General features: G+C 40.9%; 2 protein-coding genes across 19 annotated transcripts; one reads left to right on the top strand and one right to left on the bottom strand.

The window, feature by feature from the left end:
• Positions 1-47,742: 47,742 nt before the first annotated feature.
• PRIMA1 (proline rich membrane anchor 1) lies at positions 47,743-99,323 on the top strand. Of its 4 annotated transcripts, none has more exons than XM_054068505.1 (5): positions 47,743-47,932; positions 48,138-48,342; positions 54,432-54,582; positions 76,021-76,150; positions 82,854-83,175. In XM_054068505.1, exons 1-5 carry the CDS (start codon positions 47,796-47,798, stop codon positions 82,855-82,857), a joined length of 627 nt encoding a protein of 208 aa, XP_053924480.1. In that variant the 5' UTR covers positions 47,743-47,795; the 3' UTR covers positions 82,858-83,175. The 4 variants fall into 4 exon arrangements, with proteins under 4 accessions (XP_053924480.1, XP_053924478.1, XP_053924476.1 ...); XM_054068503.1 differs by lacking the exon at positions 82,854-83,175 and adding an exon at positions 91,816-91,989 and having other exon boundaries at positions 47,744-47,932; XM_054068501.1 differs by lacking the exon at positions 82,854-83,175 and adding an exon at positions 94,895-99,323 and having other exon boundaries at positions 47,752-47,932.
• A 31,751-nt stretch (positions 99,324-131,074) lies between these two features.
• Positions 131,075-246,302, bottom strand: UNC79 (unc-79 homolog, NALCN channel complex subunit). Of its 15 annotated transcripts, none has more exons than XM_054067118.1 (52): positions 246,205-246,302; positions 241,205-241,325; positions 234,446-234,750; positions 231,099-231,269; positions 228,060-228,152; positions 226,732-226,787; positions 225,956-226,085; positions 224,332-224,396; positions 222,446-222,534; positions 221,246-221,286; positions 219,976-220,004; positions 218,690-218,919; positions 218,196-218,367; positions 216,717-216,947; positions 214,635-214,825; positions 213,599-213,722; positions 212,265-212,405; positions 210,679-210,900; positions 209,849-210,076; positions 208,347-208,488; positions 207,858-207,937; positions 207,625-207,773; positions 206,303-206,460; positions 205,781-205,962; positions 204,288-204,489; positions 202,458-202,637; positions 201,360-201,425; positions 196,268-196,554; positions 193,524-193,706; positions 191,629-191,791; positions 188,612-188,764; positions 185,966-187,189; positions 183,545-183,652; positions 180,102-180,218; positions 178,107-178,190; positions 175,708-175,810; positions 173,806-173,946; positions 169,815-169,853; positions 168,819-168,931; positions 168,649-168,734; positions 167,565-167,738; positions 163,808-163,876; positions 163,086-163,196; positions 157,444-157,548; positions 152,179-152,256; positions 149,644-149,733; positions 144,605-144,780; positions 142,796-142,982; positions 141,191-141,388; positions 138,996-139,073; positions 133,254-133,295; positions 131,076-132,549 (listed from the first exon to the last, which is right to left on the bottom strand). In XM_054067118.1, exons 1-52 carry the CDS (start codon positions 246,224-246,226, stop codon positions 132,349-132,351), a joined length of 8,130 nt encoding a protein of 2,709 aa, XP_053923093.1. In that variant the 5' UTR covers positions 246,227-246,302; the 3' UTR covers positions 131,076-132,348. The 15 variants fall into 15 exon arrangements, with proteins under 15 accessions (XP_053923096.1, XP_053923093.1, XP_053923099.1 ...); XM_054067124.1 differs by having other exon boundaries at positions 185,966-187,063; XM_054067119.1 differs by having other exon boundaries at positions 188,612-188,761.
• Between the last annotated feature and the right edge of the window lie 11,036 nt (positions 246,303-257,338).

The following is a 257,338-nucleotide window of genomic DNA, read 5'->3' as shown; positions in this document are numbered from 1 at the left end:
ACAGGATTTCTCCCCAGACTCATAGTGACCAGTCATCCCCTTTGCTCTCCCTCCGCATCTCCTTGTTGCAGCCAACACCTCTGCTCCCAGGAGAAGAGCAACCTGACACTCTCACCAGATGAAGCTTTGACTCTACTCCCACACCCTTTTTTTTTTTTTTTCCCTCTTGACAATCTGCTTGGACCTGAGTGACATCCTCTCTTTGCTTTCAGTTCACGATTTTCTGCATTTGGGGACAGACTTTGAGCAGGCAGTAAGTTCTGAGGCCACATAGAGGCAGTGAGGGGGGGCTTCTGCCGCTCCACAGCCTGCCATTCAGGCAGATGGTGGAGAGGACTGATATGAATAGCTCCTGTCAGTCTCATAGAGTGAACTTTACAACTGTGCTATGTGTTGGACTGCACGTGACTAATGCCATTCTTCTGCAGGCTGCAGGCAGGACACAGCTGTTTCTTTAAGGGAAATTTTGTTTTTCTGGGCAGAAAAGAACACCCATGGCAATATTGTATCCATGAATCCAATATTACACTCCATAATGAGGCATAATCAAAGCCCATCCTGCCTTTCACTGCCTCTCTTTCTGGTAAATTAGATAATGCTTAAAAATGAGCCTGGCTTTGGTTTGGTCCTCCTGGAGGTTTAAATCCTGCCTTCGCGCACAGCAGGTATGTGCTGAGAAGCAGCAGCAAAGCCAAATATAGGTTTTTACATAATACTGGAGTAACTAATTATTTCAAGACCAGTGATGAGTTCAGTGCCAGAAGCTAAATAGAGCTTCTGTTGACAAGAAATAGTACTTATATTCAGACATGAATATAAGCATGTGAAAAGGCAAAGACATTCTCTTAAAAGCTGCAAAAAAAGAAACACACAGTGAGCTCTGGACAAGGGATGAGTCTGGATCTTGAGCCTACAGTACAGAAGAGCCATGCCAGATCAGAAGGAGAGTGCTCCTCCTGTCTGTGTTTTGGCCAGGCTCACAGGCCTTTCCCATGGTCTACTCTCTTGGACTCAGCTTCTTCACACGGGTGTTTCTGCTGTGAAATCAGTGCCCCGCTCTCCAGCTCTGGTGCAACCAAAAACACCCCTGTCACTCCTGCAGCTGCATTTCCTTAGCAGGGGACATGTTCCTGCCACGCAGGGCATCAGGACAGCCCCCAGGGCAGCTGCAGCCAGGCAGCCCTTGGTGGTGGGACAAGGTGCAGGCAGCCCCAGGCTGCGACGCCTTGAGCTGGCCCCCTGAGCCATGAGCATGCATGCAGGCAGCTATCTGGCAAGGCACTGATACATGATTGTCCCCCTAACATGTTCTTCTGTCTGCCTCTTTTGCTGCATTTCCAGACACAAATCTGCCCACCAGTGCTGCTGAAACACCTCACAGTGTGGAGCAGGGCAAGAGCTTTTTTTTGATTGCTGGATGAGCATCACCTGCAGACCTGTGGGTCTATTGACTCAGCAGTGGGAGTTCGGAAAGGTTGAGCTTTGCTTAAATTGCCTTTGCCTTCCACTCTGAGGGTGAGCAAGGTAGTATCTGAATAAGAAGTGTGATCTCCGTTCTTTCCATGTATTAATAGGCTACAGAGGCTGTAACGTACTGTGTGTCTGTGGCATTGCAGTCCTAGCTCAGACTGTGTTTGTGCAGAACAAATTGCCCTCAAACCCACACTTGTTTGAGGTGCTTCATACATAACATCGTTATAGAGATTAAAAACTCACACTAACTCATATCGTAATTTCTTTCTTTTGAGAAACAATGCGTCATTATTATCAAATCAAAACAAACAAAAAAAATCCCTTCTAACTTATAATGACAGCCAGAAATAACTGATGAAATACATCTCTCTTCTTGGACCAAATCTTCAAACCCTCCTGGTGGCCTGCAATATGGGAAGTATCAAGGAGCTCTTCCAGCCCCAGGTGTCCCTTCTGGAGGGAGGCTTGAAGGAAGGCTCAGTGTCCAGACTAGCTGGGCTGAATTATCGATGAAGAAAACCTAGTAAAAAAAAATAGAGAGGCCTCTAAATCTTCTGTATGCTGTCTTTTATCTTGACTTATATCTTTAGCAGTGTTCATAGTTGGGGGAATTCAGCCACCTTTGTTGTAGGCAGCAGTTGCTTGAGCAAGTAGCAGCAGCCTGTACCAAATTCAGTGTCATCCCTCCACATCAGTTTTGGAAATGTCCTTCCTAAAGTTGACCTTGTGCCTCAAAAGTGTGTGGAAAGGTGATGAGGTCTGCAGGTGCTGATGAGGTTCACCCCAGGAACCCCTAGAAGGGTCCCCAGGAGGCGAGTGCGAAAGGCATGCTGCACCTGCCAAGCCACCTGGGGACAGGAGCCTTGCAGGACCTACTTTTCTACAGATGGATAGATAGAGAAACTCCGCCAGGAGAGGCAGTAGTAATCATGCAGAGGTGAGAAACAGGTACATCTCTGCAGTGCTGGCTGCTGCCATCCTCGTTGCACCGACGGTGCCCAAACGTGCACCACCCTTGAGCTGAGCACCTCGGGGCTGACCTGGTGTGCCAGGGTCTGCTTCTCCACGTGACCCAGTTGATTCACAGACTGCACTAACACAGCTACACGGCCATCAGCCGGGGAAAACGCCTGTCCACTGCGTGCCTCCGCTCTGGATGTCCAAGCGCCCTTTCCAAGGGTGCACTCGATGGCATTTGTACTGGGAAGCCGCAGAGCAGGAGGAAGCATTCCTCGAGTGCTGACGAACCAACTCCAGGCGAAGGCAGCATTACGGCTTTTCAGGAAGGGAGACGCCGACTCCCAGGCTGGTTTCACAGCCAGACCCGCACGCTGCGCTCCCGAGCCCCGCGGCCGGCGGAGCTGCGGGCGAGGCGCAGCGGTGCCGCTAGAGGGCACTGCGGGACCCCGGCTCCCGCCTGGACTTCGCTCTGTGTTCTGTGCGGTGATCCCCGCAGCGCTGCGCCCTGCCCGAGCGGCAGCAGCCAGAGAAACACCATGACTGCGGGCAGAATAGCTAACGTCAGGATTTTCATTGTTATTTATGAAAAAAATCTAAAATTCCCTTACCCTCTCCTCTCCCTTTGCAGCATTTAGGAGTTGGTCTGACACAATACTTCTTAAATGATGCTCTGTGGGAAAGGCCATTACAGGCAAGTAAATGAGGCTCCTGTGCTCAGGAGAACCTTGCGCAAGCAAAAGCCTCAACAGCCTCATAGCTCCATCAGTTCAACAGTGCCTGAAGTGATCTTTAAGGTCCCTTCCAATCCAAACTATTCTATGAATCTATGATTCTAAGTGTACTCCTCATCTTCCAGGTGGTCAAGTTCAGCACTTTGGTACCAATCCTGCTTTCAGACAGTACCAGAGTTTCAGAGGAAAATGGGATCTGCAGCGGGGAAACTGAACAAACCACAGAGCCGACATTAAGTGAAGCTGCTGAGGGAACTGCGGTTGTTTAGCCTTGAGAAGAGGAGGCTGAGGAGAGACCTTATTACTCTCTACAACTACCTGAAAGGAGGTTATAGAGAGATGGGTGATGGCCTCTTCTCCCAAGTGACAGGGGACAGGACAAGCGGGAATGGCCTCAAGCTGCACCAGGGGAGGTTCAGGCTGGACATTAGGAAAAAAAATTTCACAGAAAGGGTCATTGGGCACTGGCAGAGGCTGCCCAGGGATGTGGTGGAGTCACCCTGGAGGTGTTTAAAAGACAGGTAGACAAGGTGCTCAGGGACATGGTTAGTGACAGAGAGGAATGGTTGGACTCGATGGTCCAAGATGTCTTTTCCAACCTGGTGATTCTATGATCAGTGATCAGAATCAGTCTCTGCTGGAGCTCAGGTGCTTGCTACAGCAGTTCCAGGCTCTTGATCTGGACATGGATTTCTATAGGCAGAAAATTAGGTTCCCACATGAGTTTTCCATTGAAAGCACAAGAGCTGGGTACTTGGAGCACTCTGCTTGTCTGAGATATTGAAGTATTTATGTCCACTGGGATCCTATACATAGGTGTTGATGGGAGGCAGAAGGCTTTGACGTGTGTTCCTGCAGAACGTAAAGGACTTAGAACATGCTAGCAACATGCTGAAATAAAAAAAAAAAAGAAAAAAAAAGAAAATAAGAAAGAAAGGTGTTTATTGGCTCTAGAATAGTCTCTTCAACCATCTTTTGCGAAGAGAATGCTAATAAAGAAACAAAATGAATATTTAATTTGTTTATGATAATTAACAATAAGAATGTATTGTCTAAGTTGGGGGGCCTTATCCATATTCGCAAGTTTGATGCAAAGTCTATAATTTGCTTTTTTTTTTTTTTTTTCCTGCTCTAGTGTATCTGGTCCACAGGAAAGTCTGTCATAAGGTAAATCTGTGCATCAAGCTGCCAGGCATGTGCAGAGCTCCAGCTAAGAGGCAATGGTGCAATGGTGTTGGGGAGACTGGTCTGGTCCATCATGGGGGCCATGAAAATTAATCTGGATAGATGATGCTTTAAAGCAGCGCTTCACACACAAAATTCTATAATCAGTACCTCATGGTGAATGAGAAGTATTTATAGCTCTTTCTAATAGTATCTTAAATGCCTATTACTTACAGTGTGATTTGAACCTTAGCAACAAAATGTAATAAGCTTTTACATCTGATGAGGCTTTTATATCTGATGAGGCTTTTATATCTCAGGAGGATTTTGTACCTAAAATACTTAGTCAGAATTTGTATTATTTTCTTGATGAAGTATATTGTGAAGCTGGGCTACAAGAACAACAGAGAGTGGTACAAGCAGTACTTTGACTCAGCTTTGGCAACCCTCAACTTAGGGGTTGCTGTTTGTTCTAGCACGGTGTGATGACACAAGGTGGAACACCTTTGGGCAAAGAGAAGCACATACAACCTCTGGAAAGCAGATACTTAGATAAATTGACCTGAATCAAACCACAAGGAGGAGATGTCATTCAACTAAAAGTGGTCTAAATATTAAATTCCTGAGCTACCAGGAATTGCAGAGTAGCAGCCTCCATCCCCAAGATGCAAAGGTGAGTAATGTGATAGGTAGTTGTATGAATAGCAAGATAAATAAAGCAACGTTTCCTCTGGACTGGAGGCAGATTTACCAGGGAGTGCCCTGAGGGCTTACGCTGGGATAGGTGCTGTTCACCACCTCTGTATGTGGCATGCCAAAGTAGGTGAATGCTGGCAAAGTTTGCAGATGATACAAAATTATTCCTAATAATCAAAGCTAAAGCTGACTGTTGCAGAAGAAGCTTATAATACCAAGTGACAGTGAAGTACCACATGAAATGCAGTATTGACAAGTGCAAAGTAAGGCACTTGGCGAGAAAATAACTCTACTCATACATCTGCAGTGATGGGCTCTATATAGCAATACTCAAGAAAGAACTTGGGTAACTGAAATTAAGGTATGAGGTTTCTGCAAACATCATTTATTGCCCTGCAACAGCCAAAAGGCAATCTGGATAGTAGGAACCGGTGAACGAGAGAAAAAAGAAATTAGAACAGGAAACAGTATTACAGCACACTTATTACAGCACAGAGATAATAACTTTAGAAAAGGTATAGAACAGGTGGCAAGGATGGTCAGAGTTTTGGAACAGTTCCTTTCTGAGGAAAGACTAAATTAAACCTTTTGAGCTTGGAAAGAAAGCTACCTGACAGTATTTGGTATAAATGTGTAAAATCACTAATGGCATGGAGAAGATAAAGAGGACAAAGCTAATTTGTGTTTCTCTAATGAAAGAATTAGGGGTAACAAATTGAATTACCATATAATAGGTCTAATCCATAAGGAAGGAATTTTCCATGGGATGCATTAAACCATGGGACTTGGTATCAAACTATACATGAGCTTAAAAAAGACTTAGACAAAGTCATGCACGACTGGACCATTATTAGCTCAAAAATACACCTTCAACCTGTAGCTCAGGAACTCACAGAATCCCAGAATGGTCAAGGTTGGAAGGGTCCTCTGGAGATCATCCAGTCCTACTCTCCTGCTAAAGCAGGGTCACCTACAGCAGGTTGCACAGGAATGCATCCATGTGGGTTTTGAATATCTCCAGAGAGAGCCTCCACAACCTCTCCGGGCAGCCTGTTCCAGTGCTGCATCACTCTCACAGTAAAGAAGATTTTCCTCCTGTTCAGGTGGAACTTCCTGTGCTCCAGGAAGTTGTACCCGTTGCCCCTTGTCCTGTCACTGGGCACTGCTGAGAAGAGTCTGGCCTCATCATCTTGACACCTGTCCCTTAGATATTTATAAGCATTGATTAGATCCCCTCTCAGTCTTCTCCAGGCTAAAAAGACCCAGGTCTCTCATCCTTTCCTCATAAGAGAGATGCTCCAGTCCCCTAATAGTATTTGTGGCCCTGAAACACATGATTGTCAAAACGCAGAAGAGGATATCAGGTGCACTGTGTATTGTCTTTGTGTCCTTCCTTAAATGTCCACATCGTCATCTGAGGTGGGACACTGGACTAGAGACTAGAGAGACCTTTCATCTCATTCACTGGAGCATTTGTTATTGGAAGTTATGGGAAAATGCATCCTGGGCATGATTGTGCAGTGCAAGGCAAGGGAAGAGTCTGCTGGAATCATGTGGAAAACAAAGCCCTATTTCTTTCCTACAGGTTCATCTGGGCCTATTTGATATTCATAGCGATTTTATTTTGATAATCATAAAAGGAATCTTTCTGCAACTCAGAAAGATTTACTTATGATGCTTTTCTAGAAGAAAGACGAGGTTTGTCTAAGGGGAGCTAACATAATTCAAAGTGTAATCCATTATGAAAAAAATAGATTATTATTTCAAGAAGATTTTGTTTTCATTGCTGTTGTATTAAAGTCTGAGTCACAGCATCTTTTTTATACCACAATATACAGTACTGAGCCCATCAAGACAAAAGCCCCAGTCCAGTTCTGAAAATAGCCACACACCTGCTTATCTCTGAAGCCTCTCTCCAGTGTGGCAGGGAGTTGGAATGGCCATTCATTTTGGTACATCTGAGTGTGTACATGTTTGCAGGTTTGGGGCCCAGGAGAAAATAAAAGCCAGAGAGAGATATATAAAATTATATTCTTTCTTGTTTGCTCATTTGTAGACCCCATCAAGGGTTCAGATGCACCAGTTCAGTGGCACAGTGAGCACAACAGGGCTGATTATGGTATCTAAGGCACAAAGAATGTAGGCAGTTGTTGAGGGCAGTGCACAGCTGGCAGCAGCCAGATGTGGACCCAACGGCAGGAGTAGCCAGGCTCCATATTCGTGGGGCAGCACAAATTCAGTGTTGCCCAACTTGCTGCTGAGTTTCAAGCTGCTCTGCCTGCTTTGCACACAGGGGAGGCACGTTCCCCCTGGAACTAAGAAACATTGAAATGGAGCCATTTCTGCTGTTAAGACCAAATTTGAGGACATATTTGATATATAGACAAAAGCCAAAGATTTTGAAGTTTCCCAGGAGCACGACAAATATCCATCCTCATCCCCATGAGAATTCAGATACTGCAATGAAGAGTTTAGTAGAAAAATTTTCCTTCTTTCTGCTCCAAACAGCTCAGCTTTGATAAATACAGCAGGATTGATCTGTGCTCTGCGTCCCTTAACCGAGTTACAATGTATAATCCTCCCTGGAACAGAACATTTACATTCCACTGACCTAGTTGAAAAAATGTATTAATTTTAATTTATGTAAAATTCTCCCAATAGAAGAGTGAGAAGAGATGTCTTATTTGCAGTCCTTGCTTGCTTGGAGCTAGAAGCAAAGTCCAACTTTTTAATCAGGATTTTTTTAAATCCTGAAGCATATCGATGGGTGGCTTGTTCATGTAAATCCGATGCAGCTTTATTACCTCCCATTTTAGCTCATGGGATCATGAATAAAAAAATGTGCCTTCAGCTTGTCTTCTCTCCACTGATGGGTGCCTCTCCTGTTGTGAGGTCCCCAGGGCACTGGGCCACCAAGGGCAGTTTCACACAAGAGGGAAAGCAAAGACTTCACCCAGATACCTCATTTCAACTCCCCCTGTTGCACGTATCTGTGAAGGCTGATCCCATAGCAGGGGGTTGGGGAACTTTGCTGTTGGGGGACGTTGTTGTTAGGGAAGGAGGTTAATGTTGCATCGTCTTGCACTGGCTGACCTGAAGAGCCCATTAAGCATCCTTAGACCACGGCCCAGCCCCAGTGCTGCAGTACCTCCAAAGGAAAAAGGCCCAGTAATGTTTGTGAGAGTTGTCTCTACAGCCCAAAGTTTGGCTGTAGTGTCACCTCAGTGTGTCAAATATCACAGGCACATTTACAAAGGTGCAGAAGGTGCTTTTGTATTAATTCAGAATTGAAAAACTGATGGAAAGATGTCTCATCTTAGAATTCCCTTTAGAAAGAATTACTTGTGGGATCTCGACTCAGTTATGCTGTCCCTACTCCAGCCAGTCAGCCATTTCCACACGGGAGGTTGTCAGAGCAAAGAAGTAGTAAGAGGCATCATTATTTGCTCAGCAGGCTCTTTGGCTGCTACCAATGCTACTGTAGCCAGTGGGAAATAAAGACAGTTCAGGAGCTTTTCATAAGGAAATGGCTTAGGATCAGTGAAGCACGATGATGTCCAAGTCATTTTACTTACTTTTTTAACTCCTGCATAAAGAGTAAATTTTGGGCAAGTGAGTATGATGTCCTTTCTCCATCCCTGGATGCTCAAACCTAGCCTGCCTTGCTCACACTGGTAGCCCAACTGTGGCTGAGGAGACCACTCTTTCCTTGCCCAAAGCAGGAGCTCCACTAGCCTAAGCAATGCCATAACTGTCCACTGGAGCCTGTATGTGATCTGAGGGAACAGTTCAGAAACCTACTGATTCTGGGAGATGTTTGGATCCAGATTCTGCCATGAGTCCTGGTCATATAGCAGAAAAATCAAATGCACCCTATGCTCACACAGTGTTGCTGCACAGCGTGTTGTCTCATGCAGTCCTTGGCAAAAGTTGTCATGTAAAACAGGACCCAGAACTTAAGCAAGCAAGAATAATAAAAAACAAAAATAAAAGTATCTGCATATGGCAATGGTGTAATTCTTACTTGTCCATATCACGTAGTACCTGTCCTGTTTTGTCTTACACCTCTTTCTGGTTCAAAATCATATCTATTATAACTCTGTGCTGGTTTTGGCTGGGATAGAGTTAATTTTCTTCACAGTAGCTAGTACAGGGCTATGTTTTGTATTCATGCTGGAAACAGTATTCACGACACAGAAATGTTTTAATTACTGCTGAGCAGTGCTCACACAGAGTCAAGGGCTTTCCTGCTTCTCACCCCACCAGCAAGTAGGCTGGGGGAACACAAGAAGCTGTGAGGGGACACAGCTGGAACAGATGACCCAAACTAACCAAAGGGCTATTCCACATCATATGACATCATGCTTAATACATAAAGTTGAGGAAAGAAGAAGGAAAAGGAAAACATTGTAAGTGACGGTATATATTCTCAAGTAACCACTAGGTATGATGAAGCCCTGCTTTCCTGGAGATGGCTGAACACTTGCCTGCCAATGGGAAGTAGTGAATTATTTCCTTGGTTTGTTTTGCTTGTGTGTGTGGTTTTTGCTTTACCTGTTAATCTGTCCTTACCTCAACCCACGAGTTTTTTCACTTTTACTCTTCTGATGCTTTCCCCCATCCCACTGGTGAGAGTGAGCAAGCAGCTGTGTTGCTTAGGTGAATTAAAACTTGATGAGCTCCATGAATGAGAAAAAGTCTGCTTGTAGGTGCAAGTATCTGTGTCTAATGGAGATATCCCAGGGATTAATTTGATAGCTAATGTATAAGGCAAGAGCCACCATGCTTTCAGGTGCCAACCTCACATGATATTTTTTCTTGGTTGCTGTTATGTTTAGCTTACAGTAAAGCTCATTTCAGATGGAAAGTACTGTAGATGATTTGCTCATTACCAATGGAAATGTGGTGTGTTCTCAGTAAGGCTCTGAATGTACTTATCTCCAGCTGTTTAAGGAAACATTCATTTTGCTGAAGAAGGGCAATCCCTACACCAAACTGCATCTGCTCAGAGAGATATAGTATCATAAAATGCAGACACTGATTTGTGACAATAGAGAAATTTTTCTTTTTTTCCCAGTCAAAAAGCAGTCACTCTGTACTCTACCTTATGCAGCTTGGAAAGCTATTATGGAAAGTAACCTTTCCCTCTTTTCTAATAAATGGATACCAGGAATGTCAGGGGTACAATATCAGACAGTTATAAATAATGAAAGGCAAGGAAGGCAGGAGGAATATTGTCCACAAAAAGAAGTACCCTGTCAGCTCTCATAACATTTTTGAAGATTTATTTGGTAATGAAACAAGCAATATTAATTTCAAACACTAGAACCCAATTGTCAGCTTTTCAAGCCTAGATAACTCACAGACTGTCAGATCTCCTTCTGAACACACGTACATCCTCAGAAACTTGTCTTCTTTTCTGCATCTAGACTTTGACAGAGTCTTAAAACAAATGTTTCAAGAGAGAGAAATGGCTATGCAATGATACAGCTTTTGCTAGAAAGGCAGAAAAGAGAATTAAGTCAGTCATATTAATGAAACAATGTGCATCTCGCTACAATTTAAGATCTGGAAGATGCTGGCAGAACAGAGAGAATTTTATGAACCATTGGAACAACCATGGAAGTATTGAGAAGGGACTGGATCTCTAGCATGAGTAGCCAAGGCTTGGGAGAAGCAGTCTGCAGGTGAAAATATTCTTTCAGAAGAACCTTTATTTTCCATGGAATTTCTTGTGACCTTCTGGAATTTGATTTACTCATAGTTTGTAGGGATTTGCTACTATTAACCTAGTTTGTTTTCAGAATCAATGACATATTAAAGACTGTCATTCTGCAATGTTACTCTAAGGGCAAAGCTGATAAAAGGATTTCTGACAGAGAAGATTGTTCTGAGATTTTGAACACACCTAGTGTTTTGTGCAATCTAGTGGCCATCACAATCAAATACTTGCTAAGAAAAGCAGCACAGTTACGTGAGTCTTCCACCTCTGTCACCAGATTGGATTGCTTCAAATAGGGGTGGTCCACTGTGTCATACCCTAGACCAGACCCCATTCTCTGTGCAGGGTCTCTACCAGCACAAGCAACTTAGGGGACCAAACGAGACATGCTGCTAAATCTGTTTCCAGGGAAGGAGTGACCTCTATAAAGAGCCTGGCAAGGCTTATTAAATCAGCTGATTTGGCCTGGTGTGATTCCAGAACATCTAGGAATAAAACTGTCCCTGAACAATTTTTGTTGTTTAACTTTTGTCCGCGACCGTTAGGACAGGTTTGGCTGAATGCTACCAAGGGTTTCAGGCACAGTAGCCTCACTGGCTTGGTGCAGATGCATTAGTCTCTTCCTTCTCTTTTTGCTGTTACTTTAGTTCATACTTATGCAAGCACACTGGTCAGAAACTCCTGGAGACTGAAATAAAGCTCCTTTTCTGTTTTAAGAATTAGTCATTAATTATTGAGTTGTGAATTCCTGGACCATTTAGGTAACCCAACCTCCAGCTAACTGGTTATTTGGTTTTATGTCAGTTCAGCGCTGTCACATTGTGTCATTTTTGTTTCTTGATTGGGTGAATGAAGGCCTTAAAATGGGATGTAGCAAGTAATGAATACCCTGTTCATACAGTAGAGTGATTCTTGGTTTTGTTTGTGACTGACTACGCAAACAAGATTACATCCAGGCCAGCGCAGGCAGCCACCACAGGGTGAATGCAGCATGGCAGCTGTACAGCGGAGTTTGAAATTGTCATTGCTGGTCTGGTCCAAATGCTCTGAATGAAACATCCTCCTTTTACAAAGCTTCTGTAAGAAAATAAATTAATCAGCCCTACAAAATGATCAGCACTACTATCTGTTTGAGGTTCTTTTATTTATTTAACAGTGACTTTTTAAAACCTTTTAACACCTATCGTCACCACTGGACTGAGTCTAATAGTGTTGTCTGAATGCATTTCCCAGGAATAGCTGATAACAAAAAATCAGTAACAATAAAGAAAAGCACAGTAAAACAATTTTAAATTGAATAAATTAAAATTGAACAAACTCAGATTTTTTTTTATAAAAATCACTTCTGTATTTTAATGCACAAGTGTGCCCAACAACAACAACTCAGCATTATTTTTGCAACTGTAGTACACAGAAGCCTTAACATATCAGAACCTCATTGTCCTTTGCTTTAGTCTTCTGTACAGGCTGAGTTTAAATCATGAAAACTTTTTCTCTGACAGTTATAAAGGAGAGGGTTGGAATTTTCTAGAAATATTTGAAAAAAAAGTAACTAGCATATAGATTAGGAACATGGATGAATCCAGCAGTGGTTGGGGGCTTTCACAAATATTTACAAATGCTGTTTGCAGTGTGCAGGCAGCCCTAATCACCAGCACAAAAGCCGTATCAACCTGATGTTTAACAACTGTGGTGAGCATTAAGAGTCTGAATGCTTGTTGGCTCTGGAGAGATTGCTTGGTAGTGGGAATATTGATTTGCAGGCAGAAAATTTAGATAATCTATTTCCAGGAAGGCTTGTAGAAAAAATATGTTCTGATTGCTGTGTATTTGACACAGAAAAAAAGATTCTGCTTTGTTTAGTTGCATCTGAATTTTGCATATCAGAAGCTGAATAGCTTTCCTTTAAAAACTGCCCTTTGCCAGACCTGACACTGTTCTGCTTCATGTAGTTGAGTGCAAGGCAAAGTGGTGTAGAAATTCATCAGTGCAACCGATGTAATTGGCAACAGCAGGTAAGCTCTTGAACACATGGGTAATTCTTGAGGTCTGGAACAGGGATCAAGCTTTCGATGAGTTTTATTTAGTTATGATAATTGATTAAAAAAGGGTGCTCACTGATTATGTGCAAATGTTAGTTGTAACCCATGGAGCAGGTGAATGGAGCAAGAAGAGACATGATGAAGTCCTGCAGCTCAAAAAGAAGCAGCTAAGCCCAGAGCAGCTTTGAGAGGGAAAGACGGGAGATACTACAAAACTGATGTCTGAGTTTGCAATACCTAGTCTCCAGCAGAGCTGTGATATTTTTCAGGTAGGTAGGTTAGCTAACCTCCTGCGTACACACTATCTGCCCGTGACAAGGAAAAAGGAACAGATCCTTCACAGTGTTATATCAGGCAGATTATATTAAGTGCATCTGGTCAATGAAAGACATCCCAGCTGTCTGGCATGTCTCTCAAATGCTGAGATATTTATTCAAAACAAGATTGTAGGGCAGAATAAAAGACCAGTGGGAATATACGTGGCTAATAGTCATTCAGCTAGGAGCTTGCTATAAACACAATAAACTCCCAGTGAGTTCAGCTGTCTGCCTCCATGTCCCAGGCCCTTCGGTGCTTCTGTCCGTTAATGAGTCTCTTCTAGCTTGAGGTGAGTTGCTAGAAAGGCTTGAACTGCTCTGGATCAGGGTTCCAGGACCCTCTTCCTGAACCTGCTCTTCTCTCTTATGCCAGGACTGCTTTCTCTATGGATATTTCTTCTCTTTGTATTTTCCTGTCATAGATTGATATTATTTCTATTATCATTTTGCTACCAGCTTTTATTTAGAAGTAGGGGAAAGTAGGATCTCTCATCCCTATTTTTTTCTTGCTAATGGAAATTATCTCAATAGAGAATGAGCATAAGCAACACTCATTTACCATGAAAAAAGCAAGCTGGAAAGTGTCAGAGAGATGCAATGAATGAACTCCTCTTGCTAATGGCTGACTGGCTGTGTTATTAATATAGATATAATGATGTTAAGCTTGTCTATTAAGTCAGCAGATCGGGGCTATTGGTTACACTTCATTTCTAAGAAACAGGCTCATTTTTCAATTACATTGTAATTCACAAAAAATTCAGTACAGAAAGACCCCATTCTCTAGCTTGTGGATCGCTTCTTCTCTGTTCCCAGATGAAGGGGAGAAAGTGATTTCACCCATGCAGATTGGGAACCAAAGTTCATAATAGATAAAACTGAAAGTAAGTGAAGATCATCCTGTGGATATGACTAGAGTTGTCTGCTTAAAACTCTCTGCCAGAGCCTTCCAAACACCGAGTTACATGGGTGTGTTCAGCAGTCACATACAGGTGGGCAGCTGCAATTCTGGAGTGCCTGCTGGGCTGTGGTGAAAGGTGTTAGAGTTTCTCTTTCTCTTCCTCGTGCCTCTGTGCCCACAAGCAGTGTGTTCATTTTCAGTCTTTACCTATTGCTGGGGCATAGAGCCTCTAGAGTCCATCCTGGGGCTGCTGGCCACCCGGGCGAGCAGGGCAGCAGCAACCTCACGTCCCTCAATTTTCTGGGTGTGCTGGGAAATAGTACCCCAAGGATGCCTTTAGGCAGTGATGAAAGCAAAATGCAGACCATGCTGTTTGCATCTGGATCACTACACATGCACACCACACATATCTGAGCAACCAGCCTTGCCCAATTCTCAGCAGTCCATATTGCCTTCCCTTGCCGCGCACACAGCTACAGTGGACTGGCTTTCAGGTACAACCTGTCTCATAAGTTCTGTGCAGGACGACAGTATAGCGTCCTTCCCTCTTGCTGTTGTTTTCATCTGTTCAAATTAATGGTGTTTTCACATCTAAGAGCTGGGAGTCCCAGGGGATGCTGTATTCCTTTGGTAGGAAAACCTTGTGCAGAGGAGATGGTTAATGGTTCCCCGGGAGGGTGAAGCATGACAGCGGAGGGAACAGTTGGCTTCAACTTGAGCGGTAGAGACAAATGTAATGGTGGTTGGCAGGAGGAGAGCATTTCCCTTGCCAGCACCCTCCCTTCACCATTGCTTGGGGGCACCAGACCACACATGAGGCTTTGCTGGGCCTCCTCAGACCTCTTGGATACGCTTATTAATGGAGTGTTAAGGGATGCCCTCCTCTCACTGTTGCTGGCAGAAGAGCCTGGCCCAGATCCTCACAGCTATGCCTTACTCTCATTCAACTTCAGTAGCAGTAGGGTCTCATGTATGTTTCCTCTTTTCTCTCAGCTGAAACTTGGGCCACACTAAACTGCTGCAGACTCTTTATGTCCCTTTTGGGACTCAGCATTTAGGACAACCCTCAGAAAAGACTTCAGCCTTTCCTGGCCCTTGTGATACCAGATAGTTCCCATCCTGCTAGCCTTTGGCTACTTTGGGGACATATATCTGGCAGAGCTAAAGCACTTGTAAAGGTGCCCTGGTCATGAGCTGTCATATTCTTGAACAGGAGATCTCTGCTACTGTCTGGTTATCCTGGGTTATCTGGTTCAAGACAGCCTAAGATAAAACACAAACAAAACAATTTATTCACAGCCTCAAAATACACGACAAATTTACAATATCTGCAGAAGTTGTAGGAGAAGAAGATAATTTCCTACCTAATTTAGTTATGCTAATATTAAGTCAAGATGGTAATTTTCTCTAGTATCCCTCTAGAGATATCAACAAATCTCTAATACCAATCATCCTGGCATGGTGTTCTTAAGAGACAATACCCCCTCAACTGCCTCCTGGCTGAGCCTGAGCCCTTTCTCACATGCTGCAGCTGTTTGGCCGAGGATAGATGGGAACTGATACATCAGAGAGCAGACAGCGACCAAATGGATAGCAAGAGCAACTGCTCCACAGCCCAGACAGGAACATTTTAAGGGTAACTCACAGCTTTCCGCCATCTACTTTTCAACACCTAGGGCTCGTAGAAATATTGCAGGTCAACCATGGTAGCTTGAAGTGACAGAAAATGGACATAAGCAGGAAAGATTATTAAGGAATATGATCCGTGGCCTAAATCAGGGAAGGGCAGGGCAGCATACACACCTCTATCGTGGCTTGCACCACCACTGCAGTTTGGCTTCAGTCGAATGTGAAAGCAGTTTGTGGCTGCCAGTGACCTCTCCCCAGTCTCAGTTTGGGGTTGAGGAGGCTCAGACGTGGAGCCTTGGGTGCTTTAGGTCAGGAGAGCTAATGATAGCCAGCCTCTCTCTACTACATATACTGCATTTGGATTTCTCATTTGGAATTCATTAGGATTGCACAACTTCAGGCAGCAGCATTGGAGCAGTACAAACTCTCAGGTGGACATGGGCTGCAAGTGGGTCCAAAACTAGACCCCAGACCTGGCTGCCATGGACCCTGCCCAGCTCCCAGCCCATGGCTTGGCAGCCTGCTAGGCTTGGTGTGGGAAAAAGTGAGCAGGACAAAGAAACTGCCCACACTTTACTCATGGGAAGCAACTGTGTGAGATCAGTTCATCTGCATGAAATTCAGATCCCCATAATGCTGCCAAGGTCAGTGAGACCTACTTGGCTGCCTTCGGCTGAGCAAGGCATGGTCAAACAAAAGAATGCTGCCTCTGGGCACAGTTGAGTGCTGCACCCATCCTTTGCAAAGATATAAAGCAATACTAATAATACCACTATTGATATATGAGGTGACAATTTGTACTTTCTCTTGCTGAGGAAAAAATCTGGTTTTCTTCTTGTGAGGTCTCCTGCACATGTCTGTACACTGCCTGCTCCTCCAAGACACACAATAGTCCCTGACAGGGAAGAAGTTTCTTTTCCTCCCCGTTGGGAAACAGCAAAGACCTATTCCCTAGTTCCCACTGGGATAAATCATCTTCCAAGGACCTACTGGAGGTGCTGAGCAATAGGAAATAAGCTCCCTTGGAAACATGGTGGTAGGGAAAGTGAACTCCTGTGGCTGAGTCAAGTTTCTCTGTGGAAGGCCCCAGCACTCAGAGTCTGAGGAGCAGAAAACACCTTTTCTCTAATTCCCTTCTTCTGAGTCTCCTGAGTCCCACCCCAGTTGCACAAGTTGGCTTTATCTTTATACTTCTCTCTATTTTTGCAAGACAGCCAAGTCATTTCTAGAGCTCAATTTCTCCCCTGAAATGCAGAAAGAAGAGACTGAACTTTGAAAAACTATTGAACAAGCAGTGAGATTAAACCTAAAGCTGATGCAGTTGCACAACATGTCCATTAAGTACTTATTCTTTGCAAACATACACTGCAAGTAGAAAAATGAAACATTTGCTCTATAATATTTGGGAGACTCAAGTCATGGTGTTTCATCAACCCTTGGCTGCTGGTCAAACATAGTTCAGTTTCTCTCTGACTCTTTCTTGCTTGCTTTGCATCGCTTCAGAGAGACAGCCCAGCTCCTGACAGCCCGCCAGCAGTGATTTACTGTTCTCATTGTGGGTAGGGACAGGGCCTGAAGTATGTCATTTATTCCCTCATCTCTTGGTCTTTCACCTCCAGTGACTTTCACTGCACTGCAGATATAAGCACGTCTTTGCCTGATGTCCAGCTCAGTGGGACTTGTGGTAAGACATCTGGTCCTAGGTGGTGGGGCTGTTGGTCAGTCAGTGATCCCCTTTCATTTGGGGGTGTGGAGGTGCCTATGATAATATTGAGCACCTCTGACACTCTCAGAGTAAAATACCGACTGCAGAGAAAGCAAGCGACATTTTACCTCCCTGATGAGGAAGAACAGCCTTTTGAATTTAAGAGTGACTGAAATTCGTGACCTTTTCCTCTTAGAAGGAAAGAATTATCTTTAGAACACGCTCCACCTGCATCTGGGGATGTGCAGCAAGCTGAGCTGCTCTTGAAAATAGGACTTGAAAGGACTTCAGTCCTCAAGGTCTTGGTTTGGGATCAAGAATTTACCCTGCAAAGGGAGGGGAGTTGGGATTAACTCAGTCAGGGTCTGAAATAACACGTGAGTGATCATAGGTAGAAAGTTACACTTTCTATCTTACCTGGCTGTGCTGAATGCCAGGGAACCCTACAGCACAGGCTGGTGACAGCAGGAGGGATGGATGGCTGGCGGAGACCTGCCACAGCCCCAGTGCAGGTCCCACCATAGGACCACAGGGCAGGACCTGCACTGGTGCCAGCCAGGTGGTGACAGCACGTAGCTTGTTGCCCTTTCAGTGTGCCTTGTGCTGGCATTTTGTGGCAGAAACTGTTTCACCCACCAGGAGGTTTTGAGAGATAGTACCGCTGCCAGTTTGTCTCAGTTATCAACTGAAACCACCATAGCTGCCATGAGCGTTTGGAAAGCTGAAACCACATTTTGCAGATCCACCAAACTGCTGCAGTCTGCAACCAAAAGGAGGAACCTATGTGTCTAGTGCGGGAGTTGAAAATGCTTCCTTAGCGTAGATGAAAAATTAGATGAGAGATGAGTTAGCTTCGTGCACAAACTTATAAAGACACGTGTCACAGCAGAGCAGGGGGTTGGGGAGGTTTTAATCACAGCTATAGGGATCTTTCTTAGGTTCTTACATACCTGTAGGTAAACAAATATCTGACAAACTGGGGTCTGATATCGGTTCCTTGGAGGACATAGCAATGCCAGGATTGTTGCCTGCAGCCTTATCAAAATGACAGCAAGATAAAATTCTGTATTATTAAAGAAAAAACAACCCCAAAAAAATTAGGAGTCAGAGAAGATGATCACAGTAATCTTACAATCTTTACATCTTCAAAATTATGATGTGATAGAAAGGTTATTAATTTCTACACAAAATAGAAATGCCTGCTTACTGCATTACTATAACCACTATCACTGTTAATGCCTAAACCAGGGCACTTTGTTTCTTGACTACGTAGTAGAGGGAAAGTCCTGAAAATTGCAGACCCACAGCTGAAAATTAACTTAGGCTGAAGATATTTTTACAGCTTTTGGCTTCTTTGAGTGTACTTCTTTTTGTGTGGCTGCTTTTTTCAAGCTGGAGCTCTGCAGCTGTAAGTAGGCAGTGGGAAAAATCCAAGGAAACTTTCTCAAATACATGCATTAGCAGCTAGTCCTGAGGCTCATCTGAGGCTGTTGTACCTACTTAGGCAGTGTTTGAAGAGCTTTCAGAGAGTAATGAATTAATGCACCCTACCTCATTTACATACGTGGAGACAACGTTTTTCAGTGCATAATCCTAAACTCTTCTATTTCATTTTGCCCATCAAACAGAATTATATTCAGGATCAGTCTGACCCTGTTCACACTGCCATTGTGAGGGAGTAAAAACTCCTACTTCTATGAACTCACACTGGAGTGACACCTCAGGATAGATTGTTTGGTGCAGTGAGCAGCACTTAAGGCATTAATCCAGGGACCCTGATGCCCACCCAGGCTAAGGGGCAGCACAGCAGAGAGGCAGCACGTGGCTCTGCCTGCAAGCCCCTCAGCCCAGCCTGTGTTGCAGCTCCCCAAGGGTTCTAGGGGGGGCTCAGGGGCTTTCTGAGCTGTCTCTCTCACTCCCTTCGTTCATCCATCCACCAGCATTATGCAAACACAGGAAGAGATGACAGATTGTCTAGTGCAGATAATAGAGATAAGATAAGGGCTCTTCCAAAGATGGGTGGGGAGGAAGGACTTTTGCAAGCATGGAGGAGGGTGGGTTTATTGATAAACACACATCAGTTGCTGAAACTCACAGCAAATAATGGCTCTTACTTCCAACTCTGACTACTTTTTAATATAAAGCCTTTCAGCTCCATCACTTCCTTCACCTGGTGTTGAACCTCAGCGTTCCTCCATACAGCTTTTGAGCACACGCTGCTCTATAGCTTACATGGCAAGAAAACCCCCTGCCTGTGCAGAGAAGCCTTACATGAAGGCAGAAAGTTACACACTATATACATATTCTGTGCTTACTTATAACTAAAACTAAACTTTTTATCTCCCCTTTATTAATACAAGGGCACCTCCACAGGCATGGGGTGATTCACGCTTCTGGCTTGCAGCAGATGGCTCTCTGCAATATAAAGCTCGCCAACTTCAGGGCAGCTTATGAAAGTGCATGAAGTTTTCTGTAGTGTCAGGGAGTTGGTTTGGCACAAAAAGCTCTGACCACTAGTTATTTGACCCCAGACCTCTTCCCTCCTCCCTTTACATCTGAACCTGGCCCAATCCAGACCTCTCCCCAGCTGGGAAAATAATAAATAAATAAATTAATTAATTAAAAAAAAATGAAAGAAATGCAGAAAGAAGAGACACCTGGTCTAGAGGAGTTACAGATGGCCATGGTGTATAGCAGAGAACTGTCTGCAGATGTAGAATGAGCCCTGAACTGGCCTAACACTGCTGCCATCAATGGCAGGGAGTGGTGGGGGTTGATGTTACCTAGTCCACTTTTGTTTCTGGGTGCCATGCTCCCTACCTCCAAAATGTTTTCAATGCTTTAAGTGCCCCTCACCAGACCTTACTGCTGTGACAAATGCAAGCACTTCAGACCCACTGTTGCCTTTCACATCTTTCCTGGCTGCTCCACTATACCAGTGCACCCCAGCCCACAGCTACTCCTCTTCAGAACCCTCTCTGCAGCATGCTAGCCCTGTTCCTGCCTCAGCCAGGCTTGCCAGTAGCCAGTCTAGGGTCACAATCTCCATTCTGGGGTGCTTCAGAAAAGGGAAAAGAGGGAAAGTCTGCTGCAGGCTGTGCCAGAGGTACCTGAACAGGTCTAGGAGGCACCTCACTGGATTTTTGTAGCCCTCTGTACCACAGATAATCCACAATTCACGCAACTGTTGTGGGTGATGAAGAGCTGACAGTACTGCCCTCTCCTGTGCCAGGGGGATCATGGATGGTGAACTAGCTGGAAAAGGTGGCTCTAGAGAAGCTGTAGCAGGGCCCATGCACACTGCTGTCAGCAAGACCACGCCTGATCACGTACAGCCTGTGGCTGTTTTGCAAGAGTAAGCACAATGGATGCAGCCTGGCGCATGAATCACGGAATATGCTTTCCTGTGTAATTTTATCAGCCGTAAAAGATGACTCACAATCAGGTGTGCCAAGTATTGAGTTCTGTGTGAGCCCACAGATGGCATCCACACCTGGAAGACACAGGCTTTGGAGCATTTTAAACACAGTCTCTAAGCCACATTGTCCATAGCTTGGTCTTTTACCCTTGACAACCTGCTTGAAGAGGTCATCTCAAGCAGAGCAGATCTCCCTCCCTACACATGCTCTATTGCTCTTCTTCTGATCTATCAGCATCTAAGCCTTCCTAGTGTCTTTCAACACCCTTTTTTTCCCATCACTAGGATGAAGGATGTGAAGAAGGGCAGACTAAAGTCATTGTTCACTTCAGGTGCCACTGTCCATCTCACAGGCAGATAGATCCAGGTGAAGCCTCACCCATGCAATTGAGGCTGACACCTACCCTGTGACATAAAGAGGGAATAAAGCCAGGAGATCCCCTGTAACAGTGGTACCAGGAAATGGCAAAGCAGCAGCAAAACTGGCTTGCACAGAGGTCCGTGTGGTAACTAGCTTACCCCAGCAAGCTGGTTAAAGCCACCTTGGGTACCCCTACACTACAGGGAAGGCATGCCAGGATCCTTCAATGTAGAGGCCTCCACTTGCCCCTCAGTCCATGCTTTCGTTGCCTCCTATCTAAAGAGGAAAGTCCTTTCACAATCCCCACTCCCTTCTCTGCCACTGTCCCTTCCCTATAATTAAATAATAATGAACTAATGGAATATGGCATGATGGTAAGTGCTTAAAAGATTTATCTTTGTGTCTTCATTTAAGACATTTTAGTATCAGCCAGCAGTTTCCAGCTATCACGGTAATTTACTTAAATTATTTATGAGGAAAAACAAGACATTCCATAATACCTCTAAGACAGCTCCTGGAGCGTAACTGTTGCTGGCTAACACTGCCTCTGGGAGCAGAGGTACTCAGTTACACCTTGTACTTCACATCTCCACAGGGAGGTGATTACCCCTGACAGCAACACGCCTTGTCAGGGATTTTAAGCATTTCTACTTGAACAAATATGAAGTTGCATGTAATAATTTTAAAAGCACAGTGCACAGGAACAACATGGGAAAGAATTATTTCAGCGGTGCTCAACACTGCAAAATGAAATGACAAGAAAAGAATCCCAGAAAGAGGTCTCCCCAAGGTAAAACCTGAACATATTTAGGGACTTTTGAACAAAAACTAGGAGGAGAGGGGACTTGATTAATCCATGGGAATAGTCAGACACTAGACAACACTCTATTAAAGCTTTCAGAAGCACCAACAGAGCGCAGCTGCAGAAAGTACATTTTTGTTCCATAAAACAGTGGCAAGCCAGTCTACAAAAACAAACAACCAACTTAAAGGACTGCCATTGCCTCTAGAACTGCCTGGTTCATCCATTTGCAGAGAAATATCGCCAGTTAAGCAAGACTGCAATGTACAAGAGGCTGGTTTATTCCATTTTTTAAGCCCTTCTGTGAGAAGTTCAACCCATTCCTCCCTGGAATGTTACATCAGTTTTCAACCTGGGAGTCCCTATCACTTTTGGCTTTACCACACATGCCTTCCCAATACAATTGACATGATATATGCAGCCATATGACATTCTTTTCTACATGCATGGGGCTAAGGGGACTTTGAGACCCATCCTCGTGCCAAGTATGAGTTGCTCAGATGGAGTCAAAGCAGTGTTCAGCAATTTCTGCCTTGTAGAGATGGGTTGCATGAGCACAGTGCAATGGGTTCGCTCACTTGGATCTATGTAGGGAGGGAGGCCCATTTCTCCATCTCTGAGAAATTTCAACAGCATCAGCAGCAGTAACCTTGTTAGGTAGTACCTGTCTCCCAAGGCCACTGCTGATGTGAAGAAAGTTAAACAGCTTTCCTTCTGGCTGGGGACCCTGTCTCTGAAAATACTCAAGGTTAGGACATTTATTCTTATTACACTCAGTAAAATATTCTACCAGTGTAGGCTTTCTCAAAAGCATTAAGTTTTCATCAGACTTCTTAGCTTTGATGAAGCCATGGGTTTTGATAAATAATAAAAAACCCAACTCAGAAATAGTTATTAATTATTCACTGGGACAGCAACTACCTCAGCCACTTCATGTCCCAAACCAATACCCCAGTCAAGGGGGAGGACAGGATGGAGGAACAAAATAGAACAAAATAAGACAAACAAACCCCCGAAGTCTACTTTGTTTTACTCTTTGCTCTACAGTTTGCTGAACCTGTGGGCTCGAGATACTGCTTCAGCTTACTGGGAACAGTGCTATATTGTTTACCTCTGTTACATCCCAAGGAAGTGACCATGCTGTTACCAGGTAAATTATGTTAGCTGACAACAGGACAAACCAGTGCAGGTCCCTGGCGATTAAAGAAACCATGTGAAGTTACAACAGATGCAGTCCAGCCTGCATCTAATATCTGCTAGTATCACTCATATTGGCTCTTACAAGAAAGAAAAGCTCTGAACAAGCTCTAAATTCCCTTGCAGGGACTCTGGGACTGCAGTCAAGCTGCAGTGTTACTTGAGACAAGTAGGCAACGGACCATCAAAAACACAAAAGATAAAGCACTACGATAGCAGAGGGACCTGACATTTCAGGAGCATTCTCTCCATAATATCTCAGTGTGCACCATCGCCATGAACGAGCAAGAAACCCCACACCCTGTGTCTAGTTAAGCTCATGCCCATTAAAGAAGTCAGGTTTTTCCTGTAATTTATCAAACCATGGCAGTGACAGGCAATACCTGCCCCTATGCATTGATGTTTTTCTTAATGATCTCTTATGCATGAGAGGTCTTAGTCTAGAAATAAGGAGGATGAGCACTATAAGGTGAAGTGATTTGCACAAATTATTTCAGCTATTATGGAAAGAAATGACAAACGAAAACATACCACTTGATTCCCAGGTTCAGTGTGCCCATGAGTATTTGCTCTCTGTTACCATCATTTCTTATAAGCATAGGAAAAGGAAAGATAGTTGAGGTAGAAAGACCAACCTACCCTTTTTTCAAAAGTTTCTTCTAATAAGAAGGGTGTTTTATCCTGGAAAGCTAACTCTATCCCTGAGTATTGTTAAGAAAAAAAAAAAGAAATTGCAAGGGTATATATTTGTTTTAAGAAGCATTGTGTTGCTTACTAGTGCATGGAGAAGACTGGGCGTGGGGGAGGAAAAGATGTTTCTCTTTGCGTATGAGGCTTCCCTGCAAGCTACAGGGAAAGCCTCCTAATGCAGAGACAGCAGATAAAACTGTAGCCAGGCTCCTGTGGCGTGGTTGCTGCAGAGGCAGCTGGCCAGCCACAGCAGCACCTCTGGTCTCCCCCAGATTCCTCCTACCCTCAATATTGTATATGGAGACATTTTCATTATTTGCTTTAGAAAGACGTTTGTACTGACTTTCAAGTCTTCATATCGTTCCTCTTGAGATTAGGAAAGGGCTTCTGTCTCTGATTTAGGGTTTTGTACTTAAAGGTTTTTATAAGCCAGTACTAGGAATATTAAGAAAAAGTATATTTTTAGCACATAGGACCAAAATGTAGAGTTATATGGTTGAAAGCCAATAATAAAAGAAACCATAGAATGTAAACAAATACTTGTTGGGGGGAGGGGAGGGAAAGAAAAAAAGGAAAGGAAAAAAAAAGATAAAGAAGCCCGCACATCAATGCCTCTACTTTCCTACCTCCTCCAAGGAAATTCACAAATCCACTCAGTGGCCTCTCTTTCTTTCTCTCTGGAGTCCAATTTTCCTCTCATTTACACAGCTGTAAATCCAGAGTAATTCCCTTGAAGTCAGTGGAGTTTGAGGAGTTCGAAACACGTGACATAGGAGAATAACTGGTCTCTTTTATAGGTGGAGGATCCCCAGCTGGCCGGGTCCTTATCCTATAGATTCAGTAGATGTTTCCCATTGAGTTTAACAAGAGCAAGAGGAGTCATTACACTAAATAATTCTTGCAACCATATCTTCTACTGACTGTAGGCTCAGCTCAATGGAAGTTACAGTGGTTTCCAGTGCCAGAAAACTAGGGGGTTGATTTTGTGTGTGCTGGCATAATTCAGCAATAACCTGAATAAGCAGGTGAAGTCCAAGTTAGGTCCATTGTTTGAGACAATAAATATCTGTGCAATTTGTCATCAAAGCACTGATCGCTGATTTATAGCTTGAATTGGGCAAATAGCTAGCAATAAAATATTTTTAGGCCTCCAGGTGAAAGTTTGATAGCTGACGGGCAGTTTGGAATATTAATTGGTGCAATTAAAAGGTAAAGAATACTTTGAAGAGATATCCCATCCTAAGGACTACTCTGGCCAGGCACCAGAATGAAGTCAATAAAAAGGTATCAAATGGGTACTAAGCAGAAAAGCAATGGGCCTTGCTATTAGCAGAATACCTTGATTCAGATGCAGTAATCAAATTATACTGTCAAGAGGCTGGATAAAAATCTGGAGTTCTGAAAAATAATACCTTAGGTATCAGAAGGGCTCATTGATTCCTGTATCATATTCATCTGTAAAAGCGATCATCTTTACACTGCTATTTTTTTTAAGAAACACAAATGCTCTTTCCAAACAGAATTAATCTTTCATCTTTAAGGACTAATAGCTGGTGGAAAACCCAGTGATGTCTTGGAATATGGGCTGCAGAGGAGGTGCTAAATTTGAAACCAAAACCATGACATATAGAGCTGAAAGTGCTAAGTACTGTTCTTCTGTCTGCAAGTATGGCAGTAACTGACTTTATCTTCTTTTAACACACTACAACCTATAAGAAGCGGCACCTTCCTATCACCATGCTGCCTCCTGAGCACAGATAATACCGGAAATGATGGCTTTTAAAAACTATGGACAGGGCCTAAATGCTGTGGCATATTGCGTTTCCTTTGACCAAAACAGGCAAGAAGTGAAAAATGAAGCCAGCCTGAATGTCCAGCTGAGATGGAGTGTTCCTAGTGATGAAGTCTGGACTGACACAACCACTGAAGGGAAGCCAAACTAGGAGGCCTTTAGTAAACTTGTACTCACAAAAACATTACAAAATAACACCAGCACTACCACATTGTTCAGTCTAGAAGGAAATCATATAACCACAGATTTGATTGAGCTTCTGTGGGGAAATCGACATAATCATCACCTTCAAAAACCAGTCTGTCTTTGGTAACATGGAGATACATTACTTATGATAGCTTTGATCAGTTCAATTATTCTTACCTATAACAAGACTGAGAAGAAATTTCTCAGTGCTTTTAATTGCTTTCCTTCCTTTTGTAGCCCTAGAGAGGGTGCTTGACTTAGCAGGTCCTTTGACTCTCTGAGCTGAGGAAGTTACCCTTCCCAAACAGCTGGGTCTAGGACTTGTTTTATCCCATGTTGCTCTACAGGGACCTTTGGGAGCTGGCTACAGGCAAACCGATGTGAGTAAAAGGTGGCAGAGATCTGCGAGATGTCATTGGCTTCAGTTATTTTATCAGTACATGTTACACAGAACAGAACTTGCTCTTAATATTCTTTTGTTGTTCTCACATCAAAGGTTGAATTATGCCCCTTAATATATGTTAAGAGGCTTTTCAGTTATCTTTCTGATGCAAATTATATCATTTTGCATTATCCACTAATTATCTTCAGTTTGAAAAGTACAACAGAAGTTATGCAAAGCCTCTATGTCAGTTCTCTCCTCCTCTGAGAACAACATCCAAGTAAGCAAAATTGAAACAACCCTGTGGTGAATTCAAGTTTAGCTGTAGCTCAAGGGTAGAATCAGTCTGGGCTTTAGAAACGTTGTCAGGAATATGGTGAAACTGGGACTAAAGGTCTGGGTGTGCCCAACTGAACACCTGGACTTATAATCAGTCATCTCCAGCACATACATCCTCTCCCCTTGCTAGATGTCTGTATTTAGGACAGAACATATTATATTTGACAGACGCTTCAAGTCCATTAGACAACAGCCCAGTGTGAAATCTGCCCTCAGCTCTCATTGCACAACACGGAATAAGTTGCATTTGATTGTGGCAACATGCCGACAATGCCAAGGTTAGTGAATTAAAGATGTAAAACAAAGAAAGCTTAATGAAGTCAAATTTTGAATGGTTGTTTTACAAGGTGGCATTTAGTATTAAGAATAATTATTACAAAGTAAATTCCCTACCCACCTCTGGCTGGGCTCTTGTAGAGGTGCATAGCATTTCAAAACACGGTTGAGTGGAGACAAAATAAATACTCAAAAGGTCTGCAAAGCAACATCAGACAAATGTGGTACTACTGTTCTTCAAGAGTAGCGAAAGGAATGTATGGGTGCAAAGAAGGAACAACATTATGACTCTTTGCTTTGTAAATTTTACTGTCATCCTGTGGGTAGACCATCTTTCTGGGTTTGCCTGTGTTGAATTTCAGCAAACTGGCTGAGAACCAAGCTTGCAAATGTCTATACCATACCCTGAGACTGTAGTCTACAATTATTAATTTAATGGTGGTTCTGGACCGTATCTTATTATCCAGTCAGATATATTAAATTATGACAGAAGACCTCTCCAGAAGATCACTGAGGGCACTCCCCCACAATAAGAACGCTGCCAAATGGTCAAATATCCAAGATGGGAAGGAGTGAGAGGAGCTTTTTCACGCAGTCCTATCTATTCCTCTGAAAGTCTGAATTTTTGTTAAACTTGTCCAGTCTTTTAACTTGTGGAAGTTAGGGAAGATGTAGCTCTGTAGGACTCTCCCCTTCTTCCTCCTATGCTGAACAACCTACAAGGTTGTAATGGGACCACAGCATGCCTAAAGCAGGCCTCGACCGCACGTTGAAGGGCAGAGTGTGAAAGTCTGCTGCCAGAGCTGGAAGAATCAATGTCAGTTCTTTCTCTTTGCCAAAAAGACTATTGATTCTCTATACTTGCTCCTGTAACTTGGCTGACAGGTTCATAGGACAGCAAGAATCTCAGCTAACAACGCTGCTGCTTCAGCCAGTTGTTCTTAATAACCCTGCTGAAGAAAGAAGATTTATGGACAGGAGCTGAACAAGGCCAGATGATACAGATAGAGATAGATATATATAATTTTTTTTTTTTTATGTAAGCACATATCTCAGGACAGTTTGCTTGTGTGCAATTGTCTCGTTATTTTCCACAAAACTGCAAGAATACAGTCTCTGGTGTGTCTGATGGGTAAGAGATGATACACAAAGCTGGGGTGAAAGGTTATACATAAAGCTGATTGATCTGTGCTCCTTTACATGGGAGCAACTGTACAAGAGCACAGGTTCTTAGGTAGACTGAGGACTATCCCATCCTCTCTTGAAGTTAATTAGAAAACTCTTGCTGATCTATATGGACATTAGGTGTTCACCACAGTCAAGGTTTGGCCCTCAGTATGTCTCACCCTAAGGATATCAGCTTGTTTGGCTTAGTGCCCTGTGCACAGATTCTTCTTCAAAATTAATAACCAAGTTCTCCCACATGACCTCTCTGCTTTGTCAGACGTCTATACCATGACCTTCTCTTTCAGAAACACTACAAAATCTGGCTCAACGCACTGGCAAATAAAGGCAATACAATAAAGATGGGAATGAAGATGATTGGTTGGATGTTTACTGCTGCAGTAGAACATATATCAAAAGAAGGAATAAGCCATGCTGAATATAGGATAGCTTTGATTTACTATACTTTCAAACTATACCTTAAATATACATTCTGTAAGTTTTTTTCCTCTCATCTTAATGCATTCCCCTCTACCCCTTATCTTTATGTACCTTCTGTCCTTCAGAGAGTATCTCGGTGGAGATACCAACCAGCACAAAGCATCTTACAGGGGGCAATTTGGGCTTTACGAAGCTTTTATGGTAACTATAAAGAAGACACACAGCAAAAATATGTTGATAACTGAGATAGCGTCTGTTCATGCTTGATACCTGACTTTGACTGTGATGATGCCACAGGACAGAAACAGACATTTGCCAAGATTTGCCCTTTGAAAAGAAGCAGAAAGAAGCACAAGCTTCTTTCATTCTGTTTTCTGTTTTGGAAATCACCTTTCAGTAAAACACGAGTGAAAGTCATGTTTCTTTTGAAGTTCAAGTCTTATCTATTTGTTGGGAAAAATCAGGCAGTTTAAGTTTAGAAGACTTTTGAGGACTTAAACCCTCTCTCTTTAGCCTTCTACAGCATAAATTCAATACTGGAGTAAAAAGCCAGCATCCTAGACAACAACACATCACAATCTTCTAAAAAACTTCACCCCTCTTGGATGCCGGCAGTGTACTGCACAGGGAATGAGCTTTGAACTCTGAGAATACAAGGGTGTACCTTAGTAGTTTTAGTGCCAGGGTGAGGAAGTCCCCTGAGATCAAGTATTGCAGGAGAAAAATTCAATCACTAAGGTGTTTCTAGGCTGGATTGGACTGAAATACATTCACAGAATGTGCTGACAGGTTTCCTCCAAACAGGAACCAATTATAAAAGAAAGGCCATTTGTTTCTATAAGTGCAAATCTAATTTCTGTTTCTTCTCCTAGATATACAATATAGAAATTATCCTACTTTAACAGATAGGGATGGATCATAAATTGTTCCCGAGTCTTCCAGTAATAAACAATTATATCTCCCTTTTCTCAACCAAAAGCCTTAGGCCAGTGTATTAAAACTAACAATATTATTCTAAAAGATTTGACTGTCAACTTGCCAGACAGTGGTTTCTGGCTAATAGGACACAGCTCACACTCAACCTTAAAAGGCCTGTGGTAGAAAGTATTAAATACCCCAATTAGGAATGAGATGTAGCAGTCCCCCAGGGACCTTTGCTCTCTGGTGTTCTCACTGCCACTAGAAGAATAAATAAATGCAAAGCCTGTCATCCCAGCTAATAACTCCCAGAGACAGAGGTTACAATTACGCAATGGGAGTTAGCCTGTGTTTCAATGAAGTTTTGCTATTAAATCTCTCCTGTTGAAAGGCTTTTTATGACTGTGAGGAAAAAAAAGAGGTGGCAGACTCAAAGCATATGACCCAGCAGTTTGAATTTCATGAGCGACAGCACTAACCAAGCAAAGGCGGCATTCTTTCATTATATTTTTTTTTTGTTTGTTTAGGATGTATCAGTACCTTTCCTTTGGAGGGCAATATGAATCAGAATTGACCGTCTACAAGGGATACAGATGTTCACCATCCAGGCAACATCGCGGACTTCAAGGGACTCTCCAGGGAGGCATCAGGTCTCTTGTAACTATGGCAAGTGGAAACAAGGGGAAGGAGGAGGATTCAGCAATGCGGTGCCTCGTGGCAGCAGACGTTTCAGGGGGCATTTGAACCTGTTCTCCTTTCACTAGGATATTCTTCATGCTGCAATCTTGTCCTGCTACAATTTTGATCACTGCTTTATGAACAGTCAGATTAATGTCTGACCTCTCATGATAGAAAAAAATAAATCCTTTTTCTGCATGCTCCTAGCCTCATATTTTAATAAATGGGAACAAAATCCTATGTTTTTTAAGTGGAACTAAAATTGATATACATTACCAGAAGATGACTTGTGCAGCAAATTGGCTTGAGAGATACAAAAAAAATCTAAGGTAGAAATTTTGCTGATGGGAAAGTCGAGAAAGGAAATTATAGCTGGAAACTCCACAGCTGGGATGGGTGAGGTTAAAAAAGTTTAATGTTTCTGAGGGTTGTCTGTACATGCATGAATAAAAGTCAGCAAAGAAAGCAGTGTTAAAATTATTAGTCCAAATTACTAGTTAAAGGATTTAAGAAACAGCAATGGAATAGAATGATTTAGGGCTTTTATAGTGCAACCCAGATGAGTGAGTCGAAGCACTAGTTATAGCACCCAGTATGATGGACACACTGGAAGACTTGTTTAGGCAAGAATGGAGAAACTCCGGTTTTCTTACAAAGCTTTTAATCCTTTACCTCCATCATATGTCTTCATTAACTTTCAAGTTAAAAAAAAAAAAAGTAGCTGAATATTTCTGTATGGACAAACTGCAGTAGAAATAAGTAGGAAGGCAGCTTCACAGCGTGTGGGAATTCCTGCTGGCTGTGCTATGAGGCCAGATTTACAAACTCTTTGCAAAACAGGAGCAACCCAAAAAGGCCAAATCTGAGGATTTGACCCCTGCTTAAAAAAAAAAATTAGAAATAAGTGAACACTTCTCTTGCACTTTTTCCATTTGCAGCCCTCAAAGTGTTCTACAAACATTAACTCAGCGCAGACTCCAGAAGAGCTTCTTTGCTTTTCTCCTGCTCTCTATTTTGGAGTTGAAAAGCCAATGCAGAGGTGAAATGTCACGCACCTGCCTTATAACCATCAACTTCTACACTGCTGCTCATACTACTAGTCTCACCGACAAGTTAGCATGATAGTTCCCAGCTTGAAATGGACTCCTGGGAATGAAATGTGTAACCCGTTAAATATCCAGCTTGCTTTCATTTGCTTACTTTTAAAGTGCACCTTTAAATAATACATTTTCAGTGAGCAATTTGAATAGTTCTTAATTTATAACATTAAATCATAGAAAGGTGTCTTTTTAAGTCAAATCTAGTGAAATGACTGTTGACTTCAAATAAGCAGTTGAGCCTGTGATTCATCAAAGGGTTTATCTCTGTTCCCAAACTTACGGTGAACAATACCATTTTTAGGACAATATTTAGAATAACCTTTCTTTTTGCACTAAAATGTATTTTTCTCTGCAACCTGTATCTTTAATCTCTGATATTTTCCCCTTCGCAAACCATAGTTTTCCATTTTATTTCTGTGTTTTAGAGATCACTGAGAAATATTATACTTTCTTTTTCTTTTCATCAATGAGAGATTACCTTTGAAACCACTTTAAGTGCAAGGCATTAAATACTTCTTCATAAGTTTACACACCTCTTCCAAAAGCAATGGAAATGCTAGGCCAGCGCATTCAGATGGTTTGGGTTTGGGGTTATTTTCATATTTAGGTGTCTGATATGGGATATCTGAAAAAAAAGCCTGATTCAAAGGGTGGATTTTTAGCTTGACTTTTGTTCCAGAAGATCATGTATATTTATATACGCAGTATATGTTCCTATGCATTGAGCTCTCTGAGCAGGTGACTGGTTTCTGCTATATATGTCCCCAACATCGCTGAATGGGATAAAAATCCTGAATTCCAAACCCTGTACTTCATTGGGGTGGGGTGGGGGTCATTTCATCTTGTCTGGCCACCACAGTGCTGAGCAGTGCTGGGTCACCTCCTCGGCCACATCTTGTCCCATTCAGAGGAAACAGCATCATCCACGTAAGCATTCTCCATCAAAGCTAAGATTTTTCTTTTGCTGCAAATTATTCCCAGTCCTATTTCTCCTAACTGTTCATCTCAAGCCTTCAGATTTTTCTCACTCTTGGATCTATTTTAAAACCTTTTTTTCTATAACATATAATCAGCACTCACCTGACAGAGGGGTGTACTCAAGACCTATGAAAAAAACGTTTTACGACCACGTGATAACAAATTTGCCTTAATCCCAAATGTAGAGGAGATACAAAGTAGGGCCCACAACAAGTTTTATAGAGGGCATTACTGTCAACAGTTGAAAAAGAATTAAAAGGAAAAATAACATTCCATCCCTGAGGGAAAATCCAAGTAGCACATATGACTAAAAGGAACATTTCTTTAGGGAATTTCTTATGAAAGAAATTTTTAGTTCAAAATAAGGAAAGCACTAGGCACTGCAGAAGGATTATATTGATCAAAAATAGTCTTCTGAAACATCAGAATCCAAAGAAGACCTGAAATAAAAGCCACGAATGAAAGGCAAGTAAAAAAAGCTCAAATGCAGGAGAAACTCCATCTTTCATTTGCAGCAAAGGTTGTTTGTGATCAGACTCCCAAGTAAGACAGATGCTAAATGTGGTTCAGAGCAGTCAAAAACTGACTTATAGCAACGATCCATAACAGTCCTAGATTTATTGACCACCTGCAGTGAAAACAGACCTTTTTTGTTGGCAGCAAAACCTCAGCTGGCCATTTGCGAAGTATCTCCTGTGTCATTTTCACAATTTCCTAGAAGATGTGATTAACCAAGATGCCAGCGCTGCTCCATTCCTGCCTGCTCACCAATCAGTGCAGTATTAATAAGATGCCAGGTGAGACCGCTGAACCTCCTGTGGAGCTATTGAAAGGAAAGTGAGCATGCTAAAAATATTTAGAGAGATTTATTTGATTTCTCCACATGAAGTCTTCTATAATTTATCACTTCAGCTTATACTTGTTCTGTTTTCTGCTTTGTTTTATTTTAGAAAGGGGCCTTCCTCTCCTGGCTTTTACTACAAGCATATCAGAGATTTGGATCTAACATTGAATCACAGAATATTTTGAGTTGGAAGGGACATGGAGTCCAGCTCTCTGCTCCTCACAGGACTACCTAAAACTAAGCCATATGACTGAGACCACCATCAGTGCACTTCAGTCCCTGAAGCTATTTGTCCAATATGGTAAACTAACGGACTTCTCCAGCTGTTCTGCTGAGCACAGAGAGGCTGAAATTATACATCCCAAATGTGTGAATTATAAGCAGTAAAGTTACAGTATTCTCTTCTTTGCAAGTATGTATGTTACCCATAAACACTCAGAGATATGAATGAGCACAGCACTGGGGCAAGCAGGGGATTGATTCCTATTCTTCTGAGCTGCAGAAGCAGCCTGCTCTGCTTCAGTAAATCACAATGAAATAACCCCCTCATCTAATGGTTATTTAATTTAATTCAACAGGTCCCCTTGGAACAGGCAGGTTTTCTGTGAGCAGCTGAAAGCAAAATCAAACATGACATTTTGGGATATTCATCAAAAGCAGCTGAATGAATGGAAGTCTGAAAATAAACAGCATTCTCCAATATTTCAATACCCAGGATTGGAGACATGACAAATTTTAGAAATAAAAAAAATCATCAGGTTTCCGTTGTAAATTGCTGACAAATAGAAATAATCTGTTAAGCTTCTTTGAAAACTGTTGTTTACTTGGCATGTTAATGGAAAGTCTTATAAGCACAGCAACAGCCTTGTGGAGCTGTTGAATGCCCCGTATGCAGCAATAGCAACCATTTTTTGCATGAAAGTATGTCACAATCAGTACAGACTGCAAAGTGCTAAAGCAAAATACACAAATTTTGAACATACAGCTAGCAGATGAAGTTGCCATCCTGGTTGATTCAGAACTAAGTCTCTTAAAACATTTACTGAGCAAGGTAACAAGACACATTTGTTTCTGACACTTCTAAATTGACACCAAAACTACGGCACAAGCACAGGGAATAGACTGGTTGATAACAGAGAACTAAAAATAAGTTTTTGCTATAAAGCAAGTCCAAAATGACCAATCCTAGCCAGATTGAGACATCAATGTATATCTTGCTACAAGTGATATTAAACTACAGAAATAGGTAGATTCATATGTACTTGGGTGGAAAACTATCTGAAAATGTAAACAGCCAGATTGGTACTGATCTGATGTAATACAGAAGCCATAAAAGATATTCACAAAAATGTTTTGGTGAATGGGCTCATGAGTGTTTAGAGATATATCTCAAAAATCTCAATGAAGTTTATGTTTTAGGCTGAGCACACAAAGATGCTGTTCAACATCATTACCTGTCTTTGGAAATCTTGATCCTTCTATGTGGAGAGCCAGTTGCAGGTGGGTGGGATTTTTAAAACAAATACATTGATATACAGATATGTAAGTAAATATATAAATAAATGAATTTATATCATTCAAGGGAGGGCTGTCGGTATGTCCTATTTGTCTCCACTGAGCATAGAAATGAGAGTTAAAAGGTTGTGAGAAGAAGTATGGGATGAGTAGCCCTGAAAGGGGGAAGCAGCATGAACACGATTCCTGTGCTCTTGCCTGTCCTGTGCATTGCTTACTGTATTTTTCCTGCTCAGTTCCAGTTTCACAGGACTTAACCACAGGCAGAGATTAAATGGGAAATTTTTTAAGAGTTTAGACAAACTTAATGAGCCCATTGCATGCAACAGGATGTTTTATTTCAAAGGTGATTTATCTCCTCTGTGTGGCTAGGGCAATGAATACTCTGAAAAAGAACTCCATGCTCGCTCATAAAATAAAATCCACATTAATCTCAACTATAAGAGACAACAATAAATTGAATGAAGATGAAACAGTGTAAAAAGGGTTTGGAAACAACAGCTCCATCACCAGCAACTCAGAACCAGGCAGATATCACGGCAATGCTGGCTGCATTCAGCCTTCAAGAGGCTGCAGAGAACTGACTTTTGGGTCACCATCGACAAGGTTGAACATGAAACTTCAAGTCTCTTTGAGCCCCATGCAGATCCTGGAGACCGCTGAAGAGGATAAATATCTCTGCCCCAGGAAGGAGATCAGTAGGAAAGATGATTTTTTTCGTGGCAGGAGGGCACAGGAGCCAGTCCTTGGAGAGCAGGAAGCGGGACATGGACAACACAGCAGAGGCACTATCAGTCCTCATAGATCAACAAGACTGAGCAATTTCACATTGTCCAGTTGATAGGTATGAGTCATAGTTGTGTGTATGCTCTGAGTGAGTTATCCTAGCTCTGTCTTTCAGGAGCCAGCCTTCTGGGATAATCACATTATTCAAGTTTTCTATAAAAAAAGTAGTTCTAAATTGTCCCACCTTGGGTTAAAGTTGAATACTGTTTTTTAAAGGTAGCTCTGAAGAACAACCCATGTAACTAAATATACAGGATTCCCTACAAGCAGTGCCTCCAATTGATGCCAATGGGACAGCATGGAGGGAATAGTATCATTCCAGATTCGAAAGGTAAAGGTAAGGAGGACAGAGAAGAATAAATTGCTGTTTCAGAATTTTGGGGCAGCTATTGTTACTGGATTATGAAATGTGGTGAAATTCCTATAGTTTTCTCAGCCTGAATAAATGTATTAATCAGGACACCTTCTCATCAAAGAATACTGTATGCAGATATCTGTAGGTACATGGCCTCCTACATTCTATAGATAATACATAGATTGAGTGTTAGATATAAACTTATATAGCCTCCTGAATTGCCATCTAAACAAGCATAATTTGCTGTCAGATTTGCCACACTTAGATATTCTGTGCTCCAAACCAGTCCCAGGTGAATTCCATTTCTGCAGCTCACCCATTTTTCTATTACAGCTAATCCAATTACCTCAGACTCTTATCTTCCTATCAGTCATCCTAAGTCATCTTCCTCATGCAAGTCATCCTACAGCAAGCTTAATGACCATATTTTTGTGAGAGAAGGTATGGACCAAAGTGTTTATAGGTAAAGGAGTTTATTATCTTTGTGGTAAGCAAGGCAACATATTGATGGACAAGATGGATGAGTGTAATTTAAGCAAATGAAAAGGAAGCATGAATGAGCATCTGAAAAAGGCTAAACCTCACTCCCAGTTCAGATTGAAATTACCACAGAGAGAAATTTTCTTGAAATCAGATGGTTGACACTGGAGAAAGCTTTTGGACAAAAAGCCTTTTCCAAAAGGAAACTATGCGGAGTGCCTGTTGATGATGGAGTTTCACACCCTGTAAGATCCAGTGGGCTCTGACAGTCCTCACCAGAACTCTCTATTTGAATCAAGCCAAAGCTAAAGCTTGCCTGAAACCTGGTTCTAGCTAAAACTGGTTCTGAAGAGATAACAATCAGTCTTATCTTGCACTTGAGCTAGTTACAGAATTAGTTTGAATTGTGAGACAGATGATATTAGCAGAGCTGAAGGTGCCTAAAAGCCTCTGTACACAGGCGGTGCACTGCACGCTGGTTATCCCACTGAAACCAGCACGTGAAAACGCACCTGGAAAGTTTGTCAGCTTACCCCAAATAACTCTAACCAAAATTATTCTGGTGAGATTATTCTCTTTCTGCAGCTGTGTGGTGGTTTATTTTCCAATCCGGCAATGACAAATTCAGCTTCTAGATTCAAGCAGTGAAATGGTATCCAATAACTGCTCATCCGCTGGGAAAAAGCTGATGACTGTGTTACATTTGAAAAGATAAGGAAGGTGAGACCTGTACTAGCTGAGAGCTAATTATGCTTCAGCACCATAAATCTGGACTAATGCATGCTCAAGACAGTGATGCCAAAACCGAACAGAAAGAGTGCAAGGGGCAGGGCAGGTATAAATGCCCTGGGACTCAGGCTTTGCATTCCAGCAAGTACCTCTACACCACTGTGATCAGTAGGGTTGGGGATAGGGGGAGGCTGGCATCAGGTTCACTGAAAGGATGAAGGAGGAAGGAAAAAGGGGGAAGAGAATCATCCTGCTTTCTCTGGAACCCGAATCAGTTCTTAGCTGCTCTAAATAGCTCTGTGTGGGATTGTCAGAGTAGCATTATGAGAATACACACTAGTGCAGGAGAAGGATGGGGCAAACCAGCACCTGGCAAAATAGCTTTGTTGTAAGGCAGTTCTTTTACTCTAGAGTAAACATTTTTCCCCCAGGCAAGAAGGCATCCCAGCTAAAATCTGCCATAATGAAAGAAGCCATTGGATGTACCATCTTCAGGAGCCTAATTCCTCTCCCACTGGGACAACACATTACAAGGACCTTCAAAAGGACAGTGGGGAGTTATTACGAAAAGCAGTACAGCAGGTCCAGGCCTTCTCCTGAACAGGAAGATCCTAACTCTGGTCAAGTCCCTCTCCAAAGGCAACAAAGACAATGGTCTCCTGCCTCCAATATCTAGTATACAATAGCAGAGTTTTGTTCCTGTACATCCAGGACAAGCGTGTAGAGCTAGACTCTGGACTTCCAGTTGACTGGACAGTGCTCTACAGGCATGGGTACACACAGGATGCTGCAGGCATTTCAGCTCCTCTCCTACAGCTGGAACTCTGCAAGACTGTTGCTGTTACCTGGACGATACATTTAGGGGAAGCCAGAAAATGGCAGCTAAGGAACTCATTAGATAAATAGCATAATGTTTCCAAGTAAAATTAAGGTGTTCTTTGCAAACAAAGATGCTTCAGAGCCAGATAATTGCTTATTACTTTCCATCAATGCTTGTATTTTACACCTTCTCACAAAGTGCCCGTTCTGCTCTTTAAAACGTAAGTGCACCAGGGTATCACAGATTTCTCAGTATTTGACTAAGGCCTTATTAAGCGAAACCCCAATATTAGATTATCCCTTGGCACTGCAGCAATTAGCACAAGGTAATAATATTTATATTAGACAGCCACTATAGCTTCGGACACAAAGAATGCAAAATGGATGCACTTGTTCATAAAGAGAGGAATGTTTCATCTCATTATGGGTTTCCTCCAAGCTCATTCCAAATAGTTGTCCACTATTCCTACGTATAGGTATATCAAGATTACTCATCACCAAGTCAACAGCAAGGCAATCCACAGTTACTTCTGCAATTCAGGTTTAAAGTTATTACAGCAGTCAGAAGGATTAAATGAGAAGAAGAGTATGCTGACTACGGGAAAATACGATATGCAAATCACGATTATTCATGACTGAGTCACAAAAAATATGTATCCAAAATCTGTCATGATTTAAAGTTTTAACAATATGATGCTTTGCATTTATGTAATGACTTTCAGTGGAGGATCTCAAAATGCTTCAGAGGCACTGAGATGAATGCAAAATAATGTCAGTCTCACAGTGGAGCTTTGTGTGCATTTCTTTTCAAATTAGCAGCTAGTGAGAGCTGATGCACTTGGGATTTGGAGTGAGGAATAAGATAGAGGAAGAAAGAAGCATGAGCAGAAGCCTAACAGTCAGCAAACCAAGACTGGACCTTCAAACATAGGGACAGATGAAACCATGTGAGGGGCGGTCAGCAATGAGACATACCACATATTAGCATGTTATCTCACCAGGAATGAGTGTCCCCAGACAACTCTTCTGGGCATGTGCGTCTCTGTGTTCTTAGGAGGACGCTGTGCCATGGTAAGCTGAAGTGTGTCATCATTATCTCTTCATAACACCTTGCACACCAGTTATGTCCCACCACTGCATTAGAGAAATGTATGGGTAGTTTCCTTAAAACAGTGGCTCCCAGGGGTTTTCAAGAAATCAGAATGTGAAAACAAAAATTCCATACTTAAATAAAAAAAAAAAGCACACAGACTACTCTGCATCTCCTGCACAAACAAGTGCAACTAACAAGCAAAAAAAATATGGGAAAAGTGAAAACATGAACATTCAAAACCTAGCCCACTTTGAAATGAAAACCGCTGTGAAAACATGACACAGGGTGATACTTGATGATCTGCAGAGCAAAAAGGGTTGACAGAGATGGATCTGATCCATCCTCAAGTCCCCAAAAAGGTTTGGCCTCTGTCGATCTGATAAATGCCTGCTGATACTGCTGGCCTTAGTAAGAGGACATCCTAGTACCCACATATTTTGCATAAGATTCTGCCAGTGAAGCAATTTGGAGTTACAGTGACAACATGTGACGTAAAAGAAGCTACAAGCAGTGTAATTTGTGTTTGATTTAATGAAAACATCCATATCAGGAGCTCAAGGTAAAAGTATTTCAGAACGTAAACTTTTGTTTTCTTAGAACTGTAATTTTCTAAACATATTTATGTCTTTTCTTTGTGTCTAGCTGAGAAAATTCTTTGCAATGTGTATGCCACCAGGCCTGCCCCTGCTACCAGCAGTATCTTTGTGATAGTCTGCCACTAGCTATGACTAATAACCGATCAATAGCTCTTGTTATGAGACAGATGGGCCCAATATAATCTGACCTGTTTGGCATCTGACTCTTAACCTTGGCTAATATAAAACATTCACCAAAATTCTGTATTAGACATTGGCACAACCTCATATTTCTTTCCCTGCCATTAACAAATGTCACACATTTATCAGTGGCACAAATTATCATAACCCCCTCACCAGAATGGATGCAACATTTCTTGAATGTATTGTTAAAGAAACAGTAGAATGGCACTTTATCAAAAGTGTGGAGCTTAAGGCCAAGCAAAGAAAAACAAATGTAACTTGGAGTGTGTTTCTACCAGCGTCTTCTTACAATAATTAATAACACCATTATTTCCTCTGGAAACCGAGGTCATGGACAACGTCATGAATTTTGGCAGAATTTAGCCATGTTTCACTAAATGGGAAAGGGTACCCACTTTTCCTGCCTGAAGAAGTGTAGATTTGCATGTTTGCTGCAGCCTGGAGTGCCCTTGAGAAAGGATGTCTGCAGAGGAGGCTACAAGCCCAACCCCCAGGGACACAAGGTGGTGCTGTAAGTGATGGGAAGGTTGGGGACACTCACTGTTGCAGGAGTTCTCCAGGGCATGCAGTTCATGTGCACATTCAAACCACAGTGGTACATGTACCACAGTGGCACAAACCTAAAACTCCTTTTACTTCAGCTGTCCATGTAAGGACACCAGCTCTTCCCTGGGTAGAGGCTACACCTCACTTCAATATCCAAGCATCTTTGAGTCTTCCCAATGGGGTTGTAGGGCAGGTGGGGTGGGGAATAGTGAATGCACTGTTTTATTGCACCTCCTCTGAGGACTTTGTACTGCAGTCCTCATCCTCTCACTTGAGGCTCAATTTGAAGCACCTCACAGCATGGAACCCAGATATGAATTCAGATGGTCTGTGCATTTGCAGCCAAAAAGACAAGTCAGACAACCTGCACCCAGGATCTGCAGACAAACAGCTTTCTAAAATTCAGTGCCTAATTTTTCAGACCGGGGTTCAAGTCAATTAGAAATAGAGATAAGAAGTGAAAGAGGGAGGGCAGAAAGAGAGAGCACTGTTCTGTGAAATGTACAGTTTGTCAAGCATTTTTGATGAAACATGGTCCAATATACAGACCTACAGACAATGGTTTTATTCACCAATTCAATCATATTTTTGCTGGGCATAGAAATTCTTGGACTGGTAGCTTTGGGGAAGATTCTGATGCTTGGGATTCACTACAGAGACAATAAAAATCAGACTTCAGCTTTCTTTCAATTAGATCAGTCAGATCAAACAATTAGGTAAAAACACGTACAGGATTCTGCTTGCAAGGAAGTTGAAAAAAGAAGCTACACTGATAGCTTTTTCTTAGAAATAGTGATTCTCTATTCTTGCCTTTCAGGTGACACTACTTGCACTCCTGTATGTTTACTCAGCCTCATCCTTGTCATCTATTCATTTCCACAATGTCCTGGACATTGTGGTTCTGGTCTTATTTCATCCTCCGTCTGTAACAACCTCTTGTGGAGATGAGCCTGGGGCTCCTAGGGTGGTAGAAGCCAGCAAGGAAACTTCCACAAAACACCTTAAGGGAAACAATGGTGCAGCCCAGTTGAAGTGCCTCTATATGAATGCAAGCAGTTTGGGCAATAAATAGGAGGAGCTGGAAGCTACCATGCTGCTAGAAAGCTATGATTTGATTGCCATCACTGAAACTTGGTGGGATGAATCCCATGACTGGAGTGTGGCTCTTGATGGCTACAGGCTGTTCAGAAAGGACAGTCTGGGAAGGAGGGGTGGAGTTGCCCTCTATATCAGAAAATGCATAGAATGTAAAGAGCTGTCTTTGACAAGTAGACACAAACAGATGGAAAGCTTATGGGTGAGAATAAAAGACCAAGGCAATGAAAGGAACCCTGTGGTTGGTGTATACTATAGGGTCTCTGATCAACAGCCTACCGATAAAGCCTTCTTCCTCCAGCTACAGCAGGCTTCATAATCACAAGCTCTCATCCTGCAGAAGGACTTCAACCACCCTGACATATGTTGGGAAAGTAGCATGGCAAACTGTAGGCAATCCAGAGGACTCCTGGAGTGCATTGAAGATGATTTTTTAACCCAGGTAATAGGAAACCCTACTCAAGGAGATGCAATACTGGACCTGATGATCGCCAATGCAAGTGACATCAAGATCAGAGGCAACTTGGGCTGCAGTGATCACACACTGGTGGAGTTCAAGGTCCTGAGGGATATGAGGCAAGTGAGGAATATAGTCAGGACTCTAAACTTCAGGAAAGCAAACTTCCAGCTCTCTAGGGAGTTAGTCAGTAGGACCCCCTGGGATATGGTCCTCAGGGACAAGGGAGCAGAACAGAGCTGGCAAATAGTTAAGGATGTTTTCCATGAAGCACAAGAGCACTCAGTCCCCAGATATAGGAAATCAGGCAGGGAAGGGAGGAGACCAACATGGCTAAGTCAAACTGAAGAGCAAGAAGGAACTGCACAGGCAGTGCAAGCAGGGACAGGGAAACTGGAAAGAGTATAGGGACACTGCCCAGTTGTGTAGGCGTGAGGTCAGGAAGGCCAAGGTGCAGCTGGAGCTGAACTTGGCAAAGGAAGTGAAGACTAACAAGAAGGGCTTCTACAGGTATGTCAATCACAAAAGGAAGGTTAAAGAAAGTGTACTCCCACTGATGAATGAAAATGGTGACCTTGTATGAATACACGAGGAGAAGACTGAGGTACTCAACACATTTATTGCCTCCGTCTTCACTGTCAATTTCTCTCCATACCCCTCCTGGGTCAGTGGACAACAAGAAGGGGACTAGGGGGCTATAGTCCTTCCCACTGTAGGGGAAGATCAGTTTCGTGACCACCAGAGGAACTGGAACATATCTGAGTCTATGGGACTTGATGAGATGCATTCCAGGATTTAGACTAGATATTAAGAAGAAATTCTTCATAATGAGAGTGGTAAGGCACTAGCACAGACTGCCCAGGGAAGCTGTGGATGCCCTCTCCTTGGAAGTGTTCAAGGCCAGGTTGGATGGGGCCTTGGGCAGCCTGGTTTAGTGGGATGTCCCTGCTCATCGCAGGGTGGTTGGAACTGGGTGATCTTTAAGGTCCATTCCAACACAAACCATTCTATGATTCTATGATTCCATGACAGAAGAGAAACACATAATAATAATAATAATAATAATAATAATAATAATATATACAGAATAAAATATACATATAGTTCTTAATAGCAGTATGAAATAAACAGTGAGGTATCTTTCTAGGGCTTACTAAGGTGTGATGAGCTCTTATCCCCTGATCAGACATTTTCCAGTGGAGCAGCTACAGACTGTAATATATTGGGCAATTGTACCAGATTTTCACAGTAAAGTTGAGGAGGAATTCCTCCTGGAAAGGTGTAATCAGCCCTGCCTTTTACATCAGATCCTCAACAGAGCCAAACAAGAGTCCAAGAGTAAATGTGAAGGCAAAGTTTTCATATCATCTTTTCTACATTCCAATAATGACTATTTAAGCTTCTGTAAAGGCAGATGAAACCAAGCAGCAATGAATACTGAGTGTAGAATTATTTAAGTGACTCTGCAACCTGCAGTTCACTCAGGTTGTAGGGACTTCAATTTAATAGCCACAGGGGACCGAGAATGTACCTTGACATTTATAAGCAAAGAATAGTGATGCTATTGAGTAAATCCATTTGCTGAACAAATTGTGAGAAACCAGAGAAAGTAAGCAGGAGGCCTGTTTATCTTCGAATGCAGTATTTCAGAGCTAGAAAACTGAAAAGGTAAGAACAGTCTTATGTGATGTCTAGCCATAGCTTTTCTGTTCATGAATACAAATCCGTGGTGTCCTCTAACATCAGGTGCTGAGGGATAACCCAAAGATTACGTGATGCATCTTTCCACGTTGGTCCTGTTCACTCTTCACCTAAAGTGGCATGGATCCATAGGTTTTGGTGAAAGTATTCCTGATTTACACCAATGGAAAGTAGATACCCTGCCTTTGTTTTCCAGATGCACTGCTATATCCCATATTTATCTGGGAAAAAACCTGAAAAGCACTTCCTGAAATTCTGACACTTTTAAAACTTAAAACCCACTTCCAGTATTTGACTATTAATTCAAGATAATGAAAATTAAAGTATCATTTGTCTTGACAATTTATTCTACATGTGCTTGAAGGTGGGAATCTTTTCCCACAAGCTGGAATTATTGAACAATTGAACTGTCAAGTCTGCCAAAAATCAAATCTGTTCTTTCCATGTGTAAATCCTATTAAGGGTCCTAGTGTTTTTCTATATTCTTTAAAATAATTGGAAACATTAAGAAGAACTCCTGACTCTCCCTCAGAATTCATGGTGTTGTTTGGAGAACTGTGAATTCTTCCACTGTTTTTGCTGCTGTCACCTTTATTAATTTGTAATCTCATAAAACCTTCCTAATAAGGTATAGATTCCCGGGTAGATTCTTTAAATACAAAAACAATGAATTTGCTTTCCACATGTTGAAAGCACTGCATTAGATACATGGAGCAATAATATATTTTAAAAAATGGTGACAAGAACATTTCCTGTGCAAGCCAACATTGAAACAATGCTGTACATTTACCAGCCTATTGTGGTATTTTAGACTCAAGTGCAAAGCCTGAGAGAGACAGTGATTTTGGACTGCAGGAGGCTATGAAATCCCAGTCCTAAATGTTTTGGCTAGTGTTTCACCAGGTTGGACACTTGAGTTCATTGACTCGCATCCAGAAATGTCATTAGCAAAATACAGCTTAGGTAGATTCTTTCTAGCCCTGACTGACCACAAAGCTTGACAAGTGGTCAAGCTGCTGGCTCCAGCTGAAAGCCTGTTCCCACGTATCAGAAGATATAGGAACAAAATCTTCCTAAAATCAGATTGGTGAATATCTATGGATTTTAATGAAGTTTTGGAAGAGAATTTTTTCCCATGCCTTTTGAATGCTTGAATACATATTGTAAATCCAATCTATACTGACAAAATAAATAGCCTCTTAGAGTCCATTATAACTATTATAGCTACTTAGACTAAAGGAGTATGATAATATTTGTTTGTACAGCTAATCAGTGTTTTAGTCCTTACTAATGTTTCCTAAGTAGTTGATGTAGTGGAGTGTTAATCATGGTTGTTCTGATTATCAGCAATTGTTGAAAAAAAAATCACAAAGCAAACAAGATAAATACTCTCAAACCAAAGATGAAAGGGGAAAAGGGTTAACAACATTCTGCGGAGTGTTAATATAAATCTTAAATTTTTGAAAGATGGCTTGGATGATACTGTTCATGTGCTTATCTTGTAGAAAAAAACAACAAAAAATTCTTTTTAGATAATTGAAGTTTTTATTTTGAGCTATGATACTTACTTAAAAGGCACTTTTCATCTCCAGAGCACTGAGCCAGACTATGGACCTGTGCTGATTACATCAGCAAAGAATCTGGAATTGCTCCTGATTTCTGTGATGTGCTAAATACATCTTGAAAGACAGGATCTCATTACTGCCTTCACCATCAAACACACTGCTGCCTTCAGGTAGCTGGATTTGGATGTGTCATTTTGACAGGCAGAGAACCTGGTGCCGATGATTTTAAAAACGCGTAAAAGACTGAAGAGGAAGTCACAACTAGCATTAGGACTACAACCCAGGAAATCCTGGTTCTGGGATCAGAGCCCTAGCCAGTATCCGTCTCAACGCTTCAGGAGTGAGACTGCTGCAGATAAATCCTCCTATTCTTCCTCATGCGAGTCCTTGTGCTACAAAACACTGTATTATTAAAACATATTTCATGAGTTTCAACAGGGCCAAGTGCATGCTCCTACAACTGGGTTGGGGCAATGCGTAGTTTCAATGCAGGATGGGGGATGGCGTGGCCAGCAGAGGTGGTTCTCCCCTACTGATCTGCTCTTGTGAGACCCCACCTGGACTGTTGTGTCCAGTTCTGGAATCCCCAACATAAGAAGGATATGGAACTGTTGGAATGGGTCCAGAGGAGGGCTGCAAAGATGATCAGAGGATGGAGTGCCTCTGCTATGAGGACAGGCTGAGTGAGTTGGGGTCATTCAGCCTGGAGAAGAGAAAGCTCCAAAGAGACCTTATAGGGGCCTTCCAGTACCTGAAGGGGACCTACAAGAAAGCTGCAGAAAACTTTTTACAAGCACATAGTGATAGGATGAGGAGGAATGGCTTTAAACTAGAGGGGGGAAGATTTAGACTAGACATTTGGAAGAAATTCTTCACAATGAGGTTGGTGAGGCACTGGCACAGGTTGCACAGGGATGCCCCATCCCTGGAGGTGTTCAAGGCCAGGTTGGATGGGGCCTTGGGCAGCCTAATCTAGTGGGAGGTGTCCCTGCCCATGGCAGCGGGGTTGGAATTAGGTGATCTTTAAGGTTCCTTCCTAACCCAAACCATTCTATATTTCAAGTCCGTCATTGATTCAGGGCCTGCAATCTTACATGCACTATACCATTGATCTTCCTTATAAGTGGGAAAAATTACTGGACTCTATTTTCTCTTTACAGAAACTACAGAATTGAAGCCAATGCAATTAAAAAAAAAGCACTGGTATCATGTGGACAAGAATAGGGCCCATATTCAGCCTTTTCTCCAGCCATTCAGTCTAATGGGGGCTATGTCTGTGTGTGGACCGTGTGACTGGGGCCAAAGACTGGATTTAATATATCTGTAGCCCAGTCATTTCCCCAAGGGAACCATCAATTACCAGTGCGAAACAGAAAAGATGCTGATTACCTGGGCCAAACTCTGTTCTTGTTTATGTCAGAACAATATCCCTGATTGCACTTGCTTCCGTGCGACTGCGGGTCGAGTTTGGCCCTGTGTCCTCAGTTCCCTGGGTTGTCTTTGAACCAGAGAACAACGCTTTGAGATGGCTACTTGGAGAATCGCTAATGGCAGGAAAACCCACAGTTCTTCTGACATTAAGGCATTGTAAATACTGAAAGAAAAGAAATCTGTGTTGTATTTTTTTGGCGTACAATGCCTAAAGCCTTATCTCTCATTCTGTCAGGAACCAAGAACTATGTATACAGGCGGTGCAATTTATTATGTTCTGTACTGTGACCAAGTGCTGAAATACCTTCAGGAAATCACCAGAAAGCTTGAAAAGCTTTGCTGTCTCTTGTGACTCCAGCTCACTAAAACTATAATTGAATGAGCACAATATATTAAGCACTGCATGTTACACAGCAGACTCACAGAAAAGAACACCATCTTTTTCAGCGTCATTACATAAAAAATATTTGCTGTACAATTCCTGCCTGTACCCAAGGTCATAATGCCTCTGTTTCTCTGTATTCTGCCCTTACAAACCCACAAGATGGAGACTTACAAATAAATGACTAGGCTCAATGGGTCTATCTTGACTCAGGTGTAACTCCATTGAATTCCACTATGCTGTTCCCATTTATTACATGTTGCTGGGCCAGATAGTCCTGACATTTAGACCAGTGTCTGTCGGGGCTGAATTGAATGGAGGTTGGTGTAACGGTGATATGGAAAGAGAATGTTAGCCCTGTATCAGCCGAGAAGTTAAAGTATCTGTATTCCTGCTTCACAGAGCACATTTTAATGAAACAGTTTATTTAACTTGGCTTAGTAGGTGCCAGAAATAATTAAAAAAAAAAAACAAAAACAACAAAAAACCCAACCCTAAAATCAATGTCCTCAAATTCATTCATCTCTGCATACGAAACATAAACCCAGGGCCCAATATTTTGTTTGAAGTCATTTTCTCCAGTCATTCAAGACAGTGACCCGGACCCCAGTGCCACCGACCCACCACCACACGCGTACGGGCATCCTGATGCGCTTGCAGAGCTGCTGTCTGGCTCATCAACAGCTTCGTCGTAAGCAAAACCACCTTCATCTCCAATTTCCTCTTCTCAAAGAAGTGTCTTGATATTAGGGGATCCTCCACCCACTCCCCCACAACACTGTTAAATATTTCCGCGCGCTTTGTTATCACACAGAAACGCGAACGCCACGAAGTGTCCTCCTCACTACATCCCCGAGACGCCGGGTCGGGCACAGCGACACGACAGCTCGTGTCCCACACAGGACAAACCCTCGCATCACCCCGGGGGCAAAGGGCCCCCCTAAACACCTCAACCCCCCCATCCCAAACGCCAGGCTGCGTTTGGGATGAGGCTCCTCCGGGACTCGGGGTGCGGGCTGACCCCGGGGCCGAACGGAGCGCAGCCGCCGCCGGGAGGAGCCCGGCCGGGGAAGGAGAGCCGAGGGGACCCGGGCGTGCGAGGGAACTGCCTCGATGGGCTTGAAAAATCACTGCAGCACCGCCGGCGGGCAGGGGGCAGATGCAGCGCTGCCGCGCCGCCCTCTCCGCCTCTCCGGCAGCGCCCCCAGGCAGCGCCCCAACCCTTTATTCCCGCTCGCGGTCCCAAAGTTTTTTTTCTCCCCCCGCCCGGGGTGCGAGGGAGCCCCGGACCGAGCGGTGAGCGGCGGAGCACCCCGGGAGGGGGAGCGGGCGGCGAGGGCTGCGGGCAGGGCGGGGTGGGGGCGCGTCTGCCAGAGCCGCGACTCGCAGGGCGCTGGGTTTTCCCGACCACCCTTTTCCCTCCTCACCCGCCCATCTCCCTGCCTCCTTCCCCCCCTCCCTTTTCCTTCCCTCCCTCCTTCCCTCCCTCCCTCCCCTCTAGAATTAAAGTTGGGACAGCCGCGCTCCGGGGATGGGTACGAGCCACCGCCTCTGCTGCCGGCTCGCTCTGCTCCCTCCCCAGGTCGCCCGGAGCGCTCGCCCGCCCAGGAGGGATGCTGCTCCGGGAGCTGCTGGGGCTGCTCCGCCGCTGCTGGCCCTCCCTCCTGCTGCACTGTGCCCTCCACCCGCTCTGGGGCTCCGTCCAGGTAGGGCTGCCCGCAGCCTGGGCTCGGGCTGGGGGATACCGGCGGCTGCGGGACGGTGTGTGGGAGGGCTGCGCCCCCGGCGCCGCCGAACTCGGGGGGGGGTCTCTCCGGGCAAGGTGGAGTTGACTTTGTTGGGCGTGCCGGCAGCCAGAGGGTTGGAAAGCGCGTTTTACTGCGAGCGATGGGGTGCGCGGAGAGAAGCGGTGGACGGAGAGAAGCTCCGGAGGTCTGGTTTTGGTGATATTTTGCCGTAGGGTTTCGGTGTTGATCGGAAATTGAGGATTCTCTGGGTGAAGGGCTGAATCAGCTTTTGCGAACTCCGGCGCTGTGGTGTTGTGTGACCTTGGCTGAAGTGTGGGGGGACCGGAAAAATGAACTGGGAGAAAATAGTGGATGGTGGTGGAGCGACCATCCGGTTCAGATAATCAGAACGGCAGCAAAGCTCAACTCAAAATGCGTCACTTTGATATTATAAAGTTTATTTATAAAATAGATCTTCTGAGGAGTGATCGATGAGCCAAATGCTGTTCAAGAACAGAACAGTTACAGTTTCTTTCTTGGAGAAAACACAGTGGAGACTCCACGTCTTTTACTCCCTGTTCTAAACTTAGTGACTCCCAAGAGATTAAACAGATGATGTTTGTTTTAGCATCTTGTCTCTTGTCGTGAATGACAAAGAGGATTTGTGCTCCTTACAGCTTAAAATGAACAGAAATACAATAAGAACAACCTCATTTAAACTAATTCCCCCATCATAGAAATCTCTGCCAGCACTACCTTTGAGCTGTCCTGCTCAGGTATTCAGGTAGCTAACTGCAAGTTAAAACTGTAAGTGCATTTTTAAGGGAAAGAGTTGTGTAAAAAGAGATACCTTCTGAAACCCGTTTCCTGTCATCAGCCAGTCAATCAAGCAGACAAAAAAAAAAAAAAACAAAAACTTGTATAAACATCTTTCTGGCAAACTACTCCGGTGATCTGTGCAGATCTTTCAAAAATAACTACGTTTATATGAATTGAAACAGGCTCTGAGAAATGCAAAAGCCAAGGGGCCCAGACTTTCCTTGCAATAATTTGTAAGTTTTATTGGCCCATTTTTAACCTATACTTGTGCTGTTGCCTGCTGTTCCATGGAAGGGCAATCAGTATATTTGCTCATACTCAAGCTTTTTTCCAGCTCTCCCATGATTAGGATGTATCTAATGCTTCCATCAGCAGGTACCAATGGCAGATGTGGAGCACTCACTGGCAGGCCAGCCTATCTATGACTGGAATTCCCTCATCTTTGAAAACCCTTACATGACTCCCTTCCCCATGTTGAGTCATAATCCTTGCTCTTTTCTTTGAAGTCACACAAACCCCACTATCCTCAACTTATCCAGTAATGTCCCATCATGTTGTTACTCTGCCCCTGCTCCATCTATAGCAGCCATCCTGTTTTCTCCTGTCTCCTTGCCCAGCCCCTCTTCACCCCTTCCTTCCTGCAATCACTTATGTGTGGCATGGCCTTCCCTCCCACATCTTTGCATTATTTCCTCAGGCTCTGCCTTGAGGTACTCAAGAGAATCAGTCGGATGCTAATCAGAGGAGAAGCATTTATCTTATTAAAAAAAACCAAACAAACCCAAACCAAAACCCACAATCTTTTCTTATTAGCGTCATAGCCAGCACTGTGACAAGAAGGAAGGGATGACTCTGTCTGAGGCTTTTGACATAATTTTAAAAAAGAGCAGTAAGTGTCATGACAAATAGCAGGGTCACATTTTTTCTGGTTTCATAAATGTGGATCTGGATTAAGTCTGATGTGAATTATGCAGAGCTGTCCTGGGATTTACACAGCGGTGTTGAGATCTCATCTCCTTAGACTGCTTCCGAGAGACAAAGCTCTTGCCACATCAGCAGGCTTTTAGAGGTCTCTCTGCCTTTTCAGTCAACTGCACTTTTCTTTTCAAGCTTTCCTCCTTTTACCTGATTCAAAAAGTCGCAAGAGGGCCACCCTCCCAGGGCTGTATTAATCCTTTTTTCCCATCCCACTCTGTAGAGCATGATCAAGAGCTGCTGCAACCCCATGGGACTCTACTGAAATACTAAACAGCTCTGGCCACATGCAGATTTGTTCTTCCACTCTATGTAAAGCAAGACTAGGACCACTGTTTGGGAAGAAAATCTTGAATTAAAAAGAAATGCGTCACAGGCACGAACTTCAGCAGAGAGGCTACAAAAGGAAACCACCAGTTACTGCTTTCTGTTTGCTTTTCCCTGGGCATTTTTGGATCAGATTTTAATTGCAATGAATATTTAAAAGCATTTGTCCTTTTTTGCAAAGCATGTTCATATAAAATGCACAAATCCATAAAGTCAAGTCTTTATGTCTTTTCAGAGCAGGGAGAAAAAATGCATCAGCTTGAAGTCCAGACAACATAAATATCCATACTGGCCAACTGTTGGGTGTGCTAGGGAAGCCTCATGTCAAACAAGCAACCAAGTTTTAGACAGGCCAAGGAGACTCACATTCATGCCACTTCCAGCACCTGGAGGAATGGCTGGAAGGTGCAGAAGTAACAACAAGGGAACAAGCCCTCTGTGGTCCTTTTCCAGAGATGACCCCTTGCCAAGGCAACCTCTGTGCTATGAACTGCCTGGTAACCTGGCACCTGTCTGGTTAGTCATTGTCTGCAAAGTGCTTCCAAAGCCATTCCGGGGCCATGGTAGTATCCGGCAGAACAAAAAAGCAGTAAAGTTTGAGGCTGGACTGGACTTAGCAGACCTGGCCAGAGAAAGATCAGGATCTTTGAACGTGCCTTTTTTTCTCCAGCCATCTCCTGTAAAGGCAGCTTACCTTGAATGGCAGACAGTACAGAAGGAACATGGAGTAATTTATTTCATCATCCTCTGCTAGAGCAAGATTGTTCCCTAAAGCATATTTTCTAGTGATTTGTTCTGCTTGTCTTTAGAAGACAAAAGTAATAGCTTTCATCCCTTTCATAAGTAGGCTAATAGACATAAACAGTGAGATTTTTTTTTTCTTAAAAAGTAATCGAATGTCTTTTCATTTTTTCTTAATTCTATTGTGCTACTGTTAGTTAATAGTCTTGCAGCAGTCCTTGGCTATTTTTCTGTTCCTCAAGGCCCTCAACCTTGATTTAAGTCTTTCCTTTTCCTGTCAGATTTCAGCCAAATTGCAATATATTTGTTATTTTAAACTAGCTCTTTAAGACAACTTCCCTGACAAGGTAATATCTGTGTTCCTACAGGTCTCTTCTAACAACCAGGCATTTTACTGAGTGGCAAGAGAAGGGAAACAAATCAGTGATAAAGCGTGTGCTTTTAAACGTCAGTTCTTTCCCAACCATTTAAAAATGATCATGAGGATTTTTGATAAATGTTCAGACTAAGATGCTGAGAGACAAAGCAACTTTTTTTTTCTTGAGAAATAATGTTCTTAAAGCACACAGGAGAAGAGGGTGGCTGGATATGTATAGGGCTAATCTTGTCTGCCAAGTAATTGGGAAAAATATTCGCTGGTTTCTGAGGACACTCTATTACTAGCCTAAGACAAGAGAGCCTCCAGGGATTTAAAAAAAGTCAATAGTTCTAAAAAAAGACACAACAAGCCTTTGGTTCTGGTTGGTATTAAGTTAGAACAATAAGTCAATGTAGGTTTTCTACACCATCATCGTCTTCAGACTTATATAGACAAGGCTGTTCCTGGTCTGCAAATGAAGCTGGCTCCAAGTCTACTCAATGTTATTTTGCCCTGTCTCTATCCTCCCCCGTTGCACTGCCCCCCACGAGACTGTAGCCAGTAACAGGAGAACTAGGTAGAGGATGGTAATTGTAGTTTGGAGTTAATAATTGCTTTCTAATCAGCTGCCAAGGGCACTGGAGAGGTATTGCAATACCTCCTCTGTTACACAGTAAATGTTGTCACACCAACACAGCTGGGAGGTATCCCAAGTGTGCCAGGACCACCGCATGGAGTGGGTGCTGTTCCTTTGGAGCTTCTCTGAGGGGAGTCCCTAACACCCCAGCCCAGCGTGTGAACAGCACTGGGAGAGCTGAAGCAGTATGGAGGGTATGCTGCTGCTTGTGATCACTTACTTTAAAAATAAATAAGCCTGCTTAGCAGACAGATTTATCACCAGCTGTGAGGGATTATGAAGCCGAGTCATTTTGATTCACTAGAGCATTCAGAGAGTTTGTATAAGTTCCTGGAAGCTGCCTGGGATGATCTTTAACTATCCTCATACTGTTACCTGATGGTGAAGGGGAAAGTTGGAAAACACTTGTGCTGAATTTGTTTTTCCCTGTGTTTGGTAATAGATTTTGACAAGCTATTTAAAGAACTGAGCCTTCTGATTTGTGCTGTGCCTAGCCGTCCTTCCAACTCAGCTATGCATAACCTCTTCTATTCTTTCCTCCCTCTCTATAATATTTAATCAACAAAGCCCTACCTCCATCTCCCTGAGGCCAGAGTAATGAATCTTTCTGCATTTAGAAACCTCCTACACATATGAATGTGTCCTTTGTGCAGCGATGTTGTCTTAATTAGCCACATCTCTCTTTTTGGCCAGAAATACACGAGATGACTGTGTGCAGCTTTCCTGCAGCCAAGAGACAGCACAGCACCTTTGGTGCACAGCTGTGGGTGGTGGGAGAAGGTCTCTGTCCGTGCTGGACACTGGGGGCAAGAGCTGAAAGGGGAGAGGAGACAGACTGTGTGCCCAAAACTGGCAGGGAAAGGGAGGAAAAGTTTGGACAGGAGAGAGGAGTGGGGAGAAAGCAATCCTGGGTGACCCTGGGGTTAGGCAGGGAGGTAGAAGAGGGCTGCCTAAAACAGGTCAGAAAGCATGGCATGAGACATTCACTTTGTAGTTACCAACATGTTATGGAAAAGAGCTAGTTTAAGAGGATGATGTTAGGCCAAATCTATTAGGACAATAACCCACCCAAGATCAAACTGTACAAGGCAACAGTTGAATGCTAGCATAATTATCCTTAGCTTTAGCAAGACCCAAGCCTGTCCCAGGTGGTTTTGTAATCCTACGTTCAAAGTCCTTGTTAGATAACATGCTTATTCATCTTTTAGGGTTTGTCTCCTTAAAATTGTATGCAGTATTTTCCATCTGGAGTATTACTCCGTTCAAAAAGAGCTGATTTAGAGGCCTCTGGAGTTAACGCCTCTCAGAAGCTCCTGTGATGTTCAGCAAATTTCCTTTTCATTGGGAACTTACTCCATTTCATAGTGTTAGATTAGGGGTTTTAGTGAATATTCCTTAAATCTGTAGTCATGCAGATATTACTGATGGTAAGAGAAATTAGCTCTTAACAAATGCTCCTTGACATAACTAGATCAAGCTGTTGAATATATTGTATACCAACACTGGCTAAATTGTTGTCCATGGCCAAGCGATACCTAAGCTCAGGTTCTACAATGCCTCATCTTCAGCTTTATCACTAGCTGACACTGCATGTCATGGAGGCTGCAAGTCACAGTTCGTGACATTTCCGTTTTGACCGTGTCGTTATTGCGATCCACAGATGAGTAAAATGTGGGGTGTCTCTCCTCTTTGTGGGAAGTACAACACTCTGTGAAATGCTCTCTGAACATCAAAAGGAGGATGGCAAAGCAGAGGACAGATCTCCTCTGGCTTTCGGTTCTGCCATAAGGAAAATGAACATAATCCTGACCCTAACTGCCTGATAATTTTTATTAGCTGTCTTCAGCTTGCGGCAACCAGCCTGTGAATAATGCATGCTGCTAGATGGCTTTCCTAAGGAAAGTAGGCTTATGCAATCATATTGTCTGCCCCTACCCGCCTTCTCCTTACCCCATAATAACTCAGAATCCAGCTGTCCAATTTCAGCCAAATTTCACAGAGAGTACAAGGCCTTCAAAATATTGTTTTAAGTAAAAAAATAAAACCTGGAGACCATATAGGGTCACTTGTAGTTGCCTTAGTGAGGAACATGAGCTCAGTTGTCATTACAGGTCTGAGGTGCTGCTTGGATACTGAAGTCCAAGAAATGTATTCGTGGAAAATCAGTTTTCACTGTTTCAGCTTCTCATGCAGTGACTTGTTTCTTCGCAGATCACTCAGGGTGAGCCCCAGAAGTCATGCTCCAAGCCTGTAGCCGACAAAGTCACAGAAAGCTGCGAGCAAATTTGCCAGTGCAGGCCACCTCCACCGTTACCACCGCCTCCTCCACCTCCACCACCCCCGAGGTTGCTAGTGGTGCCGAGTAAGTAGCTGCTGGTACAGTTGTGGTGTGCTGAGGAGAGTGAAGTGATGCGGCTGCCTGGACAGACATAAGGAGAAAGGATGTGGGAGAGGGCACAGCTAACTCGTTTGTCATTTTCCACTTAGAAAATGGAGGGAAAAATGTTCTCAGTAGAGATGGAGATCTGTTTTCTGATCAATGAATAAAGCTTAGTTTTTGGAGGACAGCCAGAGAAATTCCCTCCTTTCATTGTATTATATATGATTCCCTATGTTTAAATGATTTCCTAATGCCATAGCCCTGGGAAATGCTTTCCTACACGAACATAACACTGTGCTTTCCCTTGAGCTATATGACCTCCTATTTCATAAGGTGTGCAGCTTGGAGGTCTGGATGCTCCAAGCCAAATTAATTTATAAGCAGGCAAAAATTTGAACACTCTGCCTAGACCATCTTGCAGGTTTGACCGTCTGAAGACACCAGAGCTCTTTTGGTTTACCATAACAGTAAATCAGGCTCACTGGTTTTGAATTGCTTACAGCTGTAGCAAAAGTCAGAGACATGTCAGGAGTCAATGGCAAATGAGCAGTCTTCCAGGTAATGCACATACTGGCTAAGATTCATCTGTTTCTCTTCACGCAAAGCAGTGCTCCCAAGCCTTAGCCTGCCCATCTGAGCTCCTCCTAATTTCCAGCCGTGCATCCCCACATCCAGCACACCTTGTGCCTGCAGTTCCTGCTGGCAGCTCTTCCAGCTTCCTTCCACAGCAGTATTCTGTGATCCGTGACACACAGATCTTTTCTGGAGGTCGATAGCTGTGCCAGTGGTCCCCAGAGAGGCAGTCCCTCCACAGTGGGACGGAGCTCACCAGTGCTACCTGTGCTGGCTAGGTGCAGGGGCATGAGCTGGGCGTTTCTAGGTCCCAGGTATTTGGTATCCCCACAAATCTCCTTAACTCTTCTGTATTTTTGCAAATTCGTCTCTTCCTAAAAGGTTGCCTATTAATTCTTCTCCTTGCTTAGATAAACTACTCTGGAAACAGTGTTTCAAAGTAGATCTATTATCCTTCTCAGTGCTTCTCCCAAGGGAAAAGAAATCATGAGGCAGCATCATTTGTCTTCACCAGCACGATCCCCAGATGTACGGAAGACAAGAAGAAGGCTTTTAGCTGTGCAGAGAATATGCAGAATTTTGCAATGTGTTTTCTGCCAGGAGTGTGCTTCATATTTGTACCACACTGCAGAAGTTTAAGGCAAAGGCAGAAATAAAAAACCAGTGAAACACTTGGGGAAGGAAGAACAAAGACAACTTGGAAAGCAGAGATGAGGGTTTTTAATAGCAGGAAAAGTCCCTTTTGATGTTCAGGAAAATGTCGTGGACGGTCAGTAATATTGAAAATTCCCTTGATCTTTGTCTCCCAGTCAGAAAATAAGTTACTTTGCAACTCTGTTTTCTTGCACCCGCGGTACCCCGTTGCTCTGAGGGAGCTGCCCTTACCGACACGAGATATGGCAAAGCACTGCCAACACCGGTTCTTGGCATGGGGAGCAGCCCTGCTGCTCAGCTGTGGTGGGAGGATGGCACTGCTGCCAGGCACTTCTTCCCCTCCCTGGGCTGCCATCAGGCAGCTGGTCGGAGTGCGTGGATTAGTCTCATGTGAAGTGGGAAGGAAATCATACCAGAAAAAAAAATAAAAATCTGTCACACGCTGTAAAAAGAGGAAAGAGAAATCAAATGGGCTGGCAACTGGGATAGCCTGATGCTTACTCAGGGCTGGATTGCCAGGTGCTAACCCAGTTCTAAAAATGAACTGTATAAATCCAGATGACTAATATTTAAGCGAGCTGTTTCATTTCAAATGCAATAAAAAAATATGTTACACATTCCTTTCACCAGTAGGCTCTAGAGTAGCAATCAAGTGCCTCATCTTGAAAGATGCTTTCATTATTATCAGCTGTCTAGGCACTGTGATTTAGCCCACATGTAGAGCAATCCCCATCCTTGTGAGAATGAGCAAGCCCTGTGGTTAAATATTGATGTTATAGATACTGCTTTTAAACAGCATTCAGAGGAGAGGGAAGTAAAGGGACAAGACAAGCTACTATTAAGTGGTTGATGCTGGACTTGCACTTTGCACTTTTTAAGTGATTAAAGTTAGAGTACTGGAAAGACCTCTGCCAAAAGGAGCAGCCCGGGAGCTGTAAGGTTTTTACCTTTAGGTGGTATAGTGTCTGCACTACGGCACTCCATAAAGATGCTAACACTGCTTTCAGAGTTTTGTGAGCCACAAAAGGCTGCAGCCTGCTAGACACTGGCCTTAGAAGCTCTTTTTGCAATCAAACTGAAAGTTGCTGGAGGTTTAGATTATCTCTGCATCCTTCTGAAACAGCTGTTGTGGCATCGGGCCTGATGGTGGAAGCAAATACATAAAAAATTCCTGTTCATCCAGTTACTACAGACACTTGGCAGCTCAATTATTAGCTAAATTAAGCTTTCTAGTATTCTTTGACATATCCTGTCTGCTCTCCAGCTGCTGCTGTGGAAAAGCAGAGGACTCTCTTTGTGTCCTCTCCATCAATCCCACCTGAATGTTTTGCAGACCATACTCGAATGTCTGAGATGGCACTGGTTAACCGTAAGCAGCTGAATCACTCCCTGAAAGATTTGGGTTTTGTGCTTGAGGACAACTGAGAACTTTCAGGAATGGTTACAGTGCATTAAGCATCTCTTTAGACAATTTGATATTGACAGGTTGATCCAGCGACAAATATTTAGCCCTGCTTCCTGCAGATAAATTTATATAAAATCTGTAAAATGCTGAGAATTCCAGAATTCACATATAAGTACTGGCAAATGTTATGTTGACACTGAGGGAGGATAAGCTAATTCCCTCCACAGAAAATACGTAGAATCACACACAACTTAGCAGTCAGTCTAACTACATGAGCAACAGTAGAAACACCATCTTTCCAGGCTTTAGCAGACCCCTCTCTCTTATAGCCATGTATTTACGAAATCAGGAAGGTGTGAGGTGTGTTTCATTGCACCCCGAGGAGCCATTTCATTTGTTCAACACTATGGAAATGGAAAATTAATTTAGATTATGTGGCCCATATATTTCAAAACATGGACAACAAAATTGTGAACTGGCCTCTGCCACCCATACTCCAGGCCCCAGGGAGGAAAGCAGAGACTGCTTTTGTCCTTCTTCAGCTGTGACCCCAGGCCTCCTTTTCCCACGTTTCTAATTCCTTCACACATACCACTTGTGTTTCCGATGTCCCTTCCAACCCTTATTCACTGCATCTGCTCTGCAGTTCTCATGGGGCAGCTCTCATGGCAGCAAATCCACATGCCTCCTCCTTGCTGAGGAGGTCTCCAGTGAATCCATCTACTTCATGGTATCTAAATGAAGACTAGGATATGCCATGCTGGTCCCTGGGGTTGCTGGTTCTCTCATTATTGCTAGTTCAGCCTTATCTTTCTGTTAACTGGGACACCTAGATCTTTAGCTGAAGCATTTAAGTTTTGAGTTTTCTGAGCTTTGTTCCAGGTGCAGTTTCTTGAGATCCCACTGAGATACTGCTGCTTTTTTCAATATAGACATGAACCTTACTGAGGGTCTTCAAGGAGAGGGGATCCATCCCATGTTAGAAGTAACTAGGATGGTGGGGTTTGTCAGAAAATGTGGTCGCTGAGCCAATTGCAGTTTCTCCAGATGCCCTGGCATATTGATGTTTCTGCAGTAACGCCTTATACAAGCAGCAGCCTGCTCTTTTAATTTGTGCCTAGAAAACTTCTGGTTGATGAAGTGAAGGAAGAGCTCATGAGGATCTGAGGGGCCTAAGGCCAACTAAGCTTAGATGCTGACAGCAAAGAAAGTAGGAACTTGAAATTGAATGTGTCCCCTAGATGTGGCTGTAATGACCTGAAAGAGCTAGAGATGCTCAGAAACTGGCCTTTCACTAACTATTTCTTTTTTTACCCCATTTGCTTTCCTCCTTGTCTCTGGATTTCAGCCAGGACGAAGACAAAGTGGATTAAATACTTGTTTAGGCAACGCTTCTAACCCAGCTTCACAGACTCACGAGATTAAGCTAGTTCAAATTATGCTGACCCTTCAAAATCTAATATACTGCTGTTGTCAACCCTTAAACAATTTGTGAGCACACAGGTTTTTCTGGGAGCATTACAAAGAAGAAAAGACTTTGTTTGGAAGTAGAAGCTAGGCTTTCAAAACAGGAGAAGTTTTAAGTTAGACATCCAAGTAGAGACAAATACTGCAGTCGGTGTCAAATTCAACCTGTATGAAGTTTGAGGAAAAGGCATTTCAGAAGAGATTTCCTCAAAATGGTACAAGAAAGAGAAAGGATGTTCAGTATGAACTCCTTGTTTGCTGGTTGGCAACATTTGCTGTCTCTGCTCTACCAGTCACCTGTATTGGGTAAGGACTCCGTGGTGCTGCCATCCCCTCAATGAATGATGGATGTGTCCAATCAAACAGTTCTTCAGTTGAAATTCAGAGGAAGAAAAATAAAAGTGTTTTTCTGAGATCATTGCAAGCTGTGCTAACCTTTGACTCAGACGCTTGCACGTATGCACACAGTGAGGTCTTTACAGCTGCTGACCTCAGTGACAGTTTGCCCTGAGCTATCAGTTGAGATGAAGCACAATCAAGTCAGTGTGAAGTCAAAGTGAATGACATCACTGCAGATGACTAATCTCCAGGCTGTAATTGTCTGATTTGTTTTTTCAAGGTGAAATCTTTTCCTTTATCTTTGGAGATAGTGCATCTAATTAACTAATTATTTGGGCTGGTGAGAATGCCAGAACAAAAATGACCAACCGCAGAATGGACCCAATTTTTTGGCAACTGTAGGAGCACAGATGTATAGCTTAATTTCAAAAAGTGTGCAGGGTCCCTTCAGTGCAAGTAGGAAAGCTGAAGACAGTTGGACCTTTTGGACAGATGGTCGCAATGTTGTATATAGGCAGGAGTCTGAAGTACAGGAACATTCTGGAACGTCTTAAAATTTTGAGTAGGTTTTAAGACAACTAAAATTTGCAGATTTGTCTTGCTGACTGTTGACAACACAGACTTTCACAACAGACTTGTTATAGAAATAAAAACCATATGGCTCTGGGACATAAAATAATAAGAAATGTTTTTTTCCTCAGGCACGTCTACAGCCTAAATCCTGGTGGTAGAATGGACAGGGTGACCCAGTGTGGATCCAGAAAATGAGTTAGCCTCATGCTGAATATTGTCTCCACATGGTCATTCAAGCAGAGAGCAGAGCATGGTCCTGATGTTCACTATATTGCTTCTTGTGCTACGTGGGTACAGATGTTGACGTGCTTACCTACACATTGCCAAAAGGACCTTTGTGCTTGGCAGAGATATATGATTATCCCCCAGAAGTTGAGGGGGGTCGTGATTGCAAATCGAATTGAAATTCCCCTCAAGGCCACTACATGTTTTAAAACAAGAGGTGCCAAAGAATTTGCTGTGGTCAATCTGGTGTAGCTCCTGTAATGTGAGTTGAGCAACTTGGAGAGCTCTGACTCTAAGTTTTCCTTTGTGTAGGCCTTTTGTATTGTGAGTGCTTTGTACCTTCAAATGTAATTCTGACTGAAGGGCTCAGATGGCAGAACCAGTTTTTACCTACTGCCCTTCAGCCAGAAGGACCGATTCTAAGTAGTTTTGAAGTATTTGGATGCACTTGAGGAGTGTTGGATTAACTTTTTCCATGTGATGATGCCCAGAGGAATTGTTAGCAAACAGGTGGAGGTGGTTTTGTTTTATAACACAAGGAAGAAGTTTTCCTCCATACTTCATATGACATAGCAACTACCAAAACTAAGCAGTAATGGAGCAGAACTAGGGTAGCACCAAAACGGCAGGGGGCACATCACTTCCTACAGCAAGACATTTATGATAGTGACAGCTACTATGAGAGAATATTGTTTTACCACAAGTCTGGTCTAGACAGTGATGTTTTTAAATGCAAGCAGGATGCTGAAACAGGGAAGCCCTTTCAGTTTTGGTAACACAGCTGTCATAGTGTGAATTACAGTCTTGTGTGAAAGCATTGTTTATAATTTACAAAGCAAAACCAAAATTCAGTGCTTGTCTTCTCCCACGTATGCTATTATTTTGCTGAAGTGCTGTAACTCTAAGAACTAGTAATAGGGTTTTGAGGCTTTCATATCGAAATTGAAATCCAGCTCTGCAGTCTGGTGTCATGGATGATGGGACATGCAGAGCCTAGTCCAGGTTACTGTCACTTTTTTTTTCACATCACAGGCACTACCTGCTGTTACCATAGCGAACCAAATCATTAAGCATCCAAAATGAGATTTAGGTAGAATTCACCCACCTAAATCAGGAATGCAATTATTAGATTCCCTGCCTCAAACCGCTGATACCTGTGATTCTATCCTGGTATTTTTTGCATTTAGCACAGTTATTTCTGGTATATTGAATAGAAGTTACAAGTCCTCACCTCCCCATCAAAATGAGAGAATTATTTAGGGTGAGGAGTTTTCTTAAGTAGCAGTCAAATATGGTTTGATATAGTTTGGACATCTAGGATGTTAAATTGAGTCTGAAGAGTGGGAAAGCAGGTAAGACTGGAAAGGCTTATGCTAATAGTTTCATGATAGGTTTCTGCTATCACTTGTGCACCTAACGTCTTCTTATATTGGGCTGTAGTAAAGTCCGTCTGTCTTTGTAAAATACTGGTTAGATCAGGATGTCAGTAACAGCTTACATTGCTTTTTTCAATTCAGAGTTTATCACCACAATAAATACTGAAATGTTTTGTCAAGTCTCATTTTTTTTTAGGCAGGTGATGAATCGTCCCCCTGCTCTGGGACCTTGCAGATTTGTTTTGAATTTTTCATGCAGTAATAAGGCCATATTATGGAAAAATCCACTCTCTTGAAGTGCACTTGCTCATACATTTTGAAGTATTTAAAAGTAGAAGCCCCAGGCCAGAATTTGCAGTGCAGGAAACAGTGGGAGTTCTGTTGGCTATAGATAAAAGGTATTGTCTAATTTTGAAAAAAGCAGCATTAGATATTGAACTGATTCTGTGGTAGAACAGTCCTTTCTACTCCGAGACACATAAGGCACATACTCGGACAGCCTGATTTATTTTTTTTTAAGCAAAAGGACTTGGCTAAGCTGAAGACAGTAACTCCATATGTGGACGCCAGTCCATTTGTACGGGCTTACCATTTCACTGATTAAGAAGGTAACAAATCTTCAGTGAAGTTACTGATGAGTCAGAGGCTGCTAATTTACGAGTAATTGTAGGTTCCTCTGCCCGTGGCAGAAGGAGCTGTGCCTGATCTCAACAAGTCAGAAGTAAACTCCTAATAGGCAGAAGTTATTCCAGCAGGGAAGGCTAAGCAGCTAACCTTGCTAAAGCAAACCCACAGAAATATATGTTCTTGTAATGGTTTATTCGTTGTCTTTGTTGTAAGCATGATACAAAGGTCTTGCACTGCCTGTGTAATTGCAACTTATGGGTAATTTTTAAGTTGATATAGCAGATATAGTAGCAAAATGCAAATTCTTAATTGTTATTAAAATTAATAATTTTATAATTTTGAAGTGTCTTTTGAATTGAGCTATTGTTTCATCAGTTCATTGCTAAGAAATATTTTACATAAAAGTCTGTTTCAGTACCAGTGGAGCAGATTCTATTGAATCATCCTTGGACACTTTATTTTCCGTTTGGAAGCAGTGCATAATCTTGTCTCATACCCACCATCAAAGGAAATGACTATCAGTGGAGCAAAGGGAGTGTTTAGTTTAACTCTCAGTTTGATTTGTCAAGCTGCAGGTGTCCTACCTCAGCCTTATGGGGCATCATTCTGCAGTGCTGGCTCCCTGCTACTGTAGGCTCTGGTAGGGAGTGATGGCAAGCAGCATCTCTGCAAAAGCTTCTCTACCTGTGGCAGCCCACACATCTGTGTAAAGCCTGAAGAAAGTACAGCTAGCAGCCAGTAACCAATTTGCTTACTTTTGTGACTGTAAGACAGCCCGTGGCTTGTCTTTTAGCTTTCAGAGAGTTCCAAATGTACTCTGAGTAGTGACTGAGGACTTCATGTTGAACATTTGGCATGGTGAAATGACTTGATCTGTTAATGTGATGCAATTGCAATTTTATGGACTCTGCGTGAAAACTTATCAGTCTTCCACAACCTGTGTTAGGAAATTTCATCTACAGTTGGCTGAAGCTGGTTTTGTGTCTGCCTTCTCTGAAGGCACTGATATTGAGAAAGTTTCAGCTCCAGGCTGTGAGGCTTGTCCAGTCTTTGCTATTATCTGAAGGTTCCTGAGCTCTTTAAAAAGCCACTAAGGATCTAGAGATATCTTAATCATACCAGTAGCACTGAATTTTGCTCACTTTTCATAGCCTATGACTTTGATGGCACCACTCGTGAATATTGTTCAGCCTGAAGAAATTGTGCAGATCTGAGCCTTGATTCGATCTACATATGGAACACTATACCAAGAAAATCTGTCATCTTTCTCTGGGATTGAATCTGCCAGACCTGAGATATCTCATTAATCATTTGCTGGTGAAAGATTGGTCATCAATGTAGGAGCTTAGACTTCCAAAATCATATTTCACCTGTTTGAATTTCAACCTGTGTCGTCCTTCCTTTGAATGCCCGTTCACAGCAAGAGATGAAAGATGGATCAGCTTTCAGAAGATTTGATGGTGACCTACTACGACTCCAGCAAAGGAATTGTCTTGTCCACCCCGGGGGAACAGTGAAAGGAGTCCAAGGTGCTGTTTTTCCCTGTGCCACTAACCTGCTGGGAGATCCCTAGAGAGTCATTGATGCTGTCAGCCATTCAAACTTATCATATCTGAAAAAGAGATATTTTTTCACATCTGTAAAGTTTGGATTCGAGACTAGTATATGTCAAGCACTAAAGATTATTATTTTTAGGCTCAAAAGTGAACAGTAATTGCTATGGAATTCATCAGCTATGTCCTTTCCTACCACCCACGGAAGAGGAGGCTGTGCCACCAGACAGCAAGAACGGTAAGGCGTTCACTGTGCCATGATCCAGAGGCTAAGCCTATGGCCATCCTGTCACCACCCCGTAATGAAAGAAAGGAGGCAGCGTGAGGTGCTGGACAAGAGCCCATGGTGGAAAACATTGCTACATCTTGTTCCCTCTGTCAGTGATGACAGCTTCAACAAACCCCTGGCAAAGGAGCGAGTACCAGCAGATATGGGAATCAACAGCAGTTAAAGTGTCTGTATGGCTGCCACATGCTAGTATCTTAACAGGCTCAGCTGTACCTGCCTTCACAGGGTCTGCTGGGACATGGTTTTCATCCAAGGGTGCCTGAGGCTCAGTAAAATTGAAGACCAGCTTTTTAAGGGCTCTTATCACCTTAAAATGCAGATAGGTGTTGAATGATCTCTCCAAACTACTGAACTCTCAGCAAGTGTCCTAAGCCTCCACACCTCGAATACTGTGTTCATTTTTGGCCCCCTCACTACAAGAAAGACATTGAGGTCCTGGAGCATGTCCAGGGAAGGGCAACGAAGCTGGTGAAGGAGCTGGAGAACAAGTCTTATGCGGAGCAGCTGAAGGAACTGGGGTTGTTTAGCCTAGCGAAGAGGAGGCTGAGGGGAGACCTTATCACTGTCAACAACAACCTGAAAGGAGGTTGTAGAGAGGTGGGTATTGGTCTCTTCTCCCAAGTGATAGGTGAGAGGACGAGAGGAACTGGCCTCAAGCTGTGCCAGAGCAGGTTCAGATTAGACATTAGGAAAAAAACTTTCACTGAAAGGGTTATCAAGCACTGGCAGAGGCTGCCCAGGGAGGTGATCGAGTCACCATCCCTGGAGGTATTTAAAAGGTGGGTAGGTGCTTAGGGATATGATTTAGTAGCAGATAGGTATGGTTGAACTTGATGATCTCAAAGGTCCTTTCCAACCTAGGGATTCTATGATTCTGTAAGCCATGGCCCACACCATGTTTGTTGGAAGACGATATGTAGAAGCATGCAGGAACTTGTCTCTCCCTGAAATATTTCGTAGCTGGTGATGAGCCCATCTTCTGCCCCCAAAGGAGGCTTTGAAACAGCCTGAAAGAAAGGCAGTTTGATTAGGGGAGACAACTGTCCAGGAAACTCATTTCTTTTCATATCTGGCTTACTGCAGTGGATCTATGAGGTGATGTTGGCTATGTGATGGAGGAGGAAAGATTTGTGGGAAAATGCATCTCCCGTCCCCAGTGATTTGGATGGGATGCTTTACTGCTTTCGCTGGTCCTTACCACTGTCGCCTACCCTGGAACCTGGTACCACAAGCCCACAAAGAATGGTAGCCCTTTCCCAGGAAGCTTGGAAAAGTCTCCACATTGGATTCATAGCAGTGAACCTGCTCTTGCCCATATTGAAGCTGCTCACATGTGTACTGAGCTCAGCAGGCAAGGGCCCCACCACAGCAAACGCCAAAAGAGAAGTTTCTGGTTTTTTTCAACCTTGTTACAAGACACAGTAAGGAAACCAGAGTCTGGTACAGCAGGACAGCCAACCAGCTCCTCACAGAAGCAGTGGAAGGACAGGGGTACCTAGGACATGCTGGCAAGGGACAGGCTGCAATACCTGCTTGGTCTGCAAGGCTGATGGTTTGGCACCTGCTACAGGTGTTAAGTTCATCCTTAAAAAGTGGTGGGACTTCACTCACCTGTGTATCATAACTGCTTTTAGATCTTCTCTAGGCAATCTGTGCCAGCCAAGGCAGAATGGGGGAGAAACGTGTAGATAGCTGTGTGTTTGTATGTGTACATGTGTGTGTGCTTGTTGAATACTGATGGAATTATGCTGCTATGCTTCCAGGTATCAGAGAACTGAAATGGCGAAGGAAGATTTATCACAGGATTTTCAGACCTCTTTTCCCCGGGATGCTTTTTTTTCTTACTGCTGTAATGTGATGAGGTCCCACAATTTGCTGGTGCAAGCAGATGATCCTGGGCACTGATTTTCCCTGGTGAAGAATAGCCAGTGCGTTCTGTGTGTGTCACTCGCCACTGGAGAGCCAGACTGTGTGTTTGTGCAATGAAGTGGATGGTACTGTGCTGGCGCATCTCTGTGCCTCTCAGTGGTGCCTCTGTTCAAAAGAACTGAGAGTTACTGTCCTCAGGTCAGTGCTGTGCTGCAGTTATTCTGCTGTAGACCACAGCCTTGCCACTGTGTTTTCTTAAATACGTAGTTATCAGGAAGATCAGTCCTGAGAGGTTAAAGTCTGTATCATAAAACTCTGAAGATTAAACTTAAGCTTGTATTATCTACGTTCAAGCATCGAAGTTAAAGCATCTTGGCTCTCTGAGTGCTCAGAATCTCTGGAAATCAGGTCACCTTCTAAAATAAATTCGTGGGTACTAATTGAACAGCAAATTTTCACTCAGTTGTGACCTGTTTCTTAGAGGCACCAGATATCTGATCTACAAATCCTGTATTTCAGCAAGCAGACCACCAGGTACAGTAGGGTTCACCTTAGCCATGGCGCTCATGGGGAGGCAGTGCTTAGGACTTTCTGAGAGCGTCACCAGGACTATCTCGGTGCTGCCCAGTCTGGCACTGATCCAGGTTGCAGAGAGCAGGGAAATGTCACAGTGCCCAAGAGGCTGTCCAGAATGACTATGTTGCTGCGAGGAGAAGGGTGCCTTGCAAGGCACAGGCTTCAGTTCTCATTTGCTTGGGACAGAAACCGAGAGTGCTTGATTTAATCAGGGTAAAAACAATTCCATCCTTTTAGCTGAGAGAGAATCAGATGACAAGGGAGAAACCATTTCTCATTGGGAGACTACTGGTTAGAAAAACACGTGACAAAGACAGATCAGAGGGCAGTGGCTGACGTGAGTGTCCATTGTAAAGATAAATGCCAGAGCCCAGTGTTAGCGCAGAAACTAGCTATGATGTAATCTCCTTAAAAGCCTTTTTTCCACAAGGTCTGTAAATGCTGCTGCTTCCCAAGATCATGCTTTAGAGAACAGATTCTCCCTCTGTGCTCACTAACTCCACTCTCCTCCAAAAGACCTTGGCAGCTGAAACCATGTTTTGCTCCTGTTTGTGGGGTTGTATCTCAGTTCTGGTGGGTCCTATTAGCTTCACCAACAACCTAATAGGATTAAGGCTGCCAGATCTGGCCCTCAGCCTGTCAGTCATTTGGAGCACAGACTTTCCCTACCAACATTTTTTGATAGCCCTTTGCTCTGCTGTCTGCACAGCATCCTTCCATAAGCACTTGGGACCCTGAGCTGAGATACTAATCTCCCTCTGCAGTAGTGCCAAAAAAAAATACAAGCTATCCTACAAGCTTAGCAGCTTCTTTCTGGGCACCTTATGGAATCCCATCTCTTGTTTTGTCCGTAGGCCTTAGTCACAGAGAGTTCCCAGGCACAGGGTCAGCCTGCCAGCTTGGGGCAGAGATCTGGCACCTCCCTAGGAAGTCAATAAGGGAATTTGCTGCTGCTACCCCTGTAATGTAGTTAAGGCCAAATCCATTGTTTGCGTCTTCTCCCAAGGAGGAGGCAACATGATCCAGAGAGCAAGACTGGCCAGGAGTCAAAAGACATTTTGTTTCCTGGCTTTTTCACTGAGCTGTTGTGGCTTTGCATAAGCGACTTCCCCACAGCGTGCTGCACTTATGTCTGGGTGACCGATGATACTTTCATTTGCTATCATTTTTATTTTGGTCCTAATGATATGTTCGTTTTCTAAAGGACTCTCAAATCTGCCAAGGAAAAGCAGCTGCATGAGACCTACCAAGGCAGCACAGCGACGTAGGGCTTTAGTGAAATCCACTGCAAAATCCAAACCTAAATGCGTACAGGTTCAATATCTTCTAAAGCATAGATCATAAGCACCACACTTAAACCTCCCCCACTCAGCTCCTCTCTTTTTCACTGGCTGTATCCTGGCTCAGATTTTTTTCACTGGTGGTTGCAGTCCTATTTCCTCCACCTCCTGCAAACTCCACTCTCCAAAACTAAACACAAAATTGAGCATGTTTCATGTTTCAGAGGGAAGTATTTTTAGAAAGGGGAAGAAGACTAAGGTGATGGGAGAACTGAGAGTGTAGAAAAACAGTGTCTACAGTGTAAGAGCTGTAGGGGAGGGAATTTCTCCAGCATCATCCCACATGTTTTTATTATAGAAGAAGTTCCCTCTGCATAGTGATTGCAATATCCCCCTTAAAAGTGTAGTAGGAACATATGCACAGAGCAGTCTGAATGATATAAACTTGTCTGCGACATAATGTGATAACAGAAGTATCATCTGCTACAGGAATAGCGGATTTCCATCAGTATTATTTAGCTAAGCTGTTCCAAAGAAGCAGTAAATCAGGACAGACTTTCTGCTGAGCACACCTCTATTGCCTGGTAGTGGTTGTTTACCTGAGTAGTTCAAGGTTGTCTGGAAATAGCCTTCGGTTTACAAGCAACAGGAAGGGCACAGATATATATGGGTAAGTAAAAAAAAAGAAAAAATTATTTCACAAAATTAGCTCCACATTTAGGCAGTTCTTATTTTCTTTAAGCCAGTATATTGCACATCATGTACAGTTGCAGCCATGGTCCAGAGGTAAGGGTGGTAGGATAAGATATTGCTGGTTGTTGTAGTTTAGCCCTTAGCTGGCAGCTAAATAGTACACAGCCACTTTCTCATGCTTCCCCACCTGGTGGGATGGGGAGGAGAATCAGAAGAGAATATGGGAACTCATGGGTTGAGATAAAGAAAACAGAAAAATAAAAATATAATAATATATGTAGAAGAACATGTTAAAATATAACTGCTCACTGCCCAATGATTAGACCATGCAGAGCAGCAATTTCAGTGAGTGCAGCAATAGCAACAAGCACAGAGATAGCAGTGAGCATGGAACCCCAAATGCGGAATCTGGATCACCTGCCACCCACCGCCTGGCTTAGTTGCCATTTTTATACTAAGCATAACGTTATGGTATGAAATATTCTGTTGGCCAATTTGGGTTAGCTGTCCTGGGTCTGCACCTCTACACTAGCAAAACGTGGAAGACTGAAAAATCTTTGATTTCTTAGCAACAACTGAAAACACTGATGTATTATCAACACTCTTATACTAAATCTAAAAAAAAACAGCAACTGCTGGGAAGAAAATTAGCGGTATCCCAGACTAAACTAGGATGCTGGTCTAAAGGAGTTCTTTGGTCTTTCCTCACTGGATAGCATCTTCCTCTTGTATCTGTTCTCTGTGGCAGGATCTCAGGGAAAGGGTCCTGGAGAACAGCTTTCTGGGTCAGTGCTCTCTAGGGACTGTTAGATTCCAAATCCTTTCCATCATGTTTGGATTTACTGGAGCTGAACTTGCCCCGAGTGGGCTTGATCGTTTATTGAAGCTGTCATCCATTCCTGCTTTACATTCCAGCTGCCTTGGCTTCGTCCCTCAAATTAATGATGGCTGTTAATAGATCTGTCTTTCTGTGCTGCGCATCCTGCACCTTTTTCCCCCCCATTCTCCAAGTAGGTAACAATGTGTCTATGACGTTGAGCAGCATAGCCTTGAGAAGCCACAGTGCCTTGGAAATCTCATATTTTATTATATTTGCTGGATTTAATCCAGTTGGCCCTGCTTTAGTGTTCGGAGCTCTTCTCTGGAGCTAGCTTTGTTTCTGCTTCTCAGGGGGAAGCAACGGTGAAGCAGCAGCAGGACTGCAGGGCTTCTTCGCAATGAGGTGGCGCTGGCACAGGTTGCCCAGGGAGGTTGTTGCTGCCCCATCCCTGGAGGTGTTCAAGGCCAGGTTGGATGGGGCTTTGGGCAGCCTGGTCTAGTGGGAGGTGTCCCTGCCCATGGCAGGGGGGTTGGGACTGGGCAATCTTTAATGTCCCTTCCAAACCAAACTGTTCTATGATTCTGTGATTGCATGATACATTGCAGCTCCTATATTGTCAAAATGAATCATTACAGACACATAAAGAGATGCCCCCAATCATTTTTGTTTCCTTTACGTGTTCAGCTGATGTGAGAAATCACAAGTGCAGGGAAGAGGGAGAAGGAAAAAAGGAGTTGGTAAAGTTTCTCACATGTTCTGTCACAAACATTTACTAATTAATCCTGAGGAACCACTCAGAATCAAAATATGTAACAAAACTATTGCCAGCAATTTTTTTGTGTATACTTACATATATATATATATATATATATATATAGAGAGAGAGAGAGAGAGAGAGTGTGTATACACAAACACTAGGAACACACAGAAACCTGACATGGTTAAACAAGCCTCTTCTTCATCTGTCGGTGGAAAATGGCAATTCTTCCTTCCGTGAGCTCATCTTTGTACACAACCGCCAGCCTGAGCATTGCCTTCTGCGTGCAGCTGTGGTTGCAATATGGATATGAGCTCAGGTTTCTCTGGTGACACGCAAGTCCCAGGGCCTGTGCACTGGGGACAGATGTGAGGAAGAAGACCCAAACCACAACAGATTCAAAGTCCCTCGTGACATGTAGAGTGTCCTGGAAGTCTTTTCATATACCTTCTTATCTCAAATCACATCTGAACCTCTCTGCATTTTCTGGGATTATTCCTGCTTCCCAGTGTGCTAATACCTGTAGAAACTAGTGGCTCCTCCTGGTCTTGCAAATGGAGATGCTAACATGCAAATTATATGACTATATCAAATTAATAAAGCAAGTAAGAGTGAAGATGAGACTAGAACCCCAAACTCTGCCTTGGCCAACAGATCAACAGGTCTTAAAATATGTGACGTGTACAGAGGCTGCTAGAAATACATTGTCTACGTCTCCAACTCCAACTTTTAAGTTCCAGCTAAGACTGATAAAACACTTGAAGGCCGTTGGAATATGAGCCTGCCTTCAAAATAAAATCCAGTCTCCCTTCCTAGCATGCTAATTAAAAGTGCATAGCTGATCGAGGCAGCCCTACAATAAATAGCAAGAGGAGTGCAGCAGGCATAGAGATGGCAGGGTTTCGCCTGTTGTGAGTATACAACATTAAAAACAGGCAGATGCCTCATAAAGATGATTACACCAGCACTCTTGACCTTTCTGGAAAAACAGTAATAAAAGCAGGAGAAAAAATGATAATCAGTTTTGATTTATCTTGGGAACATTCTTCCTTTTATAGGCATGAAGTTACTGTTGTTATAGAGAGATGAGGGAGGTCACTGTCATCCTACCACATCACATCAGTGCACGCTCACCAGCTGCTTGGAACTGAGCCTGTAAGCAGATTGACACACTCAGACCAGAGACACCTCCCCAGGGTGTGCACATGGGAGCACGGGTCACTGCCTCCCTTAGCTATTTTCCAGCTCAACCCTGTATTTAGTTTGGTTTTGGTTTGCTTTGCTTTTTTGCTTTGTTTTGCTTTGCTTTGCTGTGCTAGCTGATGGGCAAGGAGCGTTTGAAAGAGATGCCCTAATGCACACTGTCTGCCTGGTGCACGTTGCGGAGGGTTGTGCAGAGGGACCAGCTCAGCCCAGTACAACCCGTGTGTTGGAGCACTGACTCTCTCCTGACAGTCTTGGTGGTGCTACTTTCCAGTGTCCCAGCACTGCCATGTGAAGAGCAATTAGCCTACAACCTATACTGCAATGGAAAATAATAACCCTAATCAAAATAAATTACAGGAGTGTGTATTTCCAAAGTCTGACCTTTATAAAGCTGTGACCAGTAGAGATAACCTGGATTCCAAGTCCTGTTTCTATATTCTGTTGCAGGCAGGATAAGTATGTGTAGCTTTTTAAACACACACACAAAAGCATTTAGTGCTTAATCCAGAAGATTAAAACAGCTTCATCACTGTATTTTGGTTTTAGTAGCTCAGGGCAATTTTGAGAGTGACCCATTCTGAGATTTCCTAAAAAGAATTCAGAGGCTTCTTTGTGATTTTATGGAAACTTCCTTTCCAGTGACACAACTTCTATTTTTGTGCCCAGTCATTGAGGGAAACCCTCTGTAGCTGAGCTAATCTTTCTTGGTATGCACATTTCTGGCTAGGATGTGTGTCAACAGATACCTGCTAACATTAGAACTGGAGCTATGTCTTTATGCTGAGCCTTCAAAATAAATGTAGTCAAAGAAAGCAAGTGTGTGAGGGGTTTTTTTTGTGGTGCTGAAATAGTTTCCAGGATGCCTTTGTTCTAAAAGTACTTTTAAATTCATTTGTTTTCAAAAATTGGGCCCAGCCACCCACTGCAGGCCTGAAATGGTTCTGTTTATTCATTACATTTGTTTAGGCGTGGTGGTGTTGGGAATAGTTGAAAGTTTTGGCCTTCTAAGCGTAAACCTAACCAACACATGGGCTTCCAGAGAAAAAGCATTTTCTTTGCTTAATTCTTATATAGTCCTGTCTTATTCTCTGCTTGTAATGGAGTACATTCCTGAGTAATTTACAAATTCTACCAGTAACTATCACCCTGTTTTTTTATAAAAAGCACATTCTCTCAGCAGTGACTTTATATTTATAGTTAGATTTTGAGCCATACCGGTTCTCTGGCTTTTAACTCAATTAATGTGTGTCACATTTACTGTAGCTTTATAGTTTCATAACCCAAACATCATGTGGAATTAAGTTGAATGTCATGCCAAAGTCTGAAGTTGTCACACCAGCACTAATACATCTATTTACCAAAACAGTAATCTCCTCAGAACATATCCAGTTAGTCTGACAAGATGTATTTTCCTGAACCTATGCTTTTTGGCATCAATTGTGTATTTTAATACTTTATTAATTGAATGAGATATTCATTATTCTGGCAGGATTTCTGTCAGGGTGACAGGCTGTGATTGCTTAGCTCACCCTGCTTATCTTCTTTAAAACATCATCACTTCCCTACCACTTTCCACGTAACTGTGTGTTTAGTGTGCAGAACGACACTTCGGGGCTTAGGAGAGAAAGTAAATTTTCCTTGAGTTATTTTGCACTGTGGAAATCACTTTCTCCATTCAGCTGATTTTGAGAACAGTGAAGAGCAGCCAGTAAAGAGTCAAACCAAGAGGCAATCACACTCTGAGTAGCTGAAGTGGCTCGTGTGCGATTGGCGCTGATTGCCAAGGGAGCAAACACCGTGACTGGGCTAGCCAGCCCTCAGCTCTCGGTAGTCCCGTAGTGATGACGAAGGGACTCCCTGCGCCCAGGTGTGTCCTCCACTCCCCAAACGCACTGCTGCGAATGACAGCAGTACATGCCCTGTTATTTCTTTACATGACAAGGGAAATGACACAATTTTGTTCTCAATCCATAAACCTTTTGGGGGTTTATAATGGATATGAAAGAGGTGGTGCAAAGGAGGCAACCATGAGAACTGAAGTGTTTTCCTGCATTTCATTTGAGGTTTTGTAAGACAATGAAACAATTGAACATTGTCATTGTTACAGGTAGTATGGGACATCTGCTCAGTGTTTTTTGTAAAACTTTCAGTATCTCCTTAGAGGAAGGTTTGGCATCCACATCTTAGCTCTGCAAGAGACTGCCCAAGAAATGCATTGCTATTCCATACAAAGTGTCACAGCTGCAAGAGGGTGCTGCAGGTGTCCTTATCCCAGGATAATTTCTGATCACTGAGGGCATGATACATGGGGGCTAAGCCTCTCCCAGGTGCAATCTGTTTTTTCTGTGCTCTGTGTGATGAGATGGGGTCTGGAATCCAGGCACAGGATGGAGAGCCTTCCCAGCCCTGGGCTGCTCTGGGGAGCAGAGCTGCGAGCCCCATCCCAAGAGGGTGGAGACATCAACACCTCCCTAACATCAAGAGCTCAGTGTGGCGCTCACCAAGAGACACCTCTCTGAGGACATGGCACTTCCCAGGTACCTTGCTGGCTCTTTAGGAAGTTCCCTCTCGGCTGACTTTCCCAGCTGCACACAAAGGCATCCATGCAGGCTAGGCATCAGCTTAAGGGGATTAAAAGCAGTTCTGCTCTTCCTCAGAGGATAATTGTGAGGAGAAATGCATTAAGGACATAGAAATGCTATGGTAATGAGGACCGTGTGAATGCACACTGAGAAAGGCAGAGAAGAGCACACAACTATGAGTTTATTGGAAAAAGAGTGGCCATTTCTCAGGAAAATTAGATTACATAACACTGCAAAAATAAGGGGTAGAAAGAAAAAAGGATTTTTAAAGCTGTATAAGCCCACCAGCCACGAAGAAACAGAAGTTGATAGCTTTCAGTGTGCTTTCTCATGCTTCACCTCCACTTCAGTAATCCCTATTTTCCTGTCATTATTAACTACATATAGGCTGTCAGGAGGCATATTCACTCTTCAGCGAGTGTTTCAGTGTTTATTCTCCATGTAAAAGTATTGTGATAACTGATCAAGTGGTGCACAGGTATGTGACAAGCCTTGTTTATACCCTGCCTCTGCCATTTGTCAGTCTCTTTTGTGGTGCCAAGGAGAAACCCAGTCTCACCATCTCATTTTGCTTTACAACTGGTTTGGTTGACCCTCCCTTTGAAGAAGAAGGACTAGATAAGGATAGCTGTACTTGCCCCATTTTTACAATCTGCTATAATTTTACATGGCATCTGCTGATGGACATGCTTCCTTTGATTTCACTACAACCTTTTGCATTTGTCAGGGCAATACCAGGAGGGTAACGTTGGCCCTGATACTGCCTGTTTGTTCATGCAAATGTTTTGTCATCTTTGAAAGGCCAGTTGTTATAGAATCTTAGAAAATAACAATATTAAAAATTTTCAGAGAATATTAAAAACATTAGCTTTATCACAACACAGTAAATAGTTCCATCACCCACTGAAAATTGACTTCTGCAGCTGTCATAGTAATAAAGTAGAAACTCAGTTGCTGAGGTAGTCTGTGAGTGGACAGTGTCAAAAGAGGAGCGAGGAACCAATAGCTCTGAACATCACTTAGTTTTTCAGGTTTACTCTTCTCTCCCATAGCAAAAAAAAAACTCACACAAAAAAAACCTCTGCTCATACAGTCAATATATGTACAATATTTGCTAGACAAGTATGATCATAGTGATAGCATGTGTTGAAGACTGATGCGTGTGAGAAAGATAGAACCTCTTATGTGGCACCAAATGCTGAACTGTCTATAAATTATCAGGGTGCTGGTTTTGTTATTTTGATTGCTTCTTAGCAATCTAAGATGCTCATGCAGATTTCTTAGGGGGTGTGTTGCCAATTCTTCTCATGCAACTGAAAAAAAACCCCCACTTTTCTCTGTAATTTTGTACTTCAGGATTTAACCTAATGAGTGTTAACCTCAGAGTATGCGTGTGTCTTTTCCCAATCAAATACAGGAGGTACGTGGGATGTCAGATCACAGTAAATAATGCAAGTGTGGTCACAAATTTAACTTGAGCAGCTATTTGTGGTGGGTAACAGGCAGTCCAGAATATATAACATATCGGATCAAATAATTAGACTTAAAGAAAAAAAAAAAAGCCTTTTGCTATATTTAATTATCTTTCCTAATTAACTGAACATGTAGATTTAGTCAGGCCCATGGAATTACTCATTATTAAACTTCCTTTAAGATGACCCAGATTCTCATGGAGTTTATGTGATTGCACACACTGCATGAGGAGCCTCTTCCACCCTCTGCAATACACCGGTGCTGCTCATCACATTGTCTGTTGCTCACCATCCTTCAGAAATGTGTCCCCTCAAAGCATAGGAAGAGGAATGTGGCTCTGAAGGAAAATGTTTTAACTAAATGCCACCGCCGTTCCTTCTGATGCAAAATACTGCTTGACTGGTAGTTGCATAGACAGTTATAGCCCTAAATCGAATAAAACAAATTTAGTAATAATTATTTACATTTTAAGAAGTTAACATTTCTTAATGTTAACATTTCTTAACTATTGGACTTAAAATTCAAAGACATTGCAATGGGAAAGAAGCTTGTCAACTATAGTCTTCTAAAAGCAATTAATAAATGTAATAAAACTCCTGTTCTTTTATAAGAAATTCCCCTTCCTCACTCCAAGGTTACGATGATAGTAGCTGCAATACTAGTTGGTAGGCACTGCTGCAGCTTCCCAGTAAACCTCTCCTAGTGGGGTTTGAAAGCCTACCCCTATCAGCGTAACATCTCTCACTAAAACTGATCTGATGCATCGGAAGATGGTAAATACAAAGGGAGAAGAAGTGTCCCGTAGGTAACAGAGCTGAGCTTTCTTCTTCACTCTGAGTACCAGTTTGTGAACAATACTGACTCAGAGAACTTTGTCATCTGGGGACTATCACAAGAATACCTAATACTAAACAGAGAAGTTGATTGTTTGGAAAAAAAACCTGTCCCCTAAATGTGAAATAACCTCTTTCTATGTGTCTGTGGCCCTGGCACAGTGCTATTGCATGGGTGACTGAAGTGTATCTGCTTATACACTGTTAATTTTGGAGAACTCATATATTTTTTTCCACACTCTTTTTACAGCTCCCAAGTCTACCTTTTGTCCCACTGAAGAGACCTGGTGGCCAGGCCTGGTTATTATCATTGCAGTATGCTGTGCCACACTAGTGTTCCTCTTCGTAGTTGTCATCATTTGCTATAAAGCAATAAAAAGGTAAGACTCCAGATGCTTTTACTGTGCTTAGGTCAATGCAAACCCCACAGAGGTTGACCCAAGACTTGGCTGACACCTTTTTTTGTTTAAAGGCATCCTAAAGGCAAAATGCATCCCATTGTCAATGTGTGTTTTCACTGGAAAGTCACTTTATGTACTGTTTCCTACCTGTGTAAAGGGTGCAGTTCAATGCACAGTCACATGAGTAGGGGAAAAACTGGAAACTGGACAGAGCCACAATGTTGAGATTAGTAAAAACTTTCTCGAAGTCAAATGGCTGCAGGTTGCTGTAGAATATAGATAGCTTTGGCTTGGGCGAGTGTTGAGGTAGGAAACACCATCCTATCCACTTCTGCTAGTATTCAGATTTTACATGTGAGATGTCAGAGTTTTGGCCCAGGCTCATTACTAATTGTAGCATTTCAAATTTATGCAGACTCTTTTAACTCAAACTCTAGGGCAATATGTGTAGTTTTGCATTTGGAGACTCTACTTCTAATTTATTCTTGCTTCAAAATTATCATCCTCAGAATCAAATTCAAAACTTGTCTCTTTTTAATATGAAAGCCTATGTGAAGCCGATGTACAATATGATGTGTAACACCCATTTCAGCTCAGTCTACAGGCTTCTGGTAGTTAAAAAGTATTGACTTCAGTTACATAGGAAAATGGGAGTGGGAATAATTTCTTCACCTAAATAATATTTCATATTTCTGGTGGGAAAAGTTGAAACTTGAACATTTCTGCATGAAGACTCTGAAAGTCCAAAATACTGCTTTAGAGAACAAAGTTACTTGTGGGAATTGTAGCCTAAATGGGCAGGTCGAGGGAGGTGAATATCCCGCTCTACTCTATCCTAGTGAGACCTCACCTGGAGTACTGTATTCAGTCCTGGAGTCCTCAGCACAGGAAGGACATTCATCTGTTAGAGTGAGTCCACAGGAGGCCACGAGGATGATCAGAGGGCTGGAGCACCTCCTGTATGAGGAAAGGCTGAGAAAGTTGGGCTTGTTTAGCTTAGGGAAGACTCTAGTGAGAACTTACAGCAGCCCTCCAGAGAGCTAGGGAGTGTAGTGATAGGACAAGGAGTAACGGTTTTAAGCTAGAAGAGGGAAGATGTAGATTAGATATCAGGAAGAAATTTTTTAGTGTGACTTTGGTGAGGCACTTGAACAAGTTGTTCAGAGAAATCATGGATGTCCGATCCCTGGAGGTGCTTAAGGCCATGTTGGATGAGGATTTGAGCAACCTGATCTAGTGAAAGGTGTCCCTGCCCATGGCAGGTGGATTGGAACTGGATAATCTTTAAGGTCCCTTCCAACCCAAACCATGGGAGTTGGATTCTATGTTTCAATGGGTGGAGTTTCTTTTCTCCTCTGTTGGTTTCAGTACAGCCTTGACAACAATCCCAAGTCCTGGCTTAGTGGTGTCACTGTGGGAGTCTTTGGCAGGAGCTGTTAGTATAGCCAGGTGACCCAGCCTGCGCTAGAGAATGCAATATGCAATCCTTAATTCTCATGAGATACTGCAGTGACGTCTGAATTGCAGCTTGGATTAAGTGATGTTATTTTCAACTTCATGATTTGTGAATGACATTTTTGGGGGAGATGGAGAGGGGAAAAGAAAAGAAATTAAAATACCTTTCATGAAAAATGTTATCTGCGTGCGAAGCAATTGGAATATTTTTGATGAGCCTCAGCAGGGATATCACAATAGTGGAACATTGCACATTTTTTGTGGTTGTCTGGAGCATCAAAGAGGGAGAATTCAAGCAAGAAGGCAGAAGTCTGTGTCTAATTTCTTAACAAATTTACAGAAGTGTGTTTGCTATTCTCGTTTAGCTAAAATGAATGCTTATTAGTTTTGAGGAACTGGAAAGCTTTCACTCTAGTGACTGCGCTTTCAAAAAATCGTCTATGGAGGACCAAAATAGGAGTCCAATCAGACTGGTATCACAGTGCAAAACCTCTTACTTGTAGTTCCTAATGTGCCATTGGCTGTTCATAAGGGATTCATCCAATTCCATATGAAAAGTTGTGTTAGTTTCAAAAACAGCTGTTGTGTTTGTCTGCCCAGTGCTAAATTGTGAATGCTTTCTGCCAACGCTGTAAAACACACCTACAGGAGCAGTAGCTCTCCAGGGCGACTTGTGCTTTGCAAAGAATTGCTCTTCAAATCTGTTCTGATGTTGGTAGGTGGGAGGAAACAGAAAATGAATTTAAACAGGCAAATTTAGAGCTACCTTGAAAAGGCTTTGGGAGTTCACATAACAGTCTCACGCTTGTGTCAATGAAGAATAGTACTGATACTTGATGAAGATGTGCATTATTTGTCAACAGTGTGAATATCAACGTAGAAGTCATCTGCTTGAACAGGCATTAGGCTCAGAGAAAAGTGAAATTTCCTCTTAGATCTTCATATTGTTGATATTCACACTGCTGATAAATGCTAAGCTGAAAACTGCTTAGAAGTGAGATGGACAGCTATTAAAAAAAATCTTATTAATTATACTTTTACTCAGTAACTAGAGCATTTCTTTTCATCAATGAGTCCTTCCTAAAACAGCTCTGCTGAAAGAATTCCCTAAAGTTCCTGGCAGCATTCCACAGTAGTTTAGGTCCCTTGATCCACTGTAAAAGTTATCTATTGATTAACGTTGGGAAATAAGATGAGATGCTTCACAAGAGAGACATTTCTGCCTTCAACACAGAGTATTATCTTGTATTGTTGAGCTGAATTGGCTTAGCTAGTTTGAGAAATCCTTCATTCTATGTTTTGCTGGGAGGTAGAGGTGGCTAGAGAAAGGGGATTAATCTGGGTGATGCTGAAGCCAAGAGTCCTTCCAGTGTGTTCCCAGTCTCCAGCCCCATAGCCATGCTCTGCCCTGTCCTTTCTTGTGTCCCCATCCCACCAGCTCTCCTCTGCAGTCCTCCTCCCAGGCCCTCCTTCCTGCACATCGCCTGTAATTGGGACCTCTGTCATTGCAGCATCTCTGACAAATCTGTCACCTACATCCACTGAAGAGATGCGGAAGAGTGAAATAACAGCAGTCATCTGGTTGTGGGGTGTAGCAAGAGTTAAAAGTTTTAGTAGAAAAGTACAGGCAGAGATTTATTTGCACAGATCTTGGATCTGTTGTATTAATCCCACACTTTCATAAGAATCAAATTTTAAGTAGAAAGAAAAAGAAAAATCCTATTGTACTTCAGTTAAAATCTCATTTACTGGTTTCAAGGGGCAGACCCAAACAAATTCTCTCATGTCTGCTTTTCTGTAGCAGGAAGAGAGGGAGTGACTGTCCTCAAGGTATCATAACACACCTGCATTTTTATTCAGTGTGTTTAAAAACTGTTACTCCCAGGATGGTTTGTTTTCTCTTGTAAAAGTTAAAACTTCATCATATCACCAATTTTAGGCACTAAGGCTTTTTGTGATAAAGTACAAACTAGTGGATTGGCGCTTCTTTGTACAAGTACCAGAACTGGGCAAGCATGCTGCTACCTCTGTCCCTACATCTCCCGTGGAAACACTCAGGTTCTCCGAATATGGAATGATCATAAGAAATGCTGAAATCCATTCCAGTGGATGGATTTGACCTCTGTGGCCCATGAGGAGACAAATACCAAAATGTGTCAACCACCTTTAATACTCAGAGAACTGCTGCACAGGCTAAACTCTTAGGAAGATACGTATGGGGCAATTCTTTGAAGGTTCTTAGAGCAGCTTCTAAATTTCCTGTATGTGATGCTAGTGTCTGCAGCGCTGGGCACTGCATGACCAGCACACCAGGTACAAATCTGTGCTGCTGCATAGATCAAGCACCAGAGGAGATCACGTGATACTGTGGTGTGGTGCAGCACAGTTACACACATGGTGATAGTACCCTTGGTTTAGAGGTGGAGGAACAGCTGTTTTCACTGGTCTTCATGACAGGGGGTATTTTGTCTTTTGAAAATATGAATTTTCTCTTAAGAAACTTTTCCATGGCACATGAGAAAAATAAAGGATAGGCACTTAGTGCTAGCAGTAATCACTGTCTTTGATTTGCATGCTTCTGGGACAAGCTTAATCACTCACTGGCAAGGTCTCAGATCAGCTGTAAGCAGTGGGGCTTTTCTGCTCATTTCGTGGATAAGGAAACTGATCTTACAACCAGAGATTTCTCTAACACATAGCAAATCTGAATGAGCAGATGAATAACTGGTTCAAAATCTGCAATACCTCCAGGTATTTCTTTATCATCTCTCTGTCTGTAAAAACCTGTCATTCTTTCCCTGGAAGACTCTCACCAAGAAGTAAAAGCAGGAGGTCCAAGGATAATTCATAAACTATCACAGGCTGCAGGAAGCTGGATCATTTCGGTATTACACGATTTGTGGGCTACACTAGGACAAGTGCACTGTGAATGCCAGCAGCTCTAACAAATCTTCATCTGGTGTGAATCCATGTGGATTCAAAAACAATCAGGGGAGATCAGTTCATTTTAATCATCTCTGGAGGTGGTTGTCTCTTAAGGTTTTTTTTAACATCTCCAGGCACCTGAATAATAGTAAGACATTAAGACTGGAGGAAAGTGGGAAGTAAACACAGTAAAAAGGATTAATGGGAATTGTTTGGTAAATAAGCAACTGAGATGGGAGAGAGAGGGACCAGCAGTATGTAATCCTTTTTTCTGCAGCTCACTGGTGTATCGGTGTCCGTGGAGGGAATGAGGTATTTACATAAAAGGGAAAAACAAATCCCTGGCTCCCAGTATAAAATTAGGATACTGGAGCCATCTCTCAAACCTCAAAGGGGAAAGCAAGGCTGAGCATACAAGTCTGTATGCCAGCTGATGCACCAGCTATGCAGCCTGGCAGGGGGTGTTTTGAATGGTTTACGAACATGTGAAAAAACTGTATGTGGTATCTCCAGAACATCCATAAGGTCTGAGATGATCCATGAGCAGCCTGTTGTGCCTAGGTGATTCCTTGGCTCCGCTGGATTTTAGGCTCTCAGGTATACCACAGGGTTTGCTGCCAAAGAGCCCTCTTTCTAAGTCAGCAGAGAAAGCAGACTATGATAGCAATGTTTTATATGATGTATCTTTTACTCACTATTCGAACTTAGTCAAGCCACTGTTTTGTAGGTGTTTTGTGAGAGAAAGCTACCATATATGCCTACATATGCACTTCTTCAAATAGGTGCTGAGTTCACATTCAGATAATAATTAAATGGAAGAAAACATTGTACTAAAATAAAATGGCAGGTTATATTTAAACTGTCTTAAAATTCATTGCTCAGATATTTTCTATGTATTCAGCATTAGTGTATGATTTATGGACCCTGCATACTGCAAGGTCTGGTTTCAGTAGCAGGTTTAGAAAGTTGATCTTGTTTGACAAAATGAGGCAGGTGCTTGCTGGGGAAAAACACAGAGGCTCGTATAAGGAGGGTAGAAAGTGGGATGTGGTGCTGTGGTGAGCCAGTATGTGTGGAAGAGTGTCCCAAGGTGCAGAGTTTTCTCTCCTGCTCGGTAGGCCATGGCCCCTACCCCTCTTGTCCATCCCGTTTTGTACTACTCACTGCCCCAAATTGCAAGGACTGTGTAGTCCTCCACATGGCCATCTCCTATGAGAAGCACTAAGGCTGAACAAAATCTAGTCCAAAATCAGTATGAACTGCAACAAAACAGTGCTTTTTCATTTGGGGAAAGAAGGCAGAAGAGTGTCTTAAACTTAATTGCTTTGAAGTGGCTGGTGGCAGACAGGTCAAGGTGCATCGAGATTGTTAATCTCTTCTATTCTGCCTGACACATTAGAAGGATTTGTACTGAAATAGTGCCTTAATTCTCAGCAGAGGGCTGGAAAAACAGTAGTTACTTAGGAGGTAAAGTGACATAGTTGGTGTAGAAGCTGGGTTTAAATTACTGTTTGTGCGGAGACTGTGGGGGCAGAATCTGTGTGGCTTTGATGCAGTTCTCTGATGTCAAACCAGTTCAGCGCTGTAAAAGTGGTCAGCCCCCTCATTCAGAAGGGAATGTGATCTTCATCAGGAAGACCTGGGAATATCACTGAGGACAGATGAAAGAAAGACAAACTTCAATATTTTGGAAGAACAAGGGAAAGACAGTCACACTGTAGCCTGATTATCTTTTCTGTTGGCTGAACATTGATGTTTATCAACAACAGGATAGGCATAAAGTGGATAAAATAAGCTTACATTTGGAGAGATGGCTGAGCCATGCTGCATGGGCAGTGCTGTGCAGGAAAGCTTGCCTTGCTGTTGCCTGTGCAGTATATGTTGGTCGGATGAGTGGGAGGATCTGCTTTTCAGTGTTGTTGGTCTGGGATTTTTGTAAGTACATCATGTTTTCATAGCTATTATAGGGCAGGATTTCTCTGTCTCTTTTGAGTTATACCAAAGTCACATTCTACTAGGGAGAAAGTTTGCTGTCATAAATAGAAAGAATGCCCCACTGTTTCCCATAACACGGAACACTAGAAGCCTTCAGGAGGCTTTAGACTTTAGAATAAAACAAGTGGTCCGAGTCTTCCACAGAATGCTCTCCTACAGATCATTTTTCACTCGTACACTCTTAATTTGTCATGTATAGACAAAGACGCTAACAGAAACCTGTAAAACATTATGTTCTATCCTGTAATCAGTTACATTTTTACATGACCAGAAACAAACTTGCTGTTTTTCTGTTTTTCTACTGCAGATGAAGGTACCACATCAGACCAGAAGTCTTTCAAAAGATTAAAGTATTGTACCATTACTGCCTCAGTGGAACTCTGTAATAGCCATAGGGGGACTTCACAGGCTCCTGCCGGAATATAATACTTATGCCAGTCTAATTGTATTGGTTAAAATATTCCTGCTTTACACCAGCACAATTAGAAGATATGTGTGTACTTATAGTTTTGAAACATATAGGAGAGTTGCCAGGTTTATCATGAGTTTTCTGTTAAATTTTTTCCCTCAAGACGTAACTTCTGAAGTAATCTGAATAAATATGAGATCACAGATCTTTTCACGTACTAGTCTAAAAACTGACTTTAAGCTCAAGATGCTGACATATTCAAAATTCTACAAGGTAAAGAAATAAAGTTTTCTTACAAGTTAATTTAATTTTTAAGCCAATCATATTTTTCATAAGCTGACAGGCTGACCTTGCTGGAAAAATACCCAGTTGTGGCTTAGATGGACCCCGCACAGTATGCAGGTACAGTTGAAGAAAGTTTTTGGCCTGATTATCTGGGATATCTGAGCTTCAGACTGTTTCGTAGAGCCTGCAAGAACCCATCAATAGCACCTTGAAGAGCTTGGACAATCTTTTTTTATGACTCAAGAGTAAATTGTACCCATGGGAGTGATGTGGGGGTGTAGACCTGTTACTCCAGGTCTGTATCACCCAGAAATTCCTTCTACACAATGAGAATCCCGTAGGAACCTGTTGGGTGTCTTTATTTCCCCCTTTTCCTTTTCACGAAGTATTTGCAGTGCATCTGGAGTAAAAGCAGCAAAGCTCAATTTCTCCAGTGGCTGAACAACTGCAGCTCCTGGTGGGTTCAGCAGACACAGTGGATTACAGGACCTCTAAAACCCCAGAAGTTTAGAACAAGAAAGCCAAAAAGTGTGGAAATGCCCCAACAGTTCACACATGTGCCCCATGCTGCCCCAGGCAGGCGCTGCTCAGACTCACTCTGCTGTGCCTCGGGATAACAAGAAGCCAGACCTGTCCACAGAGCAGCTAAGCACTAGCTGATCCCCTACCCATCACACACACATGAATACCTTCAAGATGCTCAGGACTGTTCAGCGCACGTCTCAGTCCTGTGTCCATGCCCTGTTTCCCTCCAGTCTCTTCCCTTTTTATTTGCCACAGAGCTTTGGTTCCCGCATCACCCTTGCGTTGCCCCAGCTCTGACCACACAGAAGATACCCCCCTTGCTGCCTGACCTTTCAGCACACTTCTGGCTAGCGGCCTTGGTTTGAGGCTACTCTTGGCTCTTCTAATTCATGGCTTCTGCTGACTTTGGTTTTGATGCCTGTCTCTAACCTAGACTTCTGTGTTCAGAAACCCTGTGGGAAAGTAGAGCTCAGGGAATGGCAGGAGCTGCGCTTGGATGCACTTCCTTCTGTGCAGGGAATCTCAGCCAGAGGTAATGAGGCATCTGACCACAGAAGCATTGTTTCACACTGTACTTTATGCGCATTAGTTTCACACTTTTGTCTAATTAGTCACAACTTGGTGTTCAAACAACATCTCAGCTTTTCCATGCCCCAGATGAGAGCAGATATTGAGAAAGGAAGGTTCAGGGGTGCTTGTCCCCACCAGCTGGTTTCAGGTGTCCCCTCTACTCTGAAAGGGGTCACATCATACACACTCCTCCCTTACTCTGCTCTTTGCTGCCATGCAGCCACACTGCCTGAGGTGAAAGGGTGCAGACAGGGTCCTCTGTGCAGAACTGTAATGCTTCTCAGGTGCACATTGGTTGTCTGCAGCCAATCTCAAGCCGCTTGCAGCTGTGCTGCCACCACTTTTGTGGCTGCAAGGTCTGATTTCTGCTACTCTGTCCTTCTTTCTTTGCACCTCTCATACTTACTGCTAAGTATTTATAATGCTCCCAGGTTGCTAAGCAGCGCATAGCTCCCCGCTCAGGATAGCCTTGCTGTGAAGGTGAGACATGCAGTGGATCAGTGTGGGCAGAGCTTAACGTGGGAGAAGATGGCATCTTCTGGAGTGGTCTTGCTCTGCCGCTTCCCTCTGACCCCTGTGTCCCCTCCATCAGAAGGCATGTGGCTACCTTCTCCAGCATGTCTGGGCTGGAGAACAGTGCTTCTGGTTTGTCCATCTGAAACAGTTTCCTAAGTAGCAATGACTGGGGGCATTTCCTCAGTCATTTTGTCCCCAGTTAAAATTGTTCAAAGCCACTTCGCTCCCAAACTGCACAAAACCAAATCTTTGTGTAGATGTCAAGGTGTGCAGGACTTGCTAGTTGCTGTGCCTCTCTAGGGACTTGCCCTGTTGAACATCTAGAGTAAGGGAAGGCTGGGACAACCCTGTGCAATCTGCTTATGGTGGGTTTGCATTTATCCTGCAAAGAGCATGGTCTGGCTCTCTTCTTTGTATGTGGAGAAAGTCAAAAGCAGCTGCTTGGAAATCAGTGGTCTTACTGTAGTTGATGGCAGAGTCAGATTACCTCAAAAGCAAAGTGATCTAGATACTTGCAAAAGTCAGTTGCAAATGTCAGTTCAGTTTGCAAGTTTTAGATTTCTTCTCAGCTCTTTGCATTTGTTTGTGTTGCACACAGTCTTCAATTAAAGGCATTTCTATAATGGTATTGATCAGGATTAGTACAATTGGGCACTTGAAAAGCATGTTTCTACAGATTCCCTAATTAATGTTAAGTGCTTTGAGATAGAAACCATTGAGTCATGATAGGTGTTGTTCAATCTGTTCCAGAAAGAATGGAGACAGCTAAAAGACTAAGAGAAAGATCTCAGTTTGGGCATCCACTAGTGGATTTGTATTACTGAGTGGAAGATAAGCAGAGAAGGGTTTGTTGCCTTCGTGCCTGGCAGAGAAGGACCTGAGGGTGCTGGTTAACAGCTGGATGAATATGAGACAGCAGTGTGCCCAAGTGGCCAAGAAGGCCACTGGCGTCCTGGCTTGTATCAAAAATAGTGTGGCCAGCAGGACCAGGAAAATGATTCTGCCCCCGTACTTGGCATCGTTGAAGCTGTACCTCAAATACTGTGTTCAGTTGTGGGCCCCTCACTACAAGAAAGACGTTGAGGTCCTGGGGTGTGTCCAGGGAAGGGCATGAAGCTGCTTGAAGGGGCTGGAGAACAAGTCTTACGAAAAGCAGCTGAGGGAGATGGGGTCGTTTAGCCTGGAGGAAAGGAGGCTGAGGGGAGACCTCATCACTGTCTACAACTGCCTGAAAGGAGTTTGTAGAGAGGTGGGCATTCTTCTAGCCATTAACTAGTGATAGGATGAGAAGAAATGTCCTCAAGTTGCACCAGGGAAGGTTCAGATTAGATATCAGAAAAAATGTCTTCTCTGAAAGAGTTATCAGGCACTGGCAGAGGCTGCCCAGGGAGGTGGTTGAGTCACTATCCCTGGAGGTATTTAAAAGATGGATAGACGAGGTGCTCAGGGACATGGTTTCATGGATCATGTTTTCATGGCTGGGAATAGCTAACCGCTGGATAATGGAGGCAGCACACTACCCTACCTTGCTTTTTTTTTTTGAAAAGGCCTTTGAGATCATCAAGTCCCTCCATACCTGTTCACTGATGATCTCAAAGGCCTTTTCCAAAAAAAAAAAAAGCAAGATAGGGTAGTGTGCTGCCTCCATTATCCAGCGGTTAGCTATTCCCAGCCATCACCCAAGTTTGGGATCCCCAGTAAGGCAACATACCCCATGTCCAGCTCTGACTATCGGTATTGCCTTGATCACTGAGAATCAAGGGAAAATCTGGTGGCACCTGAAGTTCAATGAAATGATTTCTCCTGTAACATTGATTGTTTCAGTTCCTTGAAGCAGTCAGTATTCCTTCTTTGATTCTTCAAAGTGGCAGCTTAGACATCTTAGTAATACAGGACTCAAACAAGAACCTTGAGTCACCCTGTCTGTCCCCAGTATCGTGGGCATTTAATCCTTTTCATAAACATATTAGTTGTCTTCTTGCAGCTGTGCAGTTTTCCCTCTCTCCATTTCACCTCCTCCAGCAGTCCCAATTCAAACTGTTATTCTTCTGAGAACTTTGTTTGCATCTCTAGTCTAAATTTATCCATGTTTGCTTCCCATTTCTTCCATTCAAATGCTCTTCCTTTCCTGGTGTTCCTGGAGACCAATCCCATTCCCTCTTTTCATTACACTAGATTTTTCAAGCTCGTTTGTTGTCTTCCAGAAGAAATTATGATAGAAATTTGAGCTGGCTTCTTTCTTTAAATTATGGGCTTGTTAAGACAAATACTGGCTAATGCAATAGAGCTACTTATAATCCCATATGTCTGAGAGCTACATATTAATTGGCAATCCCAGGCTGTTTCTGCATTGCTTGGCAGAGCATGGTACACCATGAACTGAGCTTCATGAATGTACCTTACCTGCCTGCACAGCTCTGTGGCAGGACAGGACTTTGAGGAACAGGAGTGCACCCAGCTCATCCCAAAAGGTCACTGCCAGCATGTAGCACACTGCCAGGCATGGCCATGGTCATCCTCCAGGCATGTTTTGACTTTGTTAGAAGCAGGGATGCCTTCATTACGTGCATTTAATATCTTAGTCTCCTTTCTTTTTTTCTTTTTTTTTTTTTTTTCATTTAGTGGCTTTTTGCCAGGCTGAAAGGCTGGCAATGTGAGCTCAATTTTTCACGCAAGGCACATTCATTTTTTTCCTTTTGTCATCAAAACATATCGATGAAGTATTCTGCACTATGAACACCCAATTGATAACATCAGCTGTAATATCCCTCCAGTCAATAAAATATTTTAAAGAACATTATAGGGAATGCAAAGAATGGCTTGTAATGTGAGGGGTCAGTGGAAGTACTTTTGTCAGTTACGTAATTTAATAGCTCAGTATCCTTATAATGGAGCTGCTTCTCTTCCTTAAGATTGGTTTTGTGTAGGGGTAGTAATTCTGAAGCTAGCTTAATTGAAGACCTAGTAAGAAATGTGATTGCCTCACCTTAGTCTCCAGGGACAGATCTTCCTCTGTAACATCAGAACAAATCCTCTTCAAGTCCACCAAAGTCTGTAGAATTACTCTGACTTTGCACTGCTGAAAATAAATGAAGACTGAACTCCACTTCTTAAATTTCACGTGTGGCTCAGCAATCTATTGCAATTACTCGCAATCTGAACAGACCAAATCGTCCCTTCGGATATGCCCAGAGCGACTTCAGCGGGCTGGGATAGATGCACTTCTGCAGAAAGACATCTGCGCACCACATTTTGCAGCCCATGTGCATCAACGCAGGAAACCTCTAAGTGCTGATGAATGGCTGCAGAGCAGCTCTGTATGGAATTATTTTCTCTGAGAGAAGTGCTCAGCAAAGGCTGGATCTTCAATCCATGCACAGATTGGACTATCACAGGGAAGTGTGGAACACCCCAAAACAGAAATAGCCCACACGGCTGCAGATCTTGCTTAAATGTACTCCAGAAACTGATCAGCTGAAAATGACTGTGAGGGAGAGTTCGATTAGCCATAAATTGCAGGTTTGAAAAGGCTCACGTGAACAGCCAGAAAAGAAGAAAGTCTTCTTAGGAGATGGAGTCTTGGGGCTAGGTCAAAGCTCATTGATACGACATAACTTGCAGTGCTATGAAAAGATTTTCCCATTTTGCATAATTGTCCTAGCACTGTGCCCTTGTCCAGATCCTCTCCCCTTCTCTCTGAGAGAAACAGAAAAGATCTGAAGATGTTCAAAATTGTATGCCTACTTTCTCATGAAAATCTTATTTATCAGCTGACCACTAGTTGTTTGGCTAAGAGTTAAGTACTCAAAAGTCTCTAGGGAAAGAACAGAACAGCCTTCTGATTCACAAAAGGCATCTCTTTTCTTTTTTTTTTTTTTTCCCCTGAGGGAGGAGACCTCCATCAAATGTCCAGAACTGGAAGTCACCAATGTACGTAGTCCCTCCAAACAGTGCAGGTGATGTCATCCAGGTTACCTGGACTTTCTAGTTTGGAAGAGTAAGTCAAAAACATCACCTATTGAAGTAATAAGTAATAAACACTGGGGCAAAACTGTTTATTTGTCCTTTAGATGCTGGACTGGCTAACTTACCAGACCAAAAATGGACATACAGGGAATGCATGTAAAAAGCGTTGGGAGATTGAAAGTATTGAACATTGGTCCTTGACAAACACTGAACAGTAGTGAGTGCATTGCTGAAAGCTGTCCAGATGGAGCTGCTTTTTATTATAACTGTAAAACATTTGCTTTATACGTGGGAGGTAGTTGAGCCAGTAACCTCTTTCTATGAGGCATGAATAGTGTGCTGCTTGTTTTCTGGATAGATAGATGGTCCACATATGGCTGTTAACTAATTTAATAGATTAAAACTAAGATTTCTGAGAATTTTCATTATTAGGTTTTCTTCTTTTATTTCTGTCTTTATATTGTCAAATAAAAAATAGCCAGATTGAATTTTTCTGGTCCCTCTGAGACAGTCAAAGGAGAAGCCAGAGTGTGGTTCTCTTTCCATTACTCTGAAAACTATCTTGAGAGAAATGTCCTTCTTTAACATGAGCCCCGTATGTCTGGGCTGTAGTACAAGGCTGGTCAGCCCAGGTTAGTCTTTAGGCAAAGCTCATGGTGGGCAGCTGCACACAAATTTGATGGCTGTGTCCCGAAAAGCAGCTATTATCAGTGCACTGAGCCCCTCTAGCAGGGATCATGTTCACAAACCAGTCTTAGAAAGCAGGTTCATTTCTTCCCACCAGCTGGTGTCACGGAAACTGATTCACCTCTGATGGCTGATGGCCAGCATGAATCAAATGGCTGTTTGATGAATGCCCCCAGTACTGAGATGTAAACAGCCCCTATTCATGTTCTTTATGATCTTATAAGCATTAAGGTTACTGGGAGAGGTGGTCTAGTAATTAAATGACATTACAAAACTTATTCATCCATTCCTATCCTGTATCTGCTAAATAAGGATGATTTTGAAGTGTGACTGTAGCCCACACATCATCTTGTCTGGGCTTCCAGCAGTGAAATCTAGCGAAGAGCTCTAAACATAGCTACCACGTGTACTGCTAGCATCCTAGCCCAGGAGATGAAGCTGAGTGAAAATATACCCACCAGGTATTTACCCTGTTTCTTGGCCAACTTTTGTAATCCAGGAAGATGCTGCTGCCGTTGGATCTTTACTGGTATATAGATAGCTTTGATATTTTTGCTGTGCACTGGGGGCACATGAGGGTAGACCAGTCCTGTGAAGCAAATGGGTGTGTCATGTGAGACCCAGTTTTATTGGAAATCATTAATTTTTATGTGTTGATAGCTAATGAAATATTTATGGGTCTGGAGAAGAGCTTTGAAGTCGTTGCACATATAAGCAATACATCTTCAGCTTTCTGATTTGCCTCTTCCCTTCTGCTGCTTTGCCCCAGGGATCGGTGGGTGCAGACATGACCCTGGCGCCAGCCACTACCAACACAGGAGGGGTGGGCAAGCTGCGGTGACGCTTGCCAGCAGACCAGCTCGCTGGCTGCTTTTCTTTCCTCATAGCACAGCCCCATGCTGTGACATGCAGAGGTGGGGCTGCCCACAAAGCTTGGTAGCAGCTTTGTTCAAGTTAGGAGCTGCTTTGTAATCAAACTACTTTGAGAGGAGAGACAAGTTCTTTGTGTTTTACTACAAGCACCTTCATGAGAAGAATTGAAAACACGAAACAGTTTTTGGCACGGGTACCTTGTGCATTGGAACAGGTACAGCTGTGCAAGGCAGTACAGAGAAACCTCACTGCTGATAAAATTTTTTATCAGTTGATACTGATACCCATTCCATGAAATCTTTTATATTTATATAATTTTGCGGGTGCCTTTTAACTACAATTTACAATTTTGTACCAATGCTCGGGAAAGAATGGAGTTGCACCGTATTCTTCCGAGCCCTGGACATCTTCTCCAGCACATAGCGTGGAGGGAAAAGCAGCTTTCCCTCCTCTAGTTGCATTTTAGAAGAAGCATGACACACTATTTGTGTTTTCTAAGACATGGGATAGGTGTTTCCCTCAGAGGATAATGCAGGGTTGCAAATACCACACGGAGGCAGGCATCTCCTGGCAGTGCTGATTCCAGTATGGGAGCCCCAAAAGGAAGAGAATTTAAGATCTGTTAATTTCTCTGTTGCCAGCCAAGGTCACCCCCTCATAGCTTGGCTGGGTTTTTCCAGGGCCCAGCCTTCCCAGGTGCTGGCCGGGGAGCACTGGCACTCAGCAGAAACATCACTATGGAGGTAGGCTCACAATGCTCAGGCTTCTCTTATGAAATCAAGTTTTATTCTTAACTCTCATTCTTTCAAGCACAAAGTACCTTGAAGAGTATAAGCATAGAGACTGAGTTGTGCCTTTTAAAATCTGTTGCCTTTTACTTTTCTGGACAAAACTTCTATTCCCGTTTCTAGGTGGTCTTATTTTCCTCAAAGCTTCAAAAAGCCTAAAAGTAATGAGGCATAACGAAGTCCTGATTAAATTAATAGTCTGCTCAGCTTTTGCTTTATTTTGTCTGAAAAGTCATATAGAGAGATTTTTCTTAAGTGTATACAAATGAGATATGAGGTGAAACCCTGCCCTAGTACTCTACCACACAACTGCCTTACAGAGAGTAGTTATATGCCAAATTTACACTCAGCAGCCAAAGCTGACAGGGAGGGTTTTGTCAAATTTGCCAACTGAATTTCATGACTAGACATGATCAAGGGCCAAAATCTGTGTCTCTTCTAAGAAATAGTTTCTAAGGACAAAAAATATAATTTATGTTTGACTGTGCATCGTTACATTGACCTTTACACAGGACTCTGCAGAGAACTGGTACAAGCCAATATGAATATCATTGATAAATAAGATCTATAATGTCATCAGAACATCATCTGAAATTGAAGCTTGCTATGTGAAATACACTATTAAATGGCTGATGCTTTCTTGATTTTAGGACACGTGCAAATTAATGCGTGCATGGTGGAGAGGTCATTATGGACCCTGATGCATCATTTCAGGCGTGTACTAAGCTGTACAGAGTTGCATGTACCTTTCATTCACAGATGTTTGGCATGAAGACTGCACCAATTTGTTTGCTAAACATCAAAGCACAATGATTTGTAAATCATACTGTAAAGCAATGCAAACCGCTTGTTAGCAAACAGCCTGTTTCACCTGCCACCAAGTGAGTATGTCACAGATATGAGCAGTTCCCTACTCATTCCCTCACTAATTTGAAACATCGCTTTCACTAGTGAAGAGCAACCCTGGAATGGAAATGCATAACTGCAGGGTCATAGCACTTCAGCAGAAAGGGGTCTTGGAGTATTACATGTAGGAAAATCAGGCATAACCTAGCTTATCGGGCAGAAAATAGCATAAAAGGGCTCCCCTTGGTGTGTAAGAGGAAAACTTGCATGCTTGGGTCTCAACACTGGGTGAAATTTGAGGTAAAAAAAGCACTAGTGACACAGGGAGCTAATGGCACAAAAAGACCTGGTGCCCTAGTGCTAAAAGGCAGTTGAAAAATCAAAAGAAGGCCAAAAGGATTTTGCATATCTAAATATATAGGTCGATTTTAATCTCTGTGACAAGAGCATACAGGTCTGTCTAGCCAGGCATTTAAATGGCGTAACCGAGGCAAGTTTAATTCCAAATCCATGCCGGACATGCTTTTGGAAACAAATTGAGTGAAGGAGGTGAAGGAGTTAAACAGACCATTCTCCGAGCCTGAACTTTTGTGTCTGCCATGAACAAATAAATACATAAATTGCTCCAATAGCCATTTCACTGAGACCCAAGAAAACAGTTGCTCTGTTTTGCTAACAGTAGCTCTGAGCAGTCCATAAGGCAGAAGCAGAACCCTGATAAAGTCTCTGTTCCATTATTTGCAGGCTATCAAAAAATATGCTTCCAATGCATGGTAGTGCTAGTGGGGTAATATCACTGGCAGCCTCTCCAACAGTGTCTCCAGAGAGGTCTCGACATCAGAGGAGAGCCTCCAAACCTCCTGGGTCTGCACAGGGAGACCAGACTGGGAGGGGAAAGAGCAAATGACTGCTCATGGGAAGAGAAACTGAAGCAAAAAAAGGGGCAGGAAAGGAAAAAGAGTTTCAGGAGGACTGAAGAAGTTGGTCTTGAAATCGCTTCTAGAAAAAAGAAAAACATAGATAAAAATGAGAGGAAGACTTTTTTTAACATGAAAGAACAGGAAAGCCAGACAGGGAAAGAAAATGGAACTGGAGAGGTGCAGAAGCGCATAGGAGACCAAAACAAAAAAAGAGGGGGGAAAACAGGAAGCAAACAGGTAGCAAATAGAAGTGGGCAAAATGTCTTCATTTTTTTGACTTTTAATAGAGCTGACTCAGGGTTGGAACTAGGAGCTGGGGCAATATTTTTTGAAAGCAGCAGAGATGTTTAAAGACAGCCACACAATTTTTCCTGCCCAAGAAAAAATAAGAGAAGTATTGCCATCAGATTCTTCATTCTTCTTGTCAGGGATGTGGCTGGGTGGATGAATGCTTTAGAATGTCACGAAAGACAGAGCCGTGCCAGATGCAGACAGGCACAGCATGTTAATGGCTGAAAAAGGGTTCAGCCAAGCTCTTAGTTTCCCCTTCCCTTCCATTTCCATTCTTTATACAGCTAGAATTCTGGCTAATACTAACAAGCCTTAACTCCTACAAGCTAAAGAGCCGCATAAGGTAGCACAGTCAAAAGTATTTTCTTTGAGATTACAAGCAAAACACACTCATCTTCCTGTAATCATTCTCCATAAATCTTTCACTAATACTTTGCTGAAATTCAGTGTCATTATCTGTTTTTTTATTAATTGTCATTTGTTTTATTAAATTGTGTCAAGAACAATAGTGCACAAACTGTTGTATTACATTTGTTTATCTGATCCTCTTTTTGCACTTAGAAGCAACTTAAAGTGAAAGCACTAATGTCTGAAATACCTGTGTGGCAAGCATGAAGCTTTTTCCTCCTCCTACTTGTACAGCTTCAGCTTTAAATAAAGGTCACACCACTTTTGAGGAAAGAACTTGTGAAGGAAACACATGATGTAACATGTTCTGTTACAGGACTTCTTATGCTCAGTTCTGCCTTTGCACAGTCACTTTAATATTACAAATAAGATTATTATGTTCCTTGATGTGCAGGTGTTTGTTAGATTTCTGCACTTGCTGGGTTTTTCCTGAATTGCCTCACAGTTAGCATCGGTGGTCCTGGCCAGTGTTACCAAATGGTGCCGATGGCCACCAAACAGAATGAAAAGGGCATGCTTCGGTGGTTGGTGCGTGGGCCTTGGTAGATCAGCAGGCACTAAATCAGGTGTTTCAGTCACTAACTCAGACATCTGGAACATGGACATCTGTGTCTGAACTAGTAAACTAGCCTTCCTGCGCAGACAATGCAGAGAAACACAAATGCCTTGGGCACAAAGCATCTGACATATTTGGAGTATTCACTTTAAGCTGTACTGAACTGTGTTTTAAAAGTACCTGTTTCTCTCCATTGACTGTGGAGGTAGTCAGGGGTAGTCACTGCAGGTGTACATATCTACACTGGTCAGATGAGTCCTCTCCTAGGGACCAAACATGGTGTTGCTATGATGACTGGTGAGTGAGTTGGATCCTCAGTGGACATGTCATCATGCCAGTTGGAATGATGTTGCACTTTGAGGAGAGAAGCCCAGGACTGCATTAAGGCAGAGCCTGACCTAGCACTCAAGTGTTCATTCCAGGGATGAAGGTGATGGTGGAGGGCACTCCTTCTATATACGGACTAGCACAGAGGAGACCAACAGGCCTTAGGACCAGATCCCTCATCTTCCAAGTGTATCATGAGGCTTGACAAAATTTAATTGCTGGTCTGACCTGTGTTCAGAAAGCAAAAATAGAAAGGAAAAGTTCAGTGTTATGATGCACATTACATGTCCTTGCTTTCAACCTTTCGAAAAAGATGTTTATCTCTTTCCTTTCTTCTCCCCCCACCCTGCCTGTACATCACCAAACCTGGGATCACCCAAGGAAACCAATGAGAAAAGAAGAGAACGGAACCAGTCGAGCTGAATATGCAATGACCTCCTCCCAAAACAACAAAACAGTTGATAACAATGCGGTTGTATAATCCCCGAAACCCTGCTGAGGCACAGGAGGTGGTAAACTTTCAAAGCACACACATGGAGCATGCAAGGTGGGTGAAATAAGGCAACGAAAGGAGCGCTGTGTCCAAGGACTTCATTTCAGAAATAGTGCACGCATCAGTGATTCAGAAGAGAAAAGCAGGCTGCTCTTCAGGCTTGCTGCTTCTCCAAGGGAGGATAAACTTGCCCACCCGGGCTGACCGGAGAAAAGGTCTCACAAAGGCATAAGCATTGCATGCTGCAACTTGTGAAAGCAATGTCATGATGCCTCCCGCTTCTTCTTCCTCCTTTCTTCCCCTCTACTTCTCAGTTTGAATTGAGTGTCTGCAAAAAAAGCTGCTTAAATGGGATCTTTCAAGGAGAAAGTGATATACCAGAGTGGCAGCAGCTTATTAGAAATGGGTCTGAGGGTCACAGGTGGAGCTGTCAGCTATGTGCTTCTCCAGCCTGTGCAGGTTTTTTTACACTTATACTTCATTCTTATCATTCTTATTATTTCATTATTAAAAAGGGAAAAAAGGTTTCTGTTAAGCCATCAAGCAACCAAAAATTGCATGAACTTGTGACTTAACCTAGGAAATTCATCTGTGGTCTAGTGACTATGCAATTTCCATGGCTAAGGACTTTTCAGGCAAAAGAAATCAAAATGTCAGATTTCAGCAATTAGTATTGCTGTTGAAAGAGAGATATTATTAAGAGGTGCTTTAAACATTATTACTTCATAATCAGCCTATTTTTTTTGCATCACACTTTTATTTTTTTAAAAGTTCTTCTTTTGTGAAATTGTTTATATTTGCATCATGCTGATTCCCCAGGGAAACCCCTACAGGAAAGATGTTGGTTTACATCTTGTTGTGAGTATTTGGACAAGATTGTGTTGAAAGGACTAGAAGCCCTTTGAAGTCCTCTTCATTCACTGATTAGTGCTGCTTCCTGTAAGTGTCACGTTTCCTGACTGATCCACCAAGGACGTTGTAGGTCTGGCTTGGAGGACCCACTTTTGAGGGTCTGGTAAGCTGGTTGTGCCCACGTTAACTCAATCTCTGCTTCTCCTGGGCAGAGACTACCAATCGTGCCAAATTCAGCATAACAGTTTAGTGTCGTACTTTCTGTGATGTGGATTGCAGACTACATAAAGCAAAGCTGTATCCACCCAAATTCATTTCACATAAGATCTCAGGTTAGACTCAGTAAGTAACCCTTAGGATAAAGGTGATGAGAGTAGCTGAGGCGTTGGTCTTTCCCCACTTTCCTGAAAACTTCCCTTCATATCACACCTCCACGTGTATGTCTCCATTTACCTCTGTGCTGAAAGTAGTGATGTAGTGCAAGACAAATTTCAGCCCTTGGCTGGACATCAAGCTTCAGAACCACTTGGTCTCCATGTCTGTGAGTAACTCCCAGGCACCGACCCAGTCTCGCTCCGGGATGTGGCTGCGCCCCAGGTGTCATGTCCCTCTGTACTGGAACACACCAATGCTTTGTTTTGTGTAAAGATGTGCCTGAACCGCAGAAGTCAAGACTTTGATTTTGAACACATTCCTGTCTGTGGTTGGTCTGTCACCGGGATGTAGAGTTTGGGCTGATGGTAGATGAAGATGATGTTCTGCAGGCCTTCCCAAAGAAGTTCTGGGATGTTCACATCAGCAGTTCCAGCTCAGGCCCATCTCTAGTTTTCTATTACCTTTAGAACAATGGGGTGTATGTAAATATAAGTATCTTTTCAATGGTAAAATGAAATGCTGCTATATACTGCTGTTGAGGAATTTATAGAGTTACTCATTTAGCTGTTTAGCCTGTCATCACTATGTAGAAGTTTAGGTACATAAAATTATTTTTAAAGGGTAGAATTATTGAGCAGTGAATGCAATTACAAAAGTGAAAGGGAATAAGTAAGCCTTTGCCCAAGAGTACAATAATTTCCTGCCATATTCATGTTGTGTGCTTGCACAAGACACAGTGATATGTTCTTAGATCCAAAGTGGGATTAAAATGACAGAATTTACACTTTGAGTCTAGTATCCCAAATGTTGATTGCCTAAAACGCTTAGCCTCTAAATGCTATAATAAAAATATTGCAAGTATATTTCTAGACTATTTTTTAAGCTATAACTTTTATTTTGGTGTAGTTACCTATGTTTGCCTTTTTTTTTACTCCAGTTGTTTCTGCCTAAATGTGCCATAGTTTGAGACTGATTGCATGTTTAGCTGAGAGTGTAAAATATGAATACAGATGAGTTTAGCATGATATGGGCTCAGGATTAGCACTTTCTCCTAAAGGGTGTTGATTTTATTTATATTCTCATACAGCTTTAAAGGCACGTTCTGTTAGACCAAAATCACGAAAGGGATTTGCAGCTCATTATTTCCATCCAAATGTGTCTGATTTTGCAAGAAGAGATCTAAAAAAATGGTCACCAGACACTGTCTGATTTTCAGTGATGTCAATGGTAAAATGTCTCACTGAGAGATAACTCTGTTACATGACATAACCCACAAGCAAACCAACCCTAGGCCCCTGAGGTCTCTTCAGTGGAACATAAGCATTAAAAACTACATGGAGAGTTGGAGAGACAGGACATTTCAAGGAGCAGCATGCAAGGACTGGGATATACTTTCAACTCTGCCGCTGATCCGCTGTTTACTAGAAAGTAATTTTGCCTCTCTGTGCCTCAATTTACGCATCTATATAATCAAGACAAAAATACTTACCAGCTCTGTGGCAGTATTTTCAAAGATATAGATGTATCCTATTTGCATAAGCAGATAGACATTATCATTATCTCCAACATGCTAATATTAAATAAATGTATTTGGATGCATCACCATGATTATTCCAGAATCAAACATTCCCCAGTGTGCTTTTTTAATCCATTGGCCACAGAAGAGGGGCAGCAGCAGACAGGCTGAGAGCTGCTTCTCTGCTTGTCCAGAGTCTTTGCTCACAGCTCTTGCACAGCTACACGGCAGAGAGAGGTGGGAAAATCTGCACAGGGTAGTGTTGCCTTTAGATTCCTGTCTAAGTACAGTTGACTACAAATTTAAGTTGATCTTCAGAAAGGTACTTGGAGAAGTATACTGGAAGCAGATTTAGGTCTTTAGAAAAGAGAGGCTAGAAAGATGGTGCCATTGAGGAATGATTTCTGATGTTTGCTGGTGTGGTTTAAGGTTGCATTTAGTATCTACAGACTACTTGCAAAGCTTTTATGAAAGAGGCTTCCTTATTATAATATAATTAAATGCAAAGGGAAAGAAATAGGCTTGATGGATAAGGGCTGCACTAAGCAGTGACCCTGGATCTGGGGAACTGATAATCCAAAGTACAGTTTTACAAGCATTTTGAGTTTGGTTTTAGCCACCAAAATGTCAGATGTGGAAAGGCCATGCATAGCTCTGTTCACAAAATAGCCAGACCCCCCCGCAGCTTAAAAGGTGGCCAATTTCTACGCAGAAGTTAACTGCTCTGCTCTGACCTCTCCACCACCACCAGACAGACTCAGAAAACTGCTGTGTTCAGTCTGCGGGACAGCATCAACTCAAAATTTCTTCCCTAGGATCACGACTAGCAGACGCAAGCAGGCAATGCACTTTAAGAGCCTGAGCTGCAAAGTGTTGAGCTTCCTCAGTCCTCAGCAGTGCCAAGAAGGTGGAGCTGAAGTCCCAGCTCTGCCATCCTTCCTGGCTCTGACCTGACACAGTGGTATGACCAGGAAGGCATCTCTACCTTGGATAGATGCTGCAAAAACAGTGACAGAAGGAAAGAGGAGAGTTCTACTAAGTATAAGATTATAAATATATTGATATATATCTATACAGAGACCTAATTGTCCAGTCTTGCATGCCATATGGTCACAGCATGTCAAGCGAGTGTGGGCCTCCTACTCCAACCAGGTCATGACCATAGATGCTGCCAAGCAATGGAGAATCAGGCCTATGGTAGATATGTATTTACCATACTCCCTGCACCTGTACAAACAAAAATGAATTATTTTAAACTGCAAAATAGTGTGTTTAAATCAATGCATGAATGTAAATATTCTAAGATCTGCCTTCTTGACTGTGTACCACATCTACAGATGAAAACGAATATTGTTTATAGGAAATCTGTATCAGTGGTTAAATCACTAAAGAGAAAAAATATCAGAATTAATGTTGTCATGTTTCTCAAACAAGCCATTAATGTATATTTAGTATTTAAGGATATTGCTCAATAAATATGTTCCGTACCAAAAACTGTGTTGCATATACAGATTGTGCAGTACCCTATTTTAAAAAGGCACCATAACTAATTTTTATTTTAAATAAAAATGTACTTGTAAAAAGTTCCCTGTGTCCTGTCGGTTATGTAGTTGAGAGCATAGTCTACCAGTTGAAGAGAAATGCTGAACGGAGGAATGGCTGCAGTGCCATGGCTGCACTTCTCTTACTTCTCAAATTAACCCTGCGTACCTGCACATTCTTCGGTCCAGTTGTGGGGAAGCTCAAGGTTGCTGCTTATGCCTGTGTCCAGCTGCATCCTTTCTGTCTCTCCTAACCCTGCAGTTTTAGTCCCAAATATGTGCGCTGCTGGTGCTTCATAAACAAAGGAATTACACTTGTACATTCCTGCAGCCCCGCCAAAGCTCAAGAAACCCTTTTTCTTTATGCCAAAGGAGCTGTAAGTTTCCCTAACAAGATACTCTAGTTTTAGAGTGATTTCTTTATCTTTCACACAATACTCCATGCCTTTGCTTATTTTTTGTGCAAGAGATAATGATGTGCACCATTTAATGTTTTTAACTCCCTGTGTCAACCACACCTGCCCTGTTCCATGAAAGAACAAAAGCAAAATATGAACCAGTCCTTCAGCAGACCAACACTGACTTGCAGTAACTAAACCTGGATCCTTTGGCTGGGATTCACCCCCCAGTTTTAAGCCTTTAATAAATTGGGGTGAAGAGCACAGTCAGTGTGAGGTCCTCTGAAGCCAAGGGGGCGTCACAAGCTGAGCCCTCCTTTACAGCAGGGCTTTTTCTTCCTCAGCCACAGGAGGAGCCTAAACTAACTCCTCAGTGACTGACAGGTGACTTAATGATGCCACCTGCATACCAGCAAGGGGGTAGGAGAATTCTGTTTTAAATGTAGTGGCACCTTGGTTGCCTTTAATTCCCAAGACAGCATTCCGTAACAGTTTTTGTTGGTCCAGTTTTTGTTGGGAATGATTTCATATCCCAGTTTAAAGAAGCCCTTAAATGGGACAGACCAACACTAATGCAAAGTGATCAGTGGCAGTTTAGTGCATCACAGCAATAACCATTATAGCATATACTATGATGTTCAGCAGACATAAAATACCAGACGTTTTGCAAAATAAAACTTCCACATTAAAATCTCCCTGTAACAACCGAGAAAGAAAATGCTTCCTGAAGGCCTTGGCCCCTGCTTCAGATATCAAAGCTGTTGGGTCAACATCTGTACCTGCAGTCTGCAGCAGAGGAAGAAGGATGTCACTTTGAAGAGGAGACTGCCACAACTGTGAAGAGACCACTGGGAGTCCTACTAACAGTAAAACTATCAACCCAGACTTCACTGCCATTTGGCTGAGCTCTCATGCTTTAGTCATGGTGAGATGGTCATAGGAACTAACGCATGAGCATGTCAAAAACTACTCAAGTACCAATGCTCTTTAGCAAACAATGAGAGTATTGGGTGCTAGTCTGATGAGACTAGAGCACAGCAGGAGAGCTCCAAACCTAAAATCACAGTTATGTCTTCAATTTAGCTGAAAACATTGCTAAATAATATGAGAGACAGAAACTTGCCATGCCGAAGAACTTGGTGTTGCCTGGTGCACACATCCTCCACTGTTCCATCACTGGAAACCAGCATTAAGATACCAAGAGAGAAATTAGATTACTGAGGTTTAATATTATTTGGAGAGGGAGCAAGAGATTTGTAATGAGAGAGATGCAGTGTCTTATGTGATTTGGATAATATGCAATCATTATCAAGTGCATTTCACTGGTTTCATCTGGACACATGCATTGCCAAGGTCTACATCATTTTAATAGATGTCCAGTATAATTAGTTTCAAATTACAGCTTTCTCCATTTCTGAAAGATGCTCTGATGTGAGGATGCTTGATTCATGCGGGTGTAATTTTTGCCCCCCAAACAATCAGATGTTTAAAAAAACGCTGCAACTGATGTTTTAGTATGTATGTCTTCAGTTACTGAATTGTTAATGTTCCTAATAGATATTGCTTTTCTGTCAAAAATATCCCTTCAGAGCTGATCTTCCAATTAATAAAGATTTTATCTAAGCCATTTCCTTAAGGTTCTTTCATCACTATTATGTCTTCAACCATTTTAATAGCACAGAAACAATTGTCTAATTGAAAGCTAGCAGAGAATTTGCCCTTGAAAGTGGCCTGAATCTAATTAATTTTATTAATATTCAGGAAAAAATAATGGAAATATTCATACCTATATTCCTGGAATGTTTTGAACTTGCTTTATTTTTGGTTCTACTTAAAACAAAAGCTCACTGCCAAATTCAAACAGTTGTTCTGCTGCTCCTGCCTTGCACCATGACACGGTTTGGTGTATCCATGATTAGCATTCAGCATCTGACCAGTGCTGTGCCATGTTGGTGTCCTCCTGACCCAGCCTGTCCTGATGTGAGCATCCATACTGTGCTGCAAATACTGACGAGGGATTCTTACCCGACCACCTAACGTATAGCACATAGGAGGCCCTGGCAGCCACAGCGGAAGGCAGCAATGCCTGGGTGAAGTGCATGGTCCCTGGAGGGGAACTTTCTGGGGAGAGAGAGGGATGGAGTACCTGCTGGGTGCCGTATGGAACCCCAACACCCCTTTTGTTCCCCTGGTACAGTCACTGAACAATTTAAGGTATAGCAAAAAAACAATTAAGGATGAGGGTGTCTGCTCAAACTCCCTTTATTGTATATTATAAAATGACATAAAGATATACTTCTGAAAGAAGCATTACTGCACTGACCAAAGTTTCTGGTCAACCTCCAGCGCTGCTGGAGAGGAAGCTGGACAGGGCAAATGTGGTGCATGGAGACCCACCTCTGCCTACCTTAACAACTTAGAAAAGAAAATCCTACGTAATTTTTACCTCATTGTGTAAGTAGTAAGGCTTTAACAAGCTGATTTTATAATGAGTGCTGGCTAGATACACCAAATCTTTCTGGCTTGTTGGTTTCCTTAATCTGTGAGCTCTCATTTAAAAAAAAAAAAAAAAAAAAAAAAAAAAAATCCCAGTTAAATAGTATTTATATATATAACTGCCTAAAAGTATTTCATGTTATATATCACTGTGGCTGAAGGAGAAAGGAAGTTTCTTAGTAAATAGCAGCTGGCTGTTTTGCTTTCCTATGCATCTATATAAATTTCACAGACTCATTTTCATGTAGCACAAAAAGAACACAGAGCTGGAATGTGAATAAAGCTCTCTTTAGGTTCGGCATTGCTTCCCTCTGCACATGAAAACAGAAATGCTTTCAGTATTTAAAGTTTCATTTAACACAGTCGTAGTCGGAAGCAAATAAGAAAATAAAAGGAAAAGCAGGGGTATGGCACACACATCCCAGTGAATGAGCCTGTGAGCCAGAGACAGCCTTTCCTATTTTGATTTGTAATTTGAGGATAATTCAACTAGACATTTCAAGCAATTTAGACATTCATGCATTGTCCAGCACCAAAGCATGAACTGTTCAGCAGCAAACTAGACCTGACAGCCTTAGCAGGCTGAGTAAAAATCCCAATGTTTAAAATGAAAAGCCCTCACCTAATTGATGCCTACTGGAAAATTAAAAAAAAAAAAAAAAAAAAAAAAGGGTGCAAGGGGGGACAAGGGGAGTGAGAGAAGTACAAACGGCAGAATGAGGCATATATCCTGGCTGGAGGCTTGACACCTCATTTGCAGGCATTTGCTTAACAGAATGTTTCAAAGCCTGTATGTTCCTTTTAGAGAGAGATTGAAATACAAATGCACCTGATCACCCATCTGCTCCACCTCTCCGGTGGCAGCTGAAAGGCAGGCAGGCATTGAGGAGCAAAATGGAAGGGAGCTGCAGCTGCTTATGAAAGTCAGATCCCTCTGGCCAGCACTCAATAGCACTGAGGCACTGGAAGGCATCACCTGATGCCAAGGTTCCAGCATTGCACCCGTGCAGCAAGAGAAAATCCTGCCCAGACCAGCTCACGGCCCACTCAGAATCCACAGGGAGACGTTGGAGAGCGGGGAACACCACCACCATGCCCATCTCACACACAACAAGGGATTGCACAGCCCCTGGCCTGGCATCATGTGTGGAACTTGCAAGGGGTCAGGGGCTGAGCCCAGCGCTCGCTGCCTTGCTCTTCCCAGCTGGCTGCCAGCAGCCAAGTCCCTTCCGGCGGGAACCACGGGGTGCATGGCTTTGTGCCCACAGGAGCGATAGGCTAGTGACGTTAAAACACTGTGTGTAATAATAATGCCAGAATTTCAGTGGGAATTTAAAACAAGAATACTTCAGAGCCTTGTCTGCTTTAAATAAGTTGTCCCTCGTGAGCTTTGAATTCGGGGGAAGGAAAGCTTCCCCAACAAGCTGCCCTGGAAGCAGAAGGTCATGCTAACCTATTAGACTGGCTGGCTGGCAGACAAGACTGCTTTGATGGACACAGATTTGGGCTACTCAAAGTCACTCTTTTGGTAACAATATTTAGAGGCAGGAGATGAAAGCATCATGAATCATCATGTAAAACATTACTGGCAGGCTACGTGCCTTTGGTGTCCCTTCGACGCTTCCTCAAAGAATCTGTGGACTAGAAATTCACATGCAAAATTTTTCAGGAATATATCACATCTCTCCCCTCTTCATTTCAGGCATTATGCAGGATCAGTTTTGGATGGTGAAAACCAAAAAAGTACATATGGTATTATGCAGGTGCTGAATACTGTGGTAATTTCCCTTGAGCCTTTCTGTTTGAACACCAATGTGCTTATAACCTATCCAAGTGTGAACAGTTTGTGTTGGAATTTTCCACGTTGACTGACTGTTGCAAGCTGACCTTTGTATTTGTCTAAGAGTTGCAGAAGAATAATTCGGTTGCTTCCAAGAATTATATTTGTGGAAAAGATATTAAAAAAAATCCCAACAGTAATTTCTGGTTGTTGAATTAAGAATCTCTAATTCTTCTAGTCTTTGGAGAAAGGATTAAATTTAGCAGTACATAGCTGCTTTTATTGCCTGTTACAAACCTCTGGAAACTCAGGGTTCTCCTTCTTTACAGACCACTTGAATTGCACATGTAAATTCTCTAAAAAGTCTGCCTGCTGTATAGTTACTCCATCTCCGACTGAAATGAAGACACTGGACATCAGTCAGTTCTTGTCCGAGATATTTTCAGTTCAATATCTGTGACTAAAGTCAAGGGTAGAACTGAATAAAAGCAATTCAACTCATTTGTTTTAGAAGCTATAGTTTTGAAAGATCAAAACTATTTGGAAATTCAGTTCAAAATTAGCCGTGAATTTTACTCATAAAATATTTGCAATAGTTAGAAATGGAATGGAAAAGAGGGTACCTTGAAATGGCATAACATTTATTTGCGGCATTAAAATATGTCACACACTCAGACACAGCAAAACAGTTGAATATTCCAACTCCAAAATGTTCGAGACTGGCACAAAGCACAATCTTTTGATTTTGCCAGAAACAGCACCACATTTTCTTCTGGCTCTACCTGAACACATTTCCTGCTGTGTTTTTTCCCCCTAATCCTACTAACAAGCTAAAAACTCAGTACTTGCCCAGCTCTACCAGAGCATTGCATATTTATCTCATTACCAAAGCAGAGGTTTGATGTGTTCTCCTCATTGTCTCCTCTCTGTCTAAAACAATGAGTGAATGCCCAACATCTAGAGGAGGATGCTCTCATTTTCAAATATTTAGGTAAAAAGAGCTCTTAGAAGAATATTGAAACCACTTAGCAGAGATAAGCATAGTCTCACCAAAGGAGAACTTTTCTGCTCATTGTGTTAGTGGGAATGAAGGATATTTTCAACATCTCCGTGTTGAAACAGAGGATGCTGATCATACATGCAGGTAGAAACAAACTCTCGGCGTGCTTAAACAAAGCCACAATTCAACAGCTACTCAAACACAACTCCTGGGTGTACGCACACTGGCACACACATGCAGATACGTGCATACACACAGTGGCTGTCCAGAAGCCGGCAGCAACTATTTGCAGCTTTCCATGACAATGCAGCATAAACTGTTTCAGGGCATCTATTGAAGAAAGCTTTCCACCCTGCCCCGGTCATTAAGGCAAAAACGTTATAATCTGATTCTCCTTTGAAAAAATGGCAGTGGTAAAATGGAGTGGGACTTATCTCTGGATTTATCCTTTTCATAACTTTTTAAAGGTTTTTTTAAGTTTTTTTTAAGTACTGATGGTGCACATCTGAATTATTGAGGCTTTAGGGGGATGGAGGAAACATCTGATTGCAAAAATTACAGATTCAGCAGCTGTTATTTTTTAACTCGTGCCTTATCGCCTGAAATATGAATTCAGGTCTCCAAACTGTGGGTTTCGGATGCATTTGAGCAACTCATCATTTTCAGATTATGATCTTTCTGACCCGCAGCTGTATTCAGAGAAGTTGTGGAGGAAAACAAAAATTCAAATTTAGTAGGCAATTCCCCAGCTGAGGCAACAGACTGTATGGCACCAACAGGGTCACTGCCACCTTCATTGGCCCTACTAAAAGCAGTAGAAATACTCAATAGCAATACACATGGAAAAAAGCACCAGAAGTTTATTTTAGTAATTATAGTTTAATGTAGGAATTGTGTTCTTAAGATATCAGAGAATATGTAGCCAAGCACTTTGTAGAATTAAAATTTACCATTTTTGAGAAAAAAAAGTCTTCTTCAAAATGCTGTTTACAGTAAAAACAGGAAACTTATCCATCATAAGTTTGAGGGATGCTCTTAATTCAACATTCCTTTTAAAAGAATTTTAAATTATGAAAATGAGTCTTGTGATGAAATCTACATTGTGATAGCTGCTGTATAAACACAGTGAGAGACATTCTCTTCGTAGCACAGAGTATTCTGAACAGGCTTCACTTTTGCTGTCAGTGCCTTGAGGGATATCAATAATATTGCAGTTTCATTTGTTATATGGGATAACAGGGTTATTCTCAATACCTGTGATTATGAAGCAAAGCCACTGAATACCTGAGGCAGGATTCCTTTCAACTAATTTTAATCAAACTAAAAATTTGGTGTTTAATATATATAAATTATCAAGAATCTTGTCATCAAAGGAGAAATACAGCACCTCCAGATGGCAACCCATCTTACGCTAAAATAAGTATTTACGCCTTGGGGGGCTGGACAGCCTCAGCCTGTTTGATTGCACAGGGACAACTGCTGTAACACGGGATGTGGCTCCCAGGGTCTGAATCTATTGATGGTGAGAGGGCAGATGCTGCTGCATGCAGGCATTTCAGCAGAGGTTTATCATCCAGACTGATCATGTCAGACACTCATCCTAGTGGGAAAATGCAAAATTGAGTAATAAAAATAAGCAAAAATCAGCGTAGGAGCAATCCATCCAAAACTGTACATATTGGCTTGTATCAGAAATGGGGTCACCAGCAGGTCCAGGGAGGTTATTCTCCCTCTGTACTCGGCACTGGTGAGACCGCACCTCGAATACTGTGTTCAGTTCTGGGCCCCCCACCACAAGAAGGATGTTGAGGCTCTGGAGCGTGTCCAGAGAAGAGCAACAAAGCTGGTGAGGGGGCTGGAGAACAAGTCTTACGAGGAGCGGCTGAGAGAGCTGGGGTTGTTTAACCTGGAGAAGAGGAGGCTGAGGGGAGACCTTATTACTCTCTACAACTACCTGAAAGGAGGTTGTGGAGAGGAGGGAGCTGGCCTCTTCTCCCAAGTGACAGGGGACAGGACAAGAGGGAATGGCCTGAAGCTCCGTCAGGGGAGGTTCAGATTGGATATCAGAAAAAAATTCTTCACAGTAAGAGTCATTGGCTACTGGAACAGGCTGCCCAGGGAGGTGGTCGAGTCGCCTTCCCTGGAGGTGTTTAAGGAACGGGTGGATGAAGTACTTAGGGACATGGTTTAGGGAGTGTTAGGAACGGTTGGACTCGATGATCCAATGGGTCCTTTCCAACCTTGTGATTCTGTGATTCTGTATGAACTTCTACTGAAAATCCAACCTCATTCTGGAAAACACAGTAGATTAGTTCATACAGAATAAGACTTCAGAAAATTTGAAGAAAAGCACCGTATATGTGTGTGTGTGTGTACACGTGTGCAGATTAGTCCAGCCTGAGTAGAAGAGCGTTATCTTGTAAATAAAATTTCTTGGGCAGACAATACGTTGCGGTGACTTGCACAATCTGGACAGGGATTCACTGAATATGACAACTGAAAAGCCTGCAGCACATCCTACTCATTCCCAGTTAGCACTAGCATGCTGGTACAGGCTTCCACAGTGACTGTGGGGTCACAGCCACTTGATGGCTCATCTTCCCTCCCTGGAGGTAGAAACCCAAACTGAGACCTCATTAGTGTCTAGAGACCACCTGGGAGAGGACTCCAGAGTCCTAGCCCAGCTCCCTGGCAAGGCCACCTCTCCAGGATTGAAGTGAACATGGAAATGCAAGTTACAAATATCAAAACATGAAGCCACCCCTTCCCTCAACCCCTTTTCTTTTTCAGTTTAAGAAAAACTGCAGCAGCCATAGGACAACTCCTTCAAGACTGTTTTTTATCTTGGGGTTTTTTTTGAGCAGTTTCTCACATCAGGGAAAACTACTCAGACATGTAAGTGAGGATGCAAACGTCTTTGAGCTGACTTGCCTCTAGGGCAAGGGGCTGCATTCTGTCCAAGCTGGCTGGTCACACCCCGTCGACAAGAATGACTGGAGGTGCCCAAAAAGCCAGCTCATCCCATCCGATGGCTGCAGTCTGTCACCATCACCTGAATTCATCATGCATTGCACAGATGTGACCTTTCTCCAAGGGAAGCAAGCAGCTGAAAGCAACATGACAATCCATCAGCTTAGGAAAGCTTAAAAGCAATCAGCACCGAGTTTGCATCTATGAGTTTTCAAGGGTTTTCTGCCTTGACTTACATTTAAAGCAGAAATGAGAAAAAATATTCTAAAAAAGAAAATCTAAAGTCCATAAGCTACCAGCCCATATTTCCCAAACATTTCCAGCTGTCAAGCCACATTTACTCCAGCAATACATACCTTTATTCCAGGAAAGTTCCTGTTTATGGTATTTGTAGTATGAACAGAACTTTTTTAAAAACTGTTTTTAAGAACTGTTAAAAACAGTTGTTTTTCATACCTGCTCACTGCCCCTGCTTACTCAAACAACTTATCTGCACAAGGGGAGACCTTCTTCAGAACAATTTCTCTCAGTCAGGTTGTATGTCAGTACCTTTATAGTTTGCCTGGGAAACAATTGTGATTGTTTTCTTGCTTTGATCTGTATTAATTTTGAAGTGTACCTGAATTAAGCCTGTAAATAATGTGTATGAACAAGACAGATCATCAGCTGAGGCTGCAAACCCTTGAGGGACTGGAGAAGATTGGGGAAGGGGATCCCAGCTATCAAAGGCAGTGCAGGGAGTATGATGTCCAGCAGATGATCTCGACTATCAGTGATTAAGGATCTGCTGATGCTGCAAGATTTAAAGAACTGAGGAGTGAAAGCAGAGTTATTGGGTAATGTTTTTTATAGGGTGGTGCACTACATGTACTCATTTCAGTGGCTGGGCTCCCACGGACATGACTGGTGTAGGAGCTGGCTGATGCCAAGTTCATGTTCAGGCTTTCGAAATGAAAGAGAGTGCAGTTACATGTCATGCAAAGTTTGGGGGTTTAAGTAAATTAGGATTTTTGTTGGAATTAAAGTAACAAAGGTTTGTCTGAAATATTCTTTTGCATAAAAGGGCGGAGTTTAAAATTACACTGAAAATTAAAATATGTTATTCCATATTACGTTCTGCACATTTTATTCCATACTTAATATGCCAGGAGACAAACTAATCAGATGCACAAGTGAAGAGATTGTTGTTTGCGGGGAGGGAGGAGAACCTTCAGTAATGAAGACAGAATTCACTCACATATCATATGATAGTTATAACCAAACTAATATAAATTAGACATGACAGTTGGATGCTAAAGAATAACCTACATTTTGCATTTGTTGTGACGATTCACAGCAATGAACTTGACCCAAAAAATGCTACGAAAGTGCTCAGTGGTATTAAAAATAATCATTATCAGGGAATTCCCACGTGGACTAATTCTACTTCCTTTCTGCAACAACTCCAATTCCTTTTATTCCACGTGTTCATTTTACTCCCTTCTAATTAAATGTGACTTTCTCAGCAGATGCCTTTATTTTTTCATTCAAATATTTGACTCAGCAGAGCTGAGCAATGGGCATTCCATCCCGTTCACCCAGTTGGCACTCTGGCTCTGCCTCAAAACCCCATGCACTGTATGCAGCCATCCGCAGAAAAAGTCAGGCCTCTGGAAATCTACTGAAGGGAAGAGCTGTCACATTTTGATGAGGCTCACAGTGCAGATCGTGTCCTCCTCTCCAGACTGATGTCAAATGACAATCACAAGGCCAGGCTGTGCATTCTTGATACAAATTTTAGGAATCAGTCTTACCAGTATGATAAATGACGCGGGCTACTGGATCCTTGAAAACACAATTTGGAACTATTCTAGAAAAGAAAGGTGTTGGGTTTTTCCTGGTTCTTCATCTTCATGATTCAAAATAATTCAACAGAAACATTTTTAGCAAAGAGTCACATTTTCATTCCAAATTTAAAATTCCCCCATATGCTTCTATAAACATAACTGTGCCCCAATATCCCCCACTTACACCCACAAACCAGCTGTGGAGATTGCCCAGCAGCTCAAAGCAAATCACCAGCTGTATGGAAAGGGAATTTACAAAATTAGGGACCGTGGCAGGATTTTTTCTGCACAACCTCTGGCAGACTGGTGGACACTGTGCAAGGCTGTAGAGATGCACTCTCTTGTATTTACCTCATGGTACAAGGGCCTGTGGATTATGTCAGGCTTTGATGCAGTCACCTGGATGCCCATCTCCAGATACAGCACTGCAGGTCATGTAAGCATTTGTTTATTCTTTGCTTGTTGCCTACCTGGATCTTGTCTCATTGAGAGTTGGTTTGTTTGTGTATTTTAAGGATAAATGTTTTCTGGTGGAGCTTCAGGCCATTCCCCCTTGTCCTGTCCCCTGTCACTCGGGAGAAGAGGCCAGCTCCCTCCTCTCCAGAACCTCCTTTCAGGTAGTTGTAGAGAGCAATATGGTCTCCCCTCAGCCTCCTCCAGGCTAAACAACCGCAGCTCTCTCAGCTGCTCCTCATAAGACTTGTTCTCCAGCCCCCTCACCAGCTTCAAAGCTGAGGTAAACTGAGGCAACTAATTTTGAGACATAACATCAGGCCCTGCAAAAAGCTTTAGTTGAGGCAGGGAGAATTTTTTTCCAGTGCCTTAGGGACCCAGGGGTAATTATTTCCATATGCATCATCAGCTCCCTGAAGGCAAATGTGTCTCCTCAAACAGAGCCCCTTCAATTCCCCACCAGGACATATATCCTATGTTTACCAGTAGCAGATGATGCAGAAAAAGATAAACTAGACAAAAAGTCATTTGTCTGATCCCACTTCCCAGTCAGTAACTTCAAATGATGGAGGTAATGGAACTGACACCAGTCTTCAAAAGTTTGTTCTGTTTTGTTTTCTCTTTTCTCTTTTCTCTCTTTTGTTCAATATTTTAATTATTTAGTGGTTGATCTTGTTTTCATGAGTGGCTTTTATTTTCCCCATTACATTTTTTTCCCTAGCCTTCTGGATGTGACCATGATTTATAGCATTTTTTTTCTTCACAAAAAAAGCAAGGTACTGAAAGAAAGAACTGTTGTACAGGTCACATCAATTTCTGATAATGAGTCAACGAAGAACAGAGGAAATACATAGTCTTGCCCCACTAATGACTGCATGCTGCAATTTGTCCTTCCCATAGAATTACACTATTTCATGCAAACTAGAGCAGCTGCCATGAACGTGCTCCGTTCATTGAAATAGGCTGAGATCTTCCATTAATTAAAGGGGAGCTGCAGGAAAGATGGGCAGGGGCTCTTTATCAGGAAGTGCAGGGATAGGACGAAGGGTAACATTTTTAAGCTGAAAGAGTGGAGATTCAGATTAGATATCAGGAAGAAATTTTTTACTGTGAGGGTGATGAAACATTGGAACAGGTTGCTCACAGGAGTCGTGGATGCCCCATCCCTGGAGGTGCTCAAGGCCAGGTTGGAACTAGATGATCTTTAAAGTCCCTTCCAACCATTCTATGATTCACCTTGTAAATAGTCATGTAGTCCCACTGGAGTCAAGGAAATTCAGTTCTATCAAAAGCAAAGATCCATGCCATTTGCTCCCTTCACTAAGATGCTAGCAAAAATAGCAGTCTTATTGTGTGCTAATATGTGCCTTATTCCCTCCTCCATCCATTTTGACTGTGGTTGGTCCTGCACAGTGCTGTGCCCTCTGCCTGAAGCTCAAGGATGGCTTCCAGCCTCCAAGATCTTTTCATTACCTTATCTCCATTATTTAGACAAATGCAGAACACTTCTCCAGACAGGTTGTGGGGCGCCAGTTTATCTGCATTAATATAATAATAAGCCTTTATCCACAGTATCCAGCTTCTCTTATAAAGTCACTCACTGCCTGATTAATGTTCTGTAAATAGGGGGATCTCCATGCAACAGTACTAGATGTACTGCCCTTATTTGATCCTTCTCGGTTGTGTTTCACTGCTTTGCTTCTTGTTTTGCTCTTCTGATGTCATCTGGTCACTTGCCATCTTAATGTTTTTTGTTAAATAAATGGTACCAGTTTGAACAACAATCATGATCTGATTCATGTGACCTGTGTCATACATTCAAAGAAGTTCAGCTTTAACACATTTACCTTGCTTGTCATGGGCCAAGGTAGCCAACATTTCCTGAAATGATCAATGTTATCTTTGTGCGTGCTGCCCATGAAATCTTGCCATAGTCAGGATGCCTCGGGGCCAAGTGTGATATCATGTAATTACTTGCAAAGCGGAAGCCCTTAACATTTATTTTATGCTGGGATTTATATGAAGCTATACTGTAGCAAACCAGAGAAGCGACACAGAGCTTTTCGGTTAACACTTCACATAGGATTTTGAGGATTGTTCATTTCTTTTAAATGCTAGATTATAAAAATGCTATCAGAGAAAGACAAAGTTGTGTATTTTCCTTATGCTCTGTCTTCCTATAATTTTATAAATTACAGGAGATATTCTCAGAAACATAATCCTATAAATGTAGCCTTATCACAGAATCACAGAATCACCAGGTTGGAAAGGACCCATTGGATCATTGAGTCCAACCATTCCTAACACTCCCTAAACCATGTCCCTAAGCACTTCATCCACCCGTTCCTTAAACACCTCCAGGGAAGGTGACTCGACCACCTCCCTGGGCAGCCTGTTCCAGTGCCCAATGACTCTTACTGTGAAGAATTTTTTTCTGATATCCAACCTGAACCTCCCCTGACGGATCTTCAGGCCATTCCCCCTTGTCCTGTCCCCTGTCACTTGGGAGAAGAGGCCAGCTCCCTCCTCTCCACAACCTCCTTTCAGGTATTTGTAGAGAGCAATAAGGTCTCCCCTCAGCCTCCTCTTCTCCAGGCTAAACAACCCCAGCTCTCTCAGCCGCTCCTCATAAGTCTTGTTCTCCAGCCCCCTCACCAGCTTCGTTGCTCTTCTCTGGACACGCTCCAGAGCCTCAACATCCTTCTTGTGGTGAGGGGTCCAGAATAGCATTTCAAATGCCTTCTTCTAGGGGCTCTAGCTGTGCTACTTAGGACAATATACTTTTTATACTATCTACAAATCCTGGGAAGAAGTGGAAAACTATGTTGTCTTTAAAAATGTGGCAGGTCACCATGCTCACTTGAAAGATAAGATACACAAATCTAATAGAGTTAGTGAAATAAGATGGAAGGTGGCTTCTTTTTGAGCAAAAGAAAGGAAAAAGGAGCTGTAAAAGTCAGTCCCAATTTTATGATTCATCTATTGGAAAAGAAGTTTCAGAAGGAAAGAAGAAATCGCAGAAGGATAGTTAGGAATTGATAGGATAAGTCCAGTTATTCTGGGCACTGTGTGTACATAGAACAAGAGATATTCTGTCTCCAAAGAACTGAAGAGATAGCAAAAGCTAGGAGAAATTTTACTGCTTTTAGAAAACTGGAACTTTTTAGGACAGAGTGACCTGCACAAAAAAAAAAAAAGGAAGTTCACAAGGAATAACCCAAAAGTCCACACTTCTATGGATGCCCATAGCATGTGCTGAATCGGGGGGGTCTCTGCAAAAGTCTGCACAACTGCCTCTGTGTGTGAAGTCTAACCAAGTCAGCGTGGCCCTAAACCCCCAGGAACCACCTTTGGAGACAGCTACACTCTGAGCCACAAAAAACATATTCTGTCACTGTTTGCGGTACAAATTAGTGCCTTTTGATGCTGCTTTTTCCTTGGCATTTTTCCCATTGGAAGAAATTTATTTTCTTTCAGTGGAGAAAGCAGTTCAAAGGCAGAGTATCTTTCCCTAACTTTCCTAAAGAGGAATAGGAAGTCATAGATGCTGGCATTTTCTTGTAACCACTGTAAATGTCTGCAGACCCTCATGGTTTGATTGCCCAAATCTGTTAGGACTGCAAGGTTTCTATTTTTCTTTCTAGCTGAGGAGAAAGTTCATAAAACAAAAGGAACATGCCTCAGAGCAGCATTTCAAACAGAAAATTATCTACCCTGAAGAAGTGAAAACACATTTTACTATATTTATCAGTTTCATAGCAGAGAAAGGTCAAAATGTGAATTTATCCAGCAAAATCTGCAAAGCCTTTTAGGCTTCCACTGTCCCTTAGCTTTTTGTTTTATATTAAAATTTTCTGAAGAAGATTTGGGGTATTGAGGTAACACAAGGTCAGAAAAATCAGATTAAAATTAACAGTCTACAACCACGGAATGGAAAAAAAAAAAAAGACAAATCAAAACAACAAGAGAAACCCACCATGCAAAATTACACAGAACCACTTCTGTTACAGAGAGAGCCAAATCCATTAAGATAATCAGTTAAGCAACTGATGTTCTGACCTGGCATTTTTTCCTTCATTTAGGATCTTTCATTCTTCTTGCAAGAAGACCTCCCATTATTTCTTATCTAAACAAAGCCCAAAGTATAGGCATTCTTCCGCAAATGATTTACTGAGAAAATTTTCCTGTGAACAGTCACAAACTGAGATTTGAACTATGTGACCTATTACATAAGTTCTATTTTTCTCTTCCCTTGTGAGCCAATGACTGAGACTTTATAAACAACTTCCTTTATACAACAAATATTTTCACTCCTAAACAAGTTTCTTTTTAAGATTTTTATTTAAAAAAACACAGGGAGATTGATGACAGGAAACTTGAATCATAGAATCACTAGTTTGGAAAAGACCTCGGAGATCATCAAGACTAACCATACTTATCTACTACTAGACTATATTCCTAAGCACTTCCTCTACCTGTCATTAAATACCTCCAGCGATGATGACTCAACCACCTCCCTGGGGATCTTGTGCCAGTGCTTGAGAACCCCTTTTGCGTTTTTCCTAACGTCCAATCTGAACCTCCTCTGATGCAACTTGAGGCCAGTCCCTCTCATCCTATCAGCTGTCACCTGGGAGAAGAGGCCAGCTCCCTCCTCTCCACAACCTCCTTTCAGGTAGTTGTAGAGAGCAATAAGGTCTCCCCTCAGCCTCCTCTTCTCCAGGCTAAACAACCACAGCTCTCTCAGCCGCTCCTCATAAGACTTGTTCTCCAGCCCCCTCACCAGCTTCATTGCTCTTCTCTGGACACGCTCCAGAGCCTCAACATCCTTCTTGTAGCGAGGAGCCGAGAACTGAACACAGTATTCAAGGCGCGGTCTCACCAGTGCCGAGTACAGGGGCAGAATAACCTCCCTGGACCTGCTGGTCACACCATTTCTGATACAAGCCAAGATGCCATTGGCCTTCTTGGCCACCTGGGCACACTGCTGGCTCACATTCAGACAGCTGTTAGCCAACATGCCCAGGTCCTCCTCTGCCAGGCAGCTTTCCAGCCACTCTTCCCCAAGCCTGGAGCTGCATGGGGTTGTTGTGCCCCAAGTGCAGGACTCTGCACTTGGCCTTGTTGAACCTCGTCCCATTGGCCTCGGCTCATCCAGCCTGTTGAAATCCCTTTGCAGAACCTGCCTACCCTCAAGCAGATTGACACTTCCTCCCAGCTTAATGTCATCCACAAACTTACTAAGTGTACATTCAATCCTTTCTTCCAGGTCATTGGTAAAGATATTGAATAGAACCGGACCCAAATGTAAATCCTTGTTCTGTCATGTTCTTCTTGTAAGACATGGACATGACAAACCAAACCAGATCCCCAGCAGACATTTGACAGAGAAAACAAAAAGGCATGGCTTTGGAGCGCTTCTTCAGCTGCTGCCTGCCTTGAGGGGGGCTTAAAGTTGCAGGTTGCTGGGATCCCCCTGTAGAGTAGCTGTGTTCTAGGCATGCACGTGACTCCATCCACCCAAGCAGTGCTGAGTGCTAAACCTCATCGGGTATCACAAACTCGTCACTTTATACCACAAACTGGAGTTAACAGCAAGATTCGAATCCTGGTATGAGTCAAATCAGCAAAGCAGCTGCATCATCTGCCAGATAAGTGGGAAACTTTGCCTGTCCCCATGCCACTCCTCAGTGGCTGTACTTTGTGCAAGTAGAACTGAGATGAGTTAGGTGTTTAAATACAGTTTTCAAAAAGGCAGATGCCTTCAGGAATCATTTAGGCTATGACCCAGACCAGCGGTGCCCAATCATCTCTACTTTGTGATGTCCTGTAAAGAGTGCTCTCTAGAAAAAATGTATGCAAAAATTGCTGCATGTATATGCAATCTTGCCTGTCCTTATCAGCTTCCACAGCTTCTCAAGACATAGTACATAGGGACCTGGTGCATTGTAAAATCATTAAGTCAGAGACTGGAGATATGTCTGTGTTCAGACTGCAGCAGTGTGAAGTGGTACCTTAGCTAACATCAAGCGAATCATCATTGGAAGGAAACACTTCCATTTTTGTGAGAGAATATGAGGGGGCACACAGAGGAGCTTACATGTCTTGGCTCCATTCCCTTGCAATAACTTATTTGTGCTTTCAGATTTTGTATAAATACTCATCTCTTGCAATAGCCCATCCATTTTCCCTTTCCTCTATCCCATATAAAGAGCCGCCGCTGCAGCCAATGGATACTCCCCTACTTTATAAGACACTGAGGAACAAACAGCTGTCCTCTTGGGAGGCTCTTCCATACTGCATCCATCATTCACCAAGCAGACAAGTGAGGCTGGCCTGCTCCCAGCACCGGACACACACACCTTCATTCCATAAAGATGGACAAGAAAGCTGAGGAGCAGGACAGGCCAGCAGACTGCAGCAGGGTGGCACCATAACATAGAATCATAGAATGGTTTGGGTTGGAAGAGACCTTTGAAGGTCATCTAGTCCAATCAATCCTGCAATGAGCAGGGACATCATCATGTCATACCTCAATAGGCCTTCCTACCTTTTCAGTACATTTCTGCTCCTTCCCTCCCCCAGGGAAGTTTCTGAGATTAAAAGCTTAAAAAATCTGCTAGTCATGGCAGGGAAAATGGATGCATTTCATAGGGTCCTTTTAGCCTCTCTGCTTCAGGATCAGAGGAGAGGAGACTGCTCACATCCAGCCCCAAGCTTCCCTTATCTAAAGTGCATAGCATCACTGGCAAAGTTTCTGGGATGTGAAATTAAATAGTTCCAGCATAGGCTTACACACCTCCTGGGACCAGGAAAGAAGAGATTTAGCAGGAAACCAGGAGTGCATCAGAGACCAGGTCCAGACAGCTTGTTTTCTCATGATTTTCCTATTCATGCTCTCCAAAAAATGAATGACCGAGCTTGACTTTCCACAATTTAATTTTCTGAGTGTGTTTTGGCATTGATCAAGAAGTTGCCTGGTTTGGATTTTAAGTGATTGTCTCTGAATTGTTAGTTTCTATATGTGCCTGCCGTGAGGCACGCTGTGACATTTTTGCTAAGCTAATCTGTTCCTGCCGCTGAAGCTTATTAAATGTTACTCCTCCATTGTGCAAGGCCTGAGGTTGTTCTGCTGAGGAAAAGAAGTGTAGAAATTGAATTTGAGGAACAAGTTTCCTGCAGGATCAGAATTTGACATAAGCCTTAACCCTTGGCTATATCTTACTAAAATATTTCATTAAATCTAAAAAAATGAAAACATCTTCTGTTTTTGCAAACAGCGATATTTCCCTTCCCTACCCCCTGACCTCCCCCCAGAAAATTAATTTCCTTACGTGTCTGGAGAAAAAACATAGACTGTTTTGCCATTAGGAGCCAGATTCTGCCACCCCTCCTACACTGAACCCACTCTAGGGCCAACCCAATGTTGAGTAATCATTACTGATAACTGTAAAAGGGCAGCACTGGATTTTGGTCTGGTGTTTGGAAACTTCTGTCCTTTCAGTCATTTGGGGCGTTTGATGACTATGTTTCAAACCTTCGAAGAAGTGAAAAGTTTGGACTTGTAGGAGAAGATCCCCTCAGCAGCAAATCCTCCCCCACAGTGAGCAGGACCACACACGTTCCTCCTCAGGGGGAAGATGGGTTACAGCTCCCTTGCACAGTAGCAATTCAATGTACCCTTCTTGCGTCATAAGTAGATGTCTTACACGTCAGGGCTACAAACTCCCCTAAACAGATCAGATGTGCACTGTGTCATGTGTTCATTAGTAGCTCGGGGTCCGTAACTTTAGTGATACAATGAACTGAAGGGATCAGACATTCAGGAAGTTAAAAGCCAGCTCTCTAGAGGAAATACAAACTATTCCAACAGCCTATGAGGCTATTGTTCATCTCTTCCTCCCCTTGATCTATTGCTAAGATTTTTCTTTCCCAATTTTCCCCTTTGTTTATGTTTAAGACTATCTCATGGCTTCTTAACAGGGAGAAATATTTCATTCTAGAAATGTTTATGGGTCATTGACAATGATGCATGACTTGTGTTTTGCTCATTAAGGACTTCCCAGCCAAATCTCGGCTCTTTCCTGTCTATTGCTTCAATTAATCTTCCAGTTGGCATTCGCCTGCTTATTAACACTAACAAAATATTGTTATGAAAACAGATCAAGTTGCCCTTCTTAGGCTATAATCAGTCTTTCTGGCATGAAGCACAGTCTGGTTCAATCTGGGCTTTAAGTTCACCTCTAAATTTCAAAACATGATGCAATCTGTAAAAGTTCAATAAATTAAACTCCCCTTCTACTCCATTTGCTATGATGTGAGCTAATTTACTTTTTCATTTAATTTTGATATGCCCTCCAAGTCAGATATTACCTCCAGAAAAAAGTTGCAACTGAAATGTTTGTTGAGTGGGTAATTTCCCCTCTATGAGTACTGAAAGAATTGTCAAATAAGCATTTGGTTTGGCTTTACTTATTTTGCTTACAGGTCCTTGCTGAATTTCTTCCACTGGCTCATTGAGACCCCATAGCTACCTCAGATCTCCATCTCTTGAGCCCTTCAAATTCCTTTTAAACCTGCCAATTATCCTTTTTGCACAGAAGATCTTTACACAGAGACACTGGGAGCAGGCAAGTTCCTTTTACGCTTCTCAGAAGGCTTCACAAATATAAACATGATTTTCACAAAACTGCTCTGAGGGAGATGAGTTTTACTTCCCTTGCAGGATGATGAAGGAACTGAGACACAGATGCTTTGTCTGAGACTGGTCCCACTCTGGGACCAAGAGGATGGAAGCCAGATCTCTCTTCTCCACATCCAGTGCCAGAGCATTCCGGTGCAGGCTCATTTGGCTGCTGACAATCACTGGAGTCAGTGTAATTACTGTATCTTGCTTAACGAATACCACAGATTAAACAAAGGTTTTTTTCCTATATCTATGTTACATAGAGGATCTACACAAATCCCAGATCTAGTTTGTCTCACAAAAACATAAAACCATTTTTTTCTGTGCTTCAGGGATAATTTAAACCTGTATATGCTGGAATTAAATGTCATATCAAAGTATATACATTTGAAAATATGATTCTCCATGATGGCAGAAGAGATCAGATAATTTGAGGACAAACAAATTTAATTATATGAATATTATTTCTTTTATTCCAAATGTTTTTTTCCTAAGCATTAATTTAAAGGGGATTTTAGCTTGGCTAATCCAATAAAGAGAAATGACTTGGAATAAAAACAGCAACAATGACTCCAAGTCCTCCACTTTCTCTTGTGGTAAGCAGCCTATCCCACCACTACCTTTTAGATTTTCAGGCGAGTTCTTTGCATCTCACCCACTGCTGACATTTCCCACATGAACCACCTCCACGACAGCAGAGTTTCAGCAGAAAGTCATTCTCTTCTGGATATCCTACAGGATATCCTACAGCTGCCTTATCCAGCAAACCTAATCAACCTGCTGGGGAGAGCTGAATTGCTACCCATGTAAGACTGATTGAAATTAGTGATTCTCTCCACTTAATCTCAGTGTGAGAAAATAAGAATTTGCATATATAAATACCAAATTATCTCAAGCAAGCATGGAGCAATAATGACTTGAAAAACCTGCATTTTTCAGTCAATACTAAATAAACTATTGGAATATTTGGTAAACCAGTTGAATGCTGATACTAAGTTTGATTCAGATTGTCGTGCTGGGTATAGCTTTGTGTATGAATGAGTCATAACAATTACAGCTTACTAGATTTCTTAGGGAAGATGTCAGGGCTCTAGCCCCAACCATCCACATCTCATAGGAAGAAGTTTTAAGCCTTTGCAGATCATTGTGACTACAGCTGATGCTGAAAGAAAAGCCTCCAGGGACAAAAACATCACAGATTCCCAGTCTTGGACATGGCATCCTGGATCAGGAAGCAAAGCAAAGCAAACAGAACAGAACATTTCAGTTGAAAGGGACCAAACCCAAACATCTAGTCCAACTGCCTGACCACTTCAGGGCTGATCACAAGTTAAAATGGGTGTTTGGCACAGCAAAAAGAAAAGTACTGTGGAAGTCAAGGAAGACTGCTGGAACAGTCCAACAAGTCCAACACTATCAATAAAGCTTACTTCCCTTCCTGCACGGGATGAACAACCCTTGTAAATGAGCCCACAGCCGCACAGCCACACAGCTAGGACGTGGCTCGATGTTGATGAAGCCTGCACATATCCACAGGGTCTGAGATCATGGTCCCAGCCAGCGCCCTGATAGCCATGGCGATACTGCTGCTTACAAAAGCCATGTCCTCTTAAAGTACTGTGTACGTTAATCAGGTGCTTGTTTTCTTTTTTTAAATCATAAGGCCCTTGCTTTTTCTCCATGGATTCATTGTTAGAGAATATCCCTCTTTACGGTTTCTAGCTGCCATAGGCCAGATGGTCAAACTCTGCTCCTGAGAGAGTTTCCTGAACCATGAAAAAAAGTGGAGGACCACACTCCTCACCCTATTTGCTTCAAGCAGTGCCTTAGATCACAAAAGACTTTAATGAAGTCATTAGGCCTACTGGAGGAGAAAAGAGCTATTTAAAGCAGATCTAGCACCAGAACTGGACTGAAGTGGAATTTTCCATTTGATACATATGAAAGATGAGGCTGTGACTGCGCCACACTGCTGCAGAATTAGCCATGAATTCAGTTATGACTCTTCTCCCTTCAGCCTTGTAAATCTCCCTTTCTGAATCAATAGTCAGCAATAAAGTGATGTATATTCATCTAAAATGCTTATAATTCTTCTCTCTCCCTTGTGTTCCTTGCCAGTTTGCCCTTAGATTGCATGAAAATATATTGTTTATCCACCCTGGAAGCATATCCCAGACATTTAGGGAAGACTTTGACAAATAGCAGGTGCTGGTTTTAACGAGTAAGGCTTTTAACTTTTCTAACTATGGTGTCCACTACTACTAGCAGTGCTATTTGCTGCCTGCTGTTGTTTAACGGTAAAAACCAACAAAAACCAGAAGAACAACAACAAAAAAAAAACTAAGAAGAGTGTCTGCTCAGCACAGAGCATCTCCCTTTCCTGGGCTATAGCAGAGCACAAACCCTCTGAAGGATACTTTTCTGCCAGTTTCAAAAATAGACCTTGATGTCTTGTCCCTTACAATATTCTTTAAAATCCATCATCTGCAAACTAAGTTTAAGTCAGAAAACCTAATTAGTAACAGAGACAATGAATAACAAGCTTAAGGGAGGGAAAAGAGAACCTCTTGCAGGTGGCCAGCTCTTAGCTGAATAATTCTCTGTGCAATAGTCATGCTTCAAAAATTTAATTCTCTGTAATTTCATTTAGGATGAGGAAAACAAAACAAAATGAGCAAAGTGATATAGGATTTCATTTATGTTCTGACAGGTACATTCATCTAAAGTTTACCTATCATAGCTGCAGTTACTGTACCTTTCTTCCAAAGCACTTAATGGCATGAAACAAGTGGCAATACAAAAAAAATACAGGACTTACTTGTCATTGCTATTTGCTATTTTTATACCAAAAAAGAAAGTCTCCCTACTGCCAGGCTGATTGTATTAATATGAGATTCCTACGGTCCTTCAGATTTGATTGCTTTTTGATGCTTGCTTAGTAGAAGTGGCAATAAAGAAGCTGTAATCATAATTCCTACTTAGAAGGCAAAGGGGAGGCCACTTCAGTTCTGTGATGAGTGGCACATATTTTTGTTGTCATTAAAAAGTTGTTCTGAGAAGCTCAACTGCTTCTGCTGTGTTTGGAGCACTGGATGGTATTCACAGAGGCACTTCGGGGATCACCCTTGGATTTTTCTGAGCTATGTTGATCCTCTTGCTTAAGCACACAAAGGCGGAGGAGCAGTTATCAAATTTGAAATATTCTTTTTATCTTGAAAAAAATCCTCTCCATGGAAATGTGTTTTCCTTTATGCAGTTCTTAAAATGTTATCCATCCCTAGCAAGTCTTCTAAAGGGAGATTTTCAGCAACAGAACACCTTCTAAAAGCAAAAAAAAAACCAGACTTAAGTATCAAGCAGTAATTTAAGGCCTTTAGCTCACAACTGCAATGATTTTCAAGTGCTTGCTCCCTTTGAGATGAATGCCCATAAACCTCTAAAGGTCAAGGGTTTTATTCCCTGAGAGTGAGCCAAAAGTGAGCATCACTGTACAACCACAAGCTACTATTCTTTTCTGGAGACGGCAATGGCTGATGGATTAATCAGTGTATTATGCAATCCTCCAAGGCAGACTCCCTTGAGAATCAATTTTGACTTTTAAAAAATCAATACGCTTCACTGGTACTTTCAGCTTTTCATATGACAACAGCATTGAGAATTCATATTTTAATGAGATTAATAACAGTGACTAAGGTGTCATGTAAGATCTGAGTCCGCTTTAGACTCATGGGAGAACTTCAGTAAGGTGCTGTTGGCTTAGAGATTTTAAGGTAAGTCACATCTAGGATTTTTATTGGATAATTCCAGGATCCTTCACGTTGTCTGTGACTGCAAGATTAACTGTTCCTTTTGCCCTGGAACCGTAGCAAAGCCCCTGCTAGCTTTAGCTTTAAGCTCAACCCCAACTAAACAGATGCATTTGAGGTGCCTGCTATGTTTTCCTCTGCTGTAGGTACCAGCATAAATATCTTTCTCATTGCAAACAATAAAGTTAGCTGCAAGGGTTAGCAAGGGATGTTAATGTCCCATCATCCAAGGTTCAGTTCCTAACATCTGAAACTATTCACTGCTAGAAAAGTGAGTTGCAAGTTAAATTTGTTGTCACCAAATCTTTTGCTACAGACCGGAGTTGTCCAAACCTGCAGCTTTTGCCTGCTGAACAGGGGAAAAAAAGTTCAGTCTCACTCAGTTCTTCCACTGGGACCCTCGTGTCCATCTTAACCAAAAAGGTGAGGGGAATGTTAGGATCTGTCCTTCTGTCTGCAGATGGCACCTGAGAAAACAGTGCAGCTGAAGCTACTTCATTTACTCAAAGATAATTACCTATGAGGAAGGTAATGACTGCTTAAATTTATGCCCTTAGGGCTAGCAAAAATTAACGTGCATTATTTTCAGTCCTCCCTTGAACAAAGCAGTTAATGTGTTCCACAAAAGGACTTCAAATTTGAGAGCTTGCTGCATCCTTGTTACAGAACAGGGGCCAGCCCAGCTCTCAAGCAATCCAGCCAGTATCCTTCAGAGGGATGCAGATCACTCCCATTCTCTCAGGCATGTTTGCTCCCTAGCACCCAGCAACACCTTTCACTCTCCTCTCTACCTTTGCAGGGATATTGGTGGCAACTAACACTAGGTAAAAGGGACTACTCGGGGCCCTCCCTTGAAGGGTCTGATCATCAGATGCCACAGAGGCATTAAGGACTTGGTTCAGGCTGCCTAGAAGTACAGTAGGCTGTGCCTAAGATGTGCCTTGGTCTCAGGTCCCATAGCCAGTTTGTTGATCCAGGAGAATCTGACCCTGTGCTGATTACATCATCTGTGTTGCTAATCTCTTAGCTTTTGCTTTCTAACCCCTCTTGTAACACCTCAAATGAACCCTAGAATGTATGTGTTTTTAAATAGCCCCAGCTGCTATCACTTCCCTGAGAAATAACCTCTGGCTAAAATCTAAGATTCAGCTTCCTCAGCAAAACAGCAGCTGGAGAAGTTGCTCAGGAACGCCTCTGACACATAACCTACCCACACATCCCAAAGCATGTAATTGTGAGCTCTCCTACTCACACTTGGAACAGGGCGGGAACCCTCCTTGGGTTTTCCAAGTCTCTCTGGGCCACTCTCTGTGCATTCATGAAGAAGTAAGAGTGAGCAAAGGCTCACCAACAACCCTCTTGCCTTTCTCAGTAGTAAGGGAGCAGCATTATGTCACACTTGGGGCTGATCCATCAAAGGAGGCTGCAAGGCGGACCAATTATTTGCCTCCCGTCCTTCACATATCCTTACTAGCACACACCCAGGAGAGATGCAAGAGTATATAGGAAAACTCGAGCTGGGACCAAAATAGCCTTGAAACACTGCTGTGGTTTTAACTTCCCAGCCATGTTATTGTGCTCTGATTTGTGACACTTGAGGCAGCATTATTAAATTCCCTACTTCTAATACCCTAATTAGAAGCAAAGCATCTTCAGCAGCCCTAATGTTTGATGTCAGCCTCATAGCTGGGGAAAACCTGCAGCTGTTTTGTGATTCAAAAGAAACAGAACAATAACCCACTGAGGCTACTTCTCCTGTGTGTGGATGGCTGAGTCAGATGAATAATTGGACAATGCAGATCAGTTAAGCCTAATTCAGTTAATAGAATTAATTTGCAAATTAGTACACATTAGGTGAATCAGCTGCAATACATTTTTTTGACAGGAATGTTAAAAATATTAAAGTAGCTACAACGAAACAAACATTGCTGCTGGGAAGTTCCAAAAAAGGCAGTCGCAAAGTAGAAGTTTTGTCTGCAAAACATAGATTTAAGCTTCATTAAAACCTTGGGGTGAGAAGCATGTTTTCTTCCTGTCTCGTATGGCTTTCATCATCCTGACGACTCTCAATGGATCTAAAATAATAATTTAAATAATCAGGCTGAGAAAGTTCTGATTAGGATCAAGGCATAGACGTAGTTGGGACTGAGATACAGGTGTTTGGCGCAAGGAGAAGGAAAGAAAAAGTTTTAAATTTGAAAGCTGGCTTAAGAATTTAAATTGGTAAAATAATCTATCAGGCCCTCTCACACGCTTCCTTGGAAACATGTCTGGGCTATTGTTATTAAGTGGCACACACTCAGAGCAGATGAGCATCTGATATTTGAACCAGCTCTGTGCCTTCAGTGTGGTGATCACTGGGAGGTGAACACCGGTAGTATTTTAGATGTTATGGAAGGCTGAAAAATGCTTTAGTCAGGTACGGTTAATAGGTTCTTCTGAGCAAAAATAGAGCTGCACCTACTGGAAGGAGCACTAAGATCATTTAGGAAGATGCTGAGCTCTGAGGTATGTGTGATCAGAGGCAGCGTGAACATAAAACAAGAATTGTGCCACCCCCTCCTCATTACAAAGTAGTAAAATCTCTATTGTCGGCTTGATTGTTCAATGATGGGAAAACCTGGTGTTAAGTAAACATATCTGTAGGAAGAAGATCAAATGATGGCTGCATCAGTTTAGCAGGAATCAGCTAGCACCAGAAAGGCATATTGCTGCAATGCTTCATTGTTTCACAGTATCAATCCTTATTCCTTTTAAGCTATAAACAGGGAGTTTGATCCTTAACGGGTATAAACTGCAGATTTCAGTACGTGTCTGGCAGTTTGTACTTGCTTTGGTTCTCACTAAGCAACACTATGTACACAGGATTTCCTCAGCAGTACCAAACAAAGAACAGTTTCAATGGATTATTTATTTCTTTTAATGATGATCTTTTATATTCTGCTTTACTGATGCTTTCCTGCATGGTGAGGATTCACAGCTTTAGAAAAGCTTTTGTAAAGAACTTCTCTGCAATCAATTTGACTTCACATGAAAGCCATGGAGCTGCCAGAAAAGCTCACCTGCCTGAAGAAAGGGCTAGCTATAAAATTTTTATTCTGTGTGTAAAACTTCACAGGCATGCTCGTGCACCTTTCTGAAAGAATTTAAAATAGTAAAACAGCCATAAGAGTTATCTTGCCTAACTGCTGAAATATACATCGAGAAAAATGACCTAACATTGTCTTGTCTATCAGTCTCAGAGCCTCCTGGCTCACAGTCATGGTTTGTCAGGTTTGATGGGGAGCTGGTTAAACACAATGTCAGAGTAGGTTACCTGGGTGGTGTGCAGAAGGCTGCTTGCCAGTCCGACGGAAGCCCTGTGGATATCCAGAAAAACACTGGGAAGTAGTCAATGATGTACACTTCCAGTGACTGAGTCATGAGTTCTGTTCTTCCCTGTCAATGCTTTGTAACTATGAATGAGGAACCAGCCCCCCTTCCCAAGCACTGCCTGCTCCTCACTACCTCCTGCTCCATGCACGCAAGTTACGATGCAGAAACCACACACAGCAATAGCGGAAAGCCCTTCATTTCCCAACTACAGGAGGTGGGCACAACAGCATCTCACCAGGCAGGCCAGGCTTCACCCTCACGTGGCCTTCTGTTATCTGACACAAAGCATTTCCAGTAGTGGCCCCTGACTGCCCAGCAGTGAGCACCCGGGGGCGGCTGATGTCAAGGGTGGGTTGAGGTTCTCTGCTTGACCCCTTGGCAGCTGGAGAAGCATCAGGGCATCTTCCCCTTCAGTTGCTATTCTCACTGCCGTCCCTTGATGCTCAGCCTGCAGCTGAAATTGTGCTCAGCAGGAAGATGCAGAAGTGAACAGAGTAATCCAGAGTTATAAATCAACAGACAAATGCAGAGCCCTTCCTTTCAAATTTCCGTCAAGCCAAACACACAGTATGCCAACTTTAAGCCAAAGATAATGCTGTTGCCTCTGCCTGATGTCAGGCAGACTGCTAAAACCCACATCGTTGACTTAAAAAGCCCTCATGCAATCAAGATTCAATTCTGACTGAAAGGGTATAGACTTCGGTCCTCCAGAAGAGCCACATTAGGATGCAACAAGGAAATACAGTGGATGAAACTCTCCCAGAGCAGCGTACAGTTGAGTGAACGGCATGGGAACCTTTGCTGCAAAGCTCTTTACAAGGACACACCAGCCAAAAGTAAACAGCCCTGGGCTCTGTTAATCTTCATCCAGCTTGAAAGGAGGCCGTGCAGGCCAGAGTTCAGAGAAATCTTTGGGCCCAGCACATTCATCAGTCCTAGAGCACACCGAGCACTGTCACAGCATGAAAGACAGTGCCAGAAGACCAAGCGCATGTTTTCAGGGCCTTTGATCTGCCACGGCTCTAATGAGATGTCACAGAAATGTTACGTATAAGATAAGGCACGTATCTAGATAGAAACTGACGTGCTGCAAAAGCCTTTTGCTTGTGTGGTCCTGCGCGTAGCCTTCTCAACAGTCTGCGGGGAAGTGCTCTGAGGTGCCCAGATGTTAACCTTGATCTCAGGACACTGAGTTACGTAATGCAGTGGTACAAAGCGCCACGGCTGGTGTGGGGTTTCAACAATCATTTCATCCAAAGTGCCCATCTTGCTGAAAATGTCACAGTTCAGTGCACAGTAGATTCATTCTTTAACTCTGTCAGGCCTGGCAATCAGCATTGATTTAAACAGTTTATCAAAATAGATGGCTAAATGTCATTCCTAAATGGCAGATCTCTATGATCAGACAGAGGATGGATTCTGCTTCTGGTGACACAGGCTGCCCAGGGAGGTGGTTGAGTCACCTTCCCTGGAGGTGTTTAAGGGATGGGTGGATGAGGTGCTGAGGGGGATGGTTTAGGGAGTGTTAGGAAAGGTTGGACTCGATGACCCAGTGGGTCCCTTTCAACCTGGTGATTCTATGATCCCCAAAGACACAGCTGTGCTGGGAGTGTGGCAGAGCAGATCGGCCTCTGCTATTTGGTAGCATTTTCAGGGAGCACCAAATGTTGTTTACTTCCTAATCTTCCTACAGAACATAAAGAATTGGTGCTCTAGGCTATCTCCGAGAGATAACGTGAGTGACTCACTTGAGTTGTACATTGACCTCAGGCACTGTAAAGATATGCTTTACAATGCTTTTAAAAACAATAATACAGATTTCTGTATTTCTGAAGATGTCTAGAGTGCACTTTTTTTTCACGAGGTGTAAAACCCCCTATGTCTGGCCAATCCCCAAGTTATTTGTTGTCATTAGTCAACACATTCCTAATCATCAGTCATACCATCTTCCAGGCTGTATTCTCTATGCTAAAGGAACTTCTCAATCCATATTTACAGCTCTACAACAACCATATTAATCGTAATGGGTGACAAATCCATACCAAACCCTGTGTTCAGGTATGGATGTAGGTTCTGTGACCAGCTCTTATCTCTAAACCCTGAGCTGAAACCGGATCTGAATTCCCACAAAGTCTGAAAGTGTTTAATTATGGACCTGGATTCACTAGGTTTGGTTTTGGTTTGTGTTCAATTTTAGTAACTACCCACCACTATATTTGCATTCTTTTTATGTTTTGCCAGTCAGAATGCTAGATGCTTTAAGGCAGAGATTTTTCTAGGCAGGGAAATCACTTGTGCCATGTTGTCTATATTCATTATCCATGGAGTGAGATGCCTGATCATGGTTCCTACTTTCTAAAAGTGACTTTTTAAAGACAAACTTTCTCAGGTTCTACCCTTCCCTGGAAATTATCTGTGTTCATCAAGCTTCCATGATCCCCACTGAACCGATCTGAGCTCACCCACCCCACACCAAAGGGCCTCATATTCCCTCCCTCTCATTGCCCTTCAATTGTCTTTCATATTCACCACGCCACAGCAGCAAGTCGAAATACATACATCCCTCTCTCCCACCTGCCCCTTGTTCAGGGGCCCAATAACCCTCCCTTGTCACTAGGGTTACCCCAGACCCTACGATAAGTGAAGCTGAGCCCAATTGATGTGGTTACCCAGCGAAGTTCTCTTCTGTATTGCAGACACAAGCACAAAGAAAATGCAGCCCAGGAAGTTAAGGAGTCAGTCCCATTGAAAACAGTCCACAGCTCCGTTTTCCCTGAAGGCCAAAGTTACAACTGCCTAACATACAGTCAGTGTAGAACTGCAGCCTTGTGAAAGAGTGACAGACAGACAAAGGGCCTGAGGTGATGTGACAGGAAGAGATCACAAAATCAACAAAAAGGAGCTCCACTAGGATCACCATCAGCATTTTTCACGTGAACAAGCAAATGGCTACAGAGAAAGCCCCAAAACCCTTTCTGCGAAACCAAAATGCTGGAGGGCTTTCCTGAAGTGCCTGTACGCTAATGCACACAGTATGGGGAATAAACACAGCGAGTTAGAGATCTGTGTGCATCTAAAGGGCTATTGTCTCACTGTGATCACGGAGACATGGTGGGATGGGTCCCATGACTGCAGTGTTGCAACAGAGGGACATAGAGTCCAGCAAGGGCAGGGTGCCAAGACAAGAGGGGATTGCCCTTTCTGTGAGTTACTGGAGTGCGTGGAGCTCTGCCTGGGGATAGATGAAGAGCCAACTTAGAGCTTATGGGTAAGGATTAAAGAAAAGATGGAGTGACATCATAGTGGATGTTTGCTGTAGGCCACTTAACTGGCAATAAGCAGATGAGACTCTCTACAGTTAGAAGCTTCCTCACATATGCATGCCCTGGTCCTCACGGAGGACTTCAACCACCCTGATATCGACTGGAGGGACAACACAGCAGGGCATAAGCAATCCAGGAGCTCTGCAAGTACAGAGACAACTTCCTCACCCAAGTGATTAGAGCCAATGAGGACTGGTGCTCTGCTGGACCTCATATTGACCAACAAGGGGCTTGTTGGGAATATGAAGGCTGAAGGCAGCCTTGGCTGCAGTGACCATGAGACCATGGAGTTCAGGATCCAGAGGGGAGGGAGCAGGGTAAAAAGCAAGCTCACAGTCTTTGACTTCAATAAAGCAGACTCCAGCATCTTCAAAAATCTGGTCAGAAATATCCCATGGAATAAAGCCCTGCTATAAGGAGGACCCAAGAAAGCTGGTTAATACTTAATATAACCTCTTCCAGGCTCAAGAGTGATGCATCCGATGAGTTGGAAGTCAGGCAAAAAAAAGCCAGGAAACCTGTATGGATGAACAAGGAGCTTCTGGCCAAACTCAAACATGAAAAAGAAGCCTTCAGATGGTGGAAGCAAGAATGGGTATCCTGGAAGGACTACAGAGACATTGTTCAATCATCCAGGTATGAAGTTAGGAAAGATAAAGTCCAGCAGGATTTGAACCCGCAAAGGATGTCAAGAACGAGAAGGGCTTCTGTACATAGGTGACAAAACAAAAGAAAGACTGTGGGAAAGGCCTAATGCAGAGTAAGACAAGAGATCTGGCTACAAAAGACAAGGAAAAGGATGAAAAATTGAATGCCACCTTTGCCTTAATCTTTACTGACCAGAACAGCCTTCATGAATCTGTCTGAACACAAGGAAACTCTTTTTTACTTTGAGGGTGATCAAACATTGACACAGGATGCCCAGAGAGGTTGTGGATATTCAAAAGCCATCTGGACATGGCCCTGGACAAGTGGCTCTAGGTGACCCTGCCTGAGCAGGGGGCTTGGGTCGGATGAACTCCAGAGGTCTCTCCTGTGATTCTGTAATGATTATATAATTAGTAAGTGACAAGGGAAGGGAAAAGAGAAAGTATGGGAAGATGCAAAATGATTTCTGTATCACTTTGATCTTTCTTTCCCACAGCCCAGTAAAAAGCCGGAAAAGGAAAATTCTGTTTCCCTCTCACCACTATGAAAATCTGGGAAAAAAGCCCTCCCTTATCAATGCATACAGGTCTGTGCAATCTCAATTCAGCATGACAAAAACCAATGCCTGAAACATTGAGAAATTATCATCTGGTGGATCTCTTCATAATCTTCACATCAAGACAAAAACATTTTCCAGAAACTCAAAACCTCTGCAGACCTCAAGCAAAACCCGTTACAATCAAATAGCTTATAATTAATCTTAGATTTTCTTTTGGATAGAAAGTTCCATTTTAAGCTTAGAGTCTATTAATGTGTGAATCCGAGAAGGAAGAAAAGTTAAATCAGTTTCTCTCCACTGAAAACACAGAGCGATGCATCTTTTAAGCAAGGTAGCACATGCTAACAGTACTTTTAATGGCATCTGCAAATACTTCCATTTTTTCCTTGGTAAACACACTGAGGAAAGACTGACCCTCCGCAATCACAGAAATGTACTCAGGCAGTTCTTCACAGGTACGCCTTTCCACTTCCATGCAATCAGGGAGGAAAAACATTGATTCTGATAGAAATAATAAAGACTAGGAATTTAATAGCATTCTAATACACAACTTAAATGTGAGTTTGTATTCCTGTGATGCACTGATTAAAGAATAAAGGACAGAAAACACATCTGTGATTGCACAGATTTAAGTATTAATTACAAGGTAAATCACGGTGCTCTCAAGATTTTATGTAAAATCCACTGAATTAATTGAGTCTCCTTACATTCCAATAGGCTTTGGCTGAGTCCCTTAGTGATATTAAAACTCATCCATTACTAAACATCATGTTTAATACAAAAGTATGCAAACACTGTGATTTGTAAAGGCCACTATGCAAAACTTCACGTCCAATCATGCTCCTCTTGAAGTCTGCAACAGAATTTCTGTAGGCATCAATAAGAATGGTCTGGGATATCCATTTTTAATTGCACTGTATACAAGTATTGACAGAAGAATACAATACAGTAGTCACAAAATTAAAGAGGCTTCTATGAAACCTACAAAGAAGAGCAGCACAGAAGCAATGAAGTAAAAGCAGTATTTCAAAAAATAAGAAATCAGACTTGGCAGTTTTGAAAAACAGTATAAAGAAAAAGACAAGTTAATTGGCACAGTTTAATGACCTAATTTCTAAGTGCACTTTATAATAACTCTCCTTACAAGCTGCTGTTTTCCCAGAAGATGACAAAAAGCCTCATTAGAACATCACTGGTTTATAGTGACAGGTTTTATTGCATTGCCAGCTGTGAATCTAAAAAAAAAAAAAAAAACCACCCCTCCAAAAACTCCTATAAACGTTCCTAAAAACCCTGTTTTCTTTTGTTATCATCAAAAAATAGCAACATAGCACTTCCATATGTTTGCGAATACCTACAACTCTATTTTTAAAAAAAATATAAGTTAAAGAAAAGTGATTTTTGTCTTAGCTTCAAAAATATGTAACAAAACATTTAAGAACAAGATATTTAAATGATCAGAGACATATGTACAATGTGATAGATTTGAGTCAAATTCTGCAAATACATGTTCATGAATGCTGACTTGAGAACCTGTTGATCCTGAGTAAGTGTAATTAAAGACTGGCAGGATCAGGCTCTGAGGTTCACCCATTATAAGCTTTTCCGTAGTCTGTCCAAGGCTAAAAAGTATAGATACAGTATGTACTCTGTATACTGATTTATACAAAAGGTCTTTTACAGCTCTAACCCTGTTATTGCTAGGCTAAAAATGAACATTTGGAACAAATTACATGAATCATAAAGGATAAAATTGAGATGCTGCTTCTGACGACTGAATTTCCACTTGAGCCATTTTAAACTGGGTACACTGCAGCCATTTGCGGAGCACAGATGAGCTGTTGTTCATTTGTCCTGGCCCCTGTAACATCCTTAGGCTATGATGGTTGACATTGCTCTGGATGGCTTGGAGGCGTAGCTGGAGTCCAGCAGACAAATACTGTTGAAATAACGCAAAACATTATTTCTTTCCTTTAATACATACATTAACACGGCACTGTGAAAGGCACTGGTTATTGGCCAGAAAAAGTTCCTCCACTGCCCCAGTGTCACATTTCTGTCTTCCACATTCTACACTGTAGTTGTTGCCATGAAAGGCAAATGTGCTTACAGAGGCATCTCCGTACTGACACCATCACCACTTTAAATCTCATCACCAAAATCCTCTTGCCTTGGCAAACCACACTGATCCACCTTGCTCTCTTTTACAAGCAGGGCCAGCTGGCACAGTTCAACCCAAGCAAGCAGGCCCACAATATCTGCTATAGAACCCAAATCCATATCCTGAGTCAAGAGTCCCAGTCCTGATTTGTGTGGGGACTCTCAAGCCTAAAACATGAAGAAAACCACAGCCCAGCGAACAACTAATCAGAGTAAACAGGGAGGAAAGGTCCTGCTGCAGAACCTGGTTAAAGTGTTTCAGAAGGGAAATGGAGAACAGTACTGATTACAAGACAAGTATCTTAGCTGAAGATGCTCTATGTACACTCACGCACAAGACCTTCAGTGCTGAGCCATTCAGTGCATCTGGATATACTACAGTGATCTATTATCAGAGAGTTTGGAGACCACCCCTAGTGATTTTATTTCCAGAATGTAGAGAAATGTATAGCACTAAGAATAAAAAGATAAGAACCAACTTACCTTTAGATTTGACTGTATCATTGGCAACCACATTGGTATGAGCTGTAAGAAAAGAGGTATATTATGTTATTATAGAAGGGACTGTGAACATGCTCCAGTTCCTGTGAGACAGAGAAGGGTATATCTAACACATTTAGCTGTCCAAATCAACATATCCTAAACCACAAATCTGAAAATGTTTTTTTTTTTTTTAAATGATGCATATTTAGGGGTGCAGGTAACTCTCAGAGGTAAAGAAGCCAGCCTCCCTTGTTTGTAGGCTTGATGAATCACCAGCATCGATTACTGATATCCTGTTTAAAGAAACGATGAGATTACAGAATAAAATCTTGTTAAAGGAGATCACTTTTTATTTTCCTTGTCCGGGTGTTACTGTATGTGCAGGTGAGCGATACTGGAATAAATACAGCAAACATTCTGTATGGTGAGTTACACATCAAGAACTGAAAAAGACACACAGCAGAAATTCCTAATGATAGGACAGATATTTAAATGGTATCCAGCATTTTATAAGCCACTAGTCGCAGAAGTGTTTCACTGTAGAATGTGACTTTTAGGCCTGGAAGCACAAGTAAAAACTCTAACTATCCAGAACAACAAGGTGAGGAGGCCTGTGAATTTGTGACCCATGAATGGATTTATATGTATTTCAGTCTTTTATTTCCAAGTATGCAGAGAGGCATTCCTAGCAAAAGTATTTATGCCCTCCAAGATGAATTTAACCACTGAGGTGATTGCTCTAAAATGTTCCTCTAAATGGCATTAAAATTTGCAATTTGCCAATTATGCTTCCAAAGAGCTGGAAGTTAAACCTAATCACTACTGGCAACATGAGATAAAGTGCAGTTTCCCTTGTGCAAGGAATGATAATTGTTCCAATTTCAGTGCTGTTCGCTAGAGAATCATATGCAGCTCTGTCAGGACTGATCACAGTCTACCACATGAAGAACCATATTCAAACCTCAGCATTTACAGATAGATGAATGTCAAAACAGCTGGAATGCAGCCAGATGCAACAGACATGCGAGTTCTGTACATCCTGCCATGGGCTCTCACACAAATGAAGTGCTTAATAAGACCCCATGACTACAAGTCCCAATGTGTTTTTTGGAGAGAAGGGAACAGGTAAGCATACTGAGAAGCCATGCTCCATGCAGTGCTACAGACTAGGGAAAGAGTGGCTGGAAAGCTGCCTGGAGGAGAAGGATCTGGGGATATTGATTGACAGCCGACTGAACATGAGCCAGCAGTGTGCCCAGGTGGCCAAGAAGGCCAATGGCATCTTGGCTTGGATCAGAAACGGTGTGACCAGCAGGTCCAGGGAGGTTATTCTGACCCTGTACTCAGCACTGGTGAGACCGCACCTTGAACACTGTGTTCAGTTTTGGGCCCCTTGCTACAAGAAGGATGCTGAGGCTCTGGAGAAGAGCAATGAAGCTGGTGAAGGGGCTGGAGAACAAGTCTTAAGAGGAGCAGCTGAGGGAACTGGGGTTGTTTAGCCTGGAGAAGAGGAGGCTGAGGGGAGACCTTATTGCTCTCTACAACTACCTGAAAGGAGGTTGTAGAGAGGAGGGTGATGGCCTCTTCTCCCAAGTGACAGGGGACAGGACAAGGGGGAATGGCCTCAAGCTCCGCCAGGGGAGCTTCAGGCTGGACATCAGAAAAAAATTTTTCATGGAAAGCGTCATCAGGCACTGGCAGAGGCTGTTCAGGGAGGTAGTTGAGTCACCATCCCTGGAGGTATCTAAAAGATGGATAGACGAGGTGCTCAGGGACATGATTTATTGGTTGACAGGAATGGTTGGACTCGATGATCCTGGAGGTCTTTTCCAACCTAGTGATTCTATGATTTTATTCTATGCCCCACTGCCATCACTAAAATGTCACTGAAAACTCCATCCAGCATTAAGAAAGACCCTATGGAGTTAGATTGTGGTGATAGGACTGGTGTCAGAAGTATATCAATCATGGGGGGAAGCTAGACATAAAACTCAAGGTACTCTCTGCATCTGAATCAATGCACTGGATGTCTTTTAGAGTCAGCTGACAGAATCAAGTAATTCTCATATTCAGTTCACCTTGTCCCAAAGCAAGATGAATCACATCCAAAAATACCTGTTTATCTCCACTGATTATAAAGGGCACTCACAGAAACTAGCTCATATTGATATGTACGCTGTACAGGTCTAAGGTTAGATATGGATCATTGTCCTCCAGCACTACTTCTGTCTTCCAAGGTCTGGACACATTTAGGGAAAAAAAAAAACATTCTGCTGCAGGCACAAGCAAAAAAACCCTTTGCTCCTACAGCTGCCAGTTAGATACATGAGACAACAAGATATTTTTATTGAGGCACTTGAGTTTTATTACCTAATCCCCAGCCAGCCTTGGCTTCACAAAGAATAAATACATAACGCTAGTTAGAGAGAGCAGCTGGAAGAACAGACTGCTGTGAGACAGTGACATTTTTTTGGAGTTTACATCTTCAACAGAATTATGTTAATTCCAGAGCAAATTTTGATGGAAACCAGTCTGGAGAACAGGTTGGTCACTGTGCTCTTCTGGCTTCCTAACTCTGCTGCCTGCCCAGTTCTTTAGAAGTCTACCTAGCAGCTGCTGGAGCTACCTAAAATCCCTGAGTCTCTGGAAAAGATGATGTGGTTTGCTCAGCTGCTGCCTTCACTATTGTAGGCTCCTGAATTCCTCAAACATACCAAGGAGGCGGTCTCCATCATTGATGACTGTCCTGGGATGGCTAGTTTCTGCTTCTTTTGATGCAGAAAAACAGAAGGAAAGCTGAACACTTTCATTTTAGCCCTCCTAAATCAGAACACTTCCCCTCAGTGGAAAATATAATTAATTGAATATGTAAGTGGTATGTGTGCATCTGCATAAATGTGCATGTATATATAAACATATCTCTCACTCCAACTCAGAAAGAAAAACAAATACATAACAGTTTAAATGTTTCCACCAGAAAGAAACTTCGTTTTCCTTGCCAGATTGATAAAGATAGTTTAACATCAGATCTAAAAAATATCCTCAGAGAATACAGGGAATGGCTCAAAGACTATAGGAAGCAATCAAGACATGTCTCAATGCTATCAGCGTGAGTTCAATTTAATAGCAAAAGTCAACACAGTACTATGAGGAGGAAACCTCAGCACCATACAAGGAGGAGACAAAGCAGTGCTTATCACCAGCTTAAAAGAAAGGTCTTTTAGTGAAGGAGAAATGAAATGTTTACATCTTCTTTTCTCACTTGTTTTAGGACATATTCCTCCCTCACTTTTCATACAGAAAATGGCCACCTAGGACAGCTATCCCATAAATGAACTGGCATCATGTGACATGCTCCATCTTCTCAATGTAGTGCGTTTGAGATACATGTGTGTTGAATCATGCAATGAGTTCATTAAGAAATTAAGTTTTTGCAGCACCTGATTCCTTTGGTGGAATAAAAGACATTGCAGTAAATATGATTATAAGAATGATAAACAGTCAGGATTTATCAGTGCTACTCTGATCAGTTACAAGAGGAAGTCATTAGGAATTATTAATTTTGCTGAATGAATCTCCAAAAGAGTGTTAAGAAAGTTCTGGTTTAAAACATCTCTCTCACTACACCATGTCCTTTTCTCCAGTGAAAAATAAACCTTGTTTGAAAGGCTTATATCTAAAATAATAATAAAAAAAAAGCTTCAGCGCACAACATAAGTTTGTTTCATTATCAAAGGCAGAGCAATGAAACATTGTCTAGAATAAAACAAGCTATGAAAAACGTGCCCAGTCAACTAATATTCAAAGAATTGTCATCCTTGCAGACTTCTGAAGAAGGAGTAACGAAGTTCAGAACTTCTTCACAGCCACTGAAGCAGAAACAGTCTCAAAGTTGGTCTTTTTTCTAATTACAGAGATGCCACTCACTTACAGGTTCCTATGTGAATATGCTTTACACTTCTACCTCTTTGAAGGACTTCACATGTACAGTGAGTCTTTCCCTAGTTCATAGCACTTGTTTTTCAGATCTACAATACTTCTATAATTAGTCAGTTTAGAAAAAAAATAGTAACCCGAGACTACCCAACTTGTAATGTTATTATGTAAGTATATTGTTCCTGCAGGATTTCACTTTAAGGCTAAGTAAAGGGGATTTATCATCCAGATTTACCTCTTCCATCTCCCATCCACTCATCATGAAAAAAATCTTAGCACCCTAATTCTGAATCTCATAGGTTTATAGGCTTGATTTTGTAGTAACAACATCTCTTTAAACTGATTTAGCTTGTTATTGATATATATTCTCAAATATAACCCTCTGAAAGTATTCATTTGAAATGTGATAAGAATTCGGCCCTAAATGCCTCTCTTCTCACAGCCATTCTTCATCCTTTTCTAATTCTGGACATCCTGGACTAGCTGAATGACAAGCCCGTATGTCTTCCCAGACAGCCATAATCACTTTAATATCCATTAGTCTCAGAGTTTCCGTAGTGAATCCAGTCATTACTGACTACGAATCTGTGTTTTCACGAGTGTGAATATTTTCATGCCAGCTGACATTAACACCTTCCATTTTAGCTACGTGATTTTAAATTCTTGCTTGACCATAGAAGACTAGAGTAAAACAACAGTCAGAAGTTTCCTTTCTAGCAACAGAAAACCTATATAAACTAACATATTTTGGCTAGATTCACAGTACATTTAACTACTTGATTTGTTGATCTTTTAAGTGAAAACTCCCTTCAGAATAACGCAATGGGAAAACATGTGAAAAAGGCAAGTAAAATCAATTTATGCATATGAGATTACCCTAATCCTTTGGGACTCTGTTCTAAAAACACTGTGGTGACCCATAGGAGACTGACCACTTATTTCCAAAAATAGAATTTTACATGAATGGAGCATGCAGGATTTGTTTCTCTAACAAAAGTATACCCTGTTACACATCCTAAGGGAAGAAGATTTGTTATCAAATAATATTTGACTGTCAGGTATGTAGGCATATAATAATGAGAAAACCACTGTGGCACTTGCTATCAACCTAGAAGAATGTAAAGAACAGTTAGGTGATCTGCAAAGGACCTATAATGATTAATAGTTCCAGAATGGCTGAAAATTGAGAAAGTACCTAAAGGTTCTCCAAGTCAATGACACCAGTACAGTCCATTAGAGGAATAAGACTATCGCAACAATGGAAAGCAGAAGTAGACCAGAAGTTCATTTCAAAAAAATCAGGAGAACTTGGATTTGAGATTATCATAGAATAGTAGAATGGTTTGGGTTGGAGGAGACCTTAAAGATCACTCAGTTCCAAACCCCCTGCTTTGGGCAGGGAAATCTTCCACCAGACCAGGCTGCCAAAGGCCCCATCCAACCTGGCCTTGAAAACTTCCAGGCATAGGGCATCCACAGCTTCCCTGGGCTACCTGTGCCAGTGCCTCACCACCCTCAGCGTGAAGAATTTCTTCCCAATGTCTAGTCTGAATCTTCCACCCTCCAGTTTAAACCCATCCCCCTTGTCCTGTCACTACATGCCCTTGTAATTATGGTCTGGTCTTACTTCTTAGCAGAGATTTTATTATTATGCTCTACTAAGTTTTATATTTGCATTAGCATTCAATCTCAGCCTCTTTCACTTTATTTTTTTTGAGTGGAAGGGGAAGCAGAGGACAGTATATCTAGAAATCACAACAGACAGGCAATGTCATTAACTGAATATTCATGGTGTGGTATGCCTACCTTAACAAAGATAGTAGAGTTGCATTCCTGTAAAGCCTCCATTAAACTAATCACATGCAAGCACACCATTTCCACCATCTTGAAAAAACAAAATCAAGCATAAAAAAAACAAGTTAGTGTACAGCATAACAGTGCTGTAAACCAAGCTAACAGACTCTCAAAATCTTCCTGTATTTGCTTGGCAATGACACTGAATCACTAGATGTATATTTATTAACTACTGACATATAAGATTAAATACTACATGAGCACACAAGGCGTATTTTTCTTTATTTAGTTTTCCCCTCATGCAGCAACACCTATCTGCTAAATATTTCAGAGTGTCTGAGGCATTTTAATTCATATCACACATCAAAACATCATCATAAATCCTCTTACATGCCTTTGCTGTGTAGTTCTCATCAATCAGTGTGTCAGAAATTGATATTTTTATTTACTGAATCTTTGAAAATTAACATATGCACAAAAACATCTTTTTTTTTTTACCCCATCAAAAGACAATTTATTTTTCAAAACTGGCAGCTAGTCCATAATTCTTCCATTTTGTATCACAAAGTATGACAGATGCAAATATCAGTTATTTGGTAGCAGACAGCATTTTTTGTTTTATGTTGTTTAAATTCATAGGTACAAGACAAATACTCTGAGCCAGAGTTAAGTATTTACAATGCCTGTCTGAACTTGGGTAAATTCCCCTCGATAATAATAAACTTAGCTTTTTATGTATTGCTTTTCATCTTCAAAGCGCTTTACAAACACTAACTAATTAACCTCACAACACTCCTGTGAGACAGACAAGTATTATTATCTACATTTCACAGAGCGATAGCTGAGGCAGAGTTTAATAACATAATGAGATACTTTCATAATAAGGACTGGAACTTGGGACTTCCAGCTCATATTCTTGTCCTAAGGCTTGACAAGAAGTCTTTGTGTCTGACTAAACAACTGGCTAGGTAGAAGCATTACGCATATTTCCCATTCATTCAAATGGAACTTCATGAACTACTGATCTCAATAGTGGTTTTTCAACCACAGAGACCTCACTAGATGTCAGAGGCTAAAATATATTTTAAAAAGAGCTTTAAGTGGTCCTTGCCCGATAAAACAAGACATAAAGGAAAAGTAAGTGGTTCAAAGATATTCAAGACCTACCTGGGTTGGAGGATATTTCACATGGGGAAAGGGGAATTGCATAAAATAATTTCTGTATAGATTGCAGGTCTCCATTTAAAAAAAGGGAAAAAAATCTGACTTAAGAAGGAGTGGGCCATATATAAACAATCGTTCTTATTCAAAAAGCTTGGTTCTTGGAAGCTCAGGTTCTGGAGAGCTGGAGCTACTAGTAACCATCTCAAAGGAAGTTAAAATATTTTTACAAGTCATGACAAACTTATCATGACTTTCTGGGAAGTGGGAAATGCAATACACCTTGCCCATTAGAAACAAACTCTCAACCCTAAGTCTGCAGGCACAGAGAATCATCAATCAAAGCTAGGAAGCAAAGCAAAGCAAAGCTAGGACCTATGAGAAGGCTGCTGGAACCCCTCCGGGTTCTTACTGTACAAAGTTGCTTGAACAGCAGTGAGCAGCTGAGATAAATAAATGCTTAAATGTTATTTCCAAAAAATGCTCTGGATGATTTCTGCACAGAGCAAACATTTCCATTTTAAATCTTATCTCCAGAGATACCTCCTTGAAGTCATTAATTACTCAAAAATGTTTCCAGAGACTTTTATGTAGTTTTTTTTTATGAGACACCAATGGGTTATGAGGAGTCAAGTGCGAGCATTTCTGTATTTTTTTTACCATTACATGATAAAATATATTCAAATGGCTATTCACAGAATTATCCTAAAACATTTAGTTGCTCCAGTAAGGTAGAATCAAAAGAAACAACAGGACCACTATGAAGAGCAGGAAGATATATAAAATGAGAAACGATGCAGGGAGACCTTAATCCAACAATCAGCAACTCTAGCTCTTGATTCTGTTCCAGGCAAGATCCTAGCTAGATCCGCAGGCCCACTGTGGCGTTAAACCACTACAAATTAGCTTTCCCTTAAATTTCTCAAAAGCATCAAAGTTGCTTTATAACACTATTCACAGTTCAATGTATTCCACTGAAAGACTGGAACAAAGCCAAGCCCTCCTAGTTTAATCTGTACTAAATCCGTACACAGCATATGACTCACCACTTTGTTATGTGCCATTAGCTGTAGGATGCTAGGTGTCACTCGGCTCCAGAACTCCAGGGCTGTAAGGATGGCTGTAAAGCTAAATTCGTTCTGATTCTGGACTGTCGGAGCTACTGCTGTTTGTTCACAATACACTGTCCAGAGCTGGGCAAATATAAATGCATGGAAGAGGGAACACATGTGCAGAACAGACGTCTGTAGAAATGGGAAATAGAGGAAAATGCTTAGTTGAATAAGTGCATCGGGATACAGTGCAGAGGCTTTCATCAAAGCCTTCTTCTGTCATGCATCTCATGGTGCACTCTTGCCCCTCACTCTCCCACGTTTCCCTCTGCTTAGGAACTACTAAGTCAAATACACTTCATAACATCTTCACCATGTTTAAAAGCTGTTTGTATATTTACAGATTAAAAACCGCATTTGCTAACACACAATTCCATGCAATCTTAGTGCATGGCATTAAGGTCAGTCCCTTTAAAGAAAAGGTTAGTTTTGCAGAACAGCTACTCAGGACTAGCTGAGACTTTCTTGATGGAAAACTCCACTGCAATCTGCGGAAGGCATAGAGGCTCCAGCATGTACAAATCCCCATTTCAAAGATGCAGCTGGGGTGAATCATTCAGATTCTGATCACCTGAATGGAAGGCCATCATACAAAATACATCATCTTACATCTGCTCTGTTAATTTGTGGTCCATTTCTACCTTGCTGGGACAGAACTGCCCATAGTCAAGGAAAGTAAGTTTTGGATTGGAAAGCTAACAGAGAATTACATTTTGCATAGTCAAACATGGCTCTTTGCTAATACATGTTATATATCATAGTGTCTGAGCCTCCAGCAGTGCCGGATATTAACTACTTCATTACAAAAAAGACACCTCTGTTCAGAGGTGTTTTCTCAGTTTGCAAATGCAACAGTTATTCATGGTTTGTGGCAGTATGACTGCACCAAATATTGCAATGGTTGCTTAGTAACTGGAAAGAAGTATTAAAGACTAATGAAATGAATGGGAAGCACCAGTGTCTTGGCCAGGTGAGGGGCAATAAAGAAGGATTTTGCATACAAGTCAAATGTGCAATCATTCTTACTCTGTTGCTAATAAAAACCCGATTGGTGTCAAAGAGTGCTGCTATATCTGTGCCAAACCAATGTCACAAATGGCTTATGATTTGCAGTAACTCTTCTTTCTTTCTGAAGGTGCTCTGCACAAGTTGTGCTTGAACCATCCCTGTTTGTCATTAGATTTGATCACATTATTTATAGGTTACCCAGTTCTACTATAAAATTAGAATAAATAACTTTCTAGAGATTTGCTATAGAGATGGCCATTGATAAATCTTCAATTTGGAATTTAGTTTTTCCTTTCTGAGTTCTGTGTTGAGATATTTTGAAATCAGACCTTAGTTGTAGTGATTTCATCACCAGTTTTTAAGCATGAGGAAGCAGCTATACAAGATAAACTACAGAGATTTATTTCCCTAGATGTCTGGTTTTAATAAGGTTTTACCCCTCCTTTTTTTCTTAGAAAGAAACAAATAAGCATTTACAATAATAAGGCAAATATTATAAAACATCTCCACTTAAAACACAGAATCCCTTACCTTTGATTGCTCTGGAAACCCAATCAGAATAACAATAAGGTGGTCAGCAATTTGTGAACCCGCATCCAGTGGAATAGGCATGCAAGACGATGGAGAATTTGGACAAACAACATTGTGTGTCAGAGACCCCAGGAGTAGCCATGACAGCAAACGAATGTGTGAGACACATTCTATGAACTCTTTGGGCCTGTCAAGAAAGAACAGATTTCACAATGCTGCTAATTTTTATGTTTTCCCCTAAAACAGGGAGTATCCTTATACACACTTTGCAGATGCCATTTTAGTGTGCTGGAGGCACAGATCACTGGTACAGCTTATGGATAGACAAGAATCACACAGAACTTACTGGATTTGATATACCACTAATAAGCCCAACAACATTTTTGTTGGATCTAAGAAATGGTGTCTATAAAAGGCTAACACATTCAAACATTTCCTGGTTCCCCGGTTCCAGTGATGTCTTACATGGAAATCAACAGATGAGCAGGGTTGCCCCAGGAGAAGTGCTTCTCCCAACTCTGGACAGCACAACTGACAAGGCAATAGGAGGAAATACTGCATTCCACAGCGAGCTCCCAAGCACCATGCCTTACTTCCCCTGCATTCCACTTCTCCATTGGTAAAATGGAGTTCATTTCTCTTTTGCTTAAGCCTCTCCTCAGACATTTGGACTGCATGCTTTTAGGGGCATGGACTAAGCTTTTTTGTTACATTTAAGTATCCACCATCTAGTGCAATGTTTAACTGTAAAGCAATGTGCATATGTAATCTAAAAAAGGAGTAACACTTTTATGGTGTCATCTTGTCTGCTCTCTTGCTGCTACCAAGTTCAAATTATATAGTCATTTGAATTCATAGACAGAGGAAAAAAACAGTAGCTGTTTTTCAATCAGCTACTTACTGGGCCACTCTACTACTGTTTTTCTAATTTGATGTAATTGTCAAGGACTCATAGCACCAAAGAGGCATTCCATTAATTTATTTTCTCTTTAATAGACTCTGATATGATGCTCTTCTTCACATACCTATGGGGTGTAAAAGGAATTCACTAGTTCACCTCAGAACATATAGTCTGTTTTTTACACGCAAGCAACTAAAGTGCATGGAGGCAACTCCATATTTCCAAAACTCATATGCTCTACATAAAGGTACATGCAGATGTATCTACAGGACTGAAGCCTAAGTAGCTTAGGCTACTTAGAATCCTGGGCCAGGTAGCCTGGGACAAAGCTGGACCAAGAATACAGATTTGTTGAAACACAGTCCAATAGTCTACACTCAAAACTTCTTGCTTTTTGTCACTGTAAGACAAAGGACAGTACCTCTCTTCTTTCTGAAGATAAAACACTGTAGATCAGGATTTCTCGAAGTGAAAAAGGATAAAACACATCTTGATGAGCCAGACTTCTCACATCTAACTTTAACCAGATTATGTCAGTCTTTTTATTGTCGTACCAATAGGCTTACACTTATAGTTCTCATTAATTTGTACTCCATGGTTTCAAAGGACATTTCCCATTGTATTTTGTAACTCCCAACATATTTTCTATAATTCCAGGACTGATCAAGTACTCATGTGCTTTTCACTATCTGTACCTAGATCAAGATTCAACTCATTGCCAGGGTAACTTCAGTTAAGCCAATGGAGTTACCTCCACTCTCCCTTTGGCACATAATCTAAATACTCAATGTACCACAGACGCCATTCCCTATCACAGGCCTCATCTATGGAATCTAGCCATAAACACAGAATCTTGTGAAGATTTATAACTCATTTTAGTATTCCCTTTTCTGCAAAAGCATTCTCACCCTTGTTGCATTGCAGAAGGAGGATGGTAAAGCCAAGGCAAATATCGGATCACAGCTTTATTGTCTCTGTGGTTTCCTCGTGTGATTTCCATAGCAGCAATCTGAGCTAAACCAACTTTCAGATGTCCACCAAACGTGTCTTCATGCAGTGGCTGAGAACAAGTCTTCATGTGACTCTGCAAGGCAAAGATCTGATTTCCTACCAGAAGCTAAGATCTTCCGAGCAACAGCATATTCTATTTGATTTCCCTTCTCAGGATCTCTAGCTGTGTCTACAAAACTAAAGAAGAAAACTCAAGAAATAGATTTTTAAAAGTTCTCCAGTCTCTATATTAGTAGCAGCTTTATGATGCAGATCTTGCTATGGAGGGCCACATTTTCAAGAGCCTGCGCAAAACAGGAATTGTGCAAAATGTATGGGCACCTTTTGTATCAGCAAACTCAAAAGACGATGAATACAAACTAGTGGTTGCACATCCAGACAGCTTAAGTGAAGATGAAAGAATCTAACCACTTAATAAGATAGCATTTGGGCATTCCTTGTGCAATACTCTTTACATGTACAGGAACAAGCTGTCAGTCATTCATTCACTGGCAACATGATTCTCTTGCATTACTCAGCTGCTACTAATGCCTTTAAGCTCAAGAAATAAAAGGGATAAACCTTTTACCAAGAAACACACAAATATTTATGCCTGGAAAGATAACTTATTATTGACTGGTCAGCTCTAAGTAATATTTCATTGGTGCTTCTTGAGATACTTGTGCATTTCTAATTAAGTTAACTTTTCATTGCCTTCACTATGACACTAACAGAATACATGCTGAGTGCATTTCCCTGCTTTAAGGAGAGCCATATGCTTTGTACAAGAAAATCTAGGTCATTAGTTATTGAATTATTATAACAGAATAAAAATCAGTGGACCAATAATATTTTATAATAGATGAATACCTGATCCCAGCAACTTAGACTCTCAAGAAATCACTTACTTTAAGTCTCTTTCAAGGGAAAAAAGAGTACCAGCATGAATATCTACTGACTTTGTTACAGAGACAGGTAATAGGTATAGACAGGTACGGGGCAGACAGACCATAATTCTTCAAAAATGGTGGCATTTTCTAAACAAAACGTTGCTTAGCTTTACCAATTAAACTGTTATCCCAAGGGGAATAAAGATAATAAACTGAATAGAAACCATAAACTGGAATGTGATTAGGTTGAGAATTAACATTTATACCTTTTCTATAATTCAATAGTTTCTAATACGCAGGACTGAAAATAGTTAACCTCTTTCAAGGAAACTGTTCTCAGATATGCGAAATAGGACACTGGAAATGAATAAATGGTTTTAACTATATCTGCTCACTGAATTTCTACAGTGAGTAGAAATTTCAAAATTTGAAAACTAAGAATAAACTTTTGCTGTTGGGATTCTTACTGGTCATATAAATCATATAGTTTTCTTTGTGTTAGTTTGGTAGTCCAGATGCTGTGGATAATACATACTCGTAGTAAGAAACTGTACAACTGGATAATCTTAGGACTCCCTAGGAACATCTCTGTTAATAAAACACAAGCAATGTAAGTATATTAAACCAGCTCACAAGAGTTTGAATCTAGATGCTATGAATTTGTTTAAAGTTCTGCCTATTCGTAAACTTAGAAATGCTTACTAATATTTTCCAGTTATGGTAGAACCACAGAATAAGTTTATCTGGTCTGTTTAAATACGAGCTGCCTTTTCATTTTCCAAAGACAGCCAAAGCTTAGTCTTTACAATACATAAAATTATGGTCATATTTAACTCTTCTATGACATTAATCCTGCTGTCAGATTCTTGTACTGTATGCCTAAATAAAGTCAACAAGAAATTTTAGCCCATTTTGTCCTGATTTAGTTTTAAATGGCCACACTACAGATTTGGGAAGTTTGTTGTCCGATTCAAAACACAGAAGTGAAGAACTGGGTTTTATTTCATGTTCTACCAATATCCTTGTATAAAAAAATTATAAATAAATAGCCTTGCTGAGCATAAGAAATAATCATCTTATAAGATATAGCATTGTTAAGAGCATTTCCAAAAATCAGACTACAAGGGAGAAGGGGCAGATGGAAAAAGTGCAAAAGGCAGACAGCTTTCCACAGAAACATTCAAACAGGAGAAAGGATACCTGCAAGTATTTATAAATAAATTTTCCTGGTTTCAGGTAAGTTCATGGTTTTCTGTGGAACTGGCAAACCAGATGTACGTCTCCCTCGTTTATGATTCATTTGCCTATCTATCCTGAAACCAGGTCTGAACTGTCAGAGGAATAGGTGAATAAAGAATAGAGCGGGAAGGCAATCCAATTCAGCTGAAAAAGATTAAGTTTGTACTTTGAAGTACATTTCTACTGCAGCACAAAAGGTTGCTTCCCTTATTAGAGTATTTTTTTAAAACTCAATGGGATTCAAGGCATATGAGCAACAGGGTAAGAACTTAAGAAAAAGGGTATTTTGTCCAGCAAAACAAAGTTAGTGTGAGTTTCAAGAGACACGAGTGTGAGTTTAGTTGTGACTCTTCTTACTTTGTGGTAAGCACTATTAACTTGTAATAGTGTCCCCTCTGGGGCATGAGGTGGTAGAGGGGACAGGTGGACACTGAGAACATCAGTGTGTGAGAAACTAGTAGGGTTTAAGTTCTCATCTTATTGCTTCATAAATAAACTCCAGTATCAAAATTCACTACAGGTTATCATTTATTCTGTCTTGCCTGCCACAGAACACTCACGTGAACTTGTGGCATGAACCACCAAAACCAACCTAAAGCAGAGGACTGGTGTAGTAAAAGAGGGTCCCTTTCAGGGAAACACTGTGCTGATTTATTAGGAAAACAGATCATCGACACCTTTTATTATTAGTAGCACTGTTTTTCTTTTTCCATCAGCTGAGCTTCAGATCACATAACAGCAGCTTGACATGACCTGTTTCAGTTGACAAATTTCCCCTTGGATCACCGAGTTGCTGATATACAAGGACTAAAACTCTGCTGCCAGATTTCAGAATTGGCTGCATCTTTGACAGCACAGGCTCTCCTCCATTCTCTAACAGTCCCTCTAGTGCACTACCATATCATTCTTCTGTCTTTCCAGCTTTGCAGAAGTTAGAAGCACCAAGGCCTAGTTGTACTTCTGCCTTCGTTTCATGTGAAAGAAATCCACCCTTCACAGAATCACAGAATCACAAGGTTGGAAAGGACCCATTGGATCATCGAGTCCAACCATTCCTAACACTCCCTAAACCATGTCCCTAAGCACTTCATCCACCCGTTCCTTAAACACCTCCAGGGAAGGCGACTCGACCACCTCCCTGGGCAGCCTGTTCCAGTACCCAATGACTCTTACTGTGAAGAATTTTTTTCTGATATCCAACCTGAACCTCCCCTGACGGAGCTTCAGGCCATTCCCTCTAGTCCTGTCCCCTGTCACTTGGGAGAAGAGGCCAGCTCCCTCCTCTCCACAACCTCCTTTCAGGTAGTTGTAGAGAGTAATAAGGTCTCCCCTCAGCCTCCTCTTCTCCAGGCTAAACACCCCCAGCTCTCTCAGCCGCTCCTCATAAGACTTGTTCTCCAGCCCCCTCACCAGCTTCGTTGCTCTTCTCTGGACACGCTCCAGAGCCTCAACATCCTTCTTGTGGTGAGGGGTCCAGAACTGAACACAGTATTCAAGGTGCGGTCTCACCAGTGCTGAGTACAGAGGGAGAATAACCTCCCTGGACCTGCTGGTGACCCCATTTCTGATACAAGCCAAGACGCCATTGGCCTTCTTGACCACCTGGGCACACTGCTGGCTCATGTTCAGTCGGCTGTCAAGGCTACTGGTGTGTAGCTCAAAAGACTGTGCTCTAAGTCCGACAGGCATTGAGATGTGCCAGATGGTTCCACTCACATGTAGAGGGTGTTTTCCTTCCGCAAAAAGGATGATTTTAACCGCCAAAGTTACACCTCCAGCTCATGGGTCACACAGTACTTAGCTTCAGATGGAACAATAAAACTACCTAATGGGATAGTGTTATACAAAATAGAATAAATATTGCACCCACCACAGCATTATGGATATTAGGGGTACATTAGCTGAAATAGCACATTAATTCTTTATTTGAGCTATTAACAATAGATGCTATGTTGCTAGCAAAGGAAAAAGCTACATTTCTATTAATTCCTATTATACTGCAGCAACGTTACTTAGCCTAGTTCTTTTCTAAGGCATCTAAAAGAATTTTCATTTTGTAGGAAATTTAATAGACACTGGCTTCCTCCACAAAACAGAAATTCCAGATTTTGACCAGCTAGTTATTACTAGGATGTTTTCATGAAATTAATTCCTAAATAAAATATTTAGAGTTGACAGAAGTATTTTCCTATGACTCCTTTTACAATTAGGCATCAAACTAATGGAGAGAAACCAAAGAGCAGTTTGGACTACAGAGGCAAGAACTAGTTAATTTTCCCCACCTCAACATAATATAACCTGACAATGTAAACAACAGCATCCATAAGAAAAAAGACCCTCCCCCACGCTTTTTTTTTAGGTCAATTACTGCATTTTAATAACCTCTGAACTTCCATTTAACTTAAGGGTCTGTTTGTGCACATAAGAGACATAGGATTGCTCCAGAAGAGAGTAATCACTTGTATAAGCAAGGAGTTTTATGTTTCCATGGCTTATATTAAACACGTCTACTTCTCACACTGATTTTGGTATGACATTAACTTATCATCAATATTTCAGAAAGATCAAGCCTATCTATTTATCATGTGCTTGCTACATTTTGAATCAGTCTCCATTTCCACACTGCATAAGCTATTTTTCACTGATACCCTAGAAGTGTCTAATCCATAACAGTAATATGTTTTTCAAAAAAACAAGAAAAAAAAAATAAAATCTGTTGGTCATTCTCAAAGACTTCCAATCATTTTTCCCAGGCAGGTTCATTACAGAAAACATTCTCTTGTCAAAAAAGTACATAAACGTGAGATCAATATATGCCCAGAACCAACCTTTAATTTAGTTAATGTATGCATATCCGCAATGAAATCCAGCACTTCCCCAACATATTGCCTCATGCATTCCATTGCTGCTGTTCCACACTAGAACATAAAAGAAATAAGTTTAAGTACCCGTGTGTTTTTGCCTTTGTTTCCTGCCCATCAGAACACAATTTGTCTGTCTCAAATTCTTTATTTCACTTTTTAGTTATATTGCTTTAATTAGGAGGTATTCTTTGATGTTTTTCTTCTCACTGTAACATTCCCTCTTATCTGAAGATACCCCAATCACTGTAGTGTGTTCCTACATCATAAAATACTCTTATCTGTGACTGCAAAAAAAGATTAACTGATGAAACATTCAAGAATATCTATGTCACACCATCCTGAAATTTACAGCGGTTCAGAATCAATGTCTTAAAAAGTTGATGAGAGCTTAACAACCTAGTTCTCCAAGCAGATGAGCATTTTTGCAAGTGGAACCAAATAGTTACAATCCCAGAAAACAAAATTCAGTTACAGGCACAGATACCATTATGTTCACATTAATCATGATGACGAAACAGTTTAAATGACTGGCTTCAGTTATTTTATGTGTAAATATCCCTAAGATGAAAATTTAACTGTCACTGAAATTTAACTGTTACTTTTTTTTAACTTTTTTTTTAAACTAATAGATGTTTCTGAAATATTCCTGAAGGAAAATAATTGAAAATGCAGCATTCTAAGGACACTTATTTACAGTTTTCAAAAGGGGAGGCAAGGACTATAAGGGATAAATTAAATCCTTCATTAACTGTTCCAGTTTGACCATATGTAAGCTCTCTGCCAGAGCAACCCCAAAAGGAAAACGAAAGGACTCAATGTGGTGCTTGTTGTATTCTCACGGTAGTTTCATAATCCTTTTCCTAGAACACACTGACAAATGCGGATCTGGCCTTTGGCTAGTACAAGACGTGCCCAAGGTGTGCAAAGTAGTCAAGAGAACAAAGGTGTCAGATTAAATAAAGGCTTCAAACAGACCAGAGAACCCCAGAGAGAAGCTTTCAGAAGGTGATATGACTGACCCACTAGGTATCAGGTAAACTGTTCACATATTAGTAGTCTGAGGTGAAGGTACGGCTAGTTCAATTCAAGGGGAACTGAATTCTTAGGGGCAAAGTAAAAGCAATGCTTAACTTTAGAGTCTGTATGATGAAATTATCAAATTAGGTACCTTTTTTGAAGTTGCCAAGAATTACTGCACCCGAAGTCACAAGCTCAGGGTAAAACATAACAGTAGAGTTTACAGGGAAAGCTACTCTTCTTTGACCTCTATTTAACTACCTACACTGTGAAGCACAGAAGCTGATTACCATATCTGAGTATACAAATTAACGAGATTTAGTTCTGACCACAAAATTATTAAGCCATAATTGAGTTTTGGTGGCTGAAACTTGAAAAACTGTTATCATTCTATTTTTAACCAACTGACCTGGGAATTTCTCATTTATTTTGTTAGTATCAGTCTACATGACGCTGAACTTATCACCTTCTGGCTTTTTAAATGCTATGCCTGTCAGTTCCCTTGACAGAATAACAAACAGTAAAATAAGGTCACTGTCAGCCCTGTCAGCATATCTTCTATCCAGTTTATGTGGACAAAGGATTTCACATAAGTTCTAAAATATTGAATAATAGAATTATAAAAGATAATAAACTCAGACCTCTGAATAATGCTATTGCAAAAGACTTCTCCCCAACCACCTATTCTGTTTCATTTCAGCAGCAAGAAACCACATTCCCTAAGATTTCTTCTGAAATGATACTTTTCCTATCACACCTTGTAACACCAACATCAGTCTACCTATTTCAACCAAGTATAAATTAAAATATTCTGTTGGGAGGAAAGGCATTTTAAAGATTTGCATTAAAAAAATCTCACACACTAAACCTGGCAGAGGCATTTATACAGGGAAACAAGCTTTCTTCAGCTTGCAAAGTAGACCTGAGCTAATCCTCATCCAGGTTTACTGGGTGCTCAGTGACACACATACAGAATGACTCAAGACCTCCAGTCGTGCTAATTCTTTGCATGTTCACCAGATGCATATTCAGCACCTAGGCGCTTATGGGTACTTCTAATTTAGCCACACTCATCAGCAAGATATTGATAAGTTACATATTACCAGAAAAATACCATTAACTCCTTTCTTCAGATAACCTTTTGTCAGAATGGAGGCAGTAGCTTGTAGCTTTCCTCCCTGCTGCCATTTTTTGAGCCATTCAAATGGTCCTTCCCCACATGCTCACTTCTTGAGCGCAGGTTCCAGCTAAAGTCAGTCACCTGACTCAAGAGTATCAGTGAGATTAAGGGAAGCAATATCAAGTTCAGTATTCCAACATTTTTAAAAAGGAAGAAGCATCTCAGCCTCTGCCTGCAACACCCCTTTGCCATCCAGAAGTGAAATGAAAAGGAAAGAATGTTCAAATGAAGTAAAATGAGCTGAATAAGATATAGATTTTTACAAGCCAAAACTAAAATATAGGGTCAGATTCAGTACTTACTCCAGGCATAGAGGCAATCATCTGTTTATGCAGAATTGTTGACTCAGCTAGTTTTGTTCCAGCATCTGCACAAACAAACTAAGAAGAAATTAAAGACATGTTATTTCTTATTTTTGGAGTAACCTGAAGACACTAATAAGTTATTCATGACTATTAAAATCCATTCAGATCTCATCTTGCTTTTATTCATGGTAATTTGCCTTATGAACACACTTTCTTTATAAACAACCTAGTTAACTCACCATTATAAATGAGCTCATTTTAATGAAAAAATAAAATCTGACTTTAATGTGCTTAATTAACACATACATGCTGTGGAGCAATTTAAAGAATATTATATAATAAATCAGACTTCATGAGTGGCAATATATATCTATTCCTTGCATATATCAAATGTTCCTGTTTCATTACAGAGTAAATCATAACAGAGAATAATAAGGCAGCATGCCACGTTCTTCACTGTGACATTACAACACTTACACTTGAATACTACAATGATGAATTATATGAACAATTTTGAAATTGAGGGCATACTGGTATGGTATGGAATGGCATGGCCTATCTTCTGCATAATACAGGCCACAACACTACAGAAATACAAGCTGTTTCTGAGAGAAGGTCAGTATCACTCTGACATCATAGAATATCTCTAACTGATTTTCTTATGCTTTTATTTTCACTCCTTTCTTTTTTTTTTCCTTCTTTTTATTTCCAGATCCCTTGACCCAAACTCTCTAATGTCCACATCATTCATGCATTAGACCTAATACTGTTATTTAATCATTATAAGCTTCAATAATGCATTTGGCACCCTGCAGATGATTTGCTTTTTCCTAAAACTTACTGTCCTACTGCATTTGCATTTGAGCAATTTCTGTCTATAGCAATGTAATGTAATGTTCTAAGAAAGATCAGACAGAAAAGAATTGTCAAACTAAGGTCTAAGCCTCGATTTTCTTTCTTGAAAAGAAATACTGTGGTACCTTCACAGACAGAGTCAGCTATTGACTACACAATATATTTTACAATTGTCTGATGCATGCGTGTTAGCAAGATTCTCAATGACTGACCGCTCTTGAAAATACTACCAGATATCCTTAACAGATCTAAAATTTACTCTTACACTTCCATGAGCTTTACCTTTCAATGACAAATTTAATCTGTACTCGGACTGCCTACCAAGACTTGGAAACTACTCAACCTATGCCTTGACCAAGAGTCTGTTCTTCGGGATAAATATCAGAAAGACATACCTGAATTTAGATGAATAATCTAATTGGGTATCCTCAGACATAGGCCTGACTCCAGCTGACTTTCCTTCTGGTTAGAATTTATTTTATATCAGAATAAGCCAAATGGAAATAAAATAAGAATCTAACTCATACTTCAGTTACGCTCTTTTGTACTGCAGCTCTAATCATTACATGGGAAGCAAAAGAAAGCCTTAGGGTTATGGACTGTATCAACTCGGTAACAACAGTTGAGTCTTAATTCAAACAGCAACCATCATTCTCCATTCCTCTTTTAAAAGAAGGACCATTAATGAACTTATGCAAATAGAGTACAGATTTTTTTCCTAATTCACTCCATCTCAGAAAGAGCAATGCTGATGCTAGGTCTGCTGGCCAACATATGTTGTCCTGCGTGAAGGATTTCGCAGTCAACCACTTGGGTGTAGATTAGGGTTCCCTTGTACTACATCAGCTGCAAAAAACGACCATAATTCCATGAAGAATCTCTCTGAGTATACTTAGCATCCAACAGTGAGTTCAATGCACGGCTACAGACGTGTACAGCACTCACCATTTAAGTCAACAAAGAACCCTTGCCAAAGACAAATGTCATTTACTTCAGAAAACATTTTCTTTTAAGAGCAATATTAATAAACAGCAGCCAAAGCAATCTCTACTGGCCTCATGTAAGCTTTTTACATATTTTGCACAGAGGAGTTTGGGTTAAATAACAGATATTAATTTATATGTGAAAAACAGCTGAGAAATTCCACTCCATTTCTAAACAACTATGCCTTGTTTCACCTATCTGTCTCATCATCAGACTGCCAGTTCCAAGGATCCTTCCCAAAGCTGCAATGTGGTCAAAAGAGGGTGGGGAAACCAAACTCAAAATGAAAACTTTCTTACATTTCAAGTCCTATTCACTGTCACTTACGTTGTCTCCTCTACAAATACTATGAGACATCAAAACGTCACTGCAAGAGATTTAATGCCAGCCACATCTAAAATAAAAAGGAAAGAAAATACCCCCACACTGCAAAATGATCAGAAATAGGAATACATCTGCAGAATAACGTCTCAATGGGAATGTCTGCTGACGGTAGTGAATTATCTATATACCATAATCTATTTTATACCTCCATTCATAATCAGAGTTCTTAAGACATATGTTCTTATAAAAATATTATATCTAACTTTAAATACTTCCATTTGGTTATTAGTAGACTAGACCTTCACAGAAACAAACTGGAACCACTGGATATACACTGATTTACAGTAGCTGAAGGTCCAGCCCAGAATAGGAATCACCTAAACAAAACAGACCAGGTTCAACGAACCTTAGAGCCTGACTGAACAAGTAAATCTTAATGAGTTACTAATATAATCTGAAGTCACTGGAAATCCTAAAGATGTGTGCTGGTGAAATGTGAGTGGGAGAAAAGTGCTATGAAACAAAATGCTGGGTGAAGAAACAGTTCCTATGGAAACCCATGGAACAGCAGAATGTTCATGAAGGTTTTCATCTGCTAGGACAAATCAGGGAGACAGGCTTTCTGTACCTGTTATCATCAGGACAATCTATGCAATGACTGAGGTGATTTGGTTAAAATCCTTATTCTTTGTAAAGTGGGATAAAGCTAACCCTCATCTTAGCACTGGTATCACCAGTGACACTGATGGCACCATGTAATCTGGATAAACGTGGGTGTCAAATGTTCATTCCTAGGAACTCTGTTGTTAGGCAGCCCACAACTGATCTATCATTAAATCAAAGTGCTCTGAGCCCCCTGGTGATCTTGAACATTTTGACAGAATCTCTGTATTCTGTGTGAACCGTCTGTATAGAATCTTGCATACAGGCTAAAATGTCCATGGGGACATGACTGCCTTGGAAATCAAAATCATTTCTGTTTGGTGCTGTGTTAACCCTGCTACAGCTTTATAGATTCAAAACTGTTAAATTCAAATTAATCCTGTAGTGGCTTTGTATGGTAAAGAGGTGAAGTAATCCCTTTGTTCTATAAATGACAGCAAAGAAAATTAAAACAATCAGATACATATGTGTTTTTACTAGTAGATTTCTTAAATTACAACAGTGTTTAAGATGGGCTTAGCAGCTACTACGGTATTTAAATTCAAGAGGCTGTTGAATGATTCAGACCACATACTACTGACGGCTGCCAATTTGCACAGTCAATGGGAGAAGTAGTCATCATGCTTCCAGTAGGCATCTATGGCAGATGGTCTGAATACAACCCCTATTCTTTACCACTGACTGCATAAAAACAGAAGCTGGCTGCTTTGCATAGCAGGAAATATGAATCACTTCATCAGCCTCTGAAAGAGAGACATGATAAAAGACATTTATATCCACATTAGGTGCATTTGTGTAAGGTATGAATACATCCCAAAGTAAATACAACATATGGGAACAGTGCTAGGAAGAAAATCCAGGCAATTATCATTCTATATTTACAAGGTAAAGATAATGTAAGAGAGAGTTTTGCTTACTGCATTTATTAGGCCATTGACTCAATGTGAAGGACAAGTGTTTACCATTTAAATCTCACTGCTGAACCTGATGTGGCATGTTTGCATTCTCAAATGAGGAATTCAGGATTGACTAGACTGTGGGACAACCATACTTAGGGGTAGCGATAGGACTGAGCTATACAATGGAGCAATGCAGAAAAATAGCTTTATTCTGTAACATAGGAAAAGTTAGTTGAAGTCAACAAACACCGTGCACATGGTATCAAGCTTCATCACTGCACCCTTAAGACAGAAAAAAGTCAGTGCTTGTTAAGTTATTTGATCGTCTTGACTGGGACCAAGAAACAAACTCAAACAAAAAGCCCCAACAAAAGGGAACAAATTTCTGCTTTCTAAAGTAAAATGGATTTTAAAAAATAATCCTTTAGCATCAAAAGAAAAAAACCCAAATGTTATTCTTCCCCACCTCAATCTCTTCCCCTAACACTGATGGCATAATAATCATTTTCAGATTTACCCTAACTGCTATATAATTTCACTTGTCAGTATTATTTCTCTGTTAACTGGCAACCACCTATTTACTATGAGTAACAAACGAGTACTCAAAAGAAAATGGGTCCATAGTAAGCTATATGAAGCTCTGATCCCGTAACGGGAGGGGAAAGAGTGAATGGAGCTGTTATGCTGGGAGCATTATGAATGATCTACATAACAATCATTTTGCTTGAACCTTATGGAGTACTGTTATACTGATCCCCTACCATTTAAAGTTACTAAATGAATATAATAGTCAGCTCATGTTAAACAATGAGAGCCTGCTACCTGTGATTAAAATTTACGAACTTCAGTAATTTTTTTTTTTGCAAGACAGGCTTGTGGTGCCAAACAGTACCACAAGTGGCATTTTGGAGGCAGGAAGATTTTTCACAAGTTTGCATCTCATTTCCTCACACATTTCTATGAAAAAGCAAGCTTAACTTCTACCTCAGCAATCCACAGAATGAAAGGAATAGAAATATTGCCTGCGTATTCTTTGCTGGAAAATTCCATGTTAAAAGAGAACAGCCTTCAGGGACTGGAGACAGCTTACTGCCTGCTTGAGGAGACAGAAACTGAGTTCTAGCTCATGATCAACTACTAGCAACCCTTCCCACGCAAACTTTAGGGCTACAACTTGAAGACAAAGCAGCAGCTGGGGCAGCTGCCCCACTGAGACATGGAATGTAGTGCAGTGGACTCGATACTTATGGGTCCCTTCCAACTCAAGATATATACTATGATCCTCAGTACATCAACAATGATGCACAAGTCATTATCATCCTGGGAAATATGGATTCCCTATTTAGTTTCTTAAATTTTAGTGTGGGATTCTAAACATATGTACCCACGGTTACAAGCATAACTGGATTTTGATTTTAAAAATTCTTGTTTCCTCTGACAGTTCTGGTACTTTCTGCAACTGTGCTGGACTAGCTCCTCACCCCAAATTTGTTCCAAGACAGGATCAGTATGAGAATTACATGAGAATCTCCTGTACCTGCACCAACAGCAGCAGATTCATGTCTGGTAAGGGTGACTTTAACTTGAGTGCCTGCAGTAACTCCAATATGACGCTGCGTGTCAAGTAGAATTTGTCCCTTTCCTACAACAGAAAAACACAGAATTACGAATGTCTTGGTATTCACTGACAACCACTAGTAAACCATAAAGACACATTTTATCTAAGCTTGAGAATAAAAAAGTTAAAAAAGGGTACTGGTTTTCCTGTTTTACAAAAGAGCAGACACCATTCACCACTTATATAATTCTACAGGCTTGACTGAATGGACGTCAACGAGGGTGACTCTCCTCTGATGTTCTATCAGGCACTATACCCAAGATTCTAGTATTTCACATGTGAAATAGAGATAGATTTTATAAAACATTTATAAAGACCAGACATGCAGAGTGGCTTTCACTAAGTAGTTCCATATAAAGGGAAAAGCAGTAAGGATTGATAGAGGAGAACAAAACTAGCAATAGGATTTAGCATTATTCCTTCATTAAACCTGACAGAAAATGGTCATCAGGCCCAGTCAACATGGGTTTACGAAAGGCAGATCTTGCCAAACTAACCTGATCACCTTCTATGACAAAGTGACTCAACTACTGCATGAGGGAAAGGCTGTGGATGTAGTCCTCTTGGACTTCGGTAAAGCCTTTGACACAGTTTCTCACAGCATTCTGCTTCAGAAACTGTCTGCCTCTGGACCAGACAGGCGCACACTCTCCTGGGTTGAAAACTGGTTGGATGGCCGGGCCTAGAGAGTGGTGGTCAATGGAGTTAACTCCAGCTGGAGGCCAGTTACAAGTGGAGTTCCTCAGGGTTCAGTACTGGGTCCAGCCCTGTTCAATGTCTTTATCAGTGACCTGGATGAAGGCATTGAGTGCACCCTCAGCAAGTTTGCAGATGACACTAAGCTGGGCGGAAGTGTGGATCTGCTGGAGGGTAGGGAGGCTCTGCAAAGGGATCTGAACAGGCTGGACTGCTGGGCTGAGGCCAATGGCATGAGGTTTAATAAGGCCAAATGCCAGGTGCTGCACTTGGGGCACAACAACCCCATGCAGTGCTACAGACTAGGGGAGGAGTGGCTAGAAAGCCGCACAGAAGAGAAGGACCTGGGGGTGCTGGTTGACAGCTGACTGAACATGAGCCAGCAGTGTGCCCAGGTGGCCAAGAAGGCCAATGGCATCTTGGCTTAGATCAGAAACGGTGTGAAGAGCAGGTCCAGGGAGGTTATTCTCCCTCTGTACTCAGCATTGGTGAGACCGCACCTTGAGTACAGTGTTCAGTTCTGGGCCCCTCACCACAAGAAGGATGTTGAGTCTCTGGAGCGTGTCCAGAGAAGAGCAATGAAGCTGGTGAGGGGGCTGGAGAACAAGTCTTATGAGGAGCGGCTGATACAGCTGGGGTTGTTTAGCCTAGAGAAGAGGAGGCTGAGGGGAGACCTTATTACTCTCTACATCTACCTGAAAGGAGGTTGTGGAGAGGAGGGAGCTGGCCTTTTCTCCTAGGTGACAGAGGACAGGACAAGGGGGAATAGACTGAAGCTTCGCCAGGGGAGGTTCAGGCTGGATATCAGAAAAAAATTTTTCACGGAATCATCGGGCACTGGAACAGGCTGCCCAGGGAGGTGATTGAGTCACCTTCCCTGGAGGTGTTTAAGGAATGGGTGGATGAAGTGCTTAGGGGCATGGGTTAGGGAGTGTTAGGAATGGTTGGACTCAATGATCCGGTAGGCCCTTTCCAACCTGGTGATTCTATGATTCTATTCTGTGTTTTACCATACTCTTTTCCTGTTGTCATTCCCCTTAAAAAAAGAGTGCCTGCACTAAGGCAACTTGGACATCTATTTTCATTCATTAGACTTGCAGTACTTTTCCATGTACACAATTAAAACTCTCTTGGCTATGGCTGCTACAACAGAAACATTTTAAAACACAGGGAAATCTGCCAGTGGAGATTAGGATACAGAAGCCTAAGAACAGAGTTGTAGAGCTGAGACAGCAAGGATGTGCAAGAGATGAGCCTGTTACACATCAGGGCCTCAGTTCCTCTGTCACATCTGTAAAACGGGGTAATAACATTTGCCTCTTCCTCAGAGCAGTGTTGTGAGGTTTAGTTAGTGAGGCTCAGTTTGAAGGCTACCTCCAGGTGCACACAGTAACAAGCGCAGCTAAAAAAGGAGTTGGAGGGGATAAATAGCTGGAAGTGAGAGTGAGCTTTGGTTGCAGCAGATCAAGAAGCCAGTCACCACCGTTCCTCCTCAGAAAGCTGATGTCACCACACTGTGGTGTTCAAGGACGTGGTTTAATGGTGAACTGGCAATGTTAGGTTTATGGGTCAACTTAGTGATCTTAAAGGTCTTTTCCAACCTAAACAATTCTGCAGTCCTGTAATGCTGTGTCTTTGTAGCATACTGACAAACAAAGCTTACAGCAACCCGGTACAGTAGCCTGCGTATACTGGAAAAGAAGAGAAATAAAATTCTTTCAAAAGCAATCAGCTATTTTACAGACTAACACCTATGCTACATAGCATATAATTGGGCCACAATAAATTGCTTTGTCAGAACACTGGGAAGGAAACACAGGCTTCATGAATCCCAGCTTTCCTTGGTTCTAAGGATAACACAACAGTGAGCTACCTCTTTCTCAAAGAAGCCTCCTATCTAACAGTTTTAACTCCAAATGTTTGCTAAGCACATGCAGTCATGCAGTGCAGAGAGGTGAAGAAAAATCAAGCAAAATGGTTTTTGACATCCGACTTCTTGGTTTCTGCACTAAATCAGGAGTGAAGATACTGAAGTCACTAGCCCAGAGTTCCCTCCCCTATCAAAGTCTGCTTGTTCCTATCACCCTGCTGGTGATAAATAAGACCTTTATATTCAGCCACAGAGCTGTGAATGGGTATTAGTTCCATGAGAATAATGACCAGGGGAGTCACCTGTAAACTTGGTACCAACTACTTCTCAGCCAAATTAACCCTTTCAAATGTCTATGCAGCCCTATAAAAAAAAATGCCTCGAAGCCTTCAAATTGTGACTTGCTAGAGGTGTATGTGTAGAACATGAAACTACTGCAGTTTTTTTCTAGGAGTATCTCAGTGCCCAAACTTTGTAATAAGAATAGTAAGTTGGGTTCTTTAATGGACTGGTATGCTATCCTTCAGTATAAAGCAGAATTCTTTATTTTATCTCTGTTACTACCACAGTAATTACAAATACTGAAGATTGGCCACCTCAATATTCTTCAAAAAATTCAATAGCAAAATCATGTCATGTCCAATTCAGTGGCATTCTGCATTTACTTAATAAGGGTCAACAGAATGATAACAAAAGGCTAAGCTTAGGTGCAAGCTTCTGCAGCTGTAAAAGATAAGAAAGCCAAAGAGCGTCCATTTAGGACCTTAAGATACTTGAAAGGAAAACTGAAGATAAGAAGATTACAATCCACAGAAAAGATGCTACTCTCAACTGAGAGTTCCAAAGGCACTGAAAAAAATCAAACTGCTGACCTGGAACAGAAACTCAGACAAGGAAATATCAGATTGACGTGAGTCTTCAGGCTCCAAGACATAAGAAACAGAGACATTCCTGCCACAGGGTACTAGGAAAATGTTGGAGATAAAAAAAGATGTGGAGTAGTTGCACAGCAATGACCTCTAGAAAGTGCATTTCAGAGTAGCTTGGTCTTCAAAAAGACAAGAATCCTCTAGAGCTTACGTGTTGTTTGGTTCCAGGTGGCACATTCAGAATTGTAAAAAAAGTAATTATTCTACCTGAAATCTGAATAGTTTCAATGTTCACAAACTACATTCCTTCTGGAATTCAATTCTATGTGGTATTGTATCACAAATAACAGTCTTACTTGGTTAAAATTATTTGCACTGCAGAGAAACACAGGCATTACAGCTGATTTGCTTTTTCTCTAACAGAAGTCATTAATTTGGTATTTCTAATGCAGAGCCATGGTAAACTTTCAGAAATAACAAAGATAAAGTAGTGTGGAGTTCCACTAAATTAAGCATTTTGTGGCTATAAACTGCAGGAGACCATTCACTAATGATTCCATTTCTGGGTCACCGGGTTGCATTAAACTAAATCAAGGAGATTTTACTAAGCACTATAATCTAAGCTTCCTGTGTGCAAATAAGTACTCAATATATTAATAGAACATCAAACCAGGAAGCACGCAAGAAAAGCATAAGGGTTTTTAATACCCTGGTTGTAATAAAATTTTCTTGAAATAAGCAGGACTGCAGAGCATGAGAGGAGTGAAACACTTCCTGTATTTCACAACTGCTATAGCACACATACATGAAATAGTCTTATCAGACCCCAAAGGCAAGAGGAATGTCTTTGCTTCATTTTTAAATAGGCTTTTGTTTGTTTGTTTGTTTCAATGAAAAAATCCCACTGCCAGACTTTAAGTGAATTTTTTTCTCACTTTGCATTGCCTAAAGCTTCAATTATAGATCGGACTCTAATTATATTTCCAAAAGCTATACAGTGTCTGCTGTATTCAGGACTTTTTTTCTTTCACAATTTTATCTCTTTCAAATGAGACAAAAAGACAGTATTTACTTGCTGCAATTAAACATACTGTTAGTTTCTACTTAATGCTTCAAACCATTACATCTGGTAATAGTTTTTCTTGTTTTCTTGCAGTGCAGGTTTTCTGTGGAAGTGTCATTACTTTTCATTTTTTCTTCACTGTTTGTCCAATGATATTTTAAGTCTTATCAAGACTGACACAACACATGTTCCAGTTGTACACTACCACTACAGAAAAACAAGTAGCTACTTATGAGAGAACATTTCCCGAGGATTATTTTTTGTTTTGACAAACGTATTGAGAATAGAAAACTGTGCACTTAGTGGCTGAAGCAACATTTTTGCTCAGTACCTTAACAATCTACATAATGGAGCATACTGGTCTTTAGTAAAGGGTTCTGATTGGGTTTTGTGGATTTTGTTGTTATTCAGCTTCTCACCAATAGATACAAAACCAAACTTAAGTAATAACTGAGAGTTATTTGTACACTATAGATTTCATCAAGGAATCTTAAAAAATTTTTAAGGTGTAAACAGTTTGCTCTTCTACACAGCTTACAGCCACACACACAGCGAGATACCAAATACAGAATGTAACAGGATCTAAGCTGGGAAGCTTCTAACTTGGAATCTTCCACCTCACTTAGCTGTCCGTTGCCTCCCCTCACAGCTGTGCTCTTAAAAGGCAGTATTTGGAACATCTATGTTTATATTACACAAGGTATGTGGCTAAACTTGTGCATTAGGAAAAAGATATAATCAACTTCAAGTCATACATGAATACCAGATATCATCTCTACAAGAGAAAAAGATTTCTAAGTCATGAAACCACACCAAAATACTTTTCTGAGCAATGTTTTCCTCAGGTTCCCTTCATCTGTGTCTATATTGGGAATGTGAAACTCAGTATTAGTAAAAGGTACTCAATCACGATCATTACTTGACCAGAAAACTACAGTAAAATTGTTGATGTGTCTGGAACTTGACAATGATTTCATCTTTACTTACAAACATACTACTTGAGGGAAGTAGGACTTTGTCCTATTTTCAGTTCTCCCAAAGCAAAACATAGTCTTATCATTACCTTAGTGAAGGCTCGGTAGCACAAACCACACAGTTCCACCAGGTAGGCCAGAGTGAAGACAGCATTCTGAATTACAAAGCTTAGTAATTTTGAAAAAGGCTCCAGAAGACTCTGCAATGACATGATTTAGAGAAATCAATAACTGGCTGCTCGGCAAAACAGAAAGCATTTCAAATCCAAAATACCAGAATGGAACAGCATTATTTTTAGCTCAGAGACTGTCTTGATGGGATTTCCACTGTTCTGGTCAAATGGCTGTTCTGTCTAGTATCTGCCTTCATGCTTGTATGAGACACTGGAAGCAAAAAAACTAGAAAATAGTTTCACCTCTGACAGAGTGCTTACAAGCCATAAGAGATTCTGTAGTGTTCATGCAGGAAAATCTCACTGACTTCAGTGGAATCGTACTGCAGAACTTCTAAGGAAGTTCATTACTGTCTTTTTTTTTTTTTTTGATTAAAAAAAAAAAAAAGCAAGCAAGAAAAAAGAAAAAGAGAACACCAAATCTTTAAGAAGACATACATTCACACCCACACAGGAATGTAATCCCACCCACACTCTACTGTAACCTAGATTCAAAAGCTCTTATCATTCTCCAAAGGGTATCGGACTGCACAATTTTATGCTTACATATAATACCTAGCTAGAGAATAAGAACACATTCACAGAATACCACAGGCTGGTTAAATCTGAGGCCACAGTTTTGTCTTCTTGGAACTTACCCTGGTAGCACTAGTGGTAGGTATCTTCAACAAGCAAATCATGATTCTTAAACTAGAATCTAAAGAACACTGTGAACACATTTGAAGGCAGGAAAGCAAAAAAGGGGAAAAAAAAAAAAAAGAAAAGCAGTTAGTATCTCTCTGTGCACATGCCTTGCTTTTAGTGGTAGCAGCTATGAACAAGCTATAGGTGAGCCTGCAAAATGATCCCTGATGACCGATCTTTATTTACTAGCTTATTCCTGAACACACAATTATACCCCTTCAGTGGTAACATACCACAGCATGGGCCTTCAAAGGAGAAAATTTCACTAAAGGGGTAGCTTAGAAAAGTTAACTTTACCTCTTTTACTACAAAAAAGTTCTAGAAATACATCACTGTAATAAAAATGGATTTGGGGCAGGGAAATGAAAAAAACCAGTGTGTTAGCAGGAGGTACGCTAACCAAGGTAGCACGATACCATCTACCTTGTCTTATATTTCTGGGGTTGCCCTGGGCTATGATATTTTCCAACAAACTCTAAGACAGGGCTGTAACTCATAACCTATAACATAAGAATGCAGCTCCAGAAGCCCCTCTAAAGTTGTTCCCTATGATGTAATTGATTTTTCTTTTGCATAGATCACAAAGGTTGCAGCACTGAATGGGACTTTTCAGAGTCTATCTATTGGCTTGCCTTGTCCCTGCTGCAAACATCTAGAACAGCAAAGAATTGTTTATGACCCTAGAGGAAGGAATAGGAGATGAAAAGTTCAGGAGCAAGCAATTGTATTCCTTCTAATAGTAAGTCCATAAATGACAGGGAAAACAGAGTAAACAATCCATCTAAATGTTCCCTGAATGGCAGATATGCAGTTGGAACTACTAAGATTCAATTCATTTCTTCTTTTCTATTTCAGCGAGACAAGGTCATAGAATCACAGAATGGTTTGGGTTGGAAGGGACCTTAAAGATCACTTAATTCCAACTCATGGGCAGGGACACCTCCCACCAGACCAGGCTGCTCCAAGCCTCATCCAACCTGGCCTTGAACACCTCCAGGGAGGGGGCATGCACAACTTCCATGGGCAACCTGTGCCAGTGCCTCACCACTCTCAGCATGAAGAATTTCTTCCTAATGTCTAATCTAAATCTCCTCCTCGGCATTTTAAAGCCATTTCCCCTCATCCTATCACTACATGCCCTGGTAAAAAGTCCTTCCCCATCTTTCTTGTAGGCCCCTTTAGGAACTGGAAGGCCACTATAAGGTCTCCTCAGAGCCTTGTCTTCTCTAGGCTGAACAACCCAAACTCTCTCAGCTCTCTGATCGTCTTTGTAGCCCTCCTCTGGAAACATTCCAACAGTTCCATATCCTTCTTATGCTGAGGATTCCAGAACTGGACACATTACTCCAGGTGAGGTCTCACAAGAGCGAAGTAGAGGGGGAGAATCACTTCCCTCACCCTGCTTGGCCACACTTCTTTTGATTCAGCCCAGGACACAGTTGGCCTTCTGGGCTGCAAGAATGCATTGCCAACTCATGTCTATCTTCTCATCAACCAGTGCCCCCAAGTCCTTCTCTGCAGAGCTGCTCTCAATCACATGATCCTCCATGCTGTATTGAATCCACAGATTGCCCTGACCCAGGTGTAGTACCTTGCACTTTGCCTTGTTGAATCTCCAGAGGTTCAAAAAGGCCCACTTCTCAAGCCTGTCCAGGTCCCTCTCGGTGACATCCCATCCCTCTGGTGTGACAATTGCACCACTCAGGATTGGTGTCATCTGCAAACCTGCTGAGGGTGCAATCGATCTCCCTGTCCATATCATCAATGAAAGTATTGAACAGCACTGGTCCCAGTATGGACCCCTGAGGGACACCACTTGTCATGGATCTCCACCTGGACATTGATCTGTTGACCACTACTCTCTGAATGCAACCATTCAACCAATTCCTTATCCATCAAACAATCCACCCACCAAATCCATATCTCTCCAATTCAGAGAGAAGGATGTTGTGGGGGACTGTGTCAAAGGCATTATGGGAGTTCAGATAGATTGCATCCATTGCTTCTCCCATGTCCACTGATGTGGTCACCCCATCATAGAAAGCCACTAGGTTGGTCAGGCAGGACTTGCCCTTGGTGAAGCCATGGTGGCTGTCTGGAATCACCTTCCTGTCCTCCATGTGCTTTAGCATAGCTTCTAGGAGGTTCTGTTCCATGATGTCACCAGGCATAGAGGTGATGCTGACAGGTCGGTAGTTCCCAGGGTCATCTTTTTCTACCCTTTTTAAAAATGGCGCAACATTACCCTTCTTCCAGTGACCAGGGACTTTTCCTGACTGCCACGACTTCTCAAATATCATGGAGAACGGCTTAGCAACTATATTGGCCAATTCCCTCAGGACTCTGGTATGCACCTCACCAAGTCCCATAGACTTACATGTGTTCAGGTTCCTCAGGTGGCCACAAACCTGACCTTCCCCTACAGTGTGAAGGGCTTTGCCCACCCTGGTCCCCATCTTGTTGTCCACTGACCCAGGAGGGGTGAGGAGAGTGGTGGTCAGTGAAAACTGAGGCAAAAAAGTTGTTAAGTGCAAGGTGTAACATATTAGGGTGGCTAGTAGACAAAGGGAATGGTACTGCCTGTTTGGCTTTGCAAGTTCTGCAGTATAGTGCCTCAATTTAAGAAAACCTAAAGAGGCATCAAGATCTGACTATTGCATAATAGTGCCAAGGAATTTAATATAATTCATGTAATTTATAAGACAACATTATAAGTCACAAAGTTAGATTTTGGAATCTTTAACTCATACAGAGCAGCACTGTTTTGCACAGAAGAAATTACCACAGGGCTCATTCATGCCACAGGAAATAAAGTTAGAATAAGGGCATCAGAATCCCATGGAAAGACTGGAAAGACTTTGAGAAATTTTTACCACATTTACTGAAAAGATATCTGGAAATGTACAGAACCAGGAGGTAAGAACCCTTTGTATGTCCTCTAAGCACCCAAAAATCAGAGTCCAAAGCTTCTAGATTCAGTTTTTGCAATTATTCTGATTACAGCCAGAACTACAACCTGGTCAGCGAAACAGCCTAAGTTCAATTCCCAGTAGTCCCAGTTCTCCCTGCCTGTCTGACTATTGGGTATCTTTAGCAAATTAATTAGGTGGTGCTGCTCTTCCTGAGAGTTTTATTTTGATTTAACAGTTAAAAACAGATGGTTTTTTTTCTCTTCCAAAATGCCGATTATCTAAAATGTAGTATTCTCATCTGACAAAGACAGTGCATGGAAAATGTAGAGGAAAATAGCCAGCAAAAAGGTGAAGAGCACCCTGGTTAGAGCTGTTATTATTACCCACAAAAAAAGATAAAGGAATGGATCAGACATGCAATATATCCAGTCCTCTGGAAACATTAGTGGAATCATTAGAAAATATCCACCACAACCCGCTCTGATTTCTAATCCACAGCTTTCCCACTGTTGTGGTACACAGAATCATAGAATCACAGAAGAGCACTGGTTAGAAGGGACCTCAAAAGATCATCTGGTCTGACCTTGTGTGGGAAGGAGGGCACAGAAGAGATTGTCTGTCCAATCGCATCTTGAAATTAAAGTATTTCTTCACTAGGAAGAACCCCCCCAAACAATCTCACGCTCCGGAAAGGAACATATCTCAGCACTTCTTGAAAAACATCATACAACTGGACCATGTTCCATTTCACAATATACCAATGGCAGTAGAACTCGTTTCAGATGTTCATGCATCATACCTTAAGTGGCAAAACACAAGGGAGTTTAGTAAGGAACGTCTGAAACTGATTACTAATTGTGGTCCAGAGGTTGCTGGGTGAATCCATAGGCAAGGCTTCCATAAAAGTAGCAATATTTTCCAAACAGCGTAGCATCGCACCCCCTGCTGGCAAATTCTTTTTGTTGTTCAAACCCTGGGAAACAAAACGAGAACTGCAAACAAATGTACACATGCAGAAACAGTCCCTTAAACAGTATTTGAAAACACTAAGATTAATTTGTTCTGATGAAATACTACCTACCTCTGCTATAACGCTAATGACAAGATTGTTGTGCAGGGGATTTGAACTGTATATGACCGTTAAATCTAGTTCAGTTCGTAAAGTATTGATCAAAATTTTTGAGCAAAAAGATTGTAAGCAGGGTTCTAACTCATAACCTGCTTAGACTACCATGGCAGTAAAAAAAAAAAGCAGTATTCAGCAGCGGATTGCCCATGTTTTCCTTTGGACAGTTTTAAACAAGATATGTTCATTAATGATCAGTAGACCGTGTACAGTTTTTCTGGCATATGTACCAGAGTCAGGCCTGGAAACAAGTAACTGGTTTAAAGTGATGTCAGAACTGCCATGTTCTTGGAGAGGCAGGATATGTGCAAGTGACTACTGCTAGAGGAAGAATAAAAGTTACAGTAGAAACAAGCCTAGTGCACAGAAGGCAGCCAGTGAAAGGCAGGCAATAAATCCTTGGACTACATAGAGAAACTTCCAGCAGATTTAGGGGAAAGGGAGAGCTGAGAAGTATGAGCAGAAATGTTCCTGAAAACCAGAAACAGTGCTGGGAAGGGATGGTCCACATTATCAATATATAGAACAGTTCCAGGAGCTGGCTTGAAGAAAAATGAAAAAAGCTATCAGTGAGAGCAAAACCAATAAAGAAAATGGTGAGGACAGCGTAATCCACCTTCCGGGGAGGACAAAACAAAAATTCACATTGCTTTTGGTGACAAAAATTTGAATTCTTAATGAGTGAGGAGAAATGATTCGATATGCCTCTTAACGCCAACAAAACTAGCACCATTAACAGAGCTGACTGCAAACGTACCTCTAACAGCTGGTTTAGAGCAGCAATGGAACTCAGCTCACTGAAGTCCATAAGAGACGTGGCCAAGGTTCGTAAAAAACTTCCATCTGAAATTCAAATTACATTTTTACACTAACTGTCCATACAGAGGTAACCAAAAAGGTCAGAAATGCACTCAGGTATTGTATTACCTTTAATATTGCTCTGGAAGAGCTGGGGGAAGATGCCATTGGGAGCCAACTGATGGAACACACAACGAAGAAACTGCTTGGCCACACCTGCAGCATTTCCAGGGATCATCATGCTGAAATGAAGGGAAAGAAAAGGAAGAAGAAATTGCATTGCAGATGAAACACTTCTCAAAGCTGACCATATGGAGAAAATAAAGATGAACATATTCTTTTTAATTATGGAAGTGTTCAGTTATAAGTAAGATAGTCAGAAGCAGAACTGTCCTGGTCCCAAAAAACAGTTCATCATGTTGATTTTATGACTTCAGCTAGACTATGCAGAGCTAGAAAACTTACACACACATGCCTGAAGTATTTAAGTCTCAATAAATATTTGCATTTTTCCTGATACTCCACATAGCTGAATTTGTGACTCATCCGAGTTTGTAATCTAATCCTGCTCTTACCTTGTGTATTTCAGTGATACAGGATGAGGTTCTTGGCTTTACCATAAATCAGGTAAATACACACGTTATAATATTAATTTGGCTCTTGCAATTTCCCTCAAGGGAAGAAGTACTTCCTAATCACTCATAAAATGAATGGTTACAAAACTGAAGTATTATCTACTCATACTGCACATCTTAACATTTTTTACAACTTCTCAAAATTAATTTATCGTATTCAGCATCTGATTAACATAATGAAACATCATTGCCGTGGGTTTTCCATGGCCAAGGATGATTCATTTGACTGAATGTACGGAGATAGTTTAACAAGACAAATATTGAACACAGAACAAGACAGAAAAAGCTGCACTGAAATTGTGAATGCCAGATTAAGTTATGCCTGAATCCATTTTTTTCCCAAGTTCAATACATAGGTATACGAGTTTCTCTCGCTGAGAAACCATAAATAAATTTTTAATAAGTTAAATTTAGTTGATTTCAGGGCCAGGAAGGACAATGCTTTAGATTAATTGTTTAATTTTGGACAACGTATCCATTGCTACCATACCTTTCTGCTTGATTAGAAAAACTGGTACTTGAAGCCAACCTGGAATAAAAATAAAAATAAGTGACACTCCTATGCTTTTTTTGTGTTTTATTTTTAAGCCAATAAAGTACGATTTTTTTAAAAAATAATAAACAAGAACTTTAGTAACATTAAAATGCCACCAGAAAGATCATCTGAAGAGCACTTAAACTCAGTTATATCATGTTTACATGACATATAAACTATTTAGGCTTGCAGATCATCACAAATACTTAACAGTTCTAAATACAATTCTGCTTGCCTTCCTATACTAGCATGAAGATAATGAAGTAAAGTTATTGTCTTATATGCACATCATGTATAATTACTAACCTAGAGAGATCTAGAGAGAAAAAGTTTGCCAGAAGTTGCCTACTGACTGAATCGTTTCTGATTAACAAAGCAACATACACAAAGCCAAAATTCTCTTCTTGGCAGTCTGAAGTAAGGCTCCTTGTTCCAGATTTTGGCATCTAAATAACTGGCCCGATTTCAGAAACACCAAGCACCTACAAGCTCTTTCAAAGTCAGATGAAAAATACTGGGTTCTCAAAAAATCAGGTCGTTTATTTTAGTATCTAAGTATAGACTTCGGAGCCAAATATGGGCACTCAGTGACAAAAATTCTGAATACAATCTCAAAGCAAAATCATGCACTTCAATATCCGGGACATGTAAACAAATACAATCGTGGCTTATAATATAAAACTCCTACTCCTTTAATACTAAAAGCCACTGAAGAGCAATTATAAAAAGGTACACTGGAAGCATCTTGTGCATACAAAATTATCATGCAGTTTTTACTTTCATCTGCTGAGCATAAGTGCTACCGTTGGTACAGGCTGACATGTCTAAACAGAAATTTTATAGAGCTACACTAATTTATATCTGGCTTTCAATGTTTATTTTTGAATCATGATCCTTTTAGGCTGTATTTAGCTGTTGCTCAAACCTCTGTCAGCCTCTGCCTGAAGACTATTTCCTCTCTAGTCACCACTGCAAAATCAAAAAAGGACCCTAAGGCAGCTCAGTCAAATGCATCACTGTTAACCAAAACGAATGGTGATTTCCATTTATAATGCATGACAAGCTGGGGACACGGCATACTTTTAACAGTGCAATAATCTCAGTCTGGATGATGCAGAAGATTGAAGATTATATCCTCTTCAATTATCTCAGCATAAATCAGAACAACTCACTGGAGTCCCTGACTCCACTCTTGTTAGAGGAGTCCATGCTAAAATATCACATATTAATTCTGTGCAAACTTAAACAGGTCTGAAGCAACCTTCAAGCAATAAAGACCTTGATTCTGGAATAACTGTATCATCTGTTTTCATTAAAGCACATGAGGATTTCTGCAGAATGTAATGTTTGATCACACGCCCAAGGGACATTACTCTTATTTTCAAAAATCTACTAAAGCATAGAAAGAAATACAACAACATAAGATATTTCTTCTAAAAGAAATCAAAGTCCTATGCAAAGTTTTTCTCTCCTCTTGAATCCAATAATGCAAGTGTGAGGTTTTACGATAAACAAAACATTTGCTTTCTAACTTCGGAAAAACTTCGCGACACATGAACCACGCTAAACACTTGGTAACACCTGAAACATTTTAAACACCTTGTATGCATTTATCATTACTGCTCTAAAAGTTTTGCTGCACAAAGGTCACGAACCCACATCATTACTTCCACTTTGAAGACCACAAAGCAAAACAGCAAATGGACAATAGGCAGTGAATGGGTGTGTTCATATTTATATATGTTAAGAACAGAAGTTAAGCTTTTCACAGCTTCTCAACAACTCAAGAGCCTAAATGCCATTTCCAAGCTTTGATGCTTGGAAATCTAAATGTCACTGGAAATCAATGAAATAAGAATCAACAAGTCAAAAAATCTTAATTCAGGAAGTGTAAAGCCAAGTGCATGACAGAGTCTTATAAAAATGTCAGTGTCTCATTGTCAGTAACTTGAACTCGGAGCTTTTTCTCTTCTGAAAAATCCCATTACATGCTTATCTGGACCCATGGGAACCCAAAAAATTTTTGAAGAACTTTGTGTCGTGTTTAGGTATTCTGAAAGACCCCAGATTTTGTAACGCCTTGTTTCCTCTTCTGAATATGATAGTAGCAGTTCCTTCTCTAAGAATAAAAATGCAAGAAGTCTAACTCATTCTCATCTCTGCCATTACAGGGGTATTTGGAGGTAATTATATAGCACTGCTTGATGAAAGACAACAACTTAGGTCATATACACGAGGCAATTGAACGTGCTTCTGCTTGTATATGCTACTTATTTTGCCTGTACTCAAAATAATTCCTTTGTGGGAAGCCTCTTAGTGGACTTTGCAATTTGTCAGAAATCATTGCCGGTAGGAACAAAGCAGTACATTAACCAAGAATACCTCATGTTGCATGCCATCTGCTGCTCTTCAACAATCATCTGTCTCACTCCTAAGATGAAGCATTTCTTCCTCAAAGCACAGAAAAAGGTAGCCCTCTCAGCCCTCATCCCTTGATAATTTATCTTCCAAATTATTTGCTCTCTCTAGCTGTAGCACTGCTGTATTTACAAGTATCACATAGAATTGATAGTGTCTGTCTAGATTAGAAACTTCGCCTCCATCAGAGTTCATTAGCAGTGACAGCAGGGAACTGCTCCCTTGCAATTAATGGAATGCAGGAATTGAACAGCTGCTGTGTTTACATGGAACGGGGAGGAAGTGGAGAGGCAGAGCTCTGAAGAGCCGTGCCCCTGCGGAAGTCACAGTCAAGCAACTTTAACTTCAGTCACTGAAAAGAACATGGAAAAGGAGAGCTGTGCATCATTTCTGCATTTTCACTGCTGCTCAGAAGTATATTCTGAAACATCCCCAACATGCCCCTCCCACCTCTTAGGGAGGAACAACAAACAAGTAATGCAATGGTAATGGTGCACTTCAATTATCCCATGCACATTGGTTAAAGTCACAAGAGAAAAATAATAGGCACCAAATGCTTGCGATTTTATTAGAGACAATCTCATGCAGCAGCTGGTTAGGAAGGCCTCATAAGGAGATGCAACTCTTTACTTAGTCTTAATTATTATACAAAATACAGGTGAAAAGCCTGAAGAGCTTAGGTATGCCAATGAATGATTACATCTAGGAGTAAACAGTCCTCCAGGAGCAACAAAATTCAGAACAGCTGACCACATCTATGCATAACTTCGAATGCAGGAACTATATAAAAGTGAGAAATGCTGACAAAGCAGCAAAAAAAGAGAGAAGCCAAGAGAACTCAGTCTTTACCAAGAAGGAAAGAATTTAACACTACATTGGAAGCACAGGGCCAAGGTGCCCCACTTGTTAAGAAAGACTTCTACAGGGCAGAATAAAGGAAAGGTGAGGGAGGTTGTAAGAGAAGAGAAGGCTTGTTTCAGAAAGCTGAAGTCATACCTCAAATTAAAGCAGAAAAGAGCATAAATTCTGAAAAATCCATTGTAATAACCACAAAGTGGTAGGCCAAAAATGGTTCAAGAAGCAATCAGCAGAAGGAATAAAAAACAACAGTAAACTTGTGCTCAAATAAAACGGGATCAAGAAGCTCACCAGAGAGAATGCTGCATCAATTGCTGTTCAGGTAATAAAGACGGCATTCAGGGAAGATAAGGGTATTGCAGAAAAACTGAACTAATCCTTTACATCACTGCTTACAGCAGGACAAGCTAGGAAGATTCCTGAGCCAGATCCTCCCTTCGCAGGGTAAAAGGAGAAGACATCATAGGTGCTGCCCAAAATTAAAGTGGCAGAGGAGGAAGTTACATTAGAAATTGATAAAATTACAAGTAACAAAGAAGCGGACAGAACCAGGTGTTATTCACTTAAGAGTTCTAAAGCATATGACTTCATATAGTGACATTTACGCAAATCAAATTCCAGGTACAAAATTCTCCCAATCATATGGGAGAGAGGGAAGTCCCAAATTTACCTTCCTACAGACTGCATGATGTCCAAAAGTAGAGGAGCAGCCAAGTCTGGACTAAGGTGAATGAAGGTTGAGAGCACAACTATGGCCAGGCCTAGTGTTTCTTCATCATATTCTTCAAGAATAGCCCCACAGTCATGGCACCTGCAAAAAACAGTTTTACAAACTGACATTAACAAATTTAAAACAAAGTATTACCATATGCACAGCCATGTATAATTATGTCATGTATTTATAAAAATATGTATTTAGAAAGATTATCTAATTTTGATCCTTCCATAATTAATAACAGCCTATGGCTTTGAAATATTAATAAAGCTTCTCACTAGCTGCACTCGCTGTTTCTTCACTGACAGATGAAAGAGGGCCAGGCTTTGGTTTGGGTTCTTCATTGGTAATTAATTGAGGCTTATTCCTTCAACCTATGTCAGACTGCTTCAGTTCGTACTACCCAAGAGAAATCTGCAGCAGTGAGGACTAACCCTCAGCAATGTCAGCCCCAGCCAGTTCGTGAGACTTGGCTCAGGCAAGGGCTCAAGTCCCTGGCACTCTTTTACTTAGCAGCATGGACACAAACGATGACACTCATAGATGATCTTAGAGAGATGGAACAATTTCACATTGTCCTTCCTGTCAGTCATGACTTATGAATAACAAATTATACAATTAGGAAACAATGATCCGATTGGTTCCCACAGCAGTTAAAGCTATTAAGAAAGAAATGAAAAGACCTCTCAGGGGCACAGAACCTCAGATTTCAGAGAAGCCTCCTTTCCCAGGGCAAAATTGCTGCTGAGTCACTTATCCTCTTCGAAATACTCAGACAACTGATGAAGTTCTGAAAGGGCTCCGTAATGTCTAATTATAAAGGGGATGTCAGATTTAGGAGAGATGAGACAGGTTTTAAAAACTTATGAAAAAGGCAAACCAATGTGGGAAATTGGCTTATCTCAGCCCAGAAGGAAGGCTTGCTTAATGTGATCAATCAGTTGCTAATGACTCCAACAGATTGTGATATTTTAAACTTAATGGAATTGTAAGGCAATTTTCTTGCCTTTATTACTGAACAGAAACAAAATATGCCAACAAAGTCAGGCAAGTCAAGCTCAGCTGTTCTATATGTTAATAGATGGTGCTAAAGTTTTTGTGAAAAGGCCAAAGGAAGTGCCAAAGATAAACCTAATTTTTAGGATGCTTCACTTTGCCACACAATAAGGTCCACTTCCACTCAGAGCCTGCACAATGGCCCTGTCTTTCTCCAGTGATCGTCCTGGCATGTCTGTCTACTGGACTGAATGCAGAAGCACAAGAAAGAACTTACAGTTTCTCTGCCCAGTTTTTCACCAAATCAATGCATAGCTCCCTGCGGACTGCTTTACTTCTCCATTAAATGAGTACACTTACATTTAACACTTCCTTTAGAGGCATTTTAACCAAACAATCAGAAGTTTGCTAAAGCTTTTGAGATGAGTAGGAGTATTAAAAATGCTATGTTGGCAAATGTCAATGTGTAATCACGTGTAATCTATTCCAACAGAAACCCAAAGGAATTTTAAAAAAGGAGTGTTTTATTTTTGAGGCACAAGTGGTTTCTGATGGATCACAAGGAACCCTTGATTTAAAATAGGATGGAATGTGCTTTCCCTGCCCTCCAAAAGCACACGATAGCCTGAGTCATCATTTCACCTGTACAAACTCACAGAGATCCTAATGAATTAAAAGAACATCTTGCTGACAGTGTTTAGAAAATATTTTCCTTGGGGTAAAAAAAAAAAAGAATTAAAAAAATTTAGCATAGAGGTAACTTATAGCATGGACTTGATATTTCCATAAAGTATATGCATACTTCACTTAACCAATTCAAAGTTCAACTAGTTCTTTGAAAGGAACAGAAAAAGAACTTACTTGTCAGTCATCACAGTGGGTTGGTCATCAGCAAATTCTTCTGGTGCAGGTACAAACATACTGACTATACTGGGTGCCGACAGCAAGCTGGATTTTGTGGCACCTTAAAGCAATCGGGGGAAAAAAAATGGAAGGGGAAAAAAAAAAAGGAAAGAAAAGAAAATCACTAAACGTAAATCCAAATTGCTTAAAGAGCAGACTTCTAAAGAACAGCCACAATGGTTTTATACTGTGTATAGAAATAAAAAAAGATGAAAAAAACCCCAAAACTCCAGGAAGGTAGATGTAACTGTATCTACTCAATTTTAGGGAGAGAGGACAATTCTCCAGTTATTATGAGACTGCACCCCAGTAGATGAGCAGTCTTCCCACATACTTCTAGGGAACTGCCTTTTCATAGCTCTCAGTGACATGAAGAAGGAAATGCCCTCATATGTCTCAAAGGTAAGTCATCAATCAAAGGAAGTGTTAAACCATCCCTAACAGAGACACTGGAGAGAAATCAGGAAAAAACAGCTAGAAGAAATAATTCATAAGGAGTTGAGAAACACTGAGAATATTGGAGGGCTAATGATTAAAAATCTTTTCCACTGAAAGTCTTCACAAGCATTTTAATTCTCTGAAGCCAAGCTGTTCAGCTGGGGGTACAGCCACTGTGATCATGCCAATATATGGAGTTCCCTTTTCTTCTGGCACTTTTTGTGCAATTTAATTTCTCATGGATGCTTGTTTTAAGAAGAAAAGTTATGCACAATGGAAGATTCAAACTCTTTGATTCTCCAAGTTCTGCTTTCCAGAATTACAGCAATAATGGTAGTCTGGTAGTCTAGCATCTCTCCAGTATTGTGGTTTTCCCACCTCGGCCCCTTTGTTTTCATTAAGCAGACAATACTGATTACATAAAAAATCATCCAGAGGAGTAACTCTCCAGCTAGTCTGCTTGCAAAAAAAAAAAAAAAACACAAGAATAATCAGACTCATGAGCCATCAGAAACTTGGATCAGAGCTATTGTGATATATGAGCTGACATTTATCCAAGATTCCTTGCGATGATGATTTAAATATTGTTAGCAGTTCTGTTCTCCAGGTCACTAAGACAGAAAGAGATTCAGCTCTTAAACATACCTCTTTTGACTGCCACATGTAGCTGACACAATAGACAGCATTACCCCTATTCCTATATAGTTCAGCTCCAATAACAAATTCAGAGAGCTCAGCTGGTAGACACCATCAATACGTATACAAGCTGTCCCCAAGAGTATCTCATTCTAAAGATCAATCTATAAAAAGCTCATTTCGTGATCCAATTTTGAGAAGAGTACCAATGCCCTTTCAATGTCAATTCAACCACAAATTAAATAATCCATTATCGACTTTCTTGACGGTTGATTCAATCTGCAGTTTCAGATCTGATGTTAAAATTAGCCCATTCTGATAATATTTATCTATGGAAACAGGAGGAAACTTCCCCGCCTATCCTAGGTTCTGATGGAATTTCTAATGAGATAATCCTATTTACTATAGGAAAAGTAAATTTAGTATCTGCTTTCTGGCAAAAAATCTAAGAAGCTCCCACAATTTCTGAACTCTAAATACATGGAGAGATGAGGGCTTGTTTCACAAGAGTAAGATGGATTTTAAACGCTCATTTTACTAAGCATGGAAGGAAATGCTTTTTACATACAGAGTTCAGTCCTTCATAATTGTCCCGAGACTTTGTTGCATATGAGCAGATGCTCCAGAAGTCCAGAATACTCTTCAGTAATTTTTGACATGATCCAGAATGCAAGGAGTCGGAGTAGATTTTCTTATATTTCTACCCAAGGTTTTATTCCCCTCTCATAAATGATCAAGATTCCCCCACTACAACTTTGGAAGTTTCACTGTCATGTTCTCTAGATGTTAAGTCCTATTGCAGCACACAAATGCTATTATAATGCAGGTTACAGTGTTGGAATACAACTTATCTAAATAAGTCTTTATCAAAATAAAAATGTCCTCTCTCATGCACTGAACAGTAGGAAAAAAACATGATTTAGGTAAAGAGGGTAGGTCACTACCCCGTTGTAGGGTTGTAAGGAAGTCTGCATGTGTTTTAGCTGCGGGGGAAGAGAGTTCATAAAGAAATTAGATTCAACCACACTCTGCATATAGCCTTTTTATTTCCAGGTTGACAGCCCAAATAAGTACTAGCAGTAAGTCAGTACTACTTATCAGTTCAACCTGTTTTGAATAAAATGTCTTCTCTAACAATTTTTCGATAACCCACATTGCACAGGACAGTTGAGGACTTGAATACAGCTGAATGGAACATAAAATTCAGCTCCATTTGGTACTAAGCAAAAAGCCTTTCCGTCAGTCTTAGCAGAGATACCAGGTCAAACAGACACTGAACTAACCTCTGATTCTGAGTGGTGGCCCCTCCAAGTCAGGGTTTAGGCAAACAGGAACATTGCACAGCCGCTTTCCATGCTGTATCTGCTCTGTGAATAAATACAGAACTTCAGTCTCCAGAACTACGAATCCAGCATCTGCTGCTGGCACCACAGTTAAAAGAACAGAAATACAACAGCTATTGAAAAAAACAGAGAGAGTTAATTTTTTAAACATGGAATGGGAGGAGAGAAAGATGAAAAAAGTCCAGGAAGGAAAAAGGACACAGATAACCTAATACCAAAAAACGCATTTTAGAGGAGCATCATTAAATAAGAAAAGAAGTGCAAGGATGCAACAAGACTATAAAGATGCAACAAGATAAGGAATATATGAGTCACAAAAAGAGAAAGACAGTGTTTAGAAGTACCAAGAGACTTGAAATCAAGTATAGTTTGTGCTGACAGAATCTAGACACAAAATTATTCTATATTACAGACAACAAGCTTGGGAGAAGAGTGGTTTGAAACAAGAAATGAAATAGATACATGAAACTGACCAACATAAAAGAAAAAAAAAATCATGCATGAACCAAGCACACATGATATACTTATATAAGTATAGGATAAGAGCAAAATAAACCTTAAAATTGTGGTTTGACATTGAAATGACAAATAGTCACACTGAACATTTGCCCTGAAAAAAAAAGCAACCACCTGTTTTCTGCCCAAATAATAATTTTATTTTGAAGCTAGCAGTTGAAAAAGAGAGCAAGAAATGCAAAACATCCCTGAAAATAACAGTTTATTTTGCTTGGAGATCTTTAGCTGGAATGAATGCTGGAGGGAGAAGTCATAGATGTTGTTAAGAAAGCTGGTTGACTTGGAACAAGACTAACAAGACCTAAGTGGTTTGAGTACTGACTCGATCTTCTTGAATAGAGGCTAACTACTTTTTGTAGAACAAAAGCAATAACATTTTCATCTCTATACCCGTGCCTGAGAAACTAGGTGATACCACCTCAGACTCCTCAATAAACTTACCTGCTGACAGGACAAAAAAAAACATTTTTATCATTGACAAACTCTCACCTTTATGATTTCAGGATATCATGCTGAGCATGCTACTCAGCAGACTGGAGAAGAAAGGATAATCCTGAACTATATACTATGCCATTAGCCGTTCTTCGGCTCTAAGATTTAGTTCAAAGGAAGTTGACACTGAAGACTGAATTAAGCAAAATTTTAATTTGGCTGTCCAGAACTGGTGGTGAGACATTCATTCAACATGCTAAGTTCCACATAATGTTTTAAGCATTTCTTTCTCTGGATGCATCTGGATCTCCTGATAAATTCCTAAGAAGCACAATTCTGCAATGTCACTTAGATCAAGATGGGCACCAAAATATCTAGCATTTACAAGAAACCAGAATGAATTAATTGTTTAGTGACATCTGCTATGAATTTGGTCATAACAGAAAACCTTTTCTAGGAAAAAAAAAACCCCAAACAAAACACTTCAGCAATGACAAAATTATGTGCTTAATTCAGTTTCCATTGCTTTGCCTTCATCTTAAAGGGGAAAAAAAACAGGTCAGTGAGTGAACAGAAACTTCAGGTGTTCTGTATGAGCTGGCAGAAACTTCTCTAAAGAGAAATAAAACTGGCTGGTATAAGACACAACTCCTCAGTGTACCAACACCAATGTAAACATACATGCAAACAAATTATTCCATGCACTAGGGATGAAATTCCACACCTAATGAAATCAATAGCGATACTTCCAAGTAATATGCAAAACTGTGGGGGCACCACTGTAGCAGAGAGACTACCTTCCAAATACATAACTATTCCAATTGATACCAGGTACAAATCTAGTACTCACTATAGAGTTTCACTTTAGACTTGAGATTGATTACTTATCTGCAATGGCAGAATAGAAATACTCACTTTTTTTAATGGATTGATACAGAAGATAATTGGTTTAGGAAATAGAAATAAAGAACAATAAATGCAGCTCACCAGTATCCCAAGTGCTGATATTGTGGGGAGCACTAGACTGGTGTTCCAGCTGCCTCTTCATTAGCTGGTTCATTGTCAGAGCTCCCAAAGAGCCTCTTTTCATTTGTCTGAACTGAGCTGCAAGTTAGAAATGCAAAAGGATTTCAGGGGCTCAGACAACATGTAAAACTACTCTTTCTTCCTGATCTTACAAGCCAGCATGAGATAAATGGTGAAACGACCATGACTGCTTGCTCTAAGGATCTTGCTCATGTAAATATGCACTTTTCACACAACTACACAGGGTACTATTCTGCCCCAATGACACCAGTCACAAGAGACCTGGATTCAGGATCTCATCTGCTGTGTCAACTGTCAGTGCTCTTTTGTCTCCAAATATCACGAAAGCTCTTCAAAACTGTATCTGTGAAGTGTTAAGATATGTCCCCAGAATTCCCATGCTAACAAGTGATAAATGTTTACTTGAATTTCATATACCAAGTACCAAGGAAGGAAACCTGGTCTCCTCCCAGCAGAGTATGGGGAACATGTTCTGTCCTAGCTCACTTTTGTGGCTGACACAACCGGAACAGGCCTCCTAAACACCCACCACTCAGAAACATGACCAGCACATTATCCTTAAGTGTGAAGTCAGCATGCCTTTGAAGATGGGTCCCTTCTGTAACATCAATGCCATTCTTCTTACATGAAGCTATTAAGCAACATGTATTTCATTTTTCCTCATCCAACTATTTACAATACTTCTTTAAACGGATATTACCGTTTGCTTTCAGAAATACGTCTCACTGGATAACACACAAACACACAAACAAAAAACAACTGTGGATTTACAATTTAAGACTTTTTTGTCATGTATTTTCTCAGTGCTTAAATAGAAGAAGAAAGAGATCATATACAACTCCTGACTTTCTTACTTTTTTCCCTCTATTCACAAGAAAATTCAATTGAATGAATATAAATACGTTTGCTTTGTCAGCTGAGTTTGAGCAATGTATTTCCACCGCTGAAACCACAATCGCCTACAGTACAAAGATAGAGTTTTAAGGCCTTGCTTGAACAGGTATGTGAGACTGCTGACATCCTTCTCCATGCAGGAAAGCTTCTAAAATGCTGCCTTAAGTATTTAAGTGCTTTCCTCAACAGAGCCTTAAAGCAAGGGCAGCAAAGCAAAATTTTCTCCTAATGATTATTTTCATCTGCAACTAAATTCAACATCGCTAAAAAATAGTATTAACATAATATCAGGTAGTTCCATTCTAAAATTCCCAACATTGCTCGGTTAAGCTCTGAAAACAAACCCAGCATTTCATGTTATTAACTGTGATGAAGAAGTACAGACAAGGGATAAACTGCAACTTTCAGAAAGCTCTGAGTGGTGCCTTCTCCTAAATTTGCTCTACTCAGCTTCTGAGAGTTCCAAATTCAGAGAAAGCAGAGTACTCCCTAACAAAACAAATTAAGGCCTTCATAACTCTAGTGGGAATCTGCACACTGAAATTATTTTATTAGGTGCAGTATTTTAAGTTTTCCTTCATTACAGCCTTTCGATGTATCAGAGTGCACTTAAACTCTGGTTTTTGATCAAGTACAAACCTCTCCAGGATTGCTGCAAAGCAGTCCTTGTATAACTGAATTTCTGGAACTGAACTAGACCAAGAGATCAGGTTTCACTTTCAAAAGTTATATTGCAGCTGCCTTTCACAGTAAATTAGGAGAAAAATAGAATTTCCATCATTTCCAGGGCAAGGATTTTAAATAGCTGCTTTATCACTTCATAAAGCGTAGAATCTCCTGATGAAAGAACAGCAATTAATGTTAGAACTGACAAGACTGCTTGGAGTGCAGATGACTGTGAAAAAATAGAAAATTATCTCTTTGAATTTTCTTAACAGCTTTTGGGACTGTAATTAAAAAAAATTTCATGCATATTTCACATAACCAGGCTACCGTTGAGCAGGTTTGGATTTCCAGGGTTATTTACCTGATTTCTCAAGGACAGCCATGATTTCAAACCTTGATACGTTAAGAAAAAAAGAAAAGTATCTAAGAAACAAAAAGCCCAGCGAGCACGTTGCTGTGGACCAGCACATGATTTTCATGCCTGTGACTGACTAGTGGCGTGGGAGGGAAGGGTTTTTTTATCAGATTTTCTACAAGAAACCTAACAACCATGAGAAGATCAGTAACATTCATATAGTAGCTGATGAGCCTTTCATGTGTTAGCTAGTGATCTAGTTAATCATCCCTTCATTGCTGTGGAATTCTCTATTCAAGAAGAGAAGTCCAAAGGCAAAATCTGCTATCACAGTTAACGATGCACACTTTCTGTGGCCAGGCATTAGCTGTACAAGTAATGTTACCTATTTGTGCAGTGGGAGTGCCTTATGCTCACAGTCCTGATCACGGCTTATTACACAAAGCACTGTAAAGACACATAGTAGAAAGTCAAAAACATTTCAGTCTAAATGGACAAGAGACATACGGAAGTATTTATGTCCCTTTTTGCCATTGGAAACTGAGGCACAGAGAAAGAGAAAAGGAATGTAGACTTAATATCATCTAGATACTATTCTTGATTTCCTATATTCGAGTTTACTGGAACACCTAGCACTCAGCGAAACAAGCCAGAGGTTAAGTCTTAACTGGCACCTCTTCAACTACTTTAATAATTGATATACACACCATTAGGTGGCCAACAAATGTACTCTGACTACGAGATGGTTGTGGTAAAACTGGAGAAGAAACCTCTAAATTGGAGTACTCATCTAGCATGTCTAAAATACATCTTCCTTTATTAGGCCAGCCATCCCTTCCAATCAAATCAGCAGATGCTGAATTTCAGAAATTCAAATTTAACTTTTCTACAGGGATCTGAAATTGCAGTTCAGCAAGACGGTTGAGCTGATCTAGCAGGTTGCTGGTATCAAAGCAGGTCATCATTTCCCCTCCTTTTCCACTAGTCAGAATCCCGCCCTACCAATCTTTGGGTATGTTACTTAACATTAAATAGATGCGCTTGCCATTCTGTACTTTACTAGTGTCGTAAGATGACTCTCCCTTTCAAGAAGAAATGTACTGAAGACCATAACAACAGCCCTGTGGAGCGCTTATCCTCCGCTTCTGTGCACTGACAGTTGACAATGCTGTCTCTCACTGGAAAATAAATATTCAGCTATAGTGAAATGTTGGTTTTAGCTGCTACTTACGCTAATTAAGGAAAACCACATTTGACAAATTTGCTGTATTACAACAGAAAATCTTGCAGCCACTAACTGCTAAAATCCTCCTGACCATCAGAGATTTAACAGATCTGATGATATCCAACACAGCTGTACTTCCAGGAATCAATGAAACTCAAGGGAAGGCATTTACCATACATGATATGCATCTGATGCACAAATACAGCAACTTAGATTTAATCCTCAAACTAGAGGAAAACTTACTTGTTATGGAAGAGTGACTACTTGACTCTGGGACACCTGCTTCAAGGGTTGGTGCGGATGATGACTCTCTTGGCATTTCCAGTGTTGAAAGTCCCTTGGCAGTAGGATCTGCATATGAAAATTGTTGAACTCTCAGTATTTAGAATCAATAAATATTTTCCATCCACATTCTCCCTGGTTGCCTTTTTTCACGTCTTTTCAGTCATCCATTCACCATCTGGCATTCCCAGCAGTTTTAAAAGGAAGCAGCGTGTGATTCATATGAACTTCTATAGAAGCACAGTGATCTACTGCTTAAAATCACTTTTTAAAGGAGATTTCTACCTATGCTCTTTAGCGCTCAGAACTAATAAATGTACATAGACTTCGACTCAGACTGACTATCAGAATCATCAACAGGGAAATAAGAGAGGTATCACTGATGTAAAGCTAGTTTAAGTGGCAGCTTAGCATCTATTAAAAGCTTCATCTCCAACCTGTTATCATTTTCCATTCAAAAGGCTGCTGACCTAGCAGTTGATCATAAATATTCCAAGCGTTTACGATTCTATCATTAAAAAGAAAATAAACCACTAAAACTAATGTTTTTATTTTATGATAATTGATACTGTCAATATGAGAAGAATAAAGCAAAGAAATTTTCAAGTGTTGACGGCTGCTTTCAGCATATTCTATAAAAATGATTATGTATCTGTGTTGTAAAAAGTCTCAAGCAGGAAACTGCAGCACAGCATCATCCATGTGAAGAAACAACCCATTTGGATATTTAAGTCAGGCCTCAGCTACATCAGAAGCCTTTCTAAAACATATGGAAGTATAATAGGCTGACAAAGCTTAAGGAAGACTTTAAATTTATAATCAGTCCATTATGATGGCAATATTAAGCCTACTTAAATGAATTATAACACATGTTCACAAATAAATTAATCGATGAGGCTAAACAAAGCAAAACAGAGCTTAAGAGATTGATTAAATCACCAAAGTCACTGAATTACCTAGTTGTCTGAATTGCTTGTATCAATCTGTAATGTGAGCACTTTATGAGTCACTATGAATGTTTTATGCTCCCCTTGGATGCTTGCAGCCGAATGCCTATCACACATGCTGTAATCCTAGGCTCCACATGGTATTTCAGAACTGGGACAGCCCTTCGAAGCAGCTTCAAGGATGACAGTGCTAGTTACTGCATGAAATCTGGCCCTTATTGACAGTCAAAAAAGCATTTGAGTCTAATTGCACAATTCTTCCATGGCCATTATTCTCTAAGAACCTATGTGTAAAGTTCAGAAGCACTCAGCTCTCTTTTGTTTTTACAAGGCTCCAGTGATTCTTCAGCTTACTGGAACCATAAATGGGACAATAGGCCTGAAACATAAAGGGAACAGCATAACTATGATCACATTGAATTATTTCTCCTTACAGAAGTGGAATATCATAAAAGAAGTTACACTATGGTTCCCTGTGAAGCAATTAAGAAAGAAGAAGTGAGGGCAGAAATACATAAATATTCCCCCTCACTTTACTGACAACAAAGAACTGAGGCGTGAAGAATTCTTTCCTTTTTAAATTAATATGTTACAAAAGACTGGTGGAATTCTCATAACTGAACAATCCTGGAAAAAAAAAAAAAGCCACAGAAGTAAAGAGGCAGCAGGGTAGAGCTTTCGAAAATACTTGACACGTTCAATCGGAAAACTGAAGAAATAGCTAAAATACTTTATCTCCATCTGAAAAAATTAGTGACAAAATCCTGTATTGAAATTACCTGAAAACACTTGGAATACACAGAAATACTGCATGGCTTTCACCATGCTTGAACTTTAAATCTTTAACACACATAAGCCTGTAAACTTTGTGGATACCCAATGCAAAGGATACAAAAAGTTTTTAGTGTGTAAAAACAGAATATACGCATATGTCTGATCCTAAAAACAGACTGTGGTTAATTCCAGGTGCTCTTAGTTCTGATGTCTATAGCCTGTTTAGCTTCTCACTTTGTGATCCACTCTGCTTTCCACTGTGTTATGCTTGCAGAAGAAATAAAGGCCAAAAATCACAACATACAAAAGAGAATCACCTTACCATGGACTAGATTAGCTAGATAAAAGGCACAGAAATACAATAAATTTTGACTTCCTGCATAAAAAAAGCCATTCCCTACCTTGGACATCAGAACAAATATTTTTGTCACAGAGCTCTACTTCCTTTCAAATGGGCCCTCACACATGCACAATACCTGTATGGTTACTACATTTCTTGTCAGAAACAAACACCTGAAAACATTCAGCTAGCTCAGATCACATCAGATGCTGTATATACACAACACTCCCTATACATATTTACATCTCCCCTTCGCTGGTGTGTTACTAAAACCTTCATGCAGTAATAAGCCTTTTCAACTGGGTCAGGGATTGAGCTTACCTGCCTCCTTCTGCTCTCCCAGCTTGTCAAGGATGTTAAAGGAAATGTCCAGGTACTCCCTCTGAATAGCACTCACAGCAATCTTCCTCTGCTTCCTCTGGCGAGGAACAATCTGAATCTTGAATTCTGACTCCTCAGCCTCCTCCTCTTGTTTCTGCTCCGCATTTTGTTCAGTGTCAGACTCTGTATTGATATCAGGTTTATCACTTTCTCTTTGATTTTCAGAATCTTCAGGAACTTTAATAAGGACTGTTTTAACATTTGGGCTTGGAATTGCTCCAATCGGTTTAATTTCCTCCACATTAAGCTCAGAGTTATCATCAAGGGACATTTCTGGAAGGGCATACGACTTCTGCAGCAGGTCCCTTTTCTGTTTCAGTGTTAGTGGATTCCCACAGGACACGTCCTGAAGTTCTTCTGGCTTAACTAACTCTGAAGAGTCCTTTTGATCTTTTGGAGAAGTAGAAAGGATCTCTTTTATTTCTGCTGAGGCATTGTTGCTTGTATCCTTAGAACTAAAGTCTTTGGAGCAATCTTCAATGCTGAACTGGACCAGAGGAGTTGTGCTGAGACTGAGTGCAGAGACATTGATAGGAGTTGAGGGAGATGATGCGGCAGTTTTGCCAGAGACCTCATCATTCAGCTGGTTTGTTGTTTCTTCTTCTTCATCGCTCTCCACTATTCTAAGAGGAGGAAGTGGTTCAAAGACTAAAGAATCACTGTCTGAAGTGGAGAGTACTGAACGCTTTTCGGGACCTGATGTTGAGTCAGACGATAAATCTATCAGATCTAAATCTTCCTTAGGACTAGTAGGTTTAACTGGAGAGTCAACTTTCACTTCATAGGTTTCCATGCAGTTTAACCTAACCTCTGGTATTACAGGTCTCCGTGTTTCCTGGAAACTCTCTGTATGAGGAAGATTTTCTTGTGCTTCTGTATTTTCAGCTTTAGTAGAAGAATTCTGCCGAGATCGTCCATAATCACTCTGCCTGTGCATGGCGTAAGCAGCAGGGACGGGTGGTTTCTCTAAGTCACACCGGTCTATGCAGGACTTCCTGCGATGTTCATCTAATGAAAACAACAGGGAGTCTGCATTCCCTATATCAAGAGATTTTTGTTTTAGAGACCGCAGTTTTTTTTTCTGAATGCTTTCTTCTCTCACACAGCGCAGAATACTGTCTTGCAAGGCCCCCGTCTCTCTATATTCAGCCAGTTCTATTTCACCTGATAAAAACAGAAAGAGCTAATACTACCTCAGCTGGAGACTTCTAGCAGATATCTTTATCTCACAATTCAACACGTCTGGCATTTCAAATACAAACACAGTATTAGTCAAAACTGTCTTAGTTTTGGTTTAACGTAAGAGTCACATTTCAGATTTTTACTGTGAACAACAATAAAAAAACCTACTATTTAGATAATAGGGTTTATCTAAATTCTCTCCAAGTATTATTTGTCCTGGATAGATGTACCCTGAAGACAGACTGGTTAACTTTATGCACGAATAGAACACAGCACAGGCAAGTAATTTCTACAGATACTTGGCATGGCTACATCAGGCATGAAAGATGGAAGAAGAAATAAGCTACAGACCACTCTAAAGAGGTTTCAAACTAAATTTGGACGACAGGATTGTGGACATAATTTGGACATCAGAGCACATCTACATGTTATTTACTGCAGCAAAGTGGGCTTAAAATGGATGCTTTCTAATTTAAGAAGCGAAGATAGCAATAGCAGTGAGGATGTGGTAGCACAAGCCTGCGATCAGGCGGGTGTTCAGAGAATTTTTCTCTCAGTGATCCTAGACCGCAGCAGAGCCTAGCAACCATCACACCAACAGTCACAAGTGAGTACAGTTATATTTGCTGGTACTACCACTGCATTGGCTTTTTACTATGTGAATACATTCATTGAAAGCAATTTAGAAGGTTATCACTGTTGTTATTATGAAAGATGCATTTTCACACGAAACAAAATATCGCTGATCACTACAATCCCCCATTTTTCAAAAGACTCCCCACACGAATCACCATGCAAAAAAAAAAAAAAAACCAGTGAGAAAAGTAAAAGTAGACTTTCACTCTAGTCAGAATCATTCCCCCCCCAGGCAAACATTTGAAAGAAAAAAAAGGCAGATGGGTGGTGGTGGAAATCCCTTCAATTTTTGGAGGTATTCATTTCAGAAGCCTAAATTTGAAAACAAAATGCTTCCTATTTTTGAAACCACCAAATGGTTTTACCAATGGAAAACTGTACTATTTGCAGCAGCAAATTTGCTTAGCCTAGAGCCTCACCTCATAAAAAAAAATAATTTCTGGGGAAAAAAAAAATTACTAAAAATCTTCAGCCCAACGGTAGAATAAAATTGCAACAAATCCTCTTAAACATTTTTACATTCAAAAGATCTTAAAGTTTCAGAAAACAGTTGCTGATTTTGTATACTTTTATTTTGGAGTGCCTACTCTAAGACTCCTGTAGGAGAATTTGTTCTTGGAAAAGACGACTACCTGCTCTCAAAAATCATACAGAGTCCTTGTATTCAAATTAGGCAGTGCAACCAACTACAAAGAAAGGTGGTAGTTTGAAACTAAGATTAGGAAATTGTGTTTCCACATGAGTTTATACCAACAAAACATTTCATACTTCTCTGAGCATTCATCTCAACTGGCTGATATTTCACCATTTTGCTGCCACCAATTCTTTTCAGTCTTGCAAAGAAAGTTTGAGATTCTTTATTGCAAGGTCCAGTTGGTGTATCATGAATATCAGATTCATCAAAAACACTGTCTTCCTCTGCTGGAGAAAGAAAAAACTTTATTACTCTTAAGAGAGAGCAATTCCTTAAATGAAAAGCTGTCTGTGTAACAAAACCTCAGCTATCTTCAATTAAACTTGAATTTGAAAACAAAAAATCATCTAACTATTGCAAGAAAACGTAAAGCCTGGGTATAACTTTGCCATTCTTGTTATATCTTCAATTAAGGTCAGAAAGGACAAAGATAAAAGAAAAATAGGTTACAATGCAACAGAAGTATATGAAAGGGTTTACCACTCTAAACTGATCCTTTCTACTACTAATCATACAGATACTTTAGATGGAAGAAATAGAATATACCTGGATACTAAGTTGAGTAAATAACTTCTATACCGCTCAGTGAGAAATGGTAAACTGAAGATCAAAATTACTGCAAGAACTGCAAGGTCTATAATAAACAAGGAAAGTGACAAAAAGAAGAAATGGATAATCTTGGGAGGCTGGTAACAGTAATTAAATAAGACCTAAAAGTATAAATTATGAAATTATTGATCTGAGTAGTAAAACATTATGCTCTAATTAGAGACTTGCTGGTTGAAAATGGCAGAGTAAGAAAGATTCAAATCTATTTACTCATCAAAAAACAAACACATCACTTTTATGAAATATCTACCAAAAAAACGAAATAAGAAAGAGGAAAAACTCATATCTACTGTGTCCAGTGATTCACCTCCAAGGAAATAAACGCTACTGGGAGAAAATAGAGCACTCAAGAGAAGAAATAAAAGTTTGCCTTGTTTGTTCTAGTAAGCAAACATGGAGAGCATTTGGTGTCTAGGAATGAAAAGGCAAGTAAGCCAAAATGTTAGAATGGCCAAAACCACTAATATCTTCAGCTCTGAAATTTGAAGAGTTTCTACTACATGTACCAGAAGCTATGATCTGCAGTCTGAAAGCATCAGGGATAAAGTACCTAATTGATAAGATGAATCCAGAAAAAATCAAAGTTGATAGTAAGAATTTCTACAGGGACTGGGTTTAGTGCAGTTAGGAGATCACCTTTAACAGCATGTCATATGTGTCTAACTTTTTCTTCCCTTTGGCAACAAATGCGTCTTCTGACAAGTTTTATCATCAGCTCTACAACAGTCTGTACACTTGTCACATTCCCCACAACAAAGTTTGCCAGAAAAATTAGGAAAAAGGTTCAACAGTGGGAATATCCATCCTTAGCATAGGGATTCTCTCTACCTGAAAATGAAATCCTCATCCATTGCTCATCTAAACACCAACTTTGATGATGACAGCAGCACACGTGCTACCTGACCAGAGACTAAACAAGCCTCCTTAGAAACAGTGGGAAAGGCTTCAGCTTTCCAAGTTTTTATGGAATTATATTGGCTGCTTCTTACAGGTGGAAGAAAACTTTCCTACATCCTGTTTTTTCTGCAGTGCTTCAGCAAAGGAGGAGAATCAGCCCTATGATTAAGAGAGCATTTAATTTGCCCATTTATGGTCCTCTACCACTGAGCAGCCCAAAGCCTTTCACAACAGCTCTGGAAAGCAAGTAAATATTATTCTCCTTACTCTAAACACAAGGAAAAGATCACAAAGTGAGACACAAGGCCACCCAGAAAATTAGTGTTGGACACAGGACTGGAACACCAAGTTTTCTAAACGTAGGTTGCCACTTATTGTGAACAGCAAGCTAGGTATTAATGTACCTCACTTTGTCTTAGAAACAGCTCAGAATCAATCCAGAACTTGAATGCATTTCATAAATGTATTGCTACTACTCTCAGTATTCTTAAATCATTGTGAATTAAGTCATTAATTCCATTCAAAACAAAGAAGAATTCATATTAAGTTCAGTTATGTGAACCCTCTTAGCATTCCTCTGCCAATACAAAACGTCCAAGTGGGTGAGAATATGCAACACATCATTTAAATCCATTTTAAGATTGCTTTAACTTGCTAGACTGAGTAATAGGGTGTTTACTTAAACAAAGTTTTGCGTCCCTGTTCTACTGGATATCTTTTTATGAGCAACAAGCAGCAAAAGAAGAAGAGGTGCTGACATGCATAAAAAGTGCTTCTTATAATCTTCTTTGTCAAAAGAGTTTGCTGCACACTAGTAAGACTGAGGAGGATGCAATAAGCAAACAAGTAGCTAAAAGGCAAAGTAGTTCCAAGGCAGCTACAAATTGACATCAAAAGAGCCTGTTTAACTTTGATCATAAATACTTATTATGTAATAAATCTCACAATTGTAAAGAACCACACTAGGCAACACCATGTTATTTCAAGGCCCAACCTTAGATAAGTTCACACCACCACAGTACCTCTGCTGCAGCTAGCAAGCACATACAGATTTAACAGTTGGATGCAGACTCTGAGGGTTGAACCGTTCTCCTGCGCCTTTAGCAATCTACATCATATACATCTCCAAGTAAGCTAGGCAACTTCAGCTCCTTTTACAGAGAAAAGCAATCAATCTATGGACTGAATTCACTATTTACTCTTTCCAACATCAACTATTTGCTACTATGCCACACTATCATAAAGCATAATAAGAATGCAGTGTCAGGCTGTTTTGCTTAACTTGTGCATGGGCACGATCAGTTAATATTATCCATAGAAGGCCAAGAACTATGCAGGCACAGTGACTGAACTACTAATTCCTGGTATACTAAGGTACACGGTTTTCAAGAGAAGTTAGACTGCTCTGCTATGCTTCGACTACAGAGAAATTTCTTTTACTGTAGATGGCTATCACTGATCAAATAGGTTAATTCATCTTGGAATTAATTCTGAGCATTTATTTAGAACGTATTTACCCATTTCTACAACATCTGCAAGACTTAATGAATTAAATCAATTACTCTCATATAAATGTTAAAAGTACCTTTTTCCTTCTCGCTGTATCGGCTTATGTTACTGTTGTCACTATACAAAGGACCAGCAGTCGCATGGGGCTTGCAGCTGTGATACTGAGCGTTGAGGGTATTGACTGTGATGTGGATTAGGTGAAGCACAATCTTGCTGATTTCACAGTCTCTGTAGGGGTACTGTTCAGTGAAAGAGAAGAACTTCAGCTTAAAAACTAACTTTTCTCTTTGGATAAATGTATAGGCAGTAAAATCGCAAGAATATTGCCTTCTGTTGACCATACATTTCTAAATACATCATGAGAAGCAGGACTGTTCTCAGCTCTGCACACAGAATTATTTAAAAAATAAAAAATCCATATTATCAAGACTCAATAGATTTTTTTTCTTGAGTTTTGGCAAAACCAACTACTAATAATAATGCAAAAGGTCTCTCATAATAACTGTTCTCCAAATACTTAATTTCAATCAGCATGTGATTACTTCGTTGTATACCATAGACCTTTGCTAAGCATATGAAAAGTATCAAAAGCTTCAATTTAGTGCATGAAAACATACTATATTTTAACAACACTCCCTAAAAAGCATCACTTAACTAAAGAATGCAAGCAGTTAAGCCGACCCCTAAAATTTAAATATACCCAATTTTAAATAATTAACTCTAAGTTACTCAAAATACTATTCATTGGAACTTTATATATAATTTTCCTATTCTCAAATCCATATTTTTCTCTTTCAGGTAACCATGTGTAAGACAATATAAAAAGCAGAAGTAACAGGTCAGTAGCACAGATGAAAGTCTAAGTCCTTCAGGCACTGAAATTAAATACAGTGAGTAATCAAGTCAAAGAAAAGTGTTCCTTTCACTTGCAGTACAGTTTGCGCTCTGTAATAAGATGGAGATCCGTGACAAGTGACCCTCAGGGGTCCGTACTGGGACCAGTGCTGTTCAATATCTTTATCATTGATATTGACAGTGAGATTGAGTGCACCCTCAGCAAGTTTGCAGATGACACCAAGCTGAGTGGTATAGTTGCCACACTAGAAAGATGGGATGTCATCCAGAGAGACCTGTGCAGGCTGGAGACATGGGCCTCTGAGAAGCTCATGAGGTTCAACAAGGCCAAGTGTAAGGTCCTGCACCTGGGTCGGGGGAATCCCTGTCTTCAGTACACAATGGGGGATGACGCGACTGAGAGCAGCCTTGCAGAGAAGGACTTGGGGGTGCTGGTTGATGAGAAGCTCAACATGAGCTGGCAATGTGCGCTCGCAGCCCAGAAGGCCAACCGTACCCTGGGCTGCATCAAAAGAAGCGTGGCCTGAATGTCAAGAGAAGTGATTCTGCCTCTCTATTCCTCTCTTGTGAGACCCCTTGTATATCCACCTGGAATACTGTGTCCAGTTCTGGAATCCTCAACATAAGAAGGATATGGAGCTGTTGGAACGGGTCCAGAGGAGGGCTACAAAGATGATCAGAAGGCTGGAGCACCTTCCCTACAAGGACAGCCTGAGAGAGTTGGGCTTGTTCAGCCTGGAGAAGAGAAGGCTCAGAGGAGATCATACAGTGACCTTCCAGTACCTGAAGGGGGCCTACAGGAAAGATGGAGAGGGGCTGCTCATAAAGACTTGTGGGGATAGAACCAGGGGGAATGGGTACAAACTGGAGAAGAGCAGATTTAGACCGGACAATAGGAAGAATTTCTTCACTACGACAGTGGTGAGACACTGGAACAGGTTGCCAAGGGAAGTTGCGGCTGCCCCATCTCGGGAGATGTTCAAGTCCAGGTTGGATGGGGCCTTGGGCAGCCTGATCTAGTGGGATGTCCCTGTCCATGGCAGGGGCATTGGAACTAGATGGTCTTCAAGGTCCTTTCCAACCCAAACTATTCTATGATTCTATAAGACGACTCACCTTATAAAGAATGACAAGCAAAGCCTTTAACCACATCTGTCGAATGTGAGGTTTGAGGGACCAGAGGGAGCAACGAGGAGGCTGCTGAAAGTAATGTCTTAGCTGAGGGCAAGTGCAATATTTCAGCACTTGCACCACCAAGGGAAGAAGGTGTTTTCCCAGGTTGATATTATAGTCCATCACCTGAAAAGAATATCAGCACAGGCGTTAGCCACCAAAATCAAATCCACTGCTGTTCAAAAGTAAAATTACTAATGCTTCAATTGTATTAAGTGAAAACAAACCAGACATTTTTAAGGAAGCTTCATTATCAGTTAGAAACTTTCTGCCAGCTTGCCAGCTTCTCATTTTAGCTAGACAGGTAAAATGAAACAAAAGAAGATGTGTTCTGAAAGCCTTTCATTCTGCAGTCTAAATTTTAACATACATTGGCAAGTTCATAAACTATATTATTCTGGGATAGCCTTGTATTATAGCACAAGTTGATCATGCTTCAACAGACAAAACCATACTAGGTATATTCCAAGTTTAACAGATATGATGCAATTGTGGGTTTTGGGAGCAGGGGGTGCATTTTCATTATTTGAGGGTTTTGTATTAACACTGCATTGCCAGTTTTCATTATCTTCTCATCAGGCTTGCAATATTAGCTGTTGCAGGCTTTTAAAACCCTATGTTCTAGAATCAGGTAATGAGAAAAGAATTCCACTCTTCACTATGGCAAAGGTAAGACATGCAAATCCTAAAGGATCCAAGAATAAAGCTAATTAAAGGTGCTGGGTTGGTGTGTGTTCTCACTGCCTTGACACAACTGTGTTTTCAACTCAAGCTGCATTGCTATTTTTCATCATTTCCTCACCAGTCTTGCAGCACATGGCTTTAAATAAAAATAGCTTATGTCCTGAAATCAGCAGCTAAACTTGACCATAACAAGAATCCACAAAGCCTCTGTCTCTGACACTGATCTATACCAGTTGACATGCTCGAAGGTATAACAGCAGGTCAAGCAAGCTCCAACACATCCCCCAAGATCTAACATATCCTGCACTTTCAGCAGACTTAGTGCTTTACCAAGAATGCTGTACATCTAAACAGACACAAACATCAGTTTTATCCATATCACCCATTTCTTTCAGGTCTGTATTTCTTTTTTCAGTTTTGTTCTTATTAGAACAAGGGGATAAGCCTAATTTACAAGGACAGAACTCATCCGTCAGGTTTCCTCCTGAACAAATTGACTGGAAGTGTAAAATTCTCCACTTTGATGTGTCATCTCGAATTTTTGTGCTACATGCATAGAACTAAAGAGATGAATCCCATGTCTATCCATGTAGGGGTAGCTGGTTGAACAGATGATGTGTAATGACCAAATATGGTCCTATCCTGCAATGTCTTGTCCCCTCAGAGTGATACACAGTTATACAGCATGGTTAGGAAAAACTCATCCATACAAGGAAGACAGAGCCCTACGTTACAACATCACATACTGTCTTAAGCTGAGCAGACCCATTTTTTAAGTTGTCACAGGAAGATCTGGAATAAATGATGCTGCAAACATTAAGCAGAGCTCAGTCTAGGATGCTGCACAGAGCCCAGTGCTGCTGGCTTCCCAACTCCAACAGGCTTGTACAACATTGCCACCATGCGGGCCAATACCACACCGACCACAAGCACCAAAACTTCCCCACTTCTGCTGCTGGGGCAAAAAGGCATTTTATGCTATCAAGAATTCCAAATACTCAGATTTTATGATGCAAAATACTAAAACACATTTGATTATTCTTTTTTTTTTTTTTTGAGCCAACCTCAAGCCTGGAATCAAAACCAACAAAACAGCAAGTCAGACCAATTTCAGCCTTCGTGGAGTTGATTGGGGAAAGCAAATAATTATGACCAGAGGAGGGATTGTATCTGAAAGATTTCTTAAGAGCTTCATGCTGAGTTTTCATTCTGTAAACATATCTTCAGACTGCAAATAGCATTTATCTTGCAGCAAAGCAGCCCTACAGCAAAGTAAAAAAAAAATGCCTTGCAATTATAAATTAAAGTATTGATGTTTGATACATGAAGAAAAATCCTGGCTTATTGAAGTTCTCAAACTCCACTTGACACCAGGGAAGTCAGGATTCAACCATGAAGCTTTTCAAATAGAAATGACAATTTGGGCTATCCTGAGACATTTTAAAGGCGGAAGAGGAAAGGCAGAGGCTGATACACAGAGCTGCAGTAAGCAGGACTTCTGAAAATCAGGTCAATTACAATCACTGAAGTTTGGGAATCTGAACTTGGAAAACTTGTAGAAAAATATGGAAGATACCACCCTGTGATCTAAACTGCCACTTCCAGACTCTCAATACAACAGTAACAGCCTGAATCTCCTTTTACATGCTTCAGCTTAAAACTATACAGGTAAAAGACAATGCACACAAAACTGTTATCTCTGTGCCAGTATTTGGAAACTATAAATAAATTAGCATACTTCTGTTTAGCTATGTACTTTTTAACTACAAAGCAAAAACCTACAGAAAGCACTTGATTCAACTACCTGGAGCGTTCTGAGAGTAAAGAACAAGCACAAATCCCTGTTGCCAAATTCTTTCACTAAGTGAAGAGGTATTAAGAGGGTTTAAAGTAGGATTACTGCACTCAGTCATTATTTTGGTAACAAAGGCGTCTGTGCTACCACCATTTCAATAACAGGTAATGAGAAATAGCTGCAAAAAGCACTAAGTGCCATCACCTACTTGTGCTATTCCAGCAATAAAGGCATTGAAACAGGTCGAAACGCGCATTTTTTGTGGTGCAATCATGAAGCATCCTTCCTGCTGATCATAACCAAGCAGGACATACAGATGGCGCTTGACTGTGTTGAAAGCTTTAGCGCTGCTGATGTCTGACTCAGCACTACTCTCATCCTTTGCCATGAACTTCATAAGCACAGTAATCAGCTGGTGGACAGTCTGGTGATCAATCCCAGCATCCTCTGGCAGCAGGTCTTTTATTGTATTATCATTCTCCGGGGAAGGTTGTCCTATTGGCACAAGACAGACATTGGCATAAGACACTGGATAAGACTGCAAATAGGGTACAGAACACACCAGAATTTTATCCAGAGTGCGTTGCTCCGTTTCTGCTCAGTTACACACAGTGAAATCACAGGAGATGGGCATGCATTTCTGAGGGCACTGTTCCTCTGTTGCCTCAGGCTCAGTGGCATATTAACACCTACTGTGTACACTGAACTCTGTTTCTCAGCTTCCCCATGTTTAACCAGTTTCCCATCTCAGTGCATTTCTGCCAAACTGCAAGTTAGTATTCCTTCACATCTATGTCTTAAAGGAGAATCAAATCCCACTGCCACCAAATTCTCATCCGGCATAGTTTTAAATCTTTCCTCAGTAGAAGTTAGTGAATATTAGTCTTTCCCAGTGGAGGATGTACAAAATGGCAAAGGTAGGAGACAGAGAAAATTCTAGCAAATAACGATTAACAAAGAACGAAGACTTACCCTTTTAGCACTTAATCCATATTACCCTCCAATAACTTGGGCCAAAATGTAGGCACTATAATTGATTAGGTTTTGGGACACTATGTATTACATCAAAACTTTGATGACTTTTTCCCACAGAAGCCACTAAGACTTGATTTTATAAACATCAAATGGAAATAATATTTGCATGGGAACATGATCATGTGAAAGATGAGAGGCTACTTAAAAAGAACAAGGAAGCCTGGGTGCTGGCTATCACTACCAAAGCAAAACAGACATACTGGAAATAACGTTGTAGACTGAGCAGTTACTTTTAAGATCATTTATCATTATCAGAATTCTCTAGTAACTGCCTTTGGAGTTACCTTCTTCCATTTCAAGTTGTTTGTAAGGGATTTTTTTAGAGCTTAGGAGTTCCTAAAGATTTACATTACACCAACACTAGAAAATGAAAAGCAGCAGCTATTTCACACATCAGTATATCAAATTCTTTTTATTAAATAATTCTCAACAAATGCATGGTTAAAGCACAGCAAGATATATTATTCCAATGTGTACTATTTTAAAACAGTAAATTTAAATACTTCTTATTTAAATTTAAATACTTCTGTATAAATAAAATGCATTATACATACATTACATGCAAAATAAATACAGGTAATTTCTACTAGATAGTCAATAAAAGGGACAAAAACTTATCTTTTGGCAGCACCAAAAGGAGCCAATACTTGAAAATTAAGTTTTTATTAAACTATTAATTTTATTTCATTCATTAAACAGTAAAATTGTTAACAATTAAAATTAGTTGTTAGTAAATTGTTCTGATATATTTTCTGATCCATGGTCAAAAATCTGTCCAATAGCGAATAACGGAGATAAAGAAAGCTGGTATGAAGCAGAATAATAAAATCATCTACCTGTTTTCATTTCAAGGATAAATCCTTTCAACTATTGGAAATAGCCCTTACGACTCCAAGAACAGTTAAAGTTGAAGTTTGCAGCGCAGACCCTACAACCAAGTTTAGCTTAAAGTATAATCTTCTAATTGCTCCTGTGTGTCTGTGTTAGGGTTACTTGTCAGCAACTAATATCCATTTAGTCTGTTAAAGTTACTTACATGTCTCAGGGTTTATGTAAATTCACAGCTACATATTTATAGCAAATACTAAACATTATTTTACTATTTGAATATTCTCAATATATATATTCTCAATGTAATATGCTACTCTGGCAAGGGATTCCTTTGCTGGTACAACTGCATCTATTTTACATTCTTCACCAGCAAAACTGCAGTGTCTGTCATTTTTTTAAATAATTTTAAATATTTTACATTTCATTGGTGGGTGAGCAAAGGGTTTTGTCTGATTGGTTGTTTTTCTGAGCATGGGAGAAGACTGCTATTTCTATGAGAGCTGACAATGAAAACTAGGAGGGAAAACTATCAGAATTGCTTCTATTAAGAGTAAAACTTTACTGGTCTCATTCTGATAAAAAGAAATAATGAACTTCATATTCTAGAATATATTTTATTCCAAAGATTTTTCACTGGGATTTTTTATTTACAGAAATCTTCCTTCAAAATGACCAAGATCTGCAGATGCAAAAAAGAAAACAATAAATTCTGAAATAATTAGTATGAGAAATACAGCTAGTTCTATTTTCAGAGGAACATTAAAAAATACAGTAACTAACTTTAGCTTTGTGGACATCAGCTAAGAAACAATCTTTCCACGTTTTATACTTAGATTAAAATTTTCCATTACAATGTATCAAAAAGACACCATTTTCATAAAGATGGTATAAGATTCTTTTCTTCAGCCCTACTTATTTTTATCTGTTACATGTTATGAGATTTTCCATGAAACAAAGAAGGATAGAATATGGAATGAGTCAAAGGACTGTGGGGCTTTAAATAGAAGCCAATGAGTAATTATTTGAAAAGATTAACCCATTTTATTTTCACTTGCTGAACAACGTAATTTAGAAGTGTGGTGATAAAATGGTCAATTTTGCCTTGAGTGTGTAATACTAACACCAATTAACAGACAGTTTCCAGGACTTTTCCTGACATTTTACTTTCCAGATATATTATTACAGTTTCTGAGGCATTGAAATATTGTTTCTCGTATTTTACCATCACTGAAAACTACAGCAGGACACAGTGAACAGAACTTCACCCCGAGAAGTTTGTTATAGCTCTCCTACGGATGAAGTCGATGGAATGTCTATCACCCCCTGCTTTCCTCTAATGCAGGAACCTGAGATGAACCAGCAATGGAAAACTACAGAAACCCTTCGATCCTGTTTGCCACTAGACTTTCAGAGTCCAGAAAACCTTCCTTTGTTGGCTAAAATGGGTCTTACCTTATATCAAGCTTGAACTAAACTTTCACTTCATTGACTTAATACAGTTAATGAAGCTGGTCAGATTCAAGCTAAGAATGCAAAACCAAGGCAACCCTATCTTTACAGTGGCTATGGTGGGTTTTAGCCCTCAAGATGTGTGCGCATATATACAACGCATGTGCATTTGTGCGTGCCTACATACAAGGTATATACATACACACATAGACGTCCCCCAGGAAAATCTTCTAACACCACCAAGCATACAGCCTGTCCGTTAATATACAGCCACCATTCCTAAATTTAATCAAGCCTTTTGCCCACAGGTTCACCTCTTTATTCATGTGTCCTTTATCATCAGACTCCTTTACCTTCAAACTACTTTAAGGTATATCACAATATAACATAAAACATCAAATCACAATTATATCATGCTTCATCCCAACTGTGATCCCTGTGCCTAACAAACTCAACAAGTAACTCTCCAGGATATTGTAGAGGATAGATGAACAAATACATGACCCTGGTGTTTAATCCACACAGAACACACATTGAATTCAGTTTACATTTGAACTGTGCAAGCATTACAGTTCTAGATCAAGAAAGAATGGATGAGCACGAAGACTGCCTCATTCATTTCGTACATATAAAATAAATGTTTTTCTACAGCAGATGTATGGCCTGTGTTTAGGAGTCAGTGTCTTAGACAAGCCTGATAGATCAGCATTGCCAACAAAAAGTGTTAGAAACTATGAGTCAAACCTTAATAAAAACCTATTTTACAGAAAATTAAGATTTTAGAAAGCAATAAATACTGTGCAGGAGAGGGACAGTCATTTGTCTCCTAGTTTCCAAAAAATCATATTATCAGATTTTTCCTCTTAACAGTGGTACTAGCTACATGCTTTTTTTTATATAAATTTTTAGTGGAACCTGAATTTGCAGCTTAAGTGATTAATCACCTGAGCCTGGAAAGGGAAGCTTTGAAGTACCAAAATGTATCTAACAAAATCACAGTGACTAACAATGCCTACTGTGAGACTGACACTTCTTATGCAACAAGTTTCTCTAAGCCCAGTATATAGTAGGTAGAAGGTGACATTAAATGAAAATCATTCAGCGACACATTTGTTCACCGCACCATTATTTCACTCATTCCTTATATGCACACTGTCACTGGCTCATAAATGTCCTATAAGGAACCAGTTGATTCCCAGCTCTGACTGGGTGAGTAAATTAGGGCTATATACTGTTAATTCAGAAACTTTCCTAGTCCATTTCACAGCTTAGTCAGCTGGCAAGGTTTTTTCCTTCCAGCTGATCAATCAGTAAGCTGATCTGTTCTAATTCTGAATTTGTGCCTGTTGGAAATACTGCAGTCTAGAAAAAGGACTAGGAAAAGATCTGTGTCTGAGATTTTTTTACTTCTGAATCGTCAGTCTACATCTACACAGGACGCAGAGCAAGAACTGTCAGTATTTACAATTACTTAGCTATTACTTGAATGCTACTGAAAGCTATTCTACAAACGCCTGAGAGAAGTGTGACATCTTCACAAAATGTCAGTAAGTTTAATATAAGGGACTTAAGATGTTTATAAACATACAGAGGAGATAGGTGTAATTTACAATACACACAGTCAAAAGCATTCTGTCTCCTTTCTCTAAAGCCTGAAGGTCAGAGATGAGGCTGGACATACGTGACCCGTGTGGCCAGTCCCTAAAGATTTACATTTTCCTGTGGGCAACGGAACACAGAAGGGTAAAGCACTGCTAGCATAGCTGACTGCCTCTAGATAACCTCCTCCTGTATTATTTACAACTAGGGATGGTTTTCAGTACAGATCAAGAGCAGAACTTCAATTTACACCTTTCGGAACCATGCTGAGACATGATTCACTGTGTTCTTTCCCAGCATAAGTTTATCTCATGAGTCAGCAGGAAAGCTAGCACTAATATCTTCCTTTTGCTGCTCTGTCAATGCACTCCCCTCGTCAAACCCACCTGGTGTTTGCTCTGGTGTTCCTCCAAGTGCTGGAGCAGATTGCTCATGTCTGGTCAAGCTCACAGCTTTAAAAAAGAAAGCAAACACAAGAACAATTCTGTTTAAAAAGGCAGTACTCACATGTTCTACTTCAGCATATATTCAGTGCTAGCATATTTATTTTCATTTACTAATGTACTGTTGTCAGGCAGTGAGTGAAACCCTTTGAAACATGCCACTTCTGTGCCCTACAGACTTTGTGCGCTGTGTTCTATAACTCTAGTTTTCTCCATCATTTGGTTTTGCTGGTACAAAAGTCACCACAGGAGCACCTATGCAGGATTAGAAATTGATCAGAAAGGATTACCTAAGAGTCCCAAAATATGGTGGGGGAGGTTTTGGAGAAAATAAATTATCTTTTTATTTAACAGTACATCAGCACCCAGATTTGAACATTTTATCAGTTACTATTATACGGAAAGGAGCAATGTGAGAGATCCAATTTGAATATAAAGACTAATCTGTATTTGTACAATTCTCTAAATGAGAATGATTAAGCTTTGTTTCTGCTTGGAAAGATACCTGTATGGTGATCCATACAGGCCAACAGATTTCCAGCACCTAGGTCCTCCTAGAGAAGATTGCAGGAAGGATATGTCACGTGGACATTGTTTTCTTAACAAAGGAATACTGTTAATGTCTCAAGAGAGCTATTAGTTGTTTTTAAGATGTCTAACATATGCTTTATATGCTGATCAATAATTACAATTAATACATAAAATAGTAGTAGAGGAATTTTTCTGTAAACGCTGTATGTATTTTAGAGAAAACTACTGTGTATTAGCCATAAATAAAAATTAAGATCTATCCACAAACTACTCTTGAAGCATTTTGTTCTGGCATTTTAAACAAACACAGCATAGACATAATGTTTGTCTATGTTCTATGTCAAACTCAATAAATTGTCCTTATCTGAATAATACCCAAATCAGTCAGAAACCTAAACTTGCTATCCCAATTGGATAAATATTGACAATTCTGATATGTACCCAGCAAGAGGATACAATCCTAAGGGAGAAGATACAGGCGTGTCACAAAAATATAAATAGATACTCAACGAATTTTGGTGGTTAAGGTTTCTGGAAGGGAGAGCGCTCTCTTTGACTCCACTGGTCCCTTCACACTGTCCCTCAGGGAACGCACACTCTTCTGACGATTACGTGCGAAACGAGCCCTCTTGATCTTCCACATTGCTGCATCACTGAGGTTGGCGACATTTGTCCGGACAGCAGTGATAGCTTTGCAAATGCAATTGACCAAGTTAGGATTCATTCCACAGCATGGTGAGGCCCTAATGCTGCCAAGTGCCAAACGCAGCTGGGCCCCAGATCCCATTCAAGTAAAGAAAGCTTCACATGGGCTCGTGGGGTCCATCTGCAAGGTACTCATTTGCATGCTCTCATTCTGAAATCCCTAAAATCCCAAATGGCATAACTATGATTAAAAAAATATGCTGTTACTTCTTCCTGTAGAGATGGGACAATAACAGTTTCTTGAAACCAAAACCTGAATTTCAGGCTAAGGGAATATGAGTGCCCTCTACTTAAAATGGCAGAAATCTCACAAGTATGGTTCATATTTAGTGCCCTTGTACCCTAATGTGGCCTCTAGTTTTGCCTCACTGACCTCTTTCCTACCTACATCTATCATCCTGATCTGAATAGCGCCTCCAAAAATCTGTGAGTGTGATTATGAATTCAGAGTGGCGTTACCAGCAGTATCACTGCATGTCTTAATGGAGTCACCAATATTTTTCTGTACTCAACACTATAGTGCATTCAAACCCTTTGAGTTTAATTATCCCAGTGATTAAAGCTGGTGAGCCCATCCTTTGTACCACTTAGTGTTTGAAAAGGCAAGGAGAAATTTTAAAAAGAAACGTGAAAAATAGCTTCTGTATTATTTTAAATTTTAGATCACTCCCAAATATTCACATTTAAAGATATGACCCTACATATACAGCCAGAGCTGCTAGATGCTAGTGCTGAGATTCTCTCCTCAGGCCACAGCAGAGGCTCCCAGCTTTGGGTAAACTACTCACATAAGGAGAAGAAAATATGTTTGCAGTTCCACCCATGTCCTTACATGGATGCAACAGCAGCAGCACCTGGGCTCAGGCACTGGGCTCCATAAAAGCATAGGAAGAGATATCAGGCTGTTGAGGGAGCACATGCTGTCCGAACAGCTGTCCCCACTTCCTCCAAACAAGTCAGATGGAAACAGATCTGCCTTGTGGACCACCACTTGAGTAAAGAAGTTCTCAATTATTCAGTATGTTAAACAACCACGCACAAATTATTTTTCGGCCTCCTCAGTGAATGGAAGGAGACATGGTATCTCCTCAACAAATCTAGTATGAACAGGACAAACATATACAAACATTTGTCACTGCAGGAATTGTTAACTGAGCACCAGCTCTTAGATCCCATGTATGTCTTGTGGTGTGCCCTATACAATTGTTTGGTTTTCAAGGGTTATATGGCTTCTAGAACCATATAAGACTTCTTTGTACAGACCACAGGGTGCTTTGCAGCATGACCTAGGCCTTTGAGAATAGCGATGTTGATAGCATAAGAACATCTGAAAAAGGACAAGTGTATTAATGCAGGTAGCATCTGATCATAGAACCAGGCTGCATTTCAACCAAGGCTGGTGATCACATCCTAGTGAGAGTAAAACATGGTGTCCACAGGTGCAACAGAATATAGCCTATTGTCCATTTGGGCAGGCAAAAATATTCACTTCAAATTATTCTCTTTTGGCCTGAAAGATTAGTTAATTACAGAGAACTTATATAGGTGAGACCTACATTCCTCTCAGACACTTGCAGGCAGCTGAAATTCCAGAATCTGATAAAAGGTAATCAGATTGATTTGGACTCTGCTTACTTGTTGGGAAAGGGAATTCTTTGTTGCAGTCCAGATGAAGCTGTGCTTCCAGAGACAGGGTCTCAAAGCGATTCACAAAGAACTCCCAGCTCAAAGCTGGAATATCCGCTTTTAGAAAATGAAGTAGCAAAAGCTTACTAAGAATTGTGGGCCTGTCCTTGACAACTGTGTCAAACTGGAAATCAAGGCAGAGGCAGAGACCCTATAGAGCAGAAAAAAAGTAAAAAACAACAGAGAACTGAGATGTGAAAACTTTAAGCATTTTTTAAATTAAAGGGAGGTCAAAGCTCACAACTTCTCCTGTTAATTAGTACAGGATAAAGGTTTATCTCCTTTTTCCTATTAAGTCCTTAAAATCAGAACTAACGTTACTGACATCAAAAGAAAAATAAGGTAAGCAAGGAGATAAATGAACATCATATATAGAATGTAGAGTCTTATTTTGAGAAATACAAAAGTACAGGCAAAGTTCTGTCCAACCGTACATTTAGCACACAATATCAATGTAATCCTTGCACACACCCCTACCTGAGAAAAAGCTTATACTTAGGCAACTCATTTACAAAAAGAATGAATCGCCAAGCCCAGACAAAGGAATAAAGATGATGTGGTTTACTGTATCAGAAACACTTTGCCTGAAAATGCTTTTGTATTTTATTTGCACTAGAATTTTGGGGGTAGTGTCAAGAGTTATGTTTCAGCAGAAAATCCACACATTAAATATGAAAGTGCAGTACTGGTAACAGTGCAGTGAACTCAGTGAAATCAAGCTCTCTGGAAACCATTTTGAAAAGGTACTATATAGAATACAACTAGCGATTATTAACAGCTTTTTATAGGCAGTAACACTGAACTTCTTAAAACACATATTCAATCTATGCTCCAGAGAACGAGAACTGAATTGTTTATTACAAGATTTTTTTCCTTATCTTGCTTGTATACATACATAGGCTCTGATCAACTTTCATATCTGTTTAGTTTTCACCATGAGAATTCTGATTGGCATAGTTGCTCGCATGCTTAAAATTACATGCCCAAGTAAATCTTGAAAAGATCAAGACCATGTTTGGTGTTGCTTAAATATTTTTTCTCACTGTCAGCTCAGCAGGTTTTCAAAAGACTTACAAACTTATTTTTAATTAAATTGAAAAATGTAAATAAATTTTAAAATAATAAAAAAAATTTACAGCTTTCTACAATAGTAGTTTAAATACAACAGTAACCTTTTGCTGTCAAAGTTTTTACAGTTGGACTCAATGATCTTTAAGGTCTCTTCTATACTAAATGATTCTGTGCTATGATTCTAAGCTGGGGCAGTATCATCTCCCTTATTTATTTTGTACATATGCCGATTAAGATCCATAAGGCTTGCCTAAAGAGCTATTAGCAGTGACCATGATGCTGTACGCCTGAACCACTTTGAACCATATTTTTTTCAATCCAGAAAATCCAGATTCCTGTTGGAATTACTTTTTCCCATATAAGGAACCTACCTGTAAAGCCGGCCTCTTTATGGTGTCAAGTAAAAGCCCAGCTCTTGTAGCTACTGCTGGGTTGACATCTTCCACAGCAGTCAGGAAGCAGCAGAATGCATGAGCCAAAGAGTACTTCAGTAGGTGGTTTTTTGTCACAGAGTGAATATCCAAAAATCTACACAACACTGCTACCTTCTCCACTGTAGCAGCCATGCCCCCAGACAAAGAAAATATGCATATTAATTTAGGCAATGTCCTGATTAATGTATCTCTCTAATATATAGAAATATGCACATCTGAGAAAGCAACAACAAAAATGGCTGACACGTGTTGAAATTTCACTTTGCTTATCCAAAATGTCTCATGTTCTCCTTTATTTTACTGCATTGCTGTGTTAGCTTTGCACCAGGCTATCTCCAAAACTCCCAAAAGCAGCAAAAAGATAATCATCTATTATAGGTTTCCTCAGTTACAGCAGAGAAAGCTCTACCTCTCCAGTGAAGCAACAAAGAGCAAATACTGTACATTATTCAGGCTTACCTGCTTCAAATCTTATCTTCCAATCTTTGCTGTTGAAATTGTTGTTTATGACTGTCCAGAAAATGTCAGCTCCATGGGGAAGCGAAAGTGCATGAAGAAGAAGTGGGACTGCCAGGGAAGAAAGCTGAGAGAACTCAGACTTCACAACTCCCCACAAGCTGGAAAGACCAAAAAGAGCACGTCTGCTTACAAAAACACTTCCTTGACATAACTTCTTCTAAATGCCTACACTGTATTGTTGGTGAGAAGGCACTTCTCACTAAAATCTCTGAGCCATCCTGGGTATTTATATGATTACTACAGAGTTGCTGGTAGGCAAACAGAGCCACCTGTAAATCTTCAACTACAGCAGTTTTTCTTGAAAATTCAGGTTTAAATATGCATTACATTGAAACACTTCAGATAGGACAGTTTGCCTAATTCAAGGCACAACTGCTATGGAATATAACCTATACTAAGAATTAGCAGTTTCAGCACAACGAGCTTCAGTGCTCAAGCCACATGAACTGTCCTGACACCACCAATCACACACACCTACGAATCACTAAGACGTCAGGTGTTTGCAGTTCGCTGGTACTTGGATTCAGGACTCTACTCTGTTAAAACCCTTCAATCTCAGGTGATGCTCAACAAAATTGATATAAGGCCACTTTAGGCACTGATGAACACTATTTCAGAACATCATATGCTAAAGTTCCTTTCTCCAAAGAATCTTAAAATGCACAGATTTCAACCCGATTCACTCTGATTCCAAATGAAAAAACCTTCCCTTACCTCCTAAAAACAAGGTGCAATACTGTTGTTCTCTGAGTTTTAATGCTAAAGCTCTATAAACTGTATGCTTTCCTTTATCATCAACCTTTATTTTATTTTGTAGTCAAAGAAGAAACCTCTGTCTCAGAAAATGCTATTATTCAATACAAGAAACTCTGACTCACTACAAAATAAGCAGTGCATGACAGAGCAGCTCTGATGGACAGTGCACGGTACATTGGTTCCATTTGCAACTTCTTAATTAGCCTGCACATTTCTACATTTCCCTAACATCTTTTGTTAATTTTCACAGAATCACAGAATCACAAGGTTGGAAAGGACCCATTGGATCATCGAGTCCAACCATATTTTTTTTATGGTTAATGTTAATATTAATTAAATTAATTAATAATTACATATTAATTAAAATTAATTAATAATTACATATTAATTAAAAACCATAATTAATATGGTTTTTCCATATTAAACCTGCAAATTCTTTGTTGCCAACAACATACGTATAGTTGAACCAACAAAGCATGAACACAAAATGTGCAATAAAAAGCTACCTTGCAATCAGCATGTGATCCTGAATGTAGGCGAGAAACTGTGGATGGTCCTTTCTTGCTATATACAGGCATTCCCCATGAAGACATAGGATCTTCAGACAGTTCAGCATGTTAAAAAGGATGTCTGGTTCTTCAAACCTTGACATTTCCTATGGAAGCAGACATACTACTCTCAACACAATGATACCACTTAACCAAAACTTCAAATTAAACAAACAAGTAATCAATGTTACCTGCAATATAGTGTATATGAGCTTCAATGTAACTGGAAGTTGCTGATAACAAAATTTTCTTTCTGTGTCATTCTTTATTGCTGTTAAAAATGGAAGTTACATAAAACATTATTAAAGTTTTCATCTGTAAATTCAAAATTAAACTAAAGAATGTCAGTGATGAGAGATAAATCAATTCTAGCCACAGTAACGCTACAATCAGTATAAGTTACAACAGCACTGAATTTGGCATGTAACGTTTTTGCTACTTTATATATTCAAAAAGCCAAGATTTCTTCTTACACTTTTTTGAGAGACAGTCACACTTACTATCAACGTAAATACAGTCTTCCTATTTTATTAATAAGTTGGAAGAATTAACTGCATGAGTAAAAAGTGACTGTGCACTGTTGGATATCAAGACTGCTTCAGAATCTTGGGTTCTATATGAGTAGAAGCGTCACATCTAAAGCCTTACTGAAATATTGAACCTTCTCACCCACCACCTACCAGCATTTTCTGTGGTCTCTGTGTGATTTCCTGGGTTTTCTCCATGTTTTGGTGCCGATTTGTCTTCCTCTTCTCCTTCAGTTCCTATAATAAACTCCGGTCTAGTATACAGAAGACTGTCCTCGAGGTTATCTGTGGGCTCCTTTAAGAGTATAAGTGAAATTCACTTCTTGATGTTATCTAAATACACAAGACCATATGCTGCTTTTTAAGTTACATTCAGTGTGATAAGCTGAGCTCAAACGAGGCACTGTCTAGTCTCATGTACATCCATGCATTCAAATCACTTGTATATCTAAAAACATGGATTTAAGCGATGCCACTTAACAGAAACTGCATATTCATACTGAAGCTGAAGTGAATCTAGTCACAGGGCCACAGTTTCACCAAACTTGTCATCCTTGCCTCAGAGGAGTAACAGACAGGAGTAGGGCCTCTTTCCTAAGCCACTGTAGAGTTAGAGGCTTAGAGGCAGGAGCTACACTGAAAAAAGGGCCACGCTGGAGTTACTTTTGCCTGTGGCCAGATCCGAGGATTACAGGTTGCTATTGGGACCTTCACATTATAAATCACAAGGTGGATTCTAGGAATGGTACCAAGCTCCAGCACTCAAAAGACTTCACCATTTGCCACCTTTCAGTTGAGGTGAGAATCTGAACTGAAAGGGCACAAGATGATTTTTCTAGCACAAGTTACTGACACCACATGTGCAATACCTACTATTAGTAAACACATCCAAATGTAATTCTGAAATTCTGAAAACATCAAAAGGCATCACTATGCCAATCACTGAAACCACTTAGTAAAAAATTACTAAGAAACATCTTGCCACTACCACACCACAGCAAATGCGCACTCCAAGTAAGTGCAACAATGCTGTCTTCTGAACTATTGGATGGAACAGTTAAATATAACAGACATACAGTTTAAAATAAACTCATCATGTTACAGGTAATGCTTCAATTCTTCTGCAAAGCTACAGAGGACTTTAATGATGACTAGCAATTAGAGAGTACATATCTGTGTCTGATAAAGTTGGATACTCAACCTGATGTATATTCTGTTCCTCAAACAGCGCTCAACATTTTCAAAAATGAAGCACCAACTAAGGCTTGCCCACTTGACAACTGATTCACTCAAAATCATTAACCATTTCAAAATATCCACTCTTAGCTTTTAAAAGAAGATGAAGAACACTAAGTATTAACATTTCACATTTTATTTAAAACACAGTATCATAGGAAAGTCCTTCCAAAATGAAACAGCACTCCAGTGTTGATGGGGAAAGAGTTCATACTGGATGAATATTGTCATATTCCCTGGGTTCTTTGAATCAATTCAAACTTGGGAAATTTTACAATTCAATGGCATTTTGCTTTAACCTGCCAAATCCTCCCTGCCAAAGGTCAGGGCAGCTTTGCGCCCCTGCGCACAATGTAATGAGAAAAATGAAGAACAGTTTCAACACACTGATAATACAGGCCCTTTGTTGCTATACTTACCACGAGTCTTATTTCTTCTTTCGGAGCAAGCTGTTCCAACAGCTCAAACCCCAGCTGGTAACACAGAATGCTGGACTGACACAGACCACATTCAACTGCTTTTTCATCTTTCTGACAGGTGTGAGAACCACCCCAGGGCGCCTGGAACACATTGTTTATGATGGATATTATATCTTTTGAAATGGTGTTCTCTAACCCCAAAGTGACACCATCATCCTGGAGTTCCATCTAAAAGAACAAAAAGAGTAAGGATTTATTATTTATTTAAAAGTCAGAGCACTAATTATTCTGCCTAGTCCTACATTTCTGCCAGTGTATATTACAGTACTGAGAAGATTTTGAGATAAAAGGGAACTCACAATTTTAAACTGCCAGTGGTGTTGAGAGCCAAGGTCACACAGCTAGAGTAAGATTGTGAAGTTGACAGTTTCAAGCACAGGATCTGTGAATTTTACCTGGAGACATTTACCCAAAACATTTGGTCTTTGATTCACAATGTATAAATTTAGCTATTCAAAATTCAGGCATCTTAGCTAAGCATATCAAGAAGCCTCTGCTTCTAGTCTGTAGAAATAAACACATCTCCAAGGAGAAGTTCCTTTCACTTGTCTGAGCTATCTAACATGAATATGGAATGTTCACTGACCATGAACCTGTAACTCCTACATGGGCAAAGGCAAACGATAGCTATAGATTTAAATATTTTATACTTCACGTCAATCCCAGAGGAGAAAAAGACTCCATACAAGATTAAAGGAGAGCCAAAAGTTACTCAGGTCACTAAAGAAATTCAGTGTCTTCTCAATGTGAGTGTTTATTTCTGTAAATACCTGCTTCAAGATGAGATCAAACATCAGAATGAAGCAATTGAGATTCATCTCATCATCTTCACAGTCAAAATCAATTGTCTTTCCATTGGGGTGTCCAAAGTTCTTGAAAGGGCTGTGAAAAGGACTACGTATTGGACTCCGAAATGGGCTCTGGAAGGGGCTTGGGAAAGGACTCAGCATGTTGTGCTGAACTCTGCGCCCAGGGTCAGAAGCCACGCTTACCTGAAAATATAAAGAATCATCATGTCCAAATTACGTTAAAGTATTTAAAGCAATCCTATTCTAGATGAAAATGCAGAAAATGGTAAGAACTTTGACAGCCTAACTATTCCCTCTCTAGTGCTTTTGCAAGATCTACACATGTCGCTTAACGCCATTAAATGATAAAATATCACAGAAAGACAGGAATCATATTCTGCACAGAGCCTCTTAAGGTAAGGGGCTGGCACCTATTATGTTATTTCTGGTAAGGAGGAATTTTAACATCACAAACCAAACAGAAAATCAGTGCAGGCAGTAAAGTGGCCATCAGGTTACAATGATGTGACCCAGGGACACAAACACAATAGCAGGAGGCTAAGAAAGCAGGCTATCTCAAGAAAACAATGTAACTAAGGTTATGCCATGGACACAGGTAGATGAAATTGAACTAGACACAACAGCAACAAGGTATGCATGTCTGCATTGATTTATGTCTGCATCAGAGTAGGGCACCTAAAACACACCGAGAACCTCTAAGTGTTGCAGAGATACACAGTTAGATGGCACATGAGGTCTATTTTTAGGCCAAGTGTGGTCTAAACAACCAGACATAAAATTTGTCTGGTTTTTCTCCTTAGTTTAGAAGCAGTCATGGGCTAGCTGTGGGAGCGCTCTCTGCTGATCTACATCAGAAGACAGGCATGCCACACGTAAGGAATAGTGAACTGCCTAGATGCTGCAGTTCCTCAAATCTAAAGCTATGATCTTTCAAACACTCTTGTTCCTGCTGTCCTTGAAATGCTTCATCCAGGGACTACTGGGAAGTTAGTCACACCAGTTCAAGTTTGTGTAGTGCCTACAGATTTGTACATGTTTTCTTCCAGATCGTAAGTCTCTGACAGACAACTCTAGATCAATTTTTTAATTCTCCTGGATGGGGAAAAATGCAGAGAAACAGAAATAAATTCTGTTCTGTCACTCTCCCAAAACATACCTAGGCCACCAAATTTGTATAGAATACAAAAGCTCACTCTGGGTGACCAGTTGCCCAAAATAACTTGCTGTTGATGGCTATTAAAAGAAGGTGAAGAGAATGAAAATGGTTGGAAAAATACCATGAACACTCCAAACACATACCAAACAAACCAGCTCAACAAGGAAAAACTGCACAGTTTTTCTGCAGTTTCTATCCACATTATCTTTACACTGACCATATGACAGAGTAGTATTAATTGAACAAATCATCCCAACTTCCTTCCATTCTCAAAATTTCTAGTGTTTCTAATCAATGCTGCCATATGGAAAGATGACATTTTAATTCTTCACGTGCATTCTATCATGAAAACTGTTCTAAGCAATAAAAATAGGCAGGACAAATAAGTTACCCTCCGAGCTGCAAGATTTCCTGCCAGTTCACTGACTCTTGATTTTCTTTGGTTTGCTAACTCTTTCACAGAATTAACTCCATCAGAAAACATGCTGATTAGTAACTGAAGAGGAACAACAATGTCTAGTTCAGATAACACCTGAGGAAAGACAATAAATAAAAAAGTGTGAGTTCCCAGTTTGATCAAAAATGCGAGCCATTTTGTAAGTACCTTTAGCATATGATACTCAGTTAAGCAAGTTCCATGCATATAATTTGGGCATTCAATGAGGTGAGCTGTAAGCTTAGATTTCTGTTAGAATCAGCGTAAAAGAGAACTGGCAAAAAAAAAGGGTTTTCACAAAGTATTTCTTGGCAACCTTTTGGTGTGCCTTGACATCAGTTTTATGCATGAACACACAGGGATGTGAGGTTGTTCCAAAGCATTTCTGTAAACTAAAAGTAATACCAATACTTGGATGAATAACTATTGGCTGTATATATTATTACTTAAAACCCTATTTCTATATTTATTCTAAGAATACAGTCAGAATGGGTGTCTACAGGCATCAATATAATGCCAAAACAGTTATCCTCACTGAGACAACATTCATCATCTATTTTGTCACCAGCATTCAGACAAATAAGCTCAATCACGCTTGTCATTAACTGTTACTAGGCCAAGAAAAATATAAGAAATCAAATTTAACTTGAAAACTCTACACACATGAAAATTGCTACAGTCACCAGGCAAAGCAGTCTTTGCTGAGGCTTACCCAAAATAACCCTCAGCAGAAAAGAAGCAATAAGGAAGAATACAGGTATTATTCTGATGTGCTGTGGAAAATGTTACACCTTTCTGAATTCACTGTCCCCAGCTAACATGACTGTCTCTGTAGCTTTTGAATATTAACACTGGGTGAATGCCAGCTTCATGGGCACATAGAGCACAAAAGAGCCAGAGTAGCAGAAAGATTGATGGGCACAGAGCTAGTCTAATGCAGATTGTCATATGTGGGAACAAGTACAGATGTTTCTGGAGTCTGGAATTAATTTTGGAATCTACAGACCAAATTCTGCAGAGACTGAAAAGTACAGACAGACAGCTGAACAGCCATAAAGACACAACTGACATTCAAAGGTAAAAGGAATTTCCAGGCTTCCATTATGAGCTAGTAACATAAAGCTTCCTGGGATCTGTATAACAACCATCCACATACAGGAGCTAAGAAAAGGGCAAAAACATTCCACGATCCTTGGAAAAGTGGTTTCTTCCCTCTCCCTCCTTTTTTTTTTTATCTTTTCCAAAAGCATAAGCTGCTTCAGCATGACTTGTCAAAAGAGGACACTTACATGCAGCCAAAGCAATGCTTGCTCTTGAACAGAAGATGGATACCCTGTGAATCGACAGCTAATGAAGCCAAACATCTCCTCCATGGAGAAAGGGAGAGGGCAAAGTTCAACATCAAACATTTTGCTGAAAAGTAGAACAAAAGTATAGCATCACTGAGTTACCACGGCATCTACTGTGGGAGACGTAACAGAAAACTGGTAGAAAGGCAAACCCACCACCAGCACTGATGACAGTTCTGTTATTTTACTTGCATACTCACCCTCGATGGGAGTTGAGCTAGGTTGCTGATACCACCTGTCCAGACCGTACAAGGTCATCTCTGAATTTGGTGATGCACCTTAAGAATTTACATCACACCTCATATCATGCCCAGATTCACTTGATCACAGTAACTTTTTCAACATCCAATGTAAAAATTGGAAAAAAATCTCACCTCACCACTCCTCTAAGTATTCCTGTTTACACTGGAAAAGTTTACATCAGTATCTACAAATACAAGCTTTGAGGCAGTTTCAGAGGAATTTCATCAGTTAAAGGGCAGTGTGAAGTTTCATGGTCAAAGGCATACACCAGACATGAAATTATGACTCATTCAGCCACTATTCTTATTCTGGTGTTTTATTTGCGCAACAGGGGAAGATATTAGCTGAATCAATACAAATCATCACTCTTTCAGTGCCAGGTCTGCTATCTCCACTATTTCTCATCAACAGCTGGCCCAGAGGAGAAAAAGATACTTCTTCCATCATGCTGCAGGAAGCCTCTGAAAATGTGCCTTGCTCATATCAAAGCAGCATCCATGTAGCTCTTGATACAGATTCAAGGATACCGGGACCACAAAAAGGAAGCTTTCCCAAAGCTTAAGTGCTTTAGCCTAAATGTTATAAAAAATTGACATAAAAAATTCAGAAGCATCCACTCACTGCTGTCTATCGCAAACAGATATTTTAATTTGTTGTTACCATCTTATCGTGCTACAACCCTGAACAATCAACATATGCAATGACAGAATGGTTCCTAGATAGGTCCACATACCTCAACACTTCCCGGAACTCTTTCAGCTGATTATCAGGCACTTCCGTCCTTATAGCTTCCAACCACTCTGGCATGATACATTCCCACACCGGCTGGTTTATCACATTGTATGGAATCAAGCAAAGGATTCGATTCAGCCCTTCTTTTAATTGGGTCACAGCACTACACGATTTGTCCCAGTATCCACCAACCTGTGGATATTTCCAAGAATCATACTGATGAATGATACTTCTAGTCCCTGTAATATGCCCAGCACCAATAAATTTGATCAGTGTGCTGCAGCCAAGAAATTGTAGGGGGTGATCATGAGCATTCAGCCACGGGGATTGCATTGTTTTTTTTCCTCTCTCATTTGATCCACAGTACACAAAAGCACTGCCCACAATTTAGATGAAGTTCACTCACTTCCAGGCCATGATGCAGAGTAACCTCTCATTTTTCACAGTTCTCAACAAGGAACAGATTTGTTTAATCAAACCTGCACCTTCACTTATTTGCGCTGGGCAACTTGTTACAGTGCTGGGTCTTTATTATGAAAAACCTGGTCTGTACCAGGTGTCCTTTTATGCTTGTTTGGTTTGGGTTTTTTTGAGGGAAGATTCTAAGAGATGGAAGCCAAAACATATACTTCTAAGTAAATAAGTTACTGGCCAACAGAGATTAATTATTCTAACTGACCTCAGCTCACATCTGCTGTTCCTGACTAATGGCTCTAGAGACACCTGCTATTTTGGCAGCAAATACTGTTAATCTCAGCTAACAAACTATTTTTCCTCCATTCATCACAGCTAATTTCATGGCTATTTGTCTTCATGTTCTACTGAACCCTCCAAATCTGGCTAGTTGTCAGTCTAGTGTTATGTATTGCAGTAAGAGTATTAAAACTAAAACCAAAAGAGGCTGTATCCAAGACAAGAAAGAGATCCATAACAGGTACAGCATGAGGTTCAGTCCTTCCTTTCCCCTTTAAGTCTCAAAACCTTGATCTCTTTTCATCATTTCTAACATTCAACTCATCAGCCACCTCTCAAATTTCCTCAGCTGCCTTCCAATCCTCCCACAGTCAAGTGTACCTTCAGTGCAATGGTTCAGAGTAAGACATGTACACGTGTTCCATTGTACACGTGCAGCAAATTGCACACATTAGGTTATGAAAAATCCATGGATGCACACTCAGCCCTGGTGAAGTAATATATCACATCAAGTCTTTATGGCCCTTCCTAGTCTAGCCACTTAATTTTAAGAAGCAAAACCAACATGTCTTCTGGACATTTTATATAAGTGCGTCACAAAATTCAAGACTTACAAAGGCACGTGGTATAGTTGGTGGTGATAAATGAGGAAAAAAAGTCTTAAACTCCTCACAAACAAAAAGTTCTTATTTTCATACTGATATTTCACTTTCTATAGAGGAATATTCACATGCCTGACTTTGTTGCCTGTCTTCACTGTCTAGGTTAAGTGGAGAGTTCTGCTTCATAATTAATGGATAGAAAGAAAGAAAGACTCTTTCTAGAAGCAATTCCAGCAATGGTCTCACTCACGCACTCTCAGGTAAGTCTCTGTTTCTCCATCCAATATAAGACAAACCATGGCAGGCTAGTCTCTAAAGGAATCAGTCCAATTAGGTATCAAAAGCAACAAGGCATCACTATGCCCAGAGTTCCTTGCAGTTACAGCTGTGTGATTTCATGAACCTTAATTAACAGCTGCAGAGATAAAGTATGCAAAGAACAGCAAAACATTACTAAAGCACATGAGTAAAGGACAGGCTTATATGTGGGAGCAGACAAACACCACCTTTTACTAAAGATAAGCTTGAGTATTTCAGAAACGTAACAGAAATGTGCAGCTATTAAAAATATACAGTATCTTTCAATACGTACAAAATTCTTCCAACCTGTCTTCATATTACTGTAAATAATCCCCACTCTCTAACACAGTAAAACTAAAAAATGCTATGAAGGGAAATATTCCTGAACTCCACTGCTCCCTCAACCACTGAGATTTCTTTTACCATGACAGAGCTGGGGGAGAAATGTTCTTTATAAAGACTCTAGTCTTCAGGTAAATTATTCTTACCCTGGCAAACTCCATTGGTTTAGGAAGTAGGCACATAACCATGACATCAAAACGGACATCACAAACAGTCTTCAACCACTTAGTAACAAACTGAGGTTTGAGCTTTTCAACCAGGCTACCAACTTCATCATCCATCATGTAAGCTGTAGAGTGAAACCACTGAAATACCATGCTAACAAGTCTTGCTAAACTCTCTGTGGGTGTATTTTCACTAGGAGTGCAAAGGCTCACCTGGAAAACAGAAACACAAATCAAGTGTTATTTCTAGAATTAAAGGTGGCAAATTGTTTGTCCACCTTATTTTGCATATTTTTAAGAGATATGAGGATGCAGATTGCCTAGAAGACAAACAGGCTGATCAGTTTTAAGTACAGTTTGGCGGAGAACAATTGACAAAACACTTCCAACCAGAAAATCATAGGAGGGAAAAAAAACAAGCACTGATTTTTTTCTTTCTTAGTTTAAACACTGAAAATATCAATACAGAATGCTTTGACAAACTGAAACATTTTGGTTTGAACTTTAAAATTACTTTTTCTTTCAATAGGGTTAGACAGAATAGATGAATATGGAACAATTGAAAAAAAGAGAAGGCGTTAAGCCTAAAACTATGTTAAACAACAAAACTCACTAGACACCACCAGAATACCAAGTTTACTCCTGTAGTCACTCGAAACAGCAGAGCAGCACTGTTAGCATTATGGGATTCTACATGTGCCACCCTGCTGGCCCTATCTCTGTTTAGATGATGGATAAGGGATCCTACTGCTCCCCACTTGCCACTGGGTGACCAAGGAGAGAGCCTGAGAGCTCAAGGTGAATTGGAAAGAGACCGAGAAAAAGAATTCTCCTTAAGAAGAACTGCAGAATCCAGTTTCTGAGTATCTATCATGCCCCAGCATGGCCTATCATAAACAAGCCAGCAACAGCCCTTCTGTTCTGGAATAATCTCTGCCAGCTACTATGAGGGGTAGAACCAGCAGGGCTTCACTCTGTCAACTCACATTGAGTGAATTAGCTGGAGTACAACAACTGGGACAGATCCAGCTAAACTAATCCGAGTCTCCTCCAGCCTATTCAGAGGTAAGAGAGAAAGCTGACCTTCCAGAGAGAAGGTTGAAAGATGGAAGGTGAAAGATAGATCCTTAGGGGTGGCCTTTTAAGGTTAAAATAATGGCACTCAGCAGAGAGCTTTTGTGAGCAAAAGATGACAGCACACAGAAAGCCAACAAAAAAGACTGAGAGGGCGAATAATCCTGTTGCACACCATACAGGACTTGGAAGGCAGTGAGCAGCTCCACCCAAACTAGATCTGAAATCTCCAAATCTAACAGCCTCACAGAACTCCTTTTTGCTTACAAATCAGAAAAGCACCAACTAAAGCCAAGAAGCGGGGTTGGAGGAGAGATAAAGTTGAGGCTTCAGAAAGACAGGACAGGGAAGGAGGAGGAGTGAGAGTAGACAGCAAGAACTTCTTACCAAGAACCAGATTCCAAACTGGCTGAGGAGGCGTTGGTCATGCTTGTCATCATCTTTATTATCAAAGTCTGTGTTGTCCAGGGAGTGATGGGAAGACGAGAGGCCCATCTGCCTCCTGCGGTTGAGTTCATACTCCCTCTGCTCTGCATGAAACTCTGCTTCCTTCAGCAAGCTGCAAGACAAATTTGTTGTCAGTGAATACAACTTTCCTGCACTAGATACAGGTACCTGATCAAGAATAACTAGAGGTTAAGGCATCATTTTCCTGAGAACAGCAACAAAATAAATCAAATTCTAAGACTCACAGCTGACTTCTTCCATGAGGACAATGCTCACAGCTGATTGGTACGCTACTAAAGCAGCAAGAGTTCAGCGCCCTTGCCCTGAACTTATCCTGGTGAAACTAAAATCAACTTGCACCAGATTTGCAGGCAATATTTACATGAAAGTCTGATCAAGCTTTATATCCTGATGCTTATAAATTGTCATGTTACCTGATGACAGCTTCCACCGTACATACGAGTTCCTCTGCCCCACACTCCCGTGTATTGATAGGAGGTGGCGAGGTCTGATAAAGATGGGTTTCTGCAGCTGCCCCAACCTCACTGCTGTGATGATTCGAATGGCATCTTTTGCAATAGCGAACCGGCCTGTTGCCATGGCGTCCACAGCAGCCTGCTGAGAAGCACGTGACAACAGCTCTTCTGACATGTGAACTACAGTTCTGGAAAAGAAAAAAGATTCTATTACGCCACGAGTACCAGGAAGTGGAACTGCAAACAGGAACATCAGCACTAGGGAACTGGTTCCAGTGTTGGTCATTTCCAAAATCACTGAAAGCACAGCTGTGTGCGAACTCCAGATGCCAAGTGTCACTGAACTTCCAGAAGACGAGCTCAGGTCTAAATGCTGGGCTTGGACTTAAAATGTCATGGCTGCTCTTGTCACGGCCAAACCAAAATTTAAGTAATCAACCTCAACTATCTTACTTAGAACCATCTCTAAAATTTACAGCAGTTCTCTTAACCCTTGCTTATACTTCAGAATATCTTTTTAAGTTACATGTAGCAATAGGCAGATCCCTAGGAATGTAATCAATGGTGCCACATCAGTTTATGCTATGTAAGGATCTACCTTACCACAAGTAACCATCCAAGCATCCCCAAATATGTATAATATACCTTCATAAGTATATTATAAGTATAATATACCTTTATTTTTGCCATCTGATCCAATTTTAAAGCTTTCTTTACCACCTAAGATCTAAAATATGTTATATACTCTGTTCCTTGTTCTTAAAATACGCTTGCTGCTGTGTGTTGCAAGCATATTTTTTTTGTCAGCAATCTTTTTGGAGCCAAGCACTGAAGACTTTCAGCCAACAGTTTTTTAAAAAAATACACAATTTACAGTAGGATTTTTGTCCAATTTAGAATTAATCCAAGACTTCAAGAAGATGTGAAGATATAAGACACTTAGATTTAAAATTAATCTCTTGCTCTATTCTTTTCATAAGCAGAGTTATAGAATAAAAACTGAGCTCAATTGCATAATTGAATTGCTTTACTAATTGCCACTTAAAAAAAACCTACTACTGAAATCAAGCAGTTTTAACAAAAAGAAATCTCGCTGTTGAATCATTCACAGCCACCAACAAATGCATTTATGGACAAATTGTGAAAATTTGGGATGATACAAAAAAGAACACGCCACATAGTAATGGAATGATGTTACACACGACATCAAATCATGCCTCATCACACGAATGACTGAATCTTACCTTCTTCTGGCATATAGCAGAAATTTCAGCTGTAAGGGGAAGGCATACAAAACATCAACACAGAATGACGATCCTTCTGATTTAATATGGAAGCCTTGGGAAAATGGACTTGCTGCAAAGAAGTCTCTGAGGCTAAAATTGTGTTTCCAGATATTATTGAAACCTCTAAGCCCTGTTGGACTGCATGAGGTAGGGCAATGTATACTTAGGCCTAAGGGCTATTTCTGCACTTAAATGAAAAAGAGCCTTGGTGCATTGTGTGGTGTGCTCTGCACTCCGTCCTTCTTCTCTCTATGCTTCTGCCGCACAGACTGGCTTGTAACAGTGCACCTGCAGGCACGCTAATGTGGCATAGGATGGGCCTGCACTGCCCATGAAAGCTCATGAGATGAAAGATTACTGAATATGGATGAACAGTGTAGGAGCAGCCACCGTGTTTGCCCCACAACCTCATAGCGGAATGCTAACAGATTCAACCTATAAGCAGTAGCTTTTCAGTCTGTTGCACTGGCAACTTGCGATTCAGGTGGCTGAGTAAAAAGAAGTACTTCCCTTAAATAAACAAAATGTTCTTAATCTGGGTTAGACTTCAACTAAGAAGAGACAGAAAAAAAATCCTCACTGCCTCAGAATTCTCAGTTTTTAGAACAAAGAGAGAAGGAGTGTGTTCTATCCTTGAAAGGGTTATTTTAGAGAATATGCGACTGCCCTTGTAAACACAGGAAATTCTGATTATTCTGTCAACAAGCTTTGTCTGCATTCTGGTAGATAGCAGAATATCAGGCTCTCTCACTGGCCAAAGGGCAATGACTGGATCAATGACCAGATCACTGAAAAATATTTTATGTCTTTTCTAATATCCTGTACAGTCTTCTGTTCCCAGAAAAGATTTTCAGTTTTACAAGCTTTCAAATCAGACCCTAGTTACCAGAAGAACTAACCCCTTTTTTTGGAAACCAGTATGGGGGACAAATGCTTCTAAAAAATTTGGCCCCAATTGTGGATCCTTCAGGATTTGAAAATCCATTAAATTGCCTCTTTATTCTCACACATAAAGAGTTGCATTCTATTTCAGTTAAGAGGATTAGTATTTTTTTCATAGTATTTTAAAGACATGAAGCAGTATTATGTACAAGCTACTTTAAAATTCTAACAAAAATCCTTTAGAATAGAATGCATCATTTCAAGTAATATAATATGCAGAAATATCAGTAAGCATGGTGTTTTACAATTACGATTAATTTGTACCTACCCTTAAAATATGTCTTACCTTGTGGTAGAAGAACATCAATCAACCATTCACTGTGATCCCTATAAAAATTGCATATCTGATTAGCTTTCCAATTTTCATACATGCATTTATTTTTGCATAGAGGAAATCTAACTAAATTAATGTGGTAGGACTGATATTATTCTGAAGCTGTTTTTTTACAAATGTAGTTCTACAAAATGCAGGCTGCTTTACATTACCTCCCTTTGTTGTGCCTATCTTACTGCAAATTACCACTTTACCAGTGTTGATCCACCATGTTTCATGGCTTTCAAAAAATCACTTTTAAGGCATAAATTTATCAAATTAAAATACTGTGTGCTCTGAAAGCCTGAGGGCTAAGAAAAGATCATGGAGAATAACAGAAAAACATAGGAAAAAGAGATGTACTGGTATCATTTTTTTAGAGTCTTCTTAGAAGCTACGCTTCTACCAATTTCAATTACTTTTTCCTGCAGCTTTAAATCAATGATGACTGAAAACCTAAGGCAAGATGTAATTGCTTTTCCTGCAACTGGTCTGATATATAGGTGTCTTGAACTGGGGCAAAAAAAGCCACATAGCTTCTGAACTATTTGAACTAATGATTGGATCTCCCCATAAATTATTACTAGATCTTGTAAAGTAACGCAAATCAAATTAGTAACTTAAAAAAAGAAATCCCACATTATCACCATCATCATAACAATAATAAAAAGAATAAATGAGGTTAGTTCATCTCAGGCTGTATTCCTTCCAGGTACTGGGACAAGCCTGGTTCAATTCTTTACTCTGCTGCTTCACAATATAACCTAGAGAATAATCTGAAATACTTGTTATAGAAAATTAAGGAAGTCTCTGTGAAAGACCTTTCATCATAGCCTCCTGCTTTTAATGACAACTAGAGGATGAGGAGAAAATGTTTCATAAGCAAAAGTCTGTACATTAACAAAGGTTCCCCTATCAAAGTCAAATATCAGTATATATTCAGAGATTTTAACTTTAAAACTCACTACTGTTCAAGCTAGATGCAAATGCTGATCATGTCGGGCAAGATTCTGTAATCCCTATTCATACTGAGTGTCAGTGGACTTCATATATTTCAACAGGATTATCTATATAAATTATATACTAATCATGTTGAAATAAAGCATGACTTCAGAGTACTGAACTCTGGAGTCTCACTACATCTGGTAATTTTCCAGCTCTTAGTTTACCTACCCTGCAATTCTCTGGCTGCACTCTTCACAAAGATATAGGGGAGGTGGCTTATCACCCAAAGCCACAGACAAGGACGGGTCAATGCACATCTGAAACAAAAAGAAGGAAAAGAATTAACACATCTTTTCATTGAAGTTTATCCAGAAAGCTCAACACATTAATGCTACGACATAGTGTATAACACAGCTTTGGTATGTGTTTTGAGAATTTCGTATTCTGAAAGAAGGTACTGTGCACTTGGCAGTACAGCATCTCAGATTATTTCTAACAAAGAGAGGTATGCAACTGAAAATGAGAGCCTATGGGAAAAGAACAGGATATATTTCAATATCACTATTATCACTCTATCAGTATATAGATCAATAATTATATTTTGTGTTACACATTTACATCACATAGTCATGACAGACTTTATTTTTTCCAAAGAGACAGTCACTTAGATAACCTACAGCTTAGGTTAAGGTAATGTTGAAATCTAGCTTTTTCTCTCTCAGTAACACCTCTTCCAGCGAAACTGAATTTTCAGTCATCATAGTTACTAACTATACAGCACAATCTTAGTGACTGAATGAAGACTATAAAGTCACAGTTCCCTTAGCAGCATAGATATAGACTTTGTCTTGCATTACCTTTTCTCCCTCCATATTAGCCAGTTACATACAATTTTTTGTGTTTTGTACTATCGCAGGAAAAGCTGAACACCAGTATGCAAACACAACATCCTAACCACTTACATCAAAATGTTTCCTATTCTATTCAAGTGCAAGACCCTACTAATGAAGACAAATGCCTTTTAAAATGTTTCTCATCTTTGTTAATTTACATTCATCTATCTGAGAGATAGCAGGCTGAGTTTTTCTGAATTATGTCTAATCAAGACTAGTTCTGTTGCAGTTAAGCTACAAGATCATTCAAAAACATACATGTATTTCATCTGCAAAGATTTGAACTGTAAACTGTTATTTGTTATTAGTTCAAACTGTTATTTGAACTGCATTGTTATTTCGCTCTGTTTAGTGATTAGTCGGAAATCAGTGATCACAAGAACATGAAGCAACACCTTCCAGCTTTTTTTACTATGAAGATTGTGGAGGATAATTGAAGTGGGTGGGAAAGCAGTCCCTCACAAAACTGGTGAGATAAGTGTCACCATTATACCCTATATGTATCACAGCCTGTGGAAAAAGCTCACTGAAGAACTTTTTAGCTAATGTAATTTTGTTAGTATATGACTTGATGCCAGGAAAATTAGTTGGATCTACGTGTTTTACTAGATACAAATTAATTAATTAGTACCCCTAACTACAGTATGCTCTGGACTTGGGATACTGTTCTTGCCTTTGCCATCAAATTGCACTATGATCCTGGTCAAGCAATTTTATTTTTTGTTATCTTGCTTGCAAATAGGAAAGTGAACACCTACCTCTCCTTCAGCCCTCTTTGAGGGGGATAAATAAAGATTTGTTGCTATTTCCTTTAAGCAAAGGATCACAATCAGAGTAAGTGCATTGTATAACCTCAATCAAGATACCAAGGTAAAAATGTACCTGTATAAATGACATAATGCTTCCTGTGTATACAGTAATATTTATGCACACATTTACACTCATATCTGTCCATGAAAATATTAGCCAGGAGCCAGCTTAGAGTTTTACAATGTGCGCTGCAACCATCCTCATGTTTAAAATCAAGACTCGGTCCACAGTAGCTGGAGGAAATACCCCAACATTTACAAAGTTCTGGCCTGCTTCACCTCAACAGGCTTTGCTGTTCCCTTAGCTCCTGCCCTTGGTCACCTGCACATAAATAGAGCATATGACTGGGGTCAAAGTGCTACCTCCCATCCCCCAGATAGTTGGGTTTGACCACTGAAGAAATAGCAGTACCTTCACAGCTGGTTTGTTAATCGCATTATGGCATTCAATGTGCTGGCAATGAATAGGATTCCAGGCTGCAAAATCAAACACGCAGATGATTAATAAATGGAGAAAATGCACTTATATTCTTTGTGTCTAGCAGTATCAATTGAGAACAAGATTCTCTTGTACTAAGTAGTAAACAAACATGAAGGAAGAACTAAACGTTCCTCAGGAAGCCTAATAATTACAATAAGCAACTTAGAATATACATGTCTACTGACCTGTTTGGGATATAATTATGAAATGAACCATGAACTCAGCAAAGAAATGGAAAAACTAAGATGCAGACATCCGTGTTGTATACCCTTCCTGGTCTCATCAACACCATGAATTAATTAATTATCCTACCAGTCCAAAAGCAGTGTGGTAGAGGTAACTGAGTAAATTCAGTAACATTCCCAGACAAAGAGAAAACACAGCTACGACAAATTAAAAATAGTCCAGCCACAGAAGGGGCCTTAGGTTTGTAATGACAAGAAGTAAACAACAAAGGTATGTCCAATTGGCATCACTTGGATGCTCTATGGGATGTCATCCAGGTCAAAACACTATGCAACTGCAGATAATACTCATCCCATTCTGTGACAATACATTAACAGAAAAAAAAAAAATATATATAGGAAAATTATTCCAGGCTACCCAATGCTAGTAACGGTTCAGACGGAATATCATGCTTAGTTTACAGACCTGCTTGCATGAAAGAAGTGATAAAGAGCAGTACAAGGATGATTCTTTAAAAAGTCAAGTACATCTATCAGCCTTCAAGGGAAGGCTTTAGAAAAGCCCAGATGAACACATCTCAGGAACATTTAGGATGTACTCAAGTTGGGCTAGAGTTCTTCTAAGGTCTCTCCCCATCCTTCAGTTTTATTATTTAAAACATAACATTCTGGTTCAGAAATTTTAAAAGTGAGAAAACCATATTCCATATGACAGATACTATTTAAAACTGCTTGAGAGAGGCAAACAGGAAAAGCAAGTCATGAACTGCTGTTGAGTGGTCCCCATCATAGAGGCATAACCCCATCAGTATCATTGAGGAGTTTGGTGGACAAAGTACTTTGTACCATCCGCCTACTTAGCTCCAGCTGCACTGCTGACTTTGTCTTCCATTTTCACCCCATAGACAATCTTGAGAACTTATCCTATTATCCTGACTGCACCTGACATTAAGTGACTTTTTTGACAGTAACAGCTACGTAAGGAGTCTTAGCAACAGCAGCAGTGATAGCAGCTGGCACAACAAAAGTAACCAAAGCAAAAACGGAATGGAATATAAGCCAGAATCCTTGTGAGGTTAAGAAGGCCGTCTCTCAGATCATTTGGAACATTGCATTTATTTCTTCTCCAGTGCTGGATTAGTTAGCATTGGGAGTAACACAATATATTTACTAGCCACTACGACAGTTTTTATTTTTCATAACACCTTTTGAAAAATAGAAAGAAATGGATACTGTTTATACTTATGAAAGTTTTAATTTATCAAACAAAAGAATTCTCAATATAGCGTATAACTGTAAACATGTGACATCAACACATTTCTGATTGTTTCCTTCATATTTCTTTTGTACTTTGTATTTTATATATTTACCTGTGTATTGCAGTCCTCTGTACTCACTGATTGCCCCAGGGGGTTTTAAATTTGGCCAGTAGTGAAATAACATTTGTACTGCTGGAGGTTTAACTTGAGATGGTCCATAGGCTATCACATACAGCAAATCCTAAGGAAAGACACGGACAAAATGTTTATTTTGCAAGGTAACAAAACACAATTCAATACATAGCACTTGTGTTCAAAGATACCTGAACACACAAAATATACACATTTCATGCCCTACCAAACATTCTTTGCATGCTCTTACAAGTAGGTTACATGACTAATTTCAACATGTTCACAACCGGCTTCCCAGTTTGATCAGAGCATCCAATGGCTACTACCCCTCCCCATATAGTACACTGACACAGAGCGAATGAAGCTTCTGTCTAGTCATGGAGACAAGAGGCGTGATACAGATAAACAAATGGATCCAGATCAGATTCAGGCCAAGAAAACACTCACAAATAGTTCTTGTAAAAGTTCAGTCCCACATGAACTGAGAAGATCGGTGGTTATTACAATTCCTGTTAATCAGAGCCACAACCATATAGTATTTAGGAAATCGAGCTCAGTTCTCCAAAATATAGGGCTGTTTCTGCAAACTGAAAATCAAAGGGACCTTCCTCTTCATAGTCCAGAGGGAAGACTGTCTACAAAGATAATTTATAACCTCTTGGCACACGGTCAGTTCAATTTTCAAGCCGATTCTCATTATTACCTACATACAGTCATTTCCACAAAGTATATATAGTTTATATATACAAACTTACTTTCCATACTTCTTGCTTATATTTCATGAGGCATTCCAATAATTGGCAGTGATACACTGAGAGAAAAGAGAAAGTATATACATAATACTGAAATGAAAACACAAGTTACAGAAGTGATGTAATTAGCTTATTGGCTTTGCTTTGCCCATCCCAAACTCTATACCACTCTATACCTCATTACTTTTTATTTTAAAGGGTTTGCTGAAAAATCACTGCCCTGAGAGTCACCACAAAAGATTAGAAATTAAATATTAATAACTTCTTTCTGCCATGGAATGCAGTAAGATAAGACCTATTATGAGTACAGCTTTTTGCACAGCAATGGAGATCTTTCTCAAATCCATCTAGTTTAAGAATACCTGCTAATTCACTTAAACTTTGTCCTTCTGGCACAACGTAAAGCTGTAAATGGGTATCTTTTCATTCATCTTGAGACAGTACCGGAAGTCACATGTAACAATATGCTATTCCCATGTATATCAAAGGCAATAGGAACCACTCTGCATCAAACAAATATGAGAGCCATATGAACTACTTCACACATTTGACTTCCCAAAAACCACAGGGCAACATTTTCTGCAGATGGCTGGAACATGGAACTCACAAACAAAAATAGAATATTTCATGAAAAAAACAAACTCGTGTGAGTAGTTTTTAAAAAGAGTGTGGTGCTTTTATTTGCCACTGTGAACTATGTTAGCATGATGTGACATTTCTCACGCAGATACTGCAGTGCAGAGTTCCTACACACACACACACCATCGACACAGAACAGGAGATAGATGACTATCATCAAATGTAACAGCTCTCTGAGCTTAAATTTTGGGTTAATTTGGTTATGTGATCCCACTTATTTAACCGGACTGTGCCACAGTGAGAGAGAATGGCCTTGTGATGAGATACTTACAATTACATTTAAATTTATTATAGTTGTCTTGAGCCTGCAGGCAGCATTACCTGTCTTCTTTAAAAAATAGTAACAGTTGTGAACTTGTTGGGACAAACTACTAGCATGCATTTCTATAGTCAAAGTTAGTAGGGATTTCTCTCCAACACTGATGTTATTTCCTGACATCAAACAAGAGTAGATCAGAGCCACCAATCCTGAGCCAAATCCCAATTCTTCATCACAATGTGACCTCTTATCTACATGATTATTTCAAGCATGATGCTTAGAAATTCTAGTATTGACTAAAATCACGTATTTTTCATTCTGTTTTGAATGGTGAGACAGATTTTTTCCTCCTCATCTGAACTTGCATCTGACACAGTACTTCATGGCTTACAGTTTAAGAGAGAATGATATCATGTTGCATGTTTACACATACCTGGATTTGATGTGTACTGCATTGCAATCATTAGCATTGATGATGCAGACAGATTGACATGTGCTGGAACACCTTCTCTTTTTGAGGATCCCACTGAAAAGAAAGGGGGGAAAAAAAGAATTTTATTATATAACAAGGAAAATTAGATAAGAATAGCATATAACTGATTCCAATTGATGCAAATAAAATCCCTAAGGTATCATGTCATTTAACAAAAAAATAATCCACAAACTAGAAAACTAGAAATATTCTGAATTGAAGGCATGAACCCCCTTTCTTTCTGGAAGAGAAAGATGACTACGAATATGATATTGCTTCAAAAAGCACACACCAGGTTTTCCAGATCAGTAAGATTTCATTCTCAGAGCTGCACTAACTAGGCAGTGATATTCTCAGAACTTCTCCTTCAGAACCCACAGACTGGTCAAAACAATGTCACTTACACAGTCAAATGCACCCATGGCTTGTATTGTAGGAAACGTAAGGATGAAGTAGAGGGCAAAGAAACAAGAAAAAATGGAAAGCCTTCATTTGAGGTATATCAGTGAAAGGCTGGAGCTGGTGGCAGCTGCTGGCTGTTGGCACATGGCATAGATTACTTCTCAGGGAGCACATGGTGTAAGTTCAAGTTATAGCTACACACCAGAAAAATTAGTTCCCCTTGTTACATGAACTGTGTGCTAAGATAATAATAAACAGCAGCACTGAAGTGTAGCTAAGCTGTTCTAACTTTGACCTTTCACATAAAGTGGCTAGAGCTCCTTCTGGTCTCCTACCAAGTGGATACTATTAAATAGTATACTTGGAAAAACCCTGCAAAGTGTAGGTGTTTATTTGCCAAACTATAAGTTGGCAACATGGCTTTGAAGGATATGTCCTACACAGAGATGTGGCATGTATCTTCCCCATCCTCACTCACAGGACTTTCCCAAGCCTGGCCGTCAGGACCCAAATACTAAGCATGTGGGACAGAAAGGCAGAACTGTAGCTACCAGTTCAGTGAGATGCTTTCATCCTTCCAGTATGCCTCTCCAGCTGCTTACACAATCTCCTGCATCCTCCTTTTCAGTTCAACTCAGAGCTGAACACTAGCAGAAGGAAAGATTCTGCATTTGCCTTGTAAAAGGGCAGATCATTCCCAATGGAGAAAGAGCAGGACACACTGAAAGAGCAATCAATCAGAAAAGGAGGGAAGGGAAAATGGAGAATTCCTCCCTTTTGTCTGGTACTTCTTGTGATCCAACATCACAATGGCTCTCTTCAACGCACTTGATTCACACTTTTTTGAATCTCATCCACACACACATAAGAAGCCCCAAATTATTACAGGAACGTCTACCTCTATGTAAACTACTCAGCTCTAACCTGACAATTAAAACATGGTCATCGGTGGAAAAGCAGGACGCAGTACTATAAGCCAAAGTTAAAAAGCAGCACACTAGTTTCATACAGAGATCTGACCAAAACTGAGTAAAAAGGCAGTATGACAAAGGTTGCTTCCTGCTGTAAATGGATGCAATCTCTGCCAAGTGCAGTTGGCAAAGAGTATCTATTTAAGTAAACCGAGGATTTGGCTCAATCAGTTGATCTGTAAAATAGTTTTACGCATCCGAAGATAGATAGGACAAGATAAGTAACCTACATCAGCTATTCTTTAGTAGGTAACAGCAATGGGGAAAAAAGGGAATTTAATGTAACATTCTGTTCTTAAAGAGGACCCATCACACAAATGTACAAAATATACCTTAGTAATTTTCACTTTCATGCTGTTATTAGACCTGTCAAAGGCAACAGAGAAAACATAATCCAATGTCTTAAAAAAGACTATTTTACATGGGGAAACTGAGGTCCAAAAGAGTTAAGGGATTTCTCCAACATCACTGACTGGTAGAGCCAGAAAACATAGGTGATAAATTTCCATAAAATCTTATATCACCAAACACTGGACCATGTTTCTTTCTGTGCTCTAACAGCATCTTCTACATGCTTATATGACATCAGTGTCAATCTCCATACAGAAGTTGTTTGTGTTTTTCCATAAGGGTCTGGAATACAGATAAGGAAGAGACAGTTTCACAGAATCACATGACGGTTGCTGTTAGAAGGGACCTCTAGAAACCATTTTGTCCAACCGCCCTACTCAAAGAAAGGCCAACTACAGCAGGTACTCAGAGGAGCTTGTCCAGTTGTGTTTTGAGCACCTGCTAGGATGGAGAATCTGCAACCTCTCTATCAGATTTTTCTACTGTTTGCTCACCCATATATTAAAAGTTTTGTTGGTAAAAAATGAATTTTAATATTGATCCTAATGCTCCTACCTGCAGTACCTGATTAAATTTTTCATTGCTACTGAAATCCCATCAAGCGTTTTATCAAGTACACAGACGAGCATTCAGAACACACCTCACGATTCACACTCCACAGGGATTATGAAATTATGTGATCATATGACACCCTCAGGGAGGGGAAGAAAGAGGGAAAAAAAAGGCAGACACTGTCAGATTCAGTCTTAACACTGATGGATAGGAGACATTACAGGTGCAGCTATTTAATACAGTGCTTAAAGAGAAAATGCAGAGAAGAGAGGGAGGAAGAAAAAACAGAAATTCATTGCAACATAGTTACATTGATAAGAGTAATTCTGGTACAGCCAGCTTTAGTCCAGACACAAACACAATCACAAGCTGCTATTGCATCTAATATTTCAGGAGCAGTTTGCCCACTGACTCTGTACAAAAAACTCCCACTGCTGGCACTGAAACTTCTAGAGTTCTGAAAACAATGTATTTCTTAAATAAGGTAAATTTCACCCTTTAAATGAAGGAAGAATTCACACAGTAACAGAGTATAATAAAGAAATAAAAATTATAGAATTATTTTGTTTTAAGAAATATTCACATGGAATTATATTACAAAGAGTAGATTACGTCCCATTACAATTCTGCAACAGATAAAACTCTGACTCCTACAGTCTGATATTATTATAGCACTGCATCATGTTTTCCAAGACATAACAATACTAGAATGAGTTCTACTTACATATAGCCATAGGCAGAAAAGATGTGCTGAGATATTCTATAATATCCTTGTGCAGAAATGGAGGAAAGGTAGCTAGTGTTGAAATCATTGTATAGGGTAAAGTACTCAAAATATCATCATTGAGAAAAGGAAGTAAGCATGTAGTAGTGTAAAAAATTGATTGCCCAAGATCTGTTGAATAAAATGAAACAAATACAGAATCACTGCAATGGAAAAATTACACCTACATAATTTTTAGTTTACAAAACTACAAAAAAATTACATTTAAATTTAAGTTTTCCTCTCAAAGTAATTTTGGAAGTTAAATCGCTGTAGACAAGAGCCACCATTTTTAAGACCCTCCTAAAACTGAGATAAATAGCTGTTCAATGTTACTTAGAAGAGTTTGGAGGGAATATGAATACTACAACTAGTAAAATCATTGATTAAAATCAGTGCTGATTTTAATCACACAGTGATTAACATACAATGGCCTGCATTTAAGCAGATATGTTATCAGAATCCAAATTTGATATACATTTTGGAATTGAAAGGCCTGCTTTTGCAAAAATCATTCTAGTATTTATCAGCCATAGGAAAATGAGATATTCATCTTAATGACCCTCAAGAGAGCTGCAAGGTACCTCCCCACAGAGACTACAGGAAACATCACGGTATTTTTCAAACATCATGTGAATAAACTACAGATCTTGTTTCTTGGGAAGCCACTGAGGCCAAAAATGGCTAAGGCTTAAAAGGAAAGGACTATTTATCTAGAATTTCCATATTTACTCTTATTAATTATACTATGACTCTTTGAAAGGGATACTTAAGACATGCAACATCTCAGATCCAAAGGGAAGGAATAGATTATTGTGCATCTGGGCACTGTGGCATCTTTAGACCCTCTTTCAAATGAGAGAACGAGCTGGGGACAATAACAGTCAGAGAAAGGTTACAGAACTCAATGAACTCCAAGTTTGAACCTGTATGATGATTTCAATACACCATAAGGCCTTCCCCTTGCACAAGAGGGATTCCTTTTGTTACTCACTCTGTGACCTTAAGTATGGTACACAGGCCTTCAGTCTCATCTGTACAACTAGGATCATTTAAAATGCCTCTGTAAAGTGCTCAGAGACCTGCAGCTGTAAACATTGTGAGTCTTTTCACAATGGCAAGTCTTCTATTCAAGGGTCTACTCAGACCCTTAATACTAGAGAGCGTTTCTGTCTTGCAGTACATATTTGCCACCTAAGCATTAAGAGTTCTTATAATCTGACTGGACTCAAGCTCAGGACCACATAATACACCAGCTGTACTTACCTAAACAAAACTGTTCCAATAAAAAAAAAAAACATATTTCTTTAAGGCAAATGCTAAGCTGAGATAGAAATAAATAACAAATATTGCAAAAATTAATTTTCCATACATAAAACCATAGAAAATAGCAAATGACATCTTGCTTCAAGCATGAGTCAACCAAAATTTTCTTGGCAGATATTTATTTAAACTGTTCTTAAAAATCTGCAGGACAGTTCACTCCTCCTCCTGGCAATTTATCCTAATGCTTAAGCATCTTTATCATTTAAAAGGCCCTTTTTTTTTTTTTTTATATTTCCATTGCTGCAGTTTAAGCCTATAACTTAGGCTGATCCTGATTCTGTTATCCTGATCAACTGTAACCACTAATAGTTTGGTTCAGATTATTTCTACTTGCAGAAACCTTTACATATTTGTATACAATAATCATGTCTCCCTTCTACTTTTCTCTAAGCTAGACAAACCATGTCCTTTCCATTTTTCCTTACCGTTGACATTTTCTAGACTTCAAATCATTTTTGTTTCTTTTTCCTGGACTCCTCCCAAATGGTCCATGCCTTTATAGAAGTCATATGGAAAATCGGAAAAATTTACCATAGATGAGGCTTTGCTAGGGATGTTAGAATGATAAACAAGATGCTTTGGGTGTTTCACACAGAAAACACCTATTTAAATATTGCTAGAATATTATTCAATATACTGGTGAATTGTGGTCTGCCTCTGATCTACTGTAACACCCAGAGCTCTTCAGTATGTCTTTCAAGCTAGTATTTCCCCCCATTTCTGCCTTTGATTTCTCCTGCTTAAATATAGTATTTGCAACTCTCCTTTGAAGACGCATCAAAACAGAATGAACTACTCCTGAAGTGTTTTCCTCACCCAAATGTGTACCATGTGTCCCAGACTGTCTATCAGGATGTCAAGTGACACAGCAACACAGCCTGACTAAGGACAGGAAAACTCCACCAGAAGAGTCATTATGTTGCCATAAATGGAAATTGTGTTTACCCATTGTTATTTGTTCTTTACAGGACTCCATTGGTCGTTAATTATCACCATGTCATCTATTCAGGAAAAAGACTGTTTTGATAATTAACTACACTTTCTAGAAACTGAAGTTAAGTCAATAAGTCTACACTTTGCCAGGAGCCCCCCTTCTTGCAAGATCGTACCATCTCCTAGTGCAATAGTCTTTGATACAAAACATGCTGTGGACAACTCAAAAGGATTCAGTATTTAACAGAAATAACTTTCCATCTACAGAAAGTCAGTGATATTTCAGAAATGACAAAAATCTTCCCATACTGATACCATGGTGAAAATTAATATTTGGCTTATTTAACATAGGGAGAATCCTGGGCTCCTGAACCCCAGTGTGGAAAGTCACAGACACACAGGCCAGACATATGCAGAACTTGAGGAAAAATAATATACATACATAGTTACAAAAAATTACTGGGAACTTAAGATTCACTAATTCAGAACATAAGAAAATACAGCTTTTCTTATGTAAGTCAGACAGAGATATTGCTATCTTTTACCCAGGAACATCACCATTACCATGGTTTTTCTTCAATTAAATGTACAGTAAGTTCTATTTAGAGATGGACCTTCACCAAAACACTCAATCTGCATATTCATTATAGGCCAGATATACATTCACAGGCAATTTGTGCCTTTTTAAGACAGCTACCTCAAAAAAGACCGGTGTGAAGATACCTCAGCAGATTCAAATTCAAAATCTAGATTTTTTTTAAACCCATTTGCATTATTTTTGTTACATATCATTGTATTTAGTTATATACCACAAACGTATCAATTAAAAATCAGACAACCTCAGAATTCAAACCCAAATCCACAGTTAGCAAGAAGAAATCTTTTATTTAAAAAAGTCAAACCAAGCACTTGATATCAACACATCGCAGTAGATTTGAAATCCAGATCCAGGTCAGTTTAGGCCCATCTCTTCTACTGCATTTATGCATGACTCATGGATTCACAGCACTGAAGTTAAGCATACTGGAAGGGTTCAAGGGCCTGCTTACCATGTTGACCATGTTGTAGCAAGGGAACTAGATCCAGCAGTGTCACCAGTGTCACGTAAAGTCCTTGATAGTCCAAAGATGGGTAGTCTGATAACTGAGCATCACGACTTTGCTGGCCACGTTCAGATGGAGCATCTCGCAGGACGCTGTAAAGGAGGGAGCGAGTAACAGTAGGGTTGATGGAACTGACCTGTGGTCTTAGAGATGGGGTGAGTGGGAATGGCACAGGAAAAAGACACATGGTCATGGGCACTGTCAAATTGGAGGCATCTTGATTCTCCTTCTTCCCTGTGCGGGACAAAATGCTGTGGGGGGGACAAAGAAAAAAAAGAGACAACAAAGACACAAAGAACAGCACATTACATTGAAATGACACTATAAAACAAATAATAAAATACCAGATATATCCCACATAAGATGCAATCACTACCAAAATCAGCATCTACAAATCTAGCAACAATTCGCTGTCATGCTTCAAGATAGGAGAATTAAAAATGGACATCTAGGAAAACTTCATTGCATCTCATGTGTTATCTGGTTCATAAGGAGCAAAAATATAAAAATGCATGTTTCAGTGCCCTACCCATGTTTCACAGTTAAGAAAAATTCTGAGAATAAAATGTGTTAGCTATGGAAAAACAGCTGTGTCAAAACAGACTGGCATTTTGCTCCGAGATTTTGAGGGTTTTGAGGGATTCCCTCCCTTCCCCATTATCTTTTGAACCAACTGACTGAAAACATGCAAAATATAGGTGTGGCACTTGCAGAAACATGTTTTAGCAAAGAATAAACATGTGTGTTTGTTAAGATAGTCTTAAAAATCACATGTTTATTGCATTAAAATAATGTCTGTATGTATTTTATGATACTGTTTCATGACCACTCATTCAGTATCATTTGAGATAATGAAGTTTAAACAGGCACATGGATTTAGAAATAATATAATATTTCTAAAATGTTAACTAAACTACATTTGGAAAAGTCATAAAATAATATATAGTAGATGGTCTTTAGCATGTTTGTGAGCTAATGATAATGGTTGTTTATGTGTGTTTTTAATTTTGCCCATGTTTAGGGAGGAAACATTTTACTTTATGAATACAAACACTCCTTGGGTAAATAGTTACCTTAAAAAAATCTAAGGGCTAAGCAAGCAAAACCAATTATGTAACTGCAGATCAGACAGTATGTTACCATACATTCCTGCTGTTACTTACGTTATTATTCAACAAAACTCACTATAAACTAAAGGAGAGATAATTTCAAAAAATGAAAAGGATTTAGTGGGAGTTAAAATAGAAGCTATACGTCAACCAGCTTTTTATGTCATTTTAAGAATGCTGTAAACATGTCAATCTAATTTTATTTAAAAAAATAAACCCCACTATTTTAAATAAAAATATATTGTCACTTTAAACAGTGTTATGTTTTAGTTATCAAACAATTATAGGGTTAGCTCATAATCTTCATATGTGCCTATAAAAATGTAATACATCTTTCAAATACATTAAACCACACACAATGCTTTTTTTTTTCCTAAAAAAAAAAAAAAAAAAGCACGTTTTGCACCTCTCAGTGGTTGGGATTTCCAAAAGCAGTTGCTGTTGGTTTAACTCTGTTCCCAAGGTCAGCATTAAAACTTAAAAGAAACAAGTCATTGGCAATAAAGTTTCCACTGACTAAAGTAAAGCAGAGTTACATCAAGAGGAAGCACTTCTGGAAATCTCAGTCCTCTTTAACAGTACCAAGACCCCTATCATACAATCACCTTAGCACAGATATATCTTACCTCACAAGGCAATTCAACAATTTACAGATGATACACTCTTGCTAAGGTGCTTATAAGAGAGGGTGTCATTCATTTGCCATATACATAAAACGCTTTTACAAGTACATTTCTATGCCAAGTGGCTACTATCACACTCTGACTTGCAGTCAGAGATGACAGACATATTGTATATTTTAACAAGCTACATTTTTTATTTTTTCATTTTTATTGTGCCTTACATATTTGGCAGATTATTTTGGTTTCTGTTACCCAATGTCCAGTACAAGAAATGTGGTGACAGTCATGACACTGTTTATGAAATCATATCAGAAAATCACCTATGATCTAAGTATGACTTCAAAAACAAATGATCAGAGTGCTGATTCCTTTTAATTTGCTTGATGTTCATTTGCTGAGCTTCGCAGCTCATGTTTACAGATAAGAAGGTACTAAATTACATTCCTTCCCTGCCTACAAAAGCATGACACCAATTACCCATCCCTTTCCTTGCTAACCCATCACGTCAAGTACATTTATTTCCAGAAAGGATATTACTGTATTAATTAATCCTTGTTTTAGAAAGCATAAGGCAGTGATGGAGAGCTTATACTACAGGCTTCCCTTCCTATTAACACGGAGCTGTGGCCCATCTATGGATTAGAGGCCAAAGCACACCTTCTGCTCACTACAGGAACAGCAACAAACCAGTGTTTAAATTACAGCTGCAACTATGCCAAATTTAGGAAAATAATAAACTTTCACACCCAGACTTTTGCCTGACCTATAGGTTTCAAAAGCAATAAACAGAAGCATCAAAACTGAAAATCTAGGAAGTCCCCTAAGACCAAGATACGATTGCAGTTTGCTCCTGTTTATGAAGTTCTGTGAACTTGGTGTGTTTGCAAATCATAACCTCATACTGAACTTGCTCCATGACAACTGACAAAGCTTCCAGGGCATGTTTCATGATTTGTACATCTTTGAAATCTATCCCAAAATTACAGCCTTCCAGGAAAGGCTTCCTAAAATGCTTACAAGAGAATGGCATCTAGCCAAGGCAGCAAACCAAGCATGATTGTTAAATTAGCCACTGGGCATTTAGAACTACTCCTTATTTAAAACATTTTACTTAGAAATACATATGGAGAAATTTTTCCAAGGAAATGTGAAAGAATGAACTGTTCTGCAAGATGTTTATTAAGCCTTAGATCATTCCTCAAATGAGGGAGAAAACACTGAAAATGAGCAGGGCATGAAACAAATTCATGCTGTAATGTAAAGAAATGCTTTTGCCCAAAGAGAAAACTAAGGAAGAACTAAATGAACCAATGTGCTATGCATTGTGTATGGTGATTTTATGTGATGTTTGTTTGTAGAAATAAGGAATTTAATTTTTTTCAGCCATTCCACATCTGCTCCCCCCACCCCTGAACTTGTGCAAGGCTATGTACAGAGCAAAGGAGCAAGTTAACCCCTTGTGCAATCCAACTATAGCTAGCAGAATGACACCAGATATTAATGTGATCCAAACCAGCGGGCATGCCCCACTGAAAAGAACACAATGTGTCCTTAAGAGACAGTAAGAAGTATAATAAATAGTAAAAGTTACACCTGTAAAACTCAATTATCATATGGATTTCTCTGACTAATAACTATTCCTCCATTATTTCTTCCTATCTTCAGCAAGAAATGTTTGTCCTAAAAAAATCAGCTGCAAAGAGAGTACACATCAAACTAGGAAATATTTTTCAAAGTTATTCTAACACAGGAGATGATCACAAACAACCTGTTCTGAAGACCAGACGCAAAATATCTATTACTACTGTTTGATCAGTATTCTCTTAGCAGCCCAAACTCATTGCATATGCTGTCTCAAGCTAAACAGATTACTCTCAACCACGTACTGCAATCATTGATGTTACACCTTGCACAACGGAGTCTCAGTGTAGGAGGCAGAAAAAAGACTCAGCATGCAGAATATTCAAAGAAATTTCTGAACATGCTCTTCAGAAAGGTTCCTAACCACTCTGTTCAGTTTCAGGGTAAATCATGCAGAGATCTGCTCACAGTGGGTGGAAGCTTCCTTCTTCCCATCTGCCACACTAAAACCAGGCTGTGTTTTGTTTTGCTTTATCTAGCTTCTTTCTTAGTATCAGTAAATGTATAAACTTAGACTGGTTCAACCAAAGCACTTGGGCTTTGACCCACATTCGAAATTCCCCACTTACAGGGATTTAGAATATGGGTTTGTCCTTGCCAAGTATGAGGAGTCCACCTGAATTTAGATCCACGCCCTGGCTTCAGTTTCAGGGGCCCTTTTAACTCTGAGGCTGATCAGATCCCAGATGGACAAAGCCATTTGTGTAAACCTGCTTATCAGATAAGACTATTAGTCCTGTCCCATGAGGTTCACGATTATCAACAGCAGGATTTTGGTTCAGTCCCATTCTGAAGGAAATATGGAAATGGAGTTGCTCAATTGTGCAATTGCTGCCCTGATTTCTGATCTACTCTCATAGTTCCTAAGTACAAAGCTTTACTAGTAAACCCAGAAACACCACTGCTCATGAAGTGCAAAGAACTTGCCACACAGGACATGTCAGCTATATAATAAAAAAATAAATAAGTAGCCCTACTGTTGCCGTAAGTTTCTTTAACACTCTGAATGGTGAGAGAAACAAATTTCATAGTGGTTAACCAAATCTACTCTTGAAATTTTCAAAAGTCAACAGGAGGCTTTTAAGTTTTCAGTGAACAAGTGTTCCACTAATAATGAGTATTTCTGCCTATTTATCTTTCCTTATAAACAGAGTCAAGATGTTCAATACATCCCATGTGCTTAAACTGAATGTTAGAATGAACTACTGTCATTCTTTAAAGTTTACATTCTTGCTTCTCAACTTGTGCACATCATAGGGGCATGTGTACAAATATTTGGGTTAATTATATTTTGTAAATGTTTCCTCACCAAATAAGGCAAATAGCTCCATTTCCAAACTAGCTTCTGACAGTAGGTCAGCAGGTCTTTCCAGGTATAAATCAGGAAGCTATGCATAGACATGCAGCCTTTAACTGCATTTTTCTGGATGTGAAAACTAGTGCCAGACAAAATGTAGGCAGACAAAACCCACTTTTTCAATTCTGAAAGCCATTTTAAAAAGTGTTTAAAAGTATTAATCCACTAGATAGCACTGTGGAGTGTATGTCATTCCTAATTGAGTCTCACAACTTTTCACATCTTTTTAGCACAACAACAGGTACTATTTCCTATTCAAAATGTATTCTGTAATCACATGGTACTTAGTACTATATACTATAGTATAGTGGTGAACGTTGTCTACCTTGACTTCAGCAAGGCTTTTCACACTGTCCCCCACAACATCCTCATGGGGCAGCTTAGGAAGTGTGAGTTAAATGAGTGGACAGTGAGATGGATTGGGAACTGGCTGGCTGGCAGAGCCCAGAGGGCTGTGATCATCGGCATAGAATCTAGTTGGAGGCTTGTAGCCAGCAGCGTTTCCCAGGGGTCAGTACTGGGCTCAGTCTTGTTCAACATATTCATCAATGATGTGGATGAGGGGAGAGAGTGTACACTCAACAATTTTGCTGATGACACAAAACTGAGAGGAGCATCTGATACAGTGGAAGGCTGTGCTGTCATTCAGCAAGACCTGGACAGGCTAGAAAGTTGGGTGGAGAGTTCAGCAAAGGCAAGTGTAGAGCCCTGCAACTGGGGAGGAGCACCACCATGCACCTGTACAGGACCTGATGGAAAGCTGCTCTGTACAGAAGGATGTGAAAGTCCTGGTAGACAACAAGCTAACCAAGAGCCAGCCATGAGCCCTTATGGCCAAGAAAGCCAATGGTATTCTGGGGTACATGAAGCAGAGTGTGGCTAGCAGATCAAGGGGGTTCTCCTCCCCCTCTACTCTGCCCTACTGATGCCCCATCTGGAGTATTGTGTCCAGTCCTAGGCTCCCCAGTTCAAGAAAGGCATGGAACTAATGGAATGAGTGCAGCAGAAGGCCACAAGCATGATGAGGGGATGGGAGCACCTCTTGTATAAGGAGAGGCTGAGTGAGCTTGGTCTGTTTAGCCAGGAAAAGAGAAGATTAAAAGGGAACCTTATTGATGCTTATAAATACCTAAAAGACAGGTTTCAAGAGGATGGGGCCAGACTCTTTTCAGTGGTGCCAGTGACAGGACAAGGGGCAACGGGCACAAACTGGAACACAGGAAGTTCCACTTGAACATGAGGAAAAACTTCTTTACTGCGAGAGCAATGAAGCATTGGAACAGGCGGCCTAGAGAGGTTGTGACATTCAAAATCCACCTGCATGCATTCCTGTGCAACCTGCTGTAGGTAAACCTGCTTTAGCAGAGGAGTTGGACTGGATGATCTCCAGAGATCTCCTCCAACCCCAACCATTCTGTGATTATTACTAAATACTGGACTAAATCAAACCCCCACGTCAGGACAATCCCGACCTATTGTTGCCTTTGAAACTCAAATCCGTAGACAAACTTTGTGCCTACTTGTATTGTTACAAGGGACTGAACCAGAACCCAAAAGTGACATCCAGCTGAACCGAACCATGGCACAGTAAGAACCTAGTTGTGCTCATCTGGCTCATTGCTTTAGTATCCTGAGGCAGCAGGACTGTCAAAGAGGCCACGAGTACATATTTCTATAGGTCACAAACTCCTTTCTCCACAAGTTCTGCATACTTGCACAGTCAGATAAGTTTTATGAGGGCCAAGCAAATGTGTAATCAAGTTTATTTTAGAATCAGCTACTCAATAAGCAGCTCAACTGGGCATATTGGGCAACAGCCACTGAATAGATTAATTCATACCATTCTTTTCTTAAATTATGCTCTGAAACTTTTTGATTGAGCATTGACCCATTAAACGTTGTAACCAATTCAAAGTCAATCAATACCCCTTACAGTTCTTTAGCTCTTTTTTCAAGAGCATTAGTTAAATCTTACCTCAATAACGTCTGAGAAAAATATTTCAGAGTATTGGCAATGTCAGTTCCAGAGGGCACAGGGTAAATGTTGTGGAGAACCCGGTTGTGGTATTCCTGAAGGTAACGAATTTTGGAAGCAACTACATAAAAGACAAAAAACAAACACAAAAACTTTCATTTAGGTTTTTCTGCAGACTTTGACAGAATCATGTCTATTCCTACCACTTCTGACTTTTTTTTTATTTAAGAATTAAACTGTAAAAATCATAAAAGTCCCTACATTCTTTCTATTTTAACTGAATAAATTAACACTTCAGTAAAAGAGTGCCAAGGGGAAGTAACAGAAGTGAATGCCTGCATCTGTATTAGACCAACTTAGTGCTGGCAAATTATAAAAGCAACACGCGGATAAACAAAAAAAAAAAAACAAACAAAAAAAATCAACCCAAAACCCCCTTGCACTACTTCTGTGTCTGCAAGGATCTCAAGATTCATTTAAAATGAATGAGTCATTGGATGACAAGAGGTTCATGTGAGACTGATAAATATTTCTACAGCCAAAGCAGAGATATAAGCTAAGACAGAGAGTTTATGTGATTTACTCTAGGCCATACATTTACTTTATGCAATGAACTAAAGATATGAAAAGACTTGTGCCGTTTATTTAAGTGTCTGAGGAAATCTGATGAAGGAGGTGAGGGGGTTTGAAAGAGTAATAGGAGCTCTAGACCTTTCCTAAAACCATTTTTTTTGTTGTTGTTTTAGAAAAACAGTGAGTTTATTTTGTAACATAGATCCTTGTCCAGCATTGGGAAATGGTGATTACCCACCATATCTGCAATGCGTTATATTGCCTGCATGGCACAACACAATCTCATGCAGAGACACTCAGCTCTTTTTTGTTCTGCTCAGACTAATCAACTCTGCTGAGAAACAGTGCATTGGCTGTGGCAGAAGGCTGCATCAGCTCACTGCGCTTCCAGCTAGACTGCTCAGCAGTTGTTCACAGCATCACTCTGCGCAGACACAGTCTCAATGAAAGCAGAGCTGGCTAAGAACTCTTTCATCATGTTAAAAGTGCACCAAGACTGTGCAAGCCACGGTTAAAAGGGGAGATGCTGCTGAATGGCTTCAGTCCTTGAGCATATGGATTATGACAGTCTTTCACTGAGATCTATTTTGTTCCCCTACAGGGCTCTTCCAGTGTGTAAGATAAACCGTGCTTCCTAAACAAACAACTAGTCAATATTTTGTTGTGTTCTCATTGTCGAATGGTATTCATTAAAGAATAAACACGATTAATTCCCCCACTGAACAGAATAGCACTAACTTCCTGCCTCTGTGCCTCTCACTGCTGCTGTTTCAGGAACATTCCGATTTTTTTTCTACGTTGTGGACAAGCTGAATGAGTACTTGCATTGTATGCATATTACAGAAAAAAGACTGAAGAACAGATACCAAGAAAGTGTCCGCAAGTGCTGTTGGAGGCTCAGCTTGAGAGACAAAGACATTTTGCCAGAACACATATCAGTATGTACATTGGACTTTGATGTCCAGTAAACAAAAGCATCTGTGAGTGCTCAGTCACACAACAAATGAGGTTTGACAATTTCAAGTCAGTTATCCATAAAATGGGAAACTCTCAAATTACCAAGTGAAGAGCTTGAATTGTCTGACAAGAAACCCAGTTTTTCAGCACTCAACTGCCTTCATCATCATCTTTTCTCCTGTTTCCTGCTGTACTAACCATACCCTCCCCATTTCTGCAGCAAGTGAAGCTTCCACAGACAAAGTTCTCCCTCATGACACTACCCCGTTTCATCACAGGGAGAAAACCCACCATGTGACTGAACAGATCTGGGATCTATGGGAAAACAGCAAGTGAAAATGCAATTATGTACACTGCCATAATGCATATGCAAAAGTAATAAACCAGGGACACATAGGCAACTTTAATTATGTTTCCTCACTTTTAAGTGATTTAGATTTATTTTAAAGTGATGTTAATGGATAATTAAAATCAATCACTACTTTTTTTTCCCTTTAAACAACTGGAAAGAGAAGTTTGTAGCATGGACTCAGACTGCCTCAGTATAGCTTGGAGCAAGATCCAAGCCTTGCAGGCCACCCTGTAGGCCTACAGCACACGAACTGTTCTTCGCAGAAGGTGACCCCTGTCAGTGCAGCTAGACTTATCTCACCTCCTGCGCACCCCTAAAACCATAGAGGCAGTAACATTTGGGCGTGATGCACTTTACTCCAGGTTACAGAAATTTATTTTAGCAGTCCAACACCTGTTTTCCCCCTCCTTGTGTCATGCCTCTTTCCTTCTACCCACTATCCCAGTTTTAGTTCCACATTTGCAAATAAATTTACCAGATTATTTAGACACTTTATCTTTTTTAGCCGATGTGAAGACCCCTGTAAAAATCAACCAAGATTAGGTTAGATTAAGAAAGTAATTACTCCACAAATATATTTTGTGAAGCTAATTTCTCTAGTTGGGAAGAAAAATGAGTATGAAGCCAGGCATATTTGCAAAGAAAACCAACCACATTTCACAGTGTCCAATAAAGAAGAACTCACAGTAAGACATACGCTTTACTGTGGCTGCCATGGTTAGCTGACAGATATCCACAAGTGAATTAGATTAACAAAATGCCACAGATGATTTCAGAACTCAGGTCTAGACGTATTGCAGAGAACTGGCTGCTTCTCTGGGGCTAGGGTATAAGGTATCTAGAATATTACTTTTTTTTTTTTTTAATAAAGAAGGAAATCTATTTATTTCTATCAATCAGCATTGTTACATAATTATACCAGACAAAATACCAAAACAGAAAACTTATTTATAAAGCCTAAATATTAATGTTAGTTTTAGGCTAAAGGTTTTAACCTCGCCTCTCTGTTCTGTTTCCCAGAATACTGACAATTTCAGCACAGCCTCCCAAAACACAAAGAGCCTTCTGAAGGGAAGCCCAAGAGCAACACTTTGTCAGCTTTCAAGATTTAGAAGTGTGTGAATTACACAGATTTCTGAGTTTCTGAGCACCCAGAGATACACTTCAAAGAGTGATGTCACTCTGTGGAAGTACATAATCATTGTCATAGGGTCATCACATAAAAAAAAAATTTAAAAGGGAAAAAAGTTATTCCAGGATACTTTGCTGGGTATCTCTCTAGGACCTACACAGAGCTAACTAAACTTCCCAGCCCCCTTGTGAGCATTGACTGAATCATTAGGTATCTCCAAAGATGGTCTTGGTTTCTGCAATGCCCTGGATAAGAACCGAGTGGGCATCAGGCATTCCCAGGACATTACTTACCACAGGTAAACACCAGTTACTGTTATGCAAAGTGAAAAAGAACAAATTTCCTCTGAATACAACAAAACAAACACCTCATGCATGCCGTGATGAGTCAAATGACGAAAGTCAGTGTTAATGTTGCTGGTACAAGATACAAAATGTATGTGGTCACATGCTTGGGAGGCTTCTCAAGACCATTTCCCAGATTGTTGCCATTTTACCTGTTTTTCATACAACTTGCCAAAGAGCTGTGAGGTGGCCAGATTCATGTTTTGACCAGTGCCTCTTCTGTTCTGGTTGGTCTGTTTCCGCACTCCTAGTGTTTTACTGCTGTTCTTGGTAAATTGACATTCATCATAACTTGTGACTTGACTCCTTACCAAGACATTCTGGTTCCTGCCCATCATTCAGCGAGGGCAGCAGCAACAACAGCAACAGCTGGGGTCTGAAGGTTTGCCTTATAGTGTTGTGTGCACACCAATATAGTACTTGCCGAAGTCCGTCTCCATTTGTCAAAAATTGCAGGTGAGGACAAAGACATTTGGTAATGCTTTAAAAACTAGTAAGGGGAGCAGTCTTGGTAAGTAAAATACATTCAGCAGGTTAGAATGCAGAGGATATGTCCATTAACCAAACGCTCTACCTGGAGCACCATGAAAAAGAACACAGGAGGCAGAAAGATCTGAAACCTGGACCCCAAGTACATCTTAAAATAGAGAGCAATAGGGACATGGCAGGGCAAGATGCAGTGTCTTGAACAGTACAAGGGATGGACAGCTAAAAACAGCCAAGGAGAAAACATGAAAGAGAAGCCCAAACAGAGCAGACCAAAAGCATTAGGAATGAAGAAACAGTGAAGGCAGAACAGAAAAGAAAGAAAATGCCAAAACTAGTGCTGGGACAAAAGGTGGCAGAAATCCTTCCATACACCATTGTTAAAGAAGCATAATTACTGTATAAGTAACACAAGAAAGAAGAAACAATTACACAACTCAGGTGGGGAAGACAGAAGTAACAGAACAGGACAAATCCAAACACTGCACACTTCAGGGCTGTGGTACAGTCAAAATATAATGCCTCTATTTACGAGGCCAGAAGCACATCCCTGCAGCAATAAATTAGCATCCAAATAATATTTTAATGGCAACATCATTCATCACTGTTAATAAGCAGTAAACCCAAAAGTATTCTTATCCTTAGATCAGAACAGCATTAGCACATATAGAGTCATAGAACGGTTTGGTTTGGAAGGGGCCTTAAAACCCATCCAGTTGCAACCCCCTTGCGACGGGCACGGACACCTCCCACTAGAGCAGGTTGGTCTAAGCCCCATCCAACCTGGCCTTGGATAGGGATGGGGCAGCCACAGCTTCCCTGGACAACCCGTGCCAGCGCCTCACCGCCCTCAGCGTGACCAATTCCTTCCTAATGTCTAGCCTAAATCTTCCCCCTGCCAATTTTCTCCCCCATTTTCATGGAGGCCCCCTCGACTCCCTGCCCTTCCCTGTCAGCGCCCCCCCCCCCCCGCTTTTCTCGCAGCAGGGACCCCTTCCCGATGCCCACGGGCCCCGCCGGTGCCGCATCCCCCGGGATTGGCGAGACGGGCCTCTCCCCGCCCCGGGGCTCCGATCGCTCGCTCCTGCCTCAGCCCAGGGCCCCGCACGGGGCTGAAAGCGGCTCCCTCTCCCTTCGCCGCGGCCCCGGCACTCACACTGCTCCGCCTTGGTGGACATGGCGCTGCCCGGGCCGCCGCCACAGCGGCAAAGCAGCAAAGCGGCCGCTCTGCTCCGGCAGCGCCGACGGGGATGGGGAGGGACCGCGGGGGGCGCTCTTAAAGGGGCCGCGCGCCTCTTAAAGGGGCCGCGTACTCTTAAAGGGTGCGCACAGCCCGGGCGGCCGCTTGTCCTTCAGGGTTGAGAGGGGGAAACGCTGAGCTAGGCCAGGGTGAGGGTCAAGAGAGCCAAGTGCAACGTCCCACGTCCCACACCTGGGTCGGGGCAATCTCCAATTTCAATACACGATGGGGGATGATGTGACTGAGAGTTGCCCTGCGGAGAAGGACTTGGGGGTGCTGGTCGATGAGAAGCTCGACATGAGCCAGCAATGTCCATATCCTGGGCTGCATCAAAAGCAGTGTGGCCAGCAGGTCGAGGGAGGGGATTCTTCCCTTCTGTTCCTCTCTTGTGAGACCTCATCTGGAATACTGTGTCCAGTTCTGGAATCCTCAACCTAAGAAGGATATGGAGCTGTTGGAACGGGTCCAGAGGAGGCTACAAGGATGATCAGAGGGCTGGAGCACCTCTGCTATGAGGACAGGCTGAAAGAGTTGGGGTTGTTCAATCTAGAGAAGAGAAGGCTCTGAGAAGACCTTATAGTGACCTTTCAGTACCTGAAGGGGCTACAAGAAAACTGGGGAGGGACTGTTTACAAGGGTATGTAATGATAGGACAAGGAGGAATGGCTTTAAAATGGAAGGGGGAAGATTTAGACTAGACATTCGGAAGAAATTCTTCACAATGAGGGTGGTGAGGCACCGGCACAGGTTGCCCAGGGAAGCTATGGATGCCCCATCCCTGCAGGTGTTCAAGGCCAGGTTGGATGGGGCCTTGGGCTGGTGGGAGGTGTTCCTGTCCATGGCAGGGGGTTTGGAACTAGATGAGCTTTAAGGTCCCTCCCAAACTATTCTATGATTCTATGTTCGCTCAGAGATTAATTCTTTCATCAGTGTGTGTCACGCTGGTTTCCACAGCATCCTGACTTGGCCTTCCTAGGCCTCAGAAATTAACAGCCAACTATGTTTTTCTTCCCTGAAACTTTCCAAAACAACCTCTCTGATCCTCACACCTCTGAGAAAGATAGGTGGAAGCAGCAGTATTTCATCAGCCAGGCCATGGGAGCCGTGATGCATAGAGATAAAAGGCCAATTTCACATACTCTCCTCCAAAACACTGGGCTGTGTGAGATGAGCAGGGCTGCGGCAACCAGGGAGAACTGTGCTGTGGGGGTGGAGGAAAATAGGTATGTTTTATTATTCATTGTGCAAAGCAGTGCCTCCAAATTACTGCTGCCCTGATTTGGGGACAGTGCACATTCTGTGCCAGGAGCTGCAGGGAATGGGCAGATGCTGTTCACTGGCTTTTAATAGGTTGGTTTTTTCCCTCAATGCAATCCTCTAAAAATATTGCATGTGCCATGTTTTTTCAGCACCACCTAATTTGATCCAAAATAGAGCTCTCATTGCCTTCTCTTGAAGCCATAGCTCTTTCCATGCTGCCTGCTGCTTGCGAGCCTCAAAGAGAGAGAAGAGCCACTACCAGTGGCCACTATGAACAAGCTTCAATGACTATAGTGGGACTTAGCGGCAACTGAAAGGCGTTAACTGGGAGAGGAGTCACCTCCATTTCCATAAGCAGCACCTCCCAAATGCAAAAAGCACTGGCCCTTTCCTATATGTGGCTTGCTCCTTCCTGCAGGGTGTGTTGCATGATTCCATAGGTTTCTACCTGAACATTTAAGTTTATGCTATTACATTTAAACATTTAAGAGAAGACATTTAAGTTTATTTTTTACGGTTTTATGGTTGGACTTGATGATCTCAAAGTTCTTTTCCAGCTTAGGGATTCTATGATTCTTCTATTAGAAATAGACATAATAGCCAATCCTACTGAAGTCTGCAAGACTTCTTCTGTTTATTTAATTTAATGAAGTGCCCAGGGAGGACACAAGGTGCTGCAAGCCCCACTTCCCCCAATCCTAGGTCTCACAACACAGAACATAAGTGATGAAAATATAGACAAACGGCTCTCAGACCTCACTGAAATTAGCTGTTGAAGGCAGGTCTCATGTTTATTTTGAATAATATGTCTGTTGATGCAACAAATCAATCTGAACTGCTCTATTGCTCATTACAGAACAATAGGGAACTGTGCACTGAGAGGAACTAAGCTCCCATAGGTATCCTTTAAAATATACCAAGTGTTCACATACTGCAGTGGTAAGCCTACTAAAAACAATCAGGTCAATAAAGCAGGAATACAATGAGAAAATACAAATTTCATTTCTAATGTAAGATTCCTTCTTTGGTGCCTGAAAATTGAAGCTATGCCTGCATTTACTGAACAAGATCCTATACAGTGCAGCACGTAATTCAGTTATATGGAAAACAATGTATTGTTTATGAGTTCTGTGTACCTGAACAGTGCCTGAACCCTGAATAAATCCTGATGCAAGTCATCAGTTATTTGGTCAAACAGTTTTATATATTTGCCTACTTTGTTAACACAACTATAGAGACTCGTGCTTTAAATTGTGAACAAATGGCACAAAGAAGCAAATACAGGAATATGGCACTGCAGGAACTAATTTCTGAAGTCTCTGAGCTGAATAGAAGTTACCATTTCTCAGCAATGTCCTCATGAATTTGTCTAATAAAATGGGTACATTGCTCCACTGGAAACATTTTTAAGCATCTAAGGTTTATAGCTATATGTTTTTTACCCCTGCATGCACTCAGTTAACGGAGTAAAAAAAAAAAAAAAAAAGCTGCAGGCATCTGAAAGTCCAAAAATCACTAATGCAAGAACATATTTTTAACAATAAATGAATGGGGAATGGAAAACTTACTTACATGCTGATAAAAACCAAAAAGAACAATCTGGAAATTTCGCAGAACCATAGTCACTGACGTTGGAAGGAACCTCCAGAACTTGTCTACACCAACTTCCCTGCTCAAAGCCAGGTAAACTGGAACAGACTGTGTGGGGTCATGTCCAGCCAGGTTTCAAATATCTGCAAGGATGGAGATCCCACAACCTCTCTAAGTAATCTCTTCCAAGGTTTAACCATCCTCAAAGTAGAAATTTTTTTTGTATGTTTAAGTGGAATTTCCTATATTTCAGTTTGTGCCCATTGCCGCTCATCCTGTCACTGAGTGCCACTGAGAAAAGTCTGGATCCATTTTCTTACTCCCTCTCCTCAGGTATTTATACACACTGACAAGAACCCTCCCCAAGCTTTTTCTTCTTAAGGCTAAACAATCCCAGCTCTCTGATCCTCTCCTCATGTGACAGATGCTCCAGTCTTATCATACATCCCTTCTCTTGACTCACTCCAGTATATCTGTTTCTTGTACTGATAAGCCCAGAACAGCACTCCAGACAGGGTCTCACCAGTGCTGGCTGGAGGGCAATAATTGCATACCTTGACCAGTTGGCCATGCTTTTCCTAATGCAGCCCAGGATCCTGTTGGCCTTCTTGGTACAAAGGCTCATTGCTGACTTGTGGTCAACTTACGGTCTACCAGGAAACCCAGGTCTTTCTCTGCAGAGGTACTTAGAAACTAGTCAGCCCTTAACCTGTTTAGGTTATTCCTCCCAAGGTGCAGGACTTGAATTTTCATCTGCTGAGCTTCATGGGATTACTGTTGGCCCATTTCTCTCAAGGTCCATCTGAATGGCACCACAACCACCTGGTGTATCAACTGCTCCTCCCATTTTTGTACCATCTGCATATTTGCAGAGGGTGTCCCGTCATCCGAGTCACTGGCAAAGGCATGAAACACTACTGGCCCCAGTACTGACCTCTGTAGTAGTGACTGGTTTCCAGCTGGACTTTGTGCCACTGACCACAGTCCTTTGAGCCTGGCAGTTTGTTTGTACCCTTTGCAATTCACAGTATTGTCATCTTATCTAGTCCACACTTCATCAGTTTGTCAGTGCCAATGTTATGAGACAGTGATGAAAGTCTTACTAAAGATAAACATCTACTGCTCTCCCCACATCCACAGAGCTAGTCATTTTGTTGTGAAAGGTTGGACAGGCATGATTTTCCCTTTGTAAATTCACACTGACTACTCCCCGTCACATTCTTGTCATTGGAATTGGTTTCCAATATGCTCCATCATCTTCCCAGAGATCAAGGTGAGGCTGACTGGCCTATAGTTTCCTGCATCTTCCTGCTTGTACTTCCTGAAAATAGGAGTGACGTGATTTCTCAGGAAAAAAGCTTTTTTTTCCTCAGGACTCATTCCGAGTTGCCTTTGCCTTTTAAAGGTAATCAAAAGCAGCCAATCTGCACTGAGACTTAAAAATGCAAGGAGAACTTCTTGTCTTGCCTGCAGTGTTACTATCACACAGCAGCAGGAAAAGAAAAAAGCAACAACCAGACCTCTTGTTGTGGGTGGATAGGAATATAGCTGTTCTGAGGAGGAAAGTGTAGAGTACAGTAGGGTAGGAATAAGGATAGGATAGAAGTTAGGATAGGGACTAGACTAGACCAGACTAGAATAATAAATGCAATCGTAGCAGAATTGATTGTGATGTTATGTGATCAGAAGCTTGGCTGAAGCCAGGGTTGATTTAAAGTGAGAGACTGAGCTGTAAGGAGCTCTGGGTCTCATTGCTAGTACTGTGATCCCAACAGAGCCGCTAGATTGTGATGTTAATATTTGTTCTTTCCCTCCCCAATGTAGAATAATTAAGACTTCGGGGGGGGGGAAGAAACATAATTAGCAACTACAGTGGTCATTTGCTTGTATTTACAAATCTGTAATCTTCTTATTATGACAATCACTTCAATTAACTCTGTGGATGTTAGCTTTATTATTACATTTGTCTGTATCTGTCACTGTAAAAAAAACTCTGATAAAAGCCCTCAATTTCTCTTCTACAGTAATCTCATTAGCCTCTAAGTGAACAAAATACATAATTTGTTGCCATAGCAGTGGAGTTCTGAGAAATAAATGGTGACCTGCATAGAAAAACAGCACAAACCTGATGAGCATGTACTAGGACTATTAAACAATCAAATACTGGCTTTACTAGCTCTAAGAAGCACAATATTTGAGACAAGCTACCATGCTGTGTTTGTGAAAATTAGTATCAACCTAGGTGATACAGATCTCCCCTCAATAATTTGAATGGTCTTGTTACCTCTCATCTCTGACTTGTGCAGAATTGACTATACCAACTACCTACACGGCTAAAGTAAAAGCACATTGTAGTGTCAGTAAAGCTTTAGGAATTAAAATGACAATTGTCAAAAACCTGGCCCAATGGCTAAGACATGAACACAGAAGACAAGAAACCCAGAGTATAATTTTATTCGGCTTTACTATTTCTATACTGAAGTAAAAATGTTTGGGAAAGGCCTCTGCTGGACAAAAACAGTAAAACAAAAAGAGAGCAAAAGAAGGCATGGGGGTTTCCATGAAGAAGGTGAAGAGAAAGCACATGACATGCAATGCTGCTAAGGCCCGCATCATCTTACTGCCTGTACCGTGTTTGTGACCCATGCCAGAGTTCAGGTTCCAGCTCAGTAACAACTAAAGGTGGCTGATTTTGCTCATGTATCTGTTCCTAGCAGCCAGTAAGCAAGCTACTACTCCAAACTGGTTTGCTCCACTGAGAAGTTCAGGAGGTACATAAGATGAACTGAAGGGTGGAATATCAGAGACTACAGCCGTGGTGTGATACACAAAGTGAACTAAACTGGCAGAACTGGAGCACTGTGCAGCCTGTAAGAAAGCTGCTGCACTTTACATGGGAATGCTGATATTTTTCTCATCTGCAGATCCTTACAAATTGTAAAGTGGATGTGTTGCCCTACCTATAGCAAATATAAGCCTACCTGCAATTGGTTAGCATTCTCCAGCTACTTTTGCAGACCTAGTGTGTGTATGGACCCTAAGCTGACTATCACTGATCTCTTAATTTTAAGTGTGATCTCATCCAGAGCATCCATTCTTGAGAAGAGTAAATATAGCAGCAGAAATTCACCACGGCCGCTTCACCTTCTACTTAGAGCTATGAGTATTTTACCATAAATATGTACTGCAGCATGTAACTATAATCACAAACCATGTGAATATTCCAAAGTTTAATTCAATAAAAGACTTTTTGTCTTAGCTTAAATGACTGTTACTTATGTTCCTATGGCAGGACAGGCTTCAGCCACTTACCTTTGGTCATATGTTACCTGCACTACTACCTGTAGCCAGCTTAAAACCAGCTATGGCACATCTACAAGAAATGCAAACCATTGATGTTTATATGCAGAGAAACACAGCAGGGAACCTTTCTCCAACAGTCTCCTTCCACCTCCTCCTAACCCGCTGATCTTAGGCAGGTGCTTCGTGTTTGGTATTCCCCAGCTGTAGAATTACAGCTCTCAAATGACTTTTTTTTACCACATTTCATCTAGTGCAATTCTCAATGTTTCACTCACATACCCTGAGTATGCATTATAACCAGGCAATCCTATTATTCATTGCCATAATTTAAGAGGACATCTACAACAACTGAAATGTCATAACTTACTGATTTATTTAGTTATTACTAGGTGAGAAATGGGTGACAAAATCAGATGCAGGACAAGCAGGCACACTGAAATGTTCAAAACCAGTTTTTACAAATGATTCTGCAAAATAGCCTTACTGATTTCAGTGGATGTGCTCATGGTGTGCAGGAGCAGTTTCAGAGAGTATTCGCCCAGTCACATTTCAGTTACTGGCATAGGTTTTTCTCTGGATACCAGGAATGTAGACATCTATCCAAAACTCATCAAAATCTGTGGGAAAACTTCCACATACATAACTGGGCTTTCAGATCAAGCTGTTCAATTCAGTGACAAAGCTATAGTTTTTTGGAAACCATAAACCAATACCATTTTCTTTAAACAATCAGAGTGCCTCCATTTTTTTTCTGAAAACTTCGGTGGTGGTTGAAAGTCTGAAGAGAACTGATATTTGAAAATCATACTTTGGAAGTGCAGCAAGAATGTACACTTTCATACATTCATGGCCCTACTTTCAAAATCTATTCTGATATTAGACATTACAAATGGCTTGATGGAATCACAAATCATATTCTACTAATACTTCAGCATCATAACTAATACTTTAGCATCACAAAAGGTTACTATTTGTATTTTTTTGCAAGATGGGCATAAAATCATTAGAAAATGTTTCTTTATAACATATAACATATAACATGGCATAACAAGTATTATTTATTGTACTTCAAATGTAGTCTAGAATTCAAAGTATTTATCATAGCATTCATTACAAACAGCAGGCATGGGAAAATTTCTCAAATGTCACACATTTTAATCTAAAAAATGAAAATAAATTGAAGTATCTGACAATCATGACCTGCAGAAAAACATTTATTCTGGTGGAAAAGTAGATTAGGTCAAAAGAACACATGTAAAGGATAAAGATGAATCACCTTACACACTCAGTGTTTTTGTCTGACATAAATTAAATAAATGAAAGTACTGCAATTTTTTTTTTTATTTTCTCCCATTTATTTAGTTTAAAGTTTCGATGGTACCTGATGACACATTCAGGCTGGTCCATGCAGACAGGTCCAACTGCAGCAGAAGATGGAGGAGCAGACTACCACTATTTTGCACTGCTCTGCCATTTTATACCTGAGTTCATTTCTACAATACCCACAAAAGCTTTCTGACCAGGGCCCTGTCCCACAGGACTGGTGACCGTGTGTGAACTGGGACTTTAGTTAGCTGTATTCTTTGCATGGACCTTTTTCTCATACAGAAGCTATGTGACATACATAAAACTTGAACTCATGGTTCAATCACTTTGTTTTAAACTGGCCCTCAAGCCCCTGTGTTCTCCCTTTTAAGAGAGCCCAAGTTAGGAGTATTAACACTTATTGCAGTCTCCAAGTCTTAATTTTGAAGAGATGCCTCCTATTTCTTTTTATAGGTTGAAAGGTGGCACAGGAACCATCCAGCCGGTCCAAGAACTGCCAGTGAAAATGCTGAGAATCCGATGATTGTCTCCTAAATTAAAGGAAACAAGGTTAAATACAGCTAAACTAGTGGGAATGCTCCCAAGGTAAGCAGTCTATTGCCAACCACATTATGTGATATTTTTGAGCTTCTGCAGCTATAATCCCAGAAACGTGACAGATTCTAAAGGAAAAATTATTTTACATGTTTGGACTAGAAGCACTAGTAATCCATGGCAGCTGGATAAAAATTATCTTATTCCATATCATGCACAAACACATTTAGAAGTGTAAAAGACACATTAAAAGAGATGGCAAATTTATTATTTTCCTACAGAATTAGGACCTTTGGGGCCTATTTCTTTAGTTTTCTATGAATAAAATCTTTACAGAAACAGTATTATTTGCTTAATAGTTACAGTAAAGCAGGTCACCACTAATCATATACAAGAATTTTGGGTATCATAACTAACACAACGAGTTGATATAATAGGTGAGAGAGTTGCTGCTAAAAATTTAGTTATGTGTCTTCTATAACCACATATTGGAGTAGTTGTGCTGGGGAGTATAATCAAAGCTCACTAAAAGGGCACTCCACAGAAATGGGAATTTGTGACATCTCTATAGGATGCTCTGAGAGCATTCCTCTCAGGAACAAATTTGCTATCTAGGAGGTGGGAGGAGAAAAACTTCTGTGAGGAGTGGAGGGGAACTCCTGGAGAGAGCTGGAGTCTAACTGGGCTGAAGAAAATCTACATTGACTACACGGGCAAGAATAGAGAGAGGGATCTCTTCCTGAGAAGACTGGGTCCTACACCCAAGCTGTGGATGAGGAAAGGAAAAGTGAGGGCACAAACATACAACTCACCACCAGTCCTACTTTTTCCTCCGGTGGGGAGCTGTGGATGCAGTGGCTGCTCCAACTGGCAGACCTGAAGCGGAAGAGTCGGGATCCATGGTGCATTATAGGGCCCATCTTTTTATCCCAGTGAGAGAGCAGCACAACTGGGGTATCCCGACCAGCCAGTAACTGCTGCTGCCAGGAGTTTCCCAGTCCTTTGCTAACTTTCTATTGCTGAAAGCCTGTAGGATGATTAGAAGGCAAGGAGTCCTTACTGACAGTCAAGTCCCTTGATGTTTCTGTTGGATGCAAGAAGTGCCAACACAACCCAAAACACACTGGGTAGCTGCTGTCCTTGGGAGAGCACCAACAGGAGAGTGTGTATGCATCTGCTCTCTGGAAAAGGACCCCCTTGGGATGCTACAGCCACCTCCCACCAGCGCACAGCGATGCTGCTGAGCCCAGCAGATGGGAGGAGTCTGTCTCAGCTGCTCATGCTGTGAGGCAAAATGGAGAAAACTGTCTTCCCTTCTACCAACGTCTTAACAATCTTACTTCCCCTAAACTCACATGCATGTGCCGTCCACACAAATGATCAGCACCTCAAATTGCACGCTCTCTGTTATTGCCTTTTGCCCACAATTGCAGTTCACTTACCACCTTCATCCACAAAATGATCTGACCAGTAAATGACCAGTACCTCAAATATTTCCCTGCCCCACACTGCAGAGAATATCTCCTTCCTCCACATCCTACCTGAAACATTGCTAATCCAGTTTGTATAAACAAGCTGCAAAGCAGTCTGCTAGGAGAGGAGCTGTCTGCAGCAAGGATAGAGGACCACGTGAGGTCAAGCCACCTGCCAGCATCGAAGCATAATATGTGACAGGGTAACAAACAAAGGCAGAAAAAATGTTATCAGCATTACCGGTAGGAGATTATTTAAGAACAGCAGTGGCTGGACATGCACAGAGAGGGATATGTTCTCTCCTCCACATGCAGAGCTGGGTGGATGCTGGAGACTTACAGTGCCACGGCACTAAGCACAGCTTAGAAGCTACTAGTCCAGCACCAGCACCATGCTAACTTGTCAGTTCAACTTGCAGACTGGAGCTAGTTTATAGCTAGTCGCATTTCACCAATAGCAACAAAACATCTGGCAGTTATTTTATTTATTTATTCTGTGCTTTCTCTTGCCTTTAAATGCCAAAAGCCTGAAGCAGACAACTGTGGCATCCTTCTCCAGGCTTCTTGTCAGAGTACGTCCTCCAAGCTCACTTCCAAGACAGCCTAAGATGCAATGGTGGTGGTAAGAGCCTCAGCTTGAGGTTTTTTTGACAAGGTGCAGAATATGTTAGCAAGGTGTGAAGAGCGAAGAGTTAGCAGTCTACACAAACAAATGATAGTGAATCAGTGATTAAGCAGGCCCATCTGGCATGTATTTTGCCAGTTCTATGCTTTTGTTATCTCAAGAAATGTACTTGCTCAGTTTTATGGAGGAAGAGAAAACAAGGATTTTTCTCCTCCCCAAACACTGAATATCCTGCTCGTGCAGAATTTGTCCAGAAATGTCTGAGAGATGTGGCTGAAGTAACTAGAGAGGAAGAGACTAATTTGAACTCATCAGCTGTGGCAGTAGCAGCTAAACGTGCAGTACAGGACCATAGGGAACAAAACTACCTGAGACAGACCCTCTAACACCAAGAGATTGCTCTAGATAAATGACATATGGTATTCTAAAATAACAGTTTTCATGTTCTACTACTTGTTTTCAGGTACTCAGCTTCTCAGTTTCATGCTTTCTACATGAACTTTTTCTCTACAGCTGGAAGTAGTTCCTTGCTCTTTCACAGTTCCAGAGCCCTGCTTTTAAGAGTTTACTCTTTAGACTGCTACCACTGGAATAATTTAATTCGAAGTTACTGAGGTCCCTTCTTACGTGTTCTTTAGCTAGTACCATTTCCTCACACCTCACCTGGGAGGACAGATTCTCTAGCCACTGCTACAGTGATACAGGTTGTAACTACCCCATCAGTGTAGAGTAAAGCACTTCCAATTAACATATACAGTCATGGCACCAACACTCTGAAGCTGTAGTTCATTTTCTCCTTCATCTGCTTCTGGGGGCAAATGGTAGATAACAGTGTAAGGCTGTTTCAGAAATTTTATTTCAGCATGAGACTGCTTGTTTATTTTATTTTAAAAGCTGAAGGGGGTATGCCAGAAGTTAATACTGATCTATATTTTCCATG

The sequence above is a fragment of the Cuculus canorus genome, chromosome 5 (genome assembly GCF_017976375.1).
Source record: "Cuculus canorus isolate bCucCan1 chromosome 5, bCucCan1.pri, whole genome shotgun sequence".
Classification (NCBI taxonomy): domain Eukaryota; kingdom Metazoa; phylum Chordata; class Aves; order Cuculiformes; family Cuculidae; genus Cuculus; species Cuculus canorus.
This window is presented reverse-complemented; position numbering and strand designations above follow the sequence as displayed.

Coding starts and splice junctions, on each gene's coding strand:
- PRIMA1 (XM_054068501.1), top strand. CDS start 47,796: ATGCAGCGCTGCCGCGCCGCCCTCTCCGCCTCTCCGGCAGCGCCCCCA. Junction 47,933..48,137: donor AGGGAGCCCCGGACCGAGCG/GTGAGCGGCGGA, acceptor CCTCCCCTCTAG/AATTAAAGTTGGGACAGCCG. Junction 54,583..76,020: donor GAGGTTGCTAGTGGTGCCGA/GTAAGTAGCTGC, acceptor CTCTTTTTACAG/CTCCCAAGTCTACCTTTTGT.
- UNC79 (XM_054067118.1), bottom strand. CDS start 246,226: ATGTCCACCAAGGCGGAGCAGT. Junction 210,077..210,678: donor TTGATCTCATCTTGAAGCAG/GTATTTACAGAA, acceptor TTGTTCTTTTAG/ATGGAACTCCAGGATGATGG. Junction 207,774..207,857: donor TCATATACACTATATTGCAG/GTAACATTGATT, acceptor CTGCTTCCATAG/GAAATGTCAAGGTTTGAAGA.